The sequence below is a fragment of the Pristis pectinata genome, chromosome 14 (genome assembly GCF_009764475.1).
Source record: "Pristis pectinata isolate sPriPec2 chromosome 14, sPriPec2.1.pri, whole genome shotgun sequence".
NCBI lineage: Eukaryota > Metazoa > Chordata > Chondrichthyes > Rhinopristiformes > Pristidae > Pristis > Pristis pectinata.
In genome coordinates, this window is record NC_067418.1 from 44438502 (window position 1) to 44677635 (window position 239134).

The following is a 239134-nucleotide window of genomic DNA, read 5'->3' on the forward strand; positions in this document are numbered from 1 at the left end:
ACCTTCCTCACAAAACCACACTTTAAAAATACTTCATTTGCTGTAAAACAGTTTCAAATGTTTGAAAGGTGCTAAATAAATTCAAATTTTACTTTTATTTTCCTTTTCTGTATCAAGATCTAAGTACTTATGGCTCATGTTGTCAAGAGCCAGGGAACAATGACTTGCTTTCAAAACGGCAAATGCTGGAAATAGCAGGCTGGTGATCAACAATGGAAAAAGAAACAGGTCAGAAGCCAAAGGATGAAACCTGAAATGTTAACTCTCGTTCTCTCTCCACAGATTATGTCCAACTTGCAGAGTATTTCCAGCCTTAAAAATAGTCATAGAATCTACCTCGAGAGATTGCCAAAGAGTTTTTGGTGGAATATTCTGGTTTGGCAATGGTAACTTTGAACAATGTAATTCACAATGATTCTATTTGTCCAGACATTCAGCTGTACTGAAATCATACAACATTTCCAGTTCAGTACAATCTAATGTATAATTGGTGTTTCAGCAAGGTAAAACAACGGACCACATCAATGGAAGTTTCTTGGCTCATCATGCTGGCAATAACATAAGACAGCACTGAAGGGGAAATATTGTATGATTTCAGTATAGATGAATGCCTGGACAAATAGAATCACTGTGCTTCTAGACTTACACTAGGGAATACCATAACTATAAGAATAACCATGCGAGGACACTTATTCCAGAAAATGTAAAGCTACTAGTAAAGCGTATAGAATAGTGGGGGAAGGAAGGAAGGATGAATTACACGGAATGAAAAATGTTACAATACAGTGGAGAAATGGTTATTTTTAAAATGTTATTGCAGTAGAAAAGGTGGTTTATACAGTCCCAGGAAATTATGTCGAAGCTAAAGTGATTGAATAAGACAACCTTTGGGGGAAAGAAACCCAAAGGCATACATTCTAAAATAGGTGATGCTATAGTGCAGGCAAATGATTTCATTTGGGGAGTGAAGTAGGTAGGCTATAGAATCTGCGCTATACCTGATGCTGTAAGTGTCCTAAAGGGTCCCAGCGTTTGTATGAATAATCTTTCTAGTGGCTGCTCAGATTTCTCTTCCTGCCTTGCTGCCTCCCCAGAGGGCTAGCTTTGTTAGAGATTAAGAAAATAAGGTGCAGATTGCACTGTCGGTTTACGGGAAGAAGAATTAATTTCCTTTTCTCACTGATCTTTTACATATGTTTATCAACTGGGAGAGAGTGTAATTGAATTAAAGTAGCAAACTTGTTTAGGATATGATTTAATTAGATGATGACACATTCGGCATGCACGATACAAGTACAACCTGGAGCTTGTTAAAGGTAGGATTTAGGTCCAGTTTGAAGCTTTCATTGACACAGGCTGACAATATTATGAATCCCGCAGGCTGTTATTGCAATTGATAGACTCAAATGTTATTACAATAAAAGGCTTGCAGAGGTTATTATTTATCTGTAGGATGGGAAAACTGGCTAATACCAGATCAAAATATGGCATTTGTCTTATGAGGTTCAATTGCAATGTGACATTGGTTGAACTAAAACCTCCTTCTCTACCCAAACACCACCACTCTCGTTAATACATCCCTTTAATGTATCCATGCTGCCATTGTGAGCATTTTAAACGTCTTTTTCATTAGGCGGCACAACACAGTGGACCGAAGGGCCTGTATTGTGCTGTATTGTTCTATGGTTCTAAGATGATGCAACTTAATTCTTGGACAAGCATGAGTTGTATTGTTCTGATAATTGGCTTCAACTGCTGTTTTTGGCTTTTCTATCAATACTTTTCTATCATCCAGTTCCAACAATAAAATTCCAATGCCAAGAAATGAAGGAATTAGATAGTTTAATCAACAAAGGCAATACCTTTTGCATCTTTCTTTTTCCCTGATGGTAATGTAACTGAAATTGGAAGATAATGGCTATTGGCAGCTGCAATGGCCTGTAGTGAAGTGAGCTTGACACTTTACAAGCCAGCTCCTAATACTCCAGCATTGAAGCTGCCCATTGTTCAGTACCAGCTGCCAGTCAATTGGCATTCTCACTGAGCTTAGATCCCACTCCAGGAATTTAAGACATAATTTAGCCCAGTGGCATGTGCAGGAATTGGAAGGGCATTTTAATAGGCAATTATTATACACATACATGAATACACATGCTTCCCTAATGTATTTGATGATTATTGAGGAGGGCACTACCCTGTCCTTTGCACACCCCTGATCTGGGCTATCATTTCATTGTAGGAAAGAGGAACTGCTGCAACATTGCACATTCTGTTTTGGATGTTAAGCCAAGCCCCATCTGTGTGTCCAGCAGGATGTAACTAAGCCAATGGCACCATTTGAGAAGCAGAACATTCATTCTATGCCATGGTGAATATCAATCCTGCAACCGACACCACTGAAATAAGTTAACTGGCCTTTTATTTTAATGATGTGAAAACAGCATTAGGCTTGCAATTACTGCCTCTGAAAGATGTTGATCAAATATTAGAATTAGTCCCAAGGTAACCACACCTCTTCCCTTGAACACTAACTAATTGTGGAAAATTCTCGACACTTCTGACAAATTGATTTTGTCGATTTTCAACTTGCGATCCATACTCCTGGAACAAGAGTTTCTATGTTTCTAAGAAAATAAGAAGGCTAGTCAATCATCAAAAAAGGCTTCATTACTCCAACATTAAGCTAAAGAAAGCACCATAAGCACAACATCTTCTAGAAATGCTACAATTCTCAGGCCCTATTGTTCTTTATTTTCCTGGAATCTCTGTTCCTCTCCATTATCTTATTGTTTTTGTTAAATAATAACTTTATTCTTTTACCTTCCATCTAATATAACTTGCTCTCACTTCCTCCACACAATGTTCTGCTGAAACTGGCTTTAAAACCCAATGACCATGAGGCACACAATCATGTCAATAGACCTTTAGTTTACGTAATTATTTACAGATTGCAGGCTTCACTGACATGGCCAGCATTTACTGTCCATCTCTAATTGCCCTTGAGATGGTAGTGGTAAGCCACCTACTTGAAGTGCTGTAGACCTTCTGGTGAAGGTACTTCCACAGTGTTGTTGGGCAGTTAGTTTCAAGATTTAGACAGAATAATGAAGGAGCAATGAGATATATAATGATATGAGTAATGAGATATAGAAGAGTGTCTGACTTGGAAAGAAATCTGCAGGTGGTTTCCATTGTCCTATTTGGTGGCAGAGGTCACAGATTGGGAGCTGCTGTTGAAATAGCCTGGACAAGTAACTGCAATGCATTTTATGGATGGCCAATGCTTGCTGCTGGTGGTGGTAAGAATTAATGTTTAGAGTCATGGATGTGGTGCCAGTCTTGTGGCCTGCTTCGTCCTGGATGGTGCTGAGCTTCTTGAGAATTGTCGGGGTTGTATTCACCCAGGCAAGGAGAGAGTATTGTGCCTTGTCGATTGTGGAAAGGTTTTGGGGTGTCAGGCAGTGAGTCGCTCTTTGCAGGATACCTAGCCTCTGGCTTGCTCCTGGACACCTATCAGCTCTATTGCCATTAGAATCTCTTATAGCATCTTATATACACAGTAGGATGTTATATATTGCTTTTGTGGCTGTGATCTGATCTGATTGCTTCTTTAAAATGATTCCTTCACAGCTGAGTGTGGCCTTTAGAGATAGAATGCACACACTGTCAAGAACTGGATTCCATAGTCAATAATATAACTTGAACATCTTTTCTACTTTGTGTTAAATGTTAGCTACACTGGCAAAGCAGAATTTATTGTTCGTCCTTAATTGCCCTGAGGGCATTGAGCGTCAACCACATAATGTAGAATTGGAGTGACATGTGGGTCATATCAGATAAAGGTGGTAGAATATTATAGAGAAGAATTTCTATTGGATCTTTCAGAATGCTCCACAGCACTTTACAGCTAATGAAGTACCCTCAAAGCTACTGAAGCAATGTAGAAAAACAATGAACTGTTGAGCTTTCACAATAATCAACCAGTTTTCATGATTACTTTCCTAAACCTCAATTTACAAGATTCACTGAATTAATTCCATAATTCCTCAATTCTACAGTTTCCACATTGTTGGTCCAGAACCATAATGACTGAGCCACAACTATTAATACTGAAGCAAGATTTCAATTAACTACACAAAATGGAACTTCCTTTGCTGCTGGTTAATAAATGAGAAAAAGTCACAGCCCATTGTAAATATACGACTATAATTAATATTAATCATTACACAGTGATTGTCCTATATATGCTGTTTACTTAAGCTGATGCTGCAACAGCCTTTGGGAAGACTTCAGCTTTATTTATTGATTCAAGAGTCTGGCACCCAGCTTGGGACATGGACACCAGAGGATCTGAGAGAAATGCCGTTCCTGGCACCATGCTGGAGTTTAGGACGTTGTTTAGTGCTTCTTAAACTTCTTGAGACCAATCACAAAATTTAACTTTAGTATTCAAAATGACAAAGAAGGAAGGGAAAAGGCCCAAATTGTGTTCATCCCAGCCCATGTAAGCCTCCCATGGTGTCCCTGGAGCCAAGCAAACTTACTGCAATCTTATGGTTCCCAATGTCCTGGAGTCATCACTGCCATGGCTGCTTGGGAAACTGAGACAGCATGTTAACAGGTAATAGACCTCAGGCAGCAGATCCTGAAGCAGTGCCACTGGATGACCCCGATGACCTTTTGACAGCTCATGCTCCAGTGATCAGAAATTTCCCACTACCTCTAAATACGGCTGATGCCTCGAGATGCTGGTATAGTTAAAATAAATGTAAACAATTTAAATATTTAAAATAAATAAGCCAAAATAGTATTACTTATCACACTTTTGCCTCATGTAAATTAAAAACATTAATTCCTTAGAACACAGAAAGCAATTTCTCCGTTAAGTCTATGCTGGATCTCAGAGCATTCCCAGTCCCCCACTAATTTTCCCTGTAACCTATTCTCTCCACGTTCCTATCAACTCTCCCCAGATTCTACCACCCATCTAAACAGTGGGAGCAATTTACAGCAGACAAATGTATGGCAGAAAATTAAACTACAAACTCGCATGCCTTTGGGATGTGGGAGGAAACTTGAGCAACTGGAGGAAATCCACATGATGACAGGGAATGTGCAAGCTCCGCAGAAACAGTACCAGAGGTCAGGATAGAATCTGATCACTAGAGTTGTGAGCCAGCAGCTCTACCAAATGCACCACTGTAAAACAAACCACTTCAGTTATGCTTTTAATTAAGGTTGGATACTTCGTTCAAATAGATGCGGTCGCTCTAAACTTCTGGGACTTAATATGAAGTGTACCCCACCCTCATTTCAGTACTTTGCAGAGCTGCTAATGAGTGGGAAGTGAGGTGCAACATCTCACCTCCGGCACGTTCCATGCACCAGCGTTGCAGTGCACTGTCGCATAATTCCAGAAAAAGCTCACGTGCAATGCAGACGCCTGTCATTTCCATATTGAATCCCCCAGCCAAAAAGCAGTATAATCAAACAACTTTGCAGTGGTATTATGAAAGAAGAAAGTTGTTCTTTTGTATAAGACATCAACCTTAAATATAAAATAAATCAGTTTGCAGTAATGCAGAGCCCCGATAGGGAATTTTGACAAAAAACATTTGCATTAGCCAATGCTGTGGAAGAAACATGGGGAAATTTTGTTTTTAAAATGCACATCCTAAGCAGTTCATACGTCAACGTGTAGCTCGGCTCATTGAAGCTGAAATAATTTGTGCCACTATGACTGGAAATAAACTGGCACCCACGAATGTCCACACACAGAGTAACTGCTTTCAACTTTGCCAGTGTGCTTCGGAGCTCAAATGACTCCCTGAACTCAAAGTATTGCCAAAGCAAGCGCAGAGATATGTGTGGAGCAGTTATGGTGACATTTGATGTAATGGTCCTATTTTACCACCTGTTATGGTTTTTATTTTGCAGATCAAATAACCTTTATGGTCGCACGTAGCCTTCAGAGACTCTTGTAAATAAACTGAATAGTAATGCTTCCCTGTTTGTGTAAGTACATACTGTGCTGAAATATGACACTGAACACTGGTTCACTTACTCTTTAAACAGAACTACCGTTCTTCCACAATGTCTCTCCTATATTATGACCCATGCTTCAACTTCAGAGCAGTGGTGCAGCTAGTAAAGATGCTGCTTCACAGCTCCAGCAACGTGGGTTCAATCCTGAACTCCGATGCCGTGTGGCGTTTGCGTGTTCTCCTTGTGCCTGCACGGGTTTCCTGTTGGTACACTGATATCCTCTCACATCCCAAAAGTTGGCAGGCTGGTAGATTAATTGGCCACTGTAAATTGCCCCTCGTGTGCAGGTGAGTGGTAGGATCCGGGCGGAAGTGATGGGAATGTGAGGAGAATAAAATAGGATTCATGTAGGAGTAGTGTAAATGAGGGCTTGATGGTTGGTGTGGGCCAAAAGGCCTGTTTCTGAGCTGTACATCTCTATGACGTATAATTAAATCAAAATGTTATGCTGTCATTGCATTGCCTGCACAGTATGTTGCTTGTGGAAATAAGCGAGAATTTCCTGCATGTTTGCACCCAGAAACATCACAATTGGAAGTAAACATGGAGCTCAGAGGGCTGTGGAATTTGAGGAATAAGTTAAATGCAGAGATAAGGTAAACTCAGATTCACCTTGCTCTGTTGTAGTTGTCAACCGATCCCTATGCCCAAATGTTTCTCACTATGTCACAATTTACACGTATTCAAAGAGTTTCTCCCAGCGCGGCAGGAGAGAAATTGAATTTCACTCTTATCTGTGCACCAAGCAGTTGTGTTTCATGCTAATTCCCAGTCAGAATCCTGGCACAGAAAAGTGAAATTGGCCAAATAGACGTCAGAAACTGCAAAAGTTTAGTTTACACCCAGGAAGAGGCACTAAAATGGGCTTTGCAATGGTTCCCAAAAGGACCAAACTTATCTGAATGCAGCTGTCAATACTTGGTTGTGAAGCGTTTACAGAAAGGCATCAGCCCTTAAAGGCACACTCCCCACGACAGCTAGAGTGCAGCAACAGACACTGGCTGAAAGAAAGCACAAGGGCACTGCAGGGGAAAGGAAAAGAGCTTCTGGGTACACTGAGAAGGATACTGAAGTGCTCATCAGTGAGATATATGCCAGGAGGGAGGCGTGAGGGCAGGCACGGTAGTGTAGCGGTTAGTGTAACGTTATTACAGCGCCAGCGACCCGGGTTCAATTCCGGCCGCTGTCTGTAAGGAGCTTGTACGTTCTCCCCGTGTCTGCGTGGGTTTCCTCCGGGTGCTCCTGTTTCCTCCCATGTTCCAAAGATGTACAGGTTGGGGAGTTGTGGGTCTGCTATGTGGCGCTGGTAGCATGGCAACACTTGCGGGTTGCCCCCAGAACACTCTACGCAAAGATGCATTTCACTGTGTGTTTCGATATATACAGTATGTGACTAATAAAGATACCTTATCTGAATGATGGGTACCAGGTGGTCTGCCAGGACAACCATCAGAAAGGCCTGGCGAGTGCTTCAGTTGGCTCCTCCAGGTATGAGAATCCCTGTACAATAGAGCTCCACTCACTTTGACATATCTATACTACTCTTTCATGCTGACACAAACACACACATATACAAAGAAACTGTTATTCCAGCCACATTATCAATACACCAATTTTTTTTTAAAAACTCCATACCCCTTGCTTCATCCATTAAAATTCTACCCCCTTCTCCACCCACAGAGGTCAAGCCTCAAAATGGATAATAATCACGAGTCCAATAGTATTACATTTCAATTTACAGATGACACAATGGTGGATGGCGCTATGAGTTATGAGGAGGATGCAGGGAAGCTTCAAGGGGATATATAGAAAGGCTAATAAGAACATGGCAGATGGAATATAATTCGGAAAAAATATATTATTCATTGTCCTTCACCTCTATTTAGGCAATGATATGACAACAGTCAAGGAATAGCTAGCACATAAAGGGATGTTGTAGATTAAATCATTAAGGAAAAAAGACCTAACAAGAAAAGTGGTCCAGTTGGCCTAATAAGAGAAGATAAAGACAGTATGAGATCAAAGGAAAAGATTTCTAATGACACCAAAAAGACAGGAAGTTTGAGGATTGGGAATATTTCAGAATTCAATGAAGGAAAACAAAGTGATAAACAAAGAGAAAGTAGAATACAAGAGTAACCTCGTGAGAGACAGAAAGATCATGAAAGCTTCTATAAATATGTAAAAAGAAAAAGATTAGATAGAGAAAATTTGGTTCCCTCATAAATTGAGACAGGAACAACTATATTGGAGAATAAGGAAATGGCAGAAAAATTTAAAAAATATTTTGTGTCTCCAGAAAAGAAGACACAGAAAACCTCCTGGAAATAGTGGAGAACAATAAGTCTAGAGAGAATGAAGAACTGAAGGAAATCAGTATTAATAAGAAAAATACTGGAGCAATTAAATGGGACTGAAAGCTGATGAGCTGAATCTTAAGGTTTTGAATGAAGTGGCTATGGGGATATTGGGTGAACTGGTTGTCATCTTCCTAAATTCCAAAGTTTCGATGAAGATTCCCACAGATTGGAAGACAACAACAGAACATCTGGAAGGAGGGAGAGTGAAAAAGGGAATCCTCAGGCCAGTTATCCTGATATCTGTATTGAAGCAAATCATAGAATCTATTATTAAGGAAGTGACAACAGAGTACTTATCAATGAATAATCGGATTGGATAGAGTTAATGTGATGAAAGGGAAATCATGTTTGACGTTTCTGTGAGGACATTGAGATTATAACTTACATAATAGGTAAAGAGGCAATTGGTGTATGTGGACTTTCATCAGGCTTAGAGGTTATTAAACACAATTAGACCACATGGGATTCTGCCATAATATACTGACATGGATTGAAGATTGTTTTTGTCCATTAACCAGAGTAGAAATAAACGGGTTATTTTCTTGTTTTTTGTTTATTGGCAAGATTATGTCATGGGCATACATACACAGGACATAAATGCCTAGAAAATACCTTTTTGCAGCAGCAGCACAGTGTGTTATAAATATAAGTAACAAACTTAATTAACATAAATTATACATAATTTACATGACACAATAAACAAAAAAATAACATAACAACATTAGCACAAGTTGAGGGAAATATAGTCCAAGGTAGAATTAGGGTTTTTCAGGTCAGTTCAAGAACCTGATGGCAGTGGGGAAGAAGCTGTAGTTGAACTCCGAGGTGCAGGTCTTCAGGCTCCTGTACCTCCTGCTTGATGACAGCAATGAGAAGAGAGCATGGCCTGGATCCTTGACAATGATGTTTCCTTCCTGAGGCATTGCCTCTTGTCGATGTCCTTGATGGTGGGGAGACCTGTGCCTATGATGAAACTGGCCGAGTCCACCACTCTCTGCAGCCTCTTGCGTTTCCATACCAGGCTGTAATGCAACCAGTCAGAATGCTTTCCACTGTATATCTATAGAAGTTCATCAGAGTCTTCAATGATGTGCCAAATTGCCTTTAAACTTCTAAGTAGACACTGGTGCGCCTTCTTCATGGTTGCATCTATGTGCTGGGCCCAGGATAGATCCTCCAAGATGTTGACACCCAGGAACTTGAAGCTGCTCACCCTTTCCACCACAGACCCTTCAATGAGGACGTGCTAACTTGCCTGACTTCCCCTTCCTAAAGTCCACAATCTGTTCCTTGGATTCACTGACGTTGAATGCAGTGTTGCTACTGCAACACCACTCAACCAGCTGAGCTACCTTACTCCTCCTTCTCACCATCTGTTGGGAGGCTGTGATTAGTGGGGTGCTGCAGGGATAATGTTGGAGCCCTAGCAGTTCATCATCTATATCAATGATTTGAATGAGGGGACCAAGCATAATATGTACAATGTTGGACAACTGTGTGAGTTGAGTTAAAAAAAAAAATGCAGAGAAGCTTTAAGAGGATTTTCACAGGCTAAGTGAACAGGCAATGAATGGCAGAAGGAATGTAATGTGAAAAAGTGTGAAGTTATCTATTTTAGTAGGAAAAAAAAGAAACGCAGAGCATTCTTTACACGATTGAAAGGTTTGCATTCAGAAGGTCCTGGATGCCCTTGTACAAGAATCACTGCAAAAGAATTTGAGTACAAGAGCAAAGAAATCTTACTGCAATTATACTGGGCACTGGCGAGACTATGCCTGGAATATTGTTCACAGGTCGTTTCCCTTTATCCCCTGCTATCACTTCCCAAGGACTTGTATAATCTGCGTTGAACATCTTCACAGGCATGTCATCTGATCAGTCTCAGTCATAATGGGTGAAAATTTTCTTTCAACTTCTAACACACTTTTCATCTATGAGTGATGGGAAATTAGCCAGATCCTACCTTTCTCTTTTATCTGTGAGTGTGGTCCAAGAGAGTATCAGGACTCCTGAAACAACTGCAAATTCATAAGCTAATTGAAGGAAAGGAGTTTGATTCCGCAGTACCTGGAGTGATACTTTGAGAAAGGTTCATGCTTGCAGCATTTCCCAAGATGAGACAAAGACACAGGTTTGGGAGGAGAATCTAACTTTGCTGAATACAGCCGAGATACATCTCTCAAAGACTATGGAGCATCAACTCACAATCTTTGGAGAACTCACAAAAGAGATATGCAACATGAGACTTCCTAGCAATGGAAAGGGGGTTCACAATTTTCATCTGGACAACTTGTGGTGTTTGCAAGACTTGGTTGAAATACTTGTCATCATCACCTCATTGTGTGCTGTCCAATGGCTAAACTGGGAATACAATCAACTTCATTAAACTGGAGCTGTGAGAAGAAACGGGCAGTCCAAGAGAATGAGCATTGCCCAGCATTTGGGAAAGTGTGAAACTGTTGGTACACCAATTACCTTGCAAGAAAATTGTTTACAGACAGGTAAAGAACCTAAATGAGACTTGTCAGCAGTGAAATTGGTTCCAATGGTTTGGATGACATGGAGAATGTTACACTTAAACTGGAAGTTATTCAATGTTTCAAATAGACAGAGGTACAATACGTTACATAATTCCATTCCATCTACACCAAAAGAACACAATTTTAAATTAACAGGTGGAACCACCTAGATTCATAATAAGTCCAAACCACATGGTGTTACAAGCCTCCTCATTAGAGGATTTATGAATCTGAAGAATGTAAGGAAAGGGTGAGCTATAAGATCACTGGTAGCAAGGAAATACGACATCTTCAAGTAAACAAAATAACCTTTCCATTCGTGGGGATAATAAAGCACAATGCTAATGAGAGAATGAGCAGAATATTAACTACTGGAATAATACATACAATCCACTAACCAAGTAATGTTTAATACTGAAACTGTTTTAACCTGAAATGACTGAGTATCAATGTACTGGAAAAGTTCTTAGGTATGGTTTAGATAAACTAACAATACAAGGGGAATAGATATTCAAGGGACAGAATCTCATCGTATCTGCTGCACCACGTAAAGAATCAAAATCATTAGTTCATTTGAAGGACATTGGCGGGATTATCCGTAGAGTCTATGATAGCCTCCATTACCTAATATATCACAAGAGCTTGACAAATATATTGCAAGTATATCTATACGGTTCACTGTGATTCTTCTTGTAAGGAACCATTATTAAACTCCATGACTGACTAGCCTTCATTCAATGGTCTACATGTTCATTGCATGTGACCATTACAGTAAGTTTACTAAAATCTCCAACCTCAATTCTGTTTCCCCATCCAGTATTCTCAGATTCAAGTTCAGATTAGTTTATTGTCTTATTCACTATGGCGCAATAAAATTCTTTGCTTGCGTGATCCTCACAGTGTAAACAGTATACATGGAATAGAAAATACAACAATAAATAATGAGCGCAAAACAATGGGATGGTGAAAAGTAGTAGAAACTGAAGTAATCCAAAAAGAAATACTTGTGACCTTAATGGAAAATGTAGGATCGAGGGTTCAAGAATGTGGCAGCACCACTGGCAAGGGGCAAAAGAGGTGATTGGTTCGGAAGTCTGATAACAGTGGGGAAGAAGCTGTTCTTGAGTCTGGTTGTCTGGGCTTTCAAGCTCCTGTATCTTCTCCTTGAAGGTAGAAGAGAGAAAGGAATGGCCAGGGTGGCAGGCATCCCTGACGATACTGTTAGCCTTCCCAGTGCAATGCACCGTGAAGATGGACTGGATGGAAGGATGTGATGAGCAGTGTTTGCCACTCTGCAGGTTCAGGCGGTCTGGAGCAGAGCAGTTGTCAAACCAGCCTAAAATTATAAATGAATTCACAGGAGATGTATGCAAGATTTGGAATATCAGACTTCTTGATAATGGATAGCAGTCCAGAATTTACATCTGCATCATATACAATATTTGTCAAGAAATGGAAACATAAGCCACAATCACCTCACTATTTGCTGTCCAAAGCAGAGAATTATGTCAGCATTTCACAAGATGCAGCAATCTGATCAGCAAGGCTATCTATCCCTGTTAGGCAGGGGCAACATGACGAGTGATGGGGAATGTACAAGTTCTGCAGAGACTTATCAACCCTAGGTGTGATACATTACATCTCATAGCAGGCACACTCCTATTGCCTCAGTATTTCAGCTGAGGATGAGACTTGTGAGTTTGTTAACATGAAACAAACTCCCATACCACAGGTGATTTATGCTGACGAGCCAAATGTAAGCAGAACTCCTGAGACTGAGGTTGTGTCTGAAATACAGTGCCCCAGCCACCTTCTGAATTATCCCAGCTCCAAAATATCAACTCAAACAATGCCTGAAATAATCATCATGGATAGTTTGAGCCTGATATCCACTGTAGTGACTATAAGTGTAAGCATGCCCTTAAGAAATGTGTATATGGCATTTGAATACATTGCTATCCGAGCTGTTCAGAAGAGTTTTTGTTGATCCTTAAAACGTTTTTGTTTACTATTCCCTATTCTGTTTGTTGGTTAGATTTCATTTTTTTAAAACTGGATAGCATAACTTCTTTTGACAGAAAAGATGTGACCTGACGAATATGTTAAAGTACAATAATCGTCTTCACTCTTCAGTCAGTGTGCTCCAGAGCAGCAGGCGAATAGAGCATATTCAGCTAGTGTAAGTTCATCTGTGATACATGCCGGACAAAGCCTTCATTCTCTTTATAACACGGTTGCAATATTCCACTCAAAGGTATCTCTTTCTGCACGACTTTCATGTCCGAGATCTTTGAGCTTTTTCAAACAAAACACCATAAATTGTGAAATATCAATTATACAACTGAGTACCTGCTGATGTTAATTCAATAAGTGAAGGGCTGTTGTTCATAATCAACAAACATATGCGATTTAATGGCAGTCTGTTACATCGCGATATGGTCTTGCCCAGAACCTAAACAGCCCGCATTCGCTCGATAGCACTACTGATCGGAGCTTTAAAGAGACAAATTTCCTTTCGGAAAAAATAATTTTGCAGACCACGAAGCTACAGATCCGGAGCGACACCTTCCTCACATTTGCCCAATGTTCTCCAATAATTCGAGACAATCAAACTGTCCACTTGTTTGTTTACATTTTGACAATTTGCAAAACACGCTACAAAACAAACAAAACGCAATAATCTTCCAAATGATATATTCACAGCCAGTTTCAACTGGAGTTGGAGCCTCTGCAAAGGCACGGACGGGCGGGCGGTACCGGGAAGCAGGCTTCCCTACCTGTACGAGACTTGTTTCCTGATAGCTAGATGCAGGAACTGGCTGTCCAGCTCCTGGGGAGAGGGTTCTCCGTGGCCGGGGACGCTCAGCAGCAGACCGCCTGACTCCTTCACATCCCCCGCAGCCAGGAAAACTTCCTCCTCTTCGGTCAGTTCCAGCAGCCCGGGGAAATCGGCGTTAGCTTCGGTGTTGACCGCAGCAGCACCAACCTGCGCGGCTTCGGCCATCGCCGCCAGTCGGCTGGGAGGTGAGTGTTCGAGAGAGGGAGAGAGAGAGAGAGACAGAGAGAGAGAGAGCTCAGCCCGTCCCGTATGGGAAAGCGGGGGAGGCAGGGGACCCGTCCGCCGTCAACTGGGCTCCCGGGGTGACAGCCGCTACAACGCTTCAATGCAAAGCAAGCAACCAACACTGCAGACACATGTCACACTGAACAAGTTAAGGGCGGATCAGAGGAGGAGCAGAAAGGTGCAAAGGCTTCAATTGAGGGAGGAGGAGAGATGGGGGGGGGGGGGGGGGGGGGGAAGCGCCTAGGAGACCACACGTTAATGGCTAATTTCTCGGCCCAAGAAAAGCTGCAACAAGTCTCCGGGGAGGATGCACACAGCAGTAACTAATGTCCCCGGGAAGAGGGGCAGCACCTAGTCCCTCGGGAAGATCCATACATAAATAACGAATGTCCTGATTAACAAGCAACCTCAACAAGTCTCTAGGGAGATGTCAGCACTGAAAACCAAAGTCCCGATGGAAAGGGGACAGCAAGTAGCAAGTCTAGAGGAACTGATAGCCCGATCGCCAATAGTCAGCGGGAAGTCTTTAGGGAGATCATAGGTCAACACCGATTACCGCGATGGAAGCAGGAACATAGCAAGTCTGTGACTTCTGTGAAGTCTCACAAAAATCCACACGTTAATCACTGATATCCCAAGGGATGGGAGCAGCATCTAAGTATATCCATACATTAATAACTAATATCCCTACGAGGGGAGACAGTGACTAGTTTTTAGGGAGATACATGTAACTAACCTCCGATTGGACGGGACCGCACTAAAAATCTAGGGGATTCGTATGTTAATACCAAATATCCCGATGGAACATTAGTAATTGAGTTCGCCAGCGATAGAGAACAGCATCATGCTTGTTGGCAGAGCAATGCATTAGTAGCTAACTTCCGAATGGATGTGACAGTAACAAGTCCCGAGGCGGATCAATTGTTCAATAACTAATAACCTGAGGAATGGGACCAACACCATCTCTAGAGGCGTTCAAATATTAATTAATATCCAAATAGGAGTGCAACAAACCTGTAACGATAATCCTACATTAATAACTGATATCTCAATGGACAGTTCGCAGTAAAAAGTCTGAAGGGGATCCATACATTAATGACTAATCTCTTGGAGGAATGCCATCAACTAACCTCGAGAGTCTTTAAAGGGTTCCACATATTAATTACTAGATATTCCATTAAAAATGGTTCACCAGCAACTCTGAGCATGGATCCATACAGTGCTCATTAATATTCCATTGAAAAAATGGGAGCGACAAATCTCTAGGGGACCCATTTCCCAATAACTAATATCCCAAAGAACAGGGCACAACATATTCTCTAAGTAGATCCATACATTAATAACCAATGGACAGGGTACAGCAACAGATCAATAACAGAATCTGAGCATTAATAACTAGTATCCCCATTGAAGAGAGATATCGATATGGTGCTATGTGGAGAGATTGGACAAACTTGGGTTGCTTTTACTCTGGAGCAGTGGAGGCTGAGGGGAGACCTGACAGAAGTTTAAGATTATGACAGGCATAGATAGACAGCTGGTATCTTCCCCCACCCCCCCAGAGTTGAAATGTCTAATACCAGAGGGCATGTTTAAAGTGAGAGGGGGTAAATTCAAAGGAGATGTGCAGGCAAGTTTTTTTTATATAAACACGGAGTGGTCGGTGCCTGGAATAAGCTGCCGGGGTGGTAGTGGAGGCAAATATGATAGAGGCATTTAGGCTCTTAGATAGGCACATGAATGTGCAAAAAATGGAGGGATATGGCCATTGTGCAGGCAGAAGGGATTAGTTTATTTAGGTATATAGTTGTTTAATTAGTTTGGCACAACATTGTGGGCCAAAGGGCCTGTTCCTGTGCTGTACTGTTCTATGTTCTAATATGTGTCCGGGGGATCCATACATTAATAAATAATATCCCCACAGAATGGAACAACATCAAAAGAACTACCTCAATAGCTAAATTTCCAATTGAATGAGATGCCAGCAAATCCCAATGGGGATCCACATGTAATAATGAACACTTTGGAGGAAGGGAGAGAGTAACAAGTCTCTAGGGGAGTCATTTGTCAATAACTGAGTTACTAGTTATTAAATGCCCCTCATTTAGGGCGGCACAGTAGGATAGCGGTTAGCGTAATGCTATTACAGCACCATTGATCGGGGTTAAATTCCTGCCGCTGTCTGCTCTCCCCATGACTGCGTGGGTTCTCTCTGGGTGCTCTGATTTCCTCCCACATTCCAAAGACAGAAAGGTTAATAAGTTAACATGGGTGTAATTTGGGCAGCGCAGGCTCGTTGGGCCAGAAGGGCCTGTTACCATGTTGTATAAATAAAGATTTTAACTAATAACCCAAAAACAACAGCAGTTCTCAAAAGGGGTAGATGTAGTAACACCCTATATCCAAATAGAAGGATAAAAGCAACAAGTCTCAAGGAGGAATCCATGCATTAATAACAAATGTTCCCAGGGAAGAGGGAAAACAATGTTCCTGAATGGATTCATAGATTAATGACTTATAGCAACAGCCAATCTCAGGGAGAGTCCATACATTAATACCTAACATTACAGTGAAAATCCTTTGAGTGAAACTGCCTTATGTCTGATATACTGGTCTCAAGCCAGGTGTGGGATTTCTATTATTTGCATAGCTTTGGGTTGATGTTTATAGTTCAGTGGGTGAATCTGGAAAAGCTCCTGAAGCTTGTATCATGTTGATATCCACATTGTTCAAATCGCAAGCTTTTGTGTGAGGTTGCCTCTCCCTCCGTGTTGCAGTATGGTTTTTGGTGCATAATCAGCGACAGGCTGGTGCGTGCAATTCTCCAACTCCTTATCTCCTTCCCACATTTCTTTCTCAATGACGACCTGTTTGATGCAAATAAAGCAAAGACCTTTACCCCATTAAAAGAATATTTTAATCCCAATTCACCCAAAATATATGTTCATTATCTAACTATCATAAATTACACAACTAGGCCAACTTCAAGGGTGTTACCAAATACTACCAGCGTGTCTCCTCTCCCACCAAGGGGCCCAAGCACCCTTGACCATTGCTACACAACCAAAGATGCCTACTGATCCAAACCCCCCCCCCCAACCCCCCCCACTTTGGCAAATCAGACCACCAGGCTGCACTTCTCCCTGCGTACAAACAGAAACGTGAGGATCCAGTACGGAAAGACACAGTGGTGGTCTGAGGAAATAGATGAGCTTCTACGCAACTGCTTTGAGTTGGCTCACTGGTCCATATTCAAAGACTCAGCAGCCAACATAGATGAGTATGTCACCACCATCACAGACTTTATTAGCAAGTGTTCAGTGTACCAGAGAGGTCAATCAGGGTGTTCCCAAAACAGAATCCAGGAATGTACTGGGAGATCCACTCACTACTGAAATCCAGGACTGCAGCGTTCAAATCGGGTGACCCTGACCTATGCAAAAAAAAATCAAGATACGATTTTCGTAAAACTATCAGAGATGCCAAGAGACAATACCAGTCCAAAATCAAGTCCCAGACCAGCTGTCATTTGTGGCAGAGCTTACATGTTATAACGGACTACAAAACAAAGTCAGGCAGAATCGCTGACAACAGCACCTCATTCTATGTGCATTTTAAACAGAAGGGGAATGGAAAGTCACCACCCACCCTGAAAATCTTCAATGCCCTTGTACCCACAGTCACCACTGCAGACATCAGATCAGTCTTCCAGAGAGTCAACTGCAGAAAGCTGTCCTGGATGGAATCCCTGGCTTTATCCTTAGATCCTGAGCAAATCAGCTGGTGGGGGTATTTGCAGAAATCTTTAACTACTCCCTACTTCAATCTGAGGTTTCCATCTGCTTTAAGAAGACCACTATCATCCCAGTACCTATGAAAAATAAGGTAACAGGCCTTAATGAGTACTGCATGTTGGCTCTGATACCTGCCATCATGAAGTAATTCAAGAGGCTAGTCATGGCACACATCAACCCAGCCTCCCAGACTACCTCAACCCACTGCATTTCACCTACTGCTGACACAGGTCCATGGCAGATGTCATCTTCCTGGCCCTACACTCATTGTCTGGAGAGTAAAAACACCTATGTTAGACAGTAGTTTTTTTTTTGACTAGAGCTCCACGTTCGATACTATAATTCCAAGCAAACTCATCTCTGAACTCCTAGACCTGGGAGTCATCTCCCTTTGCAACTGGATCCTTGACTTCCTGACCAACAGACCGCAGTCAGTAAGGAAAGGAAGCAACACCTCAGCCCCGATTATTCTCAACACTGGTGCCCCTCAAGGATGTGTCCTCAGCTCCTACCCTACTCCCTATACACTCACGACTGTGTGGCCAAATTATGCTCTAACTCCATCTACATGTTTGCAGCTGACACCACCATAGTGGGCTGAATCTAAAATCATGATGAATCAGAGTACAGGAAGGAGAAAGAGCCGAGTGGCATGGTATCATGACAACACCATTCCTTCAGTGTCAACAAAACAAAAGAGCTGGTTATTATTGACTTCAGGAAGGGTGGCAGTGCCCATGCTTCTGTTTACATCAATGGTGCTGAGGTTGAGAGGGCTCACAGTTCCTAAGAGTGAACACCATCAATAGCCTATCCTGGTCCAACCACATAGAAACTATGGCCAAGAAAGCACAATGTCTCTACTTCCTCAGGAGGCTAAAGAAATATGGCATGTCCCTTTTGATCCTCAGCAATTTTTATAGACGCACCACAGAAAGCATCCTATCCAGATGTATCACAGCTTGTTATGGCAATTGCTCTGCCCGAGACCACAAGAAACTGCAGAAAGTTGTGGACATAGCTCAGCACAACACAGAAACCAGCCTCCCCTCCATAGACTGTGCACACTTCTCGCTGCCTTAGTAAAGCAGCCAACATAATCAAAGACCCCACCCACCCTGGACTTCCTCTCTTCTATCAGGCAGAAGATACAAAAGCCCTAAAGCTCATACCACCAGGCTCAAGGACAGCTTCTATCCCGCTGTTATAAGGTGAAGAGTCCCGTAGACTCTTGGCCTCAATCTACCTCGCTATGGCCTTGCACCTTATTGTTTGCCTGAACTGCACTTTTTCTGTAACTTTGACACTATTTTGCATTCTGTTATTCTTTTCCCTTGTACTAACTCAATGCACTGATGTGATGAAATGATTTGTTTGGATGGAATGCAAAACCAAGTGTTTCACATGTACCTCAGTACACGTGACAATAATAAACCAATTTACCAATTTAAATTTACTAAATCTTTGTGCATTGTGGATTCTAAAACTGGACTGACTTTAAACTACACCCCTTCCTCCCTTTTTTGGAAAACTGTTCAGGGCAGATGAGACAGCCATCAGCCATAATGTCTAGCTCCAACACAAATGATACAGAAGGGGTTCATGGTTAGTAGAACAAATAATAGCAACAAAAGCTGAAAGACCCCTTGTGAAAAGTCATTCCTACATGACCGTGGTGACTACCCTTTGCAAGGTTATTGGCTGAGACTTCATCAGGAGATCTTGAGGCTGTAACCTTTTGAACTGCACCGCTTCTTAGAAAGTTTCTTACGATAGATTCTAGTTCAGTGGGTTCTGAGGTGGCTGAAGAGCCCAATGTGGGATTCACAAACTGTGCCACAGGTAGAACAAGTAATGCTTGGTGGGCCGCTTGAGATGTCCTGTTCTCCCTTTGTTGTATGCATGTGGACTTGATGTGTTCCCATCATTAAGACCCAAGATGCTTTGTACCTTCCCAAATGTCTTTTCTCCATTTTGGCTAGTCATGGGGCAAGAGTTTCCATGAGTTGGTGACGATCATTTCAAGGTTTTTGAGAAGATCGTTGAAACATTTTATCTGCCCTCTTGAACATCTCTACATCAGAACTGAGTGCTTGTTTTGGGAACCTACTGTCAGGCATGTGGACAATGAGACCTACCCATTGGGGATGGTCGAGTGTGACCATAACCTCAGTGCTGGTAATACTGGGCTGGGAGATTGAGCTGACATTGTTTGTCCATCTTGCCAAAGAATTTGGAGGATTTTGCAGGCATGGGTTTGTCTCTGAAGCAGACAGGAGGGTGGGGTGACCATGAGCAGCCCATGACCTGGTTCCAGGTTTGAGGACTTGGCCTTTGAACATACATTGTCTCAATTGGCTTAAGGCTGTACTGCTGTATTGGAGATAGTGGTGAATTATGTCACTGATGTCTGCCCTGGCTGAGAGTTAACTCCCAAGATATAAGAAAGTGGTCCATGTTTTTCACGGTCTCATGGAAGAACTTCATTGCTGGATGGTGATGTTCGGCAGCACTTGAAGAGCTTGGGAGAGGACTTCTCTTCTACATGTTTAGTGTAAGCCTCAGTGAAGGCTTGGAACTTGGCCTCTGAATGTGCATATTTGCAAGCTTCTTCTGTATACTCTAAATCAATGATTCAAGTTGGAGTGACCTTGGAACTGCAATAGATTCACTCCACTATGGCATGGAGTTTGATAAAGGTGAGGTGCAGTATTGCAGCTAGGAAGATTTAGAATAGGGTTGGCATGATGAAACACCCTTGCTCGACCCCAATCTGTACTGGAATTGAGTCTGTGGTAAATCACAGCTTTCACATAATCATGTGTCAAACAGAATGGTGACAAGTTCCTAAGGTCAGTGAAATTTGAGGTGAATCTCTGATTCTCCTTGGCTGACAAAGTTGAGGGTGATAAATTTATCCATCATGGTTGGTGCAGCTCTCAGATTTGTACCTCTTGAAGAATGGAATCGACACTTCAACCGTGATGGGAGTTCTACAGCCACTGGGAAGAAAGGTTTCTGGAAGACTCTTGCAATGATTTTCTTGGGACAGATTGCTGGGAGGACATCTCTAATTACAATAATTGGACATGCCTCCCTTCATATTCACGATTAGGGCATCTCTGAGATCATGTGGCATGTTCTTCTCTTTCCAGCTGAGGCAAATGAGGTCCTGAATTCATATCAGAAATACTTCTGTTTTTGTAGTACTTCACCTGGGATTCTGTTTGTTCCAGAGGTCTTGTTATTCTTCTGCTGTCTCTCCCTTTCAAAAATCTTGCAGGTCTGAGATTGACGCACATCGTCTGCTGTAGGATGGTATCAAGGATATTTGGGGCAAAGACAGAGTTTGGGTTAAGGAGTTTCTGAAAGTGCTCCTTCTTATTAGTGCTAAATGCCTTGTTATCTTTGATAAATTCACTGTTATTGGCAGTGGGCCTTTGGGTGTTCAGGCAATAGGTGGTTAACATCACATTGCTCAGCCTTTCCACTCACCAGGATCTTTAGATCATGGGTTTTCTGTTGGACCCTAGCCTTCAATTCACTTGAGGCACGGAGGAAATTCAAAGCCATGAACACCATGCACGTGATTAATTAGCTAATGGAATTCATGGACGTTGTCAAACCATTCCTAATGTTTTCTGGTAGAAAAGTCAAGATAGTCTTTACAGATGCTAATTATGCTGGCGTTCAGTGAAGTCCAGACATTGTGGACAATATGGTTCCCTCCTCACATAGGAGGTCACAGGCAACTTGGAGGTTGTCAAGTTGCCTGTGAGATCTTGTGAGATGAGCTTTTGTTTTGTTGCTTCACGAGACTTTCAACATTGAATTGCTTGCAGCAGCATTTCCGTTGGTGCTGTTGTTTTGTGGCAAGGCTGACAGAAATTACGTGGCGGTCAGTCCAACAGTCATTGGTACCTGCCATTGCACAGGTGATGCAGACACCTTTTGCAGTCTCTCCTCAGAAAGAGATCGAATATAACTGGATCAAGTGCCATTCTAACAAAACATTGATGGCGATGAGAAGACTCCTTTCCAAACATCATGTCATTTTAGTGGTGTTCGCTTTCTTAATTCCATCCTCACCATTCATGGGTTTCTGGAGGGTGGGGTTTTTCCCATCCTTGCAATGAAGTCACTTGGGAGGGTCAACTTCCCTCTCTCTGAGTTAGGTAGCTGGATTTTCTCAAGTGCCTCGTACAAGTCCTTCTTGACCATCTTCCAGGGTCAGGGTGTGTGCGCATATGATCATTACATGCTGGTTCTGCATTGAGGTGAACCAGAGGATGAAAAGGCAGTCACAGACACCATACCAACTCATTCTTGGTGAAATCCACCCATGAAATCAGTGTTATTCTCCCAGTCTTCTGTTCTAGTAAAAGGTGTAGCCACTGCTCTGTTCCTTGAGCTGCTGTCTCCTGGCTGTCTGAGTTACCAAGATAGGATAGCAGAGTGATATTTAGATCTATGGCTGTAGGGGGTTGATCAGGAGCCTGACATCCCAGGTTCCAAACTTCAAAGCATGGAGTGGAAGATCTGGGTGTGAACTAAGTTGGCAAAGCTCTGGCAAACTAGATTCGATCCCAAACTTGGGTGGTGACCACGTGGAGTAGCACGTCCTCCCTGTAGCCGCATAGGCTTCCCCTGGATGCCCTGGTTTCCTGCCGCATCCCAAAGGTGTGTGAATTGGTTGGCTGATTGGCCACTGTAAGTTTTCCCTAGCGTAGGCAAGCTGTAGGAGAATCAGTGTGGAGTCAATGACCATGTATAGGTCATAAGGAAATAAGTAGGTGAATGAAATTGATGGGATTATTGTGAGAAGTGGCATAGAGTCAAAGAGCTAACGGCCTCTATGTAGCACAGTAGAGCAGCAGGTAGCCATGATGCAAGAGATTCTGCAGATGCTGGAATCTGGACCCTGATGAAGGGTCTCGATCTGAAATGTTGACTGTTTATTTCCATCCATAGATGTTGCCCGACTTGCTGAGTTCTTCCAGCATTTTGTAGGTAGTGGTGATGCCTGGGTTCAATCCTGACCTCCAGTGCTGTTCGTGTGGAGTTTGCACATTCTCCCATGACTATGAATTTCTCTTGTGTTCTGGTTTCTTCATACACACCAAATACATGCTGGTTGGTGGGTTAATTGGCTACTCTAAATGACTCCTAGTGTAGGTGGGTGGTAGGAGAATCAGTGTAGTGTTGACAGGTATGAGAGAGGGAATAGGTTGCGGGGAAATAAGTGGGAAGAATAAAATAGATTGAATTGCCCCGAATGCCAACAGGGACTGAGCTGAACAGCCTTATTCTTTGTTGTAAGAGTATATGCATTTGTTTAATACACAATGATCATTGCACATCAACTACCACATAGTTTTCCAGCCTCGGGAAGAATTTTCTGGCATCTTGATGTTCCCTCCTGAAGGTGGCTGGCTGAGTGGCTTCTCCCCATCCCAGGTGCTATGCTCTCTGGCCAGCAGTTCAGCAGGGAATTGGGGGTGGGGAGGAGGTTGCAGCCCACATCCAATGTAGACTAATGCTGCATGCTCCTGGGCATTTACTGATCCTGGTACATACACCAGGGGTACAACTCAGTCCTCCTCCACCACCACCACATGTACTGGGTCAGGAACATTACAGAATAGGAGGTGGCTATTTAGCCCAAGGTGGCATTGTTGGCAGAACTGGACTCTAGATTAATCCATTTCACAGCTATTGGTCTGTATCCTGAAGTACTTCAAGTATTCTCCATGGTTTTTAAAAGAATTTTTTTTGTCTTCATTCCACAACCTACTCCCCACCACCCAACCCTATTGCCTATGTTGTTAGCACCTCTACCATTGCATCTCCAACAGGACCATGACGCGATTGCATGTCAGCTGTGCACTCCCTCGACTTCCACCACCACTGGGCTCCAACCTGCCTCTGACACCCTTCTGCATCACTTGATCACGTGCCCAACCCCTGACATCCCATTCCTTGATGTTTGTTCCTCAATGTTCTTACAACTTGGCCTCTGATGTGATGGAATATCACTACTGGAGGCCTATGCACAATCCTGCTGCATTCCTCTTCTGCATAGTACTGATTTAATGCACTTCTTTTGGGTGCCATAAAATCACTAGGCCCAAATGAATTCATTATCCATTGCTGTTTGTGGAAGTGCTGATTCCTACAAAGCAAGAGTGACTGTACTATATAAAATGCAAGTTTTTCTTTTTTGTTAGGCTAACAGAATATTTATACACTTGGTTCCAGGAGAGGATTGTGCAGTAAGAGGTGTAAGGAGGTTAGCCACCTCTCCACTGTCTTCATGAAACTGGGGAACTGACCACCACTTGGAAAATTCATTGTTACAAGTCTTCACTTAGCCACCTAGGCAACTCTGCAAGCAGACTGCAGCCAGAGTTTCCCTCTTTCATTGAATCCTTTAATCAAGAAGGGCAGGCAAATCTTTCTGTGCATTCCCCTTCATTGTGTGTTACGGACAAGGAGACACCTGATCAAGTTCAAAAATGAACATGGATTTTTAATTGTGTGGCAGAAGTCAGTTGTCTCATTAACACCTGTAGGCTAATTGTAATTTGTAAAAGAGTAATTACAACAAAATGTGATTTCAGCAGCTTGCTTAATTTCAGTTACTGTAGAAAAAGTGTGATTTTTATAAATATTTAGGCAGCTTAACAATTACAAATTCAAATTGCAGCACAGATTTATTTTAGCAGTGATTGTTTAGTTAGTGCTTTCAAGGCAATGAACAAGAACAGTTTATTATTCCAAGCAACTGCCAAAAAAAATCAAATGCAAAAATGGCAGAATAATTTTAGAGACTTGTTTCAATCAACTGACAAATCCCCCGGAGCAATTCTTATGTCCTTGTTGACAAGGCAGAATTAGGACCAAGTGGGGCATAAAGAAGACCTATTAAAACTGAAGACAGTAGGCAAAGGGAAAATGCTCCAGTGGTGGGAATCAGACCTGACATTAAGGAAAATGCTTGTGGTTGTTGGAAGTCAGTCATCCTAGCCCCAAGGATTCACTGCAGGAGTCCTTAGGGCAGTACTCTAGGCCCAACCATCTTCAGCTGCTTCATCAATGTCTTCCCCTCCATTAAAGGTGGGGAGGTTTACTGATTGCACAATGTTCAATTCTATTTACAATTCTTCAGATAATGAATCAGTTTATGCCTGCGAGCAGCAAGACCTAGACAACATTCAGATGACAAGAGCAGGTCAGAGGCTGGATATTCTGTGGTATGTGACTCACCTCTGACTACCCAAAACCTTTCCACCGTCCACAAGGCAGGTCACGTGTGATGGAATACTTGCCACATGCCTGGATGAGTACAGCTCCACCAGGAGTCAAGATCACCATCCAAGACGAAAACCCCCTTGATTAATTTTCTATAAACCACACTAAACATTCTTTCCCTCCACTAGTGCACACTGGCTGTATCATCTGTAAAATACTGTATCATCTGTAAAATACTGTATCATCTGTAAAATACTGTATCATCTGTAAAATACTGTATTTGCTAACTCATATCACTTTCAAAGTGCCACCCAAACTTGCAACATCTTGGCGGTAAAGGTCAACAGCTTCAGGCACACTGAGACCACCACCAAATGGCATGTTCTCCTCCATCACCCACACTGCCCTGAACTTTATATACAGTGTATTATCATCCCTTCATCACTGGATCCAAATCCTGGAAATTCTTCCCCAACTATGCTGTCGGAGTATCTTCACTAGAAGGATTGCAGCAGTTCAAGCAGGTGGATCCCTAGCACCTCAATAAATGGACAATAATTAATTGACTGTGTCAGTGAAGCCCACATCCTGCAAGTGAATACTTACAAAACTCAATTGATACGAGTACATTGGATTCTGCAATGTACAATGGTACAGATCTTCAAAGTGGCCGCAAAAAAACAAGGATACATCAATGCCATCCATATAGCATCAGCCAGGTGGTTCCAGCCAGACCAAACAGTTGACCATTAATCGCAAGAAAGCTCTCCAAATTGAGTCTGCTCTCAGCAGTTCACCAAAGAGGCAAAGTGGAAAATATTAATGACTGATTGGCACCTCACTAACTGACACCTATGATAATTTGTCCAATATTGGTGGCTGACCATGACAAACAAGACAGAAACCAGCAGAGACTACAGTTGATTAGTATTTTTTCCCCCGAGTCCCATTCTAACTGAAATGCACAGTGTCTCATCCAGTTCTGATAACTAGAGCCTTTATTAAAGCAATACATCTGACAAGGTTAAAATATTATATTTCTCTAGTACAGAAAGGCACAGAGGTTATGGATACATGTAATATCCTCTAGAGCTTTTGAAGAGATGCATAAATTTGTTTTGTTCTAAAATTCCTCATTCAGTTATTTCTGATATTTTTGCTGCATTCTGTCATTGCAACAGTGACAAGATATAAAAAGAATTTCAGTTACTTGGATTTGGTGTTAGCTGGCAGCCTCAGGCATATACATGTCAATTATTAAACATGGAAATACCAGAGTTGTAGGCCACAATTTCTTGCCTCCCACTGGCAACAGTAAAGCAGGATCTCACTAGTAGGCAGCATTGAATCAACAAGGGCATGAGATTGGTGTATCCACTCACTAATTGCACTCTGAAAGATCAAACAGTTAGAAGTACCATACTCAAGTGTAAGGGAGGCCTCAAATAAATTGTAGTTTTATGGAAATTAACAATTCTGCAATACTAACTTTATCCCTCACTGTTTCTTGTGCAGTGACACCTCTCATGCACTGAGCCTGTCTCATTCACATTGACTCCCCCTTTCTCACACACACTAATTCTTGCACTCATTCAAAAACTTCCCCACTCCAATTTTCTCTAACAATTATACTCCCTCAAACACTGACACTCAGATTCTGACTATCACAGTTCCTCACACATTCACTAACTCACTAACCCAGAACACTACAGCACAGAAAAACAGGCCATTCAGTCCTTTGTCTGTGCTGAAACTTTATTCTGCTAGTCCCATTGACCTGCACCGTCCATAACCTTCTAGACTGCTCCCTTCCATGTATCTGCCCAATTTATTCTTAAAACTTAAGCACGAGCCCACATTTACCACATCAGTTGGCAGCCCGTTCCATACTCCCACCATTGAGTGGTGAAATTCCCCCTAAACTTTTCCCCTTTCACCCTAAAGCCATGTCCTCTCGTACTTCTCTCCTAATCTAGGTGGAAATAGCCTACTTGCATTTACTGTCTATACCCCTCATTTTGTAAACCTTTATCAAATTTCCCCTCATTCTTCTATGCTCCAAAGAATAAAGTCCTAACATGCTCAATCTTTCCCTGTAACTCAACTCCTGAAGACCCGGCAACATTCTAGTAAATCTCTTCTGCACTCTCAATCCTACTGATATCCTTCCTATTGTTAGGTGACCAGAACAGCACACAATACTCCAAATTTGGAGTCACCAATGACTTGTACAACCTCACCATAATATCCAACTCCTATACTCAATACTTTGATTTATGAATGCCAGGATGTCAAAAGCCTTCTTTACAACCGTCTACCTGCGACACCACTTTCAGGGAATTATGTATCGGAACTCCCAGATCCCTTTGTTCCTCCACACTCCTCAGTGCCCTACCATTTATGGTGTATGTCCTACCTTGATTTGTCCTTCCAAAATGCAACACCTCACTTGTCTGCATTAAATGCCATCTGCCATTTTCTGGCCCATTTTTCCAGTTGGTCCAGATCCCTCTGCAAGCTTTCAAAGTCTTCCTTGCTGTCTGCAATGCCTCCAATCTTAGTGTCATCAGCAAACTTGCTGATCCAATTTACCACATCATCATCTAGGTCATTGATATAGACAACAAACAATGGCCCCAGCACAGATCCCTGAGGCACACTACTAGTCACAGGCCTCCAGTCTGAGAAACAATCATTAACTACCACTGTCTTCTCCCACACAGAATTGCAAATCCAGTTTACAACTTTTCCATGGATACCTAGAGTCTGAACCTTCTGAACTAACCTCCCATGTGGGACCTTGTCAAAGGCCTTAAAGTCCATGTAGACAACATCCACAGCCTTTCCTTCATCTACTTTCTTGGTAAGATCCTCAAAAAAACTCCAGGATTCATTAAACACAATCTACCATGCACAAAGCTATGCTGACTATCCCTAATCAGCCCTTGGCTGTCCAAATACTTGTATATCTGATCTCACAGGGCACCTTCCAATAATTTACCTACCACTGACATCAGGCTCACTAGCCTGAAATTACCTGGTTTACTTTTACAGCCTTTTTTTAAAAAAAAGGAACATGAGATACCCTCCAGTTCTCTGGCACTGCACCTGTGGCTAAGGACATCTTAAATATATCTGCCAGGGCCCCTGCAATTTCTACACTAGTCTCTTGCAAAGTCTGAGGAAATATGTCAGGCCCAGGGGATTTATCTACCCTTATTTGCTGTAAGGTAGCAAGCACCTCGTCCTGTTTAATCTCTATATGTTCCATGACACTACTGCTTGTTTCCCTTCCCTCCATATCCACTATGCCAATTTCCTGAGTAAATACTGATGCGAAAACTTTAGATCTCCCATCTCCTGAGGCTCCACCCATAGCCCACCACTCTGATCTTTTAGGGGACCAGTTTTGTCCCTTACTATCCTTTTACTCTTAACATACTTGTAGAAACCCTTCAGGTTTACCTTCACATTATCTGCCAAAGCCACCTCATGTCTTTGCCTTTGATTTCCTTCTTTAGTATTTTCTTACATTTTCTATACTCAAGTACCTCATTTGTTCCTAGTTGCCTATACCTACTATACACCTTTCTTAACCAGATTGCCAATATCCCTTGAAAACCAAGGTTCCCCATGTCTGTTAACTTTGCCTTTAATCCTGGCAGGAACATGCAAACTCTGCACTCAAAATTTCACCTTTGAAGGCCTTCCACTTACTGAACACATCCTTGCCAGAAAACAACTTATCCCAATCCACTCTTCCTAGATCCTCTCATTTCCATGGAATTGGCCTTTCTCCAATTTAGAACCTCAACTAGAGGACTAGACCTATCCTTATCCATAACTTGAAACTAATGACATAATGATCATTGGACCCAGAATGCTCCCCTACACATACTTCTGTCACCTGAAGAGTCTGGTTCCCTAATAGGAGATCGTATTGCATTCTCTCTCATTGGTACCTCTATATTGATTTAGAAAGCTTTCCTGAACACATTTGACAAACTCCAAGCCATCCAGCCCTTTCAGTGTGGGAGTCCCAGTCAATATGTGGGAAGTTAAAATCCCCTATTACAACTTTCTGTTTCTTACATCAGTCTGCTGTCTCTCTACAGATTTGCTCTTCCAATTCTGACTATTGGGCAGTCTATAATACAACCCTATCAGTGTGGCCACACCTTTCCTGTTCCTCAGCTCCACCCATATGGAGTCTAGATGAGCCCTCCAGGCTGTCCTGTCTACGCACAGCTGTGATATTTTCCCTGACTAGTAACACCACTCCTCCCCCCTCTATCATGTCTGAAAATGGAACCCCAGAACATGAAGCTGCCAGTCCTGCCCCTCCTGCAACCAAATCTCACTAATAGCAATAATGTTGTAATCCCACGTGCCAATCCACACCCTAAACTCATCTGCCTTACCTACAATACTCCTTGCATTGAAATAGAGGCACTTGACAACATTTCTATCATGTACAGACCTTTGAATTCTGTCTATATATGCAGTCCTCACATGACCTTTAACCTCCTCCACTTCACGATCTGCTCCAACACTCTGGTTCCCCTCCCCCTGCAAATTTAGTTTAACCCCCCGCCAGAGCAGCACTAGCAAACCTACCCACAAGTAGGTTAGTCCCCCTCCAGTTCAGGTGCAAACCATCCTGTCAGACCAGATCCCACCTTCCCTGGAAGGAAGCCCAGTTGTCCAGAAACCCTCCCTCCTGCACCACCTCCTTAGCTGCATTATCTTCCTATTTCTAGCCTCACTAGCACATGGCACAGGTAGCAGTCCTGAGCTTGCAACCTTGGAGGTCCTGTCCTTCAACTTTGCACCTAACTATTCTCTTTGCAGGACCTCCTCCTCCCTATCCACATCATTGGTCCCTACATGGACCACAACATCTGGCTGCTCACCTTCTCTCCTGAGAATATTGATAACTCAGTCTGAGATATCACAGACCCTGGCACCAAGGAGGCAACAGACCATCCAGGATTCTCAGTCTGTTCCCCCTAACTATTGAATTCCCTATCACTACTGGTCTCTTCTTTCTGAGAAGGGGGTCAAGTCCTGGTGACAGAGATGCAACCACTACAACTTGTCCCTGGTAGATCATTGCCACCAGCAGTATCCAAAACAGCATACTTGTTCTTGATGGGAATGGCCACAGGGGTGCTCTGCTTTTTCTGTCTATACCCCTTCCCTCTCGATATTCACCCAGCTACCTGCCTCGTGACCTTTAGCGGTGACTATCTCCCCAAAATTCCTGTCTATTTCTGCCTCACAAATGCTCCAAAGTTCATTCAGCTCCAATTCCCTTAACTGGGTTTGTCAGGAGCTGCAGCTGGATGCACCTTTTACAAGTGTAGTCATCAGGGACAAGTGTGCCATCCTTGACCTCCCACAAACTGCATATGGAGCACTCAACTGCCCTAACTGCCTTCATTACCTATTGCTATGTTAATCAACTTAATTAAAGGAACTTACTCAGCCTTACCTCTCTCGGAGCAAGCTCATCCCCAGGCTCTACTAGCCCACACCACGCCTACCCTGAGCCACTTACACACTAGCCACTCCTCTTCAGTTACCCCTCCTTATATTTGTCCCTGCCAATTATCTCAAGTACTCACTCCCTCTAATCAACCACTCAACACTCTGTTTAACCCTTCAGTTGCCCTCCGCTTATTAAGCTTTTTAAATACACTCACCATACTTGAAAGGGACCTGCTGCTCCAACGGCTCCTGGGCTGATTCTGTAAAACCCTCACCCTCCTTCTCTCACACACCCTATTCCTCTCCTACTGAGTGTTTCACACTCACTTGTTGTGCTCTCTGTCTCATTAACTCTTCCTCTCTTGATCATTGAACTGACTCTTTCACCCACTGACTCTCAAATTCTCTCTCGTAGACTGACTCTCTCTCTCATCTATCACTCTTTCAGGCTGATCCTCTCTCACATGGTCTTTTTCTGTCCATCACATTCATTGATTGTCTCTCATATACTGACTATTTTTCTGTCAGACACTAAACTGTCTCACACATGTGGTTCCATCTTACAAATGGACTCACTCTCTCTCTCTCTCACTCACACTGCAGCTGGACGGACATGCAGCGAGTCTACATTTGACTATACCCATATTAGAAAAGTTAGTTTTACAGTAAAAGGTTTAGTGGCCAATCTCACGAAAAGTAACCAAAGTTAATATCCCAGCATGCGCTAGGAACCAAGGAGCTTTGTAATGAAGTTCTCAAGAATAAACAATGGATTCAAAGAAATGCTGAATGCAAACACATTCAGTTATCTGTGTCCTTCTCTGAACCAGTGTCATCTGAAGTCAACAAGATTTACAAGTCAACACAAAAGTGACAATCAATTGTGGATCTGTCTCTGACAATTTTTGGAATTTACATCTTAATTGTAAAATCTATTTACCAATATTCCAGGCATTAGGATTTTTCCCATCAGAAAATCTTAACATGGTAATGGAAAACATAAAACATCCTGATAATTCCTCAATGACAATAGACTTGTTTAATAACTTGGCAAATTCATATATTTAAAATTAACAACAAGGATAAATATTGTTGTGTGTGGAAAAACGTGCAGGGCCACCCAATGTATCTTTTGACACGACATAATTGTAGGTCTGTAGTCTATTACAATTTTAAGGCAATACAAGGCTGACACATAAACAAGGTAACACAGTTCTATCTGGATTCTAGCACGCCCAAGGCCTAGTTGTCCAGAAACTGGACAAGCAATATTTTCAGCCCATTGCTATGGGGATGATGTGAACTGCAAGCTCATGTAACACAGCTGAGAACAAAGAGAAGTTGATAATGGTCAGCCGTGTTCTGTCTCAAAAGAGTGGCGCATCAGTTATGAAGACACTGACCTAGCCAGTTACCAGAAGATGTCAGCACCAGACTGACCACCAAGGTGTCCCTAAATATGTGGGGTTAAACACATAATTTAGAGAGAGAGGGTACTGGAAGTTGTAGCTTTAGCCATCACGTTGAGTCATTATCTGAAAAGTTTTGGGATGATGATGCAGCCTTATTTAATATCCGTTTGCACTGAATTGTGGCTGTTGTGGACTTGTTGGTTAAGATCATGGCTTACATGCCATTTGAAGCAGTCGTAAGATGGAATGAATTTCTGTGGGCACCCAAATTTGTGAATGATGCTTCACAGTCTCCCTCAAATGAGAGAGCCAGAAGCTCTTATATGGTCAAAAAAGGCCGTGAATGGAGGTTGATACCGCTTCCAGCAATTGGGATGGTCCTGAGAATGTTATGTCCATACATCAGAAGCACATAAGTCCTGCGTCAATGATGGAAGTTCAATGAGCCACCTCCCAAACTGCCTACCCGCCTGTCCCATTTGACACTTCCACCAGTGCAAGAATCTGAGGGTCTCACACTGGTCTCATCAGCCACCTCAGAATCAAAGAATTGGAGTGGAAGCATGTCATGCTTCTCTCCGAGGAACTGCCTCGGAGATAATTATTGTAATCTTTCAACCCAAGTAAAGATAGGTAATCACAGAAAAAGAAATTGTGGTTTCTTGTCATTTATCGTCTGGAGTGGCACAGCTGGAAGAGCTGCTACCTCACTCGAGCAACCTGCCAGCTGGTTGGAGGACATGGCCAGAGTCTCCATCTGGGCCAGTCACTTTCAGCAGGTTCACTCTCAGGAAGGCTGATCAGACGTCTATGACGGTGACTGTGGTTACAGGTGAAACAAATGCTGTCAGGGCAGGTGGTGTCATTTCACTCACATTCAATTCGAAATATGCAGAAAAGGCATCATCAGGTAGGGATGCGTCGTTGCCAATGATATCGCTTGACTTTGTTTTGTAGTCCGTTATAGCTTGCAAGCCTTGCCACAATTGATGGCTGGTCTGGGACTCTGGTTTTGGTCTGGTATTGTCTCTTGGCATCCCTGATGGCTTTGCAAATATTGTACCTAGATTTCCTGTGTAGACCAAGGTCACCCAACTTGAGTTCCTCAGACATGAGAATAGAGTGCTGAGAGGCAATCCACCCTTCCCTGCCCACCCCACCTCCATCCAGATAATGCTTAGAAATCAACACCATTGTTGCATCAGAACCAATTTCCATTGGTGATTTCTGCAACAGACTATTCGATAATAACATAGGAAGGTTCGTACTTTTAAGGAGTATGTAACTGGCCCTGTGTCCTCTGTTAGGGTCTGCTTCCCTGTTTGCGGCGGAAACATTTTTTTGTCATATTTGTGCATACCAATTTTGAAGTAATGACATCAGATGTATAACATGTGGCAATAGGTGTTACTGTTCTGTTCCCAATCGCTTTCTCACACAGGTGTGCCAAACGCATGTAAGTGCATGATCTTGGGTCGCATTATGAGATTGCAAGGTTTGATTTTGTACCTCAGGTTAAATCCATTGTGCATAAAAAAACATGCACCACGGTTTGGACTTCAGATTTCAAAAGTACGTTTACAGCAGTGAAGTATGTGAATTCAGTCCACTGGGGCCATGCCAGCTCTTTGAATTTTGGTCCCATTTCCCAGCTTTCTCTCCATAACTCTGCAGATTTATTTTCTTCACAGTTCTTCTCTGGCACGTTCATTGTAAATTAGAGCTGAGCTGTTTGAGGTAGAAGGGTTACAATATATCTGAAAGAATTTGAAAATGAAATAAATTACATTACTGTTTGGCAAGGGTTTTTTGACTGATCCTTGGAAAAAAACATAACCATGAATAAATAAATAATTTCCAATCATATAAAATCATTTTCTCAATCAAAGTGCCAGCAATATAACCGAATGTAATACAGAACCAAATGCAAATGCCCGAAGACCTTGCATATTTGTTCTTAGGATGTGAGATTGCTGGTAAGGTCAGCACATAGTTGTCCTTGAGTCCTGACTTCTACATAGTAAAAGCACACCCACAATGTTGTTAGGTAGTGGAAAGTGAAGAATCACGGAATCTTCATCCAACAACAATGAAGGGGATGGTGATACAGGTCAAAATTGTGAGTAATTTAAAAGCTAATCTTACTGGCCCTTGTTGGTGCAGGTGGTGAAGATCAAGGATCTCTCCAAGACTTGCAAAAGATCATGAACATTTTAAGGCATGACACTTTATGTAGAATTTTCTTTTTAACTTTTAAATTTTCAGCTAGTGGGAGTATGGTGTGGGAATACAAACTGCCAGATTTTAAGCATTTTTCCAGCAAATTTGAATAGTTCGGCTTTTCCATTTATCAATTCTAACTTTCCATTGCATGAATCATTGATGGACCCTCAGAGACTTAGTCGCTCAGTTTGTTTATAAAATGTAAACTCTTCTATCCTGATTTGTTGCTACTTTGTGAATACATAACCGGTCATTCTGAAGTATTATCATGTGAGCTAGTGTATCATCTGGAATGTTGGGCATAAGCAAGACATTTTTAATGTATTAATAATTAGTCACAGATAAATGATTGATAGGAAAAGTAATCAGCCATTTTACTCTTTGGGTCCGTTCTATTATTCAGTGAGTTTATGATTGATCCGTATTCTAAATCAATCCACTTTTTCTCCAAATCCTTTAATGCTCTCGGTTGAAAAATTCTTTCCACCTCTGAGTTAAAATTAACATTTGGCCCAGCTTCAACTTGTGTTTGCATATGAGGGTCCCACACTTGCACCACCATTTTTGCCAACCAGTGTTTCCTAACTTCAGTCTTGTAAGGCCTGGCTCTAATTTTAAGCTCCTGGTCATAGGTTCCCCAAGTAGAAGAAGCTATTTCTCTCTCTCTACCCTGTTAATCTCTTGAAAACTATGATCAAATTACCATCAATCCTCTAAAGTACAGAGATTCTAACCCTGGCTTATAGAGTCATACAGCATGGAAAAAGGCCCTTTGGCCCAACTGATCCATGCTGACCAAGATATCCATCTAAGCTAGTACCATTTGCCCATGTTTGACCATATCCCTCTGAACCTTTCCTATCCATGTGCCTGTCCAAAGGCCTCTTAAATGCTGTTAATGTACTTGCCTCATCCGTGTCCTCTGACAGCTCATTCCATATACAGAACACCCTCTGGGTGAAAAGGTTCCCCCTCATGTTCTTCTTAAATTTCTCCCCTCTCACTTTAAACCTATGCCCTCTAGTTCTTGATTCTCCAACCCTGGGGGAAAAAACTGTGCATTCACCCTGTCTATGCTTCTCATGATATTATACATCTCTGTAAGATCACCTCTCATTCTCCTTTGCTCCAATGAATAAAGTCTTCGCCTGCTCAACCTCTATCTACAACCCAATCCCTCGAGTCCTGGCAAAATCCTCATAAATCTTTTCTGCACTCTTTCCAGCTTAATGGCATCTTTCCTGTAGCAGGGTGACCAAATCTAAACACAATATTCCAAATGTGGCCTTCCCAACATCTTGTATAAATGCAACATAACATGCCAACTTCAATGCTCAGTGCCCTGAGTAGGGACAGCCAGAGTGCCAAAAGCTTCTTTCACCACCCTGTCTACCTGTGATGCCATTTTCAGGGAACCATGTACTTTTATTCTTTGGCCTCTCTGTTCCACAACACACCCCAGGGCCCGACCTATCCTAAAGGTGAGGTGTCTTCTCAAAATGCAACACCTCACACTTACCTGAATTAAACTCCATTTGCCAGTCCTCAGCCCACTTACTCAGTTGATCAAGACCCCTCTGTAATTCTCCATAACCATCTTCACTGTCCATGACATCACCTATTTTAGCGTCATCTGCAAACTTACTAACCATGCCTTGTACATTCTCATCCAAATCATTGATTATAGATAACAAATAGCAATAGGCTTAGCACCGACCCCTGAGGAACACCATTAGTCACAGGTCTCCAGTCTGAAAAACAACTTTCCGCCATCACTCTCTGCTTCCTACCATCAAGCCAATTGTGTATCCAATTAGCCAGCTCTCCTAGGATCTCGTGCGATCTAACTTTCCATAGCAGCCGACCATGTGGCGCCTTATCAAAGGCCTTACTGAAATCTATTTAGACTATGTCTACTACCCTGCCCTCATTGACCTTCTTGGTTACTACTTAAAAAAAATCATGAGACATGATCTCCCATGCACAATTCCATGCTGACTATCCCTAATCAACACCTGTTTTTCCAAATGCACATATATCTTTTCCTTCAGAATCCCCTTCAATAATTTACCTACTACAGATGTTAAGCTTACTGGTCGAACGTTCCAAGTTTTTTCTTTGCAGTCCTTCTTAAATAAGCATTCACCACCCTCCAGTCTTCTGGCACTTCACCAATTGCTAACAATGATGCATTTATCTCAGCTTGGGCTCCTGCAATTTCTTCTCCAGCTTCCCACAGTGTTCTTGGATATACCTGATCAGGCTCTGGAGATTTATCTACCTTCATACATTTTAAGACATCCAGCACCTGCTCTGTTGTAATGTGAACTATTCTCAAGACATCCCCATTAACTATCTCAAGATCCGAAGTCTTCATGTCTTTCTCCATGGTAAAAACAGAGCAGAAATACTCATTGAGGACCTCGCCCATCTCCTGCGGCTCCACGCATAGACGTCCACTTTGGTCTTTGAGGGGCCCTATTCTCTCCCTAGTTACTCTTTTTCCTTTAATATACTAATAAAATCTCTTTGGATTCTCCATCATCTTCTCTGTCAAAGCTATCTCATGCTCCCCTTTTGCCCTTCTGATTTCCTTCTTGTACACTCCTGCATCCCCTATACTCTTCCAGGGGTTCACTTGATCCCAGCTGCATGTACCTGATCCATGGCTCCTTCCTTTTCCTGATCAGAGCCTCAATATCCCTCGTCATCCAGGGTTCTCTTCTCCTGCCAGCCTTGCCCTTCACTCTATCAGGAACATGCAGACCTTGAACTCTCATTATCTCACTTTTAAAATCCTCCCACTTGCCAGACATTCCTTTGCCCTCAAAAACCTTCTCCAATCAACTTTTGCAAGTTCCTGTCTACTACCGTCAAAATTTGCCTTTCCGCAATGTAGAGCTTTAACTTGTGGACCAGGTCTGTCCCTTTCCATAACTAATCTAAAACTAATAGAACTATGGTCACTGGTCCCAAAGTGTTCCCCAACTGACACCTCAGTCACTTGTCCTGCCCTATTTCCCCAGGTCAAGCTTTGCCCTCTCCCTCATAGTGCCTTCTACTGTATATATTGCCTGAGGAAACTTTCCTGAACACACTTAACAAATTTAACCCCTTCTAAGCCATTTAGAACTATGGCAGTCCCAGTCTATATTAGGAAAGTTAAAATCCCCAACGATGACAACCCTATATTTCTTGCAACTTTCTGCAATCTCCCTGCATATTTGTTCTTTTAATTCCTGTTGACTATTAGGGGCCTGTAGTACAATCCCAGCAATGTGATCATCCCCTTCCTATTTCTCAGCTCCACCCATAAAGCCTCACTGGATGGGGCGGCACGGTAGCGTAGCGGTTAGCGCGACGCTATTACGGCGCCAGCGATCGGGGTTCGATTCCCGTCGCTGTCTGTAAGGAGTTTGTACGTTCTCCCCGTGTCTGCGTGGGTTTCCTCCGGCTGCTCCGGTTTCCTCCCACATTCTAAAAGACGTACGGGTAGGTCAATTTGGGTTTAAAATGGGCGGTGCGGACTCGTTGGGCCAGAAGGGCCTGTTACCACGCTGTAAATAAAATTTAAAAAATTTTTTAAAAATTTAAAAAATCCCTCAGTAATTTCATCTTGGACTACTGCCATGGTGTTCTCCTTAATCAGAAATGCAAATCACCCTCCTTTCTTTCCGCCACCTCTATCCCTCCTATAGCACCTGTACCCTGGAACATTTAGCTGCCAATCCCGTCCCTCACTTAGCCACATTTCTGCAATGGCTATAATATCCCAGTCCTGTGTAGCTATCCGTGTCCTGAGTTCATTCACCTTACTTGTTAGGGTCTCTTGCATTGAAATAAATTTAATCCAACAGTCTTTCCTCGCTCCCTGCCCTGCTGCAATGCTGCTGCCTGTCTTGTTTACTGAACTTACTGTTGTTGAATTCTGTATCAATTTGCTGCTGCTTTGTATCCGCCCCCACCTCCACCAATCTAGTTTAAAACCTCCCTGGTATCACCTCCATTTCAGGTGCAACCCGTCCCTCTTGTTCAAGTCACCTCTGCCCCAGAAGGGATCCCAATGGTCCAAAAATCTGAATCCCTGCCCTCTGCACCAGCCACGCATTCATCTGCTCTATCCTCCTATTCTTACCCTCACTAGCTTGTGGCAGTGGGAGATTACTACCCTTGAGGTCCTTCTTAAACTCTTTCCTAACTCCCTATGTTCATTCCACAAGACCTCATCCCTTTTTCTACTTATTGTATTTGTGCCAGTGTTCTCAACAACTTCTGGCTGCTCACCATCCCCCTTGAGAATGTATTGGTATTGGTATTGGTTTATTATTGTCACTTGTACCGAGGTACAGTGAAAAACTTGTCTTACAAACTGATCGTACAGGTCAATTCATTACACAGTGCAGTTACATTGAGTTAGTACAAAGTGCATTGGTGCATTGATGTAGTACAGGTAAAAACAGTAACAGTACAGAATAAAGTATCACAGCTACAGAGAAGGTGCAGTGCAATAAGGTGCAAGGTCACAACAAGGTAGATCGTGAGGTCAGAGTCCATCTCATTGTATAAAGGAACTGTTCAATAGTCTTATCACAGTGGGGTAGAAGCTGTCCTTAAGTCTGGTGGTACGTGCCCTCAGGCACCTGTATCTTCTACCCGATGGAAGAGGAGAGAAGAGAGGATGTCCCGGGTGGGTGGGGTCTTTGATTATGCTGGCTGCTTCACCAAGACAACGAGAGGTAAAGACAGAGTCCAAGGAGGGGAGGCTGGTGTCCGTGATGCGCTGGGCTGTGTCCACAACTCTCTGCAGTTTCTTGCAGTCCTGGGCAGAGCAGTTGCCGTACCAAGCCGTGATAAATCCAGATAGGGTGCTTTCTATGTTGCATCGGTAAAAGTTGGTGAGAGTCAAAGGGGACAAACCAAATTTCTTTAGAATGTTCTGCAACTGCTCAGAAGCATTGTTGACCCTGGCACCAGGGAGGCAACACACCATCCTGGGTTGTATAACTTTTTCTGACGGTTTAACCAAACATCATCCTAGCTCCATCCAGTGCCAACATATGTTTCCCAAGGGATGCTGAAACTGCTAACAATACACTTGATGTACTGTATCGTGGATTTGTTTTCCATAGCATGGCCTCTGTGCCTTTTGTATTCTGGCTTCAGGGTATAAAATCGGCATTCCAGTATTTTTCTTGTCAGCATTTTGATATTGATTCTGACTTTTCATAAGCCTTCACATTAAGCTTCTGACATTCCCTTGACCATGTTCAATGAGTGTAAAAGGCTATTGAGATTGTGGAAAATATAGCTCTGAAATGTATTTGTCCTGAGATTGTGACTATGCACTGCATATTAGCAAAATGAAGAGGCAATCACAGAGCTGCTGCAATTATCCTTTAATGCTTGTCGACCACTCAGAGATCTGCTTATCTGGCATCAGTGGGGGCTGTGCATTAATCCAGTTGTAGGCAGTGCACTCTGTGTGGGAAAATGGATGAAGATTAAAGTTTCCCCAGTGAGACCCTTACTTAATGGTGACCTGGGAAATGATGAAATGCAAGTACAGTTTCGCCAGGAAGGATAGTCCCCAAGGATTGAAGGACATACATACAATAGAAACAAAGGACTAGGTGACTGTTTCGCAGAACACCTGCACTCCGTCCATAACCGCGATCTGCATCTCCCCGTTGCCAGTCACTTTAACTCCCCCTCCCACTCCATCATTGATATGTCAGTCCTCGGCCTCCTCCACTGGAATCTAGGTGAAAAACACTATGAGGGAATCTAGGTGAAAAACACTATGACGCTGGAGGAACTCAGCAGGCCAGGCACCATCCGTGGACAAAAACAGGCGGGCAACGTTTCGGGTCAGGACCCTTCTTCAGGACTGAAGACGGGAGGTGGGGTGGGCACAAGGTGGTGATAGGTAGGAGATAGTGATGGGCAGGTACGGGGGAGGAGGGGAGAGCAGATCCACCGGGGGACGGGTCAAAGGTAAGGAGGAAAAATGGGGAGGTAGAAAAAAGAGAGGCTCGGAAAGGGAAGAAAAAAAGAGGCATGGTTGGGTGTGTGTGTGTGTGTGTGTGTGTGTGTGTGTGTGTGTGTGGGGGTGTGTGTGTGGGGGGGGTGTGTGTGTGTGGGGGGGGTGCGTGTGTGTGTGTGTGTGGGGTGTGTGTGTGTGTGTGTGGGGGGGTGCGTGTGTGTGTGTGTGGGGTGTGTGTGTGTGTGTGTGTGTGTGTGTGTGTGTGTGTGTGGGGGACGGTGTACTCCGTGTGTGTGTGTGTGTGTGTGGGGGTGCGTGTGTGTGTGTGTGTGTGGGGTGCGCGTGTGTGTGTGTGTGTGTGGGGTGTGTGTGTGTGTGTGGGGGTGCGTGTGTGTGTGGGGGGGGGGGGGGTGTTGTGGGGATTACTTAATGTGGGGGAATTCGATGTTCATGCCATTAGGCTGCAAGGTTCCAAGGAGGAAAATGAGGTGCTGTTCCTCCAGCTTGCGCTTGGAATTCTCCTGGCAGTGGAGGAGGCCGAGGACTGTCATACCTGTGATGGAGTGGGAGGGGGAGTTGAAATGACTGGCAACGGGGAGATACAGATCGCGGTTACGGACAGAGCGCAGGTGTTCTGCGAAACGGTCACCTAGTCTGCGTTTGGTCTCGCCAATGTAGAGGAGGCCACACTTGGAGCACCAAATGTGGTAGATGATATTAAAGGGAGGTGCATGTAACTCTCTGTCTCACCGGAAAGGACTGCTTGGGTCCCTGGTTGGAGGTGATGGAGGTGGTGCAGGGGCAGGTGTTGAACCTATGGCGGGGGCAGTGGAAAGTTCCCGGGGTGGGAGCGGGATAGGTGGTGGGGGGAGGAGTGAACTAGGGAGTCGTGGAGAGAGAGCGGTCCCTGTGAAAGGCAGAAAGGGGTGGGGAGGGGAAGATATGCTTGGTGGTGGGATCCCAGATATGTGCAATGTGACTCCATCACAGATATGTCAGTCCTGAGCCTCCTCCACTGCCAGGAGAGTTATAAACGCAAACTGGATGAACAACACCTCATTTTCTGTCTTGGAGTCTTGCAGCCTAGCAGCATGAGCATTGAATTCTCCCACTTTAAGTAATACCCACAACCTACTCTCAACCATGCCTCTTTTCTTCCCTTTCCTAGCCTATATCTCTTTTTTCTACCCCCCTTTTTACCTCCTTACCTTTGACCCATCCCCTGGTGGATCTGCTCTCCCCTCCTCCCCCGTACCTGCCAATCGCTATCTCTTGTCTGCATCTACCTATCACCACCTTGTGTCCACCCCGCCTCCCCTCCTTTGTCCACCTATCACTGCTCTGCTTTTCCCTCCTATATATTGGGCTTCCCCTTTTCCCATCTTCAGTCCTGAAGAAGGATCCTGACCAAAAACGTTGACCGCCTGCCTTTCTTCACAGATGCTGCCTGGCCTGCTGAGTTCCTCCAGCATCATAGTGGTTGACATACATGCAAACTAGGAGCAGGAGTAGGCGACTTGGTCTAACCTGCTCTACTATTATATAAGATCATGGTTGATCTGATTATAATCTCAACTCTGCATCCCTGCTTACCCACAGTAACCTTTCACAAATTCCTTATCAAGAATCTATCCATCTCTGTCTTAAGAATATTTAGACTGGTTCCACCAGCTTTCTGACAAAAATGTTTTGACTCAGGAGAATGTGTGAGAAACAATTTTGCATACCTCTTTTTTAAGGAATGTGCAAATGTGGTAACACTCCCAATTCAGAAAATTCATGTTTCACCAATTGGCAGAAGGCTCAGAAAATCTTAAAGGGAAACGTAAAGGCAAAATATGATTGCTGTAAAAGTAGGACAATCAGAGGTTTAGGCACATGAAGGGCAGTTGTGGTTGTTACGGATGTATACAAAAATAACATTGCAGTAGCACTGTTAGTACAGATGTAACAAGCAAGGTAAAAATACGAACATCTTAGAAGCAAAAATAGCAGGTTATGCAAATTATGTTCTACATTCTGTGACAGTTTATGGCTTCTGCCCAGCATTCTTCACTTGTTCAAAGTATAAAGGTTGCTTGCAAAAGCAGAGTTGTGTATTATAGAAAATGTAACTTTCAGTCTTAGCTGTGAAACATAATGCTGAATGTCAGAGAAATACAAATTACCCTTTCCAATTAGATCATCTTCTAGAGGCTGGTTTGGCTGACCAAGAGATGCTCCTGTCCACTTTGTGCGATGTTAAATCTTATGCACTCTAACCATGAATCTTATGCACTCTAAACCATGAAGTCTAAAATGAATCATTTATTTATTTACAGACAAAATAATTGGACAGATACAATGATTCCACACTGCTTGGTTATCATTGTAGTTTGAGGGACAAGTCTATTTGGTAGCAAATTAGGGTGGAAGCTGCTTATGTCAGTGTTCACCCCAAAATCCATCTTCCATATTATGCCTGGTCTTTTTCACAATCCACCTACGTCATCTAAATTAAATACATAACATAAGAGGTACTGGGATCTGCAGCTTTTAGTTTTCTGATTCTGTACTTGTAAGGTACTTGACAAAAGGGACAATAATAATTTTTTGAAGTAGTACTACCTACTCCCACCCATTGTCAATAGTAAAAGCATGACATAACTCACTGTGTGGAACTTCTAAGCTGATTTAGAGATTATTAAAAATGCATATTCAGACTCTTCGTAGCACCTTCGGGAATCTTCTAACTGAACTTGCTCAAACATTAGACCAGTTTTCTGCTGAACTTTCAGTGGTCAAGCAGGTGAACCGTGCATGCAGAAAGCAAGGAAAACATGCAAGAAATAGGAAGAATCTACTTCAGGCATCACTTTTCTGCAGCCTGTACTGGCCTGGGAGAATGTTACTCTTTTTTAAGAAGATCTTGAAAACATTGCTGAATAGTTTCCTTGGCATTCCTGGTAATCTCTTGTCGTAATTGAACTTAGAATTGGTATTGGTTTATTATTGTCACTTATACCAAGGTACAGTGAAAAACTTGTCTTGCATACCGATTGTTCAGGTCAATTCATTACACAGTGCAGTTACGTCGAGTTAGTTGAGTCCATTGATGTAGTACAGGTAAAAACAATAACAGTACAGAGTAAAGTGTCACAGCTACAGAGAAAGTGCAGTGCAATAAGATGCAAGGTCACAACAAGGTAGATCGTGAGGTGATAGTCCATCTCATCGTATAAGGGTCTTATCACAGTGGGGTAGAAGCTGTCCTTAAATCTGGTGGTACATGCCCTCAGGCTCCTGTATCTTCTACCTGATGGAAGAGGAGAGAAGAGAGAATGACCTGGGTGGGTGGGGTCTTTGATTATGCTGGCTGCTTCACCAAGACAACGAGAGGTAAAGACAGAGTCCATGGAGAGGAGGCTGGTTTCTGTGATGTGCTGGGCTGTGTCCACAACTCTCTGCAGTTTCTTGAGGTCCTGGGCAAAGCAGTTGCTGTACCAAACCATGATGCATCCAGATAGGATGCTTTCTATGGTGCATCAATAAAAGTTGGTGAGTGTCAAAGGGGACGAACCGAATTTCTTTAGCCTTCTGAGGAAGTAGAGGTACTGGTGAGCTTTCTTGGTCGTGGCATCTACGTGATTTGACCAGGACAGGCTGTCGGTGATGTTCACTCCCCGGAACTTGAAGCTCTCCACCCTCTCGACCTCAGCACCATTGATGTAGACAGATGCATGTACACCGCCCCCTTTCCTGAAGTCAATTACCAGCTTGTTTGTTTTGTTGACATTGAGGGAAAGGTTGTTGTCATGACACCATTCCACTAAGCTCTCTATCTCCTTCCTGTACTCCGACTCATCGCTGTTTGAGATACAGCCTACGACGGCGGTGTCATCTGCAAACTTGTAGATGGAGTTAGAGCAGAATCTGGCCACACAGTCATAAGGAGTCTGGTGTCTGGCACGTGAATGATGTGACCTGTGCATCGGACCTATGGCACTGCGGTGGCACAAGCCATGGCATGACCAGTGAATGTAAAGACTAGTGAATTCGTGGTTATTTTTAGAGATGCAAGGGGAAATAAGGTTGCACACCATTATGAGCTTTTTAGAGCAAAATAGACAGGGCCTGTTTCATTTAATTCTTTGGAGAAATCTAATTATGATTCTGTTCTTAAATATGCTATTTACAAAAGGAAATTTAAACAGTATAATTTTTTATTTAAACAATCATGGCTGTAAAGGCTTACTTTATATCTGCTGGGCCATGTTAGGGAAACTCCCTCTTCTGCAGTAAATCTGTCAGAAAAGGGAAAGATTAATATTTGAACTCAAGCCGAACTGGGATTATTAATTATTTAAAGAGCTGTAAAACAAAAAGAAGAAAGTTAGTTACTTTCCCCTCATGAAAGTGGTTTTGTTTTTTGTGGGAACAGGAAAATGCATCAGATTGGACGATTTAATTGACTCACCTTAAATTTCCAAACAGGTGAAGATTGAATTGATTTCTTCTGTAAACATCAGAACATTTCATTTTGTGATTTTATATCAGCCTCCATATGGATATTTATTTTCTGTCACAACTGTCATGACAAGTAGTACAGATCTCTGCAGATTTTGTGATGTGACTCTGAGTCATAGTTATACAGTACAAAAACAGGCCCTTTGGCCCAACTCATCCATACTGACCAAGGTATATTCCTCTTTACAATTTTTTTTAAATTCCACATAGAGAATACAGAGTATGAATCAGAAAAAAAAGAATAGTACTGAATACATTTGTCTTGAATCACACTTAAAATCACAATACCCCATAATGGTAATAAAAAATGGTAATTAATTAATAATGATTAAAATGCAATAATTTTATTATATAAAAAATCTAAACCCACTACCAAGACCGAAGCTGTTTGGTAAAGAAAGAAAGACAAAGAGGAACCCTTATCACATAATGATACTAGCCAACATCTGTACTTTAATCACCAAATCAAGAGTTTTGAAAATAGTTCAAAAAAAGGTCCCCACAATGTTTGAAAATCTAAGTTAGAATCAGAAATTGAACAACGGATCTTCTCTAAATTTAGGTACGATATAACATCACGTAACCATTGAACATGAATAGGCGGAATAACTCCCTTAGGTATATTCCTGACCTAGCCCCTTTTGCTTGCATTTGGCCCATATCTGTCTAAACCTTTTCCCTCTGTGTACCTGTCTAAATGTCTTTTAAACATTGCAATTGTACCACTTCCTCTCGTCGTTCCATATATCCACCATCCTCTGTAGGAAAAACTTGCCCATGAGGTCTCCTTGAAATCTTTACTCTCTCACCTTAAATGTATGCCCTCTTGTTTTGGACTCCACGAATGTGGAATCAAGATTGTGACAATCCATCTTATCTATGCCTCTCATGATTTCATAAACCTCTATAACATTACCCCTTCAGCCTCCTTCATTCCATGGGAAACAATCCAAGCCTATACAGTCCGGATAAATCAAGCCCTCCAGTCCGATCAATATCCTTGGGAATCTTTTCTGCATCATCCCTAGATCAAGGGTCTTCTTCTGGATAAAGTATTCCACACAGTTCAGGTGATGTGGAAAGATCCAACGAAAGGGAATGTCCCAAGGCAATATTACCAGACCCATCATTCGCAACACTGAGGGCCGATAGAATGTCGATAACATGGCGGTACTCGGTGCTTACATTATTAGGGTCTACACGTAGCCTGAAGCAGCCACATACAAAGATGACCATCAGTGTGAAAGCTACAGAACGTACAACAGTTACAGCATGGAACAGGCTCTTTGGCCCATGATGTCTGTGCCGACCATGATGCCAAATTAAACTAAGCTTATCTGCATGCACACAATCCGTATCCCTCCATTCCCTGCATGTTCATGTGCTAATCTAAATGGCTCTTAAAAGCCACTTTTGTGTCTGCTTCCATTGCCACCCCTGGCAGCGTGTCCCAGGCACCCACCACTCTCTGTGGGGGAAAAAAAACTTAGCTTGCGCATCTCCTTTAAACTTTCCCCCTCTCACCTTTAAACCATGTCTTCTAGTATTGACATTTCTACCCTGGGAAAAAGACTATCTACCCTATCTATGCCCTTTGTAATTTTATAAACCTCTATCATGTCTTACCTCAGCCCCCAAAGCTCCAGAGAAAACAATCTGAGTTTGTACAACCTCTCCTTATAGCTAATGCAGGCGGCATCCCGGTGAAACTCTTCTGCACCCTCTCCAAAGCCTCCACATCCTTCCTGTAATGAGGTAACCAGAACTGCACACAGTGCTCCAAATGCAGCCCGAATAACATTTTATACAGCTGCAACACGACTTCTTGGCTTTTATACTCAATGCTCCAACCAATAAAGGCAAGCCATAAGCCTTCTTTACCAACCTATCTACTTGTGTTGCCATTTTCAGGGAGTTATGGACTTGGACACCAAGATCTGTCTGTACATCAACGCTCCTAAAGGTCCTGCCATTTACTGTGTACTTTCCCCTTGCAATTGACCTCCCAAAGTGCAACACTTCATAATTATATACATCATGAACAACAGAGGTCCTAGCATAGATCCCCGCGGAATATCACTGGTCACAGAATAACACCCCTCCACATTGCCCTCTGTCTTCTATAGGCAAGATAATTCTAGATCCAAACTGCCAAATCACTGTGGATCCCATGCATCTTAACCTTCTGGATCAGTCTACCATGAGGGACTTTGTCAAATGCCTTACTAAATATCTAGCTCAGTTGGAAGGATAAGTGCCGGGAGGGTCATCGTTGGGGAGGGACGAGTGGACAAAGGAATCGCGGAGAGAGTGATCCCTGCGGAAATTGGGGGGGGGCGCGGATGTAGGGAAAACATGCCTGGTGGTGGGATCCTTTTGGAGGTGGTTGAAGTTGCAGAGAACGATGTGTTGGATGTGGATGTGGATGTGAGGATGAGGGGAACCCTATACCTGTTATGGCAGGGGAGGGGGATGGGGTGAGGGCAGACATGAGGGAAATGGAGGAGATACGAGTGAGGGCTGAATTGATGGTGGTGGAAGGGAAACCCTGTTTACTGAAACAAGAGGACATCTCCGCTGTCCTGGAATGGAAAGCCTCCTCATGGGAGCAGATGTGGCGGAGCTGGAGGAACTGGGAGAAGGGGATGGCGTCCTTACGAGTGACAGGGTGGGAAGAGGTGTAGTCCAGGTAGATGTGGGAGTCAGTGGGTTTGTAAAAGATGTCGGTGGATAATCTGTCTCCGGAGATGGAGACGGAGAAATCAAGAAAGGGGAGAGATAGACCAAGTAAATTTGAGGGCAGGGTGGAAGGTGGAGACAAAGTTGAAAAAAGGATGCAGGAAGCAGCACCAGTGCAATTCTCAATGTAGCGGAGAAAGAGTTGGGGAACATTGTGGCTCTGTGACACATAGAAACAATCAGATTCTAACCTTTATATCATTGGCTCATTCAATCCAAACACCACTGATTTGAACAGAAAAATCTATATTGCTGCACAGCAGTGATTTGATGTTCATAACATTCCCTTGTGGCAGAGGCCTCTGTCACAAATTGTCAGGTGTTGCATAATTCCTTACTTGTGAAGTTGCTGCCAATTACTCTTCTCCTGACATCGGGCACTGGAAATCACCTTGAGTCAGGAAAAGAAGAGCAAACTGTTATGCTGCACTGATGTGCAAACCATGGGAATTACTGACAGTATTTTTGGGTTGTATCCAAAGTCAAAAGATAGCAGGTGCTGGAATCTGTAATAAGAACAAAAATGCTGCTAAAGGTCAGTGAGTACCTATGAAAAGAAAACATATTTAACATTTCAGTGATGCTTTCTCAGAATGTTATTGATGAAATATCAGCGACCCAGTTCATCTTACCACGGCTGCTGCCTGACCAAATGAGGATTCTCCACAATTTCCCTTTGTATTACTGTATTGTGGTGTTGGTCTGTTAGTTGCCTAGGGAAGTCCTACCACAAGAGTCGTGGGTCGCAGCTCACTTGTCGACTGACTGGCACTGATGCAAGTTGTATTAACTCTTGCTCTCGAGACCACTTCAGGGAGTTCACCTTTATGCAACCCCATAAGTTCATGGAGGCCAGCCTCAAGATGTATGGGATTGGGAGGGGACATGTCTTGTCAACATCAAGGCAGAGAGGAAGAAAATCATTGGGCTGTACATGGGTAGTTGTTGGTGGTGGGGAGCTGGTTTGAGGTGGGGGTAGTGGGGTAATCTAAGGATTTAACACCCTCCTTTAACATCCACCTTCTCATCACAGCCTGCCCTCCCCTCTCCCACTCACCCGCCCAGTGCTGTGGGACCAAGTCCATGTTGTCCTGGAATTTCCTTTTGTATTTACTCTTGCTTGCAAAGCTCTAAAAAGGGTGACGCATGATGAATCATATTATCACATGTCTCCCAATGAGGAAATGCTATTGGGGGTACAGAGGAGGTGGGGGGGGGGGGGGAGTTGACTGCAGGAAATGCCCAGCCAAGTTTCCCCATACAGTATATGTTCACAAACACTATTTTCTGCAGATTAAATCGATTGTCAGTCACACTGAGATGCAAAAACAGCATTGTGCAATTGAGTTTTTTCGGCACTTCTCCCCACACAAACATAGCATCATCAACTCTGTGAGCCTTAATTTTGTGTAGGAACTTTTGTCGGCAACTTTACAAATGCATTTTGAAAATCCAGATAAACTCAATTCCACTTGGTTATTTACCTTGCTGGATACATCTTCAGAAAAACTTATTTATCAAACATTTCCCCTTTGTATTTACTCTTGCTTGCCATATTATTATTCTCTAAGTAGCCTGTTACCACCACCTTGATGATAGATTTAATCAATTCATTCCCTGAAAGTTAATGGTGGACCACCTATCTATAACTTCTTGTTTTTGCTTGGGTTTGGGCCCCTTAATTTCCCCAATATTTTCTCTTTACTAATATTAATTATCTTAAGTTCCTCACTCTCCTTGTCATGTGAAGACGTAAGTCTCATGTTTGTTAGTAACTCAGCCATTTAAGATATCCTTATTAGTCACATGTACATCGAAACACACAGTGAAATGCATCTTCTTCGTAGTGTTCTGGGGGCAGCCCGCAAGTGTTGCCACGCTTCCGACGCCAACATAGCACGCCCGCAACTTCCTAACCCTTACGTCTTTGGAATGTGGAGGAAACCACGCAGACACGGGGAGAACGTACAAACTCCTTACAGACAGCGGCCGGAATTGAACCCGGGTCGCTGGCACTGCAAAGCTTTACGCTAACCGCTACACTACCGTGCCTGCCAACTTTACTCTCCATTATGATTTTTCCTGACTTGGTCTTGTTCTCTTCATCACAGCATTTCACTGTTGAACCTGATGCAAGTTGATATGGTGCCATCAGACAAACTTTGAGTATATCTCATCCTAAGTATGGCAGCAAACACATGGGCACCCATTATGAACATGCCATGTTCAGGGAATGAATTGACCCATGTGATTGGAGCAATCCATATAGTTGGTCATGTTATCCATGCAGTTTCAGACCACAGCTGCTCCATCATTGGTTTTTCCCTTCAGCTGGGAATCTTCAGATGCGGTCCTCTTTGTGCCTCACTCTTACCAAATTGCAAGTGTCAGAACTCCCTGCCCCCCCATTAATCTGCAAGGCTACAGACCTAGTTCTGGAAGGTAGAACTTTGCTGGGCAGCTCTTTTTTGCCACGTACAGACATTATGGGTTGACTCACCTGCTACCACAGATTGGTCACCAAATTAAGGAGTAAGAATGCAAATGATCTGTCTGGGTTCTAAAGCTGATGTACTGAAGTTCCTTCTTGTTGACAAGGAAGGCTCTTGCAGGCTCCTCACAGCCCCCAGTCACGCATTGAATGAGAAAACTAAATGCTCCTCTGTGCATATTTTTGTCCTCCTTTCCTTACATGATAAGTTAATTTTCATCAGCCAGCATACATTGAGAAGAACTGACCCTGCTTGACTGGTCGTGAATCCTTCCAAAAGGCATTTAATGAAGAGCCCATGATAGGCTGTTTTTTTTCAAATGTAAAGCTGAGGGATTCAAGGTAAAGCATTGGCTACTGAATGGAAAATAAGAAAAGATACCTGTTATGAGTTACATCAGAATGGAAGCAATTACAGAACAGGATGGTAGCTCAGGGCTCAATCACAGGAGTCAAATTTCTGCCAGTTTCTGCCAATGCCTTGTACTCAAAAGTTATCGGGTTATCTGTATTAATATTTCATTTTGTGGGTATAGTTTGATAACACCTTGACTGGAACCATGTAACCTTGTGGATTCTGTAAAGGGTTGTGGGGGGGAGGAGGGGGGGGGTGCATGGAGGCAGGGTTGGACTTGGTTAATTAATAAGAGGGTGGAATGGCCTATTTTAATTTTGATCCTCAAGCTGTTCCCACTGGCCACCAGATGGTGTATGAGAGCTGGTTACTCCTCTCCCTCAGATGGCAACACAACAATTCTCCAACAGCCCATCTAAAATCAAGAATATACCTCTTGAGAAACAACGAACATTCATGTTTATCTTGCAGTTTTAAAAAATGTAATATCCTCACCACACCTTGCCTTTGAAATATATAAAATGCTTATAGAGCCTGATAGGGTCGATGCAGAGTTAATGTTTCCCCTGACAGGATTGTCTTGAACCAAAAGTCACAGTCTCAAAATAAGGCCAACCATTCGAGACAGAGATGAGAATAAGTTTCTTTACACAGAGGGTAATGAATTCTTGGAAATGCAGAAAAATGGCACTAAGGTAAAATATCAGCCAGACTTATTGAATGGTGGAGCAGGCACAAGGGGTGAATAATCAGCTCCTGCTTCTATTTCACATGTTATGAAAGGATTTTAAATCAGTTTGCATGTTTACAGTGGTGACCCAGAGCAAAGAGCTATGAGACAACAAAGCAGGATGGTGCAATAGCACAGCAGTAGATCTGCTGCCTCACAGTTCTGGCAACCTGGGTTCAATCCTATCTACCAGTGCTGTCTGTGTGGAGTTTGAACGTTCACTGTGAATTATGTGAATTTACTCTCTCATCCAAAGACATGGGTCAGTAATTAATTGACCACTGTAAATTTCCCTTAACGTGTAGGTGAATGATAGATTCCCAGGAGCCGGGGAAAGAGTTGATGGGAATGTGGGGAGAATGAATTAGTTCAATTGATCTGAAAATTAGTGATGGGTTTTCCTCTCTTGCTGCATGGTTGATTTCAAAGCTCAGCAACAGAACTGTGTGTCCAGTTCTGGTCACCTCATTATAGGAAGGATGTGGAGGTGTTGGAAAGGTGCAGAGGAGATTTACCAGGATGCTGCCTGTTTAGAGAGTATGCATTATGAGGAGAGACTAAGGGAGCTAGGACTTTACTCTTTGGAGAGAAAGGAGGATGAGAGGAGACATGATAGAGGTGTACAAAATATTAAGAGGAATAGATAGAGTCAACAGCCAGCGCCTCTTTCCCAGGGCACCGATGCTCAATACAAGAGGGCGTGGCTTTAAAGTAATGGCTGGGGAGATATCAGAGGAAGGTTTTTACCCAGAGAGTGGTTGGGGCATGGATGTGCTGCCTGGGGCAGTGATGGAGGCAGGTACATTGGTCAAATTCAAGAGATTACTAGATAGGCATATGGAGGAATTTAAAATAGAGGGATATGTGGGAGGAAGGGGTTAGATAGTCTCAGGCGAGGTTTAAAGGTCGGCACAACATGGTGGGCCAAAGGGCCTGTATTGTGCTGTACTGTTCTAATAAAAAGGATTAGTGTAAATGATGCTTGATGGTTAGTGTGGGCCACAGCGCCTGTCCCTTTGTTGTATGACTCCTTGACTCTGTGAAAAAGCTGCAGATAATGGCAACCTGAAATAGAAACAGAAAATTCTGGAGATGCTCAGCAGATCAGCCAGCATCTATAGAGATAGAAACACGTTTAAATTTTCAAATTGATGATCTGAAATGTTCCCTCCACAATTGCTGAGTATTAACAGCAGTTCTGTTTTTATTTAAGCTTTCTGATGCATTTGATTGTTAGCTAATAAATTCCAAATCCACTCTGCTTACAACAGTCACACATAGAAACAATCAGATTCTAACCATTATATAATTGGTCCATTCACTCCAAACACCATTGATTTGAACAGAAAAATCTATATTGCTGCACAACAGCGATTTGACTTTCATAACAAGCTGCTGGCTCTAACTGATACCCAGGCTAAATGAATTTACTGAAATGAAAGGTTAAAAGCTAATGTGCATTTCTGGAAAATTTTGATAGGAATTCCTTATAGTGGGAGTGAATGGATTGGGATGGTCCATTAGAATTTTCTACAATGAGAAGTAATTAGAAGGGAATGGTCTGTTGGATATCCATACAGTGGGAAGAGAATGATCCACTGTAATTTCATATAGTGATTTGGGAATGGTCTGAATTGCATACACTATGAGGGAAGGGGATGGGATGCTCCTTTGAAATTTTATGTTTGCATTGGTTGTATTTTCTGTTGCTGAGCTTTGAAATCAACCGTGCAGCAAGAAAAGAAAACCCATCACTAATTTTCAGATCAATTGAACTAATTCAGAAAGCAAAACCAGGCAGATGTGTGTGACACTTTACTCATGAATTAATAACAGAGCTTTTCTGACTGAGGATCAAAGAGAATGATAGTCAAAATTTATTTGCACAAAGTATCCCTTCATTTTATTTCTTTCAATATTAAGACACAAATAACATTTATTTTTTTTGCATACAGAATCCTCAATTATTTCTCACAGTGGCTTCTTCCCATACCTCCTCTGCCCTCCACACTACCCTACGTTCCCTCTCCCACAAAAGGAACCGCCGCACATATGTGGTAGATTGAACACAGGTTTTCATCAGGGTGCAGGTCACAGGTTGTGATTCATAGAAATGAACTATTAGACAGTGCCAATAAACAGGAGGACATGTAAGATATAAAACCTATCGGTCAGTCAGAAGTCACTGTGTCCAGGAAAAGCTCATTAGGGATGTCAGTCTACAGGTTAGAAGATTTGGTTGGAATTCCTTCCAGGTTCAAGTTGCACATCTCCTTCCCCACATTGCAAGGCCAGACTCTCACAGCACCCTGTTGAGAGAGCCCAACTGAATCGACCAAGGTAGCAACCATGCGCTTGCCTTCATCAGACAGGGCATTGAGTACAAACTTGGGATGTCATGTTGAGGCTGAACAAAATGTTGATGAGACCGCACCTGGAATATTGTGTGCAGTTCTGGTTGCCATATTATAGGAAGGATGTGATTAAGTTAGAGAGGTCTTCAGAAAAGATGCCCCAGGGATGTTGCCGGGACTGGAGGGCTTGAGTTATAAAGAGAGAATGGATAGGTTTGGGACAGTTTTACCTGGAGCGAAGGAGGCTGAGGGGCTTGGATAAGGTAGAGATAAGAGGCAAAAGATTTTAAGGGAATCTGAGAGGCAAGTTTTTCCACATTGAGAGTGGCAGATATGTGGAAGGAGCTGCCAGAGGAAGTGGTAGAGGTGGGTACAATTGCAATGTTTAAAAGCCATTTGGACAGGTACATGGATGGGAAAGGTTTAGAGAGAGATGGGCCAAATGCAGGCAAATGAGATTAGCTCAGGAAGGCACCTTGGTCAGCATGGATGAGTTGGGCCGATGGGCCTGTTTCCATATTCTATGACTCTAAAACTGGATAATATGGTGCTAAGGAAACTGTCTGTTGAATATCTTATCTTATACCTCTTTGGTAGAAGGTAGTTGATTATATGTGGCCTTGTTTAGCTTTCCCTTGTGAACCGTAGGTTTGTGTCTCAGAGCAGGTGGAGAGTGGCTTGGAAATATGTGTCAAGGAAATCGTGTTATTAAAATATAAATAATGATAAGTATTTGCAAAAACCGAAAATGAAGATTTTGCTTCTCCGTACAACCTAAAAGGGAAACAACAGAAAGACTCAATGGAGGTAATTTCTATGAATTTCTGAATGAGTCTCATGGGATTAGTTTGGACCCTGGCTTTACACCCTACTCAGTGACTTGAGTAGAGAGTAAAGTTAAAGGGTTTGTAGAACCAGCCTTGCTCCTGATTTCAGTGGTTTTGGAAGGACAGGTGAGAGTAAAATTATCCCCCGTCAATCCCTGACCTATTCTGCCCACAGGAAAGCAGAAAAAAACTTGCAGAAAGCATATGATTAAAAAGGAATCACATCAAGGGTAACAGGTAGAACAACCGGCAACTAACTGAATATAACCTCAAGAAATGAGTAATAGCTCCCCCACCACGCCCCCCTCCTCTGCATTGGGACGCACTTTAATTCAGATCTTTTCAAATCCTCCTTGTGACAGGCCTGACATCACTCTGTAACAAGATTTTACATTCCTCCTTTTCCACTCTGGATTAAAAATGTTTTCATTCTCCCAAGTTTGCCAGAAGGACTGTAGGGGGAGTGTTGTGGGGTTCGGAACTGATTGAATAACTCCTTCAAAGAGCTGGTACAAATATGATAAGCCTAAAAGATCATTACAGAATAACACCAGCCTCTGATTTGCAAGGGATTCCATGCTAGAGAACCTCTTTGGAGCTGCTGTGCATTCCAGCACGATGATTTAGCGATGGTGTGATGTATACTCTTTGCCAACCCAAGGGAACAGTCCTTGCTTTAGCTCAAAGGACCTGGCGAAGAATGTCACTCAACTATACTCTCCACTTCAGATAAAAGGCAATACCATGGGATTCTTATTGTCAGATAAAGCATTTTAACAAGAAGGTGAGAGCATAAGCTTAAGGAAAGGTACAGGGAGCAGAAATTCATGGCAGAGCAGTGCAGCATTGTCTGCCCTTTTACATGCCCACCCAAATTCATTTTCATTCCACTCAACTGAACAGAATATCAGGTGGGACAGAAATGGATAGCTGATAATGTCATACTAACACCCAAGACAAATTTGTATTGTGGTGTTTCTAGAAGTACAATTTGGATATAGCAAACAGCACCATAAGTTACAGAGTAGGAAAGATATTTCTTACTCTTTAAGAAAAACTAAAAACATTTTTCTGTTTATTTTTTATAAACAGTTGGATCCCACCCCCCGACTGGCCTCGCTGCCTACAGTACGACAGCTTTAAGTCCAACAGTGTGCGCAGTACGTTAGCAGGTTGGTATCTGACGTGTGCAGGGACAGGCAGAAACACTGGGACGGACTCGGGCCTGCTCTGGATAGCCTGCCGACACAAGCTGTCAGTCAGAGTTGATCCGTGGTTTGCTCTAATGCAGCTCACAGCTGTTAATTACAAATAGTCTGCTGCACTATTTGATCCAAATTCCCTGCAAACAAAAAAAAAATTGAAAAAAAAATTACTAAAATCTACAAGCTCTGGGCAAGAATGCTCATAAGTAAATGCTGCACGTTTTTCAATATTAGAGTTGTTAGCGCCTTGTCACCTCACTATGAATAAGGGAATGCCATTCTTCTGCAGTGAAGTTCCACCCCACCCCCTCCCAGACACTTTTTGATGTCACTCATTCCCTCTGCTACCTCTTGAAAGGCCTTCCATCAAGGACAAGACTAGTTGCCAAATAAAACGCAAGGGCAAGTCTGGTGTCTCCCTCATTCTCCTCCACTCTCTCGAAGAGAGCACCTGGTTTGATACCAGACCAGAATAGTATGGCTGAAAGTGCGGATGAGGAGATCCCACAAGGTCCACAGCAGACACTTGCCATTCCAGTGGTCATGGTATCTTAGCTATCATTTTCATCAGAGCATGAAACTGGCATTGTTGCACACTGCTAGTACCCATCAGGTAAGTCAGCTCAAGCTTTGCTCTGGTCTGTTATTCATGTTGAAATTGAGTTGGCCGCAAAGTGCAAGAGCAGCTGTGCAAGGTGCTAGTAGGGGCATAGTGGGTGCAAGAAGATATAGCAGCTGAAAGAACTTCTGCTCGGGTTTCTTTCGGAGGAGCTGGCAAGTCTCACTTCTATCGAGCTAATACAGGCCACATAACAGATAAATAAAAGCAAAATATTGCAGACATTAGAGATCTGAAATAAAAACAGACACTATAAATACTCAACAGGTCAGACAGTAGCTTGGGAGAGAGCAACAGAATTAATGTTTCAGTCGATGATCTTCACCTCGACTGGAAAACATTGGGAATAAATGGGTCCTAAAACCTATTGATGGAGAAAATAATACGGAAAATCTGTGATAGTGTGGAAGGCAGGAGAAAGGTGCCTCAGGTAACAAGAGGTCATTCTGGAGGAGCTATAAACCGGGTAAGCAGAATCCTTACCTGATACTTGAAATAAAAACACTGGAGATGCAATGCCTGCCCCGTTACCTTCTCCCTTTCAACTGTCCACGGCCCAAACACAGTGAATGAGCAATTTACTTGTACTTTTCAATTTAGTATACCTAATTAGTTGCTAGCAGCATGGTCTCCTCTATATTAGGTGCTTATTTGAAAAAGACCCATGTTCAATGCACAATATGGCCTGAGCTCTCATTCAACTGCAGCTTTCATTCACCATGCTACTCCCACTGTGATCTGTGTTAACGGCCTCCCTGCAATGTTTCAACAAAGCTCAGTGTAATTTTGTTGAAGAGCACCTCATCTTTCCATTCAGGCACATTACAATTCAACGTCAGGTTCAGCTATTTCAAATAACAAGCTTTTCCAGCATTCTTATTCTAATTCCCAGCATTCGCAGTATTTTATTGTGTAGCTTCAGATATTGATTCTCACTGAATTCCTCAGGTGTTCTTTCCTCCCCTCCTCAGTTTCTCTACATCTAGAAACCCAACTTTTCCAGCTCTGATCAAAGGTCATTAATTTGAAACATTAACACTTGTTTTCCTGTCTCTACAGATGCTGCCCAATCTGCTGAGTATTCCCAGTATTTTCTGTTTTTATTTCACAAAAGCAGATTATTTGGTCATTACCATATCGCTGTTTGTGGGAGCTTACTGTGCACAAATTGACCGTTGGGCTTTCTGCATTACAGCAGTGACTGCAATGAGTGTAAAGCTCCTTGAGATGAATTGAGGCCATGAATGGTGATATATCAGTGAGAGTCTTTCTTTCTTTCCTTAGCAATGAAGTTTACTCATCAGTAAAGCATTTCCCAACCCAGCTGTGCAGTGTTTGCTCAAATGAGTTAGAGATAAGCAAAATAGACCTTGTCTCGACCTTTACTGCGTCTTAATGATCAGTTGAATTCCAGGGGACTTCTACCACTGAGGAATGAACTGACTTTCACTGCTGAGATATAGGTTCAATTTCAGCCCATTACGAAAGCACGCCAAATACTTTCAGCGGTTTTCTTCTTGACCTCGCTCCAGGGTATGGCCCTACGGCACCAGCCACACTCTAACACCTTACCCATTCTTCAAGCATAAACCTAAGCAGCGATCAACAACAGATTATCTGACTGCTGGAACATCACAGCCCTTAGCAATATGTGAAAACTACATTTACAGGAGTTATCACTAGAAGGCACTCACAAGGTGGCTGACTAATCTTTGTCTGCCTTTCCGGCTCACAGTATTGAAGTAATGTTAATTTCTACCTTAGCTGATGCAAATTAATTCCCTACATTTATGGCTCAGCTATTCGCTGACCTAACCCATAAAGTGGGAACCACATGGCAAACTTAGCTGATGTGAAAAAAAGCTACAGTCATTGTTTCTTCCCACATCCCAGGAGAGTAACTTAAGATGGCTACTTCTTTAACCAGCTCACAAGTCGCAAGTTAACTGAGTTTGAGAGTTTTCATAGAACACAGGTCAGTAACTAGGGGACTTGGCAAATAGCTGAGCCACAAATATGGGGAGTTACTCAGCAATGAGTCCAGGGGCGGCTCCTGATTGTATTGAGCTGGAGGCTGGATGGACTTGAATATATTTGAATCGGGTCACTGACCTTCAGTACAAAGGTAAATGAGGCAAAGTGGTGGCAAATCTTTCCTTTAATTAATACTGATGTTTTTAATTTGTGTAATAGTCATGGAGTTGTACAGTCCAGAAACAGGCCCTTCAGTCCAGCACATCCATGTAGACCTTTTTGTCCATCTACACTAATCCCATTTGCCTGCATTAGGACTATGTCCTTCTATGTCTTGCCTATTTAAGTGTCCGTATAAATGGCTCTTAAACATAGTAATTGTATCTGATTCCAGCACCTCCTCTGGTAGTGTGTTCCAGATATCAACCACTCTGTGCAAAACTTGCATCTCAGGTCTTCTTGAAATCGTTCCCCTCTCTACTTGAAACTATGCCCTCTTGCTCCTAATGCCCCTACCATAGGAGAAAGATTTTGACTCGCATTACCTCTCAACCTCTTTTGCTCCAGGGAAAATAAACTCAGTTTATCCAATCTCTGCCCATAACTAAAGGTCTCCAATCCAGGCAACATCCTGGTGAATCTTGTCTGTACCCTCTTCAGCATAATCACATCCTTCTGTTCAGTGACTATAAATATTTTTTTTAATTTTTAAGAAACAAGTTTAAAATATTTTCATGCATTTCATCTGTTCCTTAATCTCTTTGAACTTCAGAGACATTGACAAAGGTTTCTGATGGCATGTGCTGTCAAATGGCTATTAAGGGTAGTGGGTTCCATTGTCTGAAATCAAATCTTTGTAGGACAGCTGCAGTGCCGATGCCTCCGGGATACTGGGAGCAGCGTCAAAGTGGTTTACTCAAAACGTGGCCCCCTTGAGTACAATTTGGCCTTTAGTTCTGAGACTCTATAATGTCAATACTTAGGGGGCTTTTCACTCAACTAGTTTATGCTCGTGTTTAAGGTCTTCATCCTCCCAGAACATTCATCTCACTTCATCATTCTGCTCCCTTCTCTCCCATGTGCTTATGCAGCAATTCCACTTATTAAGTACTCTTTGGATAAATTCCTCACAGGATATATTAATGATAATCTTTTGGTTAGGGGTCGTAGTTTTTGTCACTCCTAGCAGCGGAAACATTCTCTTTAAAAAAAATATTCGACAGGATGAGCTAAATTTTAAAGGCCTCCTTAACAGGTTGTCTCTCTGCCCTTTGTCTTCTGGTGAATGATAATGATTGTGGCTAGGCCCTTTAATGAGAAGTGTTTGGGGCAACCCCTCCCTCCCTGGATGAATATTAGAATCATAACTTGTGGCTTTCCAATCCAAGGCAGACTGGCTTCTGGTGTACTCATTGATATCCTATTGGAAAGGTGGAGTGGAAGAGGACATAATTATACACTGCTCCAGAAGCATGCAGGGTGGCATTTGGCAGCGCACCTGATACTTTCAGTCTGTCCAATGTGCACCCCTCTCACCACACCCTGGCTTTTAATCTATTCAAGTGGAGGGTTTCTGAGAACTCAGCAAGGAAATAATTACAGCAGCTCCACACAATCAGTTGAATGCAATGGGAAGCATTTTATTTCTAAATAGCTGCTATAACATGTTAGCTGTATATTTTTACTGCACTCTCCATGATCTCACATGTAGTTACTCTGCATTACAAGACTTCTGATTCCGCGGTGTGGAAATATTAACATGCTATTGTAGGAAACAGTGATGTCCCTGCACACCCACCCCAATCCCAATCCCCAATTTATCTGAGCCACCTTAGTGATTTTTATTTGTTGGTAAAACCCACAACACAATGTTAAAAATAGGATGCTTCTTTGATATTTGTATGATGTGATTTTAATTTCCGTTCATGTGGTTCACCTTGTCACTTGCACATCTGCCTCTCAAGCTTTGTGCCATCTTGCTTGTGCAAGTGAAGATCACATCATACAGACGTGTGTGAAGCATCCTGTACATAATCCGAAACCCCAAGCCCAACCATTTACAGTATGCTGGTGAACACAGTGAGAATAGTGATCAGTTTAATAAGACCGACAAACAGATTATGAGCGATGGGTGGGCAAATTGAGGAATGCAATATTTGGAGCAGGAAGCAAGGCGACGATAAGGGGATAGTGAATAATTTTGCCAAGAATGGCAAAAAAAAAATTCAATGTTTTTGGTGAGAGCTGGGGCAAGATTAGTGAGAAAGTGTGAGAATGCTGAAACAGATATCAGTAAGTGCAGAAGGAAAATGGTCACATAGAACTATGAGGAATGGAATGAGAATTGTGAAGGATTCAGAATTAATAGCAAGGAATAAAGTAAGAGCAACAAAGCATGAAGATAATGAAGAGTGCAGAATATGTAGCAAGTTACATGGCAAAGGCAGGAAGGAGCAGAGTAAGGAATATGGGACATTGGTGTTGAATGTGGTTTAAGAATAGCAATGAATACAGAACCGTATCGCAAACAACCTTACATAGACACACCTAATGGAAACATTCATACATTGATGCACACGTTAGCACGCATGTGCACATGGCAGGCACCACACAATCATACACATACATGTATACACACTTGCAGACATGCAAATACACACATACGCAGAAACATTGAACATTTAAGGCTTGCAAAATAGAAGTATCTCTATACCAAAAGGCTGGTTAAAGGGGCGGTCCAGTTACAAAGATTTTGCTGTGATTACAGTCGCTGATGCCCACCTCTCATGATGTGCTTTCTCCTGGACCAACTTCCTGTGGTCAGTCTTATTGGAATTGATCACCTCCATTTGGGCATTGCTTAGGTATTTGGACACCTCTTGCGACCAGGTGATGTAATCATTTGATCTGTCATGTGACCGCTTCTCCTCTCTTATATCCCTGGATGCCGGTTCCCTGCTCTCCACTGGGAAGAGTGTGGAATAGTGATCTTCCAGGGATGAGCCCTCATCATAAAACAACAGGCTCCTGGAACGAACTAGGAAAAGTAGACAGAAATTGATCAGGAAGCTGAGTGATTCCATTGGATTATTAGACAGAGGAACTGTTTGCTCTTGTAAGGTATTCCTGATAGATTGCAAAGGCTAGGTATATTACCTTGAGTACAAGCTAAAAGGAAGATCAGTTGAGCTGTTCAGTATGAAAGGATTTGATATGGATTAAAAGAGGAGAGGAACATTATAGGCCTGTGGATGCTGTGGACATTAACAGATTTTGTTAGATAAGGGTGCCAAGGGCTTTGGAATTCAGGTTGGATTAGTAGAGCTAAGGTATAGGTCAGACTAGGTCTTACTGAATGGTCGACAGACTCAATGGGTTGAACAGACTACTACTGTTCCAGTAATAGCTCCTAGTGGAGAATTAACAGTGGAGGGAAAGCAGTTCACAAGGAACCAATTCCAAATTGAGAAGTGCTATGGCTTGATGTCTAATGGCTGTGAGCAGTGTGGAATGAAGGTCATAACTTCACTCTTCAAAGTCTGTGCTAAAACTTTCAGCAGGGTTAACTGTATGTCCACAGTATCACAGGATTTGTAGCAACAAATCAGAAGGATCTTCCTCTTCTAAACTCAGTTCGAAACTGAATTTAATAAATACTGTTTTTCATGAGCTATAGTAGAGTGTGTTGTCCCTGGAATGCTCTGCAGGGGAATGTAGTTCCTTCAATGAGAACTATGTCTCAGAATATTTCCATCAGCAGTAACTGGAGGATGCTGTTTTGTCCCTCGAGGCTGCTTTACAAATTAGTTTGTGATGGCTGATCTGTACCTTAACTCCATTTAGCCAACCTGGTCTCCTGCCCTTTAGGACATCCTGACATTATGAAAGGTACAGTAGAAATACAAAGTCTGTACTGCATCGTCTTTATTTCTTCTCGCCCCTTTTCAGAGATCTTCACCAGAATGTTTTCTTTTGAAGTTCACAGGAAAAGTCTGAGAATCAGTAGAAATCAGGGATACTTTGAGATAAGCAACAAGCAAGCCTGTGCTTCAAGTCTCATTCCCATTGAGCCTGGGAATGCCATTTCATGCATGTCTGTAACTATTTGAATTCACCCTAAGCTAATGAAAATTGAACAAGAGAAGATCCAGCACAGGAATCTGTGGACCACTCAGGTCCATATCATAGTGTTGATTGAGAACTTGGATGTGGAACAAAGGGCACACATGATAAAACCTGAAAACTTTAGGCCACACAGTATCACAAACCTGCTCCGCCATTCCATAAAACCATGGCTGATCTGACCGTAATTTCAACTCCATATTCCCGCCTATCTGTGATAACCTTTCATCCCCTTGCTTATCAAGAATCCATCTACATCTATCTCAAAGATATTGGAATTGCTTTTACTTTCCTTTGAGGAAGAGAGTTTCAAAGACTCACTGCTGTCTGAAAGAATAAATGCTTCATCTCTCTTAAATGGGCATCCCCTTTTTAAATAGTGATGACTAATTCCACATTCATCCACAAGATGAAATGGACGAATTCCAGTATAATGCAATTAGTGTTCTTGTTCTCCCACAATGTAACTTTGCAAGGCTGCAATTTAATTGGAACACTGTGCAATATTTTCCACTAGATGGTGGTCTGTTCCTCTAAGTGTAGGCAGGCCCAGGTTGTGTAAGAGGTTTTTAAGCAAAATAAGCCATGAACTTGTATTGAATCTCTTGATGTCCTGAGGCTGGAAAAGGGCTTTACTGTCATTGAAGTATATTTGAAAGGTAATTAATGCTGTAGGAAACATGGCAGCCTGTTCATGCATAGCAAACACCCACAAAACTAAAACAGTAGCAAGTTCAAAAATATGTCCTGCCTTGTCACTATATAAGAGGCAAGAAGATACAGAAGTTTTGGAAGTCTGAAATACAAGCAGAAAATGCTGGAAAGCAGGTCAAGGATAACCCAAGTCATGCTATGAAAATAAAATCCAGCTTTCAAACAGAAGACATCAACCTGAAACATCAACTTTGTTTTCCGGCTTGACCTGCTGAATATTTCCAGCATTTTCAGTCTACATGAAAATATGCTTGGAAGGACATTGTGCCATTGCCAAGACAGCACCATTACATCCCAGTGTAACTTTGATTCATACCACGTGTTTCACCAGGCTGCTGTCTATTCTTTTTGAAACAATTGAGAAGATTACAGAAGTAATTTTTTTGGCCATGCTGGTGAAAGAACCTGAGCTGCAGGGCATATTTAAAATTCTTAATAACTTCAGATTTGCGATTGGGCAATTTAATAGAACATAGAACAGTACAGCGCAACAACCGGCCCTTCATCCCACGATGTCTGTGCTGAGCACGATGCCAAATTAAATTCCTTCTGCCTATATATGATCCATATCCCTCTATTCCCTGCATATTCATGTGTTTATCTAACAGACTCTTAAATACCACTGTCATTCCTGCTTCCACCACTATCCCAGCAGCCCTTTCTAGGCACCTAGCACACTGTAAAAAAAAACTTGCCCCACCCATCTTCTTTTAAACCTAACCCTCTCACCTTAAATACATGTCCTGTAGTTCTTGACATTTCTGCCCTGGGAAAAAAGATTCCGACTGTCTTACGCCACTCATAATTTTGTAAACTTCTATCAGGTCACCCCTCAGTCTCCGATGCTCGAGAAAAAACAACCCAAGTTTGTCCAACTTCTCCTTATAGCTCATACCCTCTAATCCAGGGAGCACCCTGGTAAATCTCTTCTGCGCCCTTTCCAAAGCCCCTACATCCTTCTTGTAATGGGGCGACCAGAACTGCACACAATACTCCAAGTGCAGCCGAACCAAAGTTTTATATAGCTGCAACATGACTTCCTGACTCTAATACTCAATGCCCTGACCAATTAATGCAAGCATGCCATATACCTTCTTCACCACCCTATCTACTTGTGAGGCCACTTTCAGGGAGCTATGGACTTGAATCCCAAGATCCCTCTGTGCATCAATCCTGTTAAGGGTCCTGCTATTAACTGTATACCCCTTACATTTGACCTCCCAAAGTGCAACATCTCACACTTGCTTGGATTAAACTCATCATTTCTCTGCTCATATCTGTGACTGATTTATATTCTGCTGTATCCTTTGACAACCCTCCACATTGTCCACAGCTCTACCAACCTTTGTGTCATCTGCAAACTTACTAACACACCCATCTACATTTTCATCCAAGTTATTTATATAAATCACAAGCAGCAGAGGCCCCAACACCAATCCCTGCAGAACAACACTGGTCATGGACCTCCAGCCAGAGGAACACCCTTCCAACACTACCCTCTGTTTTCTATGGACAAGCCAGTTCTGAATCCAAACTACCAAGTTACTGTGGATCCCATGCATGTTAATCTTCTGGATCAGCCATGAGGCACGTGGACACCACAGCTAAGATAGCTCACCAGCGCCTCTCCCTCTTCAGGAGGCTAAAGAAATTTGGCATATCCCCTTTGACTCTCACCAACTTTTATCGATGCACCATAGAAAGCATCCTATCTGGATGCATCACGGCTTGGTATGGCAACTGCTCTGCCCAGGACTGCAAGAAACTGCGGAGAGTTGTGGACACAGCCCAGCACATCACGAAACCAGCCTCCCCTCCATGGGCTCTGTCTATACTTCTCGCTGCCTTGGTGAAGCAGCCGGCATATTTAAAAACCCCACCCACCTGGGTCATTCTCTCTTTTCTCCTCTCCCATCAGGCAGAAGATACAGGAGCCTGAGGGCACGTACCACCAGGCTCAAGGACAGCTTCTATCCCACTGTTTTAAGACTATTGAACAAGATGGACCCTTGACCTCACAATCTACCTTCTTACGACCTTGCACCTTATTGTCTACCTGCACTGCACTTCCTCTGTAGCTGTGACACTTTACTCTGGATTCCGTTATTGTTTTTACCCTGTACTACCTCAATGCACTGTGTAATGAATTGACCTGTACGATCGGTATGCAAGACAAGTTTTTCACTGTACCTCGGTACAAGTGACAATAATAAACCAATACCTTGTCAAATGCCTTACTAAAGTCTATGTAGACAACGTGCACTGCCCTATCCTCATCAATTACCTTTGTCACCTCCTCAAAAAAACTCTATCAAGTTTGTGAGATACGACCTGCCCTGAACAGGCCATGTTTTTCCAAATGTGCATAAATCCTATCCCTAAGGATCCTCTCCAATAGCTTCCCTGTAACTGATGTGAGGCTAACCAGCCTATAATTTTCTGGATTATCCTTATTTTCCTTCTTGAGCAAAGGTCCAGTCTTCCAGGACCTTGCCTGCTGCTGGTGAGGCTACAAGGACATTGCCAAGGCCCCAGCAATCTTCTCTCTTGCCTCTTTCAATAAATATCCCATCAGGCGCTGGGGACTTATCCACCTTCATGCTCTTCAAAAGACCCAGCACCACCTCCTCCTTGATCTCAAAGTGCCCTAGCACATTAGCATGCCCCACACCAATCTCACCATCCTCCATCTCCTTCTCCTTGGTGAATACCAATACAGAGTACTCATTTAGTACCTCACCCACGTCCTCTGTTTCCAAGCATAAACCCCCTCCTTTATCCTTGAGTAGTCTTACCCGTCCCTAGTTATCCTCTTATTTTTAATGAGTGTATAAAATGCCTTGGGATTCTCTTTAATCCTACTTGCCAATGACATTTCATGGCCCCTTTTGGCCTTCCTAATCCCCTGTTTGAGTTCTGTTCTGCTGTCTTTCTATTCCTCATGGGCCCTGTCTGATTTTAGCTTCCTAGACCTTACATAAGCTTTCTTTTTCTTTTTGACTAATTTCATAACTCTCCCATTATCCAAGGTACCCTTTCCTTGCCATCCTTGTCCTTTCTCCTTACTAGAACATGCCAGTCCTGAGCTCTGATCATCTGGACTTTAAACAACTCCCACATGTTAGACGAGGACTTGCCTGATAACAGCTCTTCCCAATTAACTCCCTCTTGCTCCTGTCTAACACTGTCATAATTTGCCCTCCCCCAATTTAGTACTTTCTTGCAACCTTCAGACTCATCCTTATTTATACCTAAAAACTTAAAGGAGTTGTGAACATTTTTCCTAAGATGCTCTCCCACTGAAAGGCCAGTCACCTGGCCAGGCTCATTTCCCAAAACAAGTCCAGTATAGTCCTTCTTCTGGTTGGACTACCCACATACAAGAAACCCTCTTGAATGCACTGAAAACATTCTGCCCCATCTAAGCCTCTTGCACTAAGGAAATCTCAGTCAATATTGGGGAAGTTAAAGTCATCCACTACCACAACCCTGTTGCTTTTAAGTCTTTCCATAATCTGTCTACATATCTGTTTCTCTATCTCTTGGTGGCTATTGGGAGGCCAATAAGTATAACCCCAACAGAGTGGTTGCACTTTTCTTATTTTTGAACTATACCCATATTACCTCAGTGGATGAGCCCTCCAGTACGTCCCCTCTGAGTGCAGCCGTGACATTCTCCCCAATCAATAATGCAACTCCTCCACCTCTTTTACTTCCCTTCCGATCCCATTTAAAACATCAAAACCTAGGAACGTTGGGCTGCCAGTCCCATCCCTCTCGTAACCAAATTTCAGTAATGTCCATAACAATATGTACATGTACTGACTGATTGGAAGCCTAGATGCAACTTGGCAGGAGTTACTGTGTATTCTGAAGGAATGAGCTCCCGAAAGCCCCTGACCCTAGATCTGCTGAATTTGGAGTAGGGCCTTGGGCGTTAATTAAGCAACCAGGTCCACCAGATCCAGGCAATTTTAAGCAGCAATGTTACTGGGAGTAAAACTTAAAAGTATCCAAACACAGTCCAGCCATGGATTTGACTGACGTTCCAACTTTACACTAGGCTTAATCCTTCCAAGCACAGCCCAACTCTTGTTCGAGCAACTCTGAGTGGCTCTTTCCAAGTACAATCCAGCCTTGGTTTATGTTTGCTTATTTCTTTTCAATGCGTAGTTACATGCGTGGACAATTTTAACCATTTAGCATGGATATACGATGGTTTGCTAGTCTAATGTTGTCCAAGGGCAAAGTCACTTTCCTATGTACACCTATATTACAACAGGTCTGGTGTCGGTGCTGACAGAATGTGGCCAGCACACAATCCACAACAGTACTTATTCACGAGAGGAGCTGGTTGATAAAGGGAAGGAGAGTGGGAGCAGTCCCCTGGGAAAGTACTTACTCTGACTTGTCGTATAGACATCGGGAGCAGACAGTGGAGCTGTTTTGACTGTCTGGGAGACGGTTGAAAATTCAGGGAGGCAGGGCATGAAGGAACCCAGGACAAGGACAAAACAGACCACCACAACCTGTAATGACAAACAAAATATTAATTAAAAGGCCCACACAAAACTTCTGTTTTCGTGGAGGGATACTGATTGTGCCAAACTGGAGTGCAATTGGTTTGAGACAGGCAGACACTGTGATTACTCTAGCATTGTGCCACCGCTAACTCTATTTGAAGAAAGACAGGCACACACTGTGATTACTGGTACAATGTGCTGGCATCGAATATAATTGATCAGGAAGAGGCACATACTGATTACAGAGTGGCAGCCTTGGGAGTGTTTAATGAGGAAAAGGCACAGACAGGGAATATTGGTGCAGTGTGGCGGCACTGGGTGTGCTTGATCAGAAACAGGTACACGCTTGATACTGGTACATCGAAGGTACTTGATCAGGGACATATGCACACTGTGATCAGGGAACAGTGTACCGGCATTGACCAATGTTGAAGGCAAATACTTTATTGCCAAGTTTTGTTAGCTTGCAATTTGATTAATCATTAACAGGCAAACACTGGTACAGTCTGCCAATAATAAACCTGGTGTGCTGAACACTGGGAGACACCACAGCAGTATGATTTGTACTATCAAACTTATGCAAAAAGGAGACGTGCATTTTGCAACAGCAAAACACATCCAATATTGGAAATACAGTATAAAAACAGAAAATGCTGGAACAGCTTAATAGGTCAGGCAGCATCTGTGAGGAGAGAAACAGAAATGTTTCATGTCAATGACCTTTCATCAAACTCTGTCTCTCTCTGCAGATGTTGTCTGACTTTCAGAGTATTTCCAGTATTTTCTGTTTTATTAGACTTTGTAAATTCAGATGTCCCAATGTGTTTTATAGACAATGATATACAATTTGTTCATTTCCTCACACATTTTTTTCTTTTAAACACATTACTTACTCCTCTTTTTGGGTCAAAAATCATTTGTTGATTTGTTGCAGTTAAATTCCATCATTTTTTTGGGGACAGTTTGTTCCTGCTTTGGCACCCTGTTCTAGGGAACATACCAGGCTGTAGCCAAAGTTTACCAACTTGTGAATTCTGCTCCTGGGTTTCTGAATGCGTGTGGGTAAATCTGCAGAACCCTAGACCAAAATTACACTCATTGCCCCTTTATTTACCCCCTTGCCAAAGCTCTGAGAAAGCATGTCAATGGTAGAAAAATACAGGTGACCATTGCAGTTTTCTCCCCATTAACCCACCTTGGGGTTATTCAGGACCCTTTTGCAATTCCCTCCCTGTTCCCCACTTTGTGGTTATCAAGGTTCCCTTTTCATGCTGGTTCTTACCATCAGGCAGGTTCCTGTCTGTGTTGATGCCACCCGGCAGGGTCGAGGCACTTTCCCAGCCACCAGTGCTTGAAGCTTCTGCAGCTGTTGCAGTAGAGTCCTGAAAAAGGAGACAACTTTCACTAATTTTTTTATTATTCCAAATAAACTTTATTCATAATAAAGACAAACTATATACAATAATAAACAGTGCAAGCCTTTACATTTTTGTACAGATCAATCCTCAGTGTACCTTTTCATATAAAATAACACAGCACTGATGCCACTGGTGTGGCTCCCTAGGGTGATACCCCAATCCCATATTTACAGTATTTAAGGGTCTTTCTCGCCTGACCCTGCCCCTCCCTCTCCTGTGGCAGAAGAACCCTAAACTGTCGTCCTTACCCACTGAGCCCTTGCTTTGGCTGCACCCAGCTTCAGTGCATCCCTCAGCACGTACTCCTGCAGCCTGGAATGTGCCAGTTGACAGCATTCCCTTACCGACATCTCGCTGTGCTGGAAGACCGACAAGTTTTGGGCAGACCAAAGGACGTCTTTCACAGAGTTGATGACCTTCCAGTAGCAGTTGATGTCCGTCTCTGTGTGTGTCCCTGAGAACAGCCCATAGATCAGAGATTCCTCTGTTACGCAGCTGCTGGGTATGAACCGTGACAAGGACCCTTGCATCTTTCACCACACCCTGCTCGCAAACCCACAGCCCGCAAAGCGGTGAGCGTCCTTCACTAATTTTTTTTTATACAAAATAAACTTTATTCATAATAAAATAAACTATATACAATAATAAAACTGTTCAAACCTTTACATTCGTGTACAGTTCAATTCTTAGTGTTACCTTTTTATATATAAAAAACACAGCACCGACGCCACACGTGTGGCTCCCTGGGGTGATACCCCAATCCCATATTTACAACATTTGAGCGGCTTCCTCGCCTGACCCCGCCCCTCCTTCTCCTGTGGCAGAAGAACCCTAAACTGTCGTCCTTCCCCACCGAGCCCTCGCACTGGCTGCACCCAGCTTCAGTGCGTCCCTCAGCACGTACTCCTGCAGCCTGGAATGTGCCGGTCGGCAGCATTCCCCTAGGCCCATCCTTCGCAACAGCCAGGACAGGTAGAACCTCGGTACGTAGTGACACTTGGTGCCCACGTACTTGGGTTCCACGCACAGCCTGATGCAGCCACAGACGAAGGTGGTCATCAGCATGAGGGCGACACTGGGGACACCTTTACCCCCGTTGTTCAGGGACTTGTGCATGGTGACCCGTCGGACCCGCTCCATCTTGGATTCCCAGATGAACCAGAAAACGGCCCGGGTGATTTCCAAGCTGGAAGAGCGAGGAACAGGCCACACCTGCGCCAAGTACAGCAGCCCTGAGAGCACCTCACACCTGATGACCAGGTTCTTCCCAGTTATCAATAGGGAGCGCCGTTCCCACAGTCCCAGTTTCTGCTTCACCTTCCCAATCCGCTCCCGCCAATTTTTGTTGCACGCCCCGGCCCCTCCGAACCAGATCGCCAGCACCTTCAGATAGTCAGGCCTGACGGTGAAGGGGACATTGGATGGGTCGGGCCAGTTGCCGAAGAGCATGGCCTCGCTCTTCGCGCGGTTGACTCTGGCCCCTGATGCCGACTCAAACCGGTCGCAGATGCTGATCAATCTGCCGACTGCCCTCGGGTCTGAGCAGAAGACGGTGACGTCGTCCACGTACAGGGAGGTTTTCACCTGGGTGCCCCCGCTGCCCGGCAACGTCACCCCTCTGATGCTCTCGTCCTTCCTGATGGATTCGGCAAAGGGTTCTATACAACACACGAACAAGACCGGGGAGAGAGGGCAGCCCTGCCTGACTCCAGACTTGATGGGGAAGCTGTCTGTTTCCCACCCATTGATATGGACTGCGCTACAGATGTCTGTGTAGAGCAGTTGGATCCAATTCCTGATTCCTTCCCCAAAGCCCATTTTGGAGAGCACGTCCAACATGTACGTGTGTGATATCCTGTTGAAGGCCTTCTCCTGGTCCAAGCTGACCAGGCAGGTGTTCACCCCTCTGTCCTGCACGAAGGCGATCGTATCTCTGAGCAGCACGAGGCTGTCAAAGATCTTCCTGCCAGGTACAGCACAGGTTTGGACCGGGTGAATCACCTGTCCCAGAGCAGACTTGACCCTGTTGGCGATGGCTTTGGACAGGATCTTATAATCCACATTCAACAGTGAGATGGGTCTCCAATTCCTGATGTCCTCCCTCTCCCTCTTCTGCTTGTAGATGAGGGTAATGGTACCCTTCCTCATGGACTCTGACATGCTGCCAGCTCGAAACATAGCGTTGTACACTTCCAGCAGGTCGGGGCTCATCCAGTCCCACAGAGCCGAGTACAACTCCGCCGGTAAGCCGTCGCTTCCGGGAGTTTTATTCAACTCAAAGGAACGGATGGAGCCAGTCAGCTCCTCCAGGGTCAGTGGTCGGTCCAGACTCTCCCGCTTGCTGTCCTCTAAGACCTTCGTGATAGAGGACAGGAAGTTCTGGGAGGCTGTGCTGTCTGTGGCCTTCGTGTTGTACAGACTGGCATAGGAGGATCTGCAGATCCTTAATATGTCCGTCTGCAAGGATGTTACTGAGCCGTCCTCTTCCTTAAGGCTGTGGATCACAGAGCTCCCCCTGTGCACCTTCTGGAAGAAGAAACGAGAGCAAGTCTCATCCTGCTCCACCGAGCGCACCCTGGATCGGAAGATAATCTTGGAGGATTCAGAGGCGTGGAGCTGGGCTTGCCGGCTCTTCACCTCTCAGAGCTCCTCCCTCACATCCACCCACCTCGACTGCAGTAGGAGGAGTTGCTGCAAGTCTGTCTGGAGTTGACACAGCTCCCTCTGACTCTGTCTTGCTTTCTGGACCCCCCTGCGGATGAAGAACCTCTTGATGTTCTCCTTTGTCACTTCCCACCAGTGCACAGGAGAGTCAAAGAGGGGTTTCACGGTTCTCCAACCTGCGTAATCCCTCTTTAGTTCCTCAATGCGCTCTGGGGTCAGCAGCTTCACGTTCAACTTCCACGTCCCCCTGCCTGCCTTCTGGTCCTCCTGTAGGTGAGCGTCCTTCACTAATGGAACTTCTTACGGCCTGCATAGTGGGCTTTACATTTATTGCTAGGAGGCCCAGCTGCATTGGCAGAACACTTCCCGCCTCTCAGTCAGGGCGGTGGGAGGGGGCTGTGGAGTTCAAAACTCCCTTCCCTGGATTTGCCTACTTATATTTAGTGTGCAAATTCGAACCCATTCTTCTCGGAGTTGGTACCTTCCAATTTATCCATTGCCAGTCTGACCACTGGGCATCATTCATGAGGAAAAACATTACCCTGAACACCTGATCCCAGTAGATGGCAGCCTACCGGCAAGCTGTCAGTTGTCATTGAGGGACTTTTATTTTAAGGTCATCTGTTAATTTTCCTGGTTGGAATTTTAGAGCTGGGTTGCATCAACCAGATGCAATCTAACTGCATTTTCCCTTGCTGCCTTTGCTGATGCTGGGTATGAGGAATAATAGGGATTTTTGCCTATTGCCTATTTGGAACTCATTGCCAAATGGAACTGAGTCTTTTTCTATCTTTTCCGTCTTTTTAATTTGCTTTTGTGAAAAATAACTAGAAGAACTGAACGGGAGAATAAATATTACTTGTCATGGATAAATGGAAGCCATTATCAGCAGATCAAACAACAGTATTGTCTCGATGCACAGTTTAATGGCAGGGCTTTTTATTGAAATCTGGCAGTAGGCACATGGGGTGGCAGGCTGATGCAACACTTAGCACAACTACCTGACAGCTCCAAGATCTAGACTTCACAGTTCAATTCCTCATTCTCACATAAGGAACTTGGTGTGGTAAGAGGTCGGTTATCAGGTTCCATAGAATGGCTTCCATCTGGGCATTCAGGTAGAATGGGTAGCTTATGAACCAGTGGCCATAGTTGCTGCAGCTGGATTTGACAGATGCTGGTTAATTAAATGTTAGCCCAGCTGCTCCCTTGTTGCTAACCCTGCCTTGGGAGCATGCTGATTTTCTAAAGTGTTGGATAACCAAGCTTTTGCTCTATTCTATGACTGAGGACGGTCATAGAATAGCACGGTAGCATAGTGGTTAGCACAATGCTTTACAGCGCCAGCGACCCGGGTTCAAATCCGGCCACTGTCTGTAAGGAGTTTGTACGTTCTCCCCGTGTCTACGTGGATTTCCTCCGGGTGCTACGGTTTCCTCCCACATTCCAAAGACGTACGGGTTAGGAAGTTATGGGCATGCTATGTTAGCGCCGGAAGCGTGGCGACACTTGCGGGCTGCCCCCCAAAATCACTACGCAAAAGATGTATTTCACTGTGTGTTTCGATGTACATGTGACTAATAAAGATCTTATCTTATTTCCAGAGATAGGTATTGCCTAGTTCCCAGCCTCGGTCCCCTTAAAAATAAACTCAATCATAAACTTACACCAAATTAAAGATCCAAAACCTTCACCACAGAAACACTCTGATTACAGTGTGGTGCACTGTAGAATGTCACCAAGTTTTCTTCACAGCATATCACAAACCCATGACCTCAGGGCAGTAAATACATGGGAATGCTGCCACCTGCAACTGTGCCTTAAAGTTATACACAGACATTCCTGATTTATATCGCTATTCCTTCTTCAATCTCTTGGAACTTTCTACTTAAATGCTGGGAAGTACTTTCATCAGAAGGACTGCAGCAGTTCTAGAAGTTAGCCAACACCACTTTCCCAAGGGCACTGGGAATTGCTGTTCTCTACATCGCCCAATGCTGTCAGCAGAGGGGGCACTTGTCCACATGAACCAATTCACTATCATGACTATCATCTAGATGTGGCATTGAGCCCAGTGTAGGGAGGCTCAGCTAGCAGCGCAGGATCTCACCAGCTGCAGGCAGGGCTTGGGATTTTGGGCATCAACCTGGGATGGTGTCTGCTGGGATTTACAGATAGTGAGAACGAAGTAACCCTTTTCAGCCCATTGTAGAGGCAAAGTTGTGGTTACAAGGAACCAAGACACAAGTCACATCATTAAATGCGTTCCACCCGGGCTCGCAAATAGAATGGGTAGATTATGAACCAGTGGCCATGGTTGCTGCAGCTTAACGCCCAAAGTTACCTTTCTGTTCAGAGTGTACATCAAAAGGTTGGTTTTGATGGAAGCAAAGATATCTGTAAAGTGACTTATATATAAAATGTCTATTACATCTTCCTGATACTCAATGGCCATTGAAGAGTGTTTGAAGTGCAGTCAATGTTGTAATGTAGGAAAAGCACCACTCGGTAAACACAGATAAAGATCCCAAAGTGATGAATAACCCAGTAATCTATTTTGCGGTTGATAAAAAGAACTCCCTGTTTTCATCCCAGTAATGCCATGGGATATTTTATGTAGAGCTAAAAGGTAGACCTGGCCACAATTTCACATTTTATTCAAGGGAGGGCAGAAGAGGAGGGGATTTCTTGCCTGTGTCCAGAGCTATACTTTTCCCAACTCTAATTACTGGAAGAGACCATCCAATTGTTATTCCACTGATCTTTGTTGAAGCTTGCTACGCATACATCAGTTATCTGAAGTCACAGAAAGTGCTGCATAAAAGCAAACCCTTCCTTCCTTGGTCCCCTTTTTCTCTGCCCCTGCCAATAAGGCCAGTTAGGAGTATGCCATGTGGTGAGAATGTTGCCTATAGAGATAGAGGTTCACAGAGTTTGGAGAAATTCCAGACCATTTATCTGGAGTGGGTAAAAGCTCAATGAGTGCATTAGTCTGCAGGGTTTTGGCACAGAGATGGCAGGTATAGCTGGAGCGAGAAAAGGCTGGGATCCCAGTCCTTCGCACTGAAGCAGGGATTGTCTTGGCCCTGTCAGACAGGATTCATCCCAAGGTGGCTCCCTGTTCACCCTCCATAATATTAAAACCTTAGCCCTGCTTTTAACTTAACCCGTTCAACAAAAAGAGGAAAAGCTCTGTTCAGAGGCCTTTGAATGCTATGACGGAGTGTGAAATTGGGTAGGCAGTAAATCAGGCTGACTCCCAAGCTTGCTGGGGTGCTTCTGGTTAAAATTGGAACCTGGTATTGTGAACCTCTTATAGGGAGGTGAACAGCTGCACGAGGGCTGGTGCATTACTACAAATCGCATGGGTCCCTGATACTGGTGAATTCCTCTGGAACTTGTTAATAATAACAGCAATTGGCATTTATAAACAACTTCTAATTCTTAAGGCATTATACAAAAACAATCTAAAAAAAAATGACACAGCAAACAAGGAAATAGTGGATGGCACAACTTAAAGTTTACTCACAAAGGGGAGAGATGAAGAGCATGGATTGTACAAACACTCACTCACCGGTTCGCATTTTCCAGAGTCTCCACTTTTTTCCAGAGCTCATTATTCTCTGAGGTGTAAGTCTCCACCTGCAAAGGCAAAATAACCTGAGCAACATGGTCACAGGTACAATTCACCCCAGGTCCCATGCATTTTAAAACTAATCATCCTATCCTCTAAGATATGAGGCAGATTTTCTATTCCCACTTTCTAAATGTACTATCAGCGCCAAGCAGTCCCAGATCATGTGCAGTGTAACCTAGACCTACCTGCACAGACAAGACCCTGCCTTCATCCTATTCTTAAAAAAGTGTTGCCTTCTGAAACCTTGATATTATGACCTTTAATCCTGGCAATATTTCTTGACAAACTGAATTTTAGTATGCCTTTATGATCCTGCTGTGATCCTGAAGCCTGTTTTCTTGATTTGGAACATTAAATTGAGCTGTGGATCTGGATACTGCCATATAAGATACTGAGGGATCTTGACAGGATGGATGTGAAGAAGATATTTCCTGTTGTGGGAGAATCTAGAACTAGGAGTCAATCTATAGAATAAGGAGTCACCCACTTACAGCAGTGAGCAGATGATATTTTTTTTCTCTAATATTTTTAAGACAGAGTTAGGTTGATTCTTGGAGGTGGAAAGATTACCAAGGTAGGTGAGAATTCAGAGTTAAAAGCTGCAGTCAGATCATCCATGTGGGAACAGTTTCAAGGGGCTGCATGGCTGACTCCTGCTTGTACGTTGCATGCCTTTTCATATATCAAGCCATAACAATAACTTAAACTGCTGCTTGAATGATAAATATATAAGCAGAGACAAGAACTGGCCTGGAAGTTACTGAATACATACAGTACCACTCTTCCTGCTGAGCTCCTGGGGGGTGAAAGGTTACTGTGGGTAGATAGAAATGTGGAGCTGAGATTACGATCAGATCAGCCATGTTCTTAATTGAATGGCAGAGCAGGTTTGAATGGTCAAGTGTTGGACTGCTGCTCCTAATTCGTATTGTATGTTCTTATGCATATCCATGGAACGGTGCCTTAAACCATTGTGTCAGCTCTAGTTGAATGCAAGGGGCACTCCCACCACTACTCCCCAGTTGCCAGAATGGGTATTAACTGGCTCCCATACTGTGGAGGTACCCAAACAAATCCAAATGATCCACTAGTGCCACCACCTTGGCTGTCTGTTACTGTGGAGATACTCCATGTTCCTTGCACTCCCCTGCAAAATCTTCCTTCATCTCAGACCAGGCTGAAGTTTGCTACTGGTGTCACTAATCAAAATAAAAGGCATGTTGCTTGGGGAAACATACTTCACACTGGCAGAATCTGATGCTCAGTGAGGTAGCCAAATTTAATTCTGGTGAGATTTTCAGAGTGGGTTTAAGGTTCGTGAAGGGAAGTGCTGTACATTTCCTTACATAGGACTGTGGAAGTGGCCGGGAAAAGTCTTTCTCATCAGAATGATGCACATCCTGGTGCCCAAAGTAGACGGATAGTAACCTCTAATCTTGGACCCTTCTCGCAGAAGAATCAAATGTGCATGTAACTTCTGCTTTCACATTACAGTATTAGTCTCAATGCAACAAAGCAATGCCTTCTGTGAACATGTTCAGAACTGCCGTAAAAATGTAGCAGTGGAAAGATCAAAGGCACCAATGCCTGCAGTGGCTGCTGCAGGACACAGATCAGTGTCCCCAAATTGGCAGCGTTTGGAGGGACCACTTACTTTTTCTCTAGACTATCCACATATTCCTTCTTCTTTCTCCGGCTCTCCTGAGCAGAAATCTGTACCAAAAGAAAAGAGGATTCATACACAGTCATGATCCTGGGCTTTATTAAACTAACAAGTGGATAACCTGGGAGTAAGAAGTCATTGTTGTATGTTTACAGTGACTAAACAAGTTACAGTTACTCAATCACTACCTTCCTCCAAGGGATAAAGTGAGTTCAAGCTGGAATCTAATCAACAGATTCAGATAGTTTATATATAGAATAATTGATACCTGGGAGTAAATTACTGATTGGAATCTAGTCAAGACATTCAGATGGTTTATATGTCAATTAATCACTACACAAGAGTTAAGCCTAGGCTGGAATCTTATCAAGGCATTCAGATAGTTGATATATTGAACAACCAACATCTGTGAGTAAATTACAGGCTGGAATTAAAACAAGGGGATCAGGTGGAACACATTTTTCAAGCCAAAAGTGATATTGGGCATTGACGTCGAGAACAATCTGGGCAGTAGAGCTGGAATGTCAGCTGTGAGGAAATGAACAACAGTGTTTCAGGCGATAATGTGCAAGCGGTCAGTAGGAAGCAATAAGCAGTCTGAATGACAGTTTATATTAGGTAATAACAATCAATGTGTATTATGTAGTTAGATAATTAAGTTCGATATTTAAAGGTTAATTACCATAATTGTACATTATTTGCTATTGCATTGCATTGCAGAGTCTGATTATGTAATACTGAACAGTTCAACCTATAACAAGGTAGTAAATTATATATAGTTTTGCATGTGCAAATCACACATTTGGGCACAAGAGTAACTTAACTCATGAGGTAGGAAGCACACAGGTTTAAATGGAATTAACCAATTTGATGCATTAACTTCAATGGAGCGCAACATCCAGAAATGGAGGGAAACTATCTTTGCATCCAGAATTCTCACAGATTGCCAATCAAGAGGAAACATTTCGAGCTTGTTACCCACCTTTTAAATGTTTTTCAGAAGTGAAATAATGAACAGACACATGATTAAGGTAAAAGCTGAAGAACCATATTAGGCTCTTAAAAATGTGAAGAATAATTTTTAAAAACCATGGGTTTTTGATATTATTTTTCTGAGGGAATTAGACTGCACAGAGGTTGTTCATAAGTAATTGTGGATTAATAGGTTGATAAAAGTAAGTTACACCTTATTTAACAAGGCTTAGTTTTTTGAAGAGGTTAAACAAAAAGAACACTAAAAAGTCAAAGTCCTTGCCATTTCAGTAATTTCAAAGACATTTCTACCTATTTACGTCTGGTGGCAGAGCTGAGCGTCACCAGTGGCAGCTTCTGAATTTGTGCATCAGACTAACCATGTGGCGACTCTGAAGTCACTGGTTCACAGTGCAAAGACAGCAGGTTCACAATCATTACAAGCACAGAATATAGGCTATTGTCTTGTTTTAATTACACATGGGAATAATGAATAAAAGCCACTTGCAGGAAATACCAGAAGGCATGTGATGTCCGCAGCAGTAGCCACTGCAGGGGAGACATGATGTTCCACACATATCCAATTATTGTTGATTATGCTAGTTAGGTAAGTAGTTGAAAGGTAATTACCACAATTGTGTACTATGTGCAAATGGAATGCATTTATAACACTAAAAAATTCAAGTAATAAGTAAATTAAACGGTGTCAGTATAATGCCTGTGATACAGCAGGTATTAATGGGAAATCCATGCTAAACCATCCCCCTTCCAACATTGCTCAACTCTTCTCTGTTGGCCAGGAAACACCTCGCCCGCTGCCCCCACTCTAATGAAAATATAAGTCAAATTGCGGGCAGGGGCAGGGAGAGCAGATGGGTAGTTATTCTTCTGTTTACCTTGTTCTTAATTTTTCTCCGGACTCTCTTGAGAGCTTTCTCCTCGGCCTTTGTGAGAGGCAGCTTGGTAGGGATAGGGTAGCCCTCGGCAATCAGGGTCCGCTTTTCCTCCTCAGTGAGCAGCAAGGGGCCGGAAGTCCCCTGGAGCTTCTGGCAAGGGCAAGAAAAGACACTCGGGTTCACAGATTTGTTTCTATCTCACCCGAAAATCGCAGAGTCATTGAATCATACGACTTGGAAACAGGCTGTTTGGCCCACCAAGTCCGTACTGACCATCGAGCACACATTTACAATAATCCAAAACTAATTCCGTTTTATTTTTCCCACTCTGATCGACTCCCCCGCTCCCCAGATGCTACAACTCACCCACACACTAGGAGCAATTTACAGTGGCCAACTCACCGACCTACTCACACATCTTTGGAATGTGGGAAGAAACTGGAGCACCTGAAGAAAACCCAGACAGTCTCAGGGGAACGTGCAAGCTCCACTCAGACAGCATTGAAGGTCGGGATTGAACCCCGGTCACTGGAACTGTGAGGCAGCAGCTCTCCTATAGCTGCAGCACTGTGCTATGTGAATAAAACAGCATCAACTGCAATGGAAGGCAGCTTTGCTCACCACTTCACCACCATCCTCAATAACATTACTGTTTGATTGCCACGGTTCCTTCTGGTTTTAGTAGTTTTTTGTTGCTCATTTTGTTTGGAGGTCATTAAATATTTGAGTATTAGGGAATTATGGGGTTAGTGGAAAAAAGTGGAACTGAGGCAAAACAAAACCGTGAAGCTCAAATGCTGATTATTTTCAGGACAGATAAAGATTGTTTGGACCCCATCTCAGCAGTGTGGAAAATGAGGTGAGTATAGGATTAGCCAAACTCATGGCTGAACAGCCTGCCAGCTGTTCATTCTCAAGATTCACACTTAAATGGCAATGATGTGGCTGAGCTACTGAGGGGTGAGTGCTATCCATGGCAGGGCCCCTCAGTTAGATGCTCACTCCTGCCACAGAAGAGATTAAATCTGTTTGGAACCACAAACAATCTGCACCCAGGGTTTCGGCACAAAACATTAACAATTTCTTTCCCCCAACAGATGCTGCTCGAATCTCTGAGTTCCTCCAGCAGATTGTTTGTTGCTCCAGATTCTGGCATCTGCTGTCTCTCGCGTCTCTTTTAAACCTATCAGGTGTTGGATAGAAAATTTGTCTTGGATATAGCTTAAAAAAAAAGCGAAGGTTGTAAGAAATGAATTATTCAGTCTGCTAAACCAGCATTTAGACAGTTGATCGTGTGCATTTGTTGAGGGGCAGTGTTGGAAAAACCCATCGATACAGTTTTCATTAACCCACTAATCCTCCCACACACAGAGAGCAAGTCAGTTCATGGGCTAAAGTAGTCAAATTCCAAGTGAAACACTTCTTGTAAAACAGGCTTCAGATTGGTCCAAACCACATCCCATTTAATGAATAACATTGCCTGCTATTTCAAAGGCTTCTGCAGCTGCACTATTCTTTTATAATAAAGTTCCACTCCTTTCTCCTCCCTGACATCCACAAGTTCCATCTGTTGCTAAAATCCTTCAGTTATGTTTTCATTGGCTGCTTTCTCCTTTTTTTCAGCCGACAAGGAGCGTCAGGATCTCCCTGAAGCTCAGTACATTAAACAAATAAAATCCACCATTTATAAGGCCTTTTTCCTGACCTCGAGACTTACCAAAGTGCCAATAAAGTACTTTTGAAGTGTACTTACTGTAAGGAACGTGGCAAACAAGATGTGCATTGGCAACCTTTGACAAACATGAATGCAGTAATGATCAGAAAATATCTTAGTTATGTGTTGAGGAATAAATATATGAAATGAACTGGGGAGAACTCCCATCATTTCTCTGCAATTGTGCCACGAGCTCTTTTACCTCGATCTGAGAGGTGGACCGGACTTCTGTTTAACATCTTATGCGAAAGACCTCTGACCTTGCAGCAGCCTTGCAGTACTGCCCTGGAGCCATCAGCTGAAACATGTGCTTGAACGTCTCGGGTGGGACTTGAACACACCCCCATCTAACTCTGAGGTGAGGGAGAGCCAAGGCAAAAAATGGGTAGTATCAAGTGAGTGGCTCCCAGGCACGTCCAGTGATTAGTGAGAGAAAGCCCAGATAGAATTGGGAAATAAATAGAAATAAGCTAAAATTCTGTTGCCAATGTTTTGTCTAGATTAATGTACAGTAAATGTTCTGAAGTGTTCTCTTGAAGGCTGAAGACCCTGAGATTCTTTCTGCTAAGGCATCTTATTTGCTAACTTGTGCATCAGTTGACCTACGTGAGGAGCTGTGAGCAGAGGAGACGTTGAGATGGCACTAGATGACCGAGCCTGTGGCCGGGCTGGACTGGACGGTGGGAGGGACCGTGGACTCTGCGAGCCATCGCTGTCGCTGCTGTGGCTGCTTGGAGGTGTAGGTGGCAGCTGCATATCTGGCGGAAAACAGGAAAGAAAAATCAAGTCACAGCTACCCAATCACTAATCTTGGGCGAGGATGGAATACAGAGCATTCATGCAGCCCAGGATGCTGGATCTCTGAAATCAGGTCACATAACTTGGATGATTTACTTACATGAAGCAAACTAGATGTTTCCACCATTGCTATGTAGCGCAACGTGTGGGAGGTTTAGACGTCAGAAATCATTTGAACAAACTCGACAGCAATAACTGATTTGAAAATCAAGTGCAGTCGCTAGACGTACCATGACGTTTCCCTGAGGAAATCCTCTGCCCCAGGCCCACTGCTGATGCTGCTCTGTAGCCATTGATAAGGGGACTGATAGGAAGGGCCAGGTGAGAAGAGGTGGCTAGGCCTGTGCCACATGACAGTTTGACTGAAATGTCCAACTAGCAAAGTACATTTGTTGGATGCAAACATTTCCCGGGGTGGATGGCACAGTGCAACAGAGCTCCCATCTCTTCTCCAGTTTTGATGGCCAAACCCCATGAATTTCAGGAGAGTCACGGCAGAAGTCGGGCATTGAGATTCCTACATCCTGTCATGTGAACTCACTCAATACATGAAAGACTTGGGAGAGGCAGTCTTTCTCTCAGATATTCAGAGCCAGGGTCAACATTATGGATTTAGGATAGGATGGATGGAATCCACCCTCTGTAGGAAAACAATAAAAGAGTTTGAAAGCTTCATTTTGCCAAACTGTGTGTGGTATAGACTATATGTGCAAATGTTTCAATTTCATCCCACAAAACGTTTTTATTCCGTTTCAGAATTTAAAGCTGCTTCGCACTCCAAAAGGAGCTGGCTAGAAACAGAATGCTGTCAGAAACATAAATGGACCAAAGAAACATCCATGAGTTCCCTGTGCCCCTTTGTGTGATTAAACTGAGTGACCAACCAGAGATGGAAAGGATGACCATGGACTTGCCAGTGCTGCAGCCCAGCAACATGTGTAACCCTGTCATACCTAGGAGAGCTGAGCATCCATCATGAGCAGTGCCCAGGCCATCGGTCATTGCTTATGACCACATAGCTCACACCCAGTGGGACATGACTGACTGTAAATTCTGGTCATTAATAAAGGTGAAGAGACTGTGGGCAACAGTCATTGAACACTAGCACTGACATTCAGCCTATTATCTCAGTCACTGATGAACCAGGGATCTGGAGGAGGGTAAAGGCCTTGGGAGAGGAAGAGGGCAGAATGAAGGGAGGAGGGGAGGGGAGAATTAGGGGTAGTGGTTAAAATCAAATTCCTGGTGAAATGTCTGGAGTTTCCCAGGATTAAAGATTAATCACCAGGACACCACTGCAAGCAATTTAACGAAGTTAACCACATTATGTGTTTCACTTCATTTTCTTTGAATACTTATAAATATCTTGGAGATGAGGGAGTAAACAATTTTCCAGTGGTTCCAGCTCATGTGATTAAAACCTCTAAGAATATTATCTCACCAGACTTATACCCACCAGCCTCTTGCTAAAATTACACTAATCGGGGAACTTCCCTGCTAAATAAATATTCACTCCTACACCAGGGAGAACTCCAGAGCTTCCCGGCTTTCCTTTGAAACAACATCGCTGCATTTTTCACCACCATGGAAATTAAAGCCTCAGTTTTGCAGCTTATCTGAAAGTTGGTACCTTCAGTAATGTGGCAATCCTTTAGCATTTGCACTCAAGCATCAGGTTTCCAGGGTGGGGTCTTGATCAAACAACTTCTTTTGACGAGGAGGCAAGTTAAATGAGCCACACTGGATCTTAAACTTGTTGAATATGTGCAGGAAATGTATTTTTTAGCCCAGTACTAATGGAAGCCTAAAATCACAACCACTGGAGAGTACCCTGTGGGGTATTGATGGCCTTGCTCAATTTCTTACCTGTGTGGACACTGAGGAACTGATTGGGTTCTTTGGGCTCCACTTTGATTTGAGGCACTGTGCTTGGTTCCGTCTGAGCCTGTGACAAAGCAAAAATATATGAGGATGACAACAAAGCAGGCTGCATTGATAGGCCAAACCCCACGATGGAGCAAAGTCTCCAAATTCCTTTGTTTTCCATTTTCTGTTCTTTCCTTTTTTTGTGCACCAATAAGGTAAGAAAAGGTAGTGTGAGTGCCCAGACTTGGGCAATGAGAACGATATGGTTCTTCCGGTGCTTGACAGGGTGGATGCAGGAAAGATATTTCCCCCGGATGAGTCTAGAATTAAGGGGTCATGGTCTGAAAATAAGAATTAGGTCATTTAAGACTGAAACGAGGAGAAATTTCCTCACTTCAGTGGCTAGTCTTTGGAATTCTCCATCCAGGAGAGCTGTGGAGGCTCAGTCGTCAAATGCAATCAAAACAGTAAGATAGATTTCGAGAGATGAGAGGAATCGAGCAATATCAGGGCAGAGCAGGGAAGTGGTTCTTGAGGGAGAAGATCAGCCATGAATTTGATGAATGTGGGTGCAGGCTTGAGGAGCCAAATGGCCTGCTCACTTGTTTCTTATGCTCTCTCGGGTCCTGATCCTCTTTCCAGTGAGGAACTTGGCTTCCAACAAAATGGAGGCATGTTTGGGAGTTGACTGCATGGTGGAAGTTGTTGAAGACACAGAGTCCCCTGTCTACCATCCAGCAGGTGGATGCTTATTGTTGGTGATATCGTTATGTGGAAAGGTGTTGCCAAAAGTCTTTGTTGGCCGTGAGGCAATGAATAGTTTTTTTTTAAATAGCCAACTGTAGGGCACTGTGCATTCTTTCTGTGATGTAAGGGAGACCTGTGAAGCAAAGAAAGAGTTCACCAACCAAGAGAATAGAATGATGTCAAGACCAGAGAAGGCAATTGTATAATTGCCTGACAGGAGTTCTGATGTTGCAACTATATAACTTGCCTGCTTTGACAGGGAGATTGATGTTATCTGTATTTGCAGAGAAGACTCACGGAATGAAGGATTAACATGGGATAGGATGTATAGTGGTCAAGTTACCAGACGAGTTACAAGACTGGACGAGACACTAGACCAGACTAGCAGCCTGGACCATTGGAATGGGGATATAATTTCAAATCTCACCTCAGCAGCTCGTGAATTAAAGTTTAACAAAATAAACAAACCTTGAATAAGGTGTTAGTTACTCTAATGGTATTCATAACACAACCTGATTATCACTAAAGGACCCCATCTGATTCAACGATGTCCGTTAAACAAGGAAATCTTCCCATAACTGGTCTGGAGGATCTCCTTGTTTGAGTTTTAACTGCCCTCTGAAATAGCCTGGAGACAACTAGGGATGGTCAATTATTGCTAACCAAATAATGTTCACATCCCATCAATAAATAAAAGAAGGGAAAGAACATTCATAGAACCTTTCATAAAAACCAAGTGTGGAAGCACGGGTGCAAAGTGATGGTGGTGAATTACAGAGTGATGGGACTGGATACACGGCTCCTGTAGTTATCGCAAGCCACCCTTTTAAAATGTTCCTGTGGAACTTTCTGATAGAGGGATCTTAATAAAGAATCCTGTGCCATTTTGAACTTTCACCGTCTCTTTAGACTCACCGGTTCTTCTGTGGAGTTTGTCAGTTGGCCAGAGGTCATGTGTTCTCCGGAAAGAGCCGATGTCTGAGTTGATGGAGAAGCACAGCAGGACTCTGACAGGAGGTTTGGCTCCTGTTTAATCATGATGTGGGTCAGGTCGGGGCCCAGGGCCCAAAGTCCACCATCAGCTTCTGTCCAAACAAGGAGCAAAGAGTCGGAAGTGAGACATACGAGCAAACACTGATATTTCCATGACAACACATCTGTATGCTCACCTTCAGGATATGAACAAACCTTCATGTTAACAGGGATGAGAAGATCTAAAGTGTTTTCTGACTGAATCTGCAGCAAGAAGGTGGCAAACAAGCCAGGTCATTTGAAGATCATTGGAAAATGAAGATAACAAACTTGACTTTGCAGACACTTAATGCTTGATACACTCACAATATCTGTTAAACTCCATGGATAGATAAGGAAAAGTGAGCAGTGTTATCAATTAAGCAAAGAGTGCAACAGCAAATCACTGTTTACATTCCCACCCAGTGCCATACCTGTTCAGAATACCCACTACCACTCAAAATTCCCATACTCCTCATCCCGTATCACACTATGTGCAACATCTGCCATTCCCAGGTTCCATCCATTGCCAAACTCCCTATTCCCAATTCCCTCATTGTGCCGCACTCTCTATTCCCATTTTCCATTCTGTATCAGACTCTCTGTTCCCCATGATGATTAATTGTCATAATTCCCACTCTGTGCCACACTCTCATTCCCAGTCCCCTCACTGAGCCCATTTTAATTCCGTTATTCTTCCCCCAACCGTATCCCCATGCCACTTTCTCAATCCCCATCCTCTGCTACATTCCCATTCCTAGTTCTCTCCTGCTGCCATTTTTTCCTCATAATGGCTTTAAAAATGGGTAACCCCTTATTCAAGTAATATAAAACATACTCAGTTGGGCCTGCACTACTTTCACTTTGATGTTCTCTTACTCTCTCCGTGTTGTGAAAAGGAAGGAAAAAAGAAATGTATGAACTGTTCAGCCAGGAACCTTCTGCAAAACACCATGGCAGAAGTGTGTGTGTTAACAATCTCTGGAGGCCAGTGAATAAGCTGCCTTACTTTGCTGGTTTAGGGATTGTTTTATGAGGGTTCTCACTGGCACTGAAATATTAGTGTTGGAAGAGACCAGATCTTTGCATTTGGACTTGTTTGAACAGACAACGGATGGCACCAGGAGGTCCCCGAGCTGAATAGCCAGCTCCACACAGCACATGGGCTTGTGATGAACTATTCCAGAGACCAGAGTGGCCTTCTGTTTCCAATTGTCACTTGGCAAGTCCAAAAAAATTGCTGCAAAGTCTTGTTTTATTTTTAATTTTGCTCTCTGGATCTAATTTAAGATTTCAGTGTCTATACATACAAACCCCTTTCTGAAAACTTCTGTTACCACTGTACAGGCCTTGATCTCAACTCTGAACAAAAGGAAACTTTTTAAGTTAGCCTGACAAGGTCCTCTTTTAAAGAGAAGACAGCTGCCCCCAGAACAGGACATATATCTGTTTAAAAACTGGCCAATTAGGCAGAGACTTGCAGCCTTAGAGAGTGGTGTGGCGTTTAAAAGGGGCCCTGTTTTTACTGAACAAACCATAGTGATCTTACTCTCTGTGCGGTGGTAAACCTCAGTCCAAATTACACGTTGTCTCAAAACAAGCACTGGGTTCAGCACCTCAGCTGGCTGAAATCTTGAGCCACTGACTCCAGTAGCTGTGATGGTATGGGGTACCATAGAACCATACAGCACAAAACAGGCCCTTCGGCCCACCACGTTGTGCCGTCCATCAAACCACCCTCACACGACCTAATCCCTTCCTCCCGCATATCCCCCCATCCCACACTCCTCCATATGCCTATCCAACAAACTCTTGAACCTGTCCAATGTACCTGCCTCCACCACCACCCCAGGCAGTGCATTCCATGCACCAACCACTCTCTGGGTGAAAAACCTCCCCCTAACATCTCCCCTGAACCTCCCACCCATAACCTTAAAGCCATGCCCTCTCGTCTTGAGCATTGGTGCCCTGGGAAGGAGGCGCTGACTGTCTACTCTATCTATTCCTTTCAATATTTTATATACCTCTATCATGTCTCCTCTCATCCCCCTCCTTTCCAGTGAATAAAGCCCTAGCACCTTAAGCCTCTCCTCATATTCAATACGCTCTAATCCAGGCAGCATCCTGGTAAATCTCCTCTGCACCCTCTCCAATGCCTCCACATCCTTCCTATAATGAGGCGACCAGAACTGAACACAGTACTCGAAGTGTGGCCTAACTAGAGTTTTGTAAAGCTGCATCATCACCTTGCGGCTCTTAAACTCAATCCCGCGATTTATGAAAGCCAACATCCCATTGGCCTTCTTAACTGCTCTTTCCACCTGTGAGGCAACTTTCAATGAACTGTGAATATGAACCCCCAGATCCCTCTGCTCCTCTACACTGCCAAGTACCTTGCCATTTACCCAGTACTCTGCCCTGGAGTTTGTCCTTCCAAAGTGTACCACCTCACACTTCTCCGGATTGAACTCCATCTGCCACTTGTCAGCCCAGCTCTGCATCCTATCAATATCCCTCTGTCAGCTCCGACAGCCCTCCACACTATCCACAACACCGCCGATCTTAGTGTCGTCCGCAAACTTACTAACCCAGCCCTCCACCCCCTCATCTAAGTCATCTATAAATATCACAAAAAGTAGAGGTCCCAGAACTGATCCCTGCGGGACACCACAAGTCACTGCCTTCCAATCCGAGGGCACTCCTTCCACCACAACCCTCTGCTTTCTATATGCAAGCCAATTCCTAATCCACACAGCCAAGCTTCCTTGGATCCCTTGGCCTCTGACCTTCTGAAGAAGCCTACCACGAGGAACCTTATTAAACGCCTTACTAAAATCCATGTAAACCACATCGACCGCACTGCCCTCATCAATCTTCCTCGTCACCTCCTCAAAGAACTCTATCAGGCTTGTGAGGCAAGATCTTCCCTTCACAAAGCCATGCTGGCTGTCCCTAATCAGTCCATGATTCTCTAGGTGTTCATAAATCCTATCCCTTAGAATCCTTTCTAACAGCTTACCCACCACAGACGTGAGACTCACCAGTCTATAATTCCCTGGCCTATCCTTATTACCTTTTTTGAACAAGGGACAACATTCGCAACCCTCCAATCCTCCGGCACCACCCCCGTAGACAACGAGGACTCAAAGATCCTTACCAGCGGTTCAGCAATCTCCTCCCTAGCCTCTCGAAGCAGCCTGGGGAAAATTCCGTCAGGCCCCGGAGATTTATCTGTCTTAATATTATTTAACAACTTCAACACATCCTCTCTCTTGATATCTACAACCTCGAGAACATTACCCATACCAGCACTCCCTTCCGCGTCATCAAGACCCCTCTCCCTGGTGAATACCGAAGAGATGTACTCTTCCCACTTCCACCGCCTCCAGGCAAATTCTCCCACCTTTGTCCTTAATCGGACCTACCTTCACCCTAGCCATCCTCCTACCCTTCACGTACTTGAAAAAGGCCTTGGGATTTTCCTTAACCCTACTAGCCAACGCCTTTTCATGTCCCCTTCTAGCTCTCCTCAGCCCTTTCTTAAGTTCCTTCCTCGCTACCCTATATTCCTCACGGGCCCTGTCTGAACCTTGCTGCTTATACCTCATGTACGCTACCTTCTTCTCCCTAACAAGTCGTTCCACCTCTCTCGTCACCCACGGTTCCTTCACCCTGCCATTCCTTCTCTGCCTCACCGGGACATATTTATCCCTAACATCCTGCATAAGATCCCTGAACATCGACCACATCTCCATGGTACATTTTCCTTCAAAAAGGACATCCCAATTTACACTCCCAAGTTCTCTCCTTATAGCCTCGTAGTTCGCCCTGCCCCAATTGAAAAACCGCTTGTCCTCTCTGCACCTGTCCCTGTCCATGACAATTTTAAAGGTTATGGAGCAATGGTCACTGTCCCCCAAATGCTCACCCACCAATAGATCCTTCACCTGTGTCGGTTCATTTCCTAAAACTAGATCTAACATGGCATTCCCTCTAGTCGGCCTGTCAACATACTGCGTCAGGAATCCCTCCTGGACACACTTAACAAATTCCGTCCCATCTAAACCTTTGGCACTAAGCAGGTTCCAGTGTATATTTGGGAAGTTGAAGTCTCCCATTATAACAACCTTGTTATTTTTGCTTCCCTCCAAACACTGCCTGCCAATCTGCTCCTCTATATCTCTACTGCTACCGGGGGGCCTATAGAATACTCCTAGTAGAGTAACTGCTCCTTTCTTGTTCCTTAATTCCACCCATACAGACTCTAGAGATGATCCTTCTACAACATCCATCTTTTCCACAGCTGTAACAGTGTCCCTGACCAGTATCGCCACCCCTCCTCCTCTTCTCCCCCCTTCCCTATCCCTCTTAAAACACCGAAAACCAGGAATATTCAATATCCACTCCTCTCCTGACGTCAGCCACGTCTCAGTAATAGCCACGGTATCATAGTCCCCCATACTTATCCAAGCCCTCAGTTCATCCCCCTTATTCCTGACACTTCTTGCATTTAAGTAAACACACTTCAGTCCATCTACCTTACTACTTTTATAGCCTGTATTCTGCTTCTCCTTCCCCAAAGCCTCTCTACCTGTTTGATCTAACTTTTCCCCATCCCCTTCTTCCTCTGACCTACTCCTCCGGTTCCCTTCCCCCTCACAAACTAGTTTAAACCCTCCCGAACCACCCTAGCAAATCTCGCCGCAAGGATATCGGCCCCCTTCTGGTTCGGGTGAAACCCGTCCTCTCTGTACAGGTCCCACCTTCCCGAGCAGAGATCCCAATGATCCAGAAATCTAAAACCCTCCCTCCTGCACTAACTTCTCAGCCACACATTTATCTGCCACCTCCTCCTATTCCTGCCTTCACTATCGCGTGGCACTGGCAGCAATCCCGAGATTGCTACCCTTGAGGTTCTGTTCCTCAATTTTCTGCCTAGCTCCCTGAACTCACTCTTCAGGACCTCATCCCCCTTCCTACCTATGTCGTTGGTGCCAACATGGACCACAACTTCTGGCTGCTTTCCCTCCCGCTCAAGAATCCTGTGGACCCGATCAGTGACATCCCGGACCCTGGCACCTGGGAGGCAACATACCATCTGCCCATCTGCTACCTTAGCTTACATAAGTCTGAGAGCATTTTTAATGTATTTATATATTTTTCAGGACTTGGGCATTGCTGTCATGGTTAGTATTCATTGCCCATCACTAAATGCTCTTGAGAAGGTAGGTACCTTCCTGAACTGCTACACTCCTTCTAGTGAAGGTATTCTTACAAGGCTGTTTGGGAGAGTTCCGGGAAAGTAGATTCAATGACAATGAGGGACCAGCAATACATTTCGAAATCATGGGGCATGGCTCATCTCCGAGAAGGGTTGTTATCTCATTAGAGGTGCAAAGACTGAAATGAAAGAGAAGTGTGCCGATAATAATTATGAAGGCTGTGAGATAAGGACAGTACTTTATGTAGTGATATACTTCATGCCACTTTGCCAATTCTAGACATGCCCCTGGATTCATCATATCACATCCATCTGGCCCACTTTCTTGTATTATGTGACCCACAGGCTAATGAGAAAGCATAAAGTCTCTTTGTTAAACAATGGGAAAATTCTCAATTCCTAGTCAGAGATACCTTGGTTTCCGTCTCCAATATCTTTACAACTAATAAGCAAAACTACAAACAATTAGCGTTTATTTAAATGCCTGGATGATTTTATCTCTGAATTGCTGTGGCAGATAGGTTGGAGATTAAAATCAAAAAACTGCTGATACTGAAAATAAGAAATAAAAACAGAAAGTGCTAAAAAAATTCAGCAGGCCAGGCAGCATCTGTGGAGAAAAGCAGGCGGTCAACATTTTGGGTCAGGACCTTTCTTCAGGACTGAAGACAGGGCAAGGGCTTCTCCAGACCTGAAGAAAGGGCAAGGGCTTCTCCAGACCTGAAGAAGGGTCCTGACCCGAAATGTTGACCGCCTGCTTTTCTCCACGGATGCTGCCTGGCCTGCTGAGTTCCTCCAGTGTCATAGTGTTTTACTTCAAAATTCCAAACCAATCCTGAAGGATGGCTGACAATACTGTGAACTCAGCTGTAGAAAGAAAACTTAAAGCTTGGATTGCAACACCATTACAAGTTCCTGCTAAAGTCAGATGGCCATGATGTTCCTGAAACTCTGACTATGCCTTGCTCTTCGGGAGCAAACCATGTTGGGCAGACTGTGCACACCATCACTGAAAACTCCTCCCAACTCATGGTCCCAGCCAGTCCTGCAGAGCCAAATTGTAGTCTGCATTTACTCATTCAAATGTTGGGGTTTGTTTCATGCAGTTAAGGTCAAAGTTGAAATAACAGCTAATTTGAATTAAGCTGTTTTGAATAGAGAGCAATAGCATTTGCAGCACATTAAAAGGATGCCCCAGGGATTTTTTTTTCATCTCCTGCTCTAAAAATATAAGACAAATTTACAATTTTCCCAAAATGCATGAACATGACATTACTCATGTAATATTTGCAGAGAGCTGGTGCACAAATTTTTGGCAATCTGATACCCAGAAAGAGCAGAGCTTGGGTGAAGTGCAGCTTCACAGAGAGGGGGAGAACTTGGGAGGGTCCACACTGACCCCAAGAACCCACCACAAGCCCACCCTTGGGAATGCTCTCCACTTTCCAGCTGGTTATCTGAATTACACGTGCAAGTTTCTAACATGTGCAATTCAGTCAGCCAGGTAGAATGATACTATTTTCCTGAGAAATGTTCCAACTGAACCTTGTATTTTAATAGACAAGATTAGTGCATGGAAATTGTACTATTTGCTCAAACAGAATCTTCTTTGCACGATCCCAGAACAAGATGATACATTACTTCTATCACTCCTCATTGTAAAGATAAGGAAGGAAAATGTTCCAAAGCGGGAAAGAATGGCTCACATGCACCCACTATAGGAAACCATATAGTCTATTATAGATGCCATTGGGATACATAGGACACTGAATACTGAAAGGCCTGAATAGAGTGGATGTGGAGAGGATATTTTCATTGGTAGGAGAGTCTAGGATCCAAGGGCACAGCCTCAGAATAAAGGGGCGTCCCTTTAAAACAGAGATGAGGAGGAATTTCTTCAGCCAGAGGGTGGTTAATCTGTAGAATTCATTGCCACAGAGGGCTGTGGAGGTCAAATCATTGGATGTATTTAAGGCAGAGATTGATAGGTTCTTAATTGGTAAGGGGGTTAAGGGTTACAGGGAGAAGGCAGGACAATGGACTTGAAAGAAATAATTGGCCATGATTGAATGGTAGAACAGACTCGATGGGCCGAACGGTCTAATTCTGCTCCTATATCTTATGGTTTTATGGATACCCAGACACCATCCGTGGTCCACTTCTAATTCACAGGGATAAATATTATTAGAACATAACCATATGGTTACACATTGCACTCTAAGATGACAAGTGGCAATCATTGGGGAATTGCTGCATTTATGTATCACAAACATGAAAGAACAAATATGTATCGCAAGGAAATTTCTGGCACTTGTTTTTTTCCATTGACTTTCCAACTATTCAAACAGTCCTGGTACCAATTACTTTAAATAATTAACTAACAACAAAGGAAACAAGGGGGTGGTATGGCTGGAATCTATCACGCTTATCTGCTATTTCTGAGATGAGGAATGTATGCCTGTGTATGTGATGGTTTAGTTCATTGATTGAAAGATCATTTATGCTTCACAGTTTGTTCAACTGGACAGCTGTGGGCATTTGACCATCTCTTTGCTCCCTTTTGTTAGTTCCAAGTGTTGTGAACTCATATCTAATCATCTGCTTGTAAAAAGTTACTATCACTAGAGCAGTACCGTAAAACGTGACTTCAGAGGTGAAGCATGCCACAACATGTCCCAGCATGGTTATAGTATATACCTTCATAAACTGTACATACAGAGGGTTGCATTGAATATTGGAGTCTCAGCAGATGATTCTATGGGGAGTCTTCACCTGTCATTCCCATTGCTTTCACAGTTCTGATCTCAGTTCTGAGATCTGCTGACTGCTGTTGCTCTTCAAGATGATAGAGGGAATCTTGCTGCGTTACTCACACCAGAATCAGCCTGGTTAGCCTGTGCTCACTATAATCAGCACTGCACCATGTACAAAATACACTACAATGACATGCCTAAGCTCACTAATAGCGCCTCTAAAACCCACAACCTTTACCACCAGTAAGGACAAGGGCAGTAGACACAAGGGAACATCACCACTTGAAGATTCTCCTCCAAATCGCACGTCACCAAGACTTAAAGATAAACTGCATTATTGCTGGGTCTAAATCTAGGTACTTTCTACTCTCCTCCCCCCCAACAGGAATGTCAGAATACCTACATCAGAAGGGCAACAGGGATTTCAGAAGATGGCTCATTATCACCTCCTGCAGGAGAGTTAGGGGTGAAAAATAAATGGTGGGCTTGCCAGCGACACACATCCTGTAAGATGAAGTTTTAAAACGTTAGAGCCTGTGCTCCCTAATATCAACGGAGAAAAAAGAGACTGCAGATGCTTGAATCTGGAGCAACAACCTGCTAGAGGAACTCAGCGGATCAAGCAGTATCTGTGGGAGGAAAGGAATGTCGATATTTCTGGTCGAAATGCAGGGTTTTGACCTGAAACGTCGACAGTTCCTTTCTTCCCACGGATCCTGCATGACCCACTGAGTTCCTCTGGCAGATTGCTTTTTGCTCACTAATATCAACTAGTTCACTATCATTAACCCAGTTACACCATGTTCTCATTACGTTCAAGCCTAATTACCATCTGCTGATGAAAATTACGCTGGTGGCAGCCTGTGCTCACTATCCTCATTTGGATTACCATAAAATATAGGAGCAGAATCAGACCATTCAGCCCATCGAGTCTGCTCCACCATTCAATCGTAGCTGATTTTTTTTCTCAAACCCATTCTCCTGCCTTCTTCCCATACAACCTGTGTTCACTATAATCATCCTGGTTAGAGCCTGTGTTCACTAAAACCAGCATAGTTACAGCTTACGCTCACGATTCTAAATCCAATTACAGCCTTCATTCACTAAAATGAGTCTAGTAATAGAGTTTATGCTCACCATCATCAACCAGATTGTAGACTATGCATATCAATCAGCTAGTTACAATTTTTGGTTATGCCAATCAGCTTGGTTACAGTCAGATTATAACCTGTGCTCACTATAATCAGAGTACTTTACTTTCATCAGCCCATTTACAGACTGTGCCCACTGTCCCCAATCAGGTTGCAACCTCTGGTCACTATTCTTTCAGACTATATCTTTGATTACTAAAATTAGAGTAGTTCCAGTTTGATTTGATTGTCATCACCTTAGTTACAAGGTTGTGCACACAATCCTCAGTCTAATTACAGTTTATATTTCAAATAATCAGACTAGTTAGTTTGTGCTATCATAGCCTCATAACAAACAGCACTCAGTCCAATTAGTCTGTGCTTACTATCCTCAGTCAAATTATCACCTGTACTGATTATTATCAGATGAAAGCTTTTTTAGTCTGTAGTTGCTGGTGACCACTATCATGCTTATCAAATTGTTTCAATGAATAACAGGCTTAAGTGGGGATGTAACAGTAAGTGCTCCTGATGTAGGATAAGTGGACATCAGTAACTGGTAGAATCAGTAATCTGAACATTTTCAATGATCACAGTATTGTTGGCCATTGGTTCAAAGTGTGGAACTGGTTTCATAAGTTTCTGGGAACAAAAACATTTTAAAAAATAGATTGAGTGTAATCAAGGAATTTCTATTGAAGAATTTACATTATACATGATGTAGACAGAGGTGTGGCAAAGAGACATAGAAGTTCCAGTGATAATCCATTGACAATGATGATGATTGATAGTGAATGATGAAGAAAAGAAATCATGATGAATTATGGAAAATGAAGATGAATAATGGTGAATGGTAAACAAAGATGATGAATAATATAGAATGGTGTTGCTGAATAATGGTGAATAATAATGAATGATTGACAAGTGAGTGAATGGCAAATGATGATGATTGTTGTCGAATCCTACAGCACAGCAGAAAGAGGATATTTGGTTCATTGAGCTCTTTGATTCTTTCCCAATTAAAACCTACATCACAGTTTTATTTTCCACATAACCCTTTTGAAAGTTCCAATGCAATCTGATTCCACCGTCTAACTTTTTGAGGTATATTTTTGCATGTCCTAACAATCTACCGTGTGAAGAAATTTCTTATTTCCTGAGTTCTTTTATATCTTTGTCCTTTAGTTTTGGCCTCCCTGTCAGATGAAATGGCTTCTTTTGATCAATGAGGCCTTCTCACTTGATCAAAAGCCCTCATAATTCTGAACAGTTCTCTGTTAATCTTCTCTGCTGTAAAGAAAATAATCCCAGCTACATCAGTCACACCATGTAGCTGAATGCCCTAATCCCCAGTAACATACTTGTGTTGAATGGCCTGGACTGGTTCCCCTCTAATGCAAGCATCAATTTTGACATTCACTCTCTTTTACAAATACCTCTATGTTTCTATTTAATTTGCTCCAGTTTTATAGTCTTCTAAGACATCTGGGCTCCTCCAATTCTGCTCTCACCAACATCTACAAATATAATCACATCATCTTTTGGGTGCCATGCTTTCACCTGTCAAGACCCCCTCTGGAATACCCTCCCTAATCTTCCACTTCTCTACGTTGAAGACATTCCATAAAACCTCCCTTTTTGACTAAGCTGTTGGTCATCGGCTCTGTGTTAAATTTTGTCGGATAAAACTCTCATGAAAGGCCTTGAATATGATGTACAAATACAAAAACAGAAAATGCTGAAATACTCAGCAGGCCAGGCAGCATCAATAGAAAGAGGAACAGTTAACATTTCAAGTCTGGGATCTTTCATCAAAAATAGGAAGGGGTGTTTACAGCATTTTCTGTTTTATCTCATTTTTACAGTATCTGGAGTTTCTTTGATTTACAAATACAACATATTGTTATTCCCAGATTAGGGAAAGATTAATAGAAGTATCTGTTGAGGGAGTTAGAAGAAGAAAGAATGGTTGGGTTGGGAGGCAGGATGGACAGATAATATGGAGCATAAGGAAACATGGACTATTTGACAAAATGGCTTGTTTCTGCATTGTAAATACCTTATTATACATTATGATATACTACATTATTTTATTAGTGAATAATAACAATGTTGTAGTGATACAGAGTTGTGCAGGAAAGAGGAATGTGTGAGGGGGTAATGATTATTGCTTAGTCCATCATTGCCATTTTGCAAGTGAGCATTGAGGATAATTGGTACTGACGTCCAATTGGTACTAACATCCAATAACTAGGAGATTTTGACTGGCATTTTGCAATTCCAGCCAGCAATCTTTATGTAATAACGGTGCCCAAAAAGCACACTAACAATTTAAATTCTCATTCAGCCAACACCTGGAAAGATTTATGTTTATATAGTGCCTTGTTCTCTCAGAACTGTCTCAAAGTGTATGTTAAACCAGAGACAGGTAAATAATTAGCCACTTGGCACACAGCAAATCCTGCTGACACATTGGACACAAATGACGAGTAAAATCTATTTTGTTAAGAAATGTTAGTCAGAATAGTGAGAGAGTTCCTTATTTGCAAAGAGGAATGTTTGCTCTCCATTTGAGGAGCCCTTAAGTTAACAGTACATCCAAAGAACAGCTTTATTATAGACTGGGTTCCTCCCAAAATTCACAGTAATAAGGCAATTACTGTGTACAGTCTCATAATTCCTATGATGCAACATTTAAATCTTATGAGGTTGAAGAGAATGGATCACTATGTTGTAGAAATATACTTTCAATGAATCCCTCAAAAACGTGAAAGGGAGTACGGAAAGCCAAATTTACTCTCCTGTGAGAAGTAGATCAATGACACATAAGCTAAAATTATCTGTTTTAAGTTTAAGTCAAAGTTTAAATGTCTTCAGATGGATTATTGAGTACAGCAAATAATAAAGTAATTATTACTTTAAAACATTTATTGAAATTAAAATGATAAAACATTTCAAAATTAACTGAATGACTTGCATGGTTGATTACCGCAGCATATATATTTGTCTATTGAATTCCAATCCACAGTCATGTCAAGTTTAACCAAATGAGCTAAAAATATGGTCATGGTTATTATTATTATTATTTTAACTCAAGATCTTCCAAGTGACACATCTGTCAACAATCTGTCACTCAGAATAAGTTAAAGACACAAAAATGGTAAATGATGGTATTGGATATTCATGTCAGCCAAGAATCAGAAATTTGCACGTGACCAGATTTAGTGAAGCAAAGCTGATTAGAGTTTTGGATTATATGATGTTAGAGACTGTGGAACCATTTTAAGGACAACAATTCTGTCTAGGCCTATCAGATGGCAAACTTGATGGTGTATCCCCAATAGCTTATAAACTTGATTGGGATGTACTCAGCCTCCAGTATGTTTGAGAGAGATCTTGAAAAGTGTGAGGGCACCATCAAAGTAAACCCAGGGTGGGGGGGGGGGGTGGGGTGGGGTTCTTTAGCCTCTTATAGATGCTGTCAGGATTAGGAGTCAGGATGGAGAATGCAAGATGTTCCTTGTCACTGTCACAAATATCAGCCTATCAATTAGGACACACAGAGCAATTTTTTCAGTGTTAGGCTCTTGAGAATTAGTAGCATTTTCCAGAGTGAACTTTAATTATAATGATTTTAGATCAAATTTGATCAAGCTCTTGGGGTGGCGAGTCACATTTTCAGCACTGATGCACCTTATGGTATTGTTCCCTATGCAAGAGTTGAGCAGAGAAGTTAGTTCATATGATACTGAGGCGCATGGGACACTCTCAGAACAATGGTTTGAATAGTACAGCTTCAATGTAAATGACTTCCCTGAGCTGATTCCAGCCTGACACTGGGAATCCACCTCAAGTAAGTGCCTCATGATTTAGTTATTTATTTGCATTCTTCACTCCCACTACTAATCCAATCACGATCCTCAAACAACGTTGACCAATCCACTCACTGCTCTTGTCAAACCACAAGCCCCAAACTGTCAGTTCTTCCTCACCCCTGGGTCCTTAACCAAAGGCTTCAATCTGCCAATCTCCCTGAAGCCCCAGATCTCAATCTGTGACCCCACTCAGCCCCTGAGGAGCTTGCTTGGCCCCTTAGACCCTGCCATCTCCACCCAACAACTCATTTGACCCAATCTGACACCCAACAGCCTGTCTTCCATAAAACCTACCTGCCTGGATCCAGATCCAGTGGATTTCCTTTGTACTGTCAGCAGTGACAGAGTATGCAAAGGGAAGTGTGCAATGCAATCATTTGTGCCTTGTTGCAGAACAAACATTTACTCGATTTCTATGGGTGCTGAGGAATTTCTGGGACAAATCCAACCACATGACCAAATGTCAACCAGCGCTGATTTGGTAACAGGCTTGCTTGATGCAGACGGTTGTGGGTTCAATCCACACATTAGACTTCAGTACATAACCTAGGGACCATGGGATCTCACCTTGGCAGAGGTGCTATCTTCAGATTGAGGCCCTGCTCAGACCCTCAGGTCAAACTCCATGGGGCTGTTTGGAAGGAGAGTTCCCCTGGTACCTTGGCCATTATCAACAGAAATGGAAATCGTGTTTTCCATCATTGTCAATCTGTAAGGCTCAATTGTAGACCTGAGCAACAATTTGAAAAAGTTACCCTGGTGTCTCCAAAGGGTTGGATGTTTCTTTTTTGCCTTTAACCTGATCAGTCAATATGGTGGAGCAGGCACAACATCTCTGTGTGCTCAGTGCTTTAGACTTCAAAAGTGGCGAACTGTATATTAGCATTTGCCAAGTTAAATAGAGCCTTAGGGTGTATAAGTAGATCCACAGAACACCAGTCTCTGGAGGAAGTAACACTGGCACTCTATAAAGCTGAAATGAGATCACACTTGGAACACAGTGTTCTGCCTTGGTCAATATATCCAACGAAAGGTATGGTGATATTATAAAGGTTGACTGAATGCTGCTTTAACTCTGTGGGCTATGAAACAAAGTCAATGGAACTGCTGAGCTCCTTACATGAAAAATCATGCACCGTTTTTTGAAGAACTGTTTTCTCTCTTGACAATCGAATTGTGGTTCTTAAAAGCAGACTTAGAATCTTAAAAAAAAGTCATAACTTTTTTTCAGTTGACTGTGACAGAAGTCAGTACCTCAAAGATTAGCAACTCTGCAGCAGTACTGTCTTTCAGATGAAATATTAAACTCTCCTATTAAGTGGATGTAAAAAAATCCCATAGCACTATATTGTTGAAGAGCAGAGTCTTTCAGTACTGTGCCCATTGCTTATTTTACAATTTATATCAACAAAGTGGATTATCTGTTCATTATCATAGTAATATTTGAGGGGCCTTGCTGTATGAAAATTGCCTGTCAAGTTTCCTATAAGACAGCAATTACAACTTTCATTCAGTATAGTTCATTTAATGTAATAGAGCACTCCAAGGCATTATCAAATTAAAATTTCCAAAATATATTGGGAGGGAAAGCTGGAAACTTAATCAAATGGGTAAGATTTAAGGAATTCCTTAGAGGATAGTAGTGCATCTGTGCCTCAAAGATTAGCAACTCTGTGGCAATACTGTTTTTCGGAAAGTGGAAGAGGTTTAGGTAGGGAATTGCAGAACTTAGGATCAAGGCAGTTGAAGGCATAGTTGCCAAGTTGGAGTCATTAAAATCAGGGAACAAAGTAAGAACTGGAGGTGCACTAAGCTCTCAGGGGCTTACTTGCAACAGGAGTTTACAAAGAAAGAGAGAAGTAAGGCCATGGTGGGATTTGGAAAGAGATAAGGCTGAGAAATTTTCTAAACCAGCACCTAATGTACACTTGGCGATGGTGAATGGGAGATTAGATAGAGACTGCAGAGATTGGATGGATTAGTTTAGGGAAGGAAGAATAAAGAAGCCTAGCACTGACAGCACTGGATCAGTCAGATCTGGATTAGAGCTAAGCATCATAGGAGCTGAGCAGGACGAGCTAATGCTAAGAGTGGAAGCAGACGGCACTGGCCTGCATAATGGATTGAAAGCTCATTCTGGAATCTGTTCAATTGTAGACAGTTGCCAGGGAGAGAGGTGAATATAACTGAGTCTACATAGCAGACGATATCAAAATCTTTTAGATGTCTTGATGTCATCATGACATAAGAGCAAATGCTTTTCTCAGTTTCGTTTGCTTGCTATCGGACAGAAAAGCACGGTTATTACAGTGTTCAAGGCTGCCAGTTAAACCCTGCACTAAGCTACCTTTCCCAGGTGGTTAATCTACAAACCACTACCTTACTCCATTCCAGTTGCTGAATTTCATTAATCATATTCTGAACAGGATATAATTTCTTTGAGCAGGAAGTGCCACTTATGTGTATTTAAATCAGTAATGAAATGACCAACAACTCACACTAATCCAGCTTTTTGTTCCCATGGGAACTCGTTGTGAATCAATTAACACATCCTGAAGGCAGCAGCTGCCAGCAGTCTTAGGATTTCCACTTGTTATTGTTGGTGAACAGATGTACAGGATGCTGGAGAAGGGGTAGTCACACAGGTAACAAGGGAGATCAGGATGGAGCTAAAGGTAGGGGGAGGTGGTGCATGACTGGTATGTGTGGAGAGGGACCGGATGGTAGTTGTGGGAATGGGGTGAGAGATAATGGTGGAAGGTATGGTTAAATTGAGGATTAAGAGCAAGGTAGAATGATTAGGGGTGGGTTGAGGTGTGGGAAAGGAATTTGGATTAAGGTCGGGTGGGGATGGTGTCTAGGTTTAAGACAGTGTTAAAGTTTAAAGTGGAGTTTGGGTGGGATTAGGGCTAAAATTGATAGGGGTGTGGGTTAAGGTTAAAGGTAGGAGGTAGGAATGGACAAAGGATTAAGGGATGTGACGGAAAAGTTTTGAATGAGAGGTAAACTGGGATTGGGGTTAAGGTTGTGAGTTGGATTTAGTTAGGAGTTAAAGGTGAGAGGTGGTGTGAGAATTAAGGTTGAGGGCGAAGGTTAGGGATGGGCTAAGGGTTAGATGATAAGCTAGGGTTAAATTTAATGTTGTGAGTAAAGTGGTGTTGGGGTTAAAGGCAAGAGGTGATGTGGGGATTAATGCAAGTGTGGGAGTTAGGAATGGCCTAAGAGTTGGGAGGTGGACTGGGTGTAGGGTTATCCGTGGAATCAAGGTCAAGGGTGAGAGGTTGGAATACACTTTTGGGTTTGGGGTGGTGTGGGAATTGGGGGCGCTGAGCAACTGAGCAGGAAGAGAATGACAGTGTCCACTGATGGAATAGCAGAAGGAATGAAAGGCCATGGCCCTAGAACAATTTATATTATCGATGTCCTACTCACTCATACGTCACCTGCTGAAAGCAGGCATGTTCTACTGCTGCTGCGATCCTTTCTTTTACACTTCCATTCTCCACAGCAATCTACTGGCCTTCACGCTGGGCTAACAGGCTCATTACTGATGAACAATTAGTGTCCTTGGCACTAGGTAGCCTCATTAGTGCCTGTCTAACTGTTTTACAGCATGTTTGATCTGTACCTTTATCCTCTCAAAGCGACCAGCACAGATGCCTAGGGCTGACCTTTTCATTCCTGAAGCAGAAGTATCTGAATCTGGCTTGTGGGTTGGCAGAAAGGGAGCAGAGTTTCTGCCTGGCAGCTTCCTGGATAAAGGACCTGCAAATGAGGCTAAACTTCCACATGATTTTTTGCACATAAAGCATCGTAGAAATGCCCCAACAAGGCTGCGCATGCTAGGTCATTTGGGTTAGGATATCAAAATAGAGCTGAGGAACAGATTGTCCATGACTTAATCAGATGCAGAAACAGGTTCATAAAGTGAATGACCCATTCTGATTCATGTTCCTAATATACAATCAATCAGCCTTGTCCAAAGTGCATTGTATCCAGACACTCCAAGCATCATATATATAAATCCCCCCATCCCTCCTGCAGAGGTTGGCAAATCAGCCCATATATAGAACATGCGGATGTCCCCTAAAACTGGTAAGTTCCTCCTCATCCCAATTAGTGCTTAATGTTGCCCTGATGTTTGTGCCTTAAAATCACCTTCAGAGTTCTGATCTGCAGATGGCTTTATTGGAGCAATGATCCACATAAGCTTGTGACCCAAGCACTGACGAAGATATTACTGTTTGGCTCAGGACATAATCTACAGTTTGACACAGTCCAATCAATAATTTCCCTCCACAGATGCTGCCTGACCTGCTGAGTTCCTCCAGCATTTTGTGTGTGTTGCTCCAGGTTCCAGTATATGCAGAATCTCTCGTGTTGCAATCAATAATTTCCCATTTTGATTGATCAAAGGGAATTGTCAATCTTTGACATTATAATATGGAGAAGCCTGACACATTTGGCAGCAGCACTGCCCAAAAAATGCAGTAGACTAAAGAACAGGCCCATCCCACCTCTGAAGTTCAACAGCAATGTATTGACATAGCATCTTTAATGCAATGAGTTCCCAAAGTGTTTTACAAGAGTATTATCAACAAAACTTGCCACTGAGCTACTTTAAGAGATAGTACAACAAATGATTCAAAACTTTGCTCAAAACAATAACTTTAATGGAGAATATTAAACTGGAGCATTGGCTGGTAGGCAGAAAGCAAAGGGTGGGAATAAAAGGATCCTGTTCTGGTTGGCTACCGGTTACTAGTGGTGTTCCACAGGGGTCGGTGTTGGGGCCACTTCTTTTTACTTTGTACATTAATGATTTGGATGACGGAGTAAATGGTTTTGTGGCTAAGTTTGCAGACGACACCAAGATAGGTGGAGGAGTGGGGAGTATTGAGGAGACAGGAAGGTTGCAGAGAGACCTAGATAGTTTAGGAAAATGGGCAAGGAAATGGCAGATGAGATTCAATGTCGAGAAATGTGCCGTTGTACACTTTGGAAAAAGAAATAAACGGGCAATTATCTAGAAGGGGAGAAAATTCAAAGTACAGAAGTACAAAGGGACTTGGGGGTACTCGTGCAGGATACCCTAAAGGTTAACCACCAGGTCGGATCAGCAGTAAGGAAAGCGCATACTATGTTGGCATTCATTTCAAGAGGTATAGTGTATAAAAGTAGGGAAGTGTTGATGAGGCTCTACGGGGCACTGGTGAGGCCTCATTTGGAATACTGTGTGCAGTTTTGGGCCCCATATCTTAGGAAGGATGTACTGATGTTGGAGAGGGTTCAGAGGAGATTTACGAGGATGATTCCCGGAATGAAAGGGCTAACATATGTTGACCGTTTGTCGGCTCTTGGACTGTACTCACTGGAGTACAGAAGAATGAGAGGGGACCTCATAGAAACATTTAGAATGTTGAAAGGACTGGACAGAGTAGATGTGGCTAAGCTGTTCCCCTTGGTGGGTGAGTCCAAGACCAGAGGGCACAATCTTCGAATTAGAGGGTACCGGTTTAAAACAGAGATGAGGAGAAATTTCTTTAGCCAGAGGGTAGTGAATTTATGGAATTCTTTGCCAAGTACAGCAATGGAGGCCTGATCATTGGAGGCATTTAAGGAGGAGATAGATAGGTATCTAATTAGTCAAGGTATAAAGGGATATGGGGATAAGGCCAGAAATTGAGGCTAGAAAGGAATAGTGTTTTTTTCTTTTTTTCTTTAGCTCATGGAGCAGACTCGATGGGCCGTATGGGCTACTTCTGCTCCCTTGTGATATAGAGAAATAGACTTGGTTTAGACAATCAGGAAGGTGAATAAATGTGGCCTTGCCATCTTCACCCGTATCATGAGAATTTTCTTTTACATGAGGGAGGGCAAGGAGGTAGGTGAGCTTTGGCACCTTCCTGAACCGCGTCAAAGGCTTGGAGAAGGGCACATCTCTTTAGTTATGGTCACTGTGCCCCTTCCATTTCTTAGGATTGTGGTTGATCTTCCAATTGACCACTATTTTCTTGCACTATTCCCATAAGCATTGATGTTGACAAGATCCAGAAATCTATGGATTCTCTTATGAGATCCATAGATGTTGACAGCTCTCCAGGGTAGAAAATTCCAAAGGCTCATCACGGAGAAAAGAAATGTCACTTCATCTCAGTCCTAATTGCCTTCCAGCCCCACCCCGCCCCCATTCTGAAGTAGGTGAGCTTTGGCACCTTCCTGAACCACGTCAAAGGCTTGGAGAAGGGCACATCTCTTTAGTTATGGTCACTGTGGTCTGATGGAAACCAGAACCTGAGAAATTGCCTTAACACCAGCTCGTGATAGAGGAACACATACTAAAAACATCCATGAACATGCAGCTGATTAATATATTTTGATGAGTAACAAAATACAACAATAATGTTAGAAACAGGAGCAGGAAGAAGGTCACCTTGTCCTTTGAATGTGCCCTTCCATTTCTTAGGATTGTGGTTGATCTTCCACTTGACCACCATTTTCTAGCACTATTCCCGTAAGCATCGATGTTGACAAGATCCAGAAGTCTATGGATGTTGACAGCTCTCAAGGGTAGAAAATTCCAAAGGCTCATCACGGAGAAAAGAAATGTCACTTGTTCTCAGTCCTAATTGCCTTCCAGCCCCACCCAGCCCCCATTCTGAGACTACGCCCCATGGTCTTAAGGTTCCTGCATCTAACCTGACAAGCCTGTTAAGAATTCTCTGTGTTTCAACGAGATCTCCTCGATTCTTCTCAACCTCTAGTCTCTTTAATCTCTCATCGATTCTCTTGAATGGCATATACATCTATTGTTAGGTAAGGAGACCAAATCAATACACAAGACTCGTGCAGTCTCCCAAGGCCTGACACAGGCATAAAATCTCTCATAATAAAGGCCTACATACCACTTACGCCCTTAACCACTTGCTGCGCCTGTATGTTGGCCTTCAGCAACTATTGTGCAAACACTCCCAGGTGCCTTGGAACATCAGCACCACCTAATCTTTCACCATTTAACAAACACACCGCTTTTCTGTTTATGCGCATTAAAGTGGGTAATTTAACATTTTTCAACACTATATTTTACTTACATGTCAGCTTGTCCATATCCTCTTTATGCCTCTTTACATCCTCTGCCGTACTCAAATATCCTACCTAGTTTAGTATTATCCGCAAACTTGAAAATATGACATTTGGTCCCTTAAGCCAAATAGTTGATATGGATTGTGAAAAGTTGGGACCCAAGCACTGATCCCTGTGCTACCCCACTAGTCAGAGCCTGCCTCCCTGAGAACAATTTGTCCAAACCCACTCTTTACTTTCTGCCTGATAACCAGTTCTCAATCCATGTCAATATGTCACCCAACTTCTGATTGTCTAATTTTGTTAATCAATCTCCTACACAGGACCTTATTGAACGCCGTCCAAAAATCCAAATATTCCACATTTACTCTATCTCTCTCGTCCATTTCCTACCAAATGCATCCTCAAAGAGCCTCAGCTGATTAGTTAAACATGATTTTCCTTTCATAAGTTCATCTTGGCTCTGCTCAATACTATAACTTTTTTAAAGGTGTTATTACATCCTTCATTACTGACTCCAGTATGTCAGGCAAACAGGTTGGTAGTCCTCTGTTTTCATCCTTTCTTCAATAGTGGATCCACATTTGCTATCCTTCAATCCACAGGAACAATTCTAGAATCTACAGAACTTTGTAAGAAGATATTCAGGGCATTCATTATCTCTAATGCCACCTCTTTTAAAACTTTCAAGAGTGCTTCTTCCCTTCCCAGATTATTACTCATGTACATTATGCACACGACCCTTCACTGGGAATAGCAGCAAGATGTACCAGCCTTGACGCTGTTTGTGAAAATCATATATAGAAGTGAGAATTTAATTGCAAAGCTCACAGAGCAGGGTTGTCTGAATGCTGGTGTAATGCTGCATTGTTGGATTTGGTGCAATGTTCACTATTAACGTGTTGCAGATTCTCACTGATTTCGGTATATACAAAGCACTGGTGTGTTTGCAGACTGTTCTAAAAGGGACATACCACAATTTAAGCAACAATCTTTCAGCTACGGGGGACTGTTGCGACAGAATAAGTAGATATTACAATGATTGGAGAGTGACTGGGGAAGCTTCCAGTACAGGCAAATGTCTTGTGTCCGCTCTGCTTGCTTCTAAGGGTTGAACGTGGAGTCTGGGTAACAACCCCCATGCAGCAGTAAGCAACAGATTGTGAAATGTGGTGGAGATCAGCTGCAACACCCTGGAATAATCCTGAGGCTAGGAAGTTGGAATTGACCATGACTCTGATCTCCATGGATGAAACAGCCAGTGTGCAAGCACAGGGTTGTATTTGAGGTTGTTGAAGGTCAGAGCTCTCACCAGGGACAAAGAATGAAGCTGGAAAGTTGGCCATTTAAACAGAACAATTTCAGGGAAATCTGGATTGGTGAAATGTGGTTCTGTGAGTAAATAAGAACTGTTTGACACTGAAAATTACAATGCAGATGAATTTTGCATGTTGCACACTGTTGTTGTTTGGGAGAGTTTTACACTAAACCAAAAATGGTGATTAGAATATAAATCCTGTCCAGAAATGAGAAGATGAATTTGCTGACATGTGCTAAGGCACCCACAAATGTGTGTAAAGTTACCCTACTCCACTTACTATTTTTCAACAGGACAGCAATGCTTTATTTGGAGTTGTATGATGGAATTTTTAATGCATTGCTTTCAGGAAAGCAGCCAAGAGACATATCTTCCTCTGGTTCTTCCCAGCATCACTCTGAAAGCATGTTCTCTTTATTCATACGTGCCATTTATCAGACAGATGGCAGTATCATAGCTGTCCTTTAACAGCGTGTCTACAAGTGCAGCTTGTCTGGAGCCCAAGTTTTCTGCACTGCAGTTGGGGATGGCAGTTTCCATAGCCATTGCCATGTCCACCATGATCTATAATAATAGCACATGGAGTTATTTGAATTGGATAGTCTGTCTTTTGTGGGGAGCCCAGCAAAAAGCTGAGATGAGGTCGGAGCCCCAGGTGAAGATGTTTGCAAACTCTTCCCCGATTGTGTTGCCCCACAATGATATGCAAAACGTGTGAGATCCTTGGCCTGAGTCAAGAAAGTGTTGCTGCTCCATGATGCTATTACTGTGCCAGCTCACTGTTACAATGCACTGCTGATCGCTACTGTAATATGTTGCTCGTATTCAAAACAATGCACTGGTCTCTCATGGGAGAAGCCGGAGCAGTGGGACCCAGCGGCAGTGTGATCACTAGACCTTCACAATGCTCATGGTTAATGCAAATGCATCTCACTTTCATGACAATATCCCTGCCTGATTCCAAGAATATTCAACACAATCTGGAAGACTTGTAGTTATACAGCACTTCACACTGCCTCAGGATGTCCCAAAGCCCTTTCATGGTCAATTAGGTGCTTTCTAGGTATAGTCACTGCTGGAATGCAAGATGCAGAGCACTCAGTTTGTGCACAACCACAAACAGAAGGTGTTTTAGTGATATTAATCAAGAAAATCACATTAACCAGGACACCAGCGATAAATTCTCTACTCTCTTCAGAACAGTGTTATAGGATTTATTGAGAAGATGAAACCTCTGCTGTTATGTAGAAGATATCGCTGTTATCATAAAGCATCATCTTGGAGTGTCTGCTCTGTGCTGACATCCGTGGATTGAAACATGAATCCCCCCACCATCTGTATCAAGGCAATAACTGCTATCAACTGAGTCACTGTCAACGCGCTTTCAGATATTGGTCACTGCCGTAGCCAACAGCTCACTATAGCCACAACAGTACACTGCTCACAGCTACCATAGTCCACCATCACTACCGCAATACACAGACTGCTGACACTACGGCAACATCCTGTCCACTGGTACTATAACAATGCCCTGCCCAATAGCATCAGAACAACATATATGCCTATCAATGATACAGTAAACACAGTGCCTCAAAGACATTGTCATAACTCACTGATCAACAATGTCCTTTGGAACTATTAAACACTTTGTCCACCAGCTTCATTATCATGACTACCCATAGAGACTAATATAATAGTCTGCTCATTGATATTACTATAACACATTGACCTTTGACGATGCATTAATGCACTGCCCATTGACACTACAGTAACGTCAGTGGGCTGTATGTTACAGTAACACTCCACATATCAATGACAATGTAAATACAGTACACAAGGTACTACTCTGACATATTGCCAACCAACAACTGACACACAGCCTACAGTCATAATCTTGACACACTGCCCACAGACATTACCATGACACACTGCCTATTGACAATACTTTAATACACTGCCCAATAAACCACTATAATAAAGCGCCCATCAACACGAGTGCAACAAACTCCCCACTGACAGAACAGTAACACGATGCCTACTCGCACTACTATAACATGTTGTCCATTGACACCACCGACACTAAATTGATATACTAAATATCAAATTACCATCAACACACTATTCATTAACTCTGCTATACTGCACAGCCCACCAATTCAAATGTAGCATACTACCCAGTGACACAAGTACAACAGTGCCCACATCACTGCATTATTTTAATAGATTGTCAATAATTAATGACAATTATTACTCAGATTACTCAGAATGGCAGCCCAAATGAATGTGGTGATTAGCATTTTATTCGTTAGCGGTATATTAACAGATATGGAATTTTCCTTGACTGTTCACACGCATTTATCGTGTTATGATTGTGTAGACTTTCCTACTGATGCATAACTGCAGGAAACACTTGAAGCGATATGCTCTCAGGCCCCTGCCAGTGATCCTTCGCACCTGAGTATAAGGATTTGTCTCATTTCCAAGCTTCATTCCTACTCATTGGACCCCAGTGTTGGGATTGGGAATGTGCTTTGAGGGGGACAGTTGCTGGTGGTTTCTGGAATACGAGTGACCTGTATTTGATCCTGATCTCTGATGCTGTGTGGAGTTTGCTCATTCACCTGTGACCACTCAGAATTCCCCTGGCCCTCTAGTTTTCTCTCACCTGCCAAAAACATGTAGATTGACTCTGTTAACTGCCGTTCGTGTAGGTACGTGTTAGGATAATATTCATCTAGGTATGTGTGAGGGAATAGATTAGAGGGAAAAACAGGAAGAATGGGATTGTTGTGAAAGCCAGGATATACTCGATGGGCTGAATCACCTCCTATATAAGAAAATATGAGATATGATATGAGGAACAGTATCTTGGAAGTGTACTGAACACAGACATAGAACTACCTCAGGTAATTCATCTGCTGAAGCTTAGTTACTAGATAGCTTCTTTTAATTTCAATAAAAGATACTACTCTTTCTGCACTTTTGAAACCATGCAATTCAAACCAGTGGTCTTTAACATATGTTGCTAGGAACTCAAGAGAAACCTCATCACCCAGAGAGTCACTGGAATGTGGGACTCATGATCGCCAAGAGTAGTTAAAGGAAAGAGCATAACTGCATGAGTACATGAGTGCAACATGAATACAAGGATATGCTGAGAGGGTTAAACAGAGTAGGGCTACAATAGACTGAATCTCCTGTTTTTGTACTGCAAGTTCTATGCAATTTTAGGTAATTATTTTGAATACAAATTCATTGTATGCAAAGCCATAGTGCACTGCAGTAGAACTTTAAACATAAAATACAGACTGTTTCTTAAAGCAGGAATATTTTTCTGCAGGAAGTCACTCTAGATGGTGAGGGCTAAGGAGGATGGATGGTTTTAAGGGGCTGCTTCCTGGTCTGGTCTCTTGCACATCCTGGTGCTGCAGGTTAAGGTTAACAATAAATAACAGCTGCACTTTAGTTAACTGTTTCCTGGAGTGGATAACTGTGTTAATGGCTCTGTACCATCACCAAGACTGGCTCCCGGGCAGCGAGACGGCCCATGTGCCTGGATCCAATTTATGTGACTAATGCAAACACTCCATGGAAAAATATATCAAACTCCAAGCTTTCCATCTGAGGCTCTGTGCATGATGTTCTTGGCCCACAGCCTGAACTTCCCTTTGATGATGCTGAGTCTTGGCAAGAAAGGGGATGTGCTTCATTTGCCCTGTCTGGTTGCTCCCTTGATATCATAGCCTGTCACCAGAGGTGGCCAATGCATTTTTAAAGCAGGTAATCCTTGGACAGACCAGGTTGTTTATTTGACCCTCCAGAGTTGTGCTGGAGACTCCTGAAATTAATCTCTTGGACTCTTCTTTCACCACCGAGAGTGAAAAAATTTGTGTTTTTTTTGTAAAGTAATTTATTAGTTTAAAATAGGGCTACTTGGCTCACAGTCAAGCATCTCCATTCGGGTGAAGGAAAATCTGCCCACTTCCGAATTGGTTGGAGAAAGTCTATCAGCCTTCTGATTGGCTGAAGACAGGGAGACACTGAAGATGTCTGTGTCAGGCAACCAATGGTGAATATTTTGGGCAGAATGTTGGAGCTGGGAGTCATGCGACGGTACCTTCTGAAATAGCCTCAGTCCGAGTTCTTAATACGGCTGAGGGCAGCTGAAGGACAACATTTCAAGCTGAAGTAAGACTGGGAGGGGAAAAGAATTAAACAGAAAATGCACAGAGGGTTAATGTTTTAAATAACTTTCTAATAAACATGTTTCTGTGGTCTGAGGGGATGACTTGGTGTCTGATACAGCAAAGAGTTTGCAAAAGATCAGCGTGACCTTGGCCTGAATTGCTCATCTGTGAAAATCCCTTGAAGATCAGGATCAGACATGGGGTTCAATTCATTTTAACCTATATCTCCTCTCCCTCATGTGTGGGTGGGTGAATTCAGGACTCATCTACTGTGGGATTGGAAAATAAAACTGCAGACATTGCAGTTGAAAATGTTTATCCACTGTCTGGGAATGATAGGATTAGAATCAGTGGACATGCCTGAGTTATACAAAAGGCAAGAGAATGAGATGGAGCAGTGAAGCTGGGCAGAAAAGGAATGCCATTACTCTAAGGGTTAAGTTGATTCCCTGGGCTTCTTACATCAGTTAACATGGCTCACGTAAATGGGTTGTGGTCACCAAATAATTTTGTTGCTGCTTAGGTTTTGCAGCAGTTTGCAAAGTGCTGAGTGAATCTGGCTCTGGCTCACATTGTACCAATACGATGGAGGTACCAGTGTGATCATAAGCAATATTTGAGGTATCAGGTAGATTCACTATGAGGTGTGTTTCACTTGGTCTGGTTGAACATTAGTATTTATATTCTGCACTTGCATGTTACAGTACAATGAAAGCATTGCAAGGTGAAAGGGTGAAATCCCTGAACACTATTCCGTACATTGCAATTGCACTACAAGCACTTGTGCATAAATAAGGAGCAGTGTATCATTCTATGCCAGCCCATTTAAGCATAGAGTTACATAATGACATTGGGGATATCCCTTCAAAATAGCAGGGAGACAGGCGATAGCCTTAAAGTTGAGAAAACAAAAATAACGATCAAAGATCCAGTAGAACCATGAGGGGTTAATGGAGAAAGCAGACTCTGAATGAATAATCACTGAAAGCTAGCCCGAAAACTTCATCTGTTTCCACTCAGTGAGAGCAGTGAATCAGATGGTGCAAAAACCACAAAACAAGTCAAGTTTACAGTTGCTTCCAAGGCTGATTCTCCTCAGCACAATCTACAATGCTGCAACTTTCAACAGGCAAACCCTTCTGTTAAAGTGACATCCGTGTCAGTTTAACACAAGCAAAGGCAGTGTGAGGAACATTCACAGCAGCTGCTAAACTGCATAAAATATAATATACATCAAAACAACATACAGCAGTGGCTGCTGTGAGAACAGTCCCATGGGGTGGCAACTTCAGAAACAAAACATTACTGTGCTAAAGGCAAGTCTTAAAGGTGTGCTCCAGATGAATGAAACTAGGCAGAAGGAGCCTCACAAGACTCTTGTTGACATACACTTCTGATGTATAGGCCACAGATCCTCATAAATCTAATCTTACATGGCAGAAATAACCTCCATCTGCTTCAAAGTGGACAACTAATTTACAGTGGTTCGGTTCCAAATGGTCCCTGCCAGATATAATACAGCAAGGAAGGGAATGAATATCACAGCGACTACAGCAGGAAAGACAAGAGAATGGGTACCACACGTGCTATGAGAGAGAAGGGAATATCATATGCACTGCACAGGACAGAGAATAATATCGTAACACAGTCTACAGGAGAGAGTGTGAACTTCACACGAGCTACAGGAGCAGGAGTGAATACTACACAAATAATGCAGGAGAAAGGGTGAATACACACAAAGTACAGAGTGAATATCATACACATTGTATAGGACAGTGAATATCTCACACATTATATACTGCAATATTATTTACTTTTCTTATACAATATGTGGTGTTCATTCTCTTTCCTGTACTATGTATATATTAACTGTATCTCCTGTATTACATGTGATATTAACCCCCCTCCTGTATAGTGTACATGTGTAGTAAAACCATTCCTGTATAGTATGATATTAACTCTCTCTCCTATACATTGTGTTTGATGTCAACTCTCACTCCTGTACAGTGTGTACGATATTAGCTCTCTCTCCAGTCCAGTGTATGATATTGCCCCTCCCTTCTGTACTGTGTATGTGATATTAATTCTCATTCCATGACTTTTATTCCCAAACAGATGTCAATCACAGCCCATCCAGCAGATCGTAAGTTTGGCAATCTGCATACACAGATAATTAGCAAAGTATTTCACTCTCTAATCTGCTCAACTCCTTTTCACTCACGCACATCCCATGAACAGCCTTCCTACCTTTGCTAAATTCATCCATCTTGATTGGCATGAGTGGACTTTGAGGGGCGGAGTCTCCACTTAGAGAGTAGCTGTGCTCTGCCTGGATAGCTGGTGTGGCTGGATCAAGCTCCATGTCCAGTAAAGAGTTCTTCTCAACCAGCAGTTGGTCATCAAAGAAACTACTGAACAGCTCATTGGAGAAGTCATCCAAGTTTTCTGAAAAATGCTGCAAGTGGATGAAAAGGAATGGTTACTGCGTACAGCCCAATTAAACAATTAAACAATATACAACCAAATAAAACTGTACTTTGCACAACAAAGACCCCTGATTGAATAGTATTACTGTATACACCATGACTCCCCCTCAACTGAACAGTGATAGTGCATATGACCCCTAATTAAACAGTGGTACTGAACAGTGATCCCCAATTAAACAGTGTTAGTGTATGGAGATGCTTGATTAAACAGTGTTACTGCATATGGCCCAATTAAACACGGTTACAGAGGAGAGACCCCTGATTAAGCAGTGCTGCAGTGTACGGCCTCTTAAACACCTGCCACACATGGCCTCATTAAACGCTGTTGCCACCTACAACCCCAATGAACACTATTGCTGCGTATGGCCCCATTAAACGGTGTTAACTCATCTGGCACTATTAAGAAATGTTACTGGACGGAGAACCCTAATTCAACAGCATTCCTGCATTAGGCCCTCTGATTATACAGAGTTACAACTTACGACCTGATTAAACAGTCTTACTGCAATAAGGGCCCCTGATTACACAGAGTTACTGCGTATAACTTGAATAAACAGTGTTACTGTATACTGTCCAATTAAATAGTGTTGTGGAACCGAGACCCCTAATTAAACAGTGTTACTGCGTATGGTTTGATTAAACAGCATTACTGAACAGAGACCCCTGATTAAAGTATTATTGCAAACTGTTCGATTGAACAATGTTACTGAGCACACAGACCCCTGATTAAAAAGTGGAAATGCAACCAGCCTGATTAAATAGTGTTGTCCTGATGCAGGGTCTTGATCCAAAATGCCAGCCATCCCTTTGCCTCCACAGATGCTGCTTACTCTGCTGAACTTTTCTAACAGTTTATTTTTTTGCTCCAGATTCCTTATTCTTGTGTCTCAATTAAATAGTGTTTCTGAACAGAAGCCCTTGATTAAACAGTGTTACTGCATACAGTCTGATTAAACAGCGTTACCACATGCGACCTGATTAAACAGCATTACTGCATGCAGCCTGATTAAAGAGCTTTACTGCATATAGCTCTCAGTTCAACAGCGTTATTGAAGATAGCTGATTAAACTGTGTTGCTGACTGGAGAACACTGATATAACAGTAGTACTGCAAATGGCCCAATTAAACAGTTTTACTGCCCAGTGACCCTGATTACACAGTGTTACTGCATACAGCCTGACTAAAGTGTTACTGCATACAGTCTGATTAAACTGTTACTGCATATGGTCCGATTAAACAGTGTTACTGAACAGAGACCCCTGATTAAAGAGCATTATTGCATAGAGCCTGATTAAGCATTGTTACTGCATATGGCCTTATTGAACTTTATTACTGTATAAAGCCCCCCCCCCCCGATTAAACAGTTTTACTTCAAATAGCCTGATTAAACAGCATTACCACATGTAGTCTGATTAAATAATCTTACTGCATATGGCCCAAGTAAAATATATTACTGCATACAGAGAAATTAAACAGTACTAATGCATGTGGTCCGATTAAATTACATTACTGCATAGAGTCCAATTAAACAGTGTTACTGCATATAGCCAGTTTAAACTGTATTACTATATACAGACTAATGAAGCAGTTTAAATCCCAAGAGTTCAATAAGCTGCATCTACAGCTGAGTGGGACACTTAGATTTCATGGAGGATCCAGAATGATGGCCTCTTCACAATACAAAGCACCTTGTAGCAAAGAAGTACTTTAAGCGAGGTCACTCTTATAATGTACAGAGCATGAAAGTCAACTTGTGCCCACAAGTTCCCACAACAACAGCCTAAAATGAGCAGATAACCTGTTTTAGTGACATTAATTGAGGGATAAACATTGGCCAGATCATCAGGGTAATTTGAAAGGCGAAGTCTGCAGATATGGGGAATCTGAAGTAAAAACAGAAAATGCTGGAGATAGCCAGGTCAGACACCATCTATGGAGGGAGAAATAGAGTTAACGTTTCAGGCTGATGTCCTCTCATCATCCTAAATGAAAAAACTTAGACAGCAAAAGTGAGAGGAAGGGGAGGAAACTGTGATAGGGTGGAGACCAAGAGACACTAAATGACACAAGTGCCCACTGAGAGAGGGTTGTGAAGTTTGTTAATTGCAGCTGATTCGCAAAGAGGAGATGTAAATAGCAGAAGATGAACAATATACATAGGACAGATAGGAAAGGAAAAAGAGAAAGAAGCAATGCTGCAAGCGTAGTGTATAAACCAGAGAAGCAAAGCACTGCAGATGCTGGAAATTTGAAGATAAATTGCTGGAGACATTCATCAGGCCAAGCAGCATCTGCGAACAGAGAAACAGAGCTAAAGTTTCAAATTGTTGAACTTTCATCAGAACCGGCCAATTCTGGTGCAAACTGGAAAGATTGGTTATCTTAAATTGTTGAATTCATTGTTAAGCACAGGGGATGTCATGTACCAAGTCAGATGAGATGCTGTTACTGTCACTGCACCTTGAGGTCCGTGCATGTTTCTGACTTCTCTCCAGCAGCACTGATTCACTTTATTTCAAAAGTGTGGTGGTCTGTAGTTCCACTTCATCTTTCACTGTATTCTACGCTGCAGCAAGAGGCTGTTTTCCGTTCTTTCAAGCATCAAAGACTGCAAATTTCAGCAGCTCTTGAATTCCAATAATCCTCCTCTGCTTTCCTTTGACTGTATGTCTTCCCCAGTTACACCCCTTGCCCTGTTTTCACTGTACCTTATTATCTTCCTCTCTCTGATCCTGAACAATCAATCCTCAGCAAAGGGCAGCTTCATCCCCTTATGTCCCCAACTCAAGGAATTTGGAAATCCAGCATGATGTTGAACTCTTATTCCACTGAGTTCACCTCAATGCTCATCTTCCTAGGTAAAGTTGGAAAATTCAATATTCATACCATATGAATTCATATGAATATTGAATTTTTCAATTTCAGGTAACCCACACCTCTAGTCTTCTCCTCCCACACACAGTTACCTGTCCATCTAGTTTGTTCATCCCTTTGTTCATCCCTCCCATCGCCCTGGTTCCATCTGTCCATCATCCCCTCCCCATCTGGCTCCACCTATCACTTACCAGCCTCTGTCCCATGCCCTCCCGCCCACCTAGTTCCATCAACCCATCATCCCCTCTCCATCTGGTTCCCCCTATCGCCTACCAGCCTCTGTCCCAAACCTCTTTGCACTGATATATAATGACAATCTTTCCCGTTCCCTGTCAGTCCTAATGCAGGGTCTCAACCCAAAACGTCAACTTACACCTTTTGCCTCCACAGATGTGCATGACCTGCTGTGTTCCAGCAAATACAATCTCTTTTGTCTGGATCCAAGCTCTGCCTGTCTCTTTATGGGATAAGTAAAACAGTCCTTCTTAGGTCTTGTCTCTCAACTCTTCATCCAGTACATTGATGACTGTATTGCTGCTGCTTCCAGTTCTTGTGCAGAACTCAAAAGTTTCATAATCTTTGTTGCTACTCTCCACTCTGCTCTCACTTTCTCACAACCTTTCTCCAATTCTTTTCTGCCTTTCTTGACAACTCCATTTCATCTTTGTTAGCAACCAATGTCCATCACAAGCCCACAGACTCCCACAACTATCCTGCCTTCAGTTCCTTCCACCCTGCTTCCTATAAGGAGATCCCCAGACACACCTTATCCTCTTCATCATTCTGAAGGAACCATTTCCTTTGCATTTCCCTGGTTCACTCATTTTCACCGTCCTTCAATCTCCTATTCACGTGCTTTACATGTAATGCAACACTTGCCCTTTTACCTATTCCTTTCCCACAATCAAGGAACCCAAACACTCCTTCCAGATGAAGCAGTGATTCACTTACTCCTCTTCCAATTTTGTCTACTTCATTCAATGCTCACAATATGACTCCTCTGCTTGGTAGAAAGCAAAAGCAGATTAGGTAACACCCCCTTTCACTCCACAAAGGTGGCCCAGAGCTTCTAATGGCTGTCATTTTAATTCTCCATTCCATTCTGATCTCCTTGTTATTGGCCTCTTCCAAGTCTTCCAACAAAAATTAATGTAAGCTCAAGGAATGTCACCTCATCTTCCAACTTGGCAAATTACACCCCTAGGACAACATTGAATTAAACATTTTTGGATAACCTACCTTTCCAATTTGTGTCAGAACTGGCCAATTCTGATGAAAGCATACTTTACAGCGCCAGTGACCCGGGTTCAAATCTAGCCGCTGTCTGTAAGGAGTTTGTACATTCTCCCTGTGTCTGCATGGGTTTCCCCCGGGTGCTCCGGTTTCCTCCCACATTCCAAAGACGTACGGGTTAGGAAGTTGTGGGCATGCTATGTTGGTGCCGGAAGTGTGACGACACTTGTGGGCTGCCCCCAGAACACTACGCAAAAAGATGTATTTCACTGTGTTTCGATGTACGTGTGACTAATAAAGATATCTTATCTTATATGTCAACTGTGTTTCTCTCTCCACAGGTCCTACATTCCCTATTTTTTAACAGGTTCTGTTTTTACATCAAGGGGTAATTCCCCTTCTCTTCTTCAAAGTAATGCTAGAGGACCTTTTAGAAAACCTGAGGGTGCAGATGGGTCCATGGTTTACAAACACACCTGAACGGTGGCATCTCTGACAGTGAGGGATTCCTTCAGTAGTGCACTGGAGCGTCAATCTAGACTCATGTGCATAAAATTCTGACTGTGTTGCCTGGAGTTGATTGTGAAATACATTGACCCAAGACATCGTTACTATCCAACCCAAATGAAATCCAGAACAATGAAATCTAGTTCAGTCCTAATATGGCCCAGGCTCAGACCTCATTCCTCACCAGTTCACACTATTGGTCTCAATTCTACGTGGCTATTCTTGGATATCCCCAATGTGGGAACATGCTGTCTATTGGTATGCCAATTCATTCATAGGTCTCTCACTTCTTCTCTGCTGAGGTCAGCTAACACATTCTAGAAAAGGGATTGAGCCTGGAATGTAATTGGTATGTACAGCTCAGTGCAACACAGACCAGGTAACATGCTCAATCACTGCATGATCAGGGAAATCCAGACCTAACCAGGCCACTGACAGCCATGGCTCAGAAGTAGGGCACTTGACCCATAGTTAGAAGGGTTGTTCTGAGTTAGAAGTCCTGTTGAGGCTGGGACATTAAACCAAGACCCTCCTTTACTCTCTTTGGTGAAGGTAAATGATGCCATGGCACTATTTGCAGAACAGTTTGCAAGTTCTCCATGTTGGGGGGGCCAATATTTATCCCTCAGCTCATATCACCAAAGATAGCTTATCTGGCCATTTTCCCATTGCTGTTGGGAAGAAATTGCTATGTACAAATCAGCTGGCATGTTTCCAACTTTATAGCATTGCTTCAAAGTAGTACTTTATTGGATGGAAAACATTTCAGGACATCTTAAGGTCACATAAGGTGAAATTGCAAATTTTCATAATTCCCAGTAGTAGTACTAACAGCATTTTGCAATGTTTAATGCAAGATATTGTTGTTAAGCAGTGGAACATGAGGTTGGGGGTTTATTGCATTTTAAATGCTTTTGGCTGCCTGGAGAAATTTATCTCTAATTTACATTAGCCACTTGAACATAGGCAGTTCGTAATCTTAACCAACAGGGCCAAGCTGTTCATTGCCCCAACACTTTTCTTGATTTATCTCATGGCATTTCCGCTCCTCACCTCCAAGAATACACAAATCAATTTTAGTAGCTCTCCCAAACCAATATCTGCAGCATTGTGGCTCTAATAACACTTAGACAGTACTGTTGGGCAAGTCATGTCATTCACAGATCTGACACCAGATCCCTCCCCCTGCACCCCCTGCCAAACAAACACTGCATTATGAGCTGTCAGGGCAATAGACTGACTACCAGAGGGAAAAATTAAAGGATGTTCTCAAATCCTCCTTGAAAATGTGTAACATTGCCCCCAACTCCAGGGGATCCCTGGTCCTTAAATGCTCATTAGGAAAGGAACATTCCAGATGGCATTGAGAACCTTGACTTCATGCATCAGGAGCACATAAAGCCTAGTGCCAACAGGGGAAGGAATTCACTCAGCTTATAAACTATATACCACCTACCCTGTCAAACACCTCCTGTCCCACCAGTTGGCCCCACACTGGCCTCATTAACCACCTTAAAACACACAGAACTGAAACAGAAGTAAATCATTCTAATCCCTGAGGGTGCACCTAAGAAGAAGAAATCCATGCTTTATCTCCAATCAGTTAGGCTACCCGTTCAAGGATATGGGTCAGAGAGGTGGGTCTGTGCGATTTGAAACTCACTATCCTACCTGTGATTACCCATCCCAAGTGCATCTGCAATAATGTTCCTCCCAGCCCAGCTTCCCTTTCACCATCATTAAGTTCTGACGTGAAAACAATTAAATACCCTTAGTCCTGCCCTGCTGAACTTGAAGGGATTGGGCAGGATCTTTCAAGAGCACTGAATCCGGCTTAACAAGGGAAATAATTACCCTTGTGTCCTGCAGTTGAGTAGTTTGGGAGACAACATATGTTGTATGCAGAGGGCGTGCTCAAATTATCTGGGGCTGACTCACACCAGGGTGTGCAAAGCAGTTGAACAAGATTTGCCAGCGGGCTCTAATTTATTCACTAACATAAATGAGACACAGCCTCCTACCTACGTTATTGCACCTTTGTAGGGTTATCTCAAAACCAATAATCTCAATGCAAATATGTTCTGCAATGTAAACCAGGATATCCTACATGGCTTTCTTTGAAAAACCTTTCAAACAAAATGCATCATCATCATCATAAGTTAGTGACAGGCAAGAAGGACATCACCTCTGCTTCAAACAAACTTAGAAAGAATACAAATGACATTTTTCTGGCCCTTCCACTTTCTTGCCTTTGGCGCAATGAATTAAGTATCCATGCGTCATTCTGTGAGTGAATTATACTCACAGAATGCAATGCCACATCTTTTAAATACTGAAGGTGAGTGAACTACACCCAAATTTTGGGCAGTGTGCAGGCCACACCTGACTAAGGCTGACAATTGGCAACTTATGAATGATTAAAGGTCATTTGTGTGGAGTGCGCAGCAGATGGTTTTTGAAAGCATCACTGATGACCAGCAGTATTCAGCTGATTCTCAGCCACTATTAAACTGCTATTAACTTAAGTGAAACAATAGAGACCAGCAACAAGATCAGAAAGTGGGAGAAAAAGTGAAAATTGCTGGTATTTTGGTTGGACTTTAAAGGCCTTTAGAGGGATGAGAGAAATGTCAGCAGTAAGGAGATTGTAGCTAACTGAATCAACTGCATATCTGGCAGAACAAGAGCTGAGTAGCTAATGAGGGAACAGTAAAAGAAAGATTTCAATTTACATTTGCCTTATCTGACCTGAGCGCACCTCAAATGCCCTGCAATCAAAGTTCGACAAACAGCAATTCCCTTTGCCAAATTTTCTACTGTTAATATCCCGGGACAAATCGTTGACTGAACCAACAGCAATCTTGTGACTACAAGACCAAGTTAGAAGCTGGATATTCCACAATGACTGCCTTGCTGACTGCCCAAAGCCTACTTCACTGGCACATTCTGCAGTTACCTGGATGAACATAGCTCCAACACTACTGAAAGAGCTTAGCATCTTTCAGAGCAAAGCAACCTACATGACCTGCACCTCAACCACCACCATAAGAATTCACTGTCTTTACCTCTGGCTGCAGTGTGTACCATCTACAAGATGCACCAGTATAATTTGAGAAGACTTCTTCAGTACACCACTCAAGTCCTAATTTTACCATGAAGGATAAAGGCAACAAGATTATGGGTATACCATCAATTTTCCCTCCAAGCCATTCAGATTCCTTCTATAAAAATACTGTATATCCCCATTCTTTCACCTTTACTGGGTCAAACTCCTGTAATGTAATAGGCCTCTTAATCACTGCAGGAGTACCTTCAATGTGTGGACAGTAGCGTTTCAAGAATATGGCTCACCACCACCTCCTCAGCAATTCCAGCCACTGGAACAACTTGATCAAAAAAAAACAAACTGCTGGAAGAACTCAGCAGGTCAGGCAGCATCTGCGGAGGGAAATGGACAATTGACATTTTGGGTTGAGAACCTTCATCTGGATGGAATATGAATTAAAAATAAAATGAGCAAATCATGTTGTGCTGTTGCTTTAGCGGCCACAATCACTGGGAAGAACTCCCCTGTCTAAGACTGAAATAGTCCAATGGGATCTTTTATTTCTAGCTGAGAGGATAGAGGAGACCTTGGTTTACTATCTCGTCTTCAAGACAGCATCTCTGACGTACAGCTGCACTGCTTGGAAATATTAGCCTGGCTATGTGTCTGCTGTGGGATTTGAACTCCCAAACGTTAAGTTCAAGTGCTGCAGCTGACACCTGCAAAAGCCTGTTGGGAAAAGGAAATGAGAAGATCATGGCTGATGTGCAAACAGCAGACTGCCAACTGAGTGGCTGATGTGGGGTTATGACAAGACCTACTACACTATTAATCTATCTAGCATCTCAGAAGCCATATAAATAATTCTCATCACCCGCACACAGATAACAAGAGAGAATGGAGAGGAATCTATCAAACTGGATACCAATGACTAATCTCCGGTTTGAGCAAATACGACAAATCTTGGAAGAGGGAAAAGGCAATCAACAGAATCATGTCACTACTTCCCAGACCTCATAAAGTTTTACTGAACGAGGTCCATCTTCCACCCAAGTAATCTGAGAAAGTCTTCATAAAAATTCTCAGACTCTAGAAAAGGCTCTAGACTATTCATTCACCTCTTCCTTTTGGTCCTTAATAACAGCACAATTATGCATTCACAGTTCAGCTTCCTCACACATATGCAATGCAAAATAGGCCAAGTTCATGCACATCCACCCAGTTGGCACATACATGTGTCGTCAGTGCATTACGCACATATGCATCCAGTCAGCTAATTCACTCTCATACCTGTGCATTTCATATAGATGCATGCGCAGTCGATGAAAACTTGTAAAAAAGTGAAAAATCAAAAAAATCTGCAGATACTGGAAATCTAAAACAAAAACAGGAAATGCTGCAAATACTCAGCAGGTCAGGCCATATCTGTGGGAATAGAAACAGAGTCAATGTTTTAGGTCAGTGACCCTTCATAAGAACGGAAGAGGAGACAAAAGAAGCTTGTTAAGCTGCAAGCAGGGTACGTGTGGGGGGATGTGGGGACTGTCTCTGATAGGGTGAAATCAGGACGACCGAGGGATAAACCGTAAACGAGTTCATCTGATGAGTGAATGGGAGCAGTTAGAGAATGAGAACACAGACAAAAGGAATCTGGACAAAAGGATGTGGGAGTTGTGAAGTGCAGAGCAGGAGGACACTCCCAGCAGATCAGGCTGAGCATTTCCTCCACTCCCAGGTACAAAAACAAGAAGCTGAACTAATATCGCAGATGGATGACTGATGCAGACCAAGAAATCAAGCTTCGTGTCCAGTCAGTCGATTTTACAGATACATGTGCAAGCAGCCTTCTTCACACATGTACATATGTGCGAGAAGCCCTGTTCATACATTCACATTTGCAGGCAACCCTATTTACACATTTACACATACAGTCAGCTCAGTTGACACACGTATACAAGCCATCAGGCCAGTTCACACACGTACACGTTGTCAGCCCAGTTCACACATAATAGATTTTGTTAGAAAGAATAATAGAGCTATAACAATGATTGGGAGTAGTGCCACATGCTACCAAAGTCATGCAAAGTCATGAATTGAACAACTGGGTTTATTCCTTGTGGAATAGAATTGAAAAGTAGAGAAGTTGTGCTAAATTTTAATGGTCACATCACAGTTGGAGGACAATGGGAAGTTCTAGTTACCACTTTCCTAAAAGGGTATCATGGCACTGAAGAGGGTACAGAGAAGATTAAGGGATAGTACCAGATGTGAGAACATATACACATTGGGAAAGGATGAGCAGAGGTTGATGGGTGACTTAATCGAGGTCTTTAAAATTATGGAAGAGAAATTTTATCAAATAGATGCAGGGGACGGCATAACTAGGATTCACCGAAATAAGACAATCACCAAGAAATGCAACAGGGACATCAGAAGAAACTCCTTTTACTCAAAAGTGGAAGGAATGGGAATTCACTGCTAAGAAAGTGGTTGAAGTGACTTGCATAGATGTAATTGAGAGGAGGCTGGACAGGCGTGATGATAGAGAGTCATGCAGATAGACATAGATGAGGAAAGACAGGAGGAGGCTTGAATGAAGCACACGTGCTGCCATGGACTGGTTGGGCCAAGTGGCTTGTTTTTGTGTTGTACATTCAACATCATCATACGTAATACAAGGCATGCACATAAAGCTTGCAATGTATTGCCCATATAGTGGGCAATATATAGAGGGCCCTTCCAGGGAGAGGGCAAAGCTCAATCTAATCTTGGGTAATAGGGAGGGGCAAGTGACTGAGGTGACCAATGGGGGAGCACTTTGGGACCAGTGACCATAGTTCTACTAGTTTTAAAATAGTTAGAGAAAGGGTCAGAACTGGTCCACAAGTTCAAGTTCTAAATTGGAGCAAGGCGAATTTTGACGGTATGAGACAGAAGCTTGCAAAGGTTGATAGGAGTAGGTTGCTTGTAAGCAAAGGGGCAACAGACAAGTGGGAGGCTTTTAAAGGTGAAATAGGGAGAGCTCAAGGTCGGCATGTTCCTGTTAGAGTGAACAGCTAGGCTGTTAGGAGTAGGGAGCCCTGGATGACAAGGGATATTGAGGCCCTGGCCAGGAAAAAGGAGGAGGCACGGGTCAAGTACAGGCAGCTAGGATGAAGTGAATCTCTGAAGCAGTATATGGGATGCAGGCATGTAGTCAAAAAGGAAGTCAGGAGGGCAAAAAGGGGGCATGAGATAACTTTGGCAGAGAAGATTAAGGAAAATCCAAAGAGATTTTATCAGTATATTCAGGGAAAAAGAGGAATGAGAGAGAGAGAATAGGGCCCCTCAAAGACCAAAGGGGACACCTTTGTGTGGAGCCGCAGGAGATGGGTAAGGTACTTAATTGATATTTCTCTGTTTTTACTGTGGAGAAAGACAATGAAGACTTCCAAACAAGGAAAATTAAATGGGGAGGGCTTGGGGGTAATCCACATTACAGTAGAGAAGGTGCTGGATGTCTTAACAGATATGAAGGTAGACAAGTCTCCAGGGCCTAACCAGGTATGTCTAAGAACACTGTAGGAAGCTAGGGAAGAAATTGCGGGAGCCCTGGCTGAGATATTTGCATTATTGTGAGCCACAGGTGAGATGCCAGTAGAGGGGAGGGTAGCAAATGTTGTGCCATTATTTAAGAAGGGCTGCAAAGAAAAACTTGGGAACTATAGACCAGTATGTCTAACATCTGTGGTAGGTAAGTTACTGGAGAGGATTCTGAGGGATGAGATATACACATATTTGGAAAGTCAGGGGTTGATTAGGAGTAGTCAGCGTGGCTTTGTACATGAGAGATCACATCTTACAAACTTGATTGTTTTTTTTGATGATGTGAACAAGAAAATTGATGAGGGCAGGACAGTAGACGTGGTCCATGTGGACTTCAGTAAGGCCTTTGGTAAGGTTCCACATGGCGGGCTGCTCTGGAAGGTTAGATCGCGTGGAATCCAGGGAGAGATAGCTAATTGGATACACAATGTGCTTCATGGTAGAAAGCAGAGGGTGAATGTGGAAGGTTGTTTCTCGGACTAGAGGCCCGTGACTAGTGGTGTGTCTCACAAGGTCAGTGCTGGGCCCATTGTTGTTTGTCATCTGTATCAATGATTTGGATGAGAATGTACAAGGCATGGTTAGAAGGTTTGCAGATGACACTAAAATAGCTGGTATAATGGACAGTGAAGAAGGTTCTCAAAAATTACAGGGGGATTTTGATCAGCTGAGTAAGTGGGCCGAGGAATGGCAAATGGAGTTTAATTCAAATAAGCATGAGGTTTTTGCATTTTGGAAAGTCAAACCTAGGTAGGACTTTCACAGTGAACGGCAAGTGTTGTAGAACAGAGGGATCTAGGAGAACAAGTACATAGTTCACTGAAAGTGGAGTCACAAGTAGACAGGGTAGTGAAGAAAGCTTTTGGCATGTTGGCCTTCATTAGTCAGGGCATTATAAAAGTTGGGAGGTCATGGTGCGGTTGTACAGGATGCGGGTGAGGCTGCACTTGGAGTGTTGTGTTCAGATTTGGTCGCCCTGCTATAGGAAAGATGTTAAACTAGGAAAGAATGCACAGAAGATTTACAAGGATGTTGCCAGGACTTGAGTTATAGGGAGAGGTTCGACAGGCTAGGACTTTCTTCCTTAGTGTAGGAAACTGAGAGGTAATCTTATAGAGGTGTATAAAATCATGAGGAGCATAGATAGGGTGAATGTGTTCAGTTTTTTCCCCAGAGTTGGGGAATCAAGTACTAAAGGCATAGATTGTGAGAGGGGAAAGATTAAGAGGAACTTGAGGGGCAATTCTTTTTTTTTTACACAAAAAGTGTGGTATCTACGTGGAATCAGCTGCCAGAGTGGTTGAGGCAGGTACAAAAACAACTTTTAAAAGACGGTTGGACAGGTACGTGGATTGGAAAGGTTTAGGAGGTTATGGGCCAACTGCTGGCAAATGGGACTAGCTTGGATGGGGCATGTTGGTCAACAAGGACCAGCTGGGCCGAAGGGCCCGTTTCCCTGCTGTATAACTCTATGCCTCTATAAAAATGTACAAGTGTAAAAACCATTGAGAGAATATGAACTTAATAGTATTTTCATTGCCTCAGGATGTTCTAGAATACTTTACAGCCAATGAAGTCAGGTGTAGTCACCATTGTAAAAGAGAGAAACATGGCAGCCAAACTGAACACATCAACAAACACTAGGCTTCTGGGTCAATCCCTGGAATAATCTCTGTTAGCAAGCATGTGGGGTGACTTAAAAAGGTTTCTAGCTGTATTGACCAATTTAAACAAATTACCAAATTATTCATATCTTGCTGCTTATTTCTTGCTTTCTTGCTGTGTACAGGAAGTCCCCGGATTACGAACGAGTTCCGTTTTTGAGTCTGTTCGTAAATCGAATTTGTATGTAGGTCGGAATAGTTATGTAGAGTTCACATCTAGCGTCAATTAGTTAAATGTTTGTCTTAGTATATGGTATATATTTTACCTAAAACATCATAAATAAACTAAGCGTTGCTTAGTGATAATTGTCACTTTCATCGGGACAGAGCCTTTTTCATACTCCATTACTCTCCCCTTGTCCTTTATAATTGTCCCGATCATTGACCGACTGTAGCCTAACGCTTTTCCAATGTTTGCTGGCGTTTCACCTCTCTCTGAACGCTTTATTACTTCCACTTTCGTTTCAATCGTGATCGTTTTCCTTTTCTTCGATGCATCACCATCACTTGCATCAGATTTACGCTTTGAAGCCATGATTACGGCGTGGCGTTGTTCTCCCTCGGGCCAACGAACCGCTTAAAACGTGTAGGTGTTGAGCGTTCGCGCAAAGTAGTCCACCCTTTTGTTAGTACGGACCATTGTGTGTAACTCGATTTTTAAAATAATAGGCTTTACGGAGGTCTGTTCATAAGTACGGGCGTTCATAACCCGGGGACTTCCTGTACTACATTAGTTTGCAAAACAACACAGACTTCACATCACAGTAACTCAGTGTATCTAAAATTCCTTATGATTTAGCAAGATATGTAATTGAAGCACAAGATAAATGTGAGTCTTTCTCATCAGGGACAATTAGATTTTGGCTGGTCCTTATTAGTCAGTTCCGTGTTTTTATGTTTGAAAGTTGGATAATTCCCATACTAAAGCCTTATATCCTATCATGTGGTAAGAACTACAAAGCCAATTGCAAATTAGAGACTACAGTAATTATGATCCCATAGTTCCCCCTTCCATGGGAAATGGGCTTTATGTTATTTTTCATTTTCAAAAGTGCAATTAGACAAGACTGCATTCGGATCCTGTATATCCATAGGATGACTGTGGGCTGCAGAATTACAATAATCTGCAGGGTTTTGCTTGAAATATCATAATCAGACCAGAAGGCCAGCCACGTTGCTTTGGCTACTATCCCAACCAGCACAACCTACCAGTTCAGACATGGAACTGAATATGGGGCCATTGGGTCTGCAAGCTAAATTGGGCCTTTAAATTATTGTGTTACATTGGTCACAGCACAATATAATTTCCATAAGAGCAACCATGCAGCCTCTGATCACCTGAGTAACCTTGCACCAGCATCCATGTCTCTTACTACTTGGTTCACCAACAACTCTTGTGCTTCTAAACATTCACCTCACAAAAACCTTACACACCTAATGACCCCATTAAGTACCTGATCCCTGACCTCTCTGAGTAACCACTGTTCCTCTTTTCACTAATCTCACTAACCATCCATTGCATCCATCATTTACAATAAATCAAAGCCCGAAGCCATCTGATGTTTAAGCTTTTATTTCTTTTCATGTATAAAAATAGATGGCAGACTCTGAAACATTGGGAGTTATGTTCAGTAATTTCTAATAGCTTCACGCTGTACATTTTCAGCAAAAAATATGTAGTGTTGAGGGAATAGATTGAAGTTTACTAACTGGACTGGAATGAATTACACTTGCTCCCCCTCTCATAAAATTGTTCCAAAAATACATATCTTGGAACCCTAAGCTTCTTACATAGTGCGCTATGGAAATATACAAAGGCATTTAGCAATGTGTGAATGCAAGTGATGATAGGTGCCATGATTGCCTCCAAAATCACGTAACTGTTTTGAGATGCTTCTGTCAAGGCTCACAAAACACAAATGAAAACTTGAGCAAAAAGCCTAAATTAACAATAATCTAGCCAGGAAGGCGATATTTTCCTTAATAAGAAAGGGAAGAAAACAAGGGAGGAACTTAATAAAAGTAATAAAGTGAGACCCACGTTCAGACATAAATGACTATCTCTATTGAGGGAAAGGTTGTTGTCATGACACCATTCCACTAAGCTCTCTATCTCCTTCCTGTACTCCGACTCATCGCTGTTTGAGATACGGCCTGCAACGGTGGTATCATCTGCAAACTTGTAGATGGAGTTAGAGCAGAATCTGGCCACACAGTCATGAGTGTATAGAGTAGAGTAGAGGGCTGAGGACGCAGCCTTGTGGGGCACCAGTGTTGAGAATAATTGTGCCGGAGGTATTGCTGCCTGTCCTTACTGATTGCAGTCTGTTTGTTAGAAAGTCAAGGATCCAGTTACAGGGGGAGGTTTTGAGTCCTAGGTCTCAGAGTTTGGTGACAAGCTTACTTGGGATTATTGTATTGAAGGCAGAGCTGTAGTCAACAAACAACAGTCTAACGTAGGTGTCTCTTCTCTCCTCTTCCATCGGGTAGAAGATGCATGAGCCTGAAGGCACGTACCACCAGACTTAAGGACAGCTTCTACCCCACTGTGATAAGACTATTGAACAGTTCCTTATATAATGAGATGGGACTATGACCTCATGATCTACCTTGTTGTGACCTCGCACTATTTTGCCCAATGGTAGGTCATGATGGCCTGAATTTTGCTATCAGGAGTGATGTGGCAATGTTTAGGAATTTTGCTTTCATAATAATCATTTCTTTCTGTTGATGTTTGCAGGAGATCTCCAGAGTCCAGCAACAATAATGTTGTCATAAAAGTGAAGACAATTATGCTGAAAAATTCTCAGAGGCAACAAACCAGGGAGTAAGTAATTTTGAACACATTTTTGAAACATCTTGCAGAAGTCAACAGAAAAGAAAGTGGTACACAAGTAAGATTAAGATACTGTTGCAATTTTATTAACAAAAAAAACAGAATTTTGAAGGAATAAAATTGAGAGAATGAAACTCACAAATCCCAGAGGGGTTCAGAAGTAATTTCTGGTTGGTACACCAGTAAATACTACAGTAAATACCAGTAAATACATCTCACATTTTCCAAGGGCTTTAATGATGAAGGTAGTGTATTTAAAGAAAAAGTGAAGGGTTTTGTCAATTCAGTGCAAAATGATCCCAATTAGTGATGATGTCAGCATCACTTTCCAAGGAAGAAACAGGACATCACTGACAAAGCTTCTGGATTTCCTTTTTATCTCCAGGAGTAGGTGGCGATAAATGTTGACATTCTTTTCATTGTTGCAACTGCCTAGTCCACGCCATAGTGTTAGAGGCAGAGAGGGAGATCATTCAGACCATCAGCTCAGTACCAGCTCTTTGAAAAACTGATCCAATGAACTCCACTCTCCTATTCTTTTTCCATTGCTCTTATACATATCCAATCTCTTTTCACAACTACCACAGCCTCTTTTCACAGCCAGTGCATTCCAGATTACTTTGGTACATACTTTAATTGTTGCTTGCTTTTATGGCATTACACTAAGCTGTCTCCAACATATACAGTGGTAGTAGTATTGGCATGATAATAATTTATTCTCTGATATCTTAGCTTTGAATTTATTGCTGAGGACCAAGTGGGCTGTGAGATTGAAACAGCCCACAATTGTGCCAGAGATTTTAATCACAAACTTGTCATGTTAAATTGGCCTCTGGAATGCCCAACAGGACGACATTTCAGCCTTTTATCCAAATTAATGAAAACCAAACCTGAGTAATTCGTACAGTGCCCAACAGTACAGATTTTCTTTGTGTAATGAGTAATATAAAGTTGGTCCTGAAGTAACAAATATACTTTGAGGGCAAATGCTTCTGACCAGCTGTTCCTTATATAAAATCCATACATACTTCCCCAATCCTCTTCATCTTCTATTCCTATCCTTGTTATCTGTTTATTTAGCTTCTTGAAAATGTCTATGCTTCATAGCATTACTATTTGTTATCGTGGTGACTTTCAAAATCTGATACTCTCACTGTGGATTTAGTTGTAACAATCTTTGCTTTATGATCCCTTGTTTTGGATTCCCGTACAACTGGAAATATTTTCACTGTACCTATAATGAACTGCCTAATGAATTCATTGCTCACTAAGGAATTTCTACCCTTTACCTCTGTATTTTCTTAGGGAGGGGATTTGTTTATCTTTGAATATTTAGTCTCAGCGCCTCAAGATTATTATATTACCTGGAGAATTTGGTTTCAATTAGTTCAATAATGGGCACAAATAAAAAAAACAAAAGATATTGCCAAGTCATACATGAAGTGCGAGAGGTTACAGTGAATCAGCATTCCACCGATAACTAGAGTGAGAGGTAATTTAACCGATGAGACAAATATCTGGGAACAATAATAGTCAAAACCGTGGCAACATTTCGATCAAAAATTCCAGTAAATAGACATGCTTAATTTTAAGCTTAGTTTTTAATTGCTGAGAGTTTTGAAAGATATGCCTACTTTTCAAATTGTAAATAATATTCATTGTTAATATTAAGTACTCAGAGTTTAGGGATAAGACGTTAAATGTATAGTTTCATTGAGCTCAGGGAAATGTAAAGCATATGTCAGATTCAAGCTCCTTCATTTATTGCAAGGGACAATGAATATGCTTCAGCTACATAGGACATTGCTGAGTGTACAGTATTGGTGTCCTTATTAAAGGAAGTATGTTAATACACCACAATCAATCCAGAGAGATAGTCTTATAAGGAAAGATCAGATAGTGTACCTATGTATCCACTGGAACTTAGAACAGTGAGAAAGGGCCTCATTGAAATAAATAAGATCCTGGGGGGGACTTGACAGAGTGGACGTGGAGAGGGTTTCTTCTTGTGGGAAAATCTCGAACTAGGGGTCACTTTTAAAAATCAGGGATCACCCATTTAAGATGAATTTTTTCCTCTCATAGGGTTGTAAATTTTTGAAACTCTCTTCCTGAAACAGAAGCAGAGTCTTTGAATATGGTTAAAGCGCAAGTAGGCAGATTCTTGATTAGTGGACGGTGGGGGGGGGGGGGGGGGGGGGGAAGGGGTGAAAGGTTACCAGGGTAGATGGGACAGTGGTTGATGTTACAGTCAGATCAGCCCTGATCTTAATAAATGGCAGAGCAGGCTTGAGCGGTCTATCCCTGCTCCTAAATTTTATGTTCCTCTGTTCCCAATTCAACTCCCAGCAGCATGCCTAGTATGAGTCAGATGTGGAGAAACACCTGTCTATCCAGAATTGGCATTTCTAAGTTAAACACATCATGGATGATGTACAGAGTCAAATATCTTTTGGATTCTCCTGGGTGTCTCTCTGATTGTGCAAACAAGACAGTTCCTCTTTAAATTGTACTGCTATATGCAGGTTGCTTTAATTCTGAAAGTCAGAATTGTTGAAAGTTCCCGTCTGAACCAGGATTTGTTGGGGTGTGGAGCTGCTTCTTTCTCTTCGCAGTAGACATTAATTATGTGCTGCAAATAGTCATTTACAATGACAGTTTGCAAATATGCATAGGAATTAGAGTTATTTCTTACAGATGTCCTACAATTTTCAGAAGGTTAAACCTTTTTTTCAAAAAAAGGTTGGTACAAGACTTTGAGCTCACAAATTTCAAACACTGGACATTCGCCTCTGTGATTCCCCACCTCCAATCTAGCCTACAGGTTTTGGATTTAGCTCACCGCCATGCTCGGTCTCCGTACAGATTGTGGTGGTTAAATCTGCTCCCTTCACCCTACTGACAATCAGTCTCTAACTCTTGCTGGTTTAAAAGCCCTGCAGTTATCAGACTCTTTGAACTAAAAACTACGACATTGCCTTGTACTGAAAGACCTAGAAATACCTCTCCTTCCCTAAAAACACCATCCCAGTGGTGGTTCAGATGGTGGTACTTATACCCGACTCCAGATACTTGAATGCGTAATCTGAGCTGAGGCTCCGGTACAGGACAGAGTGGATGCTGCTTTATTAGAGTTCCTGATTTTCAGACATGACCTTTAACTGAGGCCACACCTGCTCTGGACGTAAAAGATCCCATGGCAATATTTCAGAGGAGGACAGAGAAGTTCTTCTTAGTATCCTGGGTGATATTTACACTTCAGACACAGAGCACAAGACATCAGAAAGCCTGGAAGTATATTGGAAATCTAGGGTCAAACTTAAAGGGAAATTAAGAAAGCTAAAGTGAGGATGTGAAAAAATATTGGCAAGCAAAATCAAAGAAAATTCAGATATATAATCTATGTACATAAAGAACAAGTGGAGAAATAAGGAAAGAGTAGTGCTTATTAGGCACCATAATGGTAACCCCTCTGTGCAGCCAGATAAAGTTGGTAAGGTTCCGAATGAATATTTTGTGATTGGCTTCACAAAAGAGAGGAACAGTGCCAAGGCTGTAGTTATGGCAGATAAGTGTGAAATGTTGGATGTGATCAACATACTAAAAGAAGAAATATTAGGGAGTTTATTATCTATGAAGATGGATAAGTCTTTAGGCCTGAATAAAATTTATCTCAGTGTTTTAAAAGAAATAGAGAAATCAGATGCAGGAGTAGGCTATTTGGCCCTTCAGGGCTACTCCACCATTCAACGTGATCACGGTTGATCATCCACCTCACTACCCTGTTTCAGGCTTCTCCCCATATCCCTTGATTCCTTTAGCATTAAGCAACATCTCTTTCTTGAATATATTTAGTAACTTGGTCTCCCCTGACTTCTGTGGCAGAGAATTCTACAAGTTCACCACCACCTAGCTGCAGAAATTTCTCCTAGTTCTAAATTGCATACTCTGTATCCTAAGACTGTGACCATCACCCCCATCCTGATACCCATATCTCATTGAACCATACCTTTCCAATCTATCACCATTAAGGTGATAATCTGTCCCTCTGCTTTTACAACTTAAGTGGATAATGTCCGATTTATCCACACTAAACTGCATCTGCCATGCACTTGCCCACTCAGCTAACTTACCTAAATCACATTGGAACCACTTTGCATCCTCCTCACAGCTCACAGTCCCCCTAGCTGTGTGTTGTCTGCAAACTTAGAGATGTTACACTTAGAAGCAGGGACGAAACTGCAGAGGCTCTCACAGTAAATCTTCAATCCTCTCTGGTAGCAGGAGCAGTGTTTGAGGATTGGAGGAATGCTAACATTGTACTATTGTTTAAAAAGGGACAAGGGGATAAACCAAGTAATCATAGGCCAGTTGGTTGAACTTCAGTGGTGGGCAATATTACTGGAATTCATTCTAATAGAGAGCATAAATCTTCATTTAGGAAGGCACACAGATTAATGGGGGACAGATAGCATGAATTTGATAAAGGAAAGGTTAATCTGTCCAAGGAAGGTCATTGAGGATAGTGGGCTTGATGTAATTTACATGTTTTTTTAGCAAGGCATTTGACATGGCTGGTCAAAAAGTATATGCCTATGGGATCTAAGGAAAAATGGCAAATTGAATTCAAAATTAAATACAGCAGTAACAGCAAAAGATAAAGGTCGATTGACATTTTGGAGGGCAGCTATTAGAGAGGTTCCACAGTTCTCCTTCTCTACCCTTTTGTTATATATTAATGATTTAGCCCTAAATGTTGAGAGAATAATAAAGAAGTTTGCAGATGATACAAAAAAAAAATGGCTGTGTGGTTGACATTATGGAGGAGAGTCTTAAACTGCAGAAAGATATAGATGGTGTGATCCATTGGGCAGAAAACTGACCAATAAAATTTAATCCAAAGATAGAGTATTTGGGAAGGTGCAAGAAAACAGGGGAACGCACAATAAATGGGAAAATATTAGCTGGTGGTGGAGGAACAAGGCAATTTGAAGAGTATGTGCACAGTTCCTTAGAGGGAGTAGGACAGGTCAATAAAGTGGTTAAAAATGTATATGGGATGCTCTCTTTTATTAAACAAAGGCATAGAATATAAGAGCAGAGAGGTAATGCTGCAACTGTTTGCTAGACTAATTAAGCAAGAGTTGAGTACAACATACAATAGGGTCACCACATTATAGAAATGATATGTTAAAGCTGTAAAAGGCAGTATATAAATTCAAGCTCTTTCGTTTCCTTTTTGTTTCAGAAAAAAAAAGAAAAGTTATAATTATACCCTGCGCAGAATATTCTAACAGCTGGTTACTAAACTAGTCTCACAGATTTATTGTGATATATAACAGATACTGAGCAGCTGGACCACATACCCCAGGAATGTCTGAGGACCCATCCTCAAGAACTTCTTCGGTTTGATCCCCAGTCAGTCTATCACTGGTTTAATGACAAGATCCTTGTTTTCATCACAACTCATAACTGCAGAACATAAGAGAGCCATGTGCTGAAGAACCCCTTGCAATCCTTCATACAGAGCCTAGTTAGCTGGAATTGAAGACATATACCGTACAAGGTATTTGTGACTCTCTGTCTTCAGTTCAAACCAGTTAAACTCTGCTGGAGTACAGGGGTTCAACCTTGACCTGAATGGGAAAAAGGTAACAGCAAAATCCACCCCAACCTGACACTACTTGGAACATAATCGAAACTGCACTGAGGGAAGCTGACATGTAAAATTAGAAGTGTCACAGGCAAAATGAACTAACGGCTCCAATGGCTGGTTTTGTGTAAAAAACCCACATATTTTGCAACTTTTTTATATAAAACTACATATGACAATGTTCAACAATTGTAAAGGAATACTGGTGGCTAACCTGTGAGATACTTAAAATTTTGACTGTGTGTGTATAAAGAAAGGCATGGCTCCAATTCAAATAAACTTAGTGTGCAACATGGCCAGTGACATACAGACTGCCCATCCTGGATAAGGAATAAGAAAGCTGCATTTTTAGGGTAGGGATGTGTGTGTGTGTGTGTTGTATGCGATATGTTTGTAATATGTTCATGTAATGTGGGCAGTGTATTTAACATGTCTATCACAAGTTTGTAATGTTTTTGTGAGATGTGTATGAATTATGTGGTGTGTATAGTGTTTGTGATGTGTGTGCATGTAACCTGTATGTGATGTAACACATGTGCCTGTAATGTTGCATAAAGTGTGTGCGTAACATGAGTGCAACACGAGTGTGTTGCATGTTACAATGTGTGACATGCTTACATCTGTTAGTATTATATGTGTAGCATGAGTCCTATGTGTGGGTTTCGTGGAAAATGTGTATATAACATTTGTTGCCTGTGCATGCATTCATTGATGAGCATACTTATCCTCTCCAGTCAATGTAATCTTGATGGTTGCTAACGCAGAGCTGTAGAAAAACCTTCAGTAGTTCCTCAGGATGATTTGCTTCCATACAGATGCCTGCATGTAATTTCTTTTAACATGAAAAGCTGCTGCACACCAGTTACTACCACAGCTTAGCAAAGCGAGATCTTGGTCCATTGGCTCAAGATGATTGGAGTACAGGCTCTGTTTCATGGACTTAACACCCACAGGTTTGTGAGCATAGACTGATACACGCCAGCTTCACACACACAAGTAAAAAACACAAGCTGTTACCAATTCCATAGACCCCTTCCTGGTGCAGGGATGCCATGTAAAGAAAAACCCCACATATGTGAGAATCTTAAGTCATGATGCAAGTTAGTCAGAGGTTCAAAATGTCTGGCCTTTGCTACAGTGGCTGTTGCAGAGATACATACCAATTCTCTTGGCAACAGCAAGTGAAATGGAGCAGAAATTCTGGATTGTGCCCAGCTCTGTAGACCTGGCCATCTGGCACGCTGGAGCAGTCCCAGTACCAATAATGACCAGTCCACAAAACAGGTCTTACTCCAAGATTAATCTGATAGCATTACTGTTGTAATCAGATGGTGGATTAATAGCTGGACCTGTCTAAGACTGAGCACTACAATCACTCTATTACAACGGCTCTCCGTTCGATGAAATAATGTCTGCATGCCCCGATTGGCTGACTGGAGCAGGATAGAGAGTTCACACGCAGCCTTCCATAAACATGAGTGCAGCATCAATGCATGTTTGTACCATAGTAAAAACATATACAACTTTATGGCCCCTGCACCCTGACAGACATAATCTACTCAAGGAACCTAAGATTGGGGTTAGGTCATGGTGCTAGCTTTACCTTGTCTCCATTCCCACCCTGCATAATACAAATTACTTCCATGGACTAACACTGAACCTTCACAGCCCTGGGAACACTGCTAACCATGTCAGCTAACTCAAGGGATCTTTAAAATTGAGTAGAATGTAAACAGTGGGCCAGAGCCAATGCAAACACACAGAATTACAAGCCTAGCACACGCTTCTGAGCACATGGTGAGACCAGGTGTCCTGGCTCTTGTTGTTACCTATCCGCAGCACACTGCAGGCTGCAGATCACCCACCTCTCTGTGGATCAATCACTGCGCTGTGTCCACAATTAATTGCTCTGCTGATGAGGAGAAATGTTGAGCAGGGGACAAGTTTACACTTTTAATAATAACTCAGACGTGGCAGGAATCAGTCATAATAACAACAGGAAATGCTGGAAACACTCAGCAGGTCAGCCAGCATCTGTGGAAAAAGGAACAGAATTTATGTTTCAGGTCAAAGACCCTTCTTAATAACTAGTTAAGAGAGAATTCAATGGGCTGTTGTTGGGTGTCTAGGTTTCAGAAGTGAGGGCTGGTGACAACTATCCAAGCAGAAAGTTGCAGGCACAGACTGGGTGCAAACAGCATATCAGGAGGTTACAGTTCCCATCCCATCTTGTCCGAAAGAAGTAAACGAAGATTTGTATTCCTAAGGCCCCTTCCACACCCTTGCCACTTAAAAAACTTCAAGGTCTTTTTAAAATCACAACCTGTGCACAGCATGCTTTCAGAAATAGCAAGGTGATAATGACATTGTTGGCTGAGGGGTAAATGTTGGTCAGGATATCTGGAAGATCACCATTGCTCATTCTCCGGGCATCTTCTGGAATGAGAGGAGAGGTGTGCATCCAGACTTATGTTTATTCGGAAAGACCGCACCTTAGATCCATTAGCACTGCATGAGGTTTCTTGTGGAAGTTTCTAGAAGAAAACCCAAACCCAGAACTTTTTGAGAGTACTTCCAACTGATGTGCTGGAAGGTAGGTAAATGTGGGCATTGGAGGAGGATGGGATCAGGCTAAGCTGTGAAGCTCCCAATGGTCAAACAGCTCGATGGAACAAGACATTGAAGCAGTGCAGACCCCAGCAAAACGAAACCCTGTTGTGACTCAGTGCCTCCAAGCGCAGCACTAAGAAAGCCCTGCAAAGTGAGAGATGCTGACCTTTTCAGGTGACATCCCATCTGTCTTCACGTAGATATGAAGCTATGAGAAGAGAAGTAGGCACATCTCTGGCATCACCAAAGACAAAAAAAATAGATGGAGTCTCCATATAGAGGCAAACACTTCTTGTTAAGAGAGAAAAACTGAAATGGAAAAAATCTGCAAAAATGTTTTAAGTGTTTATACAGCATATTGAGGTGCAATTTAACTCTTCACAGCATTATCCTCCCATAGGACTCCCCAGTCTCTGGTGACCTTGAGAATCCACTGGAATGAGCAAAGAGGACAATGTTCATGGTCCTAAATTTACAAACAGAGGTCACATCGACCTGTGTGTCCTCTGGCTAGAGTTTGCCATACGGGCAATGTGACAGAGTACAGGAAATGTAGTTATCATCGGGCAGTCAACCTCCTCACCTTAACTCTCAGGTCACGTTTCTCTTTTCATTCTTTGTTCATCATTAACTATTCTGGAACTGTGTGGCTTGCTCAGCCAGTTTTGGGAAAGGTAGCAGGTTAGTGACATCAGTGGACCAGAAAGGTTTTTCCAGTAGTCTAGGAGTTCCATAAGTATTTTCTCTCATTGTTACTAAAAGTTAGTTTCTGTTTTAGGTTAACAACCTAGTAACATAACGAGTAAGCTATTGTTATCCTTGGCATTAATAGAAGAGCAAATTGTCATATGCAGTATCCACAGATGTAATGGCAGTAGCAGCAAGTTCTGCAAATAATGAAACAAAACCAATCCTACAAAATCGTGGAAAAAAGCATAAAGCAGATTCGATTGACAGCACTTTTCTTCAGCCTATTTGCCTCCCATAGTGTGCTGAAGGCAGTGATTGCCTCTCTTACTGGGAAACAATTCCAAAAATAGATGTTCAAGTACCCATTCAGCAGGCTTTCCAACTAAGGAGGGTGTGTATTAAGTCCATGCAATAGAGATAGGTGTCCATTGACCTTGAACTGCCATTCCATTGGGCCAAGATCTCACTCTACCAAGCCTGTGCGGGAACTGTTATGCAGTGGGCAGCTCCTCGGAACTGGAGTGGAAATCAGTTGTCCTTGATCCCGGGAGACTGCCTCAGAAGAACGTCATGCTCAAGCCCTTTCCTGATCTTATCTAAAAGTCATACCTCTGCCTTTTCAGCATGAATCACCGAGCAACAGTCTGACACTAATTTATTTCACTGTCTTTTCCAGCTTTTGTAACAAATTTTATCCTTGAAGAAATCAGGAAACTCCAGAAGGGTAATCCAAGCGTGGGACTTGCTTAGTTTTATCACTGAGTCACTGCTGAAATACTCCTTGTACATACTTAACTTCCAGATCAGCTGGACACTGACACCAAGAGGCCAAGCTTTTGAGTTATAAGGATGCTATGTTTTTTTGGATTTGGTTGCTCTCATTGGCCAAGTTTTACCGGTTGTCAAGGGGACTGCCAATGTGAAACAACTGCAGTTGTGGCCCTTCACAGCAAGAGGGCCCTTTTGAAGTGTAGTATTGTAATCTGGGAGTCAAAGCAGCCAATTTACATATAGCAATAGCCCACAGGTAGGAATGTATTCATTTTTAGGCAAGCCGATTTGAAAAAATAATATTGTCAATTAATATTGGCCCGGAGAGCAGGAGGAACTTCCCAATGTGATATACTTTACATATAACTTACATTAATGTCATTTACATTCACATCTAATTTACATGTAATTTGCCCATGGAAAGGCACCCAGAGGCATTTCACAGAAATATTACCAGATGGTCACAGGAAGGCTTGGTGGGGTGAAAATGCTGAATTTTTAAGAGAATCTTTAAGGTGAAGAGTAAGTTGGTGACACTTAGAGAGCAAATTCCAGATGTGGGACTGAAGACAAGATCACCAGCCGCAAGGTGAAGGAAGGGGATGCGCAACATTATATCTGAATTAGACTTGTATGAATATAGAGAAAACGTAAGAATTAGGAGCATGGGTTGGCCTCTCAGTCCATTGAACAAGCTTCATCATTCAGTGAGAAATTGGTTGATATGATTGTAACAGACACATTCTCACCTTCCCCCAATAAACTTTCACTCCTCTTGCTTATCAAGTGTCTATACATATATAAAAAAAATTCTGCCTTATAAATATTCAAAGACACTGCTTCCACCACCCTTTGAGGAAGAGAGATCCAAAGACATAGCCCTCAGAGAAAAAAAACTCTCATCTGTCATAAATGGATCACCCATTATTTAAACTGTGACTTCTAGTTCTAGATTCTCCCGCTCTCTTGTTAAGACTGCCGGGATCTTATACATTTCAATCAAGCTCCCCCACCTCATTGTTCCAAACTCCAGCAGATACAAGCCCAACCTTTTGTCAAAAGGCAACTTGGTAATTGCAAGTACATCTCGTAAATCTTTTCTGAATGGCTTCTCCTACATTAATGTTCTTCCATAAATAAGGCAACCAATATTGTATGCTGCACTCCAGATGTGGTCTCTCTAATGTCCTACAGAATTGACGTACAACTTCCCTATCTTGGCATTCAATTTTCCTAACAGTTAATGATAACATTACTTGCTGTACCTGCATGACAGCGAGAAAGTGAAAGTAACATTTCACTCTAAAGATCAGCCATGATCCAAATCAACAGCAGAACAGATTTGTGAGGCTGAAAGTTAAATGTTCTACACTTCACTCTCAGTTGCTGCAAAAGAGCCAAACACAGAAGCTGGTGTCCCAACAACTATCAGAGCTGAGCCCTGTAAAACTGTTGAATCATCTCTTCCCAAGCATTCTCATTTTAAGAAGGATTCCACAACTTATTTGAACATTAGATATATTCCACATGGAACTTTGACAAGTTTGCACATTTTCAACAGAGAAAACACCCCTTCATTTCACCTGTAATTTTCTTTCATGCAAGGTATATTTAGGACTCACCCGACTAGCAGCCCTCTCTACTAGACTGTCACATTGTACATGGTTTCAGTTCCCACTCTTCCCAAAAATCCTACAGGTTGCATTTTCAGGTTACACAGTGATGGACTGGAGGGCTTTGATGGACTCAGAAGGTCATAGGTTCAAATGCCACTCCAGAGAGATATCTGACACTCATGCAACAGCAAGGAGGTGCCGCATGCTCAGAGGAGCTGTCTTTCAGACAAGGTGCCAACCACAGGCTCTCTGTTGGATATGAACCCTACAGCAGCACGTCAAAGAACAGGAAAATTAATGTTAGCCTGGATAATGTTTAAATTTCAACCAGCATCACTAAAACAGCAGATCTGCTCATATGGGTATTTGCTGCCTTTCTTCACGTTATAATAGTGATCCAACATCAAAAGTAAAAGTGATTCTAGAATTTTTAAGGTTGCCAAAGATGCTACATAAATTCACATTCTTTATTCCTTCATTAACTTTTAAAAAATTAAATCTTTTTGGGATGAGGAACAGGCTGCAACAAGTCTCATCCATTCAGAACCACCCTTGGCATTATATCCACTATAACCATGGTAGCCTTTCCTCAAACATCTGCTTTCCAGTCTCAGGTCAATGCTATAAATTCAAAATCTATTAAGAAACCAGAAAACATAGAAACCAGGCCAAAAATAATACTCAAGACACAACAACTTTCAGTCGCGTGGGGGAATCTCACAGATTAATTCACCAAGTCAGAGTGCAATGGGTAGACGTACACTTTCTGACTCTACTCAGCAATCTTTCTCTTTTCCAAACAATTCATTGTCCTGTCATGAAAGTGCTTTAATGTCAGTTTCCATAAAGAGCATAGAGGAATATGAAGGAACACATGGGGAAATGTATAAATCTAGAAGTCCTTTCCTATATCACAGCACATACATCTGCTTTGTGACAGATCCGTAGCATAAATAAGGGGGTCTGGTTTTCCTTCTGAATCCTCAGTACATGCAAAGTGTTAACGAGCAGAGGCATTTGGCCATGTGGAGAGGGTCCAATGCATGTTTTGATGGCATTTCTGCAATGTCCATTCAGGCATGTTTGGCCAGTGGACAAGGTAAGCCACTCATGCAGGAGCTGGTCTGTACAAGATCTGTCTGCATATGGCACCCAGAACCAGAACTGGCACTGTATAGTTTCACCAGCAGAACAACATATCCATTGTGGAGACTCCCCTTCAGACCTCTCCCTCCAAACTCAACAGAATCCTTGACACCCCTTCAGCAATCAGTCATAACCCTAACCATCACCACCTCACCTCACCCAAGAAGGTGATCGCACCAGTCCCTCGATGCCTTATTCCAACCCTCAGGATCCCAATCCTCCTCCAAATGATAGCTTGACCTCAGTCCAACCCCCAGTCGAGCCCCACTCTTTTCTAAGTAACACCCAAGCCCACCCCTTCCACTGGAGACCCATATCCCATGACCTACAAGGATGGCAGAGGAAAGGCCTTAGAACACGTTAAATGTCTAAGGCCCTTTGAACTACATGCAGTACTCAGAGTCCCGTCTGCAATAAGTCTTTGCAGCGGCAGCCACAAAATAATAAGATTTGATAGTTTACCGAGTATCAGACATCTTTCCAGGCACCAAAGAATTTCTAGGCCATAGAAATTCCTATTTGATTTCACACATTCTCAAGCAACAAGAAGCTACTTCATTCCTCCTACCTCCCCATCAACCTCACCGCTACCCTCTTTCCTCCCTCCAAGTACATCTCCTGAGTCGCGCCCGTGAATGTAAAAGATAAATGAACCAGTCCCAGGCTCTGCTGATGTCTAAGCCAAATCTAGCAGTTCCCTTCAGCAAGCACTCATTCCATCCATCTTATTCCTTCCACTGGAACTACCATCATGTCTCACCATCCAAATGTTTCATCAACACCTCAAGTTATTTTCCCCTATTGGCCTTACAGTTTGGTATTGACTAATCTATGTGTGAAGCAGTGCTTCTGATATTACTTTCGAGTTTGTTGTATTCATACCAGTGCCCTCTCTAAGATTTCACACTATAAGGTGAATCAAGGAATCCGGCTTGTAATTCCACCAAGCAATGTCTATCCCTCTCCACGATCTTGTTTGCCTTTTAAGGCTGAAGAGTCCAAATTTACGAACCTGTCCCTCACAACCTAGTTTTCTTGGCATGAGAACTCATCATCAGATTCCTTTCCTGCATTTCTAGCAGAGCTCAGAGACCCCCACTCTCTGCTCACAATGAAGAATGACTAAGCATTCTGGTTAAAGTCAAAATTTCCCCTGGTATTCCATTTCCTGGCGAGGTCAGGAACATGTTTGGAACTTTTCTCAGAAATTATGGGGTGAAAGAAAGAGCATTTCTGCAGGTTTCAAAACTTCAGATTGTCAAAAAGCTCTTTAAAGGTACTAAAGTACTTTAGAAAAGAAATGCAGAAATATACAGCAGCCATTTGAAGCACTGCAAGATCTCACAAATAGAAAGGCTAACCATCTACCCTTAACATTCAATGGCATTACCTTTGCTCCATCCCCCACCATCAACATCCAAAGGATCACAAATGACCAGAACCTCAACCAGCCCAGCCACATAAATGCTGTAGCTACAAGAGAAAATCAAAAGTCAAAGTCAAAGTGAAAAATTCAAAGTTGAGTTTATTGGCATATGCACAAGTGCATGTATGCACAGGCGTAATGAAAAACTTTCTTGCAGCAGCACCACAGGCACATGACATCAGATGCACATTCACAAGAAAAACATAAATTAAACATAACTTACACACAATTTTTACAAGAAAGAACACAATTAGAACCCAAAAAATTACGAAGTCCATTGTAGTGCAAAGTGGCCATAGTGTTACTACAGTATAGTAACACTATGGCCACTTTGCACTACAATGGACTTCGTATTTTTTACTTCAGTAGTGATCAGGGTTGTGCAGGTTGGTTCAAGAATCATATGGTTGAATGAAGTAGCTGTTCTTGAACCTGGCGGTATGAGACTTAAGGCTTTTGTATCTCCTGCCTGATGGTAGCTGTGAGAAGATGACATGGCCCAGATGGTGGGGATCTTTGATGATATTTGTTGCCTTCTTGAGAGAGCACCTCATGTAGATACTACCAACGATGGGGAGGGATGTGCCTGTGATGTACTGGGCTGAGTCCACTACTCTCTGCAGCTTCTTACGTTCCTGTACATTTGAATCGCCGTACCAGACCATGATACAACCAGTCAGGATACTTTCAACACTACATCTGTCGAAGTTTGTGGGGGTGTTTGGTGACAGACCAAATTTCCTTAATCTTCTAAGAAAATAAAGACTCTCGCACACCTTCCTTGTGATTGCACCTATGTACTGGGCCCAGGACAGGTAATTCGATATGTTAATGCCCAGGAATTTAAAGCTGCTGACCCTCTCCACCGCCGATCCACCAACGTAGGCTGGCACATATTCACCCTCCTTTGCCTTCCTGAAGTCAACAATAAGTTTTAGTTTTAATGACGTTGAGCGAGAGGTTGTTGTTGCAGCACCACTCAACCAGGTGTCCTATCTCACTCTTGTATGTTAATGCATCACTGCCTGTGATTCATCCAACAACAGCGCTGTCATCGGTGAATTTATATATGGCATTGGAGCTATGCCAGGTGCACCGCCTGGACAAGATGCCTTTCGTGGGTTCACCCTCTTAAAATATGCCCAGACATCAGCCCCAGAGACCAAGATTACAGGGTCATCCGGAGATGTGGGGGCTCATGTGGCTGTGTCATAGTTCTCCCTATCAAAGGGTGCATACAAGGCATCGAGTTCATCTGGAGGTGATAGGTCGTTGCCACTTATGCTAACCAATCTCACCTTGTAGGAAGTAATACAGTGCAAACCCTTCCACAGCTGTCGAGTGCCCATCTATGAATCCAATTTAGTCCAAAATTGCCTCTTTGTACTCGCAATGGCCTTCCGGAGGTCATACCTGGACTTCTCATATGACTCTGGGTCACTTGCTCTAAACGCCACAGATCTAGCCCTCAGCAAATCTCCTGTTCATCCAAAAGGCTTCTGGTTGGGGAAAACTCAGAATGTTTACATGGGTACACACTCATCCATGCACGTTCTTATGAAGTCAGTGATGGCTGCATCATATCCATTCAGGTCCGCTGTCGAATCTTTGAACATGGTCCAGTCCACTGACTTGAAGCAATCCCGAATTCACTCCTCTGCCTCTCCATTCTAGCTCTTCAAAGCCCTCTTCACTGGTGCCGTGCTCTTCAGTCTCTGTCTGTACACAGTCTGAAGAAGCACAGCCGGGTGGTCGGATTTGTCAAAGTGTGGGCAAGGGATGGAGTGAGAGGCGTTCTTGATGGTGGTATAGCAGTGGTCAAGTATGTTGGTCCTCTAGTGTTGTAGGTGATGTGTTGAAGGTAGTTAGAGACTTCTTCAAGCTCTCCTGATTAAAGTCTCCCACCACGATGTGACAGGTGTCAGGGTAAGCTGTTTTATTCTTGTTGATTATGGTATTTAGTTCCTCAAGTGCAAGCTTGATGTCTGCCTGAGGTGAGATGTAGACTGCAGTGAGAATGATGGCGGAGATCTCTCTTGGTCGGTAGAACGGTCAGCACTTCATTGTTTCAGGTCTGTGGAGCAGGAATGGGACAAGACCGCCACGTCTGTGTACCATGACGAGTTTATGATGAAGCAGACGCCACTGCTTTTCCTCTTCCCCAATGTTGCCATCCAGTGCATGCAGTGGATCAAAAAACCTTCATGCTGGAGCACTGTGCCAGGAGAGCTGGAGGTGAGCCATGTCTCTGAAACAGAGTACACATCTCCCTTACGTCCCTCTGATAAAGCACTCTTGCTCAGCAAAGTGACCCATCTCCAACACCTCAAGGCCTCACCACCATCTTCAAGGCACAAGTCAGGAGAATGATGAAATACTCACTACTTACCTGAATTAATACAGCTCCAATAACGTTCAAGAAGCACGGGAAATGCAGACCACTTGCTTAACACCCCATCCACCACCATATGCTTCCTTCAGTAGCCAATCCATCCATCTACAAAATACACTGCAGTTACTTGCACAGGCTACTCCGATAGCACCTCCAAAACTTTCAACCTCTATCATTTGGAGGGCCAATGGGGGCAGGCACACAGGAACTCCAACACCTGCAGAGTTCCCTTCGAGCCACACACCATTCTGACTTGAAAATAGATCACTGATCCTTCACCATCACGAGACCTGAGTCCTGAAACTCCCTACCCAATATTCCTGGAGCACCCACACCAGAAGAACTTCTGTGAGTTCAAGGTGGCAGCTCGCCGCCACCTTCTTGTCGATAATGAATACTGGTGTTGCCAATCACACCCAGATCCTGAAAAATATTTCAAAATAGAAGTCAGATTTTGACCAAGTAGTCTGCATTAGTGATGGCGGTTGAAGGATAAATATTACTCTTCTTCAACATGGTATCACAAGATCTTTAATATGACCTGACGGAGCAGATGTGGCCTCAGTTTAATATCCAACTGTTTGTGATGTATATGAATGACTTGGATGAAACGTTGGATGGGTGAGTTAGTAAGTTCGCAGATGATACAAAGGTTGGTGGTGTGGATAGTGTAGAAGATTGCCAAAGGATATAGCAGGATATAGATCAGTTGCCGATATGGGCAGAGAAATGGCAGATAGAGTTCATTCCTGCCTAGTGTGAAATGTTGTACTTTGGGAGATTGGCAGGACCATTAACAGTGTTGATGTACAGAGGGATCTTGGGGTCAAGTCCACAGCTCCCTTGAAAGTGGCTGCACAGGTTGATAGGGTAGTAAAGACGGCGTATGACATGCTTCCCTTTATTAGTTGAGGCACTGAGTTGAAGAGTCAGGAAGTTATGTTGCAGCTTTATAAAATCTGGTTAGGCCACATCTGGAGTATTGGATTCAATTCTGGTCGCCCCATTATAGGAAAGATGTGGAGGCTTTGAAGCAGGTGCAGAAGAGGTTTACCAGGATGCTGCCTGGATGAGAGAGCATGTGCTATGAGGAGAGGTTGGACGAACTTGGGTTGTTTTCTCTGGAGCAGCGGAGGCTAAGGGGAGACCTGATAAAAGTTTATAAGATTATGATGGGCATAGATAGAGTAGACAGCCAGTATCTCTCTTCCAAGGTTGAAATGTGTAATACTAGAGGGTGTGCATTTAAGGTGAGAGGGGTTAAGCTCAAAGGAGATATGCAGGCAAGTTTTTTTTTACATAGAGAGTGGTGTGTGCTTGGAATGCGCTGCCAAGGGGTGGTGGTGGAGGCAGATACAATTTAAGAGACCCTTAAATAGGCGCATGAATATGCAGAGAATGTAGGGATATGGACGTGTAGGCAAAAGGGATTAGTTTAGTAGGCTTTTGATTACTGGTTTAATTAGCTCGGCATAACATCGTGGGCCGAAGGGCCTGTTCCTGTGCTGTAATGTTCCATGTTCTGCATTCAATCTGAATGATGAAACTGCTAGCAAGGCGCTGGAGTGCTAACCTAGATCTTGTGCTCAAGGTTGTGGAGTGACACTTGAAATCAATCTTCATCTTCATGATGTAGGAGTGTTGGCACTTAGCCAAGGGTTCAGACCAACACTGGAACCCATTGATTTTATTAGAGAACCAAATGTTGTCATTGTTGTTCTGCAATACAGCCATGGAATAAAAAGACTGGATTGTCACATTCTGACCCTAAAGTACTCTTCTAATTTGAGACCAATGCTTCTACTCGTGTAGGTGTACTTCATGTATCTACTGGTAGTGGTTTATTTCATATGAGATCTGCTAATATTGGTACATTTCAAGCCTCTGCTGGTAATTAGACACTATAAATCCCTGGTGCTTAAGTATTACTCCTCTGTTCAAATACTGTGATTCTCAGAATTCTAGACTCACCCAATGTGGATTATGGATAATACATGCATAGAAATCACCTTATGCTATTTTCGGCTCGTCAAAAACCAGCATTTTGCAACCAAGGCCAAGCAGGCTGTGGGAGTCCTGTATTTTTTTTAAAGTAGCACTGAAACAAGGGTTGTCTGTCTGCTGCAGTCTTGGTCTTTCTGCCTCAGCAGCGAGCACCAGCTTCTCCCCCACCTGATTACCGTGCTCAAAGTGTTAACTGCTTTCCTTCAGAGAGAAACCCAAATGCTTCAGTCACTTCCCATTGTAAATAATGGAAATTCCTCTCATTCCTCAGGCTCGGAGAGTAAAAGGATCCTTCACTGGCTGTACTGTAAGAGCTGATAATGGAAAAAGCATGTACACACACAGCCCATGTGTCAGCTCTGACTGGCTGGTCCGACACTATCCTATAGGCTGGAAGCATGCAAATAAACTGCAGGCAGGAGCATTTGGTTGGGGGGGACCAATGGGAGGACAAGGCAACCACGGAGAAACGGTTGCTCCCTGCAGGCAACTCAATTACTTTTACTCTTCTTTTTTTCAGTCAGTCATTCATTTTATCATTAATGTTCTAATCAGCTCAGGAGCCACAGACTCAGACTTGCCCTGCCCATCCCGGAAGCTCTGCTTTTTGTCAGGCAGCAGAAAGAAAGATATCTAAGATGATCATTTGGCAGAAGGCTCCACTACCAGAACTCACAAAAAAAAACACCCAACACTTCTCTTGACTGGCAGCAAGAGGGGCTGCAAAGTCAGAATTTCACTCCCAACTTGCACTGCCCTGTGTATTTGCCAATAAGGTCTGGAGAGGATGCAGTGATCTTTGTCAAAGTTCATCCCAAGTAACTGCCCTTGATTTGGTTGCAGTGCAGGTGAGATGATCGTCCACCTCTTCGTGGACTGTGCGTTTGACCAGACTGTCTGGAAAAGGATGCAATGGTCTTTGTTGAGGTTTGCTCCAAGCAGCTGCTTAACTGAGAACTCTCTGATCTACGAGTTGTTCCCAGGGACACGTACTGAGACTAACATCAACTATTGCTGGAAGACCATCAACTTGGTGAATGATGCACTTTGGTTTTCCTAAAACTTCTTGGGCTTCCAGTGTAAAGAGATGTCCATAAGCGAATGCTGTCAATTGGCACATTCCAGAGTGAGGAGTACACCCTGAGGGACACACTGAAGCTCAGTGCAGCCACCGCAAAGGCTTTCTGGGGAAGGACCATGGTCTAGGGTCCTGCCACCACATTGAGGGGCTGGGTCCTGTGTAACAGCCTCTCAAGTGCTTCACGGGTATATTCACAGTCATCCACCTCCTTGTGGACTGTGTGTTTGCCAATAAGGTCTGGAGGGAATGCAGTGGTCTTTGTCAAATTTCATCCCAAGTAACTGTATAATACAGGAGTCTGTACTCTATGGGCTATTGCCAGGGACAGACTGACTACTGCTGGAGGATCATCAACTTGGTGAAAGGTGGCCTGTTGTTTGCCTGAAACCTGCTGGTCTCCAGTGCAAGGAGATAGCCACAACCAAATGCTGGCAACTGGTATAATCCAAGGTGCAGGACCATGTGCTGAGGGACACATTAAAGCTCAGTGCAGCCATTGAAAAGTCTCTATGATGATAGGCCATAATTTAAGGCTCTCCCTCCATTGCACACTTAGGGTCTGGAGCCTGAATAAAAACATATTAGACTTAACAATAACAAAATGTATGTGAAAGAAAATGGATGTCATCTTGATGTAATGTATCTTGTGTGCAAGTGCCTTGTATTGTGGATGGTGGTAGAAGAATATAATCTAGCATATATTGGCATATGTTACAAATCAAGTTATATTTTGGAACAAAAATTATCATTATCTTCATTAAGAAGCAGAAGGGGGAAGGGACAAAATCAAAACTTAGCTACGCATTTCTTTTGACCATAAGTTCTTGTGAAAGGCCAGTGTGCTCTGAGCTGACCTGGAGCTGTACTGCCCTGGTGCTGTGCCTGGCAGGAAGATCCCTCACTGCCCTGCGCAGGACAGGACAGCAAATGCCTGCCTTATCAGGTTGCACCAGGTGAAGTCCTCTGGCAGAATTCCCCACAAGTACATGCCACATTTGTTGTCCAAAATGGAGTTTGGGAGGGAACCTGTACTTGGATCCCACATTAGTAGTGCAGTCCTAATTATTGGATGGGAGAAATATTTCCAGTTAGATCTGGGGCTGCCTCCTCACTGTGGTCTTAGTCATTTGCTGTATGGACCCTCTGCCAAGGCCAAACAGAAGCTGTGTAGGGTAGGACACTCCCTCACCATATTTGGCAGGAACTTGGTGATAAGGTGTGAGATGTACTGCTCCATATGACTCAGATCTGGCCCATTCGCCATTACGCCCTTATCAATGTCACCCAAAGTATTGTCTGGAGGGCTGACTTGGAATGTATTCACAGGAACACTCCACACTGCCAAGACATTAGTGACAGAAAACTGCTGGGTTGATGCTTTTGCATCTGCAATCATTATTTAATATCCAAAACCAGCATGTGGGGCTGAATAGCCTCCTCTTGTGCTCTACATTGCTTCAGACGGAAAATCCTAGACCATCTGGGGAAGCCTTTCCTCCAGCTACTCCACCACTAGCAGAAACAGGGCAATCACCTGAAAAGAAAATCAGCCTGCAAAGCAGCAAGTGCAGCTCTCATAATAGGATTGATAGTCAGACCCACATGAGAGTGAGGGATTACATTAACAGAGGCAGTATGCAAGCTTTTTCATGCCTGTGCCCTCAATACAATGGTGAGTTTAGGTCCACTGCTGAAAGTCTTTGGAAGAAAGAGAGACTTGTGCTTAGTGCTTCTCACGACCTTGGGTTTCCTCAGAGTTTCGCAGTCAATGAAGAACTTTTGTAGTAGTGGTCCCTTAAGTAATTAAGATGTTTGTTTTCCCAAACTCATAAGAGGCTTGGCAATAAATGTTACAACTGCCCTTAAAGAATTGGGTCTGCTTATAAAGTCCTTAAAACAGAAGATATTTAATTAGAACCATGAAAAATCTTGGTGATTTCTGAAACAAATCAAGGATATGTATTGCTCAAGAATCAGAATAATGCAGATTTGAACATTGAAACTTTTAGCTTCCGATATGTATAGAAGACAATTGTGATGTACAATTATTAATTGGACTTCAGGAAATTGGAAAGTGACATTTCCTGGGGGTCAGTGCTCTCTCACTGCTTCTCCTGATACATACTAACAACTTGGAGCAAAGGAACAACTTCAAAATGTGCAGATAGCACAAGCTTCAGAGCTATAGTAAACACTGAAGAGGATAGTGCTAAATTTCAAGAGGACTATACAGCGAGTGGATTTGATATGCATATGGGAGATGAAATTTAATGCTGCAATGTAAAAAGTGAAATGTTTTGGCAGTAAGAAAAATGGGTGAGATTTTCATATAATGAGTAAAATGCTGAAGTAGGTTAGGAAAAGAAAGACACAGTGTTATATGTTGGTGTAGTGTAAGATAAGATTTCTTTATTAGTCACATGTACATCAAAACACATAGTGAAATACATCTTTTTGTGCAGAGTTTTCCGGGGGCAGCCCGCAAGTGTCGCCACACTTCCGGCGCCAACGTAGCACGCCCACAACTTCCTAACCCGTACATCTTTGGAATGTGGGAGGAGACCGGAGCACCCGGAGGAAACCCACGCAGACACGGGGAGTACGTACAAACTCCTTACAGATAGCGGCAGGATTTAAACCCGGGTCACTGGCGCTGTAATAGCGTTACGCTAACCGCTACACTACCGTGCCTGCCCGTGTATATATACGTGGATAAAAGTGGAACACGGAAACCTAGATCTATATGTGGATAGATGTGGATACTGGGCAACAGAGGGGCCTGGAGGTATACGATTCATTGAAGTTGAAGAGGGCAGGACAGGTAATGTTAAAAAATGCACTCACAAACCTGGCCTTTGTAAATAGACATATAAAGACCAAAATAAGGAAGTGGTGCTGAACCTTAACACACAAGTACAGTCACAAATGGAGTATTGTGTCCAGTTACAGGCACCACATTTTAGGAAAATTGTGAAGGCCTTGGAGAAGGCAATTTACTAGAACGTTCCTGGGAAGAGGTATATGTAATGTAGGGAAAGATGAGCGAAGCTGGGATTCTTCTTAGGGCAGAGAAGCCCAAGCATAGATGTTCAAAATAATGAGGGATCTAGACAGAAAAGACAGAAAATATTCCTATCAACAGAAGGGTCGTGAACCAGAAGACGCAGGTTTTAAGTGACTGGCAAACAAACTAAGGGAAGCATGTGGAAAATCTTTCTTTTTAAAGCCAGCCAGTGATTAACATCTGGAATGCATTGCCTGACAGGGTGCTGGAGGCAGATTCAATCCTGACTTTCAAAAGGGAGTTGGATTAGTACCCGAAAGAAAAACAATGCAGGATTGCAGAGAAAAGGACTGGAATTAGCTGCATTGTTCTTGCAGAGAGCCAGCAGGTCCTTGGAAGGGCTGAGTGGTCACTTTCCATGCAGCTGCCATTCTGAAATTCAACGATTCTCTTTGCGACACCTAGCTTTGCTCTTCTGATGCATCATATTGCTGGTTTACCACTACTGGTTTCGGATGGTGGTGACCTCATCTACCATCCAGCTACCTTTTAGACTCTGACTAGCTACTGGTGTTACACTCAAACATACTTGCTTTAACTATAGGTAAAGATGCAAGAAGCCAGCTTGCAGTGTCTACACAGCTGAAAAGCCAGTAGTTAATGCCCACAGTTGGTGGTCTATTAGCCACCCATCCCCCCAGGAACAACAAATTGCATTTATGTGGTGCCATACACATTGTAAGAATGTTCCACGGGGCTTTTCAGGTGCTTCCTCAGACAAAAGTTGACAACAAACCTTGCACAAAGAGTTTAGGGACAGGTGATCAAAGTTTTAAGGAACATCTTGAGTCGGAAAGATGAAGGAGAGAAATGCAGAGTGTGACCTGTGAGGCAGCAGGAGTACCAGACAATGGTACAGTGATGGACATTGGGGACGTGCAAACTGCAGAGTGTTGGCAGGGCTGCAGGAAATTACAGAGATAGGCATGAAGGGATTGGAACACATAAATGAGAACTTTAAAGGAGGGGTTGGACCTGAAGCCAGTGCAGGTCAATGAGTGCAGGGGTGATGGTTGAGTTAGGACGTGGGTAACAGAGTTTTGGATGAGCTCAGGGTTTTGGAAGAGGGAAGATGAGAGGCCAACCATAAGGAGACTGAAGTAAGTGAGTCTGGAGATGACAAAGTAAACTGGAGTACAGCTCCAGGAATTCCTGCTATACCTCACTCAGTGCCTCTCATTCATACTGCATTAACAGAGTTAAAGAGAACTACAGACCCTGAAGGGCACGAAATTTGTAGGCTGGCGTCAGAATGAATTATAGATCATAAAGACCACATGCGGTAGTTTAGTGGTTGGGTTTCCTAGACTAGTAATCCAGAGGCCTAAAATCAAATCCCACCATGGCAATTTAAGAATTTCAATTGTTTGAAAAGAACATCTGGAATGAAAATAGTGACTACAAAACCACCGATTGTCATTAATAATGTGTCTGATTCATGCATGTCCTGCTGTCATTACCTGCCTGGCCACCTCCCCCGGCTCAAGTTTCACACCAAAATGTTGATCCTTACATGTCCTTAGAAGACACGCTGCTGTAAGAAGGCAGAAATCACCAATTTTATAAGGAAACTTGGCAATAAATGCCAATCCCAAGAAATAATGAGAGATGCTGCATGCCCATGCAGCTCATCAGTGCATAGTTTTGTGCCCGACTTGTAATAAAGCTGCCATTTGCAGCTTTAAAGCCAGGATAATTCTTCAGTGCTTCATTCGTATCGCCAAAGATAAATGGGCATTTCACACTACCCTGGAGCATTCCATGGAAGCTGGCAACAGTACAAGTCTTGAAAAAGCATTGCAAGGCTGACTGGCAGACTACAGAGTGCTGACACGCAGCCAGTTCTACTGATGCAGTGCCTGCCAGGAGTTCAGCAAGGGAGATTCTGGCTTCAGCGATTTTTGCGAGCAATGGCAGGCTTCAATCAAGAAGCAGGAGGAGTCTACCCAGCCAGATTTGATAACATTGGCAGGTATACTAAAGAGAGTCACAGCTGTCCAAGGTTCAGCACACATGCCACTTTTAAAGCAACAGTCAGCTCACAGACTTTATTTTTTCATTAATGTTCTGTTCCAAATTGACCTCCTGTGTTGGTAAAATTGTACTACTCTAATGATTAGTGTTGATGGGATCATTACCCGAATGGTAAATGTGCTCTAATTGCCGTCCTCGGTTTACCAGTTAACAGAGGCATTAACCCTTTTACAACTTACATTTATATAGCCCCTTTAACAAACTATTCCACAGGTGCTCATAGAACATGATTGGACAACCTGACACCGAGCCACTTAAGAGAGTTTAAGCTTGATTGAAGAATTAAGCTTCAAGCAGATCTTAAAGAATAAGGTGAAGCAGTTCAGGGAGAGAACTGCAGAGTTAAGGTCCTCAGCAGTTGAAGGTGCCAGCAGAGGCCAGAATTGAAGGAATGCAGAGATCTCTGGAGGGTTGAGGGGTTAGGGGAGGTTACAGAGATTCAATAAGAGGTTAAATTATGAATGATTGCCATACCAGTAAACACTGCTCCAGATTTTGCAGGGCAATGCCAGCATTTCTCTATGTAATTGTTACCAAGTTTATGATTCATGTATATTTGTATGTTATTGATTGTGATGGCCACCAGTGAGTTCTGGACTGTGCTCCAATGTTAGGCTCCTCATGGTGTCCACTGGTGGAGCTCAAAGCTGCAGCAACTGCCCAGCTGCTAGCTGAAGCTTCACCAGTTTGGATTAGGTGCAGGGACAGCATGTCCTCATATCTGCCTGGAGCGGAACGGCTGTGGGAGACCAAGCTCATTTATGCACAAGCCTATGAATTAGGAGCAAAAGCCGTCACTGTTCATTAAGATTATGGCTGATCTGACTGTATCCTCAATTCCACATTTTTTAAAAATTGTTTAAGATTATTTATATGTTTTTAGTTGCTTTAAAGTGCATTTAGTGTTCTTGAGTATTATTTAAATTTTTGATAATTTACATTATTATAATAATTTGAACATTTTTAAGTGCTTTGGGATGTTTTAAAGTTTCTAAATACCAGAAACATTCAAAAGACAATCCAATGATTTGACAGCTGTAGGTGCAGCTTGGCTGGCTTTCAAAGTAACTGGACTATTCCTGTAGGTTGGCGATGAGAGCAGGCAACTCACCACTGTTTGCAATATCTAGGACATTGTAGTCTAACTGATAGAACATTTGTTAGGTCACAGGAAACAGAATAGTAGCAAATGGCTGTTTTTTGGACAGGAGTAAAGTGTACAATGGTGTCAGAGGTCAGTAGTAGGACCATTGTTTTATTTAATATATATTAATCACTTGGACTTGTGTATAGGGCACAATTTCCAAATCTGTAGATGACGTAAAACTGTAAAAGGAGATTGTAGTGGCTGAAATAGTTTTTTGTGGAGGTTCAGGATGATTCTTGCACTCTGTGCCTCTATCAATAAAGCTCAAGGTCCCATGTACTTTATTAACCATTTTCTCAACCTACCCTAACACCTTCATGTACATGTACTCTGAGATCTCTCACAAGGACGCCAAGAAAATAGGAACAGGAGTAGATCATCTGGCCCCTCAAACCTGCTCCACCATTCGTTATGACCAAGAGGTTTTATGGAGACTGAAGAGATGCTGAAATCTGGAGCAACAAACAAAATGCTGGAGGAATACAGCGGGTCAGGCAGCATTTGCAGAGGGAAATGGACAATGTTTCAGATCAATACTCTTCATCTGGACCCAAAATGTCAACTGTCCATCTCCCTCCACAGATACTGCCCAACCTGTAGAGTTCCTCCAGCATTTTGTGTGTCACTCAAGGGGTTATAGAGAAGCTGGTGGAACGGGTGGACTCATGGCAGATGAAACCTGATGCAGAATAATGCAGTGTTACATTTTGGTAGTAGAGTCAATATAAACTAGAGGGTCATTGGAGTTTTAAAACAGAGGAGTATTGTTACAGTTGTATAGGGTATTAGTGAGCCCTCAGCTGGATTATCCTGTGCAGTTTTGGTTCTGATATTTAAGAAAAGATAGACTATCACTCTATGAAGTCCAGAAGAGACTCACTGGGCTAATTCCTGGGAAAGGAGGATTGTCCTGTTATGAATAGCTAAAATAAAAGTTAAATCTGTATTCTTGGGAGTTTAGAAGAATGAGGGCACATCTTATTGAAAAACAAGATCCCACAATGTTGATGTTCAGATGTTTCCACTAGCGATATTGCCTAAGGACCGGTGCAGGGTTTCGACCCAAAACGTCAACAATTCCTATCCTCCTACAGATGCTGCTTGACCCACTGAGATCCTCCAGCAGATTGTTGCTCCAGATTCCAGCACCTGCAGTCTCTAGCATCTCCAGAGGAGTCGAGGCCTTGGTCAACTCAACCATGATCATAACGAATGGTGGAGCAGGTTTGAGGGGCCAGATGATCTACTCCTGTTCTTATTTTCTTGGCGTCCTTGTGAGAGATCTCGGAGTACATGTACATGAAGGTGTTAGGGTAGGTTGAGAAAATGGTTAATAAAGTACATGGGACCTTGAGCTTTATTGGTAGAGGCACAGAGTGCAAGAATCATCCTGAACCTCCACAAAAAACTATTTCAGCCACCACTGGAGTATTTATCCAATTCCTGGCACAACACTTTAGGAGAAATTTAAAGGCTTTTGAGAGGCTACAGAAGAGCCTTACTAAAATGATTCCACAGATGAGTGACCTTATGTGTATGGACTGGAAAAGCTGGGATTGATCGCTGTGGAAAAAGGAGGTTGTGAAGGGATCTGTTGGAGGTATTGAGCATCATGAAGGGTGTGGAGAGAGTAAATAGAAAGAAAATGGTCATTTGGTAGAAGGGTTAATAACCAGAGGACATAGAATGGGAGTAATTGTTTAAAGAACAAAAAGTGACACAAGGCAAAACCTTTTTTACGCAAATGTTTAGGGGCTGCTTTGGGTGGTAGTGGAGGCAGATTAAATCACAGCGTTCAAAAGGTTTGCGGCTTGAAAGGAAAAATTTGCAGGGCTCCGGGGAGAGGAGCATTCAGCAAGGCACTGAGCACCTCAAGTCTTTACAATGAGAATATGTGAAGGCCATTCACAAACAGTGAAAGGAGTTGACAACATCCCAAAAAATCCACACAGTCAAGCAGACCTACCCCATCTATGGCAGAGTCTATGGATCCCACAATAGACCCATCAGCCACTTCATAATCCATCGAAATGGAATCAAATGTTCCTCAACCTCAAGAGACTACCTGAAAAGAGGATAACTAGCTGTAGTGCTCTTGCACAGAGCTGGCAGGGGCTCCATGGGCTAAACAGCCTTGTTCTATGCTCTAATCTTCCTGTGATAACAGAGCTCTGCAATAAGTCTTTACCTGAGGCAAGGGCTGTGTTAAGTCTCAAGCCTGTCAGGTGAAATTAAGCAGTCTGTCAAAGACTTGCCGACAGACCAACAAGTGCCACAGTGTGTCACTGTTTTACTAAATGAATCCCGGCAATAACGTTCAACTTCATGCACAGTTTCAGACTAAAAACCGTGTACTCAATGTTACTCATGGTAACTCTTTCAGCAGCTTCCATACAGTAGCCAAAGAAATTGCTTGTTTGAGCTCCTTTTAATATGCCCCTCCATGATGAACATTGCATGTCAGTTGCCGTCTTAGGGTAGACATGATCAGCTGTTGGTGGAACTCAGCATATCAGGTATATATCTTTACTAACATAGTGGGTTGTTCACTTCTGATTCATCATGGCAAATACCACCTGCCCTGTTAACAAAATTGCTCAACTGCCCAAATGATGTACACTGCATTTTTTGGCCGTATATGCATGCCACGTGTCAACTAAAGTATACAATTGTATGTACACATGCAATCCATGCCATATGTAAATACACATAGGTCTGTGCAGTCTTTCACAAGCACAGATGCATGCACAAACATACTTTTATGATTTAAAACATGTTCTTTAATCAAATACAGCCATCAGCCCGAACCCGGATGAATTGCTCAACTGGCACCAGGACAAGTAGCAGGCTGATATATCATGAACCATAGAACAATGCTGCATAGACTATTCAGTCCATCGTGCATGTATCAGCATTATGAAAATAGGTCTGCCCAATTTTACACGCAAGTCCTCACTGTGGTCAACTGTCCCCTCCTTCCAGCAGAGGAAAAGTTTGTGTTTGCCTAGCGCATGATTACACCTCCCAGAAAATTTTCCAGGGTGCCTCCGCCACCACCCCTAACACCAGCTCCCTCGGCGATTTAAGAGCAGTGATATCAGACTGACAGGAATACGTTTGGGAGTAACTGTGGTAGTGCCCACTGTCATAGATTTTATGCTTTTAAGAGATCATAGGATAGCACACTGGGCTTTCAAATTTGAAATCTGGTTTCAGATGGAGCTCCAAGAGATGGAAATAAAAGTCCACTGTTCTCTGTAAAAGACCCACACTCTCACTAGACAGCTACGCTCTCAATCCCTCTGCAAAGATCCACATTCTCACCCTGACCTGTTTAAAAATCTTGGAGCAAGTTCAACGTCATTCTTTGTGGTTTTGAGTTCACAGAACAAAATGTTATATAACATTAGCTTGAATTGGCCCAAAACTGACAGGCTCACTTGGAAACCAAATAGGTGGGTTAATGTTGGAAACTCAACATGTTACACAGGTGCCAGATGGAATTCCCTAATGCAGTTGATCACAATGCACACTGTACGAAAGGTCTTGAATTTATATTGTGCATTTTCTGTCCTCAGGATGTTCAACAGCATTTTACAGACAGCAAAGTGACGCACCCACTGTTGCAAAATAAGTAACGTGACAATATTCTGCATGCAAGCTCCTATGGACAGCAGCATGGCAAAAGATCTTTTTTGGGAGGGGGAACTTTGATTCACAAGAATTCCCATTCTTGTTCAAAATATTGCTGCAATATCTTTAATATGTAACTGACAATGTCATTAAATCACCTGAGAGAAAAGATCTCTGACAATCCAGCAACCCCTCAGAGCTGCTCCAGATAAAACACTCTGCACTCCTGTACTTTATTCGCCCTTTTTTGGGAGGGGGAGCTTTGATTCACAAGAATTCCCATTCTTGTTCAAAATATTGCTGCAATATCTTTAATATGTAACTGACAATGTCATTAAATCACCTGAGAGAAAAGATCTCTGACAATCCAGCAACCCCTCAGAGCTGCTCCAGATAAAACACTCTGCACTCCTGTACTTTATTCGCCCTTTTTTGGGAGGGGGAGCTTTGATTCACAAGAATTCCCATTCTTGTTCAAAATATTGCTGCAATATCTTTAATATGTAACTGACAATGTCATTAAATCACCTGAGAGAAAAGATCTCTGACAATCCAGCAACCCCTCAGAGCTGCTCCAGATAAAACACTCTGCACTCCTGTACTTTATTCGCCCTTTTTTGGGAGGGGGAGCTTTGATTCACAAGAATTCCCATTCTTGTTCAAAATATTGCTGCAATATCTTTAATATGTAACTGACAATGTCATTAAATCACCTGAGAGAAAAGATCTCTGACAATCCAGCAACCCCTCAGAGCTGCTCCAGATAAAACACTCTGCACTCCTGTACTTTATTCGCCCTTTTTTGGGAGGGGGAGCTTTGATTCACAAGAATTCCCATTCTTGTTCAAAATATTGCTGCAATATCTTTAATATGTAACTGACAATGTCATTAAATCACCTGAGAGAAAAGATCTCTGACAATCCAGCAACCCCTCAGAGCTGCTCCAGATAAAACACTCTGCACTCCTGTACTTTATTCGCCCTTTTTTGGGAGGGGGAGCTTTGATTCACAAGAATTCCCATTCTTGTTCAAAATATTGCTGCAATATCTTTAATATGTAACTGACAATGTCATTAAATCACCTGAGAGAAAAGATCTCTGACAATCCAGCAACCCCTCAGAGCTGCTCCAGATAAAACACTCTGCACTCCTGTACTTTATTCGCCCTAATACACAGATGAATACGCAAACATACTTTCCTGATTTAGAAACAATTGCTTAATTCAGCAACTGCCTTGAAACCAGAGGTTCAAAGCACACATGGTAAGTCGTTGTTCATTACTGACACTAGTTCAAAATATGAGAAATAAAAGCATAAGCTAAGGTACCAAACCTCTATGAGTATGAGTAGCTCATCTGGTAGAGCTACTGCCTCACCAGTCCAGGAACCTGGATTCAATCCTTAACTCTGGTGTTGTTTATGTGAAGTTTGCACGTTCTGCCTATAACTGTGTGGCTTTCTTCTCTCCTCCCCAATCACACCACCCCAGCCACCCCCCACCCACCCCCCCCCCCCCCCCCCCCGCAAGTGCTCGGATTTCCTCCAACCCCTTAAAGGCATTAGCTAGGTAGGTTAATTGGCCACTGTAAACTGTCCCTAGCATGCAGGCGAGTGGTAGAATCTGGGAGGAGTTGATGGAAATGTGGGAGAATAAAATGTGATCAGTGTAGGAAACTTGGCAGTGACATGGAATTGATGGGCCAAAGAGCCTGCTTCCATGCTGCATGATTCTATGACATGCATTCAGCCATTTGGTCTAAAAAGATAGATGAGGGATGAATTCTTGTGGCTGGTTTCACAGATGAACAAGGATTTGGTTTGAACAGCAATTTGAAAGTGTTTTTTCACAAAAATATTTACCATTTCAGTGAAATGAGTGATGGAATAATGCTTCATGCATTCCTAATGACCATGGAAAGTCATTCTCTTCAAGCTACCCCCAGGCTCATCATCTGGTAAAGCCAACTGAAGGAATATTATGGTGGTTAAAAGATTTTGTGTACTGTTGTGAAATGAGAATTCTCTCCACTCACTGCTCAATATATATGCCAGGTGCAGGCCACATGTTATTTATATTAAAATCACATTTAGATAAATAGATCTTTAATATAACAAAAAAGAAGCAAAATACTGCAGATGTTCCAAATATAGGATAAACAAAATGCTGGAGATACTCAGCAGGTCAGGCAGAATCTGTAGAGAAACCATACTAATCAAGGTTCGTCAAGCTTTAATAAATGTTTTAGGATAAAAAATGGCTGATTGCCTACACAACTTGAAAGATGCGAGGAAACCTTTGGAAATAGGGGGAAATTAGAGGTTCCCAGGGAAAGTGTACTGAGGTGAACCACAGCAGAAAAAGTTTGTGCATTGAATTCTCTTAAGTTCACAAAATTACCAAACCTCCCTTATCATCATTGTACACAGTCCATGATGTTGGCATCATTGAAGTCAGCTGTAACTTACTTGATAACATTATTACATCAAGCAAAAAGATCATGGGTGCAAATCTCACTTCAGTCACTGAAACACATAACCCTGCCCGATACTCCCAGCCAGCATCAAGGTAACACCATGCTGACAGAGCTGCTGGCTTTCAGGTATAAAGTTAAACTACTCAACTGCCCTCTCACCTGCAAGAGCTCCCATGATTTTATTCTGAAAAAGCAGCTGAGTTCTCCCCAATGTCCCAGCCAATACTTCTCAAAGTATATCAAAAAATATTCATCAGTCAGCCACTGTCAAGTTGCTATGAATGGGACCTTGCTGGTGTGTGTTTACCAGCTGTGTTTTCAAGGTCACACTAATCATTATACTTCATGGACTATAAAGCACTTTGGGATATCCTGAGTTTATGTATGTGCAAGCCTTTCTTATGTCATGTTTTCTTGATTGTCTGTTATTCCTTAATGGAAGCAGTGTTAAAGATTCTAAATATTGATCATTTACTTGCTCAAGATAACCATTACCTATGTATGGTAACCACGTGTTCCCCATTAACTTGGCTTTATGCTCCCTGGACTGTGCCCTTACATTTCAATGGAGACACTGTACATCCTGATCTAATTTGATGCTGTTTGAGCTCTGTATATTGATAACACATTCTGACAATGGCTGGCACAACTTTCTTTGTAGCCGTTCCGGGCCAGCTGCAGTTGATCACGCAGTGGTTAATCTTTCAGCCGCTGAACATGGAATTTGGGACAATGCCTAGGTATTGAATGAGATGAGAACAATTTATTCTTTTCACGTTTCAATAGAAATTGGGTTTACTTTGCATTTAACTCACTCACCTTGGAGCAGAACCTGAAGGTGAAAAAAAAACTGTGGGGGCTCTTCTTCCACTGCACCTCCCAAACTCATGACCTCTTATGGCTGGAAACTCAAGGGCAACAGATGCAGGCATTGGGAATCCTTTCCCTTCTTGCATGATCTCTTCCAAGGCATAAACTATCCTGGAACTCCCTACCTCACTGTGCTGCGGAAGCAACTTTACCACAGTTACTATAGTAGTTTGAGAAGGTGTTTCACTTTCACCTTCTCATAGGTAACAAAAGGAGGGCGATAAAGGCTGACCTAGCCAATAATGCTGACATCCTGAGGAATGAACCATAAAGCATACCCCCTTGTTTGATCTCATTTTGGGTTCCGTATTTTGTCCACTTATTTCATTTGTCCAATCCCCATAACTGAGCAAGAGCTAAGATGCAATACCGGAGGGACTTGACAAAGTTATTTTTACTGACACAGATCACTTGGAAACTTCTTATCAGGGGACCTGAACAGCTTCAACAAGTCAACAGAACAGATACGCTTGACCACTGGGAAGGAGACAAAGTGTCCAAGCTCTGAGCAGCTTTCAAAATCAAAAACATATAAAACTGCTCCCAATAAATCACAGATTGGAATGTGCAAAAGGGAAACTTAGGTTATGGTGCTAGAAGTACATGACCAGGGATAATAACTGGATCACTGTGATAGCTGTGCCAGATTTTTTTGCCAGAACATACATTGTCATATGAATCTCAGCCTGGTGTATAAAGCCCAGTGCTGAGTGGCAACATTTTCATCTGTATTTCAGATTGGACCCTCATTTAACTTTTTCTCAATCCATCAATTCTAAGTTTACCTAATCAGCTTGCAATAATAATTCTATTCACCCCAATCACTGCTGCTAATATTGTATCCCACACGTGTCCAACCCAGCTATCACATCCATGCTTGCTGATCAACACTGGCTCCTCACCTATCTCAGTACACCCCCAACTACTGCTTTCAGTTGAAAGTTTCAAGCTGGCCTTTAAATTTCTCATGTTGTAACCCTTCTTTCTTTCTGGACATGACAGGAGTTGCACGTCCAGGTTCTTTCACAAACCCACAGGTCTTCAGCCACCTTGGATTCAAACTTTGGAATTCTTTCCTCCAGCAAATTGTTTATTGCTTTGGACTTCTATCCCTAAATCTCTCCAGCCCCCACCCCAGATTCCCTTTGTGCCCTTTAAAAAATCCATCTCTTGGGCAACTAATAGCATCTTTGTGTCTACTTCTTGTCTCATACTACATCAACGTGAAATGTTTTTGTTCATTTCCTATGATTAAAAACCTGTAGAAATGCATGTTTCAGTGTTGTAATTTGCAAATATTTTCTGTACTCAGTGCTGCTTCCATGCCAGCTTAGAGCAATTGAAGGATACAAGGCCTAGGTTACATGTAATGTAACAGGTACTCACCTGTTCGGTGGTATCTGTGGCAATACCAGCTCACAAGGATATGGAGGTAATGGAACTCAGGTAAAAGGTCAGACACAAATTATTGAATGTCAGAGCAGGCACAGAGGATCAAATGGCCTGCTCCTGCTCCTATTTCTTATGTTCTCAAGAGGTTTGCACATTGGAATATTGATTTGTGGGCCAATGAGGCTGTAGAGGAGCAAGGGAAAATGAAAACGTATAAAAAAATTCAGTTGGTGGAACTGCAGTTTTAATAAAGGGTCTCAGACCAGAAATATTGCCCGTTTCTTTTTCCACAGATTCTGACTGACCTGCTAAGTTTTTCCAGCATTTTTATCATAGAGAAGCAAGGTCAGGAGCACTAGTGGTTTCTGTAATTATGGGGATTCCAACCAGGCAGAAACAGAGGAAGGTGGATGAGCCAAGAGTCCTGTCTGCTCTGCATCTTCTCATGTCCATGATAGGCTACAGAAGCTACACTGAGATAGCTGTGCACCCTCAGATGTGCAGTCCACTCAACTGTGAAGCCAGTCTCTCAGGTAGCCATGTGTACCTGTCCTGACCATTTGATAACAGCAAACACTCTGGGTCATTCTGAAACACAACAAAATGACAAATCCATCTAATCTCAGCAACATGGCAGCCAGCTTCAGATACGTCATTTGATCGCATTGATAGTGAGAACTATTCATTGCCTATCTTGCTCAGCTTTACCCAACCCAGGACTCTATAGATTACAACTGATAGATTGGTGACCACTGATTGTTGCAGAAGTGAATGTGACGGTCCAGTCACTTGGAGCATTAATTTTCAACAATGGCATTAATGCGCCAGGTAAAAATGTGTTTGCAGCTGTCAGCCATGGCTTAGCAGAGCAGTCCTGTCTTTAAATAGGTTCAAGCTCCCCTTCTGAGCTTTAAGGCAGAGACCAATGTAATTACTTGCCTTCCCTCCCAGGCAGAGGTTAAACAAAAATCCCATGGCATTGTGAAATATTTCAGGATATCCTGATGTTGTGAAAGGCACTTAAATAAAGATAGGTCTCTCCTTCCTGTTGTGTGGGAACTGCACTCCTGACTAACACACCCAAAGCCACCTCACCGAACAAAAGGCTCTAATAAAACACAAATAGCATTTTACACAGGTATGTTAAGTTACTCAAGTCAAGAATAGCACTGAAAGTTAGGTGTGTTTATTGGTTGACACTTTTATCAGGTTATGACTAGAAATGATATTATAATCTTAATTAAAATGTGTAACTACCAACCAAAACATTGTGCTGATGGTTGTTCAAGTAACTAATGATGGTGCCATCAGATCAAGAATCCAGGGTCAGAATTTGGAACGCAAACCAAAGTGAAGCTAATCCCCATTTTACAAACTTATCTGATCAACATCATTAATGATAACATCCTTGGAGGGAATAAGTCCTAGCAAGGATTGTGTCACACACAGCAAATTGCTTGACCATGAGCAACACATTAATCCACTGTTGGCAGGTGCGAAACACTCTTGCCTGGCATGATCAATTACATGAGACTCATAGGAGTCTGTCATACAATTGATTCTACCAACCACAGAAAAGACCAAAGAGTGAATCCTGCACAGCCAGGGGCAAGTCATACTGTTAATCACTCATAGCTTAGAACTTGTCATAGTGTGGATCACATGCAGCTGGAAGTATATACACGATGGATCACACATTGGACAAGTTTAGCTAAGAGAGCTGTATACATTGGATGACATGACGAAGATAATATTGCACTCTTGATAACCCAAAGTGGAAGTGATCCTATGAATAGACGAGATCACAGCTCTGATTACCTAGTTACCTCAAATCAAGCTTCCACTTCCAGACCTCTTATACTATCTCTATATTCCAGCAGTGTGCTACAATGGAAGTTTTCTTTTTTATTAATGGTTTGACATTCAGAGAGATGCATTGAAATCAGGTTTGGAAAGAGTGGAGGATGGGAGACGATCAAGATAGTTCAGAGCACCTGAAAACATGTGTGTGCACATCAAAGATCTCTTAATGAGTTCAGTCAGTATCTGCATTATGATTTGAATGGAGCAGCCACTAGGCTGTGATTTGAGTCCTTTGGCTTTTTGCATTGGTATTGAGTTGAGGTTAAGTACCTGTACAGCTGTCTCTGAAAGAGTTTCAACTCGCCCTTCCTTTGTCAGAAATTCTCATGTTGATAACCTGCATTCAATCATGTACAAAATATAACACTTCACCTTGGTAGGGTAGGAGAGATGGGTGTGTAAATTCTTAGCTGTCTTTTCTGTTGGTATTGAAAAGAGAGATTTACATCAGAAGATAAAGGATAGAGACAGTGCTGCAAAAGACTGGATACAGTGGGATATGTGCACCGAGATTGTGTTATATTGAAGATTGTGGGTCACGTATACGGACAGAGAGTATTGTAACAAAGGGGGTAATATGACCAAAAACATTATAACAGCAAAGGTTAAAATGGGAGGTGTATTTCAAAGGGTTATAGTGAGACATACATAAAAGGTATTGCTACCATATTAGGAGGGGGTGTTTTGGGTAACTTGGGTAATGTGTATATTTGGAGTTTTTGGACACTTTCTTGAGATTCAAGTCTCACAGGCAAAGCCATCGTTATGGCCTTGCACCTTTTTGCCTGCCTGCACTTTCTCTGTAACTGTAACACTTCATTCTGCATTCAGTTATTGTTTTCCCTTGTGCTACCTCAGTGCACTGTTGCAATGAAATGATCGGTATGGATGGCAAGCAAAACAAAGTTTATCAGTACATATGTCAATAATAAACCAATTTATCATTTATTTTGCTCCCCTAGGGGGCCTCGAGAAGGTGACAGTGAGTACCTTCTTGGATTGCTGAACTCCACGTATGCAAGGTACACCATTAGTGCTGTCAGCTGAACATCAAGACTTAGAGCAATTTACCACAATGGATGGGTACAGTATTTCCCCAGTCAAGATAGTGGGGGCCCCACCTACCCGTTAACTTTGTCTTCCAGGTGGTTGAGGTCATAGGTGTACTGGTGCCAGTGAAGATTCGCTGCTATTGTTGAGGTAGAATAAATCAAACTGATGGAAGACAAACTTCTTTTGAGAACCCCACCTTTGCAAAGGGCTAGTGGATTATCTGCCTGCTACTCCCAGCTGAAAACCATTGAAAATACTTCAGCTTTCTCCCTTTACATTCACTTGATAGACTGACAGTTTAGAGGATGGGAATGTTCCTAGCATTCATGCCTCCCATTAGTCCTTTATTTGTCCATTCCTGTTTGCAAATGGATGTAGAAAATTGTACAGACCGTTACAATGGTGGATATAACATCTCTTATTTATAACAGGTTATTCAGAATGTGTAAAATTGTTACTATAATAGGAAGGATTATTATTGCAGAGTTTATTTTTGTTGTTATGTTGGAGATTATTATGAAGCGAATAAAGAGATTGTCTTATAACAGACAGGGTTACAAGTGCAAGCAGTATTACAGGGAAGGCCACTCAGAGCTACAAGATAAAAAGGTAACTGTGCAAGCTTGCAAGTATGTAATAGAGGTAGAGAGACAAAGAAGGAATCCCATGACACTGCTTTTTTCTTAAAAAATGCCTATGTACTCACAATTTAATGATAGGGGAAAAAGAATCCACAAACACTCAGGCATGCATCAGCATCACATTTATTTAAAGGCTGCTGTCAGCACAGGCTGCACGCAGAGGATGATACAGTGGCTCAAATAGCATGTTTTGCCTTCATCTTTATTTAGTGATAGCTTTTGTTATTTTGGGAGGAGTTAACTGAATGGCAAATCTTGCTCCCAAGTGGGCACATCTCTCTCTCTGGTCTCATGTGGATATTTTACAAGTACAGGTCAGATTTACATTTCCAACACAAATTGCATCAGCTTTTTAATGAAACAGAAACAACGCTTAGGTCAAAGAGAAGTTCAAAAATAAACTGTGGGTATAGAAATAGATTGAAAAATGAAAGATAAACCAACCAAAGGAAGTAACACTGACGGAGTTCAGAAGGGAAGCGAGACTGTAAGGATGTTAGCTAGAAGTTCGAGAAGAAGAGGTCAGAAAATGTGCAACAGGTGTGACAGTTCACCATAGTCAGGTCAAGCATTCTGAACCATCAGATTTGGCTGTGATCTGGATGTAGGACCCCATCCATCCACACTCATGATGATGCAGGAACCAGTGGAATTCGAGGAATAGAGTGCTTGAGGTTGATAGTGGGAACAAATGGGGTTGGGGTGTTAATAGGCAGACAAAGAGAGAAGATGAGAAAGGAGAAAGGCATGGATAGGATCAGGGGAGATGGGAGAGCAAGGGGCTGGGGAAATGATGGCCACTGATAGCAAATGGGGTAATGGAGTTGGGAGTGATGGAGGCGCTAACACACACACCCTGCAGACACTATTGCAGGTGCTGGACTTGTGTCTCAAGGAAGATCCCAACCAAGCAAGATGTTCACAATGGCTACCAGGCTCTCCTCCAGCCAGGCACTGCCACGTAGATAAGAATCTAAGACACTACTCTCCACCCTCAGTCCCCCTCACCTGCAGCCTCATATCTTTCTCTCAACCCTTGCCAACAACCATCTTAATTGGGGTATTGGCAGGGGTAGAAAATGGGAAAAAGCCACTTAACCGGGAGGGTGGCAGCAGGTTAGTGTCTGCGTTTTCAGGAAGGAAGAGAGAAAGTCAAGAATGACACATAAAAGGATCAAAACAAGAACAGAACCATCACAAGGTGCTCACACCTCCCATGATCTCAATTAGTGGATCAAGGTGTGGAAGTAAACAAGATCTGTTCTAGAGGAAATCACTCATTGCCTCTGTTGATTTTTTTTTACATTTTTGTGGAATATTGAAGTTGCTGGCTTGAGTTAATATAACATCTGTTTTTAGCATTAATAAGACCCTCTCCGGAAATGACTGCGCAAGGCCAGATGGGGTCGCGTAGCTTTTAATTCAGCCCATTGCTGAGGTGAGTTAACCCTCTTACTGCCACAAACTTGGCTATCTGACAAATATCAGCTGCAATACAGTGGTAGCTCTACCATCTCCAAGCCAAAGCTTTCAGGCTTCAAGCTCTACTCCAAGGACTTGAGCGTAACATTGAGGCTGACATACTAATGCAGCACTAAGTTACCACCTATCAGGCGAGAGGTTAAACTCAAGGCCCTTCTGCCCTTTCAGGTCAAATGACAGTTAATTCAAAGAGGAGCAAAAGCGTGGTTCTGGTGTCCGGACCAACATTTATCCAAAATCTAATGCTATTAACAGTCACACTGATTGTGACCTCATGAGGAAAAACAAGCAACATGGTGAATGAGTCGCAGGAAAAATACAAGGATCACATTGACAGTAAACATGTGTGAACAGGAAAACCTACTACTTCCTATGTAAAAACATCAAAATAACAGTGACAGCATCCTCATAAAACTGAGAATCAAACTAACAAAAGTCTTATGCAAAAGCATCAGAATTACATTAACGGCAACCTTGACAACACCTACATTGTACTGATTGTGACTTTGTTTAAAACATGTGGATCACACTGAACTAACTTTGTGAACAAGCACAAGAATTCCACTTACAGAAACCTCATGCAAATATAAGAATCTCACCAGGCTCTTCCAAACATTGAGTTTGCCATCAGTGTTAATCTTCTCTATTCAATCAAAATACAGTTCCTAAATATTCAATCTTGTGAAACTCCATTAGCATTTTTTCAATCTATCCTGCCCAGAAGGAAACTAATGGATTCAGATTGGCCTCTATTTTGCACATGCCAGACATTAATTTCCATTAACTTGAATGAAGTTGGATGTTCAGGTTAATTCAACAATAACAACCCTAAAATTTTTGTTTCTATATCATTCTTAATCGTTGAAAGGAGTCTGAACAAATTTGTCTACTTCAGTGGCGATTGACTGAACATGGTTGAAATGATAGCCACAGACGACAGAAGGCCAAGTTACAGGTTTCTTTCCCAGAAAGGGTTTCCTGCTTATTAAGCGAGTTTGAGTTGTCTCATTCTGGATTCTGGTGGGCGCTAAAGCTGCCTATAGCTCAGCACATTTTACTCAAAAGACATCAAGATTACTGACATGGAATAGTTACGTTACTGAAATAGAGTCATTACCTAAAGCTGGGAGAGAGACCTTTAGCTCTCAGTACAGTTTTGCCAAAATCATAAGATGTGTCTCAACATGAGACATGCAGTGTTATCTGCAAAGTGTAGGTTACAATAGCAAGGAGCAAGCACTGGTGAAAACAAACAGGCTCCATTCTGATGGGAGGCAGAATAGATCTGCTAGAAAGTCTGGCATTCTGTAAACATCTGATAAGAGAGATGTTAAACCAGGCAAGATAAAGCAGATTCATTCTGGTCTAGACACCAAATGGAGACGCCCACAAGGACAGTGAAATGCCCTCAACATCCAACATCCTTTTTACATGGGTCTCATTAATTCTGCCTTGCTTAAACGTATTCGAACAGGCTCCTGTTCCCATGATGGACATTAACCTGGCCACTTTTGGGTGATCAGAAGCTCTCCTTAAGCCCACCTGTAACTACCTCTCCTCCACATGACCGCTAGCACTGCCATGATTGCCCACCTTCATACTGTGCTGTCTATCCATGTCAGCCTGGAAACCTGTAGTCTCTGGGTAGGAATGCATCTTCTGTTGCTAGCACGAAGTATGTAGTAACCTATCAATAGTAACTTCCCTCTGATACCAAACATCAGCAACTGGAATCAAATGTCAGGAGGGAGCACAATGGGAAGTTGATGCTCTGGCACTTGTTTACCCCTAGCCACCAAACACGATTCCTACTCCATAGTTACCCAACTGGATGATTCTAACCTCTGGCACAATAGGTGATTCTCCTCACTTCCAAGATGTTATAACTAATGTGCAAAAATGTTCCAAGAAGGCTGTTAAGTAATCTGAATTGCATGTGGAGTATTCCCAGGGTCTTGGTGACCAATCTTCTCTATTTGAAGGCTTTGTCAATCTAGTAGTGCTGTACTTGTAATGTAATGAGGAGGGAGGTTGGTGATGTGACTGAGTGAAAAAGCAGCTCAACAAAATATAAACATCCCATTGCAAAACCTTAAACACTGGGACAAATGGTTCAGATTACTACCATTGTCTCTTGAATTACTGAATATTTTCCCCATTTAAGTTTTGAGCTATCTGAAGTGAAGTAAATGGTATATATTCCCTGAGGATACCGCATTAGTCATTCCCAGGTAACATCACAAACCACACTGTTTCCTCTTCTCTTCACGTCTCTGCCCAATTGTTCAGGATCAAAGTCCTGTGACGTTTTCATTTGCATAACACCTATCCCTCTATTCTGCCTGCTGAGGCTACCAGTGCAATGCCAAATGAGATGCAATTTTGAGCTGTTGTCTTGTTCCCTGGGAAATTGTTTGAAGCCAACCACAGTCACTTCTGGGGCAGGTACAACCAACGTTTGAGCTGACAGACTGGTTTTAAAGCCAGATCTCTGAAGTTGAAGACCAGTGTCATACAATAATTTACACCACCCATTCACTTGAAAATATGGTTTTGAACTGCATTAAACAGTTCCTGTTGCAGGGATATTAAAAATGTATTGGTTTTTTTGCCAGTGATATGAAGTTATTAGATTCTGGAAATTGCCTCAATCCATGTGTAATAGCCCTCTAGAGGGGGGGGGGGGGGCTCTGTTGTCCACCATTTTAATGTAATCGTAATGTCAAAATGAAACTGTTGACCTGTACAAGATACAAGGGTATGATAAGGAGTGATTACAAAGTAGGGCACGGATCTGATACCTCCATAGTAAAGAATCCTGACAAAAGAAAAATACTAAAATAAAGTGCTAGAGCTGAAACTATATCCTGGGAGGAGATGATAACTTCAGGAGAGAAAGGGAAATAAGTGGTTGTGGAGGTGGGGAGAGGTGAAGGTCAGTAACTGTAAATAATACAACCATAAACATGTGACTCTGCAATCTCTCACAAGAATATACAAGTAATCTGGAGTAGGTAGTTTAGCTGCATGGACATACTCCCAAATGGCATGGTTGCAAGTTTAAAATAGACGAGTACCGACTCTACTGTTGATGAAGTAACATGGAAGCAAACTATAATGGACTGGATGTTGTGCTGGCACGTGGTTGGTGTGTTCACAATGTTCTAGCATCCTGTGCAGCAGTGGCAACCTACTTAGAATGATGGTAATACAGAACTAACTTCTACCAACATGAAGGAAAAGGGCAATGGGTACACCACACCTACAGCATTTCTTCCAAGTCACGCATTGTCCAGATTTGAAAATATATTTCTGTCCATCGTCACTGGATCCAAATCCCCAACAGCATTGTGGGAGCACGTTCATCAGAAAGACTGCCGTGGTTCAAAGCAGCAGCTCACCACATTGCTGGCAGCACACAAATTCCAAGAATTGATTGGGAGAATAGTCTGGGTTGTGTAGCCTGGCAGATTTTGAGAACTGGAAAATTCCTGGCAAGGACAGGATATTGTAAAGCTTGGCATGATAGTAGCCTGGTATTGGCTCCATTGCAGGGAGTAATCAGTGCACACTGAATAACGTGTAAGCAAGATGATTGCTTCAGTTCCATTTCCTGTACTTGTCTTAAACCAGTTTTTAAACAGGCCCTCAACTTTATGCAATCCTCCACTCTTCCCTGCCCCAGTTTCCAGGGATAAGCTAGCAAGCAACATCCATTTGTGAACCCACCAACTGCCACAACTAACACGACCACACTTTCTCCCGCACCATTCCCAGTTCTGCCAGCTCCATTACATCTATTTCCACCTCCCATGCCAATGCTTCAAATTGGTCTTCCTCTCACCCAAGAATTGCCCTTCATTATGATTGACATATCTCTTGGCTGCATCCATTCTTTCCCACCCCCCCCCCCCCCCCACCCACCCACCACCAAACCTATTTATCCCTTCCAGAACTTCTGAGGACCTTTATAGAGTTCTCTGTACTCATCTTTAATCCAATCAGCTTCCACATTCAGTAGATCATGCTGCACACTATACAGCACCTCCAGCGTAAGACAAGGAATGAATTTCAGAGATAAAGTAAACATTGTAGTGGGTGGTATAGGGGTGTAGCTGGTAGATTTGCTGCCTCACAGCTCCAGTGACACAGGTTCAATCCTAATCTATAGTGCTGTGCGTGTAGAATTTACACATTCTCTGTGACCACATAGGTTTCCTCCAACTTCCCAGTCACGCAGGTTGGTAAATTGCTCCTAGTGTGCAAGTGATTGGCAGATTCTGAGAAGAGTTCATGAGAATGTGGGGACAAAATGGGCTCAGTGTAGGGATTAGTGCAACTGGGTGTTTGATGGCCAGCATGGACTCCACGAACCAAAGAGCCCCTCTCGGAGCCATCTGGCTCTATGATTCACAGCTGCCACAGACAAAGCAGTTAGCTCAATGGACCAGCAATGCATTTGTAGGAATTGTTCTTTTAAATCCAGCCATCCTACCAGGGCCCAAATACTCCTCCCAGGTGAAGAGGAACTCGTTTATACTTCTTTCAGTATGGTGTAGTGCTTCCACTGCTTGTGTTGTCTTCCCTAATTGGGGAGACGAAATACATTTCTGCAGACTATCTTCATTCGTGCTGTAAGCATGGCTCTGAGCTTCTGTCCCATTCACTTAAATTCTTAGTCCCATTCTGACCTCTCAGCCCTCAGACTCCTATCCTATTTGAATGCAATTTAATGTGATCTCCTGGGAAGTTCTAGCCTTGACGGTAATGGTTGTAGGATTCCCATTTATACCCTCAGCTAAGTCCATCTTTTCTTTCCTTACTGTCACAATACCATCCTCCCACCATCATCCCTTTACCTATTTAATTTCTCCAGCTACCTGACCACAGACTTTACTTCACCACATTTTTAAAATGTGTTTTATCGCCAACATCTGCAGCTCTGATTAAAGGTCGTCAACCTGTAATATTAACCATTTTGTGCCTACTGCCTGACCTGCAGAGGATGTCTGGCATTTTTGTTTCACACCAAAAAGTACTTCAAAAAACTTGCGGTAAAGGTTGAACTTTAAGCCAATAGAAAGGACGACTGCATTTTATAGTGAAGCAGTACTTGAAGTAAGTTTGCCATTCATCAGAGGGGCTTTCATATTCTACTGATATCATTAAGCTTCCTTCACTGCACCTCTTTTCATAATGTTTGGATCTGAATGTTAAATAAAGCTTTCACCAGGTACAGCATTTAAAAATTCTAGTTTTTGTAGGACTATTCTTCTTCTTGCCCTTTTCCACCAAAGCCAAAGACCTTTCCATTGACAGGTCCAATTCCAATCTCACTAGTTGACCTTGGAAACCAACCATGGCCTGTCCATGAATAGTGAGCACACAACGATCTGCTTCTCACCACACTTACAGGTCTCAGGTTCAGCAGATTTCACCTTGGAGCTCTTGAATGGCCAGATTGAGTATGACACTCATTTAGGGCCTTCCCAGTGGCTCACTTCCCCTGTGCCTCTGCAGGAAGTTGATTATCATCTGATCATCACACTGTTTAGCATAACTACAGCTATGCCTTATGTGCATACTTTTAAATATACACAAGTTACTGTCGCTGAATTTTCCTTTCTTCTGAATTCATACTCACAATTCCAGTTTCCAATATCAGTCCACCTTACCATGATGTTGCCTGCCACCTGAATGCCTATCTTTCCACCAAACTTGTGCTCATCTTACCACAGACTCCCTCCCTCCTCTTGTTATATACTAGCACCTCTGAAGAGATTGTTTTCCATGATAAAGGCATTGTGTGACTGCAAATTGCTACTTAGAGAGAGACAAGTACAATCAAAAGATCTACATAGTGACAATCAAATGGGCAAATACACACGGATAGGGTCCCATGCACATTTGCACTGGTGGTTTAAAGGACTGGCATAACAACAGCCACATAAATAGGTAGGCATGCAAAGAGATATACACATAGGCACAGACACAAATCTATGCAGATACACATGATACCTTCATATGGAATAGAACAGATACACCTACATGCTAAATGGTGGCACGTGGTATTCAGACATGAATTTGTTATGGATTTCAAAAGATACTAGGTTACATCCCGAGAAAAAACCAGGAAACACACCAGGAACATTAAAGAAAGGACACACTGAACACAGCAAGAACAAACTAAGGATGTATAAACTTGAAAACATCTCAGTCATACATGAATAATAAGTTGGGGCACAGAACAAAACACACTGAATAAGCTAGGAGTGCTGAAAAGCACATGATAAAGAAAGGAAGGATTTACACAGGGATTTACACAGGGATGACCACAAGGTCCCATGTGCTTCATAGCTGATGAAATATTTTTGGCGTATGGTCACTTGTGATATGTGGGAAAATGCAACAGCTATTTTATCTGCAGCAAGATCGTTCAAACAGCAATGAGATGAATAAGTAGTTAATTTGTTTTAGAGGTGTTGACTGAGAGATAAACATTGGCTTGGGCACTTAGATAAACATTTACAAAGCACGGCTGCGAGGCCTCTTTTTATATCCAAGTGAGAGGCCAGAAGTCCATTAGGTTTAACACATCCCGAAGAAGCATTAAAACAATGCAGCACTCCCTCAGTACTGCAGAGAAATGAGGACCAGATTCCAGGCTTGAGTCAGTGGAGTGGGATTGAAACCCTAAATCTTTCTTATTCATAGGAGAGGTTGCTCCCAGTGAACTGTATAAACAACTGTAACCTGGCAGGAACAGGAACAAGATAGGTACACAAGAATAAGCTATGAACCAATCAAAATAAACAAGGAAAAGAAAATAACCAAGGGCAACCCAGGCAGCAAAAACTGAGGAAAATAGCAGGTCAGCTCACCCAGGAACTGACTGGTTGCCTGGCCTTACCATCCATGGTGCCCCAACCATCCAGATCTAGAGTGCCAGCTGAGCTGACACTTCATAACTGACAGTCAGCCTATGAAGCGGAGTGCAATGCGAGCAGCAACTAGGCCTCAGGTGTTGGATCCTGAAGTCGTGTTCCTCATAGCTTCTTCACAGCATGGTGCCATCAAAGCCCTTTGAGACACTTTTTTTCTGTCTCTTATATTTAAAATAATTTATACAATCTTAAATAATTTTTTTAAAAAATCATTAAAATACTTCAAGTACTAGAAATTAATTGAAAACATTAAATAGAAAAATAAAATCAGTTTACCCACATTTACCATTTTACTCAGGGTTGGCAATCCCATTCAAATGAATGGAATCATTTACCCCTGGCATAACTGGTGGGAGTGGAGGGTCCATGTGGAAAGTGTATCCAATCCCTCAACACAGCAGTGCTCCACTGAAGACCTCAGTGGCAAGCCCAGCAGAGCAACAGGTGGCCAGATGCACCAGCATCCAAGCTCCAGCTCGTGTCTGACTTTGCAGCTTCAACGTGCAAGCAAAGTCGGGGACAAACTGGAGGAGTGAGGAGGATGTTGCTGGCAGTTCTCTGCAGAAATCTGGGCTAAAGGCGAATATCATCCAGTCCACTGGCAATAAAGGAGAATAAACAGAGGGAAATGTAAACAGAAACATGTTATTCAAACCAGGGACAAAAGAAAATGAAATAGTCTCAAAGCAGGAACACTGCAAGGATGAACAACGATATAAATGCTCATATTTTCTTACAACATAGACTCAGGGCCGAATGGTCTCCTTCTATGTCAGCTCTCACAGCAATTCCATTCCCCACTTACTTCCCTGTAATCTATCCCCCTCACATGCCCATCAACCCCACCCTGATTCTCCTGCTGCCCATCAACACCAGAGGTAATTTACAGTGGCCCAGTTAACCTACCAACCTTTGGGGTGTGGAAGGAAACCAGAGCACTCTGGGGAACAAACAAACCAGAAACCAAGAACCGAGTAGGCCTCTCTGTGACTGGTGAAGTAGTAAAGATGGCGATAATGAGGACGAGAGACTGCAGAACAGTCATTTACAAGGACATGTCAGTTCAAGCCACTAATGGCTGCGAGTTCAATACAGACAAACCAATTGGGAGCAAGATAAGGCCACTCAGCCCCTTAAGCCTCCTCTGCTATTTAACTACATCATGATTGAACTGACTTTTACTTCAATTTTCCATTCCCATTTACCCCCGATAAGCCTTCACAACCTCACTTAACATCACTCTATCTACCTTTGCTTTAAAAATACTGTTATGGAAGAAAAGAGACAAAACAGGGAAATGCACAACCCTCTAAAAGGCATGTAACAAATTGTCCTGAGTTTACTCAAAGCAAATGAACTCAGTGAAAAATACTTTGTGTAGATTATATACACATCTGCAGATCTGTGTTTGGCACTTGCACACGCCTACTTTGTACATACATCTTTGTATTTACAAGTGTTCTTCATTTGTAGGAGGCAGTCAGTTATCCCATTGAGTCAATGCCAGCTTTCTTAGCAAACTCAGTCTAATTCACCCACTGATTTCCCCATAGCTTGTTCTCTCTGACATGCCCATCAACTACCCCTGGTAAGCAGTAGAATGATCAATGCTTCAAAAATACAATTGGGCTTACTACTGATGGCAGCAACACACAAGCAGGTGTGTTGCTCCCATCAGTTGCTCAACCACAAGAGAGGGAAGGAACAGTTTCTAACAACACTCTGCCAGATAACAAGGAGAGGAAAATTTCAAATGACAGGTTTGCAAGTTATCCAAATTATGGCCATTGGAAATGGCCTCCAATCATCTTGCACTGTCACCTCCCACACCAGATACTCCCCACACTGCCAGAGGAAGAACCACTGCACCCCCACCCTCCCTCACTCAGATGGTTTGGCTCCATCCCCACCCATCTAAGCTCTATCCATCACCAACGCTCTTACACCAATAGCTGGGATCTACCTCTGTATGGTTTTCCAGGTTACAGATTTCATTAATGCTGCCTCAAAGTAAATTTCAAACCTACGTGTAAAATTCACGGCATTAAAACATGTTAAAACAACATCTGTTGTGATTGGAATGCCAGCTCCACAATCCTTACAACAATCCATAAAATGGGCCCTCCTTTCAGAGTAATGCCCCACATATAAATGAAACACGGCACACCAGCTGAGTTACACAGTCACCAACAGGGTATACACAGCGGGCTTCCCTTAGCTCCCACATGTTGAATGTAAACCACCGTACTCTGTCTTCCAGAAACACTGATTGCAGCTAGCTTAGATATCAATAGTCTTATACATATTACTTGGTTTAAGCATGACTTTAATTGAGGACCACAGCAGATGGAAACGTGTCTATGTGAGTTCGTACGCATCTTTGAGAATGAATACACATTTGTGTGTATTGATACGAAGATGTGTCTGGTGAGATGCTGGCTGTGAGAATGGAAGTGTGCTGATGTGATTGTTAAGAATTTGAGTGCACATGTTTGTCTATGCATGCGTCACTGAATGCCTTTATGCCTGCTGTTTCTATGTATATTGCTCTTTTGTGCACAGATGTCACTTTATGACCGTTTATCTGTGGCCCCGTGTATCTTTGTGTCTATGCGTATGGTTTTCTATTTGTTTCTGTATGCGCCCTCGCATGAGTCTTTTTTTCTGTATCCTTCCTATAAGCCTTTCATCTTCCTTTGTGCATCTTTTATGCGCTTTTATCCTCTCTCTCTCTGTGGTGTCTGTTTCCGAGTGTGTGTATCTTCTTGTTTTGTTCTGATGGTGTGTGTTTATTATATATGCATATATGTCTACAAACACACGTGTGATGTATGTGTGCAAATGTGAATACATGTGTGTATACCTGTGTACACATGTGCATGTGAATGTGTATAAATACGTATGGGTATAACATCGATGTGTGTTTGCGTATTTGTGTATGGTGTGTCCTGGGGAGAATGAAAAAGGAAATTGAATGGATGATGGGTGCAGAGATGGAGACGGAGAGAGGAGACTCAGTGCTCAGGCAGGAGAGTGAGCTGGTTAACTAGCCACATACCACATTACTGAGAAAATCAGCTTCGTTCAAATCTTCCAGATCCACAAGGCTTGAAGCCGCGAAGAGTTTCTCTGCCCCGAAGTTATCCAGGATATCCATAGTGGCCGAGAAACAGGGCTCCACCGGGGAATCCGAACTTCGGATCTTCCAGCTGTTGAAGCTCAGGGCGGGGGTCTGTGGGTGGGGAGGGGCGGGGGGGGGGGGGCGCCTCTTGATTCCCCCGTCCCTGACCTCTGCCACCGCCGGCTGGGGTGGGGTGGGGTGGGGGACGGGTTCGCTTAAGCTGCCCCGCTTTCCAGGGGCAAGGCTGTCTCCCCGATCCCCAGTGGCCGTCGATCAGTGTCAGGCTCCTTCGCTCCGAATGGGACTGCGAGCTTCCTGATGTCTGTGTTTGATGTGTGAAGTCTTCAGAACCTCGGCTCGTTCTCCGAGCTCTTGTCTGTTGGATCTCTCCTCCCTCTCTCCTGGTGTGAACTCGCTGCCTCTCCCTCTCTCTCTCTCTGCCCAGTTCACACCCCCTCTCACGGCACTTTCCCCCCTGCACCCCCAAGACACGCCTTCTCTTTACGATTAACCGTTTGAGAGCTCCGAGCCGCGCTGGTTAACTTTTTTAAACGTGTTTTTAAGAGTTGGCATCGTTTGACAATTGTTTCGGAGGCAGTGAGAAAAAGGGGTAGGAAGGCGCACTTTCAGCCCCGAGCTCCTTACCCTCAGCCCAGCTGCCAACCCTGCCTTGTCCAACAGAAATCGATCACTAGCCACAGGTTGCTATGCGACACCATTTTAGCCATGAGCAACTAATTTAGCAGACACCGCCTCCCACTGTACAGGTAAACATACTTCACGCGTCCTAACCAATGATCAGAAAACATCCACACAATCTGAACTTTGTTTCGACTCATGCACAGAGATGCGACCACTGGGATATTTATATGAACACCGTGCTCATCAACAGTGTCCACGTTACTCAAAGGTTTCAGTTACTAATTAGAAGCAGGATTGGACACATTGGGATTCCCAGTTAGCCTCGTGTGGCTAGTGGCTGATGTCCTGATGGAGAAGTAAGCCATGGACCATGCAGAAAATGGCCAACCCTGTGTGTAAAGGATCATAGAATAACACAATGGCTACAGCATGGAAGGAGACCATTTGATCCGTCAAGTCTGTTCTAGCCATAAGAGAAACCTAGCTGGTTCACTCTCCTGTTCTCACCCCATTCCCAGCAAATTCTTTCCCTTCATTTCCTTATCCAGATCCTACCTCCACTAATACTCCCGGCAGTGCATTCCATACACTAACAATTCTGTGTAAAACAAACTTCCATGGCTTACTTCGGGATCTTTTGCTATCCTTGCTCACTCTTCTAACCATCTTCAATGCATGTCCACTAGCCTAACTGGAGTAGTTTCTCTCTGACTTCCACCAATGGGAACAGTTTCTCTCTATTTACTCTATTTATACACTTAATGGTGTTAAATACTTCTATTAGTTCCTCTCACAATTATCTATGCTCCAAAGAGAACAACCCCAGCTTTTCCAGTCTGAGCACATAACTGAAATCCCTCATCCTTGGAATCACTTTGGTAACTCCCTTCCGACCCGTCTCCAAAACCTTCACGTCTTCCCGAAGGTATGACACACAGAATTGGACATAATACTTCAGCTAATGGACAAACTAATCCTGTAGTCCCTTGTTAAGTCGCTGGCACACAAAGCAAATTTGCTGTGTCTTCCCGAAGGAAACATCCATTGCGGTGAGCCCATGAAACTAATTAGGGAGTAGGTAGATCCCACTGCTGTCCTCAAGTGAGTCCCAAGAGGAAAGCTCTCACATGACCTCTGGTGGCTGGCCAGGGGAAGCTCATCGTGCTCCCTGGGATGATACATCCCTACGGAATATTGAGGTGAGAAAGGAGGGAAGAGGGGAACAGAGTAATGCATCCTCAAATAAAAAGAGCATTGAAACTTTATGGAATTCTATTGTTCACAAACTCTAAAAAATTACTGCTTATTTGCAAACAAGACATAAAAATGTAGAAAGTAATTATGACTTTTTATTAATGGTAGTGATTTACAAATATCGGCAAGCATTTTTGTCTCAGAGTGGGAGCAACTGTACTTCCTCAGCCTTCAGAAAGTGACAGGAGGGTGAGTGGGAAAATTTGGCACTGGTGTGTGTGTGTGTCTGTGTGTTTATATGTATGTGAGGAAAGGGGGGCAGCTTCTCTCCTTTTCACACCCAGGCTCGTGAAGGTGCAGCTCAGCCCAATCCAGCCCTGGGAGCAGGTCTCCTGCCAGCTGACAGCTCGAAACCTCCACAGCTAGTCCACCATGTCCACCTTTTTTCCAACTCTCTGATGGTTACTGACCTGGGCCCACACAGGGTGATCTCTTCATCCACTTCCCCCTCACATGAATGCCGCTGTCTCCCTCTGTCTTTCCAGGTGGGTGTATGCAACAGAGAGAGTCAGTGTGTGTGTGCAGGAGAGAGAGAGGGTCAGTGTTTGGGGGACAGACACAGTCAGTGTGAGGGAGAGAGTTTCAGTATGTGAGGGAGACAACGTATGAGGGAGAGAAATAATTAGTGTGCGGGGCACAGAGAGGATCAGTGTGCAAAGAAAAGAGATTGTATGAGGGAGAGAATGTATAAGGGAGAGAAAGCCTCAGTGTGTAGGGGACAGAGTAAGTCAATATGTGGGGGAGAGCAGTGTGCGAAAGAGAGAGTGCGTGCGAGAGAATGAGTTTGTAGGGGAAAGAGAGAGTAGGAGGGAGAGAAATCATCAGTGTTTGGGGGACAGAGAGAGTCAATGTGCAGAGTGTGTGAGAGAGAGGGTGAGTGTGTGGGGGACAGAGAATCAGTGTGTTGCAGACAGAGTCAGTATGTGAGGTACACAAAAAGTCTGTGCAAGGCATGTGAAGGAGAGAGGAGTTGAGTATGTGAATGAGAGTCAGTGTGCAAGGGAAAGAGAGAGAGGGGTTGCGTATATGAGGGAGAGAGATTCAACGTGCAAAGAGAGACAGTAAGTGTGTGAGAAAGAGAGAGAGTCTGTGACATAAGTATGTGAAGGAGAGTCAGTTGGTGAGCAAATGTGTGGGGCAACACTACACTCAAACACCAGGCCAAAAAATTGTGGTTTCGGCCTAATGATGCATAATCCACAATTTCCGCAAAATCACAATTTAGATCCCTTGGTTATTTGCAAAGATTTTACAGCTGCTTTCCTGTGTAAAAATAGACGTGCATATTTTGAAACTGAAATGGTCTTTAAGTCCAAAATTGTCTGTGTTTATTTATTTCTGCTTCTATTTTTGCACAGGAGTATAAAATACAGTAATTCAAATAACCCAGCAAACCCTGGCAGCTTTAATTAATCTGTGGGTTGAATAGAACTGTGCCTAGACACAAAACCAAAATATTTTGGATGTTGGAATTCAGAATAAAAATAGAATATGCTGGAAATACTCAGTAAGTCAGGCAGTGTCTGTGGAGAGAGGAACTGTTTCTAGGACAGCTTTTTGCTGAAAAAGAAGTGTTTGAATGCTGATTACTAGTCAACCACAAATCAGATAACAGCTTGCAGTGAGGAAGAGAAACCTTGTGAATTCTGAATCATCACAGTTTGCCTCATAAAAACAGTAGCTCCCCCATGGTTTTGACAAAGTAGTTGTACTTGCACATTAATTAAGCATTGAACTTACTGCAGAATGTTGTATCTGTAATGAATAACATGTACCCCTTAGTAATGTGGATTTTTTAAGGATGCCATTCTTCCATCAAATCAATCACGTGTAGAATTTCATACTATTGAGTGGTAATTTCATTTTTTTTCCTTTCTGCCCCTTTTGTCTCTTCTCTCTAATTCCAATCTTTCATTGAGTCGGTATGTGATTTGCCACGGTATTCACCCACTCTAATTCATTCCCCATGCTTCTTCCAATGCTTATTTCCCACTCTTTTATTTGCATTGTTTAAGGAGATGCACTGTTTAACCAGATGCTCACTAAAGTCCTGGATAGGCAGTTGCCATCACACCACAATCAGCTCACACATTCAGCAGTTTTGTGGGCAGGTTTTTGCAAACCAACATGAGAATAAACAAGTCTAAGAAACCAGAGCAATCTGCTCGATCCAAGGCTGCTGATCAAAGATTATTGGCAGAGGATGTAGTGTAGACAGGAGCATAAGCTTACAAAATGACAATGAAAGATTAAGTGAATATACTAAGCCATGGCAGATGTACAGATGAGGTCATCATTTTGGACCAAGGAATAGATAGGTATGAGTATTTTTAAATGGTGAAAAGCTTACAATATTGATTCAAAGAACTTCATTGGTATATATTTGTATACAGATTACTGAAATATACTAGAAAGGCAAACATTAATAGAATGTTAGTCTATATTTCTAGAGCACTATAACATAAAAGGAAGGACACATTTATACAAAGCCCTGGTTAGACTGAATGACTATGTACAGTCTGGGCATTGCATCTTGGAATAGATATAATTGGCCATGGAAGGAGTGCGCTGCTGATTCATCAGAATATTGGCAGTCATTCCAGGGCTCCAATTAATAAGAAAACTTGTGTGAACTAGGCTAGTATTCCCTTGAAAATAAACGGCAAAGGGACAATTTGATTGAGTTTTTTGGATCTTGTAAAGAATGGATGAGTTAGATAGAGGGAAATTTTTTTTCTGCTGATGGGGCAATCTAGTCATAATGTTGAAATCGGAGCTGAGCCATTAAGGTAAGAAGTTAGGAGACATTTCTTCATCCAATGAATGGTAAACAGGTAGAAATATGAGACACAAAAGAAGTATATTCTTTGATTAATTATTTTATATCTGAACCCAATAGGATCAAGGTAGACAAAGTACACAGAGGCATGGAACTAAAGCAGATCAATGTTCAGACCTGAAGGATTAAATGGGTGACCATTCCTGAACCTATGTTCCCATGTTCTAAAAGGAGGGATCGCTCCAATGAAATTTGTACTACTTTCAAATCAATAGCTTTTCATCAGAACAGAATGAGAAGATCTCTTTTTAAACAAGGCTACGTATAACATAATTATAAGTCAGAACAGGCATTACAGGGTAATTACACTGCCAATCAGATCTGGAGAACATATCCACTGGTAAGTGACAAAGATTGAATTAAGCTACTTAATTTATAAGGAGCTATCCTCCAGCCACTGCATTATCTAGAAAAATTATCCTGCTTTTATTGGGAGAAATTACTGAAGTTTCACTTTTTAAATAAATTGTCTTCGAAGTAAATTGATGCTGTTTGATGTCAAATAAAGTGTTGACTGTAAGATACATGCCACTCATTAGCTAATACAGAGTTATCGATATGGACTATTTAAACAAATATAGAGTCAGGGCAAAGGGGACAGAGAATGAACAGAAAGAGAAGATGTGATAGGCTGTTGGGCAGGCATGATGACATTACAGAAGATACTGCAAGACAAAGGGGATTTAATAAAAAATAAAGTTGGATCTAAAGAAGGTGCAAATAGTTAAAGCCAAATCACAGAGTGAGAAGGAAGTGCAGAACATCTCGCAAAGAATACTTATGTGCCTGGGAATGTGACAGAAGAAAGGTGAGTGGACACCTGTCCATCGTCCGAGAGGGGATCCCCACCAGCCATAATACCATTTCCTGAGAGAAAGTAGAGTTAGTGGCTAAAATCTAAAGTTATTACACACTGTACAAAGGCTGGAGGGATGTAAAATGTCTGGATGAGAGGCAGTTCTTTGACCTTGCATTGAGCTTCATTGAAAAAGTATAGGATGCCAGAAACCAAACAGGAGGAATCTAGCAAGTAACCAGCATTTAGCAGACAAAGTGCTGTACAAAGTGTCTACCAATCTGTATGTGCTGTTCCTGATGTGGGGGAGACCATTTAGTTAGTCGCAAGTATGGCATATTGAAAGAAGTAGGTTGCCATTTCACCTGAAAATGTTTTCTGTCTTAGATGTTGTCTTGAAAGGAAATGGCAGGACAAGAGTTTCCTCTCTTTCATTTACCAACTGTTAAACTGCTGAATGTGGCTTTAACTGTGCATATTTGGCTGATAGCAGCAAATAAATCTTGTATTCTTTTATTATTTCAATGAAATAAGCATCAACATAAGGAAAAGGATATTTAAGAACTGTTAAGAAAAAAAATATTGTTTAAAATAGGAACAAAACGATAGACTGAACTGAAGTTATAAGAGAGAAAGCCAAAATAAACGGCTGAGATAAATCCAGGAGGGAGATGCCGAAGGCAAAAAGACAGAGCCGGAGATAAAATGAGATAGAGATAGTGAAATGGAGATTGTAAGCAGGATAAAGATAAAGACAGAGCGAAACAAACAGACAGACAGAGGCAGAAAATGAGAGGGCAAGAAACTAAAGTGGGATATTGACCGAGAGAGAGTGGCAGATGCACAAAGACAAAAAGTGAGATGGAGACAAAGAGTGAGATGGGTAGAGAGACAGAAAGAGGAAAATGGAAATTGATAGAGAAACAGATTGAAATAAAGACAGCTAAATAAAATCGTAAGGACAAATAGCAAACAAACGATTGAGAAATGACTATCAGCAATAGCACCACGCAAGTCCTTCATGCATTTTTATGTGAAGTTCCTCTTCAGGATATCAGCAGGTTACAAAGATTTAATTGATGACAATATTAATAAAGTTTGAGAGAATAACATAGCAGGCATGGCTGAAGAAAGCTAAGTCTTAAAGTGCAATGCTGTGTAATGAAGATTTCATATTGCATTATGTCGATGTGCATACATGGAGGTGTCAAAAGTAATAATCTTAGAGTAATTATTCCACTAATATCTCCAACTTCACATACACAGCACGAGAGGTCAGGATTGAATCCAGGTCACTGGAGCCATGAGGTAGCAGTTCTACTAACTGCACCACTGAGCTGCCCATTCATAATAAGTAGCTGTGTTTCAAAACACTGGAGCACAGAATATGATATTTCAGTGGCACAATCTTATTCAAACAAAAAGTCAAAAGGGAAATTCTTCACAGTTTTCAGGCTTGGCTTGGGATTGCTCCCTCACAAAAGGTTCCTTGAAAAGAAGGTGTATTAGCTCCCCATGTCGGGGAGGAATCCTGCCCGTTTTGTTGAAAGTAGCTCCTACCTATCAGAGGGAGCCAAAATAAAAAGGTGCAGGGAAGAATTTTCAAGGCTGGCAAGAGAAAAAACTAAGAGCTGTCAGATGAGGAAGAGGAGTGACAGGACAATCCAGGATGTGGATAAAAACAGAAAGAGAAACAGAAAAGACGAAAAAAGACAGTAAGTTCACTCTAGACCAAACAAAATACTTACTGGGTTTTTACAACAAAATGCCATTTTTTAAGCATCATCTATAAACCCAACATCAAAACACGGGAACCACATCAGAAGAAATGGTATCTCGGCAGGTACAACATCTGCCACTGAGGAAACTTGCCCAGGCAGCCAGCATTGGTACTGTTTACGGTCTATCTCCAGACAGGCCACACCCAGCCTGAATGTTACAGGACCAGCCCCAGACATTTCAGCGTGAGCCAAATGCCCTTTTAATTGACCACTGGCATTTTACAAAACAAATCTTGCTGTAGGTGGAATGCGTGTAGTAACAGTGCTGCACTGATATGCAATGGCACAGAGTGACAGGGTATTTACGGCAAGAAAACAGGCCATTTGTTACAGCAGAGCCATGCTGTGACAAACCTTCTCCGGCACAATGTCTGTTTGCATGCCTCTGACATCAGCACACAAAACAATTAACATAACAGGCACAACAGCTCATATTCACAGTTTAAGAGTCAGCAGGACCAGCTTCAGAGTCCAACGGGCCAACAGCCACTTCTGCAGGATACCAAGCTTGGAAACTGCAGGTACAGCAGAACCCCCCAAAATGGATGGGAAGAATTGGCTGTGAGGAAGAAACTAAATAGTGTTCTTTATTTAATTTTATTCAATTAGTTTAAATAAATTAGTTTAAATAATTTTAATTGTGTGTGCCTGCTTCAGTGTTTTAATGTTTGAAACATTTCTTTTACTTTTTATTAGTTCTCAAAAGACTGGGACTGAGGCCATGCAGGAAGGAGCAGCATTTCTCATGGGCATGTGGAGAGCAGCTTTGGCAGCTGGCCAGTCAACGGGAGATCTATTTACAGACTAGCCCTTCAGTCCTCAGTTAAAATGTGGCCTGGTATGGTGAGGGTCTACCAAGCTTCTCACCCAGGTGAGAAATGGGGTCCAAAGGTCCATTGCTTGCATTAACAATATGTTGGAGAATGTTTATATTCTACATATTAATCTCATTTAGTGGCCTACTGGCAGTAACAAACAAAGGGTGGCTCAGTGGCACAACTTGTAGAGCTGTTACCTCACAACTCCAGTGATCCAGGTTTGATCCTGACCTCCAGTACTGTCGGCGAAATGTTTGCATGTTCTCCCTGTGACTGCATGGAGATCTGATTTCCTCTCATATCTCAGACGGTTAATTGGCTACTGTAAATTGTCCGTGGTGTTGGTGAGTGGCAGGAAAATCAGAGGGCAGTTGGTGGGCATGTGAGAGAGAATGGGTTATAGGGAGACAAGGGGGGAATGGGATTAATGGGATTGCTCAGAACCAGCAGATGGGCTGACTAGCCTGCCCCTGCATCATAAGAAAATATGAATATGGGTAAAATATGAATAAATATGAATGTGGCCTCTTAACGAACCCTCCCCAACAGTGGAAAGATCAGGGAAGAGTGCATCACTAGCACAGGTGTCCACAACCAACAAGTTTTACTTTAGCAGCCTGCCTCTACAATTGTCTCTTGTGCATTTTCCTTCGCATTTTCTTCCTTTGATTGCTGCACAGCCCTTCCCTGCCTTCTGATGTACTGTAATCCCTACTTGTGATCTACTGTACTTCCCTACTTCCGATGTACTGTATTTCCTTACCTCTGATGTACTGTACTTCCCTGATTCTGATGTATTGTACCGTCCCTGTTTCTGATGTACTGTACTCTCCTGCCTTCTGCCACAGTTCTGGATTTTCAAAAGCCAAACAAAAATCAGCTGAAGGAAAAGGTTAAATACCATTTCAGTTTACGATGGTGTCTGGAAACAACGGTTTATTCATCCTGCTTGATTTATTTTCCTTCTCCTTTTAGCTTAGCAGGGATGCTGGAAAATTGTGTGAAAAGTGCCATTAAATAATTGCGGACACATTTTTTACCATGAACAGGAAACCACCAGCAGTTCTAATGCATGTGAAACTCAACCAAATAACTGGACTAAGTGTGAAGTGGACTGTGATCCATCTCTGCAACTGTCTTTTGATCAGTTGTTGTCACTTTATTGCCTTTTAGTAGAATAGAGGCTGATTGGAATACATAGGCCCTTGCGTCCTGCATTCACTGCCACATGTCCCTTGAGTCTAGTGTAAGCAGCAAAGAATCACTTTTACCATGGTGTTTCTTGATGTTTTTTATAATATTTTATAACGAGGTGGTGCTTTTTAGTGTAGGCTCTAAGGAGCACAATGCCCAGTCTGTACCTGTCAGTAAAATTAACAAAAGTGTTACCTCGAAGTGTCCAGGAGGGTGCAATAAATACCACCCCGCACAGATGTCCTGGCCCAATGCTTGCAGCCCCAAAACATTTCCACTCACCAATATCCCCACATGATCTTGAAGTCTGACACTTCCTCCCTCCCATGATAAGTGTGGATGCGGTGGCCTGTTTCTATGCTCCATCACTCAAGGACCGCCATCTCCAGCAGATATCTTGATTTGACTCGACAAGGTCTTGGTCTGATCCTTAAAGATCTGACAATGCCTCACGCACCACAATGGACCCCACCTAACAAAAGTTCACCATTAACTTCTCCAGGGCAAGTGAGGATGGGCAATAAATGTAGATGCAGAGAAATGAATAAATTTTTTAAATACCTTTTTACGTTCACCCCTCCTTCTACTCTCACGCCTTTTTGGTGCCTCCAGTGGCCTAAGATCATTACCAGGAAGAGGACAATGATGATGAAAACATACCATCATCATCTAATATCGAACGATATTGACACTCTGCATAATGTAAGTAATGCCTGATGCCCAACGCTGTAACTTAAGCAGCAACCACTTAGTACCTGGGTCCACCAGCTGTCAGTTTTCAAATGCAGAGGTATCCTGCTGAGGGATTGGAATGCCTATCAACACCTCTTCCAGCAGTTTGTGCTTCTGTCACTTTTCCTGTCCTGTATTGCAAGGGAACTGCCAAGATCCTGGGAGCAGCTCCCTTGTGCAAATGCCAGGCAAGGTCAGGAGGCGCATGGAAATACCACCTCCCCTCAAGTTCCCTTCCAAGTGACCTCCAGGAATTCCTATCCTGACTTGGACATAGATGGCTGTCCACTCCTCATTGTTGGGCCTAAATCCTGGAACATTTACCATGCAGACTGCCACAGTTTAGGGTGATGTCTCACCATCACTTTCTCATGGATATTTCACGTAATATTTGATGACAATGCATGCCATGTATGAATACAAGAAGGAAAGGCAGAGCTAAATATTGGATCATTACTCGCAGTGAGCATGAAGTATAGAATTCCTCAATTTCATGGCAAAGTTTCCAGATTTCAACCAATTTGATTATACCTCTACAGCCCTAATAGACTATTGTGCACATTTGGAATACTTACAGACCATGCCAAAGGATATGCACATTTGCATGTGGTCACACACAGTGTTCTAAAAGAAAGTACAAATCTGCATTTAATGCCTTAGGATATTTCGAAGTACAACAAAGCTACTCAAGTGATTTTGATATGCAGGCGTTGTTGTAATGCAATAAACGCAGCAACCAATTCACACATGGCAAGCTCCTACAAACAGTAATGAAGTGACTGGCCAGATAATCTTTATTGATAATGTTGGTTGAGGGATAGATGATCGTCATACTCTATATTTATCTGTGTATTTTGCCATTCATTCACAGGATATAATCATCGCTGGCAAGATTAGCATTTATTGAACATCCTTAACTGCCCTTGAGAAGGTCATAATGAGCTGCCTTCTTAACTGCAGTCCACTGTGAAAGTCAGAGTTTATTATCATCTGCACAAGTACATGTATGCACAGGTGCAATGAAAAACTTACTTGCAGCAGCATCACAGGCACAGAGCATCATATAAGAAGCATTCACAAGAAAAACATAAATTAAACATAAATTATACACATTTTTTACAAGAAGGAACACAATTAGAACAAAAAAAAACAAAGGCCATTTTAGGGCAAAGTGGTCACAGTGTTGCTAAACTGTAGTGAATTGAGTTTTGCTGGTTGGTTCAAGAACTGAATGGTTGAAGGGAAGGAGCTGTTCTTGAACCTGGTGGTGTGAGACTTCGGGCTTCTGTACCTCCTGCCCAATGGTAGCTGCGAATAGATGGCATGGCCCGGATGGTGGGGCTCTTTGATGTGGATGTTGCCTTCTTGAGACAGCGCCTTCTGTAGATACTACCAATGATGGTGAGGGATGTACCCATGATGTATTGGGAAGAGCCCATTACTCCGCAGCTTTGCACTCATTGTACTCCTGACATGTGCACTGTAGATGAAAGGAGGGCTTTCAGGTGTCAGGAGATAAGACATAGGGTTGAGGACACCTACTCTCTCACCTGGTCTTGCAGCCACAGTACTTATGTAGCTGGTTGTTGACTGTTGGTGATGGGAAACCCAGTGACAGTAACGCCATTGAATATGAAATGTTGCCGATTAGACTCTCCCTTGTTACAGATGGTCATTGTCCGGCATAAGTGATTTATGAATGTAACTTGTCACATATCAACCCATGCCTAAATATTGCATAAGCCCTGATGTATGGAAGAATTGAACTGCTTCATTTTCTGAAACGCTATGAATAGGAATGAACATAGAGAGTCCTGTAACAACATTTATTTGTTTATTTACATAAATGATTTGGATGACAAAATTAAGAGGTGCTATTGATAGTGAAGAAGGCTATCATAGATGACAGGGGGATCTTGATCAGTTGGGGAAGTGGGCCGAGGAGTGGCAAATGGATTTCAATACAGATAAGTGTGAGGTGATGCATTTTGGAAAGTCAACCCAGCGTAGGACTTATTACTATGAATAGTAGGGCACTAGGGAGCTTAATGGAACAGAGGGACTTAGGAGTACAAGTGCATAGTTCATTGAAAGCGATGTCACAGGTAGACAGCGTGGTGAAAAAGATGTTTAGCATGCTGGCCTTCATCAGTCAGGGCATTGAGTACAGGAGTTGGGACGTTATGTTGCAGTTGTGTAAGTCGTTGGTGAGGCCGCACTTGGAGTACTGTGTACAGTTTTGGTCACCCTATTATAGGAAAGACGTGGTTAAACTGGAAAAAGTGCGGAAAAGATTTACGAGGATGGTGTCAGGACTGGAGTGCCTGAGTTAAAAGGAGAGGTTGGCCAGGCTGGGTCTTTATTCCTTGGAAATTAGGAGAATGAGGGGTAATCTTATAAAGGTTTATAAAATCATGAGAGGCATAGATAAGGTGGATGGTAGCAGTCTTTTTCCTGGGGTAGGGAAGTCCAAAACCGGGGGGCAGAGATTTAGGGTGAGAGGAGAAAGATTTAAAAGGAACTTGAGGGGCAACTTTTTCACGCAGAGGGTGGTGAGTATATGGAATGAGCTGCCAGAGGAAGTGGTTGAGGCAGGTACAGAAGTATCACTTAAAAAGCACCTGGATAGGTACATGGAGGTGCTAGAGGGATATGGGCTGAATGCAGGAGATTGGGACTAGATAGGTGGGCTCCATGGTCAGCATGGACTCGTTGGGCTGAAGGGTCTGTATCTGTGCTGTATTGTTCTATGACTCTACAATGCGGAAACAAGCCCTTTGGCCCATCATATCCATGTTGACAATCAAGCATCCATCAAAACCAATCCCATCTTTCCTCTTGCATTCCCATGAATTGATCAATCACCACTCCGTCCCCCCCATCCTGCTGCTATGGACAATTTAAACCAGCCAATTAACCTACCAACCAGCATGTCCTTGGCAAGTGGGAGAAAATCAAAGCTCCTGGGGTAAACCAACATGGTCACTGGGAGAATATGCAAATTCCACACAGGGAGCACTCTAGGTCAGGATTGAACCAGGGTCTCTGGAGCTGTGGGCAGCAGCCATTGTACAATCATTAGCAAAAATTCCCATTTTTGATGGAGAGAAGGACATTGAGGAAGCAACTGAAGATACCTGGGTCCAGGTCACTGCCCTCAGAAACTCTGCAATGATGTGTGGGTGGGATGATTGACTAACAAACACAACCATCTTCCTGTGTTTGAGATATGACTCCAATGGGTGGAATTGGTCTCTTTGCCACTTCAGTAGAAACAAAAAATGCTGGAAACACTCAGCAGGTCAGGCAGCATCTGTGGAAAGAGAAATAATGTTAACGATTCAAGCCAAAGACCCTTCATCAGAATTGGGAAAGACAGAAAACCAGTTAATGTTAAGTTTGAGAGACAGTGAGGGAGGAATGGAAAGGACAAAGTGAATACCTCCGAAACAGTGGGCCAGGATCGCCCTGGTGATCAGCTGTCAATAAAGCCATCTGCTTGACAGATCAATGATAGCAATTTGGAAGAGAGAAAATATACAAAGAGACACGTAAAAAGCTGCAAATTCCAGGTCAGAGCTGCAGGAAATGCCCAGTTCAGGCAATGTCAATGGAGAGAATAACAATATTACAGATGAATGACATCTGGTAAAGTTCAGAAGGATCTAGGAGTTCTAGTGGCCTCTTGCGATGAGGACATTGTGATTCTGCAACAGGATATAGAAAGATTGAGTGACTGGGAAAAATCCTGGCGAATGGAGTTTAATGAGGGAAAGTCTGAGGTCATGCACTTTGGTAAGAGGAATCAAAAAGCAGACTACTGAATTTATTAGAAGGCAGTGAGTGAGACTGCAAATGAGTGAAGTTCAGAAGACTTAGGTGTCCTGGTACATAAATCACAAAATTTAGCTGGCAGGTCTAACAAATAATTAAGAAGGCAAATGGCATGTTGGCCTTTGTAGCAAAGGGGTTGGAGTTTAAGAATAGGGAGGTTTTGTTACAGTTATACAGGGCATTGGTGAGGCCACACCTGGAATACTGCACTGTTTTGGTCCCCTTACCCAAAAATGCTATGGTAGCATTAGAGGCAGTCCAAAGGAGACTCACCAGGCTAATTCCTGTGATGAGATGTCAGATAACTTGGGTTTGTATTCTTTGAAGTTTAGAAAATTGTGGAGTGACCTTATTCAAACATCTAAGACCCTAAGGGGGCTTGACAGGACAGAGGTTGAGATGTGTTCATTAGGAGGAGAGTCATGATCAAGGGGACGTAGCTACAAAATAATGAGCCAGTCATTTAAAGCTGAGGTGCATAGAAATTTCCACAAAATGCTGGAGGAACTCAGCTGGTCAGGCAGCATCTATGGAGGGAAATAAACAGGCGACATTTTGGGTCAAGACCTTTCATCAGTCCTGAGGGAGGGTCTCGACCCAAAACGTCGACTGTTCATTTCCCTCCAATCGATGCAGCCTGACCTGTTGAGTTCCTCCAATATTTTGTGTTTGTTGCTCCAGATTCCAGCATCTGCAGAATCTCCTGTGTCTCGTGCATAGAAATTTCTTCTGTCAGAGGGCTGGGAATCTCTGGAATTTTCTATCACAGAGAGTGGTAGAGGCCAGATCATTACATATATCTTAAGTTGGAGATAGATGAATATTTGAAAGGTTGAGGAATCAAGGGTTATGAGGAGCTGGCACAGAAGAGGATTTGAGGCCACAGATCAGCCATGATCATATTGAAAGATGGGGCAGGTTAGAAGGGCCTCGTGGCCTATTCCTGCTCCTACTTTTTTGTGTTCACGTGTACAGTAGGACTGGCCAGTTGTGTTACAAACAGAAAAAGTGAGTTACCTGAAATTGTTGAATTCAAATTGAGTCCTGAAGGCTGTAATGTTCTCAAACAGAAGAAGAGGCATGGTTCCTCAAGCTAACACTGGCCTTCATTGAAACAGTGCAGACAGATAGGTCAGAGTGGGAATAGAATACAGAATTAAAGTGACAGTTGAATAGTCTTCAGTTTGAAACATAAATTTTGTTTCTCTTTACACAGATGCTACCTGACTTGCTGAATGTTTTGAGGATTTTCTGTTTTTTAGATTCTCATACCTGCAGTTTTTATTAATTTTCCTGAATACTACACTATGGTTTTTGTCCAGCTGCAGCAACCTCCCACAGGACTCACTCCATTCCATTCTCGCTCACTTACTTCCAAATCATTTCTCTAGAAATTTCCTCTCACAGCCCCAAAAATTTGCGTTGTGTTACTGAAAACCTAGTTAGCACAATTTTCTGCACATTCCTGGGTGTCTTAGCACCTGTTGGGAGATTTGACTCCTCATTGTTTGGGAGATTTCTGCTCTCCCTGTCACCTTTACTTCTCATATAAATCTTAACAACATCAGCAATGATGCCATACACAAACATCCTCTGCAGTGAGATTTCCAACCTCACCAGTCTGAAAAACACAACAGTTCCTATTTACTCAAGGAAGAGTCAATCTCAGCATTGGTGTCCCCACATCTCTCGAATTAAGGGCCTAGAAATTTATCTCTGCATTGCCCAAAAATATACCATTATGCAGATGTGGTGTTGATATATTTTGTGGGCATTTCTGAATGAGTCCTACTGAGGCATCAGTCCCTTGATGTGAATATTTCATGTACCCTAGTATTGTTTCTCAGATGTCTGACTCACTTAAATGATGTCAGCAATTGTGAAATGACCAAAATTTGTTTTGTTCATGCTTTACCACAGTACCAGAGGGACATCAGGGACTGTTGTGTACACTGCTTCACAGAGACATGGCTCACTCCCAGCACTTCAGACACAGTGCGCCAACCCGAGGGCTTCACCATCCACCGCATGGACTGGACAGCAAGATCAGGTAAAGGCAGGGGCAGCGGCATTTGCTTCATGATTAACCATCATGGTGCAAAGACGCGGTGGTTCTATCACAGCCCTGCTCCCCTGACCTGGAACATCTGGCAGTCAAGTGTCATCCATTCTATCTGCTAAGGGAGTTCTCCATTGTCATCCTGGTAGTGGTGTACATTCCACCCCTGGCAAATGTCAATCTGGCACTGGAGGAGCTGAGCACCGTGATCAACAATCACGAGACAGTGCACCCTGATGCCTTCCCGATCATCATGGGGGACTTCAACCAGGCTAGCCTGAAGAAGTCTCTGACAAGCTACCACCAACATGTCACCTGCAGAACCAAAGGAGCCAATACGCTCGAACACTGCTGCACCACCATTAATAATGCTTACCGTGCCATCCCACGTCCACACTTTGGCAAGTCTGATCACCTGGCTGTACTTCTACTCCCAACATATGAGTAGAGACTGAGGACCACAGCACCAGTGGTGAGGACTGCGAAGGTATGGTCAAGGGAGGTGGAGGAGTGTTTACAGGACTGCTTTGAATCAGTGGACTGGACCATATTCAGGGATTCATCTTCGAATCTGAACGAATATGCCACGGCTGACACCGACTTCATCAAGACCTGCATGTATGAGTGTGTGCTGTCGAGAACATACTGAGTTTTCCCAGACCAGAAGCCCTGGATGAACCAGGAGATTCACAGTCTGCTGAGGGCTAGATCTGTGGCGTTCAAGACCGGCGATCCAGAACCCTACAAGAAGTCCAGGTATTACTTCTGGAAGGCCATCGTGAGAGCAAAATGACAATTCCGTGTGAAGTTAGAGACACAGTCAGATGCACGACAGCTGTGGCAGGGTTTGCATACCATTATTTCCTACAAGGCGAAACCTAACAGCATAAATGGCAGTGATGCTTCACTCCTTGATGTGCTCAACGCCGTTTATGCACACTTTGAAAGGGAGAATTACACTGCACCTCTGTGAATCCCCACAGCATCTGATGACCCCGTGACCTCTGTCTTGGAGACCAACGTCAGAACATCCTTCAAGAGGCTGAACCCTTGCAAGGCGTCAGGCCCCAACGGTGTACCTGGCAGGGTACTGAAAATCAGTGCCGACCAACTGGCTGGAGTTTTCAAGGACATCTCCAACCTCTTACTGCTGCAGTCGGAGGTTCCCACCTGCTTCAAAAGGGCATCAATCATACCAGCACTCAAGGAGAGCAGGGTGAGCTGTCTCAACGACTATCACCCAGTAGCGCTCACATCTACTATGATGAAGTGCTTTGAGAGGTTGCTCATGGCTTGAATTAACTCCTACCTGAGCAAGGACCTGGACCCGATGCAATTTGCCTACTGCCACAACAGGTGTACAGCAGACACAATCTCACTGGCTCTCTACTCGGTTTTGGAGCACCTAGACAACAGCAAAACATACATCAGGCTGCTGTTTATCAATTAGCTCCGTGTTCAACACCATCATCCCCTCAGTACCAATCAACAAGCTTCAAAACCTGGGCCTCTGTACCTCTCTCTGCGACTGGATCCTCGACTTCCTTATCGGGAGACCACAGTTAGTGTGGTAGGTAGTAACATCTCCTCCTCGCTGACAATCAACACAGGCACACCTCAAGGACGTGTGCTTAGCCCACTGCTCTACTCTCTCTACACTCATGACTGTGTGGCTAGGCACAGCTCAAACGCCATCTATAAATTCGCCGATGACACCATTGTTGTTGGTAGAATCTCAGATGGCGATGAGGAGGTGTACAGGACTGAGAAAGATCGGCTGGTTCAGTGGTGTCACAAAAACAACCTCGCACTCAACATCAGCAAGACCAAGGAATTGATTGTGGACTTCAGGAAGGGGAAGTCGAGAGAACACACACCAGTCTTCATTGAGAGGTCAGCGGTGGAAAGGGTGAGCAGCTTAAAATTCCTAGGTGTCAACATCTCAGAGGATCTATCCTGGGCCCAACACATTGATGCAATCACGAAGAAGGCACGCCAGCGACTCTAATTCATTAGGAGTTTGCGGAGATTTAGTATATCACCAAAGACTCATGCAAATTTCTACAGATGTACAGTGGAGAGTATTCTGATTGGCTGCATCACCGTCTGGTATGGAGAATCCAATGCGCAGAATCGCAAGAGGCTGCAGAGGGTTGTAGACTCAGCCAGCTCCATCATGGGCACAACCCTCCCCACTATCAAGGACATCTTCAAGAAGCGGTGCCTCAAGAAGGCGGCATCCGTCATTAAGGACCCTCACCGTCCGTGACAAGCCCTCTTCTCGTTACTACCATCAGGGAGGAGGTACACGAGCCTGAAGACCCACACTCAACAATTCAGGAACAGCTTCTTCCCCATCTGCCATCAGATTTCTGAACAATCCATGAACTCGTGTACACTACCTCGTTATTCCTTTTCTTTGCACAATTTATTTATTTTTGTAACTTATACTAATTTAATGTCTTCGCACTGTACTGCTGCTGCAAAACAACAAATTTCATGTCATGTGTCACTGATAATAAATCTGATTCTGATTCTAAATCTGATTCTGATTCTGGCGCTGTTCTCTCATACAAGAACTAGTTTGTGATAATGCTATAAACTCAAACTAAATGTTATTTAAACAATCAGATACATTTCTCCCACAACCATAGGTGGAGTACTCCTTAACTCTACACGTGCTGAAATCACCCTCCAAACTGAGGATGGTTTCAGCTTGTTTCCCCTCAAAATTAAGTGGTTGGAAGTGCCAGAAGAAATCCTACAAAAAGAAAAGTGGTTTCATGTTTATCAGACCAAAAATCAGAGAACAACATAGACTGAAGAGGTGGCACTAATGGCAGGAAGTTGATAGGGAGGTATCTGTAAGCACGAGTGTGCTCTGCACATTTGGGCAACCTCCAGGATTTAATGCACAAGTTGCATTTATCAAAAGTAAGTTCTCCAATTTCCTGGTAGGATTGCTGCATATCCCAAGAGGAGCAGCCTGGCGGGATCCAGAGGCAAGTTCCTGGGTCTATGAATGACCCTGACTTTGACTCTGAGAACAGTGCAGGCACTTGTGCTCATTTGCTGCTTGAGGTTTATCTAGCAGCTTTGAAGGCCGTAGGAGGGAGGAGGTTCAGGGGAATTGACTGAGAGACTGGTATCCTGGATGAGAGTGTGGAGTTGACTGGGAGACTGGTAGCTTGGTGGGGAGGAACTGATAGCTCAGTGCTGGGCTGCGTGTGGAAATCAGGGCATCAGCAGTTCAGAAGTCAGGTCAGTGGGGGCGTAAATCAGGAGATAGGGATGTAGAGGTTGTGCTACACTGCTGTTTTGGGATTAACGAAGTGTTACGTGTCCGTAACAGTGTTTGTGAAAGTTGCATAAGGAGCAAGAGCTTTAAACACCAGGTTCACAAACAGCATTCCTAAGTTTCCATCATTATCAATTTCAGCATGTCGCTACCTCATAATCTGTTGCAGATTCTCGAAGTTGTCAGTATGCAACCCAGCAGCTGCGATCTTTGCAACCAGCACTTTAAGGGACATGCCACTATATAACCAACACTCTTTCAGCTATGTGGGAGTGTCGCCGATGATGGGAGGGGGCAGGAGATTGTTCCTAGGGGATCAGAGGACAGGCCAGGGAAGAACAGTACTAATGAGAAGCATGTTCTTTTTGTAGGGAGTGGGATGGGATGTATGGAGACACTGCAAGTACTCGTAGAAGAGTCTCTGTAAGAGCATTATAAGAGTGTCTGCACTATGGAGAAGTCTGCAAATTCTCACACCTGCTTTGCCTGCTCTTGTGGAAAAGTAGATGAAGGCTCCTCTGTTTGAGTGTGAAGTTTAAATAATGGCCCTAAGGTAGCAGTGAGCAACAGATTGTGACGAGTGGCAGCCTCCTGAAATGATCCTGAGGGCAGGAAGCTGAGACTGACTGTGACCCTGACCCCCAAAGGCAAAGCAAGGTGAGGTTGTATTTGAGATTATCAGAGGTCAGAACTCTCAGTTTGGACAAAGAATGTAATTTGAATGTAGGGCTTTTAAATTGCACAGGGCGTGCAAGGCTTAATAAAATCTAACTCTTCTGTGAGTAAATAGGAACTGTTTTTTTCATACCAGTGAGACTGGAAATCTCACTACAGAGGACCTTTGTGTATTGCACCACTGTTGATGTTATTAAGATTTACACTAGAAGTAAAGGTGCTAGGGAGAGCAGAAATCTCCCAAACAACAAGGAGACAAATTTCCCAACGGGTGCTAAGACACCCAGAAATGTGCAGAAAATTTTAAAACTGTATTTTCAGCAATACAATGTGAATTTTAGGAGCTGTGCGAGCAAATTTCTGAAGAAGTGATTCAGAAGTGAGTGGGTGGGAATGGAATGGAGTGAATCCTGTGGAGCAATGCAGTAACTAGGTAAATCGTCTGTGATTGGATTTGATTTGAAAGGCCTATACTCAATGAGGCAGTCACATTGAGATAACAGAATCACCAACCTCTGCATCCTGGAAGCTGCAGAACACGATTGGTTGGACCAATTTTGCACCTTGAATGGCTAATAAAGTTTTATGATCTGAGACCAAAGTGAAAGATCTTCCTGGTAGAAGTTAGTAAAACTTATTCACTCCAAAAATGATGGCTAGTGCTTCTTTCCCTAATTCTGTTCGCCTTTATTTAAAGTGTGGGATGCAAATGATACAGTTTTGTCCAGAACTTGTCTAATAACAGCGCGCAGTGCATGGTTTAAGGCCAAACATGCAAGCTTCAATTTCCTTGTCATGCCATGGTGTGACAGTAAGGATCCTCTCCTTAAGCTTTGTTTGTATAAGTTGTGTGCTGTCTGTTGATTCTCATTCCATCTCCATTGTTCATTTTTTTTTCAATCCGTCACTGCAGTGGCTGAGATACTATTGCTGAATCAGGTAACAATCTGGAGTAATACCAAACCATAACAAAATGGATTGAGCTCTGATTTGTCTTCTGGTCTCTTCCCCTTTTCCAAAGGTTTCAGCTTTGTGCTTGACAGGTTGTGTGCTGTGTGCTGATGTGTGCTTTTAATCTGACATGGGCAACTTCTAGTTGGACTGAAGCACATTTAGGTTACATAAATTTCACATTATGGCGGCAGAATTGCTTGAGGTATCTTCTAAAGTGCCCAGATTGTCTTCCTCAGCAGCAGTGTTAATGACGTCACTTTGGTTACACAGGCTCTGGTTTACGCCTTGCAGGATCCTATCCATTGTCAACTGGAAAACTTTCTGTGACAGCTTAATTCCAAATGGCAATTTTGTATAAAAGTGCAGACCTTTATGCTTATTCATGGTAGGTTAATATTGATTTTCTTTGCCTGCATGTTAGAGCTCAGGGAGTTTAACTTTGTGAAGGACTTGGCCCCCACCAGTTCTATGCTAAGGTCTCATGACATTGGAACTGGGAACTGCTTGTCATCGACCACCCAGTCACGGGTCACTTTACATAATCTGACTGTTTTGTCAGCCTCAGGTACTACCATGATCGGGGCTACCCACTTACTCTTACTCGCCTTCACTAGGACCCCTCACGCCTGATTCTTCATCTGACTGAACTTTTTGTGAATACAACACTGATTGCGGTTAACAAGATATTGGTTTGCTTTTGGGCTTGATGTGTACGTCTGTCTTGCTGCCAGTATTGCCAGTAGAAGCACCCTCTGAAGATTTCTTCACGTTTGTCTAATTATGTTTCAAAATATTAAGGCATCTTCATGGACACCAAATACATTTTCCAATCGAACTTCAGTTTCCTTAGCCAATTTTTGTGCAGTAGAGCCAGTCGCTGTGCGCAGTCAATTGCAATTATTGGCAGTTCTGATTGTTGGCCATTATAACAGATAACACATTTAACCTAGTACTTCAGTACTTCAACAGAGTATGTCTTAAGTTCGACATTGCTTTCTGTTTGACTGGCTGAATTATCTGTTGTTGGTGATAGAACAATCTGCTGTTCTATCCTTTTATCTTATTCTTACTTTTATCTTGAAATCTTAATGCCTTCTGCCATGATTGGTGTAATTGCTATACATCTCAAACTCTGTTTCATGTGAATCAATTTCAAACAATACAGACTTCTTCTCTGTATTTTCCCATTAGAATAATTTCCCCTCTGTGTAGGCGTTGCATTGGTTGTACTGCTCTGGATTTGGATTATGTGCTATGTCATTTTCTCTGAACCATGTCATGCTTGGCCTTAAAAGAACAGACGTGATGAATGGCATACTGCTTGCACTCACATGGTGCTGACCTTGTTTCAGGAATGAGCCTTTTGCTGCTGTCTGTAAACCACTGTTATTTTGTGCCTGGTGATGGACAAAATTCCTGGACGATTTTGCTGCCATTTCCATCGTGGTTGCATCCTTGGGAGCCAGGTCAGATGTAAGACCAAATGCTTCAGAAGTTGAACTGAATCTGTTCATCATTCAAACCACACTCAGCATACAATTTAAGAATATCTGGATATGTCCCACAGCCATGTCGTCATTGACTGTTTCACTTGGTTTTCAATTCTCCATGCCAAACTTATAATTTCTTGATATTTCAAATGGCTGTGGATTGACATGACCCTTCAATTTCGCCACCACTTCAGTGAATGAAAATCCTTTAACATCCTGTGGGGCTACAGGATTAGTAAGCATGTAACAGGTCTGAGAACCAATGCTGTTCAATAGAATAGCCTTGCACTCTATTTCAGCGGTATTCAGTACCTGTGCACTTCCAATGTGATCCTCCACTTTGATAACATTATCTGCAGTAAGGAGCATCTCCACTGTCAACGTGAAAGATCAACATACTCATTTGTAGCATACCTATATATCCTGTCTTCACTGGAGCTGCCATTTTATCCTTTTTCCCACTAAGCAGTGACACTGCTACACACAAGGCTTCTCGGTGCTTTGCTCACTACTGTGTGTTCACTTCTCCTGTTGTCAGGGTCCTTCTCAAGAAGGTGGTTTACTGACTGACTGTGCACTCAGGAAAACTTTAACACCTAACCATTTCCTTTCCCCATTTGCAGAGTTTTGAGGTTCTGCGGTCAATGCTGTTGATCACCAAAGTTCAGTGGGTGTTTCAAAGAGTTTCTTCAACCTGACATTTTTTTTCTGGTTGTTGTGACTCTCCTCATCACTAGTTGTAGAGTGCTTGGAGAGAACAGCAATGTGGCGAGCCAGACTGGCAGAGGTGGTGAGTACCATCTGCAGTAATCTCTAGGAGACATCGGGAGCTACTGAACATTTTGTGAGCACATTATTGCAGACTAACAACAACTAACATGTGTGTTTGCATCGCCCCTGTGAAAACATCATTATGTCTTTTGCACTTACGCAGTTACATAGAGATATACCACAGTAAGAATGGAAACAGGTGAGCACGGCCCATCTGGATGGATGATGGCAAAGAAGTATTAAGGAGGATGTGCCCTCAACTGTGTCAAAGAGCTCAGGTCAAGAAGAATGTGGAGGGACAGCTTACCTTTTGCGACAGCCACGTCTGTTGTAGTTTGTGACTTTAGTAAGAGCTGATTTGATCCTAGAGTCATAGAGTCACACAGCACTGTGGCAGGAGCAGAAAGCTGATGACTCATTCAATGTTTTCAAGTGGAGGAACAGGACATGGAGCCAAAGTAGTGAAAATGGCCTTTGGAAAGAGGCTAAAAAGAACATGAAGCTTAGGCTCAACTGTGACATTCCAGAAGGGAAGGCATTGGGAGTTTGCTAATGTTCCAGTGGGACGAGCCCTTGGGAAGTACATAGCAGGCATTGCGAGGAGAAGTGGACAGTGTGAGGTCCAGTGTCCTCATCCCTTCCAGAGCCACAGCAGGACGACTACAACGCAGCACAGGCAAACTACGATACAGCAGACCATCAATGCAGCAAATACTTCATTTTGTCAGCTCAGGAAATGTTTAATAGAATGGGCAGGTTATTGGAAAATAAAAGCTCATGTTTTACAATGCAATATTTAGGAATGGATAGGGGTACGGGTGGCGTACAAGAAACCTAGAGTATGAATAAGTGTGTCTCTTTCTTGTAGGCAAGATGTAATGAGTGGCGTGTCACAGGAGATGGGGGCACACCTTTTTGCGATTTATTTAAATGGATGAAGACAGCAAAGGTATGGTTGCTGAATTTGCTGATGTCACAAAGGTAGACAGCAGAGTAAGTTGTGAAGACAATGTAAGGAAGCTACAAGGGGATGCAAAGAGATTAAGTGAATGGGCAAAGATCTGGCAAGGAGTATAATGTGGGAAAATGCAAAACTGTTAATTTTAGCAAGAAAAATAAAAAGAAGCATATTATCTAAATGGTGAGAGATTGCAGATCCTGGAGATACCATAGAACCATAGAACCATACAGCACAAAGCAGGCCCTTCGGCCCACCATGTTGTGCTGTCCATCAAACCACCCTCACACTATCTAACCCTTTCCTCCCGCATATCCCTCTATCTCACATTCCTCCATGTGCCTATCCAACAAACTCTTGAACCTGTCCAATGTATCTGCCTCCACCACCACCCCAGGCAGTGCATTCCATGCACCAACCACTCTCTGGGTGAAAAATCTCCCTCTGACATCTCCCCTGAACCTCCCACCCATAACCTTAAAGCCATGCCCTCTTGTCTCGAGCATTGGTGCCCTGGGAAGGAGGCGCTGACTGTCTACTCTATCTATTCCTCTCAATATTTTATATACCTCTATCATGTCTCCTCTCATCCTCCTCCTTTCCAGTGAATAAAGCCCTAGCACCTTAAGCCTCTCCTCATATTCCATACGCTCTAATCCAGGCAGCATCCTGGTAAATCTCCTCTGCACCTTCTCCAATGCCTCCACATCCTTCCTATAATGCAGCGACCGGAACTGAACACAGTACTCTAAGTGTGGTCTAACTAGAGTTTTGTAAAGCTGCATCATCACTTTGCGGCTCTTAAACTCAATCCCACGATTTATGAATGCTAACATCCCATAGGCCTTCTTAACTGCTCTATCCACCTGTGAGGCAACTTTCAGTGAACTGTGAATATGAACCCCCAGATCCCTCTGCTCCTCCACACTACCCAAAATCCTGCCATTAACTTTGTATTCTGCCTTGGAGTTTGTCCTTTAAAGTGTACCACCTCACACTTCTCTGGATGGAACTCCATCTGCCACTTGTCAGCCCAGCTCTGCATCCTATCAATATCCCTCTGTAAGTTCCGACAGCCCTCCACACTATCAACAACACTGCCGATCTTAGTGTCGTCCGCAAACTTACTAACCCAGCCTTCCACCCCCTCATCTAAGTCATCTATAAATATCACAAAAAGTAGAGGTCCCAGAACCGATCCCTGCGGGGCACCACTAGTCACTGCCCTCCAATCCGAGGGTACTCCTTCCACCACAACCCTCTGCTTTCTACAGGCAAGCCAATTCCTAATCCACACAGCCAAGCTTCCCCGGACCCCTTGGCCTCTGACCTTCTGAAGAAGCCTACCATGAGGAACCTTATCAAACGCCTTACTAAAATCCATATAGACCACATCCACCGCACTACCCTCATCAATCTTCCTCGTCACCTCCTCAAAGAACTCTATCAGTCTTGTGAGGCAAGATCTTCCCTTCACAAAGCCGTGTTGGCTGTCCATAATCAGTCCATGATTCTCCAAGTGTTCATAGATCCTATCCCTTAGAATCTTTTCTAACAGCTTACCCACCACAGACGTAAGGCTCACCGGTCTGTAATTCCCTGGACTATCCCTACTACCTTTCTTGAACAAGGGGACAACATTCACCACCCTCCAATCCTCTGCCACCATCCCTGTGGACAATGAGGACTCAAAGATCCTTACCAGCGGTTCAACAGTCTCCTCCCAAAGAAGCCTGGGGAAAATCCCGTCAGGCCCCAGAGATTTATGTCTTGAAGATGGAGAGGCATCTGGGTGCCCTCGTGCATAATTCACAAAAAGCTGGCATGCATGAAGAGAAAGCAAGTTGGAGAGTTAACAGAATGTTATCATTTATTGATAGGAGAGTTAAATGCAAAAGTAGGGAGGTTATAGAACCATAGAACCATAGATCTATACAGCACAATACAGGCCCTTCGGCCCATCATGTTGTGCCAACCATTAAACCACGCCCAAGACTATCTAACCCCTTCCTCCTACATATCCCCCTATTTTAAATTCTTCCATATGCTTATCTAACAATGTCTTGAACTTGGCCAACGTATCTGCCTCCACCACTACCCCAGGCAGCGCATTCCATGCACAAACCACTCTCTGGGTGAAAACCTCCCTCTGATATCTCCCTTGAATTTCCCACCATTACTTTAAAGCCATGCCCTCTTGTATTGAGCATTGGTGCCCTGGGAAAGAGGTGCTGGCTGTCTACTCTATCTGTTGCTCTTAATATTTTGTATACCTCTATCAAGGTTATGCTTCAGTCATATAGTGCCCTGGTCTCCTTATCTAAGAAAGAATGTAAATGCTTTGAAGGCAATTCAGAGAACATTTTTAAATTAGTTCTTGGAATGGGCGGGTTGTGTTATGAGGAAAGGGTGGACAGACTGGGTTTGTGACCAGCGGAATTTAGAAGAGTGAGAAGGGACCATGGGTGGATATTAAATCCTGACAATTAACAGGATGGACGTGGAGAGGAGGACTCCTCTCGTGAGAAAATTTAGAACTTGGGATCACTGTTTAAAGTTGTGAGGCCGCCCATTTGAGACAGAGATGAAGAAAAACTTCTGCTCTCAGATGGTACTGAATCTAAATGAGTAATTGAGGCAGCGTCTTTGGACATCTTTAAGGCAGAGATAGACAAATTCTTAATAAGCGCAGGGCAAAAAGTTACTGGGAATCAACGTGAATCTGGAGTTGAGGTTACAATCAAATTAACCATGACCTTATTAAATGGTGGAGCAGTCTCAAGAGGCCAAGTGCCCTGCTCCTGCTCTTAATGTGTATGCTCGTATGTTCATTGTAATAAATGTCTTCAAAAAATAATTGAGGGTTTGATCTTGACCTTGGGAGAATTGTAAAACAGGCAGCTGATTCGTTGTTCCCTCTTTTACATCAGTTTTAAGTCAGAGTGTACACAAATGAACCTACAGTTTTCTAGCTTAAAAAAAATGCATCCTAAACTCAAAACCCACAATAGAGAAAAATGAACCGTTCGCACCCTGGTAAAATTACACTGCACCAGCCCCAGACAGCCTCGCCCTTGGAATCTCAATTATAGCCCTCACAAAAATGGCTCTTTATAAGTTACAACACACTATTAAGGGAATTCAGATGACAAGCGAAATAATACTAACATCCAGATCCATATTAACTTTTTATGTGCCAGTCAGGGAAATGAAGCTAAGGCCTCTGCTGAGGACTGATCATTTAGGATCAGAGAGGGGATGATCAGAAGGTATTCTGCAAACATGACAGGAATGGGAACTGGGGAGAGGGATGTGGTGGGAGGAAGGTGATGGGGCATAAAGCTCCAGAGGGATATTGGAATTCAAGAGCTGTTACAGCTTTCTATCTTTGCTGTCTCAAAGGAAGGAAAACAGTTGTAGTTGCACACCAAATGTGGTGATAAATAAAGTGCAAATATGCACCAAGACAACTTTGAGATAAAGTTTGCAGAGGTCAAGAGCATGCATGTGCTGATGCATGGCATTAGTGTGGATCTCACAATGTGATGAGAACACTGCTTTGAGAGATGCCAGATAGTTTGAATATATCAGTGATCCTGGGTGGATTTTCAGTTGAAATCAACGTGGGATAATCAGCGATGGAGATGTTTATTCAGGAAAGAGATACGGTTGTGGAAGCAAGTATTGAGCAACACGTTACTGAAGGGAAACAGAAATCACTGAGGGTAAACAAGGTAAAAAAGCCATTTGAGATTCCCTGATTTCCAGTTCTCTGGTCTGGATCATCTTTACCATGAACATACAATCCCGACCTCTATCTCATATCAGGATGGTCTGACCTGCCACTCCTTTCTTGGACAAAAGCCCAGTCAGCTCCCCCCCCAACCAACACACTTGTTTGCCTGGCTGAGTTTGTCCTTATGTTGAACATCCCCTTCAACTCCTCTCAATTTCTTCAGAACAAAGAGACAGTTATGGAATCTCGCAGGGGCCCAAGCTATGTCTGTCTTTTTGTAAGATATTTGGAAAATTTTAATTTCAGTCCAGCTTGAACTCTCTTCCTCAACTCTTTTTCTGGTATAATGATGACTGCATTAATGCTGCTTCCTGCAGTCAGACAGGTCTAGAATTTCATTATTTTTGCTGCCAATTTCCAGTCTGCTCTCACTTTTATGCATTCTGTTTCTGACCCTTCCATTCCCTGCCTGGATCTCTCCGTCATCACAGGGAATAGGCTAGCAACAAGAAACCATTAAAAACCTTCAGAGAGACACAAGAGACTGCAGATGCCGGAACCTGGAGCAACACACAAAACACTGGAGGAACTCAGTGGGCCAGGCAGCACCTACGTCGAAGAGCAAGAGAGCAGCAGAAACCACCAAGGGGGAATCAGCAACAGAGGTCTCACAGAACCATCTAAGAGAGGAGGGAAAACTTCTTCAAAGTCAGCATACCTTGAAGAGACTTCACAGTGGAGTAGGAAACTGGACACACAGGAGACTGTAGATGCTACCTGATCCGCTAAGTTCCTCCAGCGTTTTGTGTATTGCATTAAAAACCTACAGATGTCCCCAGCTATCTCAAGTATACTGCTTCCCACCCTGCTTCCTGTCAGACCTCCATGAGGTGCCTCTGAGATGTCTCCCTTCTTTCTCAACTGTGGTTTCCACTTCAACATGATTGACAGAGCTCTTGGCCATCAATTTCCTGCAATTCTGCTCTCACCTCCTCTCCTCCTGAACAGAACAAGGATAGAGTTTCCACGGTCCTTACTTTCTACTGCACCAGCCTTCGGGATCCAGGATTAGAGCCGATGACTAACCAAGGAAGATGAAACTATAGTCGACTAGCATCTGTGATTTGGAATGGTGGTGAGAGTATTAGGTTGGAGTCAAGGCCTCCATTGTGGACCAGAGTGGATCTTGGGATTGGCTGGCCTGGTAATCAGAGGGTCAGTGCACTTGACCCTGTGAGTTTCAGTGACATTGGAGTGTGGGGAACATTTGTGCTGTCCTGGGACTGGATTGGGATGGGGTGTGGTAGGAGTTGCACAATATAATTAATGGGGTTTTATAACATCCCCTGTCCATTGGTATGTTGGGAAGACTTAGTTGTTTTAGAAGTGTCCAAAGATGGACACTGCTAGGAAAGTGTGGTCTGAATTCAACAGAAATGCTTCAGAAAGCACACGAGATGGGGAATAGCAATATCCCAAGTGAGCCTCATGTGGAAATCAAGGTGCCATGCCAAATTTCTGGAGTGATTCAAAATGACATGAAAATAGTTGTTACGAATGTTCAACTTATGGACAACCCTAGATACGAACGAGCTCCTATAATATTCAATTCAATTCAATTCAATTCAATTCAATTCAATTCAATTCAATTCAATTCAGGCCGAAGTACATACAAAACCTCGTTCCTATGAATGGTAGAACTTGTCTCCTCTCCCCACTTTTAGTAATTGTCCTTTCTTATCAGTTTTATATTCTTTTGATGCCATTCTTGATAATACTGTGGAACTACGGTTACCATATCAAATGATTTTTGTGTATTTTTCAACTTACGGACAAAATCAACTTATATTGCTTAACCCATTCGTTACCCGGAGACAGCCTGTACTGTGTTCCACACTGAAAAAAAATCAATGTTCAATTGCACAATGCTGACAAAAATAGGGTTGTTCAATCTAATTTTTATTTTCTCGGCATATAGCTCTCATTAAATCAGCTGAATCAGCCTTCACATTTTTTTAAACCAAAGACATACAACACTTCAATGTTAAGGATGAGCAGGGGGTGAAATGGAAAGGGTTCAGTTTAGTCCATCATGACTACTCTGGTTGGCCTGAAGTCATGAATGTTGAGGCAGGACTGAGCTGATGTGGGAGTGTTAAATGTTGACTGTGGTGTAAAATGTTCCGTTCTGCATGAGGGACACACATAATGACCACAAAATACAAAACACTGAATCATAGTCATAACAGATAATGTAGAAAACATCCAACACTAGAAGTTAATTTGCACAACGTCAAAAATATGATGTTGTACTGCTGAATATTGGGTTTACCTGGAACAGATTTAATTTTTGCTCATATTTCAGGATGTTCTAGTGCCATTTGGGAAAGTCATTTCATTTCTCAGTGGGATTTTTGGTTTCTTCAGCATTTGTTTCCTGGCGTAAAATTTCCCCAAGTTACGTCAAGAGCAGTGCAACATGCAAAACTCACATGCTGTCAATTCTTCAACCTCACTTACTGTATCTGAAAACTAATGGCCTAGAAATTGGATCACTTTGTATGCACAAATCACAGTTAAATGGAGTTAGCAGAACGTGATAACGCTTGAGCAGTCATTCCCTGGTGAAATTGTGCCTGTCAGAAAATTGGACCAGAGCTTCCATGATATTTTTGATTTTTCAGACAACACTTAAGGATGACATTATTTGTACAAAGCCTATTTCTGCCCGTGCAGACATTACTTGGACCATTAGTGTGCTACCGACAACTGTCATTGAACAGTTTTAGTACAACTTGGAGCACATCATGATGTTGCTTTTATTCCTATTTAAAGTGACACTCTGCTGACATCAGGAGACCTGACCGGGCCGCTTCAGAAGTGACCGCAGGCAGCTCAATATCATCCAAAGAATGTACAACAACTAACAGGAAGGCTTTCTCCAGCATTTAGCTGCTAAGATATTCAATGGGTGCTTCATTGGTAGCACCAGGCAGCAGTTCTTACCTAGAGGCATTAATCTGGGTATGACTGGACATATAATGAGTGCCGGGGACACTGGGGGCAGGAGGCAAGGACGTGAAGAGTTGACTCCCACAGAGTATTCAGTAATACCACTTCCTACCTGGACATCTCAATGAATGAGGTATTTGGATGCTCAGGTTTTTCCAAGAGTGTAATCACTGTGACATTCCTTCAATAACATTCTTGTGCCGGGATGGCACTCTCCAGGACAGCAAAGTCACTTTGACTCTCAACTCCCTTGCCACAATTTACTGCTCGTTGCCTCATCAGAAAAGTCCATCAGACACTGTGTTCAGGAAGATAATTCATCAATGTCAATGCGGTGAGGAGTAGGTGGCATCTCAAGCACTGGAATTTTTTGGCTTCCCACTTGTGCGGACAGTCATTGACTGCATTCATGTGTCCTTAAGGGCTCCGGTAAAGAAGCTAGATCTCTTCCTCAACAAGAAAGATTTCCACTCCCACAAAGTGCTATCAGATGTGGGTCATCAGAAGATTTTCATGAAGTCATAGAGACATAAGCACAGAAACAAAGTCAGTGCCCATCATCAAGTACCCACTTGCACTTATTGTCCTCACATTCCTATCAACTTCCCATGGATTCTACCACTCACCTACAAATTAGGGACAATTTACAATGGTCAATTAGCCTATTAACCCCCATGGCTTTGGGATGTCGGAGGAAACCAGAGCATTCGGTGAAAACCCATGCGGCCGAAGGGTGAATGTGCAAACACCATACCTCCAGACATTTTCCACAGCCCAGAAGGATGGATCCTGAAGAAGTAGCTGAGTCTTCGCCATGACGTGCAACAGAGCAGTCTGAAGACAGCAGCCAGTGCTGGAGGATGAGCAGCCGGGAGCCTGGGAGGGACAAGAGGAGCAGGGTGATAAACAGCAGGAACAGGAAGGTTACTGAGGGGAGTTCAAGCACAACTCCAACAGTTTCATCTCACAGCAGAGCAGAGGAGGGAGGCATTGACTCCATCGCTAAAACAGATTCCATGACATGGAGACGCTTCTGATAAAGAGGCTGCTAGATCATATAGTCCTGTGCAGACAAAGTGACCCTCTCCAAGCTGCAACCGTTAATAGCAACATAGTTCACCAACAATCAGCCGAGGGAGTCCAGATGACATAATAATCCCTCACATCCCCCTTCACTGGACCACCTACACTGATCAGAACAATGAATTAATCCCCAATGAAGTTACTGCAAGGGCTCACTGCAGCTGTTTCCAGTGCAGCTCACCCTGATGTATCTTTTGAGGACCTGAGATTTATTTCATCACTTTATTAACTGGGGATTCACACACCGGAAGGAAAGAGCCAGAGTCATCTCCTGTCAACTCTTCCTGTGGTGGCCCGGGATTGTCTCCTGGCCTTTTGACTGCATGGGACCTCCCATCTGACACTTAAGTCACTGATGTGAATATCCAGGTGGCTAACACTAAATTTAGAGTCTCCTTCCCTCTCCCCTGCAACATCCTTCTCCTCCTGGATAGACATAGTGTGTGCCACTACTGCTGAGCTGCTGTGTGGAGTGTGCCTTCAAGTGCTAATGCCCTCCTCAGATTGGTGTGCAGCAGAGTGCTGAGAGACACACTGAACTGAGTGAGGTACACAAGTCCCATTTGAGCCTCTGTTTCCGGGTATAAACCACCCTTATGCTCTCTCAAACATCTGTGTAGCCAACCACAATTTTTTGTAGGGCAGAGAATAGGCATTTAATGTCTGTTTGATGAAAAATTAGGACCAAAATCTAGAATTGAGGTGAGCAGTACTTTCTTCACAGTAAAGCCAGACTTTCCCTGAAGTTTTTCCCTGAAACAGTGTCATTTACAGGGTCAACACTGAAATGGTATTCTTCACTGGGATCAGGGACCTCCCGTGTTCCTGGCTTGCTTTGCCCATGGAGGTGAGAATCAAAGTCACTCTCCGCTTCCTAGCCTCAGTCTGCAACTACGGATCTGTGCCACGTCTTCTAGTCTGCTGCTCAGTGCTGCATTAGTGAGGTCAACCAAACCCAGACTGATGGAGAGGAGATTTCATCTAATTTTCCTTCAGTGCAGGGTGGGGGAAGGGGGAGGGTGGAGAAAGGCAGAGTGCCTGCATCAGAAACTTCCCCAAAGTTCAGAGAATGCATGCAGATCCTTGCAGAGACTTCCCTGCTGCCAGAAACGTTCGATGAAAGCCCTGGACCTCTGTGGCCCTCTTGCACAAAGAACATGCCTTTCACTGTCATGTCTAAGTCCCTCTGATCTCTTTGGAGCACTCCCCCACTCTTCTCCCATAAATGCATTTAGTAGCAACACACTGCAGTCGCTGGCAGAGTGCTTCTTGTCTTGTGTTGAGCTGACTGCAAAGATCACAGCTGCTATACTACATGTTGACAGCTGCAAGAACATGTAACACATGTATTGGAAATGTCTTCCATATACTGACAATTTCAGTTTTATGGCAATGTTACACAAGGAAGCCTGATGATAACAGTTCTGTGAGCCTTGTAATTGAAGTTCTTGCTCTTTATGTGACTTTCACATCCAGCATTACTGTGACCTGCAGCACCATTTTAATGCCACAAATATGGCATGAAGCAATTTGTAGATCCTTATCTCCTACTCTGATTGCATACTGCACCCCATAAAGAGTATACCAGCCTACACCAGGTGCAGCATAGACTCTTCAGAATGATTTAAAGATATTTAAGATAGTTATTTATTCGTTACATATACGTCAAGACACACAGTGTTTTTTTTGCGCATCTTTTTGCGTTACTGAGAAGGTGCTGGGGGCAGCCCGCAAGTGTCGCCACTCTTCCGGCACCAACATAGCAATGTCCACAGCTCCTAACCTGTACACCTTTGGAATGTGGGTGGAAACCAGAGCACCCAGAGGAAACCCACGCAGACACGGGAAGAACGTACAAACTCCTTACAGACAGCAACGGAATTGAACCCGGGTCGCTGGCGCTGTAATTAGCATTACGCTAACCGATACACCACCTTGCCACCCCTTAAAGAGTTGAATTACTTTTCCTCAGGTGCTCTTAGATTCCTGAAGTTCAGGATGTGGAACAGTGATCAAAATCTCTGAAAATGTTAGAAGAATTCAATAACTTTGATACTGAGAAGTAGGCCTGGAAATCACCTTTCTACTTTTTAGATGCACGACGTGCTGTGCTAACACTGTTTACAAAGGGGTACTTAAAATTGCAAATATGGTCTTCATTAAATAGTGTTGCTGGGTTCCCTGTTGTGACAAAGGGCTGTTTCAGCTTTGGTGTTTGCTAATAAACTGATGTGGTTCAATATCACTCAGCTGCCAGCACTTAGTCATGTAGCTGCAAACTCGGGAGCCAGTCCTTAAAGAGGAACATGCACCACACAAACACCATGGCTGCAGTAAATGGTTCTGTATGATGAATGTTTTCAGCAGGATTTGGAGGGTGGAGGGATTCTGCTCCAAGATTCACTAAAAGGAACTTAGAGACTCTGTGAGACAGATACCTACAGGAGAGATGTACAGTGTGCAAGGGCAGTGTGGAGACCCTCTAAAGCACAAGGGTTGCTTTGGAGGTCTTTACTAAGAGTGAAACTCTTACATATGCATAGCATGTGAGTGTCTGAACTTTCGGAAAACTTGTAATGATAGAAAATATTCCCAGTCTGTATTATCCTCTGGGCTGCAGGAAAATCAGATAGTCTTGAGTATCGAACTTAGGGGACTCTTATGCAGCAGTGAGCAATGAAGTTGGCAATGTCATGGGGATGAACAGCAGCAGCCTGGAACTATCCTGAGGCTAAGAAGCTGAGTGCAACTGTGACCTTAACTTCCACAGGCAAAGTGATCCAGGACACATGTGATGTTAAATTTGAGATTGCAGGAGGTCACAGATTTCAGTGAGAACTCTGTTATTGAAGAACAGTCAGTGTAGATTTTGCTCCTTGTAGGTGTCTAGAAAAAAGTCTTGTATCCCTATAAACCCTGTGTGGACAAAGTTTCTGGTGCCACCCTTTGATCCCACCCATGTGGACCCCATGGATACCTGTTGGAATTTCTGAGTTTAATGTGACATTTCCAAGTCATAGTTGTCTCTGTAATTATAAAGGGCCCAGGAGAGACCACATCTGGCTTCCCTACCTAAGACAGGGTAGACTTATGATAGAGGGAGCCCAGCGAAGGTACACCAGACTGATTTCTTGGATGGTGGGCTTGCGGTATGAGAATTTAAGCAGACTGGGTCTCTACTCTGTTGAAATGTATAAAATTTGTTTGGGGCTTGAAAGGGCAGATACATAATGATGCTTCCCCTGGCTGGGGTGCCAAGTACCACAGATCACAATCTCAAAACAGGGAGTCAGCCTTTCAGAACAAATGAGGGTAATCAATCTTTGGAACACTTAACCCAAGAGTTTTATGCAGCTTCTTTCTTTGAATATATATTCAAGGCAGAAATTAATAGATTTTTGGATATTAAAGGAATCAATTCTGATGGGTTTCTAGAATTACTGAACAAATTATATTTTAGGACAAGCATCTTCCCCTGTATACTCATGTTTACAGCAGGCTGATAATTGAATTACAATCAACTACGCAAAAGTCCTAACTATGGATTTTTAGGAAATGTTAACAAAACATAATTCCTTATTCTGTGATGAAATGCCTTTACTTGAGATTGAGAGATTACAGTAAACTTAAAGTAACAGCTGACAGGGGTTTATCCTTTCCTAGTCACCATTCCAACACTTGCAGTACCTGTCTCAGCTGCCAACATCTGCCAGTGACTGACTAGGTCTCCTTCCTGAACTGCAGTGCCCTAGTGGCTGAAAGTTCTTACTTCATAAGACAAAACTCTGCTGTCCAGAAGCAATTGTAATTTCAGCTTCCCCTTGACCGAAGTTTTTAGCACTGCCTTTCTTCAACTGGCCTGAGCAAACAGTACTTCAGCTCTCCACCCCTCTCCACTCTTGGTATCACTGTCAGTTATTTGAAACAATCTTTAATGCTACAAAATAATAATTTTGAACTGTATTCAAGTTGGTCAAATGCAACTCCTATAAGTTTCTGTAGGTTACTAAGGTTTCAGGTGAAAAAATAGTAAGTGGACTTGCATACGTACATGTCAGCTGGGGGAGAAAAAAATCTTTAAAACTTTCCAGCACCTGCTCTCTAGTTTTGAACCTGTATGAGAAAAGATAACTCCTGCATGTTAGCATTTCTAAACTTTTATGAGAGAACTCAGAGATAAGGAGCCTACTTTACAACAATATTGTGAATATTATAGCTCTGCACAGTCAAATGAAAAGGAGGGGATCAGGTAAGTGTCTTCCTCTCTTTGTTCTCACAGCTTGTACAATTAGATATTTCACAGAGCCTTGGTTCTCTCAGAGAGTTCTGGGATATTGCACTTTTGCAGCTCCTGCACAGCCTCCTAGCCCTGTTGATGGACATACAGTTAGCCATTCCTCCTTCAGATATAGCTGCAACTTCCATTGAACACTGTGTTATTCTTAAGAAAATTATTTCTGGATCCTAGCTTAATTCTGGGATGAACTTCAGAAATAATGTGGCAATGTGATAAGGCAGAATAAATTTCAGAAGAGTAATTTTTCCTTTCATTATTCTCATTCTAGTGCAGGAGAAGGTGTACCTGGGTTCTGGGATTGGGTAGACGCACTGCAAGCCTCAGGAAGGAACTGGCTGAGAGGGAGGCTGGAGAGCTTGCGAGCAAGTGAGAAGGATGACAAAGGCCCTAGGAGTCTCTTGGAGGAAGCCCTGTGATCCAGGAATGACCTCAGGAGTGGCTGAGAGAGACAGAGGATAGAGATCCAACAAGTGACTAAGAGGGAGGTTGGAGACTCCAGGAGTTGGAGTGTTGGTGGTCGCCTGAAACATTGAGTCAACCTTTCGCATGATTCAAACCATCGCAATGGAGGTCTGATGTTGCAGGAACCATAATTTCCACAACATCACAATTTAGGTAGGTCTTATTGAAAGTATTTGCAGTAATCATATCCCAGTTGTTAATCTCAATACCACTGTCTGCATATGCGAGCAGTACTCAATACACTGCAAGATTAGAAGCTGCCAACAGTAGAACATGGGCATAAAGCAGACTGAAACCACCTGCAAGAAGTTATGGAAACTATCATATTAATAATGAATGCTGTGGCATAATTACATTACTATGGTTTTGTTCTGGAGGCTCAAATGACACAAGCTTTCATTTCTGAAGTTTAGCCTGTTACCTCATTGTTTCCATCACCATCACCATCATTGAGAAGTACAGTGAGTCAATAAGACCAGGTTGTGGATTTTAAATGCGGAAAGTAGAATGACCCAAAGGGGGTGTATCCGCAGTAAAGCGACTATTTTGCTCTCTATTCATTTCTTCCTTTCATTTTCGACTGAGCTTCAGGGACAAGAATAGGAAATTTATTACTTCTGTGAAATTTATTCCATCTGAGTCTCTTCAACGTGTCTTATTGCTGGTATTCTTTGAGAGGACAGTTCCTCAGCAACTCTTGTTTTCATACCAGGCAGCTCTTGAACTCCGATTGCGGTTACATAAACTGTTTTTACGGATCAGACTCTCAATGATTCCTTGTGCCCTGAAAGTGTTGTAGCTCACTGTTGATGCTCCGACATCACCCAAAGGTGATTGCACTGATCCCAGTTTCACAACGCATCCCAGTCCACACTGAATCCAGTCTACACTGATTCTACTCCACACTGATCCCACTCTACCTGGTGTCACACTGCCTTGATCTAATGTCTGTCTTATGTTGTAGTATTTCCTCTTTTTGCTTCTGATTCAAATCTTTTCTCTTCTGTTACTGGAATCGTTGCCTGCTTGCTGAATCACAATTTGGCCATCTGGACCTGTGCCCTTTCACAAAGTTTAAGCCTGGTTGGGAGATTGCACAGGGAGTTTGGAAATGAGCACAGACTTCTCCTACCACAATGTCCACAAATCTCCTTGTCCATTGGAGAGTGATGAAAAGTGGAACCTGAGCCAGTTCATGGAGAATTCCTTGGGGCAGCTGAAGTTGAGGTCAGTCAGCCAAGGTCTTAGCACTGGTGCCTTTTTAGCTTAGAAGTCGGAACAACTCACTTTGCTTTCTGTGCACCCCTGGACAGTATCCCTTTGTAATTGTGAATGAAGTCCAGTGTCTCTGCATCAGCACCATCCCAACAGACGTACACTTCATGATCAAATTCTGGTAGAATAATTAGAATGACCTGTAAAGAAAATAGGAAAAGTCTAATAATCCCACTGTTCCTTTGCCAAGGAAAGTTCTCCTGGGAACAGGCTTCCAATAAACTGCAGAAAGGACATACAATGTGCTGATCAGTTTAATTCATCAGTAACAGGAAATATGAGAAGAAATGTGTACTTTACAACAAAATCAATTTGAATTATTTTTCACTTTAGTGTTTTAAATTGGGGTATTCATGTTATCTGATGAGGCAGTACTTGCTCAAAGCTCCAAGAAGCAGCACTACAGAGCAGCTCCTCTTCACATTGTGAGTGAGTTTCAGGCCAGCCCAGCCCTCCATTCACATAGGTTTGCCAATTGAGGCTGGACATATTCCAGGAGATCTTATCATATACACTCATGCTTCAAACACCCCATAAGCCTCACATTTTTTCTACAGGGCAGAGTAGAACCAACTCATTAACAAGCAATTTTTGGTTTGGTCATGAGTAATGAGGAATGATTAATAAGAGATCTTGTGGTTAAAGATTCCCTAGGAGGCAGTGACCACAATATTATGGAATTCCAGATGCAGTTTGAGGGTGAACACCACAGGACCAAAACCACTGTCCTTCAACTGAAATAAGGGCAATTATAATGGCATGAAGGTGGGGTTGTCAAAGGTGGATGAGGAAACTAAACTACAACCAGGTCAGTAGATGAACAATAGCAGATATTCAACAGCTGTCTCAGCAGCTCAGCAGGAAATTGTCCCAATTAGAAAGAGGGATTCCATGAAAAGGAGGCACAATGTGTGGTTAACAAAGGATGACAAAGGGTAATGTTGAATTGAAATAAAGGGTATACAAGGTGACAAGGGCTTGTAGAAGGCAAGAGGATTGAAAAGTTTTTGGATCCAGCAGCAAATGATTAAAAAGCTTGTAAGAGAGAAGAAAATTGATTTTGAGAGGAAACTTGCATGTAATATAAAAACAAACAATAAGATTTCTGTGGATATATACAGTGGCATGCAAAAGTTTGGGCACCCCGGTCAAAATTCTCTGTTATTGTGAATAGCTAAGTGAGTAAAAGATGACCTGATTTCCAAAAGGCATAAAGTTAAAGATGACACATTTCTTTAATATTTTAAGCAAGATTACTTTTTTATTTCCATCTTTTACAGTTTCAAAATAACAAAAAAAGGAAAAGGTCCCAAAGCAAAAGTTTGGGCACCCTGGCATGGTCAGTACTTAGTAACACCCCTTTTGGCAAGTATCACAGCTTGTAAGCGCTTTCTGTAGCCAGCTAAGAGTCTTTCAATTCTTGTTTGGGGGATTTTCACCCATTCTTCCTGCAAAAGGCATCTAGTTCTGTGAGATTCTTGGGCCGTCTTGCATGCACTGCTCTTTTGAGGTATATCCACAGATTTTCGATGATTTTTACGTCGTGGGGACTATGAGGGCCCTGGAAAAACCTTCAACTTGTGCCTCTGAGGTAGTCCATTGTGGATTTTGAGGTGTGTTTAGGATCGTTATCCTGTTGTAGAAGCCATCCTCTTTTCATCTTCAGCTTTTTTACAGATGGCGTGATGTTTGCTTCCAGAATTTGCTGGTATTTAATTAAATTCATTCTTCCCTCTACCAGTGAAAATGTTCCCCGTGCCACTGGCTGCAACACAAGTCCAAAGCATGATCGATCCACCCCCATGCTTAACAGGTGTTCTTTTCATGAAATTCTGCACCCTTTTTCTCCAAAACTTCCTGCATCCTCACCACAAAAATCAGCATCAGAAGTTTTGCAAAGGAACATCTAAACAAGCATTTTGGAAACAAGTCCTGTGGACTGATGAAGTTAAAATAGAACTTTTTGGCCACAATGAGCAAAGGTATGTTTGGAGAAAAAAGAGTGCAGAATTTCATGAAAAGAACACCTCTGCTAAGCACGGGGGTGGATCGATCATGCTTTGGGTTTGTGTTGCAAGCCAGTGGCATGGGGAACCATTTCACTGGTAGAGGGAACAATGAATTTAATTAAAATACCAGCAAATTCTGGAAGCAAACATCACGCCATCTGTAAAAAAGCTGAAGGTGAAAAAGAGGATGGCTTCTACAACAGGATAATGATCCTAAACACACCTCAAAATCCACAGTGGACCTACCTCAAGAAGCACAAGCTGAAGGTTTTCCATGGCCTTCACAGTCCCACGACCTAAACATCATCGAAAATCTGTGGATGGACCTCAAAAGAGCAGTGCATGCAAGATGGCCCAAGAATCTCACAGAACTAGAAGCCTTTTGCAAGGAAGAATGGGCAAAAATCCCCCAAACAAGAATTGAAAGACTCTTAGCTGGCTACAGAAAGCGTTTACAAGCTGTGATACTTGCCAAAAGGGGTGTTACTAAGTACTGACCATGCAGGGTGCCCAAACTTTTTGCTTCAGGACCTTTTCCTTTTTTGTTACTTCGAAACTGTAAAAGATGGGAAAAAAAAGTAATCTTGCTTGAAATATTAAAGAAATGTGTCATCTTTAACTTTATGCCTTTTGGAAATCAGGTCATCTTTTACTCGCTTAGCTATTCACAGTAACAAAAATTTTGACCAAGGCGTGCTCAAACTTTTGCATGCCGCTGTAAAGAGGAAGAAAGGTAGCTAAAATAGAGAACAAGGCTGGTGAATTAGTAACAGGAAACAAAGAACGGCAGATATATTCAACCAATTTTTTGCATCGGTCTTCAGTGCAGAGGACACTACAAATAGCCCTAAGATGACAGATGGGCTTATTTCAAATAACATGGAGGAACTTGTAAAAACCCCAATCACAAAGGATAAAGTACAAGAGAAACTCATGAGGCGAAAGGCAGACAAATTGCCAGGGCCTGATGGCTTGTACACAGGGGGTTTCAAAGGAAGTGGCTAAAGAGATAGTGGGCCCATTGATAGAAAACTTCCAGAGCTTGCTAATTCAGGGAGGGTACCAGAAGATTAGAAAACTGCTAAGTAACTCCCTTGTTTAAAAAGGGAGCAAGATAGAAGGCAGGGAACTGTAGGCTAGTTAGTTCAACATCTATTGTTGGCAAGATGCTCGAATCAATAATCAAAGAAGAAGTTTATGAAAGATGAATATAATCAAACCTAGTCAATGTGGTTTTATGAAAGATAAATCACGTTTGACAAAAATGCCCAAATTCTTTGAAGATGTAGCAGGGAGAGTTGATAGAGGGGAACCTGAAGATGTAGTGTTTTTAGATTTCCAAAAGGGATTTGGCAAGGTGCCACATAAGAGGCTGGTGCATAAATTAAGAGCCCAAGGTATTGGATGAAGTATGTTAGGATGATTTGAAAACTAGATGTCACATAGAAAACAGACAGTTGGAATAAATGGGCCCTTTTCAAGCAGGAGGGATGTAACCGGCGGAGTACCCCAAGGATCGGTTCTTGACCCTCAGTTGTTTACTATTTATATTAACGACCCGGAGGAAGGAATGAAATGTAAGGTTTCCAGGTTTGCCAATAATATGAAAATAGGTGGAAGGGCATGTGGTGATGAGGACATTGTGATTCTGCAACAGGGTATAGAAAGATTGAGTGATTGAGTGAATACCTAGCAAATGGAGTTTAATGTAGGAAAGTGTGAGGTTATGCACTTTAGTAAGAGGAATCAAAAGGCAGATTATTATCGAACTGGAGACTGCAAATGAAAGAAGTTCAGAGGATCTAGGTGTTCTAGTGCATGAATTGCAAAAAATTCGCAGGCAGGTCCTACAAGTAGTTAAGAAGGCCAATGGCATGTTGGCCTTCATTACAGAGGAGTTGGAGTTTAAGAACAGGGAGATATTGTTACAGTTGTACAGGGTGTTAGCGAGGTCACACCTGGAGTACTGCACAGTTTTGGTCCCCTTACCTAAAAAAAAATATAGTAGCACTGGGGGCAGTCCAAAGGAGATTCACCAGGCTAATTCCTGGGAATGAGAGGCCAGTTTGTGTCTGTATTCCTGGGAGTTTAGAAGCATTGAAGTGGCACCTTATTAAAACATGTAAGATCCTAAGGGGGCTTGACAGGGTAGATGTTGAGATGTTTTCACTAGTGGGGAAGTCATGAACAGGGGCACATAATCACAAGATAAGAGATCGATCACTTAAAACTGAGGTGTGTAGAAACTTCTTCTCTCAGAGGGTAATGAACCTCTGGAATTCTCTGCCCCTGGGGGTGGTGGAGTCTGGATCATTAGATATATTTAAGGTGGAGATAGATAAGTATTTGAAAGACCAAGGAATTGAGGGCTTTGGGGAACTGGCACAGAAGAGGAGTAGAGACCAGCGTAGATCAATAATCTACAGGGCAGGGCAGGGCAGGCTTGAGAGGCAGAGTAGCCCACTCCTGCTCCTGTTTTCCTGTATCCTTGTGACAACCCAAACATTTACTGGCCGTGCCCATCCCTCACACTGTGTGTGCTTTGCTAGGCCATTTTAAAGGGTCAACCATACATTGTTACATAACAGCCAGATCAGGTTAGGATGGCAGGTTTTTCTCCCTGGAGGCAATCAGTGAACCAGCTGAGTGTTCGCAACAACTTCATTACTACTAACTAGTTATTTTCCCAGATCATTAACTCAATTTAAATTCCATAGTTGCCATGGTGAGATTAGAACTCAGGTCCCTGGATGACTTCTCCGATAATTTAACCACCACTGGTAATTTAACCACCACACCACTATCAAGCAAACAAAATCAAACAACAAAACATCCTGAGAAGTTCATCCTCCTTCCCACCCCATTTGTAAAGCCTTTTATTACCTGATTGGATGGTAAATCACCTGTCCATCACCAATATTATAACTAATGTGCATAAAAAATAATAAAGCACAATTTCTGTGAATGGCCCATAAAAGTTCATTCCTCCTGTGTTACATGTGGCATTGTCTTCAAGGTTAATCTTCAATCCTGGATACTCCAGCAAAATCCCGGAGGGCTGGAAACCCTAGTCAGGGCTATCGTTCTCACCAGGGTATGGTGGTGCAGTGGCTAAGTTAATGGACCAGTAATCCTGTGACCTGGTCTAACAATTCAGGATTTTGAGTTCAAATCCCACCACAGCTGGTGTTCAGTTAATAATCTGGAATTTTTAAAAAAATATTACAAAGCTACCAGACGGTTGTAAAAACCCATCTGTTTACTAATATCCTTCAGGGGAAAACCTGCCATCCTTACCTAGTCTGGCCTATGTTACCTAGTCTTACCTCCACATCCATCAATGTGTGGTTGACCCTCTGAAATGGCCTGGCAAACCACTCATTTCAAGGGATGGACAGTAAATACTGGCCTTCTAGTAATGCACAATCTCAAAGGAAAATGAATAATGAAAAAATCTCCACCTTCAACAACCCCAGGAGGTGGGGGTAACATGAGTGGATCAGGGGGCAGGATCCTGATCCATCATTTCCTCTGGGTCGGGGGGGGGGGGGGGGGGGGGGGGGTGGGGGGGGGTGGCGGGGAGGGGAAAGAAGTGAAATCCAGGAGAAAAAATGCTTCATTCAGGGAGATAGGCCTCACATCCTAAATTTCCTGTTATTCTTCGCTGCAATGTCAACACAGCAACAAAGATAATCGAAGAGCCGCAGTTGTAAAAGAAGCCAGTCCTCTCACTTCCCAAGACTGAAATGCAAGGGGCTGATTTAATGCTGAAGGTGTACAAGGGGACACCTCTGCACAGAACTGCCACAAGCAGTGCTCCCCACATCTCCTCACCTGCACGCCTTATCGGCAGATATCCCTGGAAGGTGATAGGAACAGTGAGAGTTGGGAGTGTGTCATATAGATCCTTGATCACAAACAACCGTCGTCATTGTCTTTACCTAAGCTTACCTCTTATTTTTGTTTACCTCTTATTTTTGTGACCTTGTGTATGCCACAGCAGCAGGGAGAAAGGGGAAGCAGAGAACTGAATAATCCTTCCTTTGCGGCAGAGATGTCTTCAGCCACTGAAGGATTTTCTACAAAGACCGTTTGAGCAGGGTTCTTTGAGCAATAGTGTCACATTGGCTGGTTTATTGGACAAGAGTTTGAAATGTGTGTGGGTGGTGGCTACCAGAAGACCTCTGTTAACTTGAGTTCTCTTATCTAACACAGTATAGATTTGATATATAATAGATTTGGTCCTTTGAAACCCTGTTCAGTAGCAGTGATGGGCCATGGTTTAAGAAGATAAGATTTCCATATTTGGATTTGATACGAATTTATTTGCAGTTAACAGTAGAATGATTTGTGGAGAATATTACATTGAGGAACTTAAGATCATTAAATTCATAACACAAGCAGTTACTTGTCTCATCATATTTATGCTGATGTAATTTTTAAGTTGTTGTAATCCTAGTTCCTTACACCATTATATATTTTTCCTTTTCAATACCCTTGTATTTAAATCCCTCCATGCCTTTGCCCTTCCTGACCTCTGTAAACTGCTTCCTGCCTACTTCAAGAGCTCAACTCTCTTGCAGCTTTGGTGATGCATACGTCCTCTGTTTCCTGTGGTTCGCCACTGGCAGCCTTAGCCCAGGCCTAAAGCTCAGGAATATGCTCCTTAACCTTGACACTTCTCCACCTTCTCCTTTCAGATGCTCCTTAATACTCAATTCTTTGTCCAAGCTCTTGGTTACCTGTCCAAACATCTCCTTATGTGGTTTAGAGTCAAGTCTCCTTTGCAGTCCTGTGAAATGCTTTGGGATACTTCACTAAAGACATGGGTGTAGAATGTCATCTTTGACATTTTTCCAGTGTCAAAACATCATTAACAATGTCATAATGTTGTTTCAAAAACCTCTAAGATAGACACAAAATTAATTATTAGTGGGTTCTCTTGTGTAGCATTGCGCCATTTCAAGAATAACAAGTGTTAAGTGTTGATTTCTCACATTAATAGATTTTGTCACAGGTTTGATATCAAAAGGAGCCATGGTGCAGCCAGAGATCTTTTATCTACTGGGAAACATTAGCAAGGAATGAATGTGCATTGCAACAATAGGAGTGGATTGACGGAGTCATCCAGTGGGGGTAAAGAAGCACATTCTGCGCAAAAGGAAGCTTTCTTGTACAGGAGGTTGCCCGGAAAGTTTCTGTAAGGACGAGTACACATAGGATCCCTACATATCAGCCAAAGGTCCCTCCTAATGTAAATGCAGAAGTCACATTTATCAAAATTATCAAAACGATCTACCTTGTTGTGACCTTGCACCTTATTGCACTGCACTTACTCTGTAGCTGTGACACTTTACTCTATACTGTTATTGTTTTTACCTGTACTACATCAATGCACTCTGTACTAACTCAATATAACTGCACTGTGTAATGAATTGACCTGTACGAACGGTTTATAAGACAAGCTTTTCACTGTACCTCTGTACAAGTGACAATAATAAACCAATACCAATACCAATACCAAAAACAGGAGCCGTTCTTGATCTCTGCAAGGCAGCAAGCATCACATGTGGCATGTCTGTACAAAAGGCTCAAGGAGCAACAAACAAGCTGCTGGAGGAACTCAGCAGGTCAGGCAGCATCTGCCGGGGGAAATGGACAGTCAATATTTTGGGTCAAAACTCTTCATCTGTCTTTCTCCAGTTTTTTACTCATTTCTCATTACTGTTGTGCAGCGAGTAGAGCTGCTGCCTCACAACACCAGAGACCCAGGTTCAATCCTGATCTCGGGTCTTGCCTGTGTGGAGTTTGCACATTCTCCTGGCAACCGTATGGAATTCCTCCAGGTGCGCTGGTTTCCTCCCACATCTCACAGATGTACAAGATTGTAGGTTAGTTGGTCACAGTGGATTGCCCCTTCTGTGTAGGTGAGTAGTAGAAGCTAGCAAGAATCGACAAGAATGTGAGAATAAAAAACAGGATGTGGAGGATTATTGTAAATGGTTGATAGTCAGTGTGAACTCGATGGGCAGAAGGGCCTGTTTCCATGCTGTATCTCTCTATGCCTCTCCTGATATAATGGATATGGAACCACTTCTCCTTTTGCAGGATTTTTTCTGGCTACATGATTCTGCTGAAACCACCTGAGGGTGTGGCGACTGGGATCCCAGTTTGGGCCAGCCTATTTTAGGTTCATTTGGCAGAGAGGTGTGCGGAGCTCTGCCTATATCTGTGGGAGAGAAATGCCTAGCCTTTTAAATAGGTTTCATTATCTCCTGCAAGAGAACAGGCTTTCCAGAAACAGTTGCCTGAAATCTCGACAGAAACTAAGTTTTGGTCTTGCTCGACCGCAAGATCATTTGGAAAAGCTGGCGAGCACAAAAAAATGTGAGGATGCACAGAATCTCCCACCAAAAAGCCTAGGCCTCACTAACGCCCACCAAAAAGTCTTCACATTATTAGTACTGTCTTTAACTCATTTAGCACTGTGTGTCAGATTAACAGAACTTTCGTCCACACAACAGCTGTTTCTGGGTGCTGCGCAGATGAATATTCTAGGCCATTGGTGTTTCTGGTATACCCTTTGCTTCAACAGCATCTGAAGTCCAGAACACTTAACTGACCCATAACTATGCTGCATTCCAATGGGATTTGAAACAGTTTCTGGACCAGCTGTTGGGAATGATGATGATTCCCAACTGGCATTTTCCCACAACTATAGGCTTCATTGGGAGTAATGCCAGGAGCAGCATTGATGCAGCATGGAGCTGACAAGTTTCCTGTTCATGTTGTGCACAAGCCCAAAGGCATCTGTCGGTTCTTTGAACTCTCTGGAGCAGCAGAAAGAAAATATCCAATGATAAAACCAGATTATCATTAACTGACACGGAAGGTAGTTAGAGTATGAAGCAGTGGACAGAGTGCAACCATCTCTGAAGGCAACATTACTTGTCTGGTTTTATTAGTATCGTGAAAAGAATCAAAAAGCAGCTATCTGTTAACCCTTCACCAGGCAATTTTCTTTCCTGACAGAAGAGGCCCAGGGGCTTATCTGATATTTAGAATCCCACAGTTCCAGACATGCATTCCCTAACCCCTCTTCTCTGATCATGGAAACATCAGATCTTATATCGGAAATCAAGCTCCAATAAATGGGAATTCCATACTGTGGGTGAGTATCGTTTATCTTGTGAATGAATGGGAGTTCCATACAGCTTGAGAGTGGATACGAATATCCTTGCGAACTGAATGGAAACTCCAGACTGGACCATCATTGCAGTTACCCCTGAGAAGAAACTGGAATAATAGTGGTAGACAGGGAGACTCATTCGCCCTTCTGACGAAAGCAGAACTCCGTACTGAGAGGCTGAGAGTGAGACAATCCTTGTCATTGTCATGGCTTTGTCAACACAGAAATTGGGCAGGAAGCTTATGTTAGGAAAATGGTCAAAGGCTGTTTCTATCTGTTGTTCATTACATCATCTTTCCCTGCCCCAGCTGCCATGATGAATTGGTAAATTGGTTTATTATTGTCAATGTACCGAGGTACCGAGAAAGCTTGTCTTGCATACCGTCCATACAGATCAATTCATGACAACAGTGCATTGAGGTAGTACAAGGTAAAAACAATAACAGAGTGCAGAATAAAGTGTTACAGTACAGACAAAGTGCAGTGCAGGCAGACATTCAGGTGCAAGGTCACAATAGGTAGATTGTGAGGTCAAGAGTCCATCTCATTGTACAAAGGGAACCATTCTATAGTCTTATAACAGCGGATAGAAGTTGTCTATGATCCCTTGTACTCTGAATCAGAATTAGGTTTATTGTTTTTTCAGAATGAAGTTTGTTGTTTTGCGGCAGTAGTACAGCACAAGGCATAAAAATTACAATAAGGCACAAAATAAATAAATAATGCTAAAGAGGGAGTAACGAGGTAGTGTTCACCGTTTCATGGCCCATTCAGAAATCTGATGGTGGAGGGGAATAAGTTGTTCCTAAAATGTTGAGTATGGTCTTCAGGCTCCTGTACCTCCTCCCCAGTGGTAGTAATGAGAAGAGGGCATGTGCCAGATGGTGAGGGTCCTTAATGATGGATGCTGCCTTCTTGAAGCACTCCCTCTTGAAGATGTCCTCGATGGTGGGGAGGGTTGTGCCCGTGATGGAGCTGGCTGAGTCTACAACTCTGCAGCCTCTTTCGATTTTGCGCATTGGAGCCTCCATATCAGGTGGTGATGCAGCCAATCAGAATGCCTCTCCACCGTACATCTGTAGAAATTTGCAAGAGTATTTGGTGACGTACCAAATCTCCTCAAAACTCCCAATGGAGTAGAGCCACTTGTGTACCTTCTTCGTGAGTGCATCAATGTGTTGGGCCCAAGATAGATCCTCCGAGATGTCAATGCCTATGAACTTGAAGTTGCTCGTCCTTTCGACCACTGACCCCTCAATGAGGACTGTGTGTGTTCTCTCCCGACTTCCCCTTCCTTAACTCTATAATCAATTCCTTGGTCTTGCTAACGTTGAGTGTGAGATTGTTGTTGCGACACCACTCAACCAGCCGATCTATCTCACTCCTGTACGCCTCCTCATCACCACCTGAGATTCTGCCAACAACAGTGGTGCCATCGGCAAATTTATTGATGGCGTTTGAATTGTGCCTAGCCATGAGTGTAGAGAGAGTAGAGCAGTGGGCTAAGCACGCATCCTTGAGGTGTGCCTGTGTTGATTGTCAGCGAGGAGGAGATGTTACTACCTATCCACACTAACTGTGGTCTCCCAATAAGGAAGTCGAGGATCCAGTCGGCAGAGGGAGGTACAGAGGCCCAGGTTTTGAAGCTTGTTGATTAGTACGGAGGGGACGACAGTGTTGAATGCTGAGCTGTATTCGATAAACAGCAGCCTGTCATATGTTTTGCTGTTGTCTAGGTGCTCCAAAGCTGAGTGGCGAGCCAGTGAAATTGCGTCTGCTTGTACACCTCTTGTGGCAGTAAGCAAATTGCAGCGGGTCCAGGTCCTTGCTCAGGCAGGAGTTAATTTAAGCCTATGAGCAACCTCTCAAAGCACTTCATCACAGTAGATGTGAGTGCTACCAGGTGATAGTTGTTGAGGCAGCTCACCCTGCTCTTCTTGGGCATTGGTATGATTGATGCCCTTTCGAAGCAGGTGGGAACCTCCGACCGCAGCAGTGAGAGCTTGAAGATGTCCTTGAACACTCCAGCCAGTTGTCCGGCACTGATTTTCAGTACCCTGCTAGGTACACCATCGAGGCCTGATGCCTTGAGAGTTCGCCCTCTTGAAGGATGTTCTGACATCAGCCTCCGAGATAGAGATCACAGGGTTGCCAGATGCTGTGGGATTCGCAGAGGTGTAGTGTTTATTCTCCCGTTCAAAGCGTGCGTAAAAGGTGTTTGAGCTCTTTCTCCTGATACAGCTGCAGGGTTCTGGAATTCCTCGATACTTTTGTCCCATTCCCTGAATCTCAGGATCCCTCACGTTGTTGGGCCCCTACCTTCAATCTAGTTGCAGACTTGGATTCCTCAGGTTTGTGCCTTACTTTACCAATCCATTTGCAAAGCTGAAAGTATCTTGATTGAATTCCTTGAAGAGGTAACAAGGAAGGGAGGTAAAGGAAGTGGGTTTGGTGCAGTTCAACTGGATTTTTAACAAGGCTTTTGACAAGTTGTTACATGGCAAGCTGGTCAAACAAAATAAAAGCTGGTGGGATCCAAGGGAGAGTGGCAATTGGATCCAAAGTTGGCTCAGCGGTGGGAAGCAAAGGTTAATTATTGATATGTGCTTTAGTGACTGGAAGGCTGTTACTCTGTGGATTAATGATTAATGTAAGGGACTTGACAAAGAAGTTTGTAGGTGATCGGCAAAATGGTTGCATGGAGGGAAAGCTTTAGACTGCAGGAAGATACTAACGGTCTGGTCAACTTGGGCAGAGAAATGGCAATTGGAATTCAATCCAGAGAAGTGAGGAGATATTGCTTTTAAACAGGTCAACAAAACAAGGAAATGTGCAGCAAATGGTCACTGCCTTGCACACTTGTGGCATGAATGTTAAGTTGGCTGCTGGCATATTAGAGCCCATTCTGTGGCATTGCACAAAGTCAAAACTGTATCAGTGTTGACTTCCGTTCACAAGATGAGTGGGCTGCCATGTTAAAATTGTCTCCTAATGGGCCACCTGCTGTCGGCCTGCCCCTCCTGCATGGAGCAGAAATTGTCTCTTGCAAATGGGAAGAAGTGCAGGGGGTCCCCATTTATGTTCTGGCCAACATTTGTCCAACTAACTCCCGCTGTTGTGGAATCTTCCTGTGCCCAAATTGACTGCTTTATTCAGTACTGATCACAACAGTGACTACAATTCAAAAGTGCTTCAACAACAAGTTGAAATATTTATTGTGCCTTGAAATTTGCTCAGTTGGTGGAACTGAATTAAGTCAATGTCTGAATTTTGGAGGTAAAGTACAACATATTATACATCATGTTTAGTGCAATGGGCTAGGGATGAATCTCTAGGCTGGTGCCATTAATGTAGTAAAACCACCTGAGATATTTCATTGGCGGTGTTTTCAAAATCTGGCGCTAAGCCAAATAGGGATTGTGACCAAAAAACTGGCGACTGGGGTAAGTTTTGTCCCAACAGGGAGGGAAATCTTTAGGGGGAGAATGCAAAGGTTTCTGGTTTTGAGGATTGAATGAAGATCTTCATTAGGATGCATAAGTTGAAGAAAGGTGCTATAACATGTGAATCTTTTATCTTCCTCATTATAAACACAAACCAGGGCAATGCACTATCTAGAGGTTTATTTCATTGGAAAATCCTAATCTTTAAATCAGAATTAAAAGTGCAGGGATGAACTCATGCTGCAGGACTTTGCTGTGGCTGTCACAGAGCACCCACATCTGTGCCTTAATGAATGTTAATTCTGTTGAATATTTACATAGCAGTCTTTCAGGTTTATTAATCCTTGGTGACGGAATTGGTGCTCCAGGTTCCCACGGAAACAGCACAGATGACTTGGAGCCATTAGAGAAATGGTTTGTCACTATTTGATTTAAAGCAAGCGACCCAAAATAAAACCTTATAACCTGCCTGTCACTGTCTAGAGTGAGTCAGAGTCCCTGCGTGGAATGACGCAGCAGAAGACTCATGAAGCACTAAATGGAAAGGTCATCTCCTGTGATTAGTATAAAGGCTCAGGTCTGGACAACCGGGATAAGCAAGGAACTGAACTCACCAAGGAAATTAATGAAACTGAACAAGTAATCTCTTCCATTCTTTCCCGTCCAGCAATCCTCAGTTGAATGAGCTGTGGGTGTTAGTGTCAAAATAACACGCACTTAAACTTCACTCCCTTCCAAACATCCTCATCAGTCAATCTAAACGAACATGACTTATGAAAAGACATCAAAGGAAATTGCAGTACTACAGTGAGGTCAGAGTACAGAGCTGTGAGCACACAAATGCCCAAACAGTGTTTGAAGGCCTGAGTGTATCTTGCCATAGCAACTGTTGATGTTCCATTTTTTTCTACTTAATCTTTAAATGTTCAGGCACATAATGGCTCAGAAGTTCAGCCACACAGCAGCCATTTCTCAGGCATGAAAACAGGCCCTGGTTGGCTGGGCAGAAAACACATATTTGTTATGAGCTGGCACGGCACTGCCCCTTGTAGAAGGAGATGATTATAGGCCCTGGAAGTTGTACACCACTGGGGCTCCAATTCAACCATCCATCCTTCTCATGTTTTGTTCATGAAAATTACATAAACATGCTGTGAGATTCCACACATTGCAATTTTCCTTTTATAACAGGCCCCTGTAGCCCACCCACAGATATTAGCCAGTATAGGTGAGCGATGCAAATCCAGGACCTTTGACTGAAACAGCTCTTGTACTCTCACACCTGCAGATTAAGAACCAAATTCCTTCTTTGGTTGTCCTCATAGAACAGTACAGCACAAGACAGGCCCTTCGGCCCACCATGTTGTGCCGACCTTTAAACCTCGCCTAAGACTATCTAACCTCTACCTCCCCCATATCCCTCTATTTTAAATTCCTCCATATGCTTATCTAGCAATCTCTTGAATTTGACCAATGTACCTGCCTCCACCACCACCCCAGGCAGCGCATTCCATGCCCCAACCACTCTCTGGGTAAAAAGTCTTCCTCTGATATCTCCCTTGAACTTCCCACCCATTACTTTAAAGCCATGCCTTCTTGTACTGAGCATTGGTGCCCTGGGAAAGAGGCACTGGCTGTCCACTCTATCTATTCCTCTTAATATTTTGTACACCTCTATCATGTCTCCTCTCATCCTCCTTCTCTCCAAAGAGTAAAACCCTATCTCCCTTAGTCTCTCCTCATAATCCATACTCTCTAATTCAGGCAGCATCCTGGTAAATCTCCTCTGCACCCTTTCCAACACCTCCACATCCTTCTTATAATGGGGGACAAGAATTGGACACAGTACTCCAAGTGTGATCTAACCAGAGTTTTGTAGAGCTGCATCATTACCCTCGTGGCTCCTAAACTCGATCCCATGACTTATGAATGCTAACATCCCATAAGCTTTCTTACTACCCTATCCACCTGTGAGGCAACTTTCAGCAATCTGCGGATATGAACCCCCAGATCCCTCCGCTCCTCCACACTACCCAGAATCCTGCCATTAACTTTGTACTTCGCCTTGGAGTTTGTCCTTCCAAAGTGTACCACCTCACACTTCTCTGGATTGAACTCCATCTGCCACTTCTCAGCCCAGCTCGACAGTCCTCCACACTATCCACAACACCACCGACCTTTGTGTCATCTGCAAACTTGCCAACCCACCCTTCTACCCCTCATCCAAATCATTAATAAAAATCACGAAAAGCAGAGGTCCCAGAACTGATCCTTGCAGGACACCACTAGTCACAGCCCTCCAATCTGAATGCACTCCCTCCATCACAACCCTCTGCTTTCTACAGGCAAGCCAATTCTGAATCCACACGGCCAAGCTTCCCTGGATCCCATGCCCTCTGGCCTCCTGAAGAAGCCTACCATGTGGAACCTTGTCAAATGCCTTACTAAAATCCACGTAGACCACATCTACTGCACTACCCTCATCAATCTGCCTGATCACCTCCTCAAAGAACCCTATCAGGCTTGTGAGACATGATCTGCCCTTCACAAGGCCATGCTGGCTGTCCCTGATCAGACCATGATTCTCTAAATGGCCCTAGATCCTATCTCAGAATCCTTTCCAACAGCTTTCCCACCACAGACGTAAGGCTCACTGGTCTATAATTCCCGGGACTATCCCTACTACCTTTTTTGAATAAGGGGACAACATTTGCCACCCTCCAATCCTCTGGTACCATTCCCATAGACAACGAGGACTCAAAGATCCTAGCCAACGGTTCAGCAATCTCCTCCCTCGCCTCGCAGAGCAGCCATGCGAGTATTCCGTCAGGCCCCGGGGACTTATCTGTCCTAAGATTTTCTAACAGCTCCAACATATCTTCTCTGTTGATATCAACATGCTCTAGAACATTAACCTTACCAACACTGTCCTCAGCGTCAGCAAGGCCCCTCTCCTTGGTGAATACTGAAGAGAAGTATTTATTGAGGACCTCACCCACAGCTTCCAGGTACGTCTTCCCACCTTTGTCTCTAATTGGTCCTACCTTTACTCTCATCATCCTTCGGTTCTTTACTCCAAATACAAAACTGCTCAAAGAACTCAAATCGTTTGCATGTCCAGCTAATCAGCATCACAGCCAAGCATGCCACCCTCAGTCCCAACTGCCCCTATTTTCCCAACCCAGACGTCTCCCTTCACCATTTAATCTCAGGATCGGTGTGACCAGCAGAAAAATTCACTTCAATCATGCCTTTCCTCACCAGCTTAATATGTGAACTCTGAGGCATAGTGCCTGGCGAGCTTTGGGCATTGCTGTTCAGCCACAGAAACTGACATTGAGTGCCCTTGAAAGAGAGTATTGAAATTTCAAAGCCAATGATTTTATCATGACTTGGGCTTGGGTTGTAATCTAATCAATGGGCCAACACGCTGGTGTAAGCAAATATCTTCCAAGTCACTGAGACTCACTCCAAGGTGTACATCAGTTGCTAATTATTAGGAGTGCTATAAGATATTCCCATATCATTGGTATTGGTTTATTATTGTCACTCATACTGAGGTATAGTGAAAAAACTTGTCTTGCATAGCGATCGTACAGGTCAATTCATTACACAGTGCAGTTACATTGGGTTAGTACAGAATCCAAGACCCCATTGGCTAACACGATAAACACATATTTACTGAGTGATATCCACAAGTGGACTACTGGAGCCTGTTACATAAATGAAACTGCAATATTATAGAATGCCACTGCATGATAAGGTAATTCTCATGAACAGAACATCATCAGGATTGGAGCTGTAGTGTGTCCCACTAGTTTGAAACTTCCAGGGTATTTAATCATCTCCTATTACAACATCGCCTCTTAGAGAAGAAATTCTTCCTTTAATCATCTCAAATTGGCCAACGAGTTAATTTTGGCTCTAACTGAACTCATTATCTTTTTTTGGCTCCAGAAATTAACCAGATGACTGTTGATTTAGCCTTAGCTGTCGCTTCTTGGCTCAAGCCGGTGTATCATTGGCATTACGCAACAGTTGAAGACATTCAACAGGCCCATAGGTCTGACACCACATCCCTTTCCAATGACTCATGTCAGCAGTAATGGGGATGCCAATGTAAGCATCCACTCAGATGTTGCATGGTACAAAAGTCCAATGATTTAAACTGTTGGAAACCAGAATTATGACAACCAGATTATACGAGTACCCATCTGCAAAGCAGGGAATCTGCTTTTCCTCAACAAATTGCCCTGTGCTTTCAGCTTTTGTAAGTTAATGAGAAGTCTCCATGATGTTATCCAGCCATGGACCTCATATCAAGAAATAAAGTTTTATGGTAAAACTCTGATTATCCGGCATGTTCAGACTTAGGTGGTGCTGGACTGGCAGACTTTACGGACTATTCAGTGTGAACCTGGTTAGTTTAAATAGCACAGGAACTGGGGAATGGTAAGTGGGAAGGGAGCACGGGAAGCAGGGCCCCTGTGAGTTGGAAGGGAGGCAGGAACCAGGGTCCCGGTGAAGTTCAAGGGAGTTTAGGCAACTATCACCTGGTGAGTCAGATGCCGAACTTTTGGGATTTGTAAATAGTCAGATAGTGGATTATCAGAGTTTACTATATATTGAGTTTCAAGTATTGCACTCCATACAAGCAGTACATTGGCATTTTGATCATCGTTTCCCCTTCTTTTCCTCATTAGGTATTACTTCTTATGCAGTTTCATATAAGAAGACTGTGGGAATTAGAACTCCATGTTAGAAACCTGGGAGATCCAATCTAAGTGTATAAAACATGGGCATCATGATGTAATTGTTAGGCAACAGGAGGAACTGTACTTCAGAATGATCTTTGTAAAAATAGGGGATGCATTTGGTTACCATTTTCCAAAATTCTATAGTTATGGAATAGTCCCTGAAACCTATAGATTGTGGAATAGATTGACATGTGGTGAACATAACCCCACTATTTAAGAAAGGAGGGAGAGTGAATACAGGCAACTAGACTGGTTAACCTCACATCAATGGTGGGGAAATCGCTAGGGGCTGTAATAAAGGTTAAGATAATAGGACACTTAGAAGATACCAATGGGATTAGACAAAGTCAACATGGATTTCTGAAAGGGAAATCATGTTTGGCAAACCTACTGCACTTCTTTGAGGATGTAACTGGTGGAATTGCTAATGGAGAACCAACAGATGTGACATATTTGGATTTTTAGAAGGATTTTGAGAAGTCCCACATAAAAAATTAACGCGAATGGTGTTGGAACTAATGTATTGGCATAGAATGAAAATTGATTCACAGACAGAAAACAGACAGTAGGAGTAAATGGGTCTTTTTCAGTATATTTGACAGATGGCAGAGCTTAGGGCTTGGGCCTCAGCTATTCATCATATATAATGAAGATTTGGAGGAGGGAACTCAATGTAAAACTTCAAAGTTTGCTAACAACACTAAATTGGGTAGGATGAGGAGGGTGCACAGATGCTTCCTGGTGACTTGGACAGATCGAGCAAGTAAGCAAATACATGGCAAGTGCAGTATAACATGGATAAATGGGAAGTTATCTGTTTCAATACAAGCAACAGCAAGCCTGCTAGGTTAACTGGCCACTGTAAGTTACCCCTTAGCATAGGTCAGTGGCAAAAAGAATCAAAGAGAATTTTATGGGCTTGTGTAAAAGATAATAAGTTGCAGGGAAATGAGGAGAGGGGAAATGGGACTGATGGGATTGTTCTGTCAGGACCTGATGGGCCAAATGGCCTCCTTCTGTGTTGTAATAACTAAGTCCCAAATTTTGATTAATAACACTACTTTAAAGTGCTTTCGTACATCTTAATACAAGAAAGTGTTGACAGTTGGTTTGGTGCACACATTAATTGGACACAATTGAAAAATCTACTAAGCTATTATGCTTTCCAAACATTTTGCAATGAGTCAACAATTTGCAGATAATGGGGATCACATTTCCATTTGACATGCATTCCCTGCTTTTTTATCATATTAACCGTCCTTAATCTTTGACTTCCCCTGTTAGTACCGTACAGGCTGTTCTTCCAACCTTTTAAATTTTCCTTTCCCACAGTTTATGCAGTCCAAGTGCAATCCATCTTAATTGTGAACTCCAAAGTTAAGATCTGACTGTTTATTACCATCAAGAGATTTATAAAAGGGTCAATACAAAGCTGAGTAGCGAGGTAATCCTGCCAGTTTATAAATCAGTGGCAAGACTGCACTTGGAATGCACCATGCCACTATGGCCGCTGTAACTGTTGATGATACAGCAGTTGAAAGGCGGCCACCATGAGGTTGCAATTCCATCCCCCAGCGAAGAGGTTTAGAAAGAGTCATAGAGAGATACAGCAGGTCTTTTGGCACAACAGATCCACGCCAACCATCAAACACCCATTTAAATCAATCCTGCACTGATCCCATTTTATTCTCCCCACACTCCCATCAATTCCCCCAGATTCTACCATTCACCTACACACAAGGAGCAACTTATAGCAACCAATTAACCCACTAACTCGTAGTGTAGGAGGAAACCAGAGCACTTGGGGGAAGCCCATGCAGTCGTGGGGAAAATGTGCAATGTCCACGCGGACAGCACTGACGTTCAAGATTGAACTTGGGTTGCTGGAGCTGTGAGGCAGCAGCTACACTGTCTGCACCACTGTGCCACCAATAAGGTTGAGGGCTGATCTAAGCCCACACTTAATTGTGAGGCGGAAGCTGATTGGATTGCTGCAGAGCTGGTTAGAAACTTGAGGGTCGCAGTAGCAGCGAAAGTGAGGCAGAGAGTTTAACAAATCATGTTCCTGGAATGGAAGTATTCTTACAAGTGGACTAGCTGTAAACTTTGACGATCTCATCAGCTTAAATTTCAAGACCAAATGAATAAAAACCATCCAAATAAAAAGAGCAGAGAAGTACAAAATGTGGACCCTCGCCCTAAAAATAAAGATGTTAGAATTAATGCTAATTGTAATGGACGATTATGAAAGAGGAGTGATTGAGACCCTTGATCTTTGACCATACAGATGGATGTAATTGTGCAGATTGATGTTTCCTGAGGAAGGTGGGGGGGAGGAATGGAGAGAAACAATTGGCAATATGTCTCACATGGTATGAGTCAGTGGATGAGTATGCATTCTGTGAGCAGGCTGCCACTTTCCAATCCAATTATTCTGCCCTGGTATTACACTTGTTTTCTATTCTTTCCAACTGAGTATTTTAAACCTCTTGAAAAGGTCACTGATTTCTTTATCAAAATGATGCTGATGACTCATTCTTACCAGGATGCTGCCCCAATTCGTTATCCACCCCCTCCTTTTCCCCAACCACCCCCCCCCCCAACTTTGTCTCTCATTCTAAATGCATCACCACAGATGCACAGAAGTCCTGACAGTGAAAGGAAAGCCCTGTGTTAGGAAGGAACAGAGTTGCTCTGAGCATCCACTTGGAGCAGCAGTTTTCATCCTGTGCTGACAATGGTGTGGAAGTCATAGCTGGCATGATAGAGATTATCACCTTGCTCCTACCAGCTACTCTGAAAGGTGAAGAAAGAAAGACTTGTTTTTATTGATCGCCTCCAATGAGCCTGTGCTGGAAATACTCAGCAGGTCAGGCAGCATCCATGGAGAAAGAAACAATGTTAAAGTTTCAGGTTGAAGACCATTCGTCACAACTTAGTGCTAAAGATGCAGCACTAATAAAGGGTCTTCAGCCTGATACATTAACACTGCTTCTCTTTCCACAGATGCTGCCTGACCTGCTGATTGTTTCCAGTAATGGATTTAATTCAGCTTTCCAGCATCTGCAGCATTTTTGATTTTTAAGCTTGTTGAATTGTAGGCCTGGGCTCATGGGAGCACACTTCCTTCTGATCCTGAGGTTTAGTGTAGAGGCACTGGCACTTACATTTACAGGGTAGCGAGGGAAAACGCAGTGAGATTGGGAGCAGTGAAATCCTGCAGAATTTAACAGCAGGGCCTCATCGTAATTTTTTCCCCTTCATTTCCATCCGGCTGGCTAGATTTCTTGTGGGTTGCCACGGCGATATCCTGTAACAAGAGTAGGCAGATAGTGGGTCCTTTGGGAATTGTCTCTTTCAAATGGGGAATGTGACTGAGAGATTGGGTGTTGGGAGAGACCGTGGCTGCAGGAGGGGGCAAGCGATTGGAACTGGAGCAGGAAGGTCTGTGAGATGGGGAGGAGGTGGTTGGTGATAGAGAGAAATCAGGAAAAAGGGTGAATGAGTAACTAGAAGGACCAAGGGAGCGCATTCCTGCTCCTCACAGCACACAAGGAGTGCTGAGAAAGTCATAACCGTGAGGTGCCAACAGCTCCCACCTCCCTTGCCCTGCTGTATTTACTGAGTCTCGGACCACGCCATTGAAATCAGACTGATAGAATGAATTGTCCCACCTCGAGCAATTTGAAACCCTTTAGAGGTTTGTGGACTGGTGCCAGTTTTCAAAATATTTAATACTTCTCCATTGTCGACAGTGGGGTGTTAAGATCAAAATCATAGTTCAGTGAGTTGAGTTGTCAATCTATGAAACAGGCTCCTTTGGGAGACAACAGACGCAGTAATTATTGCTTCATTCAAATGAATGTTAATGGGATTTCTTTCAGAAAATACCATTGATGAGTAATAGTAAATGAGTAATTTAAGTCATAACATGTGGTAAATGCACTAGACTTGGAAGGAGTTTTGGACGTTAGTTCCCAAAACTCTTCACCATTGGGGCTTCAGTAATGCATGTCTGGGTCTGTGGTAGGTACTCATTGAGATTGATTGCTGTGATTATTCAACAATTCCACTGTTACATGACTACCAGGATAAATGTTGAGGGACCACCTTCTTATTTCCTCTTGCATTTCCTTTGTTCTCAAATCCCTTTCAGGAGGCTTGAGCACAAAATCGAGCCCAATACCTCAATGTGGCACTGGTTACTTGTTGCCCTATCATAAGTGCCAGCGCCATCAGCCCCGTCAGGTCAATGTTAAAGAACCCTTGCGGCTATTTGATGTGCAAAAATGTTCTCTTGATCTCCTAACCGATATTAAATTATTTGGCCATTATCATATTATTGTTTGTGGGTGAAAAACCCAAAAAAAACTGCACAAGCTGGAAATCTGAAATGAAGACAGAAAATGCTGGAAACACTCGGCAGGTCAGGCGGCATCTGTGGAAAGAGAAACAGTTAACATTTGCAGTCAAAGACCTTTCATCAGGACAGGGAAAGAAAGTATAAAAAAGAGATGGTTTTAAGTTGCAGAGGAAGTGGCAGGAGGGATGGATAGGACAGAGAGAGGGACGATTCATTAAATTCTTTCTTCTGTGTTATGTGCTGCCAGTAGCAACATATAATTCTTTTGTCTGAAGCAACAAACAATCTGCTGGAGGAACTCGGCAGGTCGAGCAGCATCTGTGGGAGGAAAGGAATTGTTGACATTTCAGGTCGAAATCCTGCATCAGGACTGAGAGTGGCGAGGCGAGATGGCCGGTATAAAGAGGAGAAGGGGAGCGGCAAGAAAGGATCCGAGGCGATTGGTGGACTGAGGAGGGGTGTGAGATGATAGGCAGGTAGTGCCAGGTGGGGGAGGTGAGCCAAGCCGGCGTGGAGTTGGAGACTGTGGCAGGTGAATGCAAGATGGAAGCGAAGGTAGACAGGTAGACAGGGTTGTAAAAAAGGCTTTTGGCATCCTGGCATTTATAAATAAAAGTATTGAGTATAGGAGTTGGAATGTTTTGGTGAGGTTGTATAAGTCATTGGTGAGACCAAATTTGGAATATTGCATGCAGTTCTGGTCGCCGAACTACAGGAAGGATGTCAGTAAGATTGAAAGAGTGTAGAAGAGATTTACTAGAATGTTGCCGGGTCTTCAGGAGTTGAGCTACAGGGAACGATTGAGCATGTTAGGACTTCATTCCTTGGAGCGGAGAAGAATGAGGGGAAATATGATAGAGGTTTACAAAATGATGAGGGGCATAGACAGAGTTAACGCAAGTAGGCTCTTTCCACCTAGATTAGGAGAGATAAGTATGAGAGGACATGGCTTTAGGGTGAAAGGGGAAAGGTTTAGGGGGAACATTAGAGGGAACTTCTTCACTCAGAGAGTGGTGGGAGTGTGGACTGGGCTGCCATCTAAATGCGGGCTTGCTCTTAACTTTTAAGAGTAAATTGGATAGATACATGGACGAGAGAGGTCTGAAGGGGTATGGGCTGGGGGCAGGTAGATGGGACTAGCAGAATAATGATTCGGCACAGACTAGAAGGGCCGAATGGCCTGTTTTCTGTGCTGTAGTTTTCTATGGTTTCTATGGTTCAAAGAGAGAGGAAATTGCAAAAAGACTACCAGAGCTGGATTTGGATAAGTAAAGGAAGTGAGAATGGGAGTCATTAGGGGTGAGGTGAATGACAGTTGGAACCAGATCGGGGGGGGGGGGTTGAGGGGGAGAAACCTGTGTGTGGTGGGTGGATGGAGCCAGGAGGGGAAAGAGGATGAAGATGGGTGAAGGGGTCTGGGAGGATGGTGCAAAATGGGACAAAAATGGGAGGACCGGAGGATGGGGGGGGGGGGGGGGGGGGGGGGGGGGGGGGGGGGGGGGGGGGGGGGGGGGGGGGGGGGGGGGGGGGGGGGGGGGGGGGGGGGGGGGGGGGGGGGGGGGGGGGGGGGGGGGGGGGGGGGGGGGGGGGGGGGGGGGGGGGGGGGGGGGGGGGGGGGGGGGGGGGGGGGGGGGGGGGGGGGGGGGGGGGGGGGGGGGGGGGGGGGGGGGGGGGGGGGGGGGGGGGGGGGGGGGGGGGGGGGGGGGGTGGGGGGGGAGGGGGGGGGGGGGGGGGGGGGGGGGGGGGGGGGGGGGGGGGGGGGGGGGGGGGGGGGGGGGGGGGGGGGGGGGGGGGGGGGGGGGGGGGGGGGGGGGGGGGGG

General features: G+C 43.0%; 1 protein-coding gene across 2 annotated transcripts; it reads right to left on the reverse strand.

The window, feature by feature from the left end:
• Positions 1 to 55329: 55329 nt before the first annotated feature.
• creb3l1 (cAMP responsive element binding protein 3-like 1) lies at positions 55330 to 178271 on the reverse strand. Of its 2 annotated transcripts, XM_052028823.1 has the most exons (12): positions 177531 to 178271; positions 112501 to 112708; positions 84591 to 84760; positions 82929 to 83007; positions 80871 to 81022; positions 78551 to 78700; positions 76673 to 76732; positions 74957 to 75024; positions 68583 to 68682; positions 67180 to 67306; positions 60723 to 60978; positions 55330 to 55485 (listed from the first exon to the last, which is right to left on the reverse strand). In XM_052028823.1, the coding sequence occupies exons 1-12, from the start codon at positions 177627 to 177629 to the stop codon at positions 55449 to 55451; spliced, it is 1506 nt and encodes a 501-aa protein (XP_051884783.1). In that variant the 5' UTR covers positions 177630 to 178271; the 3' UTR covers positions 55330 to 55448. The 2 variants fall into 2 exon arrangements, with proteins under 2 accessions (XP_051884783.1, XP_051884782.1); XM_052028822.1 differs by lacking the exon at positions 55330 to 55485 and having other exon boundaries at positions 59562 to 60978; positions 177531 to 178268.
• Between the last annotated feature and the right edge of the window lie 60863 nt (positions 178272 to 239134).

Excerpts from the sequence above, each read along its gene's own strand:
- creb3l1 (XM_052028822.1), bottom strand. The coding sequence starts at position 177,629 with ATGGATATCCTGGATAACTTCGGGGCAGAGAAACTCTTCGCGGCTTCA. Across the intron at positions 112,709-177,530 it reads CTGATTTTCTCAGTAATGTG|CATTTTTCAGAAAACTTGGA; the intron begins GTATGTGGCTAG and ends ATCCACTTGCAG. Across the intron at positions 76,733-78,550 it reads GGAGAAAAATTAAGAACAAG|ATTTCTGCTCAGGAGAGCCG; the intron begins GTAAACAGAAGA and ends CTTTTGGTACAG.